This window comes from Euleptes europaea, chromosome 6, assembly GCF_029931775.1.
Source record: "Euleptes europaea isolate rEulEur1 chromosome 6, rEulEur1.hap1, whole genome shotgun sequence".
Lineage (NCBI taxonomy): Eukaryota > Metazoa > Chordata > Lepidosauria > Squamata > Sphaerodactylidae > Euleptes > Euleptes europaea.
This window is the reverse complement of record NC_079317.1, coordinates 56,298,726-56,566,985: the sequence shown is the minus strand read 5'-3', so window position 1 is coordinate 56,566,985 and position 268,260 is coordinate 56,298,726. Positions and strand designations below refer to the sequence as shown.

Here is a 268,260-nt window from a genome sequence, read left to right as displayed (position 1 = left end):
TGCTTCAACAGGAAAGGCTACCTGCACTGGGACCAGGAGGAGGAGGGTCACAGGTACTTGAATACATTAGCTGTATGTCACTTGTATATTGCTTTAATGAGCCTAGCAGATGCCAGGGTATAGTTGGCTCTAAAGTATAGCCTCTAAAATTGGTACTGTCAAATATATTTAAAAAAATGAGCCAGCTCTTTTAAAAAAAATCTTGATAAATTGACTTCTAAATCATGTTGCTTGAAGATATAGAATTTCAGCTACATTTTTCGGTTTGAAAGTGTTCACTTTAACAAATTTTTAATACCACCCCCATGTAAAATAAAACCACCAACAGAACATACATCAATGTACAAGCAAGAACAAAGCGTTTCTTCTGAAGCTCTACCTTCTTTGTAGAGCAGTGGTTCCCAACCTTTTTTTGACCAGGGACCACTAGGACTTTTTTGTTCGGTGCAGGGACCCCAAGGTTCAAAATAAAAATTCCAAGAATTTGAAAATAAACTTTAATCATAACTGTTAGTTAAACATTAAACTTAGAATAATATTTGAATATATATTTTTATAATAGAAAGCTTTTAATTGAAAATATTAATTTGTTATGGGTTTATAACTTTGTTTTGCGGACCTTAATTTAGTTCTCGCGGACCCCTGGGGGTCCATGGACCCCTGGTTGGGAACCAGTGTTGTAGAGCAACGTAACAATGAAGTGACTCAAAACTGACCCATGGGGTGGCTGTTGTCATGTGCTGAGTCATTCATATGCTGCAATGCACCATGAAAATTGGGGCACACTGCCACATCATTGTATTGATGATGGGGAGACAGGATTGTTTCTGAGTGTAGAGAAAGTTTCCCATTTTGCATAACGCATGTAGAGCCCTGCTGTATCAGACCAGTGGTCCATCTAGTTCAGCATCCTGTTTCACACAGTGGCCAACCGGTTGCCCTCAAGGGCCAACAAACACAGCATAGACACCAGAGTGTTCCCCTGATGTTGCCTCCTAGCACTGCTATTCAGAGGCTTACTGCCTCTGAATATAGAGGTTCCCTTTAGTCACCATGGTTAGTAGCCATTGATGGATCTATCCTCCATGAATCCGGCTAACTCCCTTTTAAAGCTTGTGGCCTATCACTTTGTCCTCTTGCAGTGATTCCACAATTACTAATTGAGTACTTCCTTTTGCCTGCCCTGAATCTATTGCCCATCGACTTCATCAGGTGCCCCCAAGTTATAATATTATGAGACAGGAAGAAAAATGACGAGCCACCATAAGCCACCATATATAATAATCTAAATATACCACTTCTATCTCTATCTATGAAAACTTGAAAGCGGTATTCCCCTAAACTGCAACTATGGTTGGGTCTCCAGAAAAGAGTTGCAGTACTTCTCTTCATTGAGCCTGAGGCACTTGTAGTAAATCATCCATATATAGCCAAGAATAGTTTATAATGGCAGTTGAGCCCTGTCTCCAAATGGCAGGACACATCAAAGTTTTCCAGTCCACTTTGTTGGAGATTTCTTCCTTTTTTAAGTTCCAGGCTGATCTATTAACCACAGCTGTTAACTCATGAAGGATAAGAACATAATAGCCCTGCAGGATCAGACCCGTGATCCATCTGATCCAGCATCCTGTCTCACACAACTGCTAGCCAGTAGTTACTATGGAGGTCCTATAATAGGGCACAGAGCCCAAGGCCTTTCTCTGATGTTGCCTCCTAGCACTGATATTCAGAGATTTGCTACCTCTAAACATGGAGATCCCGTTAAGTCACCATGGCTAGTAGCTGCTGACAGACCTGTCCTCCATGAATTTGTCAGATCCCTTGTTACAGCCATCTACTCTTAGGATTTAACCAAACATTGCGTAGAGTCACCTTAAAGACCTGTTCAGTTGCAGTGATGCCACCAAATTTACTCTTATACCATCACTGCATGGGAGCTCTTGCACCTGGCAGATCTGTGTGGTGGGAGTCCTACAAACTGCACCATTGATGGTCCGCAGTGGTCCAAAATGACAGTTCTGTTATGGCTAAAATTGCTCACTCCATTCTGACGCAGAGGTCACTGTTTAATCAGATTTTGCTTCAGAAGCATCCTTTCTAGATTTCATGTTATGATTTCCAGTGGTTGACGTCTGAAGATGCAAACAGGCACTGTTCATGTCATGATCCATGCCCATCCTGACTAGTGGTAATTTGTTGTTTGGGTGGGTGGGTCGGTGGCTGGTGGCCTGGATCCAGAGAATAATTAATGTGTTACCAAGGGAAAGGAAATTTCCACCTGCATTTAAAAGAGCTGGGTAATTTCAGGTCCTTTTTAATCTGAATATGTCTACATTAATTTTTACACTTGGCTACAGTCCTAGCCAAAGCGATGCAGTAGATTTTAGCCAGGCAACTTCAGGCCCTCCTGGCTGAAATGCATTTTCTGGATCCAATTCAATCTAGCTTCCTATTGTATTTTACTATATTTTTAGCAGAAGAGCTTTGTGGCAGAATGCTTCATGCTATCAATGAATAAAAACAATGTTAGAGCAGTTTACAGCACTTTGGACTCGGTAAATTTACACACTACTTTCAAGGCAGTAGGTAGTTGCCGCATCATCATCCAAAGAACATAGAGTGAGGTAGGCTGGAAGACAACTGAAGTATTATTTTTAATTGTACCAATCACAGCTTTTGCTATGAATCTTTCAGTATATTTTATAGATAGAAGAAGAGTTGGTTTTTATACCCCGGTTTTCTCTATTTTTAAGTGAACTCAAACCTTCCCTTCCTCTCCCCACAACAGACACCTTTTGAGGTAGGTGGGGCTGAGAGAGTTCAGAGAATACTGTGACTAGCCCAAGGTCACCCAGCAGGCTTCATGTGGAGGAGTGGGTAAACCAACCCAGTTCACTAGATTAGAGTCTACCACTCATGTGGAGGACTGGGGAATCAAACCTGGTTCATCAGATTAGAGTCCACCGCTCCTAACCACTACTCTACACTGGCTAAGCATGTTTTTGGTGTTCCTGTCACACAATAGTTCCATTCAATCCAGGCATCAGGACTGATTGCTTTGGTTATTGTTTTCCAGGAGAAAGACTGGGCAGTGTCTTTTTGTTTGATTCTCCTGGACCTCTTAGAAGCGTTTGGTGCCTTTAAATATTATATCCTTCTAGATCACCCATGGGAAGTGGGAGCTGGGAGTAATGCTGTGCAATGATTCTGCTTTTTCATCAAATGTTGATTTCAGAAAGCCAGTACTTTGACAGTACTGTTGTGGAATCCCACAGGTTCTATTACATTTCACACTATCAATATCTCTAATTCTGAACAAGGCCCAGAGTATGGATGAAAAAATCTACACAATCTAAATGGATACAGATACGTGTTTTTTCTATAACCTTGGGGGGAACCCCCAGGTTTTTCAGAAAAATCTCCCTCAAAGTTTTAACAAACCCAAATCCATCACTTATAGGAGAAAATCAATCTTGTGATGCTACATTGTGAGATCTCAGCCAATTTTAGGGTTGCCAAGCAGCAATGTTGTTAAAGGCAGCCGTAGCTACTCTTGGGAGAAGGGGAAGTATGTTTACTGCCCTCTCCAAAGCATTGGGTAACCTACCTGATGCTTGGGAGAGGGCACTAAAACCTAAAGCCAGTTCACAGAAGCACAGCATGGGGAAGAGTCCTTGGCATTGTGTCATGCCAGAAATGACCATGAGGAGAAGGAAGAGGAGGAAGTGTAAGGGGGAGTGGGTATTGGAGTGGGTTTCTTCCCAACCTTTGGGAAAGGTTGTCCATTGACTTAGGGTGAGATGTCATCAACATGCTTATGATGGCTGGCTCCACTTCTCATTTCCATCAGATCCAGGTGTAGTCATTTGATGTTTGAGTGCTTGCTTGAAGGCTGTAATGATGGGCTGGAGGAGTGACGAAATTGAAACTGAGTCCAGATAAGGTCTGGATAGGCAGTTCTGGATTTACTTACCTTACACAGTGTCACAGTTTCCATCAAAGATAAGGTTCACAGCTTGGGAGTGTTCCTGGATCAGGCTTTGCTTCTGAATCTTAGACACCATCAGATTCACCAGCTTTGGCTAGTGTACCAGCTGTGGTTCCTCATGGAAATAAAAGATATTGCTTTTGTTTGGCCCACCCTGGTAACTTCTCCATTTTATATATGGCTGCTCTTGAGCTGGTCCAAGATGCATGCCTCAATTGTTGTACAGAACCACACAGAGAGAGCACATCAAACTGATTCATCTCATATTGTTATATTTGTAGACTTTTTATAGGGCTTTTTTACACATACATTTTAAAAAAGACCAAGGCTTTTATTTCCTGATTCTGGAGTGTCTTTCACAACCTGGTTAAATTAATTGACTTTAAGGCTATTAGTCCCATTACATCAGGTTGTGAATCAGACTGTCTGGTGATGATTAAATTTACATTTGAAGCATTAGATTAAATGTATACATATTCAACACTTTTCCAGCATTTTCTGTTTCTGTTTTGTTTTGTAGTAGCTGGTTGTATGGCACACAACAACCAAAGTAATATTTGGCCATCTAGTTATGGAGGTAAGCTGGGAATCATGTCAAATGAAGGAAAGCCAATTCACACACTTCCTTTCTGCCTTTGAACGGAATCCCACAATCTGGAGAATAACCTGCTACAGTTTTACATGTACTATTGAGGCAGCAGGTGAGGAATTGCTTCAAAAATGCTTCTCTCTCTGTACCCTCCCCCCAACACCTCTGCTTGCATTGACAAAAATATGAGAGAAGGGTTCTAGTCTACCATTTTCCATGATTTTGCTAACTTTGTATGTGCAGGGATAACTGCAGAATACATATTAAGTGGATTCTTTCTTCCAGAATGATGAGACAGATTGTCTCCCTGAGATTTATTCATCAAAATGGATGGGATAACTCTGATCTGTTGGTTAGTACTGCAGATTGTCTGCAGACTCTCTTGGGATGCCAGTCCTATATCACTTACATTTTTGACAGTTTGCAAGGTTTTTTTTTTTTTTTTGCTGCTACTCTTCACAATCACAAGAGCTACATAATATTAGAAAATAAAACTGTACTAAGATACCGAGATGCCAACAAATCGTGCACGCACAGAATCTTCTATTTATATGACTCTGGCCATAAAATTTCATTGTCAAGAACTGCAGCCGGGGCTCAACAGATTTTGGGTACAGTTGTGCATTGTCAGCTCACATTGCTGTCAAGACTAGAAAAGTGGAAACGTGGACACAATGCAAAATACTCAAGGGACAATATGGACACTGCTGCCAGGTTCTGACATCCTCTGGAAACCATTGCAAGATAATCCATATAATGTAAACCTAAGTTTCTTCCAAAAAGGCAGAACTGTAATACTAATTACTAATAATAATACTCCTTGATTGTGAAAACAGATGTTCCTGAGCAGACAGAGCTGACCACCCAAGCTAGAGCTGAGTGGACTGTATCCAAACAAGTCAAGACCCTGGGGTGCTTCTCAACCCAGGCTTACTCTGAGAAATAGGCTGGTGTTGTTGGCAGGAGAGCTTTCTATCATTTGCCTGTGGCTCAAAATCTCTACTCTTTGTTTGACTTTGACATTGTGATCTGACCCATGTTTCCATAACCTCCAGGCTGTGTTTGTGTGATGCAAGTGATACCTGGAATGGCCCTCGAAAGTAACTCAGAAAACAGTAGCTAGTACTAGATACAAGGGGCTGTGACCTGTCTTAGGTTTAGGCAACAAGTTTGTACAATGGTTACATATAAGTTTGTTTTTATATCAACTGGCCCCTCTTCCTATCTGTTTCCGGGTGCTAGGTTTAACATTTAAAGTCCTTCATGTTCTGGAGCCCACATACCTGAAGCACTGCTTCTCTCTATACAGAACCACTCATCAGCTTAGATTTGCACAATGTTGCCTACTTGAGGTTCTCTCTACAACAAGTACATCTGATCAATTTTGGATCTACAGCCATTTTAGTGGTTGCCCCTTTGTGTTTGGAATGGTCTGCCAGAGGAGGTACAAGAGGCAGCCTCTCTGAAATGATGCAGAAAGCTCTGTGAGGTGGCTCTTTTCCAACAGTATGTGGCTGACTCCCCCGTCCCCCCCCCCAGGTGGAAACTTGCCTGGCCTCCAGGGTGACCTGAGCACCTGGAATTTTGTAACAACATTTATTGTATACACCAACATCAATGTACTTGGCACCGTGCTAAGTCACATTAGCAAAGAAAAAGAAGTGGGGAAAACAGTCTAAATCCTTGTATGTGATTGTGTGATGTTCTCAGGGGAGCATCTCATATAAGATATTTTAAGCTTGAGTGACACACAAGGTAATTAATTTTACAAAAATGTGTAATTTTTACAGATTTCTAGTGTGCAGCTTTTCAAACGCCACAGAATTTTTCTCCAGGAAAGTCAGTAGTTTCTTGGGAATAGTTTTGGCAGAAGTGGTACTCCTAGCTACATGGCAAACATTCTTATTCCCCATAAATAAGTTTGCCCATGGGTGATATTTCCATCCAAAACATCTGCTGCTGGATATGAAATGCTGTGCAAACCCCTTGCTGGGTGTTGCTTTAGCCAGCTGTGTATTTAAACAGTGACCGCTTTGAACTGGGATTAAAAGAGAAAACAAATCTTCCTTCTTGTACAGAGAGGGAATGAGCAGTTCTTAGTGCTGTATCAAATGCAGCGTTAAGATGCCTGGAGACTTAAATCAGTTTAGCAACAGTCCATAAAAGCAGGTGGCATCGACTGGGTCCTAGCCCTGGACAGGTAACAGAGGCCAACTCATTGCTGTATGGAAAATAATTAACATGCCTAAGGCCAGCTTGATTTTTTCCCTCTCTGCTGTGCTAAATAGGGGCAGGGAGACATTTGGGACCTATTTATATAAGCCCTGTCTATGCAGCAGCTCTTAAAATCAACTGTACACACCCACTCCCTGTTCATGTCTAGCCAGGCCTCTGCCATGGATCCCATGCACAGTATCAGGCTGTTTGTTTTCACTCGCAAAGGCTTTTTGTAATGAATGTTGGGCCATGGCTCAGTTGAAAAAGGAACCTCTACTGATGAGGGAGCAGAAGATGCTGCCTTGGCTGTCATGGGTTCTCTGATCCTTTCCACGTACCATACAATCTGAGAAGAATACATGCAGGGCTTCCCTGAAGAAAAAGACTGACACAAGCTGAGCACATCTCTACATGAGCTCATGGACAATCCAGAACTTCACATTCTCCAGTAAGTCCCTACCTGAAGTGGTAGAGGAGGCCCCCTCCAGTATCTCCTGAATGAGAGTGCAGAGGAGAGTGATGAGTATGATCAGGGGCCTGGAGACCAAGACCTATGAGGAAAGCCTGAGGGACTTGGGAATGTTTAGTCTGGAACAGAGGAGGTTGGGGGGGGTGGGACACATACATGAGTGCTCTCTTTAAGCATTTGAAAGGCTGTCACTCGCAGGGAGCTGTTCCTGTTGGCCGCAGAGGATAGGACTCGCAGTAATAGGTTAAATTACGGGCAGAGAGGTACCAGCTGGGCATTAGGAGTAGTTCAGCAGTGGAATCAGCTGCCTAGGGAGGTTGTGAGCTCCCTCTCTCTGGTAGTCCTCAAGCAGCGGCTGGACGATCACTTGTCAGGGATGCTTTAGGCTAATCCTGCATTCAGCAGGGGGCTGGACTAGCTGGCCTTTTTGACCCCTTCCAACTCTATGATTCTGTCTGAACAATTTCTGAGCTGTCCTGTTGGACTCCTAGTTGCCCTGTTTCCAATCCAGGATAACCCTGTTGAGCCTCCCCAGTTTCTTTCACAGATCTCTAGCTTTGTTTAAAATCCCTCTGGTCCAATCCAATTTGTACTCCAATTTGAATACATATCAAGTAGTAGAGGCATCAATAGCACTATTGGATCATGTTTGTATGGACTGGTTTCTTGAATGGATGTCAACAGGATTATGGGATTGTGAGGGACACTACCGGTACCTGCATGTTACCGTAGATCCTCACCCTTCTTGGCTATTAAAATCTTGTTTGATGAAAATTAGGACCCCTTTAGCCCTGGTGGACAATATAGATTATAAACAAGCTGGCCTTCATCATTCAAAATTACTCTGGATCCCAGACTTTAAGTTCACAGGTTGTTGGGCAAGTCCCAGAAATAAATAAATATCAAATTATTTGGCTGAATATAGTTTTGATAGTTGATGTATACGGGGTTTGCACACATGGTGGGTCTGAGTACACTGGAAAAAAATTATATATAGCAACAGAAATGCCAGAATAAATTCTCTTGAGTTCTGGAGATCCCTTCTAGGGTGTAATGTTAGCTGGGCAGTTAATTAGGGTTAAGGGAAGAGGAACTGACTGACTGCATGCCCCCCCACCCCAGCTTCTCCTCCTCATGCAGATATCCTGCAGTTTGCAAGATGGGTTCAGAGCATTGCCAGGATTGTGTCAACCATGGCTAATATCAGTCAGATGCAACACTGAACCACTGTAAAGGATGGGGTGGAGGTGGGAGGGATTTCCAGATGACAGGGAAGGGGTTATATGAAAGAGCACAACTTAATCCTGATTCATTCATCCTACTTATCAGCCAAGTTGGGATGTATATAATGACCCATAGGGGTGCTCTAAACAGACTAAGGAAGAGCTGGGCCTTGTTTCCCCCACTTCCTCTTCATCTCCATGTGCATCTTTCAGTAATATATATTTTCCCCTCTGTCATTTCCCTTGTTCACACATTCTGCGCTCTGAGCCTTACAAGCAGGTATAAAGGATACCCAATGACCAAACTGAAACAGTCAACCAAAAACAAAACAAACAAAAAAACTAAAGTGCCATAGAAAAAATTACATACAAAAAAGACGGATGAACTTTATAGTTTATATTGTCACCTTGGAGGCCTATACTTGGCAGAAGTAAACCTTGGGATATAAATCTTTTGAATAAATAAATGCTGAGGAGGCTGAAGGCCAAGAACCTGGAAAAGAAAGAAACTCAAGATATATTGGGCGCATCAGAAACCTGGTGGAACAGTTTAAAACCAATAGGATACTGTTATCCCTGGAGATAAAAATCTATAGGTAAGGCAGAGAAGGTCATACTGGAGGTACATTTGTTGCCCTACATGGTAAAGAAGGAACAGAGTCCAATTATTGGTTCTTGTAGGTTATCCGGGCTGTGTAACCGTGGTCTTGGAATTTTCTTTCCTGACGTTTCGCCAGCAACTGTGGCAGGCATCTTCAGAGTAGTAAGACTGAAGGACAGTGTACTCAGGAGAGAGACACTGTCCTTCAGTGTTACTACTCTGAAGATGCCTGCCACAGTTGCTGGCGAAACGTCAGGAAAGAAAATTCCAAGACCACGGTTACACAGCCCGGATAACCTACAAGAACCAATGAACTCTGACCGTGAAAGCCTTCGACAATATAGAGTCCAATTAGTTACCTTCATCTACAGAATCTCTTGTGGGCAAGACTATGGGAAAGGATCATAACTGAATCAGAGAGCAATTATGCTTTATGTAGAAGTTTATTCTATGACATCTCCCCTGGAAATGTTTTCAGGTAGCTGGACTGGAAAAGACCTCCACCAGAGACCCAGAGAGTTGCTGCTAGTTAGAACAGGTAAAAGTGGGCTAGATACCTGTGGTCTGACTCGGTATAGATCAGCTTGACACTTATGTATGTAAATGTTACTCTGTGTGATATACACAAAGACCCACACTTCTGTTAGAATAATATACATTGATGGTCATTAGTATTTTGTATTTTGCATGTATTGGTTTTAAAAAATGGATATGTCTTAATTAAAAAATAGTGTGTTTTATGTATGAGTATGCGTGTGGGAAGGATAGTGCTACAGCTTGTCAGACTTCAGCACAAAGTAAAAAATCTGGCTGCATCCCTAGAGGCAACTATGGAAACATTGCATGCTGTTGCCAAAACTTTTTTCTCAGGCTAACATTAATCTAACAGTGTATCAGAAGCATATTTGGTTCCTCAAGCAAAATGTGGGAGTAGGAATGCCTGATCAAAATGTATATTATCCTGTGGTGTTCACTACACCAAGTTCTGTGGTTCGTAATCTTGTGAAATCAGTCATGTTGACATCCACTGTATGTTCTTTGGTTCTGTGATTGGCACAGTCTTTTAACGCAAAGAAATCAATTTCCCCTTAGTCCTGAAGTTCTCTGCTTAACAATGCAATCCTAAACAGAGTTAAACTCTTAAAAAGGTGTGACTCTGCTTAAGATGGCTCTGTGAGAACCTTTACTGGTGTTCATGCATGCCCTGACTTCCTGACTCATCATTATGGCAAAATAAATACTCTCATATGCTTCACAGATTATAGAGTTTTTCCAATAGGTAGATGATCTGAACCCAGAACCTTAGCAGAAGATGTCCAGTTAAAAGAGGCCACCCAGAAGGTGCTGTTTCTGCATTTATTGAAATGGGGATTGCACAGCGTGGAGTTCTCATGTAGAACTCACTGAAACAACCAGAAGCTGCCCTGCTTGATTCACTGCCAAGGTTGATAGTTAAATTGTGGAACTCCCTGCCCCTGGATGAGTTGATAGCTGCCAACTTGGAAGGCTTTAAGAGAGGACTGAACATGTTCATGGAGGAGAGGACATGTTCATGGCTACTAGTAAACATGGATACTAGTCATGATGCATACCTATTCTCTCCAGGATCAGAGGAGCATGCCTATTATCTTAGGTGCTGTGGAACACATGCAGGATGGTGCTGCTGCAGGCGTCTTGTTTGTGGGCTTCCTAGAGGCACCTGGTTGGCCACTGTGTGAACAGACTGCTAGACTTGATGGACCTTGGTCTGATCCAGCAGGGCCTTTCTTATGTTCTTATGACCATTTCTGGACATCCTATATTTAGCCTTCTGACTGTATGAAGTTTCTCATGCTTAATGCCAGTCAATAGAAAAGATGGTTTGGTAAGGTGATATTTAACAGAAGACTATTTTGGGTTGCTGTCACTTTTAGCAAATTCAGTTTAAAAACAAATCCCTCATAAAATCAATTTGTTGCACAGAGGTCAAGCTAGTCTCACAGCAAGTGGTCGCAAATAGGACAGGATTTTTTTAAAATGTCAGTTAGAGACAATTTGTTAGGGTTATTCAGATTTTGGAGTGGCTAAGGGAATATACATTCTAGCCGACACTGAGGCTAGACCTCCTGCAAAGTGAATCCTGCCATTATTTCCAGCTCCTATGTTGCTCCTATGAAGAACAAAATCCTTCTGATTGCTGGTAACAATGTAGAGCTGTCAGCATAGTGGGATAGCAAACGGCCATTCGCCAGCAAATGCTATCTGCTATTTTTGAAGCGTCTGATGCACTGTAAATATGACTGATACCATAATGACAATTCAAACAGCATTTATAGCATAACGGGAAAGAATGTCCGAAATCTCCCTGGGAAATTTTGCTGGCCTTGCCCAAACTCTTTTGGCCTCTATGGCCAGAAGCAGAGCTCTTATCTGCCTATGAACACATGAACACATTTTGCTGCCTTATACTGAATCAGACCCTTGGTCCATCAAAGTCAGTATTGTCTACTCAGACCAGGGTCTCCAGGGTCTCGGGCGGAGGTCTTTCACATCACCTATTTGCCTAGTTCCTTTAACTGGATATGACGGGGATTGAACCTGGGACCTTCTGCATGCCAAGCAAATGCTCCACCACTGAGCCACAACCCCTCCCCCTATGGTCTAACTGCATCCTGCAGAGGGTACTCCATGCAGTGACAGTTAATGGCATTCAGAAGTGGCATCATTGACAAGTACTGGTTGGCTGCAGAGGCCAGACTAGAAGTAGGAGAAAGGACCAACAGGTTCACCAATGGAAGTGAAGAGCGGGAGGCAAGCCCATTTCTGAAAAGTGACTAGAGGCTAGCTTTCAAAACTGCCAGAGGCAGGTTGAGCAGAGGCGAGTCTGAAGCCATAGAGGTGTGACAAGAGGCCAGTGTTTTAGGCCCGGCAAGCAAGTGCAATTCTGGTTGCCATGTCTCATAAGAACACAAGAAAGGCCATGCTGGATAAGACCTAGGTCCATCAAGTCCAGCAGTCTGTTCACACAGTGACCAACCAGGTGCTTCTAGGAAGCCCACAAACAAGACAACTGCAGCATCATTATTCTGCCTGTGTTCCAAAACACCTAATATAATAGGCATGCTCCTCTGATCCTGGAGAGAATAGGTATGCATCATGACTAGTATCCATGTTTACTAGTAGCCATGGATAGCCCTATCCTCCATGAACATGTCCTCTCCCCTCTTAAAGCCTTCCAAGTTGGTAAAAAAAGATATTGCAAAACTGGGATAAGTACAAAGGATGGCAAACCAAGATGAGCAGGGGATTGGAGCACCTTCCCTATGAGAAAAGGCTGGAGAGTCTGGGACTTTTCAGTCTAGAAAAAGACAGCTAATGAGAGACATGGGGGTTTATAAACTTATGCAGTGGAATGGAGAAAATGGATAGAGTTTTCTTCCATAATACTAGAACTTGGGTACACCCAATGAAGTTGTCGGGAAATAGGTTCAGGAGAGTCAAAAGGAAATGCTTCTTTACTCAATGAGTAATGAAATTATGCCATTTAGTACTAGTGGAGGTAGTGATGGCCACAACCATATATAGCTTTAAAAGTGAGGTAGGCTGATTAACAGAAGAGGCTACTAGCTACTGTGACTGAAGGGAACCTCCATATACAGAGGTAGCAAACCTCTGAATACCGGAGCCAGGAGGCAACATCAGGGGAAGGCCTCAGCCTCTATGCCCTGTGGTTGGCCCTCTGGAATAACTGGTTGGGCACTGAATGAGACAGGATGCTGGACTGGATGGACCACCGGTCTGATCCAGGAGAATCAGTTCTTATTGACAGCTTTTGGGCAACCTGAAAAGATGAAGCATCCTCTCTTAATATTTTGGGAAGTGGTAATTGGTTGGTAGACCATACCTGAAAGACCAGAGCTTGATGACCCACCCATAGGAGTCTGAGGGAAGGCATTAGGGATGCTAGCCTCTAGGTGCAGGGGTGGGGGCCGTCAGGCCCGGGGGCCATTTAAGGCCCGCGAAGTTATTTGGTCTGGCCCTTCGTGGGTCCTGGTAGATCTCTGGCTCAGAAGGATGTAAGACTGGTGATCCCCCCCACCCCCCTGCGGACAGGAATAGCCTCTATTCAAGGCGGATGTGAGTTTGTTTTGCAGAGAAAAGGAACCTTTTATCCCCCTTGCAGAATAATCATTAGTTATGGAGGTGCTAGGACCGTCCAAGAAACTGTATTAACCCTTTCCCACCCTGGCCATGGAGAAACGTATTCCCTCTGTACTACAAGAGGGCTTGGGGTGGAAGTGGTGACAATGGAGGGGTTAAAGGGGGCAGGGCCAAAATGCATGGGGGGGGAGTTCTTAGCCAGCATGTCATTTCATCCCTGCAGGCGGAGGTAGCAGGAGCCGGCTGTAGAATCCGGTCCTGACCATGTGGAGCAGGAGCAACTCCTGCGTGTGGCTGGATGGCTATGCCTGGCTGGTGCAACAGACCATCCAGTGCCACCCGGTGGGCAAGTGCGCCACCGGTTGGATGCCTGCCTGCTTGCCCACGTGGGGGGGTCATCTGGGGCAGCTGCCTGCTTGGGGCTTGGCCGGTTAATTTTTAAATTGATAATTTTGCATGACCCGTGAATGATGTTATAAATATCCAAAGGGCCCTTGGCGGAAAAAAGGTTCCCCACCCCTGCTCTAGGTGGGACTTGGGGATTCCCCGGAATTACAGATTATCTGCGGACTACAGAAATCAGTTCCCCTGGAGAAAATGAATGCTTTGGAGGGTGGACTCTATGGCACTATACCCAACTGTAGTCCCTGTCCTCTTCAGGCTCCACACCCAAATCTCCAGGAATTCCCCATCCTGGAGATAGCAACCCTATCCCTCTCCAACCCCTGCTGGAGGCCAGAGGGGACCTGGAAACCCTAGAAGACACAAATCAAGGAAAAGACAGTTTGCTGTAGAACTTTGCCAAGAAAGGCCTTCTTCTGTGTTCTGGTTGCCTTGCATAGCTGCTTTTTGGGTGCCACACAGAATCAGATTCAGATTCATTTCAAATTTCATCATAGTCAAAATACATTGACACCTAAGGATAGATCTGCTGGTTTCTCTCAACATTCCTTGGTTGTTTTGCCTGAAGGTTGAGTTATCAACAGGCAGACAGTTCTGATATTGCTAGATCCAAACTTCACTTATAGGCTCAAGTTCACAGGTTTTCATAGCAGGGAAAAAAAGAAGAGAACACCCCAAACTCTCTGAATCAGATCACGATGCCTGATAAATCTAGGGTGTTTGGGATTAAGCCCTATTGAACAAATGGGATTTACCTCTGAGTTTACCTGTTTAGGATTGTTCCCTTAATCTCTAAATCCTAACTTGTTTATTCAGCAGAAACCTCACTATTTTCAACAGAACTGACTTCCAAGTAGCTATGTTTAGGATTGCAGTGTGAGACTGGCAACAATAAATATAGAATCATGTGCAAAAAACATCTCCCCTTCTACATCAGTAGAGTATAAAAAATAGCACAGTGAAGCAAACATCAGATCAGTACCATAAAAGCACAAGATTGTTTTAAGAAATATTTGCTGAGTTATCAAATCCTTCCACAGCCATTTAAAGAACAATTAAAACTGATCCCTATTAAAAGTTCAGGAAGCAGTCAAGGGTTTCATTTATTGGCTGATACCTGTCAATTGCTCAAAGTGAAACAAATTATGGGAGCCGCTCGGTGGCAGCATTCTCAGTGGCAAGGGGCCTATTCCCAGTCTAGCCTCCAATGGCCATTTGCACAATTCTTGTAGAATTGCACAGTGAAGTATGTCCAATTCCTTACAGCATATCAGAGTTTTATTTTTGTGTCTGCTAAGCTGAATCCACACATCATTGGCAGGATTCCCAGGTCCCTCTTCCCCACTGGTAGGAGGTTTTTGGGCCAGAGCCTGAGGAGGGCAGGGTTTGGGAAGGACTTGAATGCCATAGAGTCCAATTGCCAAAGTGGCCATTTTCTCCAGGTTAACTGATCTCTATCAGCTGGAGATCAGTTGTAATAGCAGGAGATCTCCAGCTAGTACCTGGAGGTTTGGTAAAAGATAGACACTTCTGTGTACTCAGTGGTTCAACCAAAATTCACACAGAAACCATATATTCAAGCAAACTCAATTATATTCTAATAATTCTATCCCCAACAAAGCATTAGGTACAAAGAACATAATCCAGTATCCAATAGAAACATATCAAAATGATAGTCATATAATACAAGTTCACAAGGTGTAGATTCACAGGTAAGTATATAAATACAGGTAAGTATATAAATATCTACTTCAGGTATCTATCTAATAATATTTCTCTCTTTCTTTTACAGCAAGATAGTCATTCATCAGAAGTCAAACAGGCGAGGAGACGGCTGTTTCGTTCTTCATCAGTTCCTCTACCTTCTGCCTAACCAGGCTAGTATAGTCAGTCAAAATTCAGAGGTTCCCTGGTTATACTTACTTTATATACTTATCTGTATTTATATAAGTACCTGGAGGTTGGCAACCCTAATCATTGGATATTGCGCTATCCATTGTGGACAAGAAAATCAGGAGATGAATGATTTTGGCAGGACAACAATAGTGCAATAGTCAGCAATGTGTGGATCTAGCCTTGGTCTTGGCTATAGAGTGGTCAGGTGTAATAAACCAGTGAATTACAAAACTAATGTAAAATCAGTGCAATTCTAGTGCATGGTGCTAGCAAATCTGGGAAGTCAAGAAAATGAACTTTTCAAGTGTAGTTTAGGCTCCACAAAGGCAAACTGGTGGCGCTCACTCCAGCCCTGGAACACAGAAGTGGGCAGACCTAATAAAAAGCGGTCTGAACAGTCACATCTGTGGATGACTGGCTGCCAGAGCCAAGCAGGCCCCTAAGTAGCCAGGAGGAAAGGCTGTCTGGTAACCTATGAAAGAATCAAATGACATGAAACATGGAAGATCCATGACTGGCTGGCTGGACAATCTGTTTTGCCTTGGTAAAGGAAAGCTGGCATGTTTTCCCTAGTGGGGAGACCAGCAGCTCTAGAGGGCAATTTGAGGTCAGTGTGGGGAAAAATGTTAAGTCTCTTTCCTCCACACTACAGGCCCAATTGAAGTTTACCAAAAAATAACACACTGCAGGTCAAATCAAGTTATTTTCCAGCATGTTGTCTAATTTGAGCGTGACAAATACATAAATTCTTTATGGTCCTACAGGGAAGAGCCATGGTTCAGAGGCAGAGTATCTGCTTTGCATGCAGAAGGACCTAGGTTCAATCCTTGGCATCTCCAGTTAAAAGGACCAGGTAGTAGGTGATATGAAGACATCTGCACGAGACCCTGGAGAGCAGCTGCCAATCACAGTAGACCATACTGAGCCAGACAGATCAATGGTGAACTTGGTATATTCATGGGAGACTTTAAGAAAACAAGAAAACTATAAAATATAATGTTGGGGGCAACAATGCCAGTTCTCAGTTAGCATTATGGCACACCCTCTACTGTTTGTCAGATGGCAACAGGACAACCTGGTTTTCATTATGTGACACAGTGGTAGGGTAGGGTAAAGGGTACTACTTACTGTGAACAAACTGCTTACTTAGTTTAAAAATGTATGTGTTGTAAATGTACATCCTGCTTCTCCAGAGACCTGGTTAAGGCTGCTCACAAAAGAAAAAAAAACACACAATTAAGTAATAAAACAACAACATAAGGATTATCAATATTAAAACATGCCATGAAAACAAATGGGGATATAAAAACGCAAATCATTCAATGGCCTATCATGAAATCCATAAAACAGTCCTCAGGATAGAAAATGACCATAAAAACAGCTTTAAAAAGATGGAATCCCTCAGTTAAAGCCTGGGCAAAAAGAAATGTTTGGGCCTGGCACCTAATGGACATAAGGCAGGTGCTCCAGGTGAGCCTCAAGGGGGAGGGCATTCTTAAGATGAGGTGCCACTGCTAAAAAGGCCCTCTCTCTGGTTGTAACCTGCCTCTCCTTGGAAGGCAGGGCCAGAGACAGTAAGGCTTGGGAGGAGGATTTTAACTGGCAGCCTGGACGCTACAGGAGTAGATAGTCCTTCGGTGGGATATGATGGTTGGAAAGATCCACTGTGGCATATGGGAAGTCTTGACAGTAGATTTACTCACCCCCATAGAACAGAAGAACTGAAGAAGAGCGCTCTGTCTCATCCAGCATCCTGTTTCCACAATGGCTAGCCAGATGTCTCTCACAGCCTTCATGCCTCCTCTGTCATTTTCCCCAGCAGCTTCCATTCAGAAATATCTGGTGGCCTCTGAATATGGAGGTTCCATTTAGCCTAATAGCCATCGAGACCTGTCATTTATGAATTCATCTAATCCTCTTGGGATAAAGCCATCTAAATTGGCAGCTATCACCACATCTTCTGGCAGCAAATTAATTATTTGCCGTATAGAGTTTTTTTTTTTTAAAGTTGTGTGTGTAGGAGTAACTCAGCGTGAAACAGTGTTAAAAAGGCAAAATTCTATGCTAGGTGTTATTAGGAAAAGAACTGAAAGCAAAACAGCCAGTATCGTAAGGACTTTGGATTGACCTATGTTGTTGCCACACTTGGAATACTGTGTACATTCCTAGCCACCGTGCCCTCAAAAAGGATATAATATAAAACATACATATTTTACATCTAGATATTACAAATCTGTGTGGTGTTCATATATCATACACATCTGGCTCTGGAAGACAACAGTATTCAGAATTTCAAACATCAATATACAGCTAATGCTATGATCCAGAATCAAAGGAAGAAAGCTGGTATTCCACCAGCCTGATATAATAAACATCCAGTATATATAAATGGGAGGGAAGGTGGCATGGTCAGATCTCAGAAGCAGGGTCAGTACTTAGAAGGGAGACCACCATGGAAGGCTCTGGAGGGGAAGGCAATGGCAAACCATCTCTGCTTCTCACTTGCCTTGAAAGCCCCTTGCTGGGGCCAACATAAGTTGGCTGCAACTTGACAGCTCTTTACACACACACATATATCAATAACTGTAACACAGCATGAGAAAATATAAGCAAGAACCATAAAATAGGCAAAGCTGGAGGTGATGGTGAACACAACTTCTTGTAGAGTGGTGCATGATCATTCTGCCTCCTGATCCTCTCAGCTAGGTAAATGTTCCACAACTTTGGTTATCTGTGTGCTAGGTATATCTGGATGTGCACATGTGTGCACATGCTACAGTGCACCCTACTGTTCCTCTAGCAACAACCTCCTTTGGAAAAGCTTGCCTTTGGAAAGCTTGGACTTTAAAGCAGCATTAGATAGTATCCCCAGGAAGAGGCTTTGGGCAAAGCTCAAGAACTCTTCAATGGATCAAAGACTTTATATACTTATCCGCTCGTTGTACAAAGGCAATTCCTTAAAAGTAAGATGTAGTCTTCAAGGCCACCTCTCCAATGAGATACCACTTGACAAAGGAGTTAAACAGAGTTAAACAGAGTTGCATCTTGGCTCCCTTACTTTTAAATTTCTACATCAACTCCCTGATGCAACACCTAAGAAATCCAAGTTTTCATTCTCCAAAACTTGCAGGTAAAATGATTCCCACTCTGCTCTATGCAGATGGCACTGTCATTCTCTCTTATCCACAAGTGGACCTTAGGAGAGCACTTCATGCCTTCACTGCATATTGGAAAGAGAAGCAGCTCGTAATAAGTTACCAAAAAACAAAAGTCCTCACTTTTGCCAAGAAACGTAAGAAACATAGATGGCAGATAGGTGGCAAATAGATGATCACAACATCACAACATCAAACAAACAAAAATCTTTAAATATCTTGGCATATACTTTCAGTAGGACTGCCAACCTCAGTAGGATACAGTACCATAGAGTCCACCCACTAAAGCAGTCATTTTCTCTTGGGGGACTGATCTCCGTCATTTGGAGATCAATTATAATAATTGGACATCTCCTGGCCTCACCAGAAGTTTGGCAACCCTTAATAATCGACCAGAGCAACTAAGTCATTTTCAGTATCAAATTCAGGGCCTGAAGCCCAATGAAAACAAGAACATACTGGGGAGTGAAGGTCCTCAAAGCCCGGCAGTTAAAGCTATTACTGCTCTGGCCTCTTGACTTAAATTGAAGGATAATGTGGCATTAAATATTTTCAATTTAGCTCTGCATGTCTTAGTTTAAATTGTTTCCAGAGCTCCAGAAAAATCATTCTTCTGCTATTGTGAATGGCACGTCCTCCTCTGCAGGCCGTGAATTCAGCCAACCTTGATTTTCTCTGATCAGAAGAGTGTTAAGGAAAAGCTCTTAGACCTCTCCAGATGTTGCTCCATCAAAGGCTTATCTATCTTATACCCAGGATATGTCAAAAGCACTTGAGTGTTGTCCACTACCGAAAAGGTGAAGAAAACAGCCTTTCTTTGTGTGGTACTAACGACTGTCATAGTTTTCAGAGTTATTAAATAAATGAAACAGTTCTTCAAACCTGAGTCACCATTTCCCCCTCCTCTCATCTAAATTGCCTGCAGGCTCTGGAAGATGTATCAGTGTTAGTTATACCTGACTCACATATTTAAGGATCTCTCTGCAGCCTTAGATTCTGCAGCCTTCTTTCTTGGAATAAATGGAAACTGAGTTTCTGGGAAAGCATCTTGTATGAATGGATGAATTAGATTGATCAGCATTCCGTGACAATATATATATTCAGGGCAGTCACTAGACCTTGGATTTTAATAACCATCGTGGAAATCAGATTGCATTTTTTGCTATTGCAGTCTAGAGAAATGAGGCAACACAGGATTAAGTGTTCTGATGACTATACCAAATGCCTGTTATAGGTATACCTTGAATCTTATATCCTTTGACTATCACCTTCCACTAAATCTCCTGCCCTTTAATCCTCAGTACATTTAAATTGGGAGGAAGCCCAACAGTATTTACATGAATCCAGTGAATGTATTTAGGACTGAGGCCAACAATTGCCTCAAGATATAGGAGTTTGCCCCTCTCTTTCACCATCAGGCAGATACCATGAACAAATGGCACTAGCATGTGATAATAACACCTGGCAGATCTTGACCTGGCCCTCAGGTGTGCCAAAATATTAATAAATGTGCACTGTCTAGCCCCAACACAGCAGCTTTTTTTGGCTATGCATTTTTATTTCTTCTCTGTTTTCTGGACACGTGCAATGTCATCTCTGATTGGTTCCTGACTCCCAAAAACATTTCCTCTGTCATTTCCTGAGGCTTGGAGTGCATTATACAGAATTCGGTGGTAGAATTCTGAACACCAGATTGCAGGGAAGAGGTCATATCAAGATCTCTTTGGTGCGGTATTCAAAGTGCTGCCCTAGGATGGGCGAGAGCAGGGTTCAAATCCTTTCTCAGCCATAAATCCTCTTGGGTGACCTGACCTTGGGTCAATAGTCTCATCCAGTTTCCCTTTCCCCATTGATTTAACTTTTCATTAAAAAGAAAAGAAATTGCTTGCTTCACCTGTTCCTGCATGCAAGGGAAGGCCTGTAAGTGGGTGTGACTGGAGCTGGCCTACACTTGTCAAATTCAAATGACCACGTCACCTGGCTGTGGTCTCCCTGGGCCTCCCTATTGCAGCTGAAGGGAATTGACCAAGGAGGAGACTGGCTGGCTTCCCTGCCCGCTTGCCCGCACTCTCTCAGGGTGGAATCTTTAAGCAGCCGCATTGCACATGTCGAGAATGGCAAAGGAGGAGAACTCTGGATGGCCTGTATCCATGCTGAAGCCTCACCCAGCAGCTGCCCAGCTTTGCCCAAGGCAAGGTTGCCAGTAGGGTTGCCAACCTCCAGGTAGTAGCAGGAGATCTCCTGCTATTTCAACTGATCTCCAGCCAACAGAGATCAGTTCACCTGGAGAAAATGGCCGCTTTGGCAATTGGACTCTATGGCATTGAAGTCCCTCCCCTCCCCAAACCCCGCCCTTCTCAGGCTTCGCCCCCAAAACCTCCCGCCAGTAGCAAAGAGGGACCTGGCAACCCTAGTTGCCAGGCACCAGGCCCAATCGCAGCAGTAGACCTTCTTGCTCATGTATTCAGCACCTGCAAACCTAAAAAATTAATCCTGATGATAGCAGCATAATATACTGTGATTGAAAAGCAAGAGAATGAAAGGGTAACAGGAATTAAGGGGGGCACCAGCAACCCTAGCGGTCATACAATCCTTGACTGTCTGAGGAGGATCAGGGCCAGCGGTGGCATGGTTTGGCTCAGCTGAAAGCCAGCAGCAACAGAGGGGCAGGTAGCAGCTGTGACCCGTTCAGCTTCCCTCCAGCTTTCCCTGATTTGTAGGGTATATGCGGATCTGGGCTAGGATTGCCAACCTCCAGGTAGTAGCGGGGGATGTCCTGCTATTACAATTGATCTCCAGCCAATAAGAGATCAGTTCACCTGGAGAAAATGGCCGCTTTGGCAATTGGACTCTATGGCATTGAATTCCCTCCCCAAACCCCGCCCTCCTCAGGCTCCACCCAGAAAACCTCCCACCGGTGGCAAAGAGGGACCTGACAACCCTAATCTGGGCTCATTCTAGGTCTTGATGTCCTAGGGTTGCCAACCTCCAGGTGGGGCCTGGAGACATCCTGGAATTACAAGATCGGTTCCCCTGGAGAAAGTGGATCATTTAGAGGGTGGACTCTGCGACATTAATATACTGCTGAGGTCTCTCCCCTCCCCAAACCCAGCCCTCCTCAGGCTCAACCCCTCAAATCTCCAGGAGTTTTTCACCCGAGTTGGCAACCCTACGATGTCCTGTGTGTATGATAGGATCAGAGCTGCACCCTTCTAAGACTATAGATGTCAATGGATGTAACTCTGCTTGCATTGTGAGGATGCATTTGTGTTTCTTGTATGCTTACAGCATGCATACTTGTGACTTGACCTGCAGTCTGTGGCTTGGCTACTTTTGTGAGTGATCTCATTGGCGTGGGTTTTGACTTTTTTTTCATGGATTCACTGATGGCTCTATATGGTAGTCTCAGCCTCTGTGTTCACAATGTCAAAAATGTACAAATGTTTCCTACATCTCGCACTCATCAGTATGGATGCCTCTTTTTTGCAACGGTAAAAAAAAATTCTATTTCAGCAGAAAAGACTCATTAGTAATGGGTAGCATGTGCTGGTGACTATTTGTAGCAAGTCTTCTGGCTTTATAAAAGGTGCAAAAATGTTCACTTCCAAGGATAAATGCCTTATGTTAAAGTCAACAACCACTAATGCTGGACAGGATCCAAATGCATTTTAGGAAATAAAATGCCCTGCAGGAAACACAATTGCAGACGCTATTAAGTAACTGCTATTGTCTCCCTTCTGTTGTGCCTTCTGAACTGGCATTCAGAAACCTGAGGCTTAGGATCAGAAATCATTATTAAATTATTAGATAATCATTAAATCATTAATAGAGTTGTAACTGGAAGCATTTAATTTTGTTGGGAAGACTTTGGAGAATCAAACCTTATGGCATTTAATAGCAAGTGAGGTGCTTGGTTATTTTGGCTAGTGCTAAGGGCCAAACTAGACATGACAGTGTCCTCATGGCTGGCCCAAGGCTGCCACCGCCGCCATTTTAAAGTCATGTAAAAAGACTGCAAGGGGCAGTGCAGTGGGCTGAGTTCTTTTTGTCCCCCCCAATTGTTGCCCCCCATGGTTATTTTGTCACTTTAAAAGTCGTAGGAGGGGGACAAGAGTGTCACTCTGCAGGGCTTTTAAAAACGACTTCAAAATGGCATGGGCATCCTTGTGGCATAGGGATGCCAGTCCCCTCTTCGCCACTGGTGGGAGGTTTTTGGGGTGGAGCCTCAGGAGGGCCGGGTTTGGGGAGGGGCTTCAACACCATAGAGTCCAATTGCCCAAGCGTCCATTTGCTCCAGGTGAACTGATCTCTATCGGCTGGAGATCAGTTGTAATAGAGATCTCCAGCTAGTACCTGGAGGTTGGCAACCCTATTGTGGTGGCCATGGGGGCTCATCATATCTAGTTTGGCAAAAAGTACAAGCTTGGTGCCCATTAGGGAAGTGCAGGAAGGGAAAAACAATTTGGAGATTCTACTCTTCCCCCAGATCTCCACTTCCAAAATTCTATGAGCTCTCAACAGCCTGAGCAGGCTGACTGGCTCTTCCCCCCACTTCCTTTAACTGATTTGGCTACTGTCAGTATTCAGTTTTCTTGGAGCACATTTAGTTCATCTGTTTAATTTACAAATTACAACATCATATTTTTCTGTACACCTGGGGAGTCACCCCAAATATGTAGTGATTTTGCCAGTGGATGACCTACTTTTACTGCTCTCTTAATTGGCACAGGGGCCATCATCAATACTATAGTAATGTTTATGGCTTTCCATGAGTCCAGCATAGGCCACTAATTAGGCTGATTTAAACACCACACTTGTTTACTCTGATTTGATTTGTTTATTTACTGCCTTTATAATTCAACCCTTCTCCCAAGTAATCAGGCTGGCATACAAAATAAAATCAACAATATAAAACAAATCTAAAAGCTACAAAACACCCACAGCAGGGCAAAAGACATAGAGTGACAAGATTTCAACAGTTCAACACAATGCAAATAAAACCAGCTTATAAAAAGAGAAAATATGGAAGCTATATCCTAAATATAGCCCAAGCACAATAAAATCCCAGAGAGATCCATAAAAAGGGTACAGCCCCCCACCCCCAGTAGATAGGCTGGGCAATAAAGCCACAAAATTAGGTTCAACCCTGGGGTTGCCAACCTCCAGGTACTAGCTGGAGATCTCCTGCTATTACAACTCATCTCCAGCCAATAGAGATCAGTTCCCCTGGAGAAAATGGCCGCTTGGGCAATTGGACTATATGGCATTGAAGTCCATCCCCTCCCCAAGCCCCACCCTCCTGAGGCTCTGCCCCAAAACCTCCCATCGGTGGCGAAGAGGGACCTGGCAACCATACTTTGAGGCCCTCCATTGGATGAAAGATCACCTTCGCCAGAATGGAAGAGTCCAGCAGTACATGCTGGCCCTCCAGCCTTATGTTTTTAAGGCAACATTGAGCAGGGCAGCACGATGCTAATGCAATTTTTTTTTCATGGTGACACCCACAGATGATGGGTGAAAACCATGTCATATGGGAGGGGATATGTGACCGACCTGCTAGTCCCACAGGGCCCAATTGGAGGCGGGAGGCCTCTTGTGGCTCAGTCAGAAGTAAAAACGACTGAGCCAGAGGAGGTGCACTGATGCTGATGGAAGAGTGGGCCCAGGCCCAACAATCAGGGCATTTAAAAGCAAGCATGGAGGTCAGCGGGGGGCTGCTATCCAAGGAGGGAGAGGCAACAGCTGGGGAGGAAAGTGAGTGCAGCAGCCACAGAGACCCATGCAGTAGTGAGGGAGAGCCACAAGAGTCCTGGCAAGAGCTGAGATGCCTGGGCGGCGAGGGAGGAGCCAGTGACCTGGGAGGGCAGCTGAGTACCTGAGGAGCCAGATCCTGAGGCTGGTTCCAGGAAGGGCACAGAACCCGCACTCCCCAAGACAGCAGTGGTAGGACGCGGAGGAAGCACAGACATGGGGACAGTGGCAAGGGGGCTAGGCAACTTAGGACCCAGAGATTCAAGAGAAGACTCACTCATGAGGCCTGAGGGTCCTGAGGCAAAGGACCAAGGAGGGTCAGAGGAGAATAACCAGATTCATGGGAATGGTGAGGAAGAAGAAGAGTTGGCTTTTATATGCCGACTTTCACTGCCACTTCAGGAAGAATCAAACTGGCTTACAATCACCTTCCCTTCCCCTCCCCACAACAGACATCCTGTGACATAGGTGGGGCTGAGAGAGTGTGACTATCCCAAGGTCACCCAGCTGATTTGGTGTGTAGGAGTGGGGAAACAAATCCAGTTCACCAGATTAGCCCCCACTGCTCATGTGGAGGAGTGGGGAATCAAACCTGGTTCTTCAGATCAGAGTCCACCGTTCCAAACCACTGCTCTTAACCACTACACCACATGGGAGGAAAAAGGGAGGGTGTCCCCTACATAAGAGCACAGTGGGCTCCTGGTCTAAGGCAACGGTAAGAAGCAACACCAACCTCTGGAAACCATAGAGTTTATTGGGGAGAGTGCTAGAGCACCCCTTTCTTGATGCCAGCATTTCTGAAGTAAACTCAGAAGTGATGTCATCACGCTGCTCTGCACTGGGATTGCCGCCTCCCCTCAGCTGGCCTGCTTCCACCCGCCGAGGGTGGTGGGCAGCCCGGTTAATTGGTGAACAATTGCTCGCCATAACCAGGCTTATGGGAACCCTATCTCCTGGAGCAGGGAGTACTCTAGCCTGGGGCTCTTGGCAGGAAAAGGATATCGCTTGTTTGCTTAAGGCAGGTTTGCAGAGAAGGCTGGGACCATTTGACTTTAAGGCTTAAGCTATAGTCAGGCTTGTGTGGTCAGTTACCCTGGCCCAAGGCTATTTATGGCTTGAACTTGGCCTGGAAAAAAAACTAATAGCCAGCGCAATTGATGTAGGGGTGGAAATGTGGTCCCCATCAGCTTTCTAGGGGCACTAACCGAAGTTTCTGAATTATTTTCAAAGGCAGCTCTATGTAAATTATGTTGCTATGAATAATCTAACCTGGATGATTTGAAGGCTGCCTCCTGCCTTTTCCCATTTTCCACAGGGCTTTCTTTGAAAGATTGACATGGGCAGAGTTAATCGTCAAGCTAAGTATGCTACAGAATAAGGGTGAGTTCATGCATTACAAACAGGAGTCTTTTGGTATTTTAAAGGCTTACACATTTACTGTGGCATACACTTTTGTGGATTACAGCTCTATTTACCAGGTGCGTTAAGTGTATCCTTGGTTGGTAAACAGGTGGATATGAGTCTAGAGAAAAAATGTAAAAAGCAGGGCCAAACAACTATGAAACACCAGAGGCACAGTCTGTGATATTTCTAAGCAAAACTCAAATATATACAAAATAAACCCTATGACAGTGATGACGAACCTTTTAGAGACCGAGTGCCCAAACTGCAACCCAAAACCCACTTATTTATCGCCAAGTGCCAACATGATAATTTAACCTGAATACTGAGGTTTTAATTAGCTTAAACGATTAACAATTTCCTGGTTGTATTCCAGCATGATGTAGTGGTTAAGGTGTCAGACTAGGATCTGAGAAACCCAGGTTCAAATCCCTTCTCTACCATGGAAGCTTGCCAGGTGACCCTGACCCAGTAACACACTCTCAGCCTTGACCCTGGCAAGTATTTGGATGGGAGACCACCAAGGAATATCAGGATTTTCCAGTAAGGTTTCTGAGCCTTGCTACATTATTCTGGGACTGGAATGACAGCCCCCAGAGTGCAATGACAGCCTCTGGGACTAGCAGAAGTGTTCTGGGACTGGAATGACCAGGCTGTCATTCCACTCTGGGGGCTGTCATTCCAGTCCCAGAACACTTCTGCTAGTCCCAGGGGCTGTCATTCCACTCCTGGGGCTGTCACTGCAGTTGCAGAATCATTCTCCTAATCTCAGGGGCTGTCATTCCACTCCAAGGCTAGTCATTCCAGTTGCAGAACACTTCTACTAGTCCTGGCAGCTGTCATTCCAGTCGCAGAGTAATTTAGCTAGGCCCAGAGACCTTAATGGAATATCCATGCCACATTTTCTTTGCAATTTTTTGTGCTGTAACCTATTTCAAAGGAGCGCATGCAAGTCAATGGGCAATCCTTGCTCCCATTATCTTCAATGGGCTGTGCAGCCTCTCCCACTGTTTCAAATGGGCAATCCTCTCATTCATTTTAAAACATCCCTTTTCCCAAGCCAGCCAAGGCCAGTGCCTGCCTCTCCTGCGGGTGAGTAAAGGGCAGCTCCTGCCTCTTGCCCAGCCCAGGCTGGGTGGAAAGAAAAGGGAGAACTCTCCTCTCCCCGCCCCCCACCGCTGCCAGACTGGAGGGTAAGAGACTCAAAACGGATACAAGGAAGTATTTCTTTACACAACATATAGTTAAATTGTGGAACTCCCTTCCCCAGGATGTGGTGATGGCTGCCAACTTGGAAGGTTTTAAGAGGGGAGTGGACATATTCATGGAGGAGAGGGGTATTCATGACTACTAGTCAAAATGGATACTAGTCATGATGCAAACCTATTCTCTCCAGGATCAGAGGAGAGAATTCCAACCCAGGCTGGGAGGAAAGAAAATGGGGGGGGGGGGGGGAGAGAAGAGATGCACTTGGAAACACAGCAGGCTCCAGGTCGGGACAACTACCCTCCCCCTCCAACTAAGGAAACTTCTTCTTTCCAGCCCAGGCTGGGAGGAAAGAAACGGGGGGGGGGGAGAAGAGATGCACTTGGACACACCGCAGGCTCCAGGTGGGGAGAAGTACCCTCCCCCTCCAACTAAGGAAAGTTGCTGCTTCATTTCCAGCCCAGGCTGGGAGGAAAGGAAACGGGGGCGGGGGAAGAGATGCACTTGGAAACACAGCAAACTCCAGTCCAGGTCGGGAGAACTACCCTGGGGACTCGGGGAGGGAGGCGGACTTGGGTTAGGAGGAGCAACGTACCAACCTACCTCCTCCTCTAACGACTAGCAAGCCAACAGTGGAGGCCAGCCATGCACGGCCACTTTTAAGGAGGCGCTGCCGCTCTGTGTTGGCCTCCTTATGGAGGCAAAATTATAGAGCGTCGCCATTTTTTTTTTCTCCTGCTGGAAGTTTTTCAGTAGCGGGCAGAGGAAGCTAATAGTGGAGGGGAGTCCAGGGAAAGGGGGGGTGGGGAGTCCACGGAAGGGGAAGTGAATAGTGGCGGTGAATCCAGGGAAAGCGGCGGGGAGTCCAGGGAAGGGGGGGGGCTTTGAACCGCTCCGTGCTGCCTGCAGGCAGCGCCGAGCCGGGGAGTTCAGGGAAGGGGCGGGGCAACTTACCGGCGCATGCCCACAGAGATGGCTCGGCGTGCCAAGTCCGGCACGCATGCCATAGGTTCGCCAACATGGCCCTATGACCATTCACAAGAGCAGTAAATAGTAACAACACGATTCTTCTAGTTTTACTAAACATTTAATACATAGTGTACAAGCACTCCCCCTCCTCCTCGATCCCATTACTAAACATTTAATACATAGTGTACAAGCACTCCCCCTCCTCCTCGATCCCACATCGAAACCCAGTCCTGTGCATACTTGTCATTTTGGGTTTTTCTTCCCATGTCCGTTCTCGCTTCTCCCTCCCACTTCTCTGACCCACTCATCCAACCCCTCCCCTGGAAGCCATTTGTGAGTGAGGCTGCTTAGTCAGTTTCATGGAGAATGTGGGTCAGTTTCAGTCCTTGGCAGGATGGAATGGAGCTGGACTGATTTGCTGCCCTACCCTTATAGGCATCCTTTTATGGGCATGAAATCCTTTTTTTGTTTGTTTATTTGTGAATGTAAGATTGCCGATGGGATGATGAAATAGTTCCAGCCAGCTTTTCTTCTAGAGAGAAAGGAAGGAAGGGTCTCCTTTGCCCACCAGAAAAAGCTGTGCTGTGCTGATTGGACTTGCATGTACAAAAGTCAAATGGGAAAGGGCTGTAGTAAGGATGGAAGGGAACCAGGAACTAGTCACCAAGAGCATCAGCTCAGTCTAAATTAAGTATGACCAAGTCTTACTAGGAATGGAATGAAATCATCACTTAAGAGGAAGTAAGACGGTAGAACTCTGCAGGACCCGCAACCAATAACTCAGGCTTCGGTTGGCACTGCACGTTCTTGCTGCTACCCAATTGTGTGAGGAGTTTGGAGCAAGTGAAATTGACAAGGGAAGTTATTTTTGCAGGAGGAAATTGACAAGGGTGTTGACCAGTGAATAGCTGGGGTTCACAATTCTCCTGCACAAGCCCCAGGCCTGGCAGCAAAAACAACTGGAGTAGCTCCCTGTTCACTGTGATCAGAACTTGCACAACAGAACTTAGATGGCTCATACTTCTGGGCTAAAAGGACTGGGCTGAAATGACCATGCAAGGGTTTTTATGTTCTTATGATCCCTGCATTGAGATACCTAGAAACAAATTGGTTGGGGGGAGGGGGTGTTTATCTGGACCTCTACTTTGGCTGTAAAATGGCCACTTGGTTTAGTTCAAATGAAATAATCCTGCTGCGGGATTGGCAGGGGCTGGTGACATATTTCAAAAAAATACACTGTAGCCAATTACAAAGCAGCGTTTTCACGGGGTGGGGGAGGGACTCAGAAGCTCTGCATTTTTGCTGGGGATGCATAATTAATCACAAGGTACTCCTGGAATTTCTTCAGGGGGAAAATAGTGTTTTGTGCATAGTGCATAGTGTTTTGAGAATTCAGCTGCAAATATTGTAGAGTTAGAGAGCAGCAGATCCAACGGAAACAGACCATGCATAAAAGGCCAATGATGCAATATGCCAAATGTGTCTTGGTCTAATACCAAAGAGACTCCCCTGTTGCAACAACATTCATCGTCTGAAGACAGCTCTATTGGAAGAGAATTGCTCTCATGTGATACTACTCTCTGGTCTTTGACTCCTTTAAAATTCCCGACTGCTTGTTCTTGTGTCACGTGAATGGACAGCAAAGGCTACAGTTCCAGCTGTGGAGAAATTTAACATACCATGGCCTGGGACCCTGAGAAGATTGGAAGGACAAATTATTTTCTGCAGTTTCCTGAGGAAAAGTAGGGCTCTGTACTTCTGCACAGGAACGGAAAACATGGTTGTAGGTTAGCGAGATGTGAGCTCCATAAATGTGATTCAGCACAGTATCCCTGCAAAGGTTCTAGAATCAAGGTAGGAGCAAAGGGCCACATCCCATTACTTGCAGACTCTGCTCCCCATGAAGAAGCACTAGGGAGATAATGTCCTTTTCTGGATAAATAAAGTCAAAACCAAGTTCAGGACTGGAATATAAAAGCTGAAAGAGGTGACAAGCTGAGGACTTTCAGCCGAGCCAGTTAAGATCAGTGGAAACCAACATTTGGAATATATTACTTGTGAAGGTGACAGAAGAGGCTAAATGAATTCAAAAGACAGCTTTCCTTGTTCCTGAGGAAAAGATAAGCATAATACTGGGAAGAAGCAGTGAAGTTTGATAACAATAAATTAAACCAGGTCATGTTTCTCATGTTCCAAATATTTCTGCCAGCTGGAATGAATCATTCCAGCTTCTTTCTAAGGATGCTTTCACAAGAGATGCTTAAATTGCTTTGCTAATGTCTTGTGTCTCCACAATGGTATCTCACTGACCCATGTGAGGCATGAGTCTTAATTAATGGTTTTCTGGTGTGAAGCTGGCCACACACCCCAAGAGGACTGCCAAGGTTCTACACACATACACAAACGTCAGTCAGCAGAAGAATGCACAGCTTTAGGACACTGGTTCCCAGAAACAGGAAACTGTGTTTCCCTCAGATTCACCACATTAAATATTTTCAAGAACTCTGACTTCAGTTTAAAATAGCTGATTCCCAAATCAGACACCATATGCCCATATTCTTTCAAGATACATTCTTCATATGGCTTGTGATTGCATATACCACCGTAGCCTCTTTCACAGGTAGTCCAATATTACTCTTGCTAAAGCCAGTACAAATGTTGCTGTTGGTATAGCTCTTCCTTTTCCATGGTTGAAATAAACGAGTATAGGTAATGCTAGTTCCTTTATAGTGAGGACATTTCCCAAGGTGCATTTGCAGTAAGTTTTCGCACTTCTCTTGCCTGTATTTCAAATGTTAGTTAGCATGGGCAGTTGATTTAACATTGACTCTTCATAATCTGCATTAACAACATTCACAAATGAGGTATTCCAGTTAAAAGGTGTTTTTCATGACATGTATCCCCAATGTGGTGCCCGTGGGTGCCACAGCGCCCGCTGACACCTTTTCTGGTGCCTGCAAATTGGTTTTAGGAAGTGGGTGGGGCCAAGTAGGGCTTTTGCCCAGCAAGGCTTCTGATTGAGTATTGGAGATTTGATTGGCTGCACAGATTTTTTAAAATGTTGCTTTGGCAGCAGCTGCCACCATATCACAGGGATCGGCACTGTGTTACTGAAGTTAAACTGTGGTGATCATTTTTGTGGCTGGCTTTGCCTCCTGCAGCAGCCATTTTGTGTTAGCCATTTTGTTGCTGCTCCCCCCATGCCTTGTCAGAATTCTAAATGTGCCCACAGACTCCGAAAGGTTGGGGACCCCTGCCCTAGATCAACTGAACCAGCCCCACTGGGAGTTTGTGCCTATTCTGTTCTCTGTATCAGCTTCTCAATATTCCCTACAGCTCATGACCCAATCAATAGCGGTCTGCTCACTACTTCATACAGGAGCACTGGCAATGTCCCTTGTTTCTGGGACATTTAAAATGGACTATTTAGAATATTTAACAGGAGCAGCAGGCTCTTAAAAAAAACAGATTTCTGAGGTGAAATGTTCCCCCTTCTCCCTTGTTGCTGTTTCAGTGCATGCCTGTTAGCCGTGTACATGCTTACGTTCCTGTATCTCGAGGTAAGATACACATGAGTGTATCATGCAAGACAGAAAGTATGATCCTGCATAAATCTTCAGTGATTTAACTCTCTCCCTCACCCAGTCTTTGACATTGTCCATCATATGCCTATTGTAAACTCAACAAATTTCTCAATATGTTGTTAGAATTGGGTTCTGGTGGCAATGTAGCTAAGGATGGACTTCTAGACTAGAGCAACCATGTGTTTGACACAGAGGAGCCTTGAATAAATGGCATTAATGGTTACCTTCACCTGGGGAAGAACTGGAAAGAAAGATGGGGGTATTATCTGGGATTTTGTTTTGTGCTGTTTTCAATTGTGATTTTTAAGGTATGCTGAGTCACAAAGAAAGGCAGGAGATAAATATTTTAAATGAATAAATAAATAAGTGTGAATACTAGAGTGATGGCTTATTTTAATGGAGAATGTAAGCTATTTCTCATATTACATAAAGGCAAACAGATTTGTTACTGAGTGAACATTCAACAGAAAGCAACAGTCCATCACTGCCTCCAGAATTCATGTTCTGGTATATGGTTGGCAGCTCCAAGTTTGGAAATTCCTGAAGATTTGGGGTGGAGCCTGAAGAAGACAGGGTTTGGGGAGGGGAGAGACCTCAGTGGAGTATGGTACCATACAGTCCATCCTTCAAAGCAGCCATTCTCTGCAGGAGAACTGATCTCTGTAGTCTGGAGATCCAGCTGAAATCATGGGAGATCTCCAGACCCCACCTGGAGACTGGAAACCCAATGATATAGGTGTATACACCTGCTGTGTCTGTTACATTCACGCTTTGTTTGCAAATGTTTACTTGAAGCAACTGGACAGCACCCCTGCAAAATATGATGTAAGAGGCATTCCTAAGACCAAACCACATGGGCATGTAGTTACATGGATTTACAGCAACATGTATGAACAAAGCTTGCTTAATTATCATTCATTTTAACTGTTCAGAGCTAATGTTGAAAACTGATGAAAGAGGCCCCTAAGATTGCAAATTAAAACTAATGACAATAGAAGGTTGTGAATTAAAAATCTTTACAATAACATGAGGGTTTTTTTTTTGTTTTGTTTTTTAGTATTTGGCTTCTGAGCTTCAGTTTAGATGTCATTGGTTTGAGGCTGTTGTCCATCATGAAGAACAGAAACATTTTGGTTCTAATCCATCACTGCAGAAAAGTCCTGTTGAAGCATTTCTTTTTAGGGTGAGACTGTTCATTCTTCATGTCTTAAAGTTTTAAAACAAATATTATATGCCAAATCCACTGGATGTTTTTCTGTGCAGGCCCCATTGAAATGAAACCGCTGCGCTTTCCCCATTCATTTTAATAGTGCCACATCACCATTTCTCAAGCATTCAGAAGTATTACCACCAAATTCTTTCTTCAGAAGGAATGGAATGAGGAATCTAGATAAGAGCTGTGCAACCCCACACTTGACTAGGATTTTTGGTCTGACTCTGTCTGACTTGAAGTAATGTTCATGGATCTACCAGGACCTCCCCACCACTACCCTTTACATCTAAAGTCATCCTTCAAAGGTGTTCCTTTGCTTAGGCAATTTTGGCTGAGACAGAAGTCTGAGTCACTCCTACTGAATCACCAATACCACACTGGCTCACAAACTTAGCAGAGGCCACACTGGTTGTAACACAGCCAGGTTCAGTTCTGCTAGTGGTACATTTCACATCTGGTTGTTAATAGGCCAGTCAGACTGAAGGATGGTCATCACCTGCGTCATTTCAAGAGTCATAAGAGATTTCATGCCGATCCTTTTCAGTGGAATCCAGAAAGGAATGCTAAATGCACTCTCAAGACCCATTCATAAATTTAAATCCAGGGGGGTAAACAAGTCACAGGTGCCCCTGATGATGTTGGCTTCTTTGTAACATTGGTGGGAAGAGCAGTTTGGAAATGTACAATTTTCTAGACCTTGGGATTATAAGGGTGTGTTGCAAAAACAAAATAGAGCCTTGTGGCACTGTAAACTCTTAACAAATTGATTATAGCATAAACTTTCTGACCCACTAAAGGTTATGCTAAAATCTGTCTTTAAAGTGACACCCCTTTTTTGTTTGCAATGCAACCAATTAACAAGGCTGCTCTTCTGGATGTAATAATTTCCATTCAGAATCCAGCAGGTAGGCAAAAATGCCACCTCAATTTATGTTTTCTAATCTTCCATCTTTTACAACCCAGCTCATGCTTTTGCACATTTTGCACTGGCGACCACAAGGTTCTAGTTCACATAGTATGACCAGAGGACTCAATGGGCAAGACCAGGCCTGTCATATTTCCCAGCATTCCAGGAACTGCGACATACCCAGCAGCAGCATTTTGGCAGCCAACAAATTTTAAACCAATTGCATGCAAATGATGTCAATTCCATGTTTATGAATGAGCAAACTAGCAGCTTATAGAATGCTTTTCCATTAAGGCCTTTGGCAACAAACACATTGCTTGCTGTTGCTTTATGGTAATTGTAAGTCAAAGGAATTGCTCTTGGTACCCTTCCTTCCTTCTGCGTCCCCTGTAGCTATCACAGAGCTTCCAGAAGACAATAAAATAAAGATATGTTGCCCTTTCCTGTTGCAAAACTCCACAGCTGGGGGAGGAAAAAAGAGGAAGACATAAGCGGGAGAGAGACAGCCTGCTTCCCTAAGCAAGAGAGGCATGAGAAGCTAGCCTGTTTCCATAGGATGTGCTAGTCACAAGGATGAGCGAATGTGTGCGTGCAAGGGCATTAGGACCCTGAAGGGTTTCTCTCCCTCTCGCTCTCTTTTCGCTCTGCAGGACTGAGCAGTGAGACAAGAGCTAAAACAAACAGCTGTGGCTGCACGAGCCAGCCAAATACGAGGAGGGGAGAGAGGATTCCAGCACCACTCCTCCGTCGGTCTCTCTCCCCCCCCCCCCGGGTTTGATTCCCCTAGAAACCTCTTCTTCTTCAGTTGACTCCGGGTCCCCAGCCTCCACGGGGGCTCCCAGGATGAGGCGGATCCGGGCCAATGCCATCGCGATCCTGACCGTCGCCTGGATCCTGGGCACTTTCTATTACTTGTGGCAGGACAACAAGCCCCATTCAGCAGCGTCCAGCCGATCCCCGAGCAGCAGGAGCGGGCAGAGATCGACGGGCAAAGTCGAGCTCCACAAAGACGAGCGGACCCTCCCCCTCATCGTAAGTCCCGCAGGGGGTGGCCCGGGGGGGGGGGTTGCGGTGACAGCCCGCGGCTGCCGGTGGTCGTGGCAAGAGTTGCGGCGGCGGCGGCTCCCGCTCGCTTTGCTGCAGGGCGAGATGCTCGTGGGAGTCAAGCGGCGTTCGTCTCGTCCGCCGGGAGATTGGCAGGGGCTGATGAATGGATGGGGGGGGGGGAGGAGCGGGAAAGCGGCTGGGAGGAAGAGTTGCCTTTGCATGGCTTTCTTTGTATTTATTCCAGTGTTCCGGCTTGTAACCATGGCACCCTTTAGAATTGGGGGGGGGGGGAGCGGATAGCAAAGGCTCGAGCCTGCTATGCAAAGTCTTGGGAGCGGGGTCCGCTGAGTTGCTCGCTCGGGGTCAGCCCCTCCAGACTGGGCTTCTTTTCCAGCGAAGGGGAAGGGGGGGGGGAGGCGACTCCAGCTTTGGAAAAGGTTTGGGGCCATTTCTGCACGGGAGGTTTCGCCTTGGATTTGCTGCTCTCTAGATGCACATTTCCCCCACCTGAATTCTCAAAACTCTGCACGGGGGTGGGGGGTGTTCTTGAGTTTTGAGAATCCGGATGGGGAAAGTGTGCATCTACAGAGCAGCAAATCCAAGGCAAAACCTCCCATGCAGAAATGGCCTGCGTTTGCGTTCAAGATGCATGTTGCGAACGAATCGAAAATACACAGCTTGGAGGAAAGAAGAGCGTGTGCGGTGGCCGGACCAGACAAGACTCAAGGCTCTTTGTCCAGAGTGGAAATAATGTTCTAGTGTTGCATCCGCCAAGCTCGGTGGTCTAACTGAGGGTTTATTCACACATTCGTACTTCTTCTTCTTCTTTTTTTTTGCAGCTGTGGGAGTTGTGCTTGTGTCTGCGTAGTCAAGTGACTGTAATGTAGAAATTAATAGTGCCCGGATTTGATTTGCCACTAATGTGGGATCTCTGGGATTTTAGGGGCCAACTGGGATGTTGCAATGCAAGCTGGGAGAGCCACTTGCGGTTGAAGATCTCCACGCAGTGTGATGCCTAGAGCACTACCGAAGGAGGTCTTGAGCGCTGTCAGATTTGTGGGCATCAAGAGTTCATTGGACTGTGGGTCAGGACATGATGTTACTAGTAGAGATTCACAAGGGCAAGTAGCCCATATCCGCTATATTCATTAATGATGTCATGTTCAAATTGGCCCTGAGACTGATTTGTACTTTACCAAGAACAAGAGAAATGCAAGCAACTTGCTATTATAATGTGTCAAATGGGATTTACGGCTCCATAGTCCTGCGGGGCTTACAGATCTCATTGTGGGTGAACTTCATGAGTCACTAAGCCTTTCTTTCCATTCCGCTGCAGGAAGGACCCCACAGCTCTGTGGTACATGCTTTGCATGCACAAGGTCCCAGGTCCCATTCCTACCATCTCCAGCTTTTGAAAGAAAAACAGCAGGGTTGGGAATGACCTTTGTTTGAGTCCTGGAAAGCTGTTTCTGGCTACGGTAGGCAGTGGTGGGCCAGAGTGGCCAATAATCTGACTATTGTGCTGTTGTTGGGTTTACGTTCAATAATCTGACTCAGCAGAGGACAGGTTCATTTAAATGTCCACTTAGGAGCCAGTTCTCAGAAACTCTTAATTAATTCCTGCTGTTTAACTAGGCATACAGACACAGGATGGATTTCCACAGTAACAAAAAATGTATGAATGTACCAAACGACACTCAGCTATGCCACATTCAGTGTGCTGAACGTTTGCTTGCGAGTTCACGCAGGGATGAAGGAGTTTTGTGGGTTACCCGTGCGGGAGTACAAGATCAGTCTTCTTGCATATTCTGCATGAGAGCCTGTGCATACATCCAAATTAGCGGGCTGTTTTCCACCTTTTGATGTTGTTTGTTGTACAGGGTTCTGTATTAGCAAGGTCCTCTACAAAGAGCGGTGTTTTTCTCTCTTTGACCCATCTGCGACACGGTGGCAATGAGGGGGCGCTGCTGCTCTCTCTTATAGGAGGGGAAAATCATAGGAGCCTTTCATCTCTACTAGATGAAGGCTTCCCTCTGTTCAGGCTGCAAGGGATCCTAAGATAAAAGACATTTTAATAAAGCTAACAGAGTACCATTGGGATGACCTGGCAGAAAGTAGTTTAAAAAAATTACAGTATGTATAAATTTTGTCTGCGCATCAATTTATTGCCTGAACAGAGGGCTGGAAATCAAATAGCTATGAAAAAGACAGTGGATATCGGCAGTTTTGGATTGCGGTCAACAGCAGCATGGATTTTGTTCCTCAGTTTTTCTTATCTTTCAAATGGATCTAATAAGTAACTGTTGTATTCATGAAGCATAGCTATTCTGTGGTCCAGACGCTTGAGTTCCATGGTGCTATTAACTATGGAGTTCCCCTCTGTAGGTGCTATAATATATCTAGGAAAACTTCCAGAGCATTGTTTAAACCAGTGCCAGAGATGCACTTCAGTAAATATTTTTGGAACTATGATTAGCAGGCTTAACGGGGAGGGGCCGTGGCTCAGTGGAAGAGCCTCTGCTTGGCATGCAGAAGGTCCCAGGTTCAATCCCAGGCATCTCCAGTTAAAGGGACTAGGCAAGTAGGTGATGTGAAAGACCTCTGCCTGAGACCCTGGAGAGCCGCTGCTGGTCTGAGCAGACAATACTGACTTTGACGGACCAAGGGCCTGATTCAGTATAAGGCTGCTTCATGTGTTCATGTGAGACAAAAATGTGTTGCACAGTGATTTTCCTAGAACTTCTACTATATATCTTCCATGGATTTTCAGTAGTGTTCTTGGAGGAAGGCGATGGGAAACCACTTCTGCCCCTCTCTTGCCTGGAATGCCCTGGATTGGGATCACCATGAGTCAATTATGACTCAATGGCAATTCTTCTTCTTGGACAAGCACCCTGTACTTGCATTGTTTCATATTCAGAATGAGAGAAGTAATATAAACTGTATTACTCAGTTTGTATTTTTTTTTTTTTTTTGCTGTTGGCTGCAATATTGTTTTGAAATGTTTGGATGAAAAGTAATTCATTACATAGTGTTCATAGAAGCATGCAAAGGTTTCAGTTTCAAGCTGACATTAGAAGTCATTTATGCAAAATACAATCATGGCGGCAGAATGATGCTGCAAAGATGGTAGAGAATTATATATACTAACAGAGAGAGTCAAAATCTAAGCTGAAGGTTTTACCACATCCAAGGAAACAGATCTCTGCCTTCTTCCTTCACTCACTTCCCTTCAGTAATCAGTTTGATTTTCTGTATCAGACTTGTTAGATCTCAGCACTTCCTATCCACTTTCCTGCCTTGTACTGGAAAAAAAAAGGTGTGAAATATGTAGCACCATGCCCTTTTCTTCCCAGGCTGGGTGAGATATTCTTTGGGGACTTGGGTAGAACAGCAGTCCTGTAGCACCTTAAAGATCAACAAAACTGATTCCAGCTTTCATGAGTCAGAGCTCACTTCATCAGATCACGAATGCTTGTACTGTAATCAATTATGTTAGTCGTTAAGGACTCCTAGTTTAATTTTGCTACAGCCATCCTACAGGCCTCTGGAATGATCATCTTTGTAGACTTGAGCAGAGATCATTTTGTTTCATGAAACAGCAGAATGGAGACAGAGGATTCTTTTTGGATGGATGGTTTTTTTCTCTGCTACATGCATCACAATGTTATCTACCCCTGTAAGCATCAAGCCAATACCCACATTCCTGCTGCTGTGTCCTCAAGTGACTATTGCATGTCTATTGATTTGTCAGTGTAGTGAGTGGGTAATGGGATTGTACTGGGATGTCACTTGAATTACAAGTAGTGCCCAATGGTAGCAGTGGTGCGGGGGGGGGGGAATCCAGAGAAGCTGGACTGCAAATGTCAGAGGGGAAGTGGGAGGCAAGCGGGCAGAGCAGCTGAATGGATGAAAGCAGCTGAGCAAGGAATAGTGCCTTTGTCTTGAGTCTTGTTCTGGTGGGCAGCAGAGTTACAGATACCTGTCTTTGCTGGAAAGGATGCTCCAGAACCCAGTAAGCCTGTAGCACATGAGATACTTGGCTTGTGATGCTCAGACATCTGCCTTGGTGTATGTAAGTTTGCTGGAGACTTTGCACCATTTCCTCAGTTTCACATTGGAAAAGGTGCTTGAGAGGGGGGCAGCCTAACCACAGGATGGGAAGATATTATGTGCATATTCCAAGGGCAGGCCTTTATTTTGCCTTCCACTGCCTATCTTGCTGTGACTGCACTACCACTTGAGTGGCAGTTTTCACATCAGTGTGGCCAGTATGCTTACACAAGAACATAAGAAAAGCCATGCTGGATCAGACCAAGGCCCATCACGCCCAGCAGTTTGTTCACACAGTGGCCAACCAGGTGCCTCTAGGATGCCCACAAACAAGATGACTGCAGTAGCATTATCCTGCCTGTGTTCCACAGCACCTAAAGGCAAATTCCATGCTGGCCACAATTAGACAAGGAATAGAGAATAAAACTGCTGCTATCATACTGCCCTTGTATAAATCTATGGTGAGACCACACTTGGAATACTGTGTACAGTTCTGGTCACCACACCTAAAAAAGGATATTGCAGAGCTTGAGAAGGTGCAGAAAAGAGCAACCAAAAATGATCAGGGGGCTAGAGCAACTGTCCTATGAGGAGAGATTAAAGCGCTTAGGGCTGTTTAGCTTGGAAAGAAGGCAGGTAAAGGGAGACACAATAGAGGTCTATAAAATTATGCATGGCTTGGAGAGAGTGGACAGGGAGAAGCATTTCTCCCTCTCTCATAATAGTAGAATCCATGGTCATCTGCTGAAGCTGGAGGGTGGGAGATTCAAAACAGATAAAAGGAAGTATTTCTTCACACAACACATAGGTAAATTGTGGAACTCCCTGCCCCAGGATGTGGTGATGGCTGCCAACTTGGAGGGCTTTAAGAGGGGAGTGGACATTTTTGTGAAGGATAGGGCTATTCATGGCTACTAGTCAAAATGGATACTAGCCATGATGCATACCTATTCTCTCCAAGATCAGAGGAGCATGCCTATTATATTTTCACAGCAGCTGCACACTGGGTTGACATCTTTATCGAGCTATCCATTATCACCCCAAGATCCCTTTCTTGGTCTGTCACTGCCAGCAGAGATCCCATCAGTGTATATGTGAAGTCGGGGATTTTTTGCCCCCATATGCATCACTTTGCACTTGCTCACATTGAATCTCATTTGCCATTTTAATGCTCATTCCTCCAGTTTGGAGAGATCCTTTTGGAGATCTTCCCAGTCCGATTTTGTTTTAACTACTCTAAATAATTTGGTGTCATCTGCAAACTTGGCCACCTCGCTGTTCACCCCAACTCCAGGTCACTGAGGAACAGGTTGAAAAGCCCCGGTCCCAACACAGATCCCTGAGGGACTCCACTGCTCACATCCCCCCATTGTGAGAACTGATCATTGATTCCTACTCTTTGCTTCCTATTTTTCAGCCAGCACTCAATCCATAAGAGGACTTATCCTCCTAGCCCATGACTATGAAGTTTGCTTAGCAGTTTTTGGTGGGGGACTTTGTCAAAAGCAAGAGAGAACAAGAGTTCTCTCCTGCTCTGCAAGGATTTTGATGCACAGTAAGCAGTAGCTGAGCTCCATTCTTGGCCCATTTTCCTCAACTTCTGCACTTCTCACTCTGTAATCTCGCTGAACACTTACATTAGATCAGGCTTGCAATTAGCCATTAGCCTGATGGTAAGAATCACATGCAAAGGAAGTCCCCCCTTTTCTTATAAGTCGTCAGGGGGGCACAAGTTGCTAACATAGGATGTGTGGGAAGGAAAGGGACTGGTAATGTTTTTGTTGAGCTAATACTTTGTGTTCATCTGCCCTAGATTTCTCACTATCAACATTTACAAGAGATGCATTCCAGACTAATAGGCATTCTCTAGCATACATTTTGAGAGGGAATATGCAGCTGGTTCAAAAGTAATCATAGAACAGACATGGATGAATTCATGCACTCTTCAAATAAACACACTGTTCAGATGCTTCCTTAGGTCAGATAAGTAAGACCAAACCAGAAAGCCCTGCACTGCCGTGGCAGAGTGTTTGAGTGAGAGAGTTCACATTTATCTTCTATTGCAGATAAATCACATGGTTCATAGTTTCAAAGGGAGACTGTGGGTGGGAGATTGTAGGTCGCAACATCCTTCATCTAAACCCCCTGCCCCAAACATGTACACCACAGCGGGAAAGCTAGGTTCAGTCCTTTCCTTGATGGGCTAGGCATTGCCTATGAGCATGGAGATTTTAATAGGACTGACTGTTTAGACATGTGATCCCACACATGCTGTGGCCCAGTACCAGGAACTGTTTATGATGTCATATAATTGCATTGGGACAAAGACAACCTGTGTCCATGGGGTGATGGAACAACATAGAGTATGTGGTGACCATCTACTGCCTAGATCTGATTTGAAAAGTGTTAAAGTATACTGAGTCTGAAAATTATAAAAACCTTTATTTAAAAAGGAAAGAACCCAGTAATGCCCTTAATTTTGTCCAGGGTTTGGTGCAGGGATCATGCCAGCTTAATTGTGGCTCCAATCCTACTCTGTACCATAGCGGTAGACTGAGAAGCAAAAAACGCTTAGGCATCCATGACTTCTAGAACAATGGTTCTCAGACATTTTAAAAGTGCAATTTCAGTTGTTGTGATGGTCAGATTTGTTTAACAGTGATGAAGAAGTCCTGTTTCCATAGTCTGAAACCCTGGACCACAGCTCTAGAAAGAACGTTGAAAATTTCTTTCCCCAATCCCCATGAAATTGGCTTAAAATCAGAGTGTAAGAAATAATGAATACATTTAGAACTGTTGTGATTTGCCTTCTTTTTTCCTCTCATGCTCTGAGTCACACTTTCAGTCTTTTGTCTGAAATCATTAAGATGTAACATTTGCAAAAGACTGGAAACCGGCTGTGGAAATTGCTCAATTGTAGCATTTTAAAGGCATTTCTAAATCTTGGGAGGTGGGGAGAAGGAAGACAAAGCAGAGCTCCTATGAAAAAAGTGTGTATGTGAAAAATAAACACAGCAACAACCTTGCATTGGGTCAGTTGCTCAGAAGGCGTCTTCTCCCCTGAAGAAAATGTGGGGCAAGACCTAGATCCTACTAGCTTCATCAAAAACTTTGAAACCATGGTGAGAGGTGCCTAGGGTAATGCTTTTAATCTGCATTCAAGAGAACCAACATGCCTCATGACCTCAAAGCTACTGCTGCTTTGGCCATTCTTTTCCTGTGAACTGCAGGATAAAATTGAATCAGCTGTGAGATTTGTAATGCTGCGGAACCAAGACAACCAATGTGTTCTTGTTCCATTTATCTAGGAAAGCAGTGCCACAGGAACTAACCCAAGTATTAGGGGCAGGAACTCTTCTAAAGTGATGTACACCTGTGGCTTCTTTTGAGGGTTGGCAAAAATCTCTCTCTTTGTACCAACCTTGCCAGCCTAGGATGAGAAACAGCCCTGCATTGCTTTAGGATCACAAGAAGCCTAGAACTTAACTACTAGGTGGTGAAGCATGAGAATGCCTGGTTTAGCCCCTTCCCTTTAATCCTAGAAGTGTGTTAGGTTAGCTGGTTGTAACCCTTTGATGATAAGGGCAAGACATTCTGCACATGTTCAGTGGCCCTCTATTATTAATTCCCATGCCTCATAATAGAATCCTGGCACTGAAAATAGATCTCCAGCCCTGATGCCTCAGGGCTAAATTAAGCACCAGTGAAATCTCTCCACAGAGCAAGCACTGGCTTCCTTGCTAAAAGTTTAATTATTGTTTTGATGGATTGTTGCTATTTTTGTTATATCTGTAAGCTTTCTTCGGTCTACAGGGAAGTGAAGTAAAATGAATACATATGAATAGATCATGGACCTTTTCCAGAAGCTCATAAATCCCTGTTCCATTGTGAAATTTTCCCTAAAATGCATGAAGAAAGATTTCAGAATCTACTTCAGGAATATGGCTTTTCTGGGATTCCCCCCACCCCCAAACAGCATCCATAGTGCCGAAAATAATTGGTCTCTCAAGCAAATTGTGTGTATACACAGCTCTAGTTTGGAGCAGGGCTATGAAGGGAAGAAAAAGAGTGCTGAAACCTCCAATCTCCACTCACTGTTAGGATTTTAAAGAAAAAATGCCCTTTTTCTTTGAAATACTTACAACAGCAAGGAGAGCCAGTTTTGATTAGCAAAAGTAAGCAAGAATGGAAGGTCAAGTCCCCTCTCCCTTCCCCCATATATATTTGATGTGAATTGGGGCTGTGAATACATAGTTTGCCATTTACAGATGACCCCTAAGCCTCTAATTGCTGCATGGCTTTGACAGGTTTGGCAGATGTACTCTCCTCTTTTGTCTTGAAACTTGGTGATGAGAAAAAGACCATTTCTATGTTACTTCCCCCTATCTCATAACTCAGTGCAATCAGTCCAAGATGGGGACTGGCACCTGCAAATGAGTGTAGGACTTTGTTGCGGTTTGTAGCTAATGTAGCATCCAAAGTGCAGTCCTAAGGAGAATTACATCCTTCTATAGCTATTAAAGTCAATGGCCTTTGAAGAGTGTAAGTCTGCTTAGGACCACACTGTTAGTGTAGTATAGGGCCACCATGCCATCTAGTTATATACTGTCCCTTTCATATTTTTATTCTGGGCAGATAGAACATGGATGTAGGGTTGGGAATTTCTTATTTTGGCTTGGGAAATTTCTAGAGATTTGGGGATGGTGCCTGTGGAGGGTGGAATCTGGGAAAGGGAGGGAGCTCAACAGGGACACAACATCATAGAGTCTGCCCTCCACAGCTGCCATTTCCTACAGGGGAACTGACCTCTGCATTCTGGAGATCAGTTGTAATTCCTGCGATACTTCAGGCCTCACCTTGAGTAATGACAAGCACACGAGAAGAGAGGGGCAGTGGTATTGGAGCAGCAGAATCTGCCCCACAACCTTCGTACATCAATCTATTGTATGTAGAGAATGTGGATGTGCATAAATTGTACATGGGTTGGCTCATCTATGTGTTTGGGAATTGTGCCATTTTGGGGGGATCTTGATCATGGATGTGGAGCTGATGCATATACAGTTTGTACATGCTTAGAATTCTGTACACAGAGTAACCAGGTACAGGTTGATGGTGGGGCTGACTTCCGCCACCCCACTCCCTGCCTCCATATGTATTCAGTTTACTCAGATGGCACATTTGAAAAGGGCTGGGTTCTCACAATGCTCGCAAAGTTTCGGATTTGTAATCTTACCTGGCAACTGTACTTATTTAGCTCTGGTACACTTGGAAAGTTATTTTTGTAATATTTTCAGTTTTTACTAAAATGTGACACTTCTAAGCATTTTAATATTTTAGAGGTAAACTGCAGTATGATGATATAATTGGCACATTTGTGTCATCTAAACAAGAAAATGTGTTTTCTGAGTTGTAGAAAAACCCCTATTTTGAAGAATGTTTTAAAAAATACTTTGGCAGGGTTTATCATCAGACACATGAAAATGTCTCATTTGGTTTGCTTAATACCATGTAACTATTTATTTATTCTACATAAAACAAGTATACCAAGTTTCTTCTGGCAAGTATGGAATATTATGATCTGCCTAAACACTCATTCAGGCCTGAAATCTCTCGCTAGCTCTGGGCAACGTCTTTTATTTTCTCTTATTCTTTTTTGTAAAAAAAAAAAAAAAACTCTTACCAATAACACATAGTTTTGTAAGCCATGTTACAGGCATCTGCAGATGTCCACATTCGGAACCTCAAAGGGTGCTCGCAGATATTCCTTCCACTCATGCATCTGACCTCCAACCTTGTTCCACAGTTACCCCTGACAACCCTGGCTTGAACATTGCAGCTGTCTGGGGGAAAAGTGAAATTCTTAGTAATATATAATTCATTCCCTCATTCTTCCCTGCTGAGGCAGTACCTTCCATCCTCTGGGATGCATGAATTTGATGATGTTCATATGTTATCTGTAATGAGACTAAATCTTCCAAACTTTCCTTTCCATCTGTATTATGCAAAAACATTTTCCCCTCCCAAATCTAAGCAGATGCCTACCCTATACACTTACAGATATAGTGGTGTAAGTGCAGCTGCTTCTCTGATGCCTGTTTACATGTAAGGTTGAAGCTCTTTGGATATTTTATGGAAGAATAAAATAATTCAGAAGAAATCACTTTCCCAGTTCCTCACATCTCCCTGATGACATGGTTGCATCTACCAGGGGTTCATTAGCCATATTCATACTAGTCAACGCATTGCCACACCCGCCCCATATATCTCTTCTCCATCCCACGTGCTGGTCCAGATCTCTGGGAATGGTGGCACCTTCTAGAACACCAGTAATGTGCATCAGATTCACAAGTGTTTGGAATGACAAGAATGTAAATTCCCTTTGGACATTTTAGGGACTACTTCCAATTTAAAAGTGGATCTTTGGCGTATGGTAAACCATGAGAATAATTTATGTGCATACCCTGACACCGTAAGAAAGCCAAAAACCACTCTTCTTGACACTCAGGAAAGTGCTGCTGATAAATAAAGACTGTTAAGCCTTAACAGTTAAGGGCACCTTTGTACCTTCTCTTTGGTTGCCTCCAAATGATGGACCTTACAGTGTAAAGAAGAGAATGCACAAAGTGGGATATTATATTGTATCTTTTTTAAACCAACAGGCTTTTGTAACAAAGAAGCAGCCTTGGGCCCCACTGTCGTGACTGACACTACAAAGGAATGCTTTTAAAGAGATGTCCTATCTCACATTTCATATTTGCCTTTTTTTTAGGACAGAGAGGACTGCCAAGAGCAAAAGAGCCCCAAATGGTCCTATGGCCCAATCTATATGTCCATGGGCATTTGGCACAGAAGGAAATGGTTGAAATCCTGGGCAAACAATCATTTGTATAGAAAACATTAAGGCAGCTTTTAACTGGCTTAAAAAGGAAACTTGGTACATGGTGAAGCAGAGAACTGTATCTAGTGACAGTTCTGATCACCATTGACTGGACTGTATAAAGTACTCAGAATTAACCTGTAAAGTTGTTTGGCAATGTAGTGTTGAAAACACAGAGTCAGCATATGCAATGCTGATTCTTTGACCATAGGCAGATCACGAGAGGGAGGGCAGGAAGGTTTGCATCAGTGTTTGACTCTTGTGGCCCTTTCTTGCATGCCCAGGATTGGACTAGATGACCCTAGTGGTCCCTTCCAACTCTATGATTCTATGAAAAGCCTATATTTATGTGTATTGTTCCCTGCTCTAAGGCTGTGCATAGCAGTAGTAATTCTGCCACCTGTGAAACGTTTCTGAAACACTGGAGGAGCAGCTTAGTCATGGCAGTGATTAAAGAAGCAAAAAGTAAACAAAATTGGTTAATAACACTTTCCTGCCCTCTAGGATCAGTGCACAATGGCTCTAGATTGTATTCTGTCTTGTTCGATTTCAAATATGCCAAAGCATGTGGCTTCCCTCCTCTTCCCAAGAAGATAATTGAATAGCTGGTATATCTCCCTGTCTAATAACCACTATTACAGGTCCCTTGCTGAAACCTCACCACTCCCTGTATGCATCTGTTTTAATCACACTAAATTTCTGCTTTCTTCTTTTGTATTCATAAAAGTGCCCCGTGGTGCAGAGTGGTAAGCTGCAGTACTGCAGTCAAGGGGCAAAAATGCCCTTTGTTTTGTCTTGTGATTCTCCCTTGAATTTAGTGAATCCCTGAAGTCTAAACGCATGGCCGTCTCCCGCATGCGGAACCAGCTCACTTCCGTAGCAAAACTTCCTTAAGTTTTCCAATCCCTGTTTTTCCCCGATTTAAAATAAAGGATCACAGCAATCATGATTGTGTGCCATGCATTTCAGCGTGCAGGTTGAACTTCCTTTGCCTCAATTTTCCTCATTTGATTTCGCCCCTTCCCACTGCTCCACCCATCTCTCCTTTTAAACTGTGGAAACATGGCCGACTTTGCTGCCATTGTCTGCCATTGCCCTTTGCTCATCCTCTCATTAATTTTTAAAAATTGTTTTTGTTGAAATATCGGTATACCAGTGACTCGCCGTAATGAATGAATGATTTTCTTGCTATCATCACTCCAGAGAACAGCTCACAATCTGAGTTCGATCCCGACAGAAGTCAGTTTCAGGTAGCTGACTCAAGGTTGACTCAGCCTTCCATCCTTCTGAAGTTAGTAAAATGAGTAGTCAGCTTGCTGGAGGTAAAGCATAGATGGGGAAGGCAATGACAAACCACCCCGTAAACACAGTCTGCCTAGTCAATGTCACCCCATGGGTCCGTAATGACCCGGTGCTTGCACCTTTACCTTTTTACCCTTTTGCAGTCATAGACAAACACTTGGCCTTAAATTAAAAACAGCTGAATAATAATTTCAGATCATCTTGTCCACTTAAATGTGCTTTAATGATCCCTCTGTGCTAGAGTAATGTTGCAGGTTGGATTCTGTTTCCTAGCTCCTTAATCCAAAATTGGTGCCCCTGATCCCAACAGGTCGGTGATTTTCTGCTAAGGACTTGTGCCTGTTAGCTTTGGTTGCATGTCATGTGGACCTTCACACATGACTGCCAGTAACATAGCATCTCCCAATGACATTGCAGTAGGGGTTTAAAGGGGACCAGTTGCGAGTATTGAGACAGTGTGCTTTGCATCTGATATGGTGGTTGGTTTCTTTGAAAATCTCAGTTTTCATTTTTTTAAAAAGGACAAGCAAACTATCATTGCAAAGGCAACATCAGTGGGCATACAGCAGCCCACAGAAATACGTGGAACTACTTTATACCAAGTCAGATCAAGGTCATTATTGTCTGTTCCAAAGGTCCCCAACGCAACACCTTTCCTAGCACCCACCAAGTGTTTTTAGAAAGTAGGCAGGGCCTAATGGGGTTTTTCCTCAATAGGGCTTTGATTGGCCATTGGAGAAATGATTGGCTGGGCAAAATTGTAAAAACATTGCTTTGGCAGCAGCTGCCACTATAGCACAAGAATCTTAAATAACACGTTCAGTTAAAAAGGCATCCTGTTAAACAGTTTCTGCATGAAATATTGAAATTACTATTAGAGTTATGCATAACCTCAGTCCCTGGTATTTTGTGGTTGGCTCTGCCTTTTGTGGCATCCATTTTGTGGTTTTGCTCTCCATCCTGTGTCAGAATTCCAAAGTTGCCCACAGGCTCAAAAAATGTTGGGGACCCCTGGTTATTTGATTGACAATGGCTTTCCAAGATCTCAGAGAGAAGTCTTTGATATTTAATGGGAGCCAGGGATTGAACCTGGAACTTTCTGCGTGTAAAAAAAAGAAGAAGCTGTATCACTGAGCCATATCCTCTTCCTGCAGAGAATACTTTGGGCAAGACTCCTAAACATTCCTCTTCATTATGGAAAATCTCAGATACCACAACAAGGGATCATGCTTCTTTTGGAACTACAGAGAGATGTGGCTGGATACACTTGGAAAGAGAAGTGTGCAGTAGATCAGTGCCACATGTGGCTTTTTGAAAGGCTACCTGTGGCTCTTCTGAGCACTGTTCCCTATGGTGCCCACCCCATGTTCCAGGAAAGTGGGCAGCTTCTTTAGGAATTGGAATGATGTCTTATTTCTGTAAGCCCAACATAAAACAAACACTTCTAATTTTATAACACAACACAACTTGGCCATGATTATTATATCAAGTTTGTGGAGATTTATGGGTTCTGTGAATGAGCCTGGGTCAACATATGCAGCTAAACGGGGTGGTGGAATGGGGCATAGCGCTGTTGAATGCTAGACCATAGAAAAAAACTCCATGTGACTAGAAAACTTAACACAGAGAACTGGAGTAAACCTTGAAGGGAACATTTATCCTAGAGAAACATTTATTCTTTAATTTTCAGCCCAACAGAGTTCGGGAAGACTCAAAAGCTTGCACACTGGTTTGCACCATAACTCTGATTTGTAGGGTTGCCAGGCCAAGCTTGGCAACATGTGGGGGGGGGGGCTGGGGGTAGAGACATAGGGGGGGCAGTGTACCAGGTGCAATGACATTATGTCCAGGAAAAACCTGAAATAACGGTGAGTAGCTCTGTGAATCACTGGAATCTCTATGGTAGTTCTCCACAATTCAGTACCACTGGATGAGATGGTTGTAGTCAAGTGTTAGGTGCAGCCCAAACATATATGCAGCTGCTTTTCAGCAATTAAAAAATGTTTGGGAGATACATTCATAGACACACTTCTGTCCTGTCTAGTTTAGATGACACTTTTCTTTTGAGTCATAGGTTTGGCTCCAAACTAAATTTTCCCTCTGAGGTACTGAACATTCCTACCTCTCACATCCTACTGTAGGCCACTGATCTCCGTAAAAAGCTGTTCCTAGGGGAGAGGGGGACCCTGATAATTAATATGGTTGGGGGGGGGGGTCTGTAGCAGGAAGGGGGAATCAGAGGAAATTTCCATTAGTAAAAAATTTAGTCTGGATCCAACCCATGGCCTCTTGAATTCCCACGTAATGCTGTATAACTCACTTGTTTTATTTTGCTCTGGCCCTTTTAGTTTAATGAATACTTGAAACCACTTTTCATATTGTGCAAAAAACATACCATGCAACAACATTGTAAAGTGACGTTCACATCGGCAGCTGTAGAGCTGAATGTTAACAGGAAATTTCTCTTGAGTCATACTGACATCCCTCTTTCATAAACTGTTTATTGGTTGTATCCCCTTGCTGCATCTACTGGCTGCATCTACTTGCTCTTACATAATTTTATTAATTTCCTTTATTGTAGTTATTATGCTTGATCATTTTCTATTCTTTATTTGTCCCTCTTGGTTTCAATAATAAACATATTTTGGTCTGTAACATTTTGTTTTTCCAACCAATTGGGATTGTGTGTTTCAGGGATTGTACTTCTCACACACAGAACCCTGCCTGCCAAATTTCAGACAGAAAACAAAAGAAAAGCCCTCATTTCATAGACAATGTACTTTCTGGCTTGTCTATTGAACTCACATGACAACATTGACATGTGAATGATGTGTTCTGGGATCTTCAAATAGAGTCTTTTGGGTGTGTGAATATCTGTTTTCAAATGAAAATGGAGTGCATGGGTGTGAGGAGCGAAACCTCAGCCCATCCTGCACCATATCTTGCCCTGTTCCAAGGCCTTTTCTCCCAGGTGATTGTGGTATGGAAGTGGCTAGAACTGGGGAAAATGGAGCACATTATGTGGAAGGGAGCAGGATTTAGCTTCCCTCACCTATAACATTGCCAACACAGGCAGGATGGTGCTGCTGCAGTCGTCTTGTTTGTAGACTTCCTAGAGGCACTTGGTTGGCTACTGTGTGAACAGACTGCTGGACTTGATGGGCCTTGGTCTGATCCAGCAGGGCTTTTCTTATGTTCTTAACCTTTAGCTGGGGCCTGGTAATCTCCTGGAATTAAAATTGATCTCCAGACAACAGAGATTAGTTCTCTTGAAGAAAATGGTTGATTTGGAGAGAGGTCTCTGTGGCATTATACACTGTTGAGGTCCCTCCCCTCTCCAAACACCACTGTCCTCAGGCTCCACCCCCAATCTCCAAAGATTTGCCAACCTGGCATGGCCAACCAACTCTCCTGTGCACTCTAGTTTTGTTTAAAGGAAGACCCCCACCCCCACTTTCTTTACACATGCCTGCCTTTAAAAAAAATGTCTTGCTTCGTTAGTACAACAGATGAATATAAATACAGTTACATGATATATATAACAAGATAAGTACAATATAACAAGAATTCTCATTTCATATAAAAAAACACTACTTTGTCTATTACCTGAATCATAATGAAAAAGAATATGTTCTTTTTCTTTTATTTTGAAACGGATAGTAAATCAACCCAAGGCAATTGTAATTGTTCTAGCCTTTCTTTCTTGTTCTAAAATTCAAGGAAAGGTCTCTTGTTATTTCAAAAGTTGCTTCTTGTTATCTACCATCTCTGCATTTAACATTTTTAGTTAATTTTGAAAGTTTGGCAGGGCGTTGCCACTACGTATGTTAAAAAAAATGTATGTAACCTATCAGGAGGTTGCCCCTACTGTAATGAAGAATAACTAAAATGATTTGTGTCAAGGACATTAAAGAGACAGTTGTCAAGACCTGCCTTGGGCTAGCCTTGACATGGGATGGAGACTGCTCAGAGGAGGAGGATTTCCCCACAATCCAAATTACACCTGAGGCTCCAAGCACCTTGCAATCCCTGGAGTAAAGCCCCATGCCGGCCACATGACAGGAGGCTCCAGTTAGGGGTCTGATGGAGATGGTGAATCAGGAATTTCTTGAGTGGACCCATTCACCTCTGGAAGCCCCACAGTTTCACCCCAAATCCCAGGAACAAAGAAGATGGTAAGGCCAAGTGGAAGCCTGGACCAGGCAGAGTTCATACTTGGCTGCTCAAGGTATCCTCCAAGTGAGTCCTACTTGGGAGCAGAGAACTGCACACTTAAATCTTGGCAAGGCAGGGCTCTTACTCTGGCTAGAGAAAGGGTGGAGCTGCCAGTTCAACACACTGTACAATGAGCTTGTACTCCTGCTGAGAGGTTTTTAGCTGCTCGGGTCCTTTCCTGCCTCCTTGCTTGTCTCTCTGCCTTCTCCTATATTTTTGGAGAGTCCAACTCTGCTCTGTCTTGGCTGCCTGCCTATTGACCTCTGACCCTTGTGCCTGCATGCATATATTGGCCAGGTGAAAAATGGGATGCAGAGAAATCTAAAAAATGAGCTCCTCACTGATCTCTCACATAAAGAGATCTCAAATTATTCTTCATCACAGATGTCTCATGTTTCATTGGGTTAGTGCATGTGCAGCATTTGCTACTATCTGCCCCCATTCTTCCTACCTGCCTTGTAGAGAGTACAAGCAAAATGTCTGCTTCTCTCCCCTGCAAATGTGCTTCCTCTGTGGGTAGGGAGGGGAAGAATTCCAGAATACAACATTCACCTTTCCTCCTGCAGGTGTGCTGCCTGTCAAAGGTGTGTTCCTCTTCCATCTGAAGTGCCTCCTTCATAGAGTACAAGAAGCAGCAGACAACATCAGAGCAGCAAACAGAATAATGAGCAAAAACACCCACTACTACTTATACATAATAGAATTAAGAAAACCTTCAGTGCAATGACTGGAGGAAAATAGATTATCTTTTTGGGTAGGAACATTTATAATTCTTCCAGTTGGAAGATGCTTGGTCAGTTAGAGGGTCTGCTGAGAAGTCACATCTCTTGTTGCCCCTCTTGCCACACTCACCTTGTACAACTTTGAGAAGTATACAGCGAGAAACCAGAATACAGACATACCTCATTTTATTGTGCTTCGCTTTATTGTGCTTTGCAGATACTGCATTTTTTAGTCAGCAGCTGTCAACCTTGAGGCAAGACCCTTCATCAGCAAAAAGATTATGACTCGCTGAAGGTTCAGATGATGGTTAGCATTTTTTAGCAATAAAGTATTTTTAATTAAGGAATGTACATTTTTTTAAACATAATGCTATTGAACCCTCAATAGACTACAGTATACTGTAAACAGAACTTGTATATGCACCGGGAAACAAAAAAAATGGTGTGACTCGCTTTATTGTGATATTTCTGCAATATCTCCAAGGTAGGGTTATCAGGTCCCTCTTCACTACTGGTGGGAGGTTTTTGGGGAGGAGCCTGAGAAGGGCAGGGTTTGGGGAGGGGAGAGACTTCAATGCCATAGAGCCCAATTGCCAAAGTGGCCATTTTCTCCAGTTGAACTGATCTCTATCGGCTGGAGATCAATTTTAATAGCAGGAGATCTCCAGGTATTACCTGGAGGTTGGTAACCCTACTCCGAGGTATGCCTGTACCTGTAATTTTTGAAACTCTTTGGAGATTACTGGCTGTTATTTTTAACAGTTGGCTTTTAGCTATCAAGATATTACAGTACAGCTATATAGTCAGTGGCGGACTGGGTATAAAAATATTGGTTGCCAGGAGACAAAGGGGGCCCACCCACAACTATAAGGCTATCGTTTGGTTTTAATTTTTAACATATTGTCTAATGTTTAAGGAGGCCCACTTCATCAGGGGCCCACTTGCCATAGGGCAAGCTAACACAACGGCCAGTCTGCCACTGGATATAGTTCTGTTTTCTAGGAATTTCTGAATGCACATCCCTGTATTCCGATAAGAATTTTGAACTGACGTTACTCTTAGTGAGAATTTAGATTTGACTAGGCCCAAATAGCACTCAACACTAAAGCCAACTATGCTGTGATATTTTCCTAATGTGAACCAGAGACAATATTTCACTCACAACAATTGGATAAATGCATGGTTTAAGGATCAGTTCTATTCTGCTGGCCTCATAGGCTCATGTGCCTGCCATTCTTGTCAGTTTCAATGCTGTAAAGATAGGAATATCATTCATTCCCCCCCCCCCAAATGTGAAGTCTGGCATCATGCCACGCTTATGAAATAGTTTTTATTTCAAGCCTTACAAGCTGCTGCTGGGGAGGCCAATTCAAATAATTAAAGCTCCTTAGTAACCCAGCAGGCAGGATTGGTGCAGAAAATCTTTGATTCCTTTCGAATTTGCCTCTTCATAGCTAATTTGCTCTCGACCGTCATGAAGGAGATATAATTTACTCTGTCGTTTTGGTTTTATAAGTTAACCAAGCTTTTTTTTTCTTTAGGCCTTTGGGGTTAATACAGCTTAATTAAACCAGTGTTTGAGCTAAATTGACAGTCCTTGTCTTCACATGCACACAAACACCCACAATTTGTTTTGATTTTTAAAAAGTGTTTAATAATTTTTTACCTCAAGCTTTCATGCTGTTACAATCTCATTAGTATCCTGCTCTCAGCCACCACCACCCCTCCAAAGATGACCAAATTCCAGTGGGAGAAGGAAGCTAATAGTGAAGTAGAAGTGTGTGGACTTTTCACGCTGTTCAGGTACTTAAATGTCCTGCCCCCATCCGAAGGGCTCAGGATGGGTAACAATATGATAAAAATAGTGCATCCGTCATGTCTGCTTGTACCATGTTGTCAGCACTGGGGCAAAGCTGTATCTCCTGTGTTCCTCAAAGGAAACATCCTCACCTGTTTTCTATCTTTTGACTTCACTTGAGCTTTCTTGTTGGAAACCTTTGATTTCCAGTAATTGTGACATTGTCTGATTATGCTAATCACATGATTAAAATGTCATTTCACTTTCCCAGGATGCTGTAGCCTGGTACAGATGTCAGCCTCACGCCTTCATTGAATGTTTGGGGAGGGAAAGCAGGCATGAGTTCACTGGTTGTGCCCCCTGCCTCCACGCAATCACCTGGTTGTTTGCAGGTGACCATGTGGAAGAAGTGGCCATATGAACTCTCCTTCCCCATGATCAACAACCTTTGGAAAGCAGCATCGCTGATCACAGGGAGGGAGAAGAGTTTGTGTGGCCACTTCCTCCACACTGTTGCCCCTGCAGATGACCAAGTGATGGCATGGAGGCAGAAAGTGGGGCCAGGGCACTTGCACCTGCTCTCCCTTCCAACATGTTCAGTGAACATTTGGGCTGTCATCTGAACCAGGCTTAGAATCATAAGAGTTGGAAGGGGCCATGCAGTCCATCTAGTCCAACCCCCTCAATGCAGAATCAGCCTAAGCATCTCTGACAATTGTTTGTCCAGCCACTGCTTGAAGACTGCCAGTGAGGGGGAGCTCACCAACTTGTGGGTACGTGTTCATCATTACATAAAAAGATCCTGAAAATAGTTTCACCCCAAGAGGTAAACTTCTAGGTAAGTGTGTTTAGCATTACAGCCTTCATCTGTTAGCGCTGCAGTGCTTCATTTCAATATTTGCTGTGCTATTGTGTAGTCAGATTTACAGTGGCCAAAGCTGTATTGGTACCAGTCAGGGGACAGAGAGAACTGTCCTGTATAAAACCAGATGAATGGTTACCCTTGTGTGCACATACAGAGAGCTTTGTTTAGAAATTGGGGGGGGGGATACAGTCCTTCTCTCCTCTATTTGAGTATGGTGTAAAGCTGTTGAAATGTCTGCGCGAAGCTCATGTTTTACAATATTATCTTACCGAGGTGAAGAGTGTCATCCTCAGCACGTCTATTCAGAATCCAACTCAGATCTGTTCACTGGGGCTTACTCCCAGGAAAGTGTTCTTAGGTTTGAGCTGAAAGAGTGACTTTTCCTCCAAAAAGCCAGTGAGATCTGAAAGGACATGTCCCTTTGGTTCCACAGATTCTAGATGGGCAGCTGGTTATTTAACAGAGTAAAGGTGACATCAGTAGTTAGGGAGTGGTAAGATGTACAGTTCAATCCTACGCATGCCTGCTTGCAAGGAAAACCCACTGAGTATACGTAGAATTGTAGCTTGTATCTGACATACATTTTTATCAGGACAGATTTCCCCCTTAATTTGAAAATTGTGACAATATATGAGGTAGTTTAATAAACTATAATTCTTAGATATCGGCATTAGCTATCTTTGTTTTCCCTAGGAAAATATATTATATTAGGGGTGTCATCCAATCAAAAGAAGATTAGTAAATTAATTGTATGCATTTTAATCAATCAACTGGTTATGTCATCCCATATTTGCATATAAAGAAAACAACAGTTCTTGAGAAAAAGGCATTCGCTTGCATCTGAAATGCCCTTTCTGCTTGTGAAAGAGAGGAAGGGTGATTTTCACCAATCCCTCCTGTCACAGCAGCCCCCTAAAAGACCTCCGTGAAGTCTCTAGCGCAGTGGTTCCCAACCTGGGGTACACATACCCCCAGGGGTACGAACCAGGACATTTAGGGCTACCCCAAAAAAACCTGAATAATGGCAAGAAAAGGCATTTGAAATAACAGCAACTATATTAATTGCAAACATATATGAGGGGTACAATTTATGGAAATGAGCTGCCAAGGGGTACGCAAGTGAAAAAAGGTTGGCAACCACTGCTCTAGAGAGTCCTCTGATTAAGGTTGCCAACCTCCAAGTGGTTGCTGGAGGTCTCCTGGGATTACAACTGATCTCCAGGTGATAGAGATCAGTTCACCAAGAGCAAATGGCCGCTTTAGAAGGTGGACTCTGTGGCATTATACCCCCACTGCAGTCCCTTCCCTTCCCAAACCCTGCCCTCCTCAGCCCCCCCCCCCCCAAATCTCTAGGTATTTCCCAACCCAGAGCTGGCAACCCTACCTCTGACCCAAGGGGGGTCACAAATTTGAGGAGAAGCGGAGACTGCAGGAGAGGAGGCAGGAAAGTCACCAGTGCCCTGTCTATGTGGGATCCAGCTGTCGTTTCTTTATTTTCAGATAACGCACACCCATTGCAGGAGGCTGTGTCTTAGAACAATGTGAGAGAATGCCTCTTCTAAGACCAACTCTACATGTGCAGTAAAAAGCACAGTTGGTTCTGAAATCTGGTATAAATGCATTTAGAACTGCTTTTCTGTTTTTGAGACATGTATACCAACAGCCATGAGGCCCTGTGGTGCAGAGTGGTAAGCTGCAGTACTGCAGTCCAAGCTCTGCTCACCACCTGAGTTCGATCCCAATGAAAGTTGGTTTCAGGTAGCCGGCTCAAGGTTGACTCAGCCTTCCATCCTTCCGAGGTCAGTAAAATGGGGTAAAGGGAAGATGAAAAAGCTTGCTGGGGGTAAAGGGAAGATGACTGGGGAAGGCAATGGCAAACCACCCTGTAAACAAAGTCTGCCTAGTAAACATCGAGATGTGACGTCACCCCATGGGTCGGTAATGACCTGGTGCTTGCACAGGGGACAACCTTTACCTATACCAACAGCCACAGAAAATGCTTTGTGACTCATGTGAATTAAGTCTGAGGTGGTCACTGCTGCCTCTGATTTTTATGAAAACTCACACTGAAAACAATTAACTTTAAATGAGGGCACATTTTAGCTAAGCAAAAAGATTTTAATTGGTTAATCGAAATGATTAATTCTAACCCTGGTAATTATATATGATTACTATTGTGTCCCTAAGGAAATCTATAAATACGAGTTAGTTAAATACCTGGAAGAGAGACCACATTTAATACGCTGATGAGGGGCCTCCTGTTTTGTACAAGTAGCTGGTGCCGAGCAGGTTTCTTGTTCCTTCTCATTCTGAGCTAGCCCCTTAGCACGCTGCCATTGCCTTTTAGGTGTGACTCAAAACCCTCGACACTGCTAGTCGTTAAAATCTGACACCACCTTTTCCCCAGTGGCAGAGGTGATAGGAGTTCATCAACGGTGTTAAAATCTGTCTGCATTGTTAAATTTTTGCCTTTTAAAATACTGTCAGCAATTTGAGCAGGGGGGGGGAGATACAGCTCTGGCTTTCTTATCTTTAATTAGTTGTGTAACAATAAACTGCAGGTCTGTGGAGTCCTCGAGCGGCTTCTGTCCTGTTTTACTCTGAGGCGTGTGCTGCAGGGGAAGGCCGTTGGGGTGCTTGTGGTCTGTTTCAGACCTTTCGGCGAAGCCCACTAGAAGCCCTCTAACACTGCTGGCTTCTCACTGCAGGCGTTTCTCAACGGCAAGGCCTCTTCAGGCTTACAGCTGAATCTGGCCTTTGGCTGTTCCTCACAATCCAGAGAGCTCGACTAGCTCTATAGTGCAGCACCAGTGGATAGTTCCTGGCTTCTCTGGGAGAGCTCCCGCAAGATCAAGATTCAGTTAACATTTCAACAGCTTGATTTATTTATTGTGTTTACTCTTTGGATCTAAGGGACAGCTATTTGCCTAAATGGCAGAAAATAATTTGGTATTCGGTTTGTCTCTACACCGCTTGTGGGATTTTAAAAATGTAAAATAAACAAGAGCAAAACAGCCTTTGCAGTAATTTAAAGCCATCCCTATCTAGTCCTCGGGGTGTTTGTGGATCTCAAGGAATCTCTGTTCTGGTGGAAGAATAGTTCTAAACCCATTAAGTGCGTGGAGAGCTGAAGGAAATGGGCTTTTGTGTCTCTGTATTGAATGAAATTTATTGGAGAGTTGCTCTGCATGTGAAAGCTGTAAATTTTATGGTCCTTCCTATTCCAAACATGGATCACAGTCTTTTCCTACACTGACACCATCTGTGTTTCGATTCTTTCTATCCTTTGTTTTTCTTAACCACACACATGGGTCTGTATGGTCAGCTACTACAAAGTGTAAAACAGCAGTGAGTATCGTGGGGTTCATTGAAAGCTTTTCTGCTGCTCATCTGGATGAAAAGATTGTAGTAGGAGACAAGCTACCAAGGCGACCCTTTGACAGTAAAAAGCTGTCTTCACTTGCAACATGCAGCTGTTGGAAAGCACTGGACTCATTTTAGAGCAGGAGTCCCCAATGTGGTGCACATGGGCACCATGGCACTCACCGACACCTTTTTTGGTGCCCGTCAAGTGTTTTTAGGAAGTGGGCAGGGCTCGGTAGGGCTTTTGCCAAGCAAAGCTTCTGATTGACCACTGGAGATTTGAATAGCTGTGCAGAGTTTTTAAAATGTTTTTATGACAGCAGCTGCCACCATAGCGTAAGGATCTGCCCTGTGTTACTGAAGTTAAGCAGTGGCAATCATTTTGTGGCTGGCTCTACCTCCTGCATAGGGTTGCCAACCTCCAGGTACTAGCTGGGGATCTCCTGCTATTACAACTGATCTCCAGCCGATAGAGATCAGTTACCCTGGAGAAAATGGCCGCTTTGGCAATTGGAAGTTCAAGTACTTGAGGGGCTGTCATATAGAGGATGCTGCCAAGTTGTTTTCTGTTGCCCAAGAAGGTCGGACCAGAACCAGTGGGTTGAAATTAAATCAAAAGAATTTCCGTCTAGGCATTAGGAAGAATTTTCTAACAGTTAGAGCGGTTCCTCAATGGAACAGGCTTCCTCGGGAGGTGGTGGGCTCTCCTTCCCTGGAGGTTTTTAAGAAGAGGTTAGATGGCCATCTGTCAGCAATGCTGATTCTGTGACCTTAGGCAGATGATGAGAGGGAGGGTATCTTGGCCATCTTCTGGGCACTGGGTGTGTGTGTGGGGGGGGAGGTAGTTGTGAATTTCCTGCATTGTGCAGGGGGTTGGACTTGATGACCCTGGAGGTCCCTTCCAACTCTATGATTCTATGACTGTGGTATTGAAGTCCTTCCCCTCCCCAAACCCTGCCCTCCTCAGGCTCTGCCCCAAAAACCTCCCGCCAGTGGCAAAGAGGGACTGGGAGAATTAGACACGGGGATGCTATTTTCTGTGATAGCCCTGAAAAATGTAGTTGGGAACTCTGTACCAGAGATTTCCCTCAGGATTTCTCAGCAGACAGATTTAGGTGAAAAATGTTCCCCATGATTATGGGGTTGGCAACTAATGGATGAAAAATGAAATAGAAAAAAGACAGATTACCACAAGGAAGTTACCAAATTACAGTTTCTAAACCAGACAATTTAGATCCAGGCTTGCAATATTTAGGAAAGCGTTTGTGCTGTGAAAGAAGTATTTAGAAGCACATTAAAGAACCATGGATCAAAAGCACCAGTTGCTTAGAAGTAAGGCCCATTCAATACAGAGGGATTTGCTCGCAGGTAGATTTGATTAGCACTCTATGCATCTGTGGTATTGACACCGCTTCTAAATTACAGCCTGTTCATGCACCCCAGTTAGATTCTGCAGAGCAAGACATGCCCCAGTAAGAAAGAGGATTAACTGAATGATCAGATTGTTTATCATTCCCAGTGCAATTGCCTGTGCCTCCTTCATTCCCCTTTTGCTAAACTGCATGTTTTTCTAAGCAGAATAATTAAGTCATATTTCACAGCTAGAAGATTCTACCACCAGCACTGACAAGCACAATTAGGGATGTGCATTCGGGTATATTCAAGCCAAAAAACACTTTACTGGGCAGAGTCTGCTGCTCAGGCTTCCCCTCCTCCAATTGTTGTTGAGACTCAGCAGCAGGAGGAGGAGGAGCCTGAGCTGTCTTTTGGGGTGAGCTTTGGGACAAGAGTGTTCTGGCTCTGGGGCTTACCCCTGGGGCCCACAGGCTGCTGGAGGAGTTAGAGGAGAGACTGGTTACCCCTTCTCTGGTTCCTCCAGAGTCCAGCAGGCCTTCCAAGGAGAGATAGGAGGGGAAGTCAGAGGTGGCTCAAGAGGAGGAGATGGAGGTACATCCCAAGGTGCCGCCATCTCAACCCCTTCTCCCTCAGGCATCTTTTTCTGTCCTCCCCAGACACAGTGTGTCTGCCCCGAGCTCCTCATAGGAGGTGGCTTCAGGGGTGCCCACAGCTGCTAGTCTACACCTTCACAGTCTGGAAGCACTTACAGAGGATGAATGATCCCCAGTTTGCACAGTGCCATCTGTGTAGGGCCCAGATGAGTCGAGGGAGAGTCTTGGCTCATCTCTCAACTACCAGCCTCAAGAACCATCTGAAGAAGCACCACTAGGATCAGTTTTGAGGGCAGCCCTATGTAGAGCGAGTTACAGTAATCTGGAGGTAACCATCGCATGGATCACTGTGGCTAAGTCGAGGTGGGAGAGGTAAGACACCAACTGCCCCTGACGAAGATGGTAGAAAGCTGTTTGGGCCATAGCTGTGACCTGTGCCTCCATTGACAAGGAGGCATCAAGGGTCACACCCAGGCTCCTAACAACGGGCACAGGTGTTAATTGTACGCTGTCAAGGAGTTAATTGTACGCTGTCATGGGAGTCAGCACCCTACCCCAGAGCCACCCCGGCTGAGCTGCAGGACCTCCATCTTCGATGGATTCAGTTTCAGCTGGCTTTGTCTTAACAACATCCAAGCACCTGGCCAGTGTGTCCAGGGCAGAGTCCGGATGACCGTCCATCAGCAGATAAAGTTGGGTGTCATCAGCATACTGATGACAACCCAGCCCAAAACTCTGGACAAGTTGGGCAAGAAGGTGCACGTAGTTGTTAAACAACATAGGGGAGAGAATTGCTCCTTGCGGCACCCCACACACTGAAGGGTGCTGCTGTGATAACTCCTCCCTTAGCACCACACTCTGTCCCTGACCTGGAAGAAAGGAGCGCAGCCATTGAAGGGCTGAACCCCAGATCCCAAAGTTGGCGAGGCAGTGGTCTAAAAGGTCATGATCGACCATGTCGATGGCTGCAGACAGATCTTAAAATATCAGCAGTCCCTACCCGCTTCAGCCGTCGAAGGAGATCGTCCGGGAGGGTGACCAGTGGTGGCTGCAGTGGTGAGGGATACCTTGCTGAGCCCTACAAGTTGCAGACCACCAATCCATTGAGCTACTGGGCCATGAAAGAGATAGTCTAGATGGACCTCTCTGCCATGGCTCAGAGGCTCCTCTCATACCCTCCAATGAGCATGCAGAGTGAGTGTGTATTCTCCCACACAGGCCACAGGGTCAGCCTGAATTAGTCACGCCTGCTCCCCTGGTAGGACTGTGCATATTGATAAACCTGAACTGAAAATAAACCTGAAATTAGTCGTTTTGGAAATATTCGGGTTTTGTTTCAGCTGAAAACCAAAACTTGGGAATCTACCCGGAGCCAAATAGGCGATTCCTGAAATATTCAGCTTTTTCGGGTTTCAGCTATTGGCCTTTGCTCAGATGTACAGCTCTGTGCTTTCTCCCATTTTTCTTTCTTTGACTGATTTTGTTTAAGACCCCATAGTTGGGGCCCTTTTGAGTTAGGGGTCGTGTAATCGGAGCCAACTTGGTCTGACCAGACTATCAATATAGATAGTCTGGAGGCAGAAGGGTCATTAAAAGACGGGGCTCACCCAGTACTACCTGGAGGGATATACCCTCCAACTAAAAAGCACCAGCTTCAACAGGTGCTGAACAGGCTTCATTATGAAGAAGACTGCTCACCTGTGCGAATGAGCAATCTTCTTCACAACAGCTGCTCTGGTTATGACTTCGGCTGGCTCCGATATCACCCCTCCTTAAAACCTGCTCTCAAACTGAAGGTTGTGTTGAATAGTGGCTTTGTTTCCCCGCACCATGACAATCTCTTGAAATCAGATTTTTGATGACTATAATAAAGGACAGTTCACAGGATGCCACCAAAAGAAATGTTTTCTGTGCTTTGTTTTTCTTGCATTTAAGCCTTTTCCCTCAGTTTGGAAGCTAATTTGCATGGACACCATGGTATGCGCCCCAGATATGAATGGAGCCCCCAGACTTTGAGGTGCCAGCCTGCCAATCAGCTCTTTCCACCAATCCTTGTCAACGCTGAACTTCTGAACCTGAAAAACGATGGACAGCTTGGCTCGTAAATGCCTGGAGGATGGGGGTGACCCCTTTGCGGGCTCATAAAATTAGACGCCCTGTCCCAAACTTCACCAAATTTCAGTGTCCATCTAGGGAGAGTCCCTTGCAGCTATGCTGCAAATTCTGTGACTCTACCTCCAAAAATGTCCCCACAGGAGCTTCAGGAAAAAATCCCCTTGGACTATAATGGGCCCATTTTTATTTTTTTATTTTTAGAAAACCAGAAATAAAGCTGAAATCCCCCTTTACCGGTATAGGTACTGAGCTTATTTCGGGTTCACCCAAAAAAATTCATGGCCAATAAACCTGAACCTGAAATTTACAAAAAAAAAAAAAAAAATTTTTTTTTGCACATCCCCTGGACAGTTGAGCAGTTGGGCTTCCTGATTCTGTGGTTTGATATTGATTCTGTTAGGCTTGCACTGCCACATTGGCCTGGGGCTTTTGTGCATTGCCCCTGGTTATGCTGGGCTTGCAAAAGTGACTGCCCCCCTCTATGCTTCAGACATTTGGTCTTCTGGGGATTGCCCTTGGTTCTAAGACAAACCCTGCTGGGATTCTCTGATTTGACATTGGGTCTGTTGAGCATCCACTGCCACATTGGTCCTGGGTTCAGTTACACATTGGTTCTGTTGGGCTTGCTCAAATCCCCCCTCTGATTTTGTTTCTGGGATTCTCTGGTTTGATGTTACTTCAGTTGGGTTTGCCATATTGATTTGTGGTTCTGCTGGGGTTCCTGGTTTTGTACTTTGGTTCTGTTGGGCTTGTGTTGGTTCTTGGAATGGGAGGCATTGACCAGTAGTTGCTGCAGGCATACCTCTTTGCTTTTGCCTTGGAGAAAAAAGGCTGCTTTCCCCTTTGGGAACAATGGAGGATGGATGGGGATCCACTGACCCAATCTTCTTGAAATGTGGGGGTTCTTCTGTGGAGTGGCACCAGCAGCTCTGCTGCAAATTTAGTGCCCCGAGCTTTAAAAACAGACTCTTAGACCCCCAGGTAACTTCCCCATAGGCTATAGTGGAACTGAATAAATTTGGATTCCTGAATAAAACCCATATCTGTATACCATACCGGTATTGGGATCCTAAAAAATCAGGAGTGCTGATATTTTCCAGCTACAATAGACCCAAATCTGAAAAATACCAATTTTTAATGCATACCCTAAGCCCAATACCGCTCAATTAGAGCAGAAACTGTCGTTCCCCCCATCTCCTCCTCCTTCATCTTTAGCTTCTCAGGTGGGTGTAAAGTAAGGAGTGTGGGCTTTGCTGTGGAGCACTTGCGGAATGTGCGCTGTGTGGTTAATTATGTTTAATCACACCACTGTACCAAGGAGCCCTGCAAAAGAGACTCATGTCCTCATCCTCAGGGCATGCAATCTCCTCAGAGGATGCACACTGCCTGGGTTACCTAAAAACTGAAAAACAGATACGAGCTATTGTAAATTCCCTTTTTTGTGCAGTTATTTGTCTTTGTTAGTGATCCCTTTCATCCAAAAGAGTTTAAGGCATCTTTGAAAGATCTTTTCCCATAAGCTGGCTGCCTCGCCAGCTATGAGATGGAGCTTCACTGTTCATCAAGAGGTCTTCAGTGGTCAGCCAGCTCCTCATGACCTTCCGAAAGTGTACATACTAAGTTAATAGAAGAAGAAGAGTTGGTTTTTATATGCTGACTTTCTCCACCACTTGAGGAAGAATCAAACCGGCTTACAATCACCTTCCTTTCTCCTCCTTATAGCAGACACCCTATGAGGTAGGTGGGGCTGAGAGAGCTCAAAGAGAGCTGTGACTAGCCCAAGGTCCTCCAGCAGGCTTCATGTGGAGGAGCGGGGAAACCAACCTGGTTCACCAGATTAGTGTCCGCTGCTCCAAACCACCATTCTTAGCCACTACACCACACTGGCTGTCTACAAGCTTCTCTTTGTGCAGGTGCTATATCACTTTGCTGGGTCACCTCACAGGACCTGATACATATGTTTGGGAAGGATTTCAGCTCCCCAACCTCCATCTTCTGGATGCAGAGCACAATGGGCCAGGAGGCTGAAAGCAGGCAGCTCTGCGGGCACACTGAACAAGGCTGCTGGCCCCTTGAGGTATCTGACAGGGAAATTGGTCAGGGAACTCTGGAAACAAGGTTATAGTCAGGGCTTATCCTGCAATAACATCTAACTAGAATCTCTGGCTGGCCTTGGATTGTGGTGACATCCTCAGATATTCCAACATGTTAATTTAGAATGTGTCTATTCGTTTGCCAAAACATCTGTTTGTGATTAGATAAATGCCAGTTTCATCAGCACCTAAACATCACCACTCCAGTTCAACATTAGCTGCTTTTTAAATAATAATAAAACAACAACAACAACTTTTGTCCATCTGGCCTAACCAGGGTTTCCAGAGTTGTATACATAGGTGTTTAAAGTTGTGTGTAAGTTATGTATTTGTTGCGAAATGCAGCAGAGGAACTCTGGTCGACATGCAAGATTTGTGTTAGCTGCATGAATTATTGAGCTGTCTTAAACTGGGAAATTGCCCCTCCGTGTTGTTTCAGAATCTAGGTCTTTGACAGGCAGCTGTTTGTCCTTTGTGAGTGATGGTTTCTCTATTGCTTATAAACTCATCTGCATCAACATCAATGTTTTGTACAGATCCAAGCAGCTCAAACACAGCAGAACTATCTGTCAGTTGAACTGGAACTTGGAAAAGAAGGGAAATGATTTGCCGTTGTGCTGTAGAACTGCTGAAATAGGCTGAGAAGGTTCTGCAAGGTTTCCATGGTGAACACTGAGCAGTAAGATAGTAGTGACTACATGACTAAAGCAAAGCTTATCACAACATTGTCTTCTTAGCTGTTGTCACAGCAGAAAAGTTACTAGGATGGGAGCAAAGGACAAATTGCTTCAGTAGTGACATGGTATTGCCCCAGTGTGATGGTGGGCAGTCAAAGGGTTGGGAGCAATATGGGCGACTGTACAGTTGCTAGGGAAAACCTACTTGAAATCACTGCTGCAATCGCTGAGAATCAGTGCTTGCAATCAGTCCTCCTAAAGAATGTGGAAGATAAGATTTAATCTTTGGATTTCTGGTTAGGAAACCATTTTATGGGTGAAGGCAACTGATATTAAAAATACAACACTGCTTTTGGTGATATGACAGGTGCCTGCGAATCAGCACTGTCCATAGCTGGCTCCTGTGGCACGCAGGACAGAATGCGGTGAACATGCACCCGTCATGGTCTCACTGCTCCAAACACAGGTACATCCATCTTCACCCCATCATTATCACTTCTGAAGATGTTAAGAGCACTTTTTTCTAATAGCATTTTTGGGACATTGAGCCTATGTGCTGGTGCATTATTCAGTATTCCATCGCTAATTTTCTTCAGCTGCTTTGGGGTTATCGTGTCCTAGTTAATAGGGATTTAGTTCTTCCAATTTATCTCAAAGTGTTCCCCCCTCCCTTTTTTGGGATAATGGATTATAGTTGTTGCATTGAGCTTAAAGGAGATGGGTTTGTCCTATATGCCTTTCTTTTATTTTATTTTTCTTGATGTGTCCTAGGAGACTCTGTGAAGAGGGGACAAGAACAGATAAATTATTACCACTTTCTACAAGTAGTGAGGAAGGTAAAAAGAGATTTTGTAAGGATTTTCCTTTTAAATTCTCCTCTACGTTCTCCTTGTAACTGGTACATTGGATGCTGTCCAAGCTGTTAACCTGTGACAGCACCAGATAAAATTCCATTCCAGTTATCAACCTCCAATACTCCATTAGACAAAGGAGAAGATGTTTCCCGCAGCGGGCCAGGCCAGGGGGCCATTTTCCCACTGAAGCCTTTATCTAGGTTTGCTTAACTGAATATGAACGCTTCTCTCATATGTCCTTCTGCTTCCATAGGAAGCTTATCAGAGCTCACTTTTGTATAGTGAGTCCACAATTACAAGATGTAATACAAGATGGAATACAAGATGGAATACAAGATGTAATACAGCATTCCTGAGGCTTTACAAGTAACTTCAGGAAACTTTGGGCAGAGCCAGCAGCTGCTCTTACTACTGCAGGCATTCCCTCTCTGTACATTTCTGTCCCCCTGTCCTTAAAGAAACTCAGAGTGGTGTACATAATTCTTCCCTTCCATTTTATCATCATCACCTCTGTGAAGTGAGTTAGGCTGAGAGAGAGAGTGACTGGCCCAATATGTCACCCAGGATATTACTGAGAGCAATTTGGACCCATAAAATATCTTCTGTGAATACTTCAAACCCCACATAAATTATCTGAAGATAATCATGATGATCTTTACCATATATGCAATGTCTGGGCAAGACTTCATTAAATTCCGAAGAAGTATTCATGATCGGAACGCTTCCAAGGAAGCTGAAATGCAGTGGTGTCGGGGTGGGTGGGTGGCACCATGGAAGAGGATGCCATGATTGCCAAGTGGGAAGGACGACCAGCAAGAGGGCTCTTGTGACCCCTTCTGGGCCAGGCACAGACTTGGCCGTAGAATTCTTAGAGGATGAGCAGGAGAAGCTAGAGACTGCCCTGGGGGAAGATCAGGGAATCCAGGTGATGCCCAGCATCAGTACACTGGACCCAGAACCCACAAACCAAGGCCTAAGCTGAGGGGCCTGCTCCTGAATCCTTAGATCAAGAGGAAACTGCCAGCTTGCCCCAGGCCCTGAGGCTAGGGTGGCCAGGTTGCCCACTTTGGCAAGGAACCTCCCACCCTTTGCCTTGGTCCCCTGCTGCCGCTTGACTTTGTGGTGGGGAAAAGGTGGGGAGAGGAGATGGCATTGTGTGACACCATGATGTCATGTCCATCTGCATAACCAGAAGAGATGTCACTGTGTCACGGGATGCTCTAGGATTCCCCTGAAACTCTATGCTAAGGCAGAACAAAGACCGGAAGAATGTTAGAATTTCTTGGGAGGAACTTTACAGCTTGGGGCAATAAATTGGGGAATCATTAGACAAGATTCTTTGATCATGTGTTCAATCACAAATTAATTACCTTGCCTAAGAACAAATAGGCTCTGTTTTAAGCAGAAATAAATCTAATTTATGAATCTTTAAATAGATCAGCAACATCTCAATGCAATAGTCATTAGACCGATAGATTCCTTGCCATCTTCCAGCCACAGCTTGTTTAATAGTAGGTTGAGCTATGAGGCTATGAAACAGCTTAATTTATTAGGTGTAGCTGAAGATCCTGCCATTGATTCTTGTGACAAACTCATTAAGTTTAATTAAGTTTTTGGAAGCCACAATACAGCATCAATTTCCTGCTTATTTTCTACTTCTTTAATGGTATGGCACACCACTAAAATGTATCACGACACTCAATTTAATGGTCCAACTTAAGCTTCGTGCAATGATTTCACTATGCTTCTTGCTACCCCTTATGATAAACAAGGCATAAAAAATCATGGAAGCAGAATGCAACGGACGAGTAGAAGATCCACATCTCTAAGCACTGATTTAAGAGAGACCAGTCCTGGGGGGAAACCTCTAATTCTTCCATCCAATTTGTCATTGTCAGTTTTTCCTGCTTGGATTCTGAAAAGCGGATGAAGAGGATTTTATATGTCTGGATGAAACTGACATGATCTGAAAACACTTCACTGATAATTCTATGGTACATATGTGCTGTTTTAAAAGAAGTCACAGCAGACTTTGCACTGATATGAGCCAAGTTTCCTCCCTGCTTCACAATTTACCAGTTGTCAGTGTTGCCCTACTGTTTCCAGAAGTTTGCCTACCTTTTATAATTTGCTTAAAGTACCATGTGTAGGTTTATCCATTTATTCATGCACCCTCCCCCCTTTTAAGGAAGCATTTGAAAACATAATTTGCAAAAGTGTTTTAACCTACTTCATGGATTTGTTGTGAGAATAAAATGGGGAAAGTAACTTTGCCTGCTGCCCTGGAGGAAAAGTGGGATAAAAATCTAACCAAATATGTGTTGTTTATGCATGGGTACTTTCACTCACGTTCACCCCCAGTCTGTCTTGGTTGTTCCTTGGAGTTATGCATGAGTCATCCATTAGAGATGACCTTGCTGCCAGCCCTCGCAAATCCCGGGACTTTCAATTCCTTTATTAACCCAATTCTTCCATCTCCCCTGAGCTCAGCCCGGGTGAAATCCTCATGCATAAGGCAAAATGCGGGACACGGAAGCTTGGGGGAGTGACGTTTCTCTCACAGACAGCACTACAGACAATTACAAAGCAGCGCGTAAGGGGATGGGCATTAAAATTAATCCTTCTTCCTTGGAGTTCTTTCTGAGCAGAAGGAAGGATTTTAGAAACAAGGCTTGGTTTCCCCCCCCCTCGGTTCCTTTTAGAGAGCTCTGTTTTTTTTAAATGCTTTTTTATGCAACAATTGTGTCAGCTCTGGACCACCAGCTGAATCCCACAAACGAACTCCTAGGCAGGTTTTCCATAGAAAGTTGTTTATTGAGAAATAGGCACTGTGGTTTGCAGAAAGTGACTTGAGAATAAGCGGCGACACTAATGGGGGAATATTGAGGGTGCAGGAACTATAAAGGAAAGCAAACTTCGGAACGACTCTTGGTTGCCACAGCAACCCTGTTCTCAGGGCTAGTTCCCAGGGCAGAAGCGGAGTAAGACAAAACAATAACAGAAGATAACATATTGCAACCTTGAGGCTAACCACCTGGCCAGCCACTGAACAACAGGCCGGTGCCTGACATTTTGGGTATCCCACAGTAAGCACTACAGCCAATTACAAAGCCACATTTCAAGGGGCAGGGACTCAAATGCTTCTTGATTTGAGTTTGGAGACTGCTGGTGCATAGATTCCCAACAAGAAAGTGAGGGTCCAGCATGCAACGAACCTCAGGTAAAACTCCCATGCATAAACAACCATAGTCCACTTTTACTTTGCCAGCTGTGGGAGGACAGATGGCAAGTTTGGGTACAAAAAAGTTTGACCGTCTGCTCAGAATCCGACTCCACTCTATACAGGGGGGCTTGCTCCAAGGAAAGTGTTCTTAGGATTGCACTGTAGATATCTGTAGTACAGTTCATTTTGGCTTATCAAAAAGAACTTTCGCATGCTGAGTTGCAAAGCTAACACTAAGACCCCACAGGCTTCCCTGTACAGCCCAGCATTTTGTTCCATGTGGTGCAGGACACCTCAGATAATTGAATTGTGTCTCACATTATTATGGCTTTGGGAATCTAAACCTGGAGCTGTGGGGTTGCCCTCTGGCTTTTGTAGTTGGAAATGTTTTCATTTGAACCCATGCTGTGTCCTGGATAGAAGTGGAATAACTGGGAGATGACAGAGCTTGATGATTTTTCACTTATACCTCAATGAAGTAATATTGGGGATTCAGAGATTACCTCCAAAGTCTTGTATCTTCAGGCAGAAAAGCTGTCGGAAGTCCCAATTCAGCTTTTCAAAAACTGCTCTTTCTTTTAAGATGTTATCAGTTTTCTGCAGTGATTGGAAACTATTTTAGAAAGAGTCATGTCCCACCATGGATTTCTCAGCTAAAAGTGAATATTTGGGGGAGCGGGGTGGGGGGGAGAGGGAACAGCAAAGTAACTTGCATTTTGCTGTATTTTGTGGCATACATACATTTTGTGGCATACATCCAATGTATGTAAATTAATGCAAATTGGAAGAAAAAAATCCCATCTTCAAGTATATGGTGTGAACTTGCTGAGATGGAGAGGGAAAGAGATCTTGAGGTCATAGTAGATAGCTTAATAAAAGTGTGCTGGAGCAATGAAAAAGGCAAACTCTATGTTGGAGATTATTAGGAAAGGGGTTGAAAATAAAACAGCTGGTGTTATAATGCCCCTGTATAGATCTATGGTGCAACCTCACTTAAAATACTGTGTGCACTTCTGGCCATCGTGTCTCAAAAAGGACATTGCAGAGCTGGAAAAAGTACAGAAGAGGGCAACCAAGATGATTAGGGGATTGGAGTACCTTTCCTGTGAGGGAAGGCTGAAGAGTCTGAGACTAAGAGATGACTATGGGGGGGACATGATGTAGGTTTAAAGAAATATTCACAGAATAGAGAGAGTGCACAATGAGAACTTTTCTTTCTCTTCCCAAATACTAGAAACCAAGGTCATCTGATGAAGTTGATGGCCAGTAGATTCAGGACGGATAAAGGACATACTTCTCCACTTAACAAGTGATTAAAATGTGGAATTCGCTGCCGGAGGATGTAGTGATAGCTGCAAACACAGATGGATTTAAAAGGGGATTAGACAGATTCACGGAGGACAGGTCAGTCAGTGGTTACCAGCTGACTAGGTGACTAAAAGAAACCTCCACATTCAGAGGCAGTAAACCTGTGAATACCAGTGCCAGGAAACAACGTCAGGGGAAAGCTTTGGCCTCTATGCCCTGTTGTTGGACCTCCATAGTAACAGATTGGCCACTGCGTGAAACATGATGCTAGGCTAGATGGATCACTGGTCTGATCCAGCAGGGCTCTTCTTATGTTTTTAACATTAAGAATGGAAGTTTTGTGTGCTCTGGCACTCTCAGTGGCAGACCTACATTTTTGGGACCCTGAAGCATGAACTGTTATGGGGGCCCCTTCACAACCAGCAATGGGTAATTGCTTCTTCAATGGGGTTGTTCTATGGCAGATGTATTGGTTCATTCTCTAATAGAGAAGTAGAAGGTCATCAGAAGGGGCTCGGTAGGATAAAGAGGTGAAAATCTGATTTTTGGTGTTAAAATGCACAAGCGAGACGAGTGCAGCTTGAATTGAGAATTCAGATGTCTTTTTATGGTTCTGATTGGCTCTAGCCTAAGGGCTGAGCTATAGAACTATTAAGCCATGCACCAACCAAGGATTAGAGGACCCAACTACCAAAATGTAGGCTATGAACAGATTCTGTTGAGTCATGGCTGGTGATTTTAATGCACGAATAGGGCCAGATGATAATACTCTCTTCCAAAATCTTATAGGGAATTTTGATGAATCTTTCCTGAGCTCCCTATGGTATACTAGAACTTACAGGGACTCGGTAATCAATTCTTCTGGCTTAAGCCTGGCCCAATTCGCTATTCAGAGGAACCTAATAATAGTCAATGGGCGATCGCAGATCGACCCTAATGGAGATTTCACTTTTTTTAACCAAAATGGTGCCAGTGTTATTGATTATTTTCTGGTTTCATTAGATCTCCTACCTCTAATCAGCAATATGGAAGTCTGCGATTACATGGGCAGTGACCATCTCCCTATCTCTCTTTCAATCAACCAATTATGTGTTCCACACTTATTACCGTCCTACCATCAAATACTGCACCAATCCCAAAAAGCCCTAGCTCGTGTTTACTGGAGCCCTGAGCTTGATTCCTTGGTGCGTGGTAAAATGCAGCTTTAGGAGGTGACTTCGTTGAAAGCTGCCCTCCTTGAGCAAGAGTCTGCAGCTACTGTCTTAAATGTTTTTTTCAGATTAATTGCTTTATTTAAACCTTTATTTACTAAAGAAATCACCTCAAGCTTTCACGCTTTATACAAACGAAATTCTTGGTTTAACCACGAGTGTAGACTACTCAAATGAGCAATAACCAGGAAACATAGAGAATTCAGAAGGAACAATACTATTTCAGTATTGAAAGAATTGTTAACTATTAAGAAGAACTACAAGGACTTGGTAAACTGGAGGAAAAAAGAGGCCCTATATAAAAATTGGAGGAGCTTGATTACAGCTGTAAACAACAATGATAATTCAACTTTCTGGCGGACTGTGAATTCTTTAAGCAACGGCTATGCCAGAGTCCCCGCATGTATCCCGTCTTCGGTCTGGGTAGCTTACTTCAAGAGCCTCTTCTCCTACTCTGTGGAAAACCAGGGTCTTATACCTGTAGCACCTTCTATTTTGTTGAATTCCTGGCCAAATGTGTCTCCTAAGGAAATTAAACCGCTCATTGATCGCCTACACTCAGGTAAAGCCCCAGGTCCTGATCTAATTCCCTATGAACTTTTTAAAGTCAACAGCGATTGGTGGGCCAACATTCTTGCTCCTGTATTCACACAAATTAATGCCTCAGGAGCTATTCCAAAATCTTGGAGACATACTATTATCGTCCCAATCTTTAAAAAGGGTCAGCGCTCTGACCCAAGCTGTTATTGTCCAATCAGCCTTTTGTCTTGCTTAGGCAAACTGTATTCCTCCTACTTATTAAAGAGGCTGTTGGACTGGGTTGAGAGTAATGACATCCTTGGCTGGGAACAGATTGGCTTTAGAAGGGTTTGGTCTGTCACGGACCACTGTTTAGTGCTCTCCCATCTAGCAGAGAAATATTCCTCCCCCAGAAATGGCACCCTTTATGTGGGTTTTATGGATCTTAAGGGAGCTTTTGATACCATCCCGAGGGAGAGGCTATGGTTGAAACTATCACATTCTACTATGGATAGGAGGTTACTATGGCTTATTCAGCAATTTCATACTGACCTCACAGCTCAGGTTCGCTGTGGCAACCAAGGAGAACTAACCGAGCCCTTTGAACTGGTCAAGGGAGTTAGACAAGGTTGCCTCCTTGCTCCTCTCTTGTTTAACCTATACCTGAACGATATGGCAACCAATTTCTCAGAGTTTTGCCACCCCCCAAAGCTTGCAAGTCATCCCACCCCGATTCTACTCTATGCTGACGATGCAGTTCTCCTGTCCCGCACAAGAATTGGTTTGAAAAGATCTTTGCAAACTTTTTCTGAGTACTGCTCTAGGGAAGGTCTTAAAATAAACCATCATAAATCTAAGATTATGATCTTCACTAAGAGGAGAAAATTGCCTCTTTTTCGCTGGGTATTAGATGGCTTTGAGGTTGACCAAGTCAAGGAGTTTGTTTACCTTGGCATTCTTTTTTCCCGTAACCTAAATTGGAATGCCCATCAAAAAGCAGTGTCCAACAAAATTAAACCTGGGGTTGGTGCTATTGTCAATTTTTTTCACACCAAAGGTGGCAAATATATTCCAGGGGCTATTCAGGTTTTTAACCTGAAAATTACCCCAATTATCCTCTTTGGTGTTGCCATCTGGATTACAGTCATCAACGAATCTATAGATCGTCCACTGCTTCAGTTCTTACGAAAACTCCTAAATGCCCCCCGATGTGTTGCTGGCGTTACTCTTCGTTCCGAGTTTGGCCAAATGTCACTTGAAGCTAGGGCGTGGTTGGCCGCCTTTAAACTACACCTTAAACTGTGCTTTAGCACTGAGGGGTTCCTAGCTTCTCTGAAGCATGACCCTTTGAAATCCTCATGGCAAAAAATCTTAGATGAGAAACTGGCGTTGTTGGGCTTCTCGCAGGATATGTTATCAGATCTTGGGAAAACTGAAGCTTTTGCCAAAATTAAAAAGCGCATTAAAGAGCTTGATTATAACAGCACTACTTTTCGTTCTCGTCGTGTCTGTTCATCCCAGTTCTTCGGGATACCCCCTCCACGTGGTCTGCCTGCCTATACATATTATCTGACAACTCCTCGTCTCTGTAGAGCTTTTTGCTTGGCTAGATTGAATGCTAACCCTTCTATGGTAATGCAGGGCAGAATTCTGAATATACCATACTCTGACAGGATCTGCCCTTGCTCTTCTGGCTCTATTGACTCATTAGCCCATGCCCTTTTGGAATGCCGCTTTTACAAGGAACTTCGATCGCACTATATTTCCCCCCTTTTAATATACAAATCCAATGCCTCTGTGACTGACATAATGCCTTTTTTACTAAGTGATAGGGACCCCAAGGCTACATTGTCAGTGGCAAGATTTGTTTCAGTCCTTATATCCCTCCAACACTAGATATATACTGCTCAAGATCAATTGATCAAGGAGCTTCTAAGGGATAAAAGGAAAGGTAAAAGGAAAGGATTCTGTTGAGTTCAGCGAGCCCATATAGCTGGGGGTTCGGGCGCTGCAAGCCCCCAAGAAAATTTTGAAATTTGACCAATTACAGGGTCATTTTGAGGCCATATAAAATGGGTATTAAAGCAAATTCTAAGGTAAACATTAAGAACTTCAACCCATTGGCATATGATTCTATCACTAAAATAGCCTTATTTTAATAATAAACATTTTAAAAACTCCCATCAATTTTGTTGAAAAATTCACTCGTTAAAGAAAAAAAGTTGCTTCAGGGCTCCTCTGGGACTAGGGGCCCTGAAGTTTAAGCTTCATTAGTTTCATAGTAGATCCACCACTGGGCACACTCATGTGAAAAAAGAATAATAAGGTGTGAGGGGCCATGGACTGGACTTCGGGGAACTTCCGCAGAGACAGGGAAGCAACTCCATATACAATAAAGGATGAGAAAGACACCATTTTGAACAGTTATATATTGAAAGGACATTGCTGTCAAAACTCAGTAAAAATATGCTGAGTGTGATCAATGGATCTGAAAGCAACAGAAAGAAACATCACAGATATGAAAAGAACAGAGGCAATGTGACTTGACCAGACAGAGGTCACGAGAGACTTAGATACAAACTGCTTCTGTTGACGGAAAATGTTGGAAGCCGTTCTGCAAGAAATCCAGGACAAAGCGAAGGAGGGAAAGAAAAAATCCATTGATTTTAGACCATGTTGAGCAATTCTATAAAAAGAACGATAGACTCCAGTTAAACACAAAGGTCAAAAGTTCTTTGGCAAGGTTGTGTCTTTTTCATGCTGATACTTCTTGTATCTGCTACTTGTCTCCACTTTAGATGGAAAGAGCTGAAGCAGTTGATCATTCTTCCCTCTCTTGGGTGATTATTCCGCAGTCTAAAGAATCTCTGTATTCACTGTGCCAGAATAAAGTTTCCTGTTTCAGTTTTTCACTTTTGGTGTAGGATGTTCAGGTTCAAAAGAGAGTGCATTTTTACCCAGCCTGTGGGAAAATAGAACTCAAAAGTACTTGTTTCTTCCTACAGGGAAGTGCGAAAGTTATGGAGCTCTCCTGGACCACCTGCCCAGCGAGGTTTAATTTTCTCTACTCTCTACTTCTGTTTCCCAGATATCCATTTTTCTTTTAGGATTCCCACCTGAGGATTAGTGCTCAGGCACCCTATGTCACTTTACCATGAAAGGCCTCACTCTGTGCTTCTTCTCTCTTTCCCTTTGCACTTGTTACTCTTTAGGGGAGCAGAGTTAAATCCTGCCCCCTCCCCCTTCCGTTCTTGGTACGTGTGGACTGAAGAGGGGCTTTAACATGGGTCGCAGAGATCAGACTAGCCACACTGAAAATGTGAAGAAGTTTAACAAGAGAATAAAAGGCATGCACCACATATGTGACCACAACAGACTGAGCAAGGATAACAAGAAATGTGAATAAAGCACAATCCTCTAAACCCTAACTTGATACATATCCCTACAGATGGTAATTAAAGAAATGCACTCTATCATCTGCTACTTTGATTTCAGTATCTAGAACAGGGGTGTTGAACTCATTTGTTAGGAGGGCTGGATATAACAGAAATGTCACTTGGTTGGGCCAGGCCGACTATGTGTACCAAATAAATAAATAATTTTAAACTGGGGCGTGTGTGTGTGTGTGTGGCTGCCTTGGCTGGCAAGCCTGCAGTCGTCCCCCATTCCAGAAAGACAGGGAGAAAGAGAGAAACAGAAAGAGTGAAAGATAAGAGAGAAAGAGCGAGAGAAAGAATTAGGGATAAAGAGAGAAAGAAAAAAGACAGATAATGAGAGATGGGGAGGGAGAGAAAGACAAAGAGGGACAGAGAGGGTAGGTGGCCGGCCTTACGGGGTGCTGTGGTCTGCTCAGCCCAGAATGGGATGGGGGGGGAGTTGATGGGAAGGTGAGCGAGGAAGGAGGAGTTGCTGGGAGGGTGGGTGAGGCCAGAGCGGCCCTGCTCAGCTCAGAAAAGGAGTGGGGAGTGGAGGCTGGCTGCCTTGGCTCGTGGGCCAGATAAAAGCCCTCAGGGGGATGGATCTGGCCCGCGGGCCACATGTTTGACATCCCTAATCTAGAGGCCATCTCAACCTGTTGAGTTGGAGTTAAGATGGCGTCCAGATGTAAGAATGGCTAAGAGACAGAGAAACCAAGAACACTAAGATTGCTTCCTCAACATGTGTGTGTGTGTGTAAAGTGCCGTCAAGTCGCAGCAGACTTATGGCGACCCCTTTTGGGGTTTTCATGGCAAGAGACTAACAGAGGTGGTTTGCCAGTGCCTTCCTCTGCACAGCAACCCTGGACTTCCTTGGTGGTCTCCCATCCAAATATTAACCGGGGCTGACCCTGCTTAGCTTCTGAGATCTGACGAGATCAGGCTAGCCTGGGCCATCCAGGTCAGGGCATTTCTCAACATACCCAGGGGTTTTATTATTTACCTTGTTTCCCCAGCTTTGCAGACCCTCTTTCACTTCCTATCTCCAAAAAAGTCTTTTCTGTACTTTTGCCCCCTGCAGCTCTGTAGCCTGGGTGTGACTATGACTTCTGGCTAGGGTCACCTACATTTCTTTGGCACTGAATGGCTCTGTGGTTGGGAGGTGACTCGTGCCCATTCATCCTTTACTTCCACCCTTCAATCTGCAGAAGGTATTTTATAAACTCTGAGCCTATACAGATTGCAAACCCAGTTATTAACTCTTTAGGCTGTACGCGTTGGTTCTAACCTTGGGGTGTAAGCCATTTTGTCACACAGCTTCTTCCTCCAGGAGTGCAAGGTAGTGTACATGGTTCTTCATCCATTTATTCTCACAACAACCCTGGGAGATAGGTTAGGCTAAGAGAGAGAGACCCAGCAGGTTTCACAGCTGAGTGGGGCATTGGCCCTGATTGCCCAGATCCTAATCTGACACTAACCAATCATCTGGAGATTTGGGCTCGGTTGTCACCAATATACAGGTGATACTCAGCACTATTTTGTGCTTCCAGCAGATCCCAGGGAGACTTTGCCCAGAGGCAGTTTTGAGATGGATGAGGGACAATAAACTGCTGCAATGGTCTAGTAATCCCCAAATCTCTGTGGTAAAACCATAGAGATTTGGGAGCTTGCTAGAATGCACAGACAACTCTGTGACATCAGTTCTGTTTGCATAACTGGAAGTGATGTTGTTGTGTTGTGCAGTGCTGTGCAATGTCTAGCCCTATCCCCAAACATTGCTCGGCTGGCAATCCTAAGCAGAGATGCATTACATGTATCTAGAATGGGTACATTGGTAACCACACAAACTGGGGTGGTTGGAAGTGCAATACCAGGATCTCCACATTTGGAAAAACAGGAGGTGGAGTAGGTTGCCATATTGCGTTGCTTTAATAGAAGGCTTAAAGAACTTTTAATTATTAAGTGTTTAGCTCCATGACATGAAAAACTTCAGCTGCCCATTTCTACACTTTAAGCTTCTATCAAAGTGACAGGACATTTTTCAGTAGGCCTGTTGGCAATCCTGGGAAGGGAGAGGAAGTAACAGATAAACCCCTGGATTGGCCAAAGGAAGTAGAAGCTGGCAACTTCAGTTGTGGGACACTTTCTAAATAAGGAAGGAAAGGGCAGGAGGTTCTCACTGGAGAGGGAGGAGGTGTGTTTGGAGGCGATTAGGAAGGAGATTCGGCAGTCTAAATTAGATCACACTGGACTGAGAACCTTTTAGGGGGAAATGCTAATATATGCACAGATCTTTCTATAGCTAGTGTACAAAGTTCTTTTCTGGCTAAGTGGCCCTGATTAATTGCTGAGAGTCCTTGATGAGCAGTTTAATGACTAGGTACTGGGCAGAGCTCAGTGTCTTTCTGGAGCTCCTATTGTTCTCACTGAGTGTGCTGAAATTAAGGTGCATCCTCCTATTTCTTTTGCCAGTTCTTGGTCTATTAAGATGCTAATGGACAGAAACTGTTCCTTTGCCCCTTGTGAATAGCAGAAGCTGGTCCTATGTCCTCAAGCTGGAGGAGAAAGGTCAAAATGGAAATTTGATGGCAATGTGGGGCATTGTTTATAGGACAGAAAGGTAGGCAAATTAAAGATATTAAATTGGTGAGGAAATATGATGGGCTAAGAATGAAACCACCTTTTGAATTATTGATCACTGCTCAAATACCTAAGGGCTATATCACTAAGATATATTTATTATTAATAAGCTAGGATATTTGCCCCTTATATTTAAAAATGGGAGAAGGTCTTACACATTAATATTAGTACAGAAGAATGGGGATGGATCTGGGAAAATGGTAGCCCTAGATTGATTTCAACTGGTAATAAAAAGAAAATTTTTGTAAAATACTTTTCCAGTTATAATCTGACATTCCATAGACTATAACTCATATGTAATTAGTGATAGGATAAAGGTTGTAGGCGTGGTCCATAATTTGCTGAGATATTTCATGTCTTTTGGATATGCTTTAAGAACTGTGGTTCAGTTTGTTAATGAAATGCTAGGTATCAACAAACCCCTTGACCATACTGCTAGGGCAGTGGTTCCCAACCTGGGGTACACGTACCCCCAGGGGTATGAACCAGGACATTTAGGGGTACGCCAGAAAAAAAAAAGAATAGTGGTGAGAAAAGGCATTTGAAATAACAGCAGCTATATTAATTACAAACATTTTGATAATACGAGGGGTACAATTTATGGAAATGCCAAAGGATACGCAAGTGAAAAAGGGTTGGCAACCGCTGTGCTCGGGTACTTGAAAGGCTATATGTGTCCCTAAAACATTGAGCTAGTTTTAAGTTTGTTCATTACTGCCAAGATGGTTATAACAGCAAATTGGAAAAAGGCAGAACTGCCTGATGTGGAGAAATGCCCTCTACCCTAAAATTCATTCCAATAATTCAGTAATTGAGTCTGTACTCTGCTGTGTTGGTCTGCCACAGAACAGCTAGAATCGAGTCCAGTAGCACCTTAGAGACCAACACATTTGGGGGGTATGAGTAGGGTTGCCAGCTCCGGGTTCAGAATCACCTGGAAATTTGGGGTGGGTGGGGCCTAAGGAGGGTGGGGTTAGGGGAGGGATTTCAGTGGGGTATGATGCAATAGAGACCACCTTCCAAAGCTGCCATTTTTTCCAGGGGAACTGATCTCTGTCGCCTGGAGATCAGTTGTAATAGTGGGAGATCTCCAGCTACCACCTGGAGGTTGGCAACCCTAGGTGTGAGCTTGCAAGAGTCAAAGCTCTCTTGGTATCTGACTAAGGGAGCTTTGATGCTCAAAAGCTCATCCCCTGAAAATCTTGTTGGTCTCTAAGGTGCTGCTGTTGTCGTTGTATTGTGAAGACTCATTAGGTTCCATTTCTATTTCATTAAGATCAGATAAGATGTCTGCTCATTAATTTCCATGCGTGAAAAATGGCAGATGTGGAACACAGGCAGGATAATGCTGCTGCAGTCGTCTTGTCTGTGGGCTTCCTAGAGGCACCTGGTTGGCCACTGTGTGAACAGACTGCTTGACTTGATGGACCTTGGTCTGATCCAGCAGGGCTTTTCTTATGTTCTTAGATTTGGGAAACAATACTTAAGAACGGCAGTTGTGAGTTAGCAGCTGGAGAGCTGAGAGGGAAAAGAGGATGTCTGACAGATTGAAACTGTGGAGTAGAGCTTCTTATCAGGCTGTTGTAACCAAAGGATCCCAGCTGTAGGAATAGGACCACAGTTCAAAAGTTCAATGGAAGCAAAACGTTTCCCCTTCCTATGCCCTGCCAACAAAGCTTGTGCTATTGCCTGGCAACCCTATCCACTAGGAGCAATACACTGTATCTGTAGCATCCTTGGCATCAGGAATCATGGGAAATTGTTTCCATGGCTTTTGATCTCCCTAGAAAATATATTAAGAATGATGGGAATTACATTTTCTGCTTTTGCTCATACCTAAAACATCGATGCAGCAATTCTCCAGGGCCTAATTAAAATTTCCTCAGTGCAGGTTCTCCTTTTTGCTCCTCAGGGTACCCAGCTATGCAGTGGGAAATTCATGGAGATTTGACAGTGGAGTCTGGGAAAGGTGGGGGTTTGGGGACAGGAGGGAGCTCAGCAGGTCCACACGTACCCTCCAAAGCAGCCATTTTCTTTAGGGGAACCAATGTCTGTAGTCTAGAGATCATTTGTAACACTGGGACATCTCCAGGCCCCACCTGGAGGATAGCGACTCTCCCCTCAGTCCTTCTCATGCTCCTGATGATGTTAATGGGAGTGTGAAGGGCCCATGCTTCAGAATTGACTTGGAATATATATCTATATCTAGATATATAAATTGATTTTTTTGAAAATAAATATTTCTCCCCTAAGCCACTTCCAAATCAAGTTCACCCAACAGTAAACCTTGCTGTTTTAACTTTAATCATCATTAAATTTTACAATATTTTATTTGTGTTTGGCATGGCTTGATTAAATCATCATAAAAAAAGCTAATGGTCAACCAGTCTAATAATAAAATACATTAGATATGAATTTGCTTCCTTGCAAATATGACCCCCCCCCCCCCGTAATTGCCTGCTGAGCATGGATGGCAGCAGTTCTTTTGTCCGGTGCCAGGTATCTGGTGAAATACTGAATAAATTATCATAGTCAAGAATATGTTTTTCAACTTGAGTTCTGTTCCTAGACTTGAAGTGTTATGGCATTTCCACCTATAATATCCAGTTGATACACATAAAATCAATGGCAGACAGTCTGACCCGTAATGTGCTTTTTTAATTCAGCAGGTCAATGGGATGCTTCCTCTTTGGCTTCTGAAAGAATAATTGTGATTGACATATTTAATAAATGCTGAAATAGAATCTGTTAAGGTAGTATATTTAGTATATTTTTGAGAAGCCTGCGGTTCTCAAAAAGCTGTTGTCATTCTATTCTCATTGCCCGTAAGAAACTGACAATTATTTGGCCATAATGTCCTAATGGGAACTGGAGCCGATTGCTGGCATTTGCTAAGATAGGTGAAAAGGTGTGTGTCAGTTCCACCAGTCTTGTGAGGAAGGCACACCTATTATTTGACTGCTTCTTCATACGGGCTAGTTACTAGGGTTTTGCCCATACATTCACTGAAAACACACCCTCCATAGGTGTGGTGGAGAAAAGGGAATGGTTGTGCACACTCCTACCACAATCACAACATAACTTGTGATTAGGGTTGCCAACCTCCAGGTGCTAGCTGGAGATCTCCCGCTATTACCACTGATCTCCAGCCGATAGAGATCAGTTCACCTGGAGAAAATGGCTGCTTTGGCCATTGGACTCTATGGCATTGAAGTCCCTCCCTTCCCCAAACCCCGCCCTTCTCAGGCTCCCCCCAAAAAACCTCTTGCTGGTGGTGAAGAGGGACCTGGCAACCCTACGTGTGATGCAACTGTGTAGCAAAAAAATTTTTCTTGCAGAAGTTATCTGTACAGTTAGCTGGGTCACCCCACTTTGTATGAACCAGGTCTGGATAAGAGGCTTTTCATTGCTATGCTTATGGCGTGAAAGATATGTGATTGTACATTAGAATTTTGAACCATTAGGGTATTCTCACACATGACATATGGCCAGAGTAGGTTTTATGGTCACATTATAAACCACTTTAAACAATAACTGTTTTGAGACCCACAAGTGAAAATGCCCAACTCATCTCTAGGGGTTATTCTTATCTTCTATTTTTTCCCCTAGTGAAAAATCATCTTGGTTCAGCAAAGACCAGTTATTGAGCTTCTCTCAGGTACCCAGGAGCAGTGTGGGAGCTGCTTTTTCTGTGGTATACCATGGTGCAGCCATAGTTTTAAAAAGTCGGGCACCATGTGCGAGGGGCCATTCATGTAAGTCAAAGGCTGACTACAAAGGTAAGTACTGGAAACAAGGCCTTGGGTAGTGCATGAGGAAATGGGAGAGTATTGAGGGTTCTTAAATATTCCGTAGTAAAATAAGACACTGGAACATTATATTCATGTCTTTTGACACACACACACACTAATGTTTAGAACATGGGAAGTAAATAAGATTAGCTGGAACTCCTAGCACAAGAAGGTAAATGTGACTTAATATATATAACTGAGACTTGTGAGATGACCCTCCCCTCCATGACTGGAATGTAGTCACTGAAAGATATGACTTGTTCAAAAAGAACAGCATCACCAGAAGGAGAGGGTAGCATTAGATGTAAAAAATGTGTACATCTATGCAGAAATCCAAGAGAGTTAACATGGTAGTCCTGTGGAGAACATCTGGGTAAAAATAAATGGAGACAGTAATATAAATTGAGACAGTAATAATGTGGTTTGAGTTTACTACCAACTGCCAAACCAAGGAGAGAATATGGGTGATACTTTTCTGAAAGAAAGGACAGATATTTCAGGGAAACGAGAATTCATCATTAGTAAGAGGAGTCTTTAACTTCCTTGATACAGTATCTGTTGTGAGACTGATTTCTGCTAAGAATAGAAGGTCCAGCAAAATCCTGATACTAGAAAACTGTCACAGCCATCCTGGACTGCTGAAACCTGAAAGTGTGGACACGGCAGGTAATGTCAAGACACAGAGCTCCAGAACTCTGGAGGAACTGGTAATATTGGAAATACAAACTAGTAGTCGTAGTTGTAGCAGAAGATACATTTGTAAAACTCTCTCAAAGGATTGGCATTGAAGACCAGCTGTCATCAGGGTGGAATTTGTCCTGTGAGGTTCCTTGGGGCTGTGAGGTTCGTCTTATTCCCCCACTTAAGACAGGAAATCCTTAGGAGAAATCATTTGTAGTTTTGGAACTGGATATCATTAATATGCTGATGGCTCCCTGCTCTATATCTTCTCTATGCAAATCTCCTGGTGATGCGGTAGATGTCTTGAGCTGTTGTCTGGCTGCTGTGGTCAAATGGTTGAAAGCAAACAAACTGAAACCAAACAAACTGAAACTGAACCCAGACAAGACAGAAAGGATGCTGGATGGGAAGGCAGAGATCTTGAAGGACACTGTGCTTCCCACTCTCCACGGGGTTCAGTTGACCCTTGCTGGCTCAGTTAAGAGCCTAGGGGTTATACTGGATCCAGCATTACTGCAGTTAATGCAGTAAGTTAATGCAGCTGCAAACCCCCCCACTCTTCCAGTTCAGTTTACCTCAGAATATGGCCCCCTACCTCAGCTCTGGTCACCTCGATACATGCCAAGGTCACATTGAGACTACAACTATTGTAATGCACTGTACATGAGTCTTCCCTGAAGTCAACTTGGAGACTCCAGCAGCTTGACTATTGTTGGAAGCCAGCCAGGAAATGCATATGCTGCAGTGACTCCACTGGCTGCCATTCACTGACCAGGTTCAATTCTATGTTTGGGTAATCAACTACAAAGCCCTTCTCGGCCTTGGACTCTTGTTATCTACAGTGCCACCTCTCCTGCTATGCTCCACCATGATAGCTTCATTCATTTGAGCAGGGCCTTCTCCAGCTGCTGCCCTGCAAACAGGCAAGATCAACAGCTGCCCATATATGTGCATTCTGTGTTGTGGCCCCCACTTCGTAGAATGGCCTGCCTGAAGGGGGAGAAAGGCTCCCACGCTTTTGACATGCCACAAACTATGTAAAGCAGAATTGTTCGGGATGGCATTTTTATAAAAGTAAAAGGGGTATATTATAACAAAATGGCTCCCAAAGACACTTTTATAAAAAAAAAAATGGGACTGTGAACTATACCACTGTGTACAGCTCTGTTTTCTGTATATATTATTCTACAATCACTGCTTTGTTTTTATACTTATGTAATACCATTTCTGCTTTAACATATCAGAGCAGTTACTTCATGCTTTGTTTCAGACTGCTGTGATCCTAGTCCTATTGCATTGCTTATTAGATGTCTCATCCTATTGATTGCATTGATTTACACTGTGTAATTCGTCTTGAGTCTCAGTGAGAGGTGGTCTATGAAGTAAGTAAATAAATAAACCTGTGTGTAGGTACTGCAGTCCATTCCAAAAAATGCTCAGTGACAGCAAATCATTGTTTTGAATACACCAGATGCTGTGCCAGGGTAGTACCTCAAGACATACTGTCTTTTGAGGGATATTATGGCAGTACAAAGAGGTTTGCATTGAGATGCTGTATTACAGCATGTGGCTGTGGTTCACAATGACAGAATGCTTTGGATGCCATGACTTCAGCCTTACATTTCCAAATATACCTTGCCTCATCCTCTTTTGCTGGATTCAATGAAGCATCCTTTATCATTGCCTCTCTCCAGGTAACTTTGGATCTATTTACTGCCTGCCTGGTGGCCAGCAGTGCACATACAGCAGCAAGTTACTTCTGAAATATTGTTGTGATATCAAACATCATTTTGTAGCTGCTGTACAGCTGTGTGTTTCTTTCAAAATATGTTAGGCCTTCCCAAAGCCCTATCCCATTGCTTAAATGCCTTTCCCACAAAGCAAGGAAATGTCTGTGCAATTGGTCTGACTTCACATCTAGCTCGAGGAATCATTTGCAAGAAATGTCTCCCAGTATTATGACCTGTATTTATAAAACAGAAAAGCCTCCTCGCCTCGAGACGATCATCTGTCCCAGTCTAGATGCATGCCTATCTGACAGTTCGGTGGGACTTACTCCCTAGTAAGCAAGTGTGGGAGTGCAGCCTTAGAATTGTTGCTGGCATGAGGATTACAAGCAAGCTCCTTTTCAAAATGAAAGCTGAGATTTCAGGAATCTGATTAATGAAACATGCTATTTTGGAGGACAAATTCTGCAACTATCACACCACAAACCTAGTCCTTTTTTATGGTAGACATTCAACTGGTGCTAATTTCCAATGTTATATCATTTCCATTCTGAATTTTGGTTTGCTACTCAGCTTGAAAAAAAAAAAATTACAGCATGTATAACCCGCCTTTCTCACAAAGTCTTAAGGCTCAGCATCTCTTTCTCGGAAACACAAGGTAGTCTTCAGTAAGTCAATGTGCTCTTGCTTGAACGAAAGTGATCCAATACCTTGTTTGTGTTGCTGTAATACAACAGACTTTGGCACAAGCTGTAAGATTTGATTTGTAAATCTGAAAACGCCTCGTTGTTTCAGCTGTGCTGAAGTGGAACAATTTTGGCATGCCCTTCAACATCTGTTAGAGGAAAATAGGTACACTTGTTTTACATTAAATGAACAGAACGTTCATAGTATTGCAGAGAGCAAGCCAAGTGAGAGAATCTTTTCATGGGGCTTGGCAAAGAGCTCTATTAAATCATTTTTGGCATATTAACTTCAAAATATACATTTCTCTACACAATATGCATTACAAAGTAGAAAACATTTAGATTTCACATGTTTGTATACTTTTCAGCCCACACATCTCACTTTTAACATGTTAATCTTTCCAACGTTTAAAAATCCTTCAAATACCAGCATTGTTGTTTCTTGGGGGGGTCTAACTAAATGTTATAAAGTCCTTATGTTCACCTCAGTCCTGTCAATCTGATGAGCTCTGGGAGCTTTGTGCTTGGGATTCAATTGCTAGCAATGGAGGAAGGTAGGGAAAAACTTGTCAGCATCAGTTGACAAAGATCTAGGCTGAGTTTGTTTCCATGTAAGTGGCCGGGGTGTGGCCAACGAAGTATAAGAGCTTGGCCTGTGGCTCACACCGTGTCCTTTTGTGAGTGAGTCAAGGCCTCCTCAGAATGTGCTTTAGATTATTATTTTTTACTGTGAACAGTCCTTTAATATAGTTATAAAAATCTGATTTCAAGAGATGGTCATGATGTGGATAAATGAAGCCACTACTCAGGGCAACCTTCAGTTTGAGAGCAGATTTTCATAAGAGAGGTTGGTGGTGATATCAGAGCCAGCTGAAGTCTCAACCAAGGAGATTGCTCATCTGCACTGGTGGGGGAGTCTTCTTCAGGAGCCTGATCAGCAGCTGTTGAAGCTGGTGCTTTTACTTGGAGGGTATATCCCTCCATTCGGGACTGGGTGAGCACTGTCTTTTAATGACCCTTCTGCTATCCAGATTAGTCTCCTGTTGGGTGATGGACCTGGATAGTTGGTCAGACCAAGTTGCCTCCGATTACCAGACCCCCTACCTCTGAATGGCTGCAGCTATGGGGTCCTGGGAGGGGACAACATCCCCTTCCAAACAAAACCAGTCGAAGACAGAAAAATGGGAGAAGGCATCTGAGCAAAGGCGAATAGCCAAAACCCGAAAAAGTCAAATATCTATTTGGCTATTCGGGAATCGCCTATCCGGCTTTGTTCAGCTTCCCGGTTTTTAGTATTTAGTTGAAATTAAACCCAAAAAAGCCAAAACAGCTATTTTTGGGTTTATTTTCGGTTTGGGTTTACTGATATAGGCAGCCCTAAAAGGAAGTATTTCCTATCATTCACAAATAAAAAATTTACTCTAATTGTCTCAGTAAAGGAGTTCATGGCATCTTTCCTCTCATCTTACAGAGTCCTCTTTCTTTGATTGAGATTCAGACTAGCATGAGTGAAAAAAATACATTTTTATTATATATTGTTATATTTTTAAACCCACATGATTAGGGTGGCAACCGACTGGGGGATTTACCAGCAGCAGGAGCCCTTGTTGGCAGTGTAATGATGCTGCCGATGTCCCCCCGTTTCCTGCCATTTCTAATCCACCAGCCAGCTGAATGGTGGTGGGAAAGCCCCTGCAGACGTGGGAGATTGGCAAGTCTGCATATGATTAATTGTTGATAATAGGTGTTAATAATAGGCTTGCCATGGAGAAAGAACCTCAGAAAAAAGCTAGGAGGGGTTTTTACAGCAGCCACTCATGCCAACAATCTCCTCCTGGTTGCCATAGGTGAGGTCCTGCCCTTCCTCCCTGGTCCTCCCATAGAGTTTCAGCGGAGGTTGCTAGAGCGTCTGCGTCACTTCCGGGTAAAACCGGAAGTGACGTGGGCGCGGCGTGTGGGTGCCCGCGTTGCCCGCTGGCCTTCAGGTGGATGTCAGGCAGCCCGGTGGATTGGCAGGATTTTACCCACCACCACCGGGCACTTGGCAACCCTATGCATCAGTGAAATAGCACAGCTGACATAACTGAAAATAAAGGCCCCGAAAAGCAAGCAGCATTAGGAAAAGCTGCCTGAAATTGATGAGAAATGTTGCCTTTGATAGAGTTAAAGAGCTGCTGAATGAGGAAAGTTAGGCAGGCAAGCAGGTTTCCTCACCTGGTGATAGCAGGAATACTATGGGGCTGTATGGACCGCATGGCTGTATAGGCCTGGGCAGGCTAGTGAGGAGTGTCTTTCCTAGGGTTGCCATGTCGCTCTTTGCCACCGGAGGGAGGTTTTTAGGGTGGAGCCTAAGGAGGGTGGGGTTTGGGGAGGGACTTCAATGTTATAGAGTCCAATTGCCAAAGCGGCCATTTTCTCCAGGTGATCTGATCTCTTATCGGTTGGAAATGAGTTGTAATAGCAGGAGATCTCCTACCACCACCTGGAGGTTGGCAACCCTAGTCTTTCGCCATACTTTTTGAAAGACGTTGTGGAAGTCATGTCTCTTAGTAGAACATGTAAATGATGATAACATGCATTAACTGAAGCTGGGGGAGATCCTCAAGTTATAAAGGTGCTTTCCAATGCATGTGTGAGTTTAGCCTAATTTAAAATAATGAAAAATAGCAAAAATAAGGACTAGTCTTTTCCCTGTGGGTGATATGACATCCCCATTCCTCTTTTTGGTTCTGTGAAAAATGTGCTTAACGTGGTAATGACCCATACCTGGTTGTTACTGAATATGAATTCCAGCAATTTGGCTTGACTGTCAAGGCACTGAAGGAATGTTCAGATTTGATGGGTTGGTCATGATGGAGATTGTTCTAATTTCATCCTTTCTCGCAGTCCGCCAGTCAAGCATTATATTTTGGCAGCAGACACTTGGAATAGTTCGTCTTCATCCTTGCTCTGCCATGGCCTGAGGCTGTGCTCAGCATGAGAAAGGTGGTTACAGCTTTAAAGAGAGATCTAGGCTGCCTGCTGATAAAAGTCCAACGAGGCATGCAAATTGTTTTGATAATTAATGTTGCTTTATTGACTTGCCCACAGTGGATTGGCAAATATTTATCTGTTACAATTACTCGTGCCATAATTTTTTAAATAAGTAAATACTTTTTGCACTACGATGCCACTGGCAACATATATACATTTCTGCCAGCTTCTCTTTTCTTACAATATCCAGGACGCCTGTGCACTTGCCATTTTGAACTTATGGTTCCATGGAGCAGGGCAGTCTGGAGCCTGAACTCTGCTGACAGACTCATCTCTGTCATCTCTGATGGGCCAAACTGGGCCAAAGATTAGACTATGAGTAATTTACCAAACTCTGTTCTTAGCAAAGAAATATCAGGAACATTGCCGCTTCACCATTCCTGGTCTCAATAATTCTTCCCTTATATTCATTTCCCAGAGGGCCGGTTCATATACAGGTGTGCCTTGTTTAGTTTTTTCTTATCATTCTGTACTTGGTGATGTGGCTGAATGTGTGAACAGACTCATGGAAAACCACTGTGTTTGGGTGACATTAATGTTTGGGTGCAAGGCCTGTTATAGCCCAGAATAAAGTGGGGACCGTGTAGATGATACCAGGTTTGGGCCAGTTTACACACACACCCCGCCCCCATCAGAGTCATGCTTCTCAAAAGCTATAAGAATGACAAGGCTGTTTGGAACACCAGCAGACCTCACATGGGATCAGTCCTCAGGGCAACTTGAGTGGTTGCTGGGCCTTGTTATCTTGTGAGAGGAAGCAAAGCCTTTGAGCCCATTCCTGAAGGGGGTGGAAGTTAGATTGCGCCCGTAGGAGCCAGTGCAGCAAGCCAAAAAATAAATTTAAAATTATTTTTAGCAAAAACCCCATGGAACTCCCCATAGAGTTCCCTGGGGCTGCGCCATGATTTTTCAGGCATATCTCGCTGACTGCAAAATGGCGCATCTTGGGGCTGAAAGGGGTTAGGCAGCTGCCTAAAGGCAACTCCTTTTCCAGGAACGCCCTGGGAACACCTCCCAGGATGCCAGCGTGAGCACTTGTGTGGGACATATGCCATCAGGGAGGTGGCGCAGGAGGCTCACACTACTGTGTGGCACTCCAGAACTGGCATAAGTCACCCTTGCACTGGTGTCCGTGCCAGTTTGTATGGCGCAAGTGGCATGGACACTGGATAGGGGTCACACCAATTCCTATGTGGTTCCACACCCCTTCAAGGAATGGGCTGCCTAAGAATATGCTCAAGTGGCCATGCAGTATTCAAACAAGAGAGGAGACAGCTGAGGAGAATCGCTGAAGTCTTCCTGTTCTAAGAGACAGGAGAAGAAAATAGCAGCAGCAGGAGGAAGAGAATCTAGGGCAGTGATGGCGAACCTTTTCGAGACCGAGTGCCCAAACTGCAACCCAAAACCCACTTATTTATCGCAAAGTGCCAACACTGCAATTTAACCTGCATACTGGCCCGAGCGCTCTGCTCCCCTCCAGCTATGCCATGCTGTGAGCTATGCTCCCCTCCAACCTAGCTCCTCTCCATCCCCACCACGGGAATCACCTTTGCCACAGACTCAACAGGCTGCCGTCCGCGCCGCACCCTCACGCCACATGTGAGCCGCCCTGCTGCATGTGACAGGGGAGGGAGGAAGTGCTCCCATTGGGCTGCTAGGCAGAGGGGCGGGTGATGTGAGAAATGCCCTCAGGCGCGCGTGGAGAGGGGGAGGGGAGCAGCCCATCCCCACGTCCCTCTGGCTTTCTAGTAACGAATTCAGGCGAACTCTGTGCTGGGCTGCTCTGAGTGCCCCCTCTGGCACGCATGCCATAGGTTCGCCACCACTGATCTAGGGAATTGCAACACCATCCAGTTCAGAGGCTGAGGGTGGTAGAATAGTCCTGGAGGCATTCAGAAGAGGTATTGGAGGAGGAGAATCCCCACAAGGGATTAGATCTATGGCAGCTCATTCACTTGATGTTTCAGCCATCAAGCATTAAACATGTATGAATCAGATCATAGTCTGGAAAATTCTGCATTTTTTGTAACTCAGCCTATTCTCTGGCTATTATATTTTGCTTTTGGTAGCCTTACCTGATGCTGGGACCTTCTATCAGACAGACACTTTACCGTTAACCAGCTTGCCCGAAGACCTAGACTGGAAAGACAACTGGTAGCTTTGCCACTAGGCTGCCCTCATCAAAGACCTCAGAGCCCCTTTTCCCTCTTCAAGCTTCCATTGTAAATTAAAGGAGCCCCCTTCCTGTTTCTGTTAACCAGCCATCCTTCCAAGTAAGTGATCTCAGCAAGGTACAGGGTGAGATGTTTCATGAAGAAGTGATAATTGTAATTCAGTGTGCAAGTCAGAAAAGATGATGACATTCCTCTGGTAAAAGTGCAATTGTGGTGGTGGCCTCCACAGCAGTGGTGACAACAGCTGCGTCTGCCCTAAAGAATCTACTATGGCCACAGCTCTGTAGAGGTGATCCTTGTAGAGGTGATCAAGCTATAACTTGTAAAGATATAGCCAGTGACAGCAACCCCATTTTGAACACCAGGTCAAGATCTGTAGCTTATGATACAGCTACCATCCCCGAAGTTCTCTATTTGGTGTCTTTCGATGATGATAGCAGTGTCTTTCTTCACTGCAAACTGCCTTGAGCAGTATGTGTTGGCTAGACAGTCCATATTTATTTGTTTAGAAAATGTATATGCTGCCTCTCCAGAGACCTGCTTGAGGCAACTCATGAAATAAAACAATATAATAAAATCTTAAAGCATAACATACTGTTGTCAACAATAAACCATAAAAAGCCATTCAAAACAAGATGCAAAAACAACCTAGGGTATAATAGCATGAAACAGCCTAAAAATGATACTTGTAAAACAATCTTCAGGCTAGAATATAATAACAAGTTTAAAAGGTGAAACCCATCTATTAATAATCTGGGTAGAAATAAATGTTTTGGCCTGGCACCACAAGGTGCGTAAGGCAGGCCAAGTAACCTTCAGGAGAGGGCATCCCAAAAGCTGACCACCCACCTCATCTCTGTGGCTGGGGCACAGAGAACAGGCCTTGAGAAGAGGAAAACTGTTGGGCTGAACAATATGAGAGGAGATGGTCCTTCCCGAACTCGAGCCCAAAGCTATTTAGGGCTTTAAAGGTGAAAACCTACACTCTAAATTGTTCTTAGAAACAGATGGACAGCCAGTGCAGTTGTTTCAGCACAGGGGAGATATGATCCCTTTATCCAGCTCCCTTCAATTGAAGTTTGCAGACAGTTTTCAAAGGTGGCATTACAGTAATCTAACTTGGATCACTGTGACTTGGTCACGCTTTTTGAAAAATGTCTGCAAGCTGGTGTATAACCAATAAAAGGTGCTTTGTACCATGGAGGAGACCTGAACCTCCAAACACAGGCCAGGAACCAGTGATACCCCCTGTGATTATATGACATTTCAGCTAAGTATCTGTGTAAGAGTTTTCCACTTTTCTTTGTGAATGTCGGGCTTACACTGTATGAATACTCAGAGGTTAAGCTCAAGCTTTCTCTACAGGTAGTCTGGTAAAAGAAAGTACTTGTCGTGAGTCAGCCTGAGACTTACTCTTCAGAAGAAGAGGAGGCGGCAGAACAAGCCCTCACTCCCTCTGAAGAGATAACACCGGAACAGCAAGACGGGGCCTCTGAGCCAGAAGACTGTCCGTCTGAAACAAGAGAACAGGAACAGGGAAGAGAAAGCCTTTCACCTTCCGGGTCTCCTCCACCAGTGGAGAGAAGAAGAATAAAAGATAGAATGGCACTGCAGCAAAGGAGAAAGTCGGCCCGGCTTTTGGACAAAAGACGTAAGTTGGCGCAGGAGGAATCAGAGTCTGAAGCTGACAGTTGAGCTGAAACACCTGGAGAGTCATGAAGGCAATATAAGCAAGACTGACCGTTAAGTGCCTCGTGGGAGCAAATGTTTTTGCATGCTCCTGTCTCTTATCTTGAGAAGCTTCATTTGGAGTCCGGTTTGCTGTGGTGTTGAACTTGGAAGAAAGCTGTGGCCTGCAGCCAAGACCTTAAGGGCGAGGAGCTTGTGTCTGTCTGTGACCTTGTTCCTGTATGGTGAGTGTGCTGTTACTGTGCTTATTAAGGAGCTGCTGGCCCCTCCCGGCAAGAGTAAAATACGCGTCAGGCTCTGCTTCCTTCAGCACCAATACATTGCTGTGTAGAAAGCAGAGACTCAGACCTGCCTGTACGCAACAGTACTACTTCGCCCCTCTCAATTCCTTCTGAATTCCAAGCTGTAGAGTTTGGGGGCAATAACATCATTAGCATGATAATGAAGGCAACCTGTGAGTCAGGATGAGTGGGCTTTGTGTTCTTACACAATGGTGACCTTCCATTGGATTTGGAGGGTGGACTCTGGCTGCTGGCATTATATTCAGCTGAGGCCTGTCCCTTCCCCAAACCCTGCCCTCCTTAGACTCCCCCACAAAATCTCCAGGAATTCCCCAACCATAAGGATTACTAGGATAGCTCTGATCTTCAGGTTTAACCATGCACATGAGCCCTGCGCCACTGATTAGATAGCCTTGCATCAAATCCTGCAGGTGTTCCAACACTAGATGACTGCCTTTGGAGCCTTGTTATTGTTTGAAATCTTCCTAGTTTCCTCACTAGTTTCAAGTGTTGTTTATTAAAAATAAATTACGAGAAGCTGCTCTCCCATGTAACTATGCCAGAGGTCTGAGTAAGAGAGCAGCTTATATAAGCAACCTCTGAATAACTGGACATTGCTTGATTAACTTTTATAGCCAGCTAACTCTCTGTACTATGTTTTTTATTCTAGTTGATTAGAAACCAATAGATCTGGGAGTAGTATATAAATCTAGTGCTATTCAGAGGGTTAAAGTTGAGTATGAGACATCAGATACTGTATAAGACAGTGGGTATCAATGTTTGCAAGTAGAGTGTTGCTGCATATTTGAAATGTTTCCTCTCGGAAAGTGCTGACAGGAGTTCAGACTATGTATTTGTAAAGAGGGCTGTGCATTCTTGAAATAGAAAGGCTTCTTTTGCTCTAAAACACTGGTAGGTCCCTAGTGGCAAGCTACCTTACACTTGCAGCAAATATTGGTCTCCAAATTAGTCGCAAGGATGAAAACAAGACTCTGTGGGTTTGATGTGGATGCAGCTGTTTCTCCAGAATTTCCTATTTTTTAAAAAAGAGAGGTGGCAAAGGGCCATCAGAGTCAAAGTTTTGTAGGGAGTGCAGTTTTATGTTATAAGAAATATTAAAATATCACTGTGAGTATAGTTTAACATTTCTCAAATTGGGGGTTGGCGACCCCTGCAGGTCCTCTAGAGTACCAGGGGGCATCCCTTTAAAATGAAAATAGTTTTCTAGCAATGGGGCGGGGGGGGGGGGGGCTGAGACCTTCTAGGGCTTGAATCAGATTCCCCTTCTTTCAATGGATTGGAGCTCAGAGAGCTGGCACCACTTGCAGTCCCCAAGCTTCCAGATTACCTCTGAGGGATCTTGTTCAGTTTCGCAGGGCTTGTAAGACAGAGATGTTCCACCAGGTCTATGGTTGGGGACACTGACGCTCACAATGTGATACTCGCCCATGCGCTGAAGTCTACTCTCCCATCTTTTCCATCTTTTTATCTTTTCCATCATTATATTTTCTATCATTTTTACCATCATTGTTGCCATCTACATTGTGTTATTCCTAACTCACCCTTGGCTTTTAATGATGTTTTATTATTTATATCCTATTTTACCGAGGGATGAATAGATTTGGATTAATTGTGCCACTATTGTGTCTGTTTATTATGATTGTAAACTTATCTATTGCTGCTTTTTGAATCAGCTGTATCTCACAGTTATATGTGTCACCTTGTGTTATGAGCCGTCCTGAGCCCTGCTTTGGTGGGGGGGAGTGCAGGATAGAAATCTGATCAAATTAAATAAAATGAAATGTTGTTCACTTCAGATGGAAAATAAGCAGTACTAGGCAACCAAACAGCTAAAGGATAAAAATTGTAGCATGTCAACAAAACTGATATATTAACTTCATTGAGTAATATGTTAGCCAATGAGAAGGGCTTCTTTTCTGCCCAGCATCTTTCCACATAGTGAGGCCCCAAAGGATACCAAAATGATTTTTCCTACATCGATAATGAAATCACCTCAGAGTTGGAATGTGGCAGTTCTTTAATACTGCAAAAGAATTTCAAAGTCCTCTCTGCATTATCCCCTGAGGTCTGAGAGATACTGTTAACAGTAGGCTTCATTGTCAAACTCTACAGTCCTTTATGAATGTGCAAGAACAGAAAAGGAACAATTAGAGAAAATTCACCAGGGTCGTCTTAGAAGAGTATAGCCAGTATAACTATGAATATTGGGTAAAGAGGCTCAGGTTTCCTGTATTTGCTATTTCCCTTCCCCACTTCTGCTTATAAGGAATACATGAGAAGGAATCATAGATGGCGTACTTGGTATTTTGTAGGATCATATAAGTCCCTACTGGTCCAAGTGAATCATGAAATAGGCTACCACTGGAGCTGGTTCCACTCAATGTCAGTGGGTGGCATTTAGGTGATAAACTATCACTGATGAACCACGACATGATTAAACTCCAGTTTAATGTGATGTCTGAGTAAAAGCCTACACAACAAACTGAGTCAGAGTCTGCTCTTGGGTTGGGATTGAATTGCCAGCCTTTCAACCAGCAATCCGACATGCTAACTAGTTCTGTCATAGAGACCTCACTGCTGAGTGTTGTCCTGATCAGTGTGGGTAATGTTGTATGCTGGTCTGGGCTTGAAGAAATCACATGACAGCAGCTTTGCTATATTGATGCCAAATATGGTATAGATTTACTCACACATCTGTGTGACTGTACAAATTGGCTTTTACTCAGAATCTGAACTGGGGGCCTGCTGCAGACGTGTGGCACCCACTGATATACTGTCACAAAAGAACATTGAGTATATTTGAAGGGCCAAATCTATTCCAGATTTACTTTACTATATAGCGCAGGATATAGGAAAGGACACTTTGGTTGAGCCACAACAGAAAACAGAATGAGCCCCAGTGACCATAAGACTCTGTGACAACATAGTTAGTATGCTTCTTAAACCTATATAATAGGCTGATGAAGAAGAGCTGGTTTTTATATGCTGACTTTCTCTACGACTTAAGGAAGAATCAAACCAGCTTGCAATCACCTTCCCTTCCCCTCTCCACAACAGACACCCTTTGAGGTAGGTGGGCCTGAGAGAGCTGTGACTAGCCCAAGGTCACCCAGCTGACTTCATGTGTAAGAGTGGGGAAACAAATCCAGTTCACCAGATTAGCCTCCGCCGCTCATGTGTAGGAGTGGGGAATCAAATCCAGTTCTCCAGATGAGAGTCCACAGCTCCAAACCACCATTCTTAACCACTACACCATGCTGGCTCCAAGGTAGACAGTAGCCAGACATTGGCATAAAGATGACAATGATGATGATAATGCACTGTCAAAATATTGTCGAAGGCTTTCACGGTCAGAGTTCATTGGTTCTTGTAGGTTATCCGGGCTGTGTAACCGTGGTCTTGGAATTTTCTTTCCTGACGTTTCGCCAGCAACTGTGGCAGGCATCTTCAGAGTAGTAGCACTGAAGGACAGTGTCTCTCAGTGTCAAGGGTGTAGGAAGAGTAATATATAGTCAGAAAGGGGTTGGGTTTGAGCTGAGTATTGTCCTGCAAAAGTATTGTCCTGTAAGTATCAAGATAATGTGCTAATGAGGGTATGGTATGTTAATATGGAACCATTGTATCCTGAAGTGATCTGTTAATGTGTGTAATCCAAAGCTAATCTGTATGGCTATTGTTGAATGTTGTCTTTGTCAGTCTGGAGGTTTTTCAGGGCAGGAAGCCAAGCCTTATTCATTCTTAAACTCTCCTCTTTTCTGTTAAAGTTGTGCTGATGTTTATGAATTTCAATGGCTTCTCTGTGCAATCTGACAAAATAGTTGGTAGAATTGTCCAGTCTTTCAGTGTCTTGGAATAAGACCCTGTGTCCTGTTTGTGTCAGTCCATGTTCAGCCACTGCTGATTTCTCAGGTTGGCCAAGTCTACAGTATCTTTCGTGTTCTTTTATCCTTGTTTGTATGCTGCGTTTTGTGGTCCCGATGTAAACTTCTCCACAGCTGCAAGGTATACGATATACTCCTGCAGAGGTGAGGGGGTCTCTTTTGTCTTTTGCTGATCGTAGCATTTGTTGTATTTTCTTGGTGGGTTTAAACACTGTTTGTAGGTTATGTTTTTTCAAAAGTTTCTCCATCCTATCAGTGACTCCTTTAATAAATGGCAAGAATACCTTTCCTATGGGAGACTGTTTTTCTTGAGTTTTCTGATTTTTGTTTGGTTTAATGGCCCTTCTGATTTCATTCTTGGAGTAGCCGTTTGCTAGCAGTGCATGATTTAGATGATTAGTTTCTTCCTTGAGAAACTGTGGTTCACAGATCCGTCTTGCACGGTCCATTAATGTTTTGATTATTCCTCTTTTCTGTCGGGGGTGGTGGTTGGAGTTTTTGTGTAAGTAGCGATCTGTGTGAGTTGGTTTCCGGTAGACCTTGTGACCTAACTGAAGGTTTGTTTTATGGATGACAAGGGTATCAAGAAATGGGAGTTTACCCTCAATTTCCTTTTCCATGGTAAACTGAATGTTTGGATGGATATTATTAAAATGGTTTAGAAAGTCCATTAATTTTTCTTCACCATGGCTCCAAATGGTAAATGTATCATCTACGAACCTGAACCAGACTGTAGGTTTGTAAGGTGCTGATTCTAATGCTGTCTTTTCAAAATATTCCATGTAAAAGTTTGCTATTACTGGACTGAGTGGACTTCCCATAGCTACTCCATCAATCTGTTCATAAAATTCTTGATCCCATAGGAAATAACTTGTTGTCAACAAGTTATTTCCTGTGGGATCAAGAATTTTATGAACAGATTGATGGAGTAGCTATGGGAAGTCCACTCAGTCCAGTAATAGCAAACTTTTACATGGAATATTTTGAAAAGACAGCATTAGAATCAGCACCTTACAAACCTACAGTCTGGTTCAGGTTCGTAGATGATACATTTACCATTTGGAGCCATGGTGAAGAAAAATTAATGGACTTTCTAAACCATCTTAATAATATCCATCCAAACATTCAGTTTACCATGGAAAAGGAAATTGAGGGTAAACTCCCATTTCTTGATACCCTTGTCATCCGTAAAACAAACCTTCAGTTAGGTCACAAGGTCTACCAGAAACCAACTCACACAGATCGCTACTTACACAAAAACTCCAACCACCACCCCCGACAGAAAAGAGGAATAATCAAAACATTAATGGACCGTGCAAGACGGATCTGTGAACCACAGTTTCTCAAGGAAGAAACTAATCATCTAAATCACGCACTGCTAGCAAACGGCTACTCCAAGAATGAAATCAGAAGGGCCATTAAACCAAACAAAAATCAGAAAACTCAAGAAAAACAGTCTCCCATAGGAAAGGTATTCTTGCCATTTATTAAAGGAGTCACTGATAGGATGGAGAAACTTTTGAAAAAACATAACCTACAAACAGTGTTTAAACCCACCAAGAAAATACAACAAATGCTACGATCAGCAAAAGACAAAAGAGACCCCCTCACCTCTGCAGGAGTATATCGTATACCTTGCAGCTGTGGAGAAGTTTACGTCGGGACCACAAAACGCAGCATACAAACAAGGATAAAAGAACACGAAAGATACTGTAGACTTGGCCAACCTGAGAAATCAGCAGTGGCTGAACATGGACTGACACAAACAGGACACAGGGTCTTATTCCAAGACACTGAAAGACTGGACAATTCTACCAACTATTTTGTCAGATTGCACAGAGAAGCCATTGAAATTCATAAACATCAGCACAACTTTAACAGAAAAGAGGAGAGTTTAAGAATGAATAAGGCTTGGCTTCCTGCCCTGAAAAACCTCCAGACTGACAAAGACAACATTCAACAATAGCCATACAGATTAGCTTTGGATTACACACATTAACAGATCACTTCAGGATACAATGGTTCCATATTAACATACCATACCCTCATTAGCACATTATCTTGATACTTACAGGACAATACTTTTGCAGGACAATACTCAGCTCAAACCCAACCCCTTTCTGACTATATATTACTCTTCCTACACCCTTGACACTGAGAGACACTGTCCTTCAGTGCTACTACTCTGAAGATGCCTGCCACAGTTGCTGGCGAAACGTCAGGAAAGAAAATTCCAAGACCACGGTTACACAGCCCGGATAACCTACAAGAACCAATGCACTGTCAAGTTGCAACTAACTCATGGCAACCCTGGGACTACCATTACCTTCCGCCTGCATAGCAACCCCAGTCTTTCTTGGTGGTCTCCCATCTAAGTACTAACCAGGGCCAACCCTTCTCACAGGGTGTCTGTTGTGGGGAGGGGAAGGGAAGGCGATTGTAAGCCGGTTTGATTCTGCCTTAAGTGGTAGAGAAAGTCAGCATATAAAAACCAACCCTCCTCCTCCTTCTCCTTCTTCTTTCCCAAGCTCTAATGAGACAGGGCTATTCAGGCTGCTAAAGGTGTCAGGAACCATTGTGGGGGGAAAAACCCAGGAGTGTAAGATGTGCCTGGCAGGAGAGCCATGCATTGAATAAGGGTACTTCCAGGGTGAATGGCTTTTGAGGTCTAATTCAGTGTGTCTGGTGCTGGCAAAACAGGACTGTCCCATTTTGATCCCCAAAATCTAGCCAGATCAGCACAGAAGGCACCATGACATCAGCTCCAAAGCACCCACTTCAACAGCGAACCCCATGGAGTGCCTCTTCTTTGACGTACTTCCAGTTCAAATTCTTCCGTCAGCTCTGTGGCCATCAGAGAAGCAGCTGTATAGAAGTGCCTTGAGAGATCTAATCTGAGCCCTGGGACCTATTTTGAATGGCAGGATCCTAGAATATACAAAACAATAATAATAACTCATGTCTATGAATCCATGTAGTAGTTACTTCTGATTAACCACAAGTAGACTTCCACTAGGGCAGCTGAGCGAAGCACTCGCCTCCCCGGAGGCTCTCGGAGGGGAACCAAGAAACGTCTTAAATAGGGGTGTCAACGCTCCCCTCCTGATTCCTAAATAGTGGAACGGGTATCAGGAAATCTCCTGCAGCCGATGAAGAGCGGTTTAACTCCTGAACTCTCTGAGTTTTACGACTTCGGAGATTCAGTAGCAGTCCCGCCAGCTTGAGGGGTAATAAATCGCCGCAGACATTTCTTTGAAATTTAGGCTTCGCTCTCCCCTATCTATTACCATCTAGCAACTATACAGAAGCAAGAATACCTACTCTCCTAAAATCTGAGTAAGTTTAAAAGAACTCTTTTGTTTTACCTGGATTTGGAAGTCCCAGGAGACTGCTAAATACATCTCTCGAATCCGTATCTCCCCACTCAATGTTTAAATGACTCTTTAAAAACAAGAAAAGATCAGATAACCCGGCAGGAATCTTATCAATTTGATCAGTGGGAAGACATAACAACTAAGAATTTTGAAAGACACTTCAGTTACCAATCAGGAGCTACTACATGTTAAGGGGAGGGAGGAGTGGAAATCTCCCCCACCCCGAAGAGTCGTCTTTATAACTAAACAAAGCCTTCCTGCCACGTCCTTCCCGGAAACAATCTATCATCGCGAGAGAGCCAGAGAACTTGGAATCGGAAGTGTGGCATTAGTGTGTACTGGCAAATATCTCCCAAGTTCCTGAACACAAGGAATGGAAGGTTTACGACCTTGATTCCTGCAACACCTCTTTATTTACCTCACTGGTACATTTTCCTGGATTTTACCAACTGAGTTTCAACAGAAATTTTCAGAAGAAGCAACCATGGAATATCTGACTAAACAGATGGAACAATTCTCTGCTTTGATGAACATTTAATACCAATTTATTAATCAAAAACTGGATATCATCTTAGACGATCTTAAAGACATAAAAACCCAAATTATCACAATGAGGTCAGAGGTGATACTAGAGGGCCCTCTAGTTGACAAGAAAGATGAAGAACAGAAGAATCCCGCAAAGGAAATCGAGAACTACAATAAACAAACTGCAGTAGCCCAGCTGACAACACCGGATCTGAATGTGAGTGACTTTGACCTCTGTCTCTTCAATCTGCCTGATGAACTTTTCAACATCTGTTTGGAGGCCTTAATGAGTAGAAAAATGGGGCCGTCAGGATCCTTTTCTTTGAATTTGAGATGCAAGATATTGCAACGTGGATTTACCATGGAGATCATCTATCTGCAGAAGAGACTTTACCAATAATTTCCAAGGATGCTCTTCGACGCTTACTGTTAATGATGAAAAGAAATGCTGGAAATTCCGGACAAAGGGACTAATTTAAAAGAGTGTAGTTTCTCTTTTGGATGAGATTAAAAAAGAACCGGTTAAAAGGATTGGCTATAATGGAAATAGAACCATATATGATATTAATTTACTAGAAATATAAAATGTATTAAATGAGTGTTAGGGAGAAATGGAGGACTTACAAAATAATTAATTTTTAATGGAAGTAATTAAATGTTTTCTACTATACTAATCCATTTATTATTAGTGAGACACTATTTTTCTTCTTTTTTCTTTTATTTTCTTTTTCCTTTTTTCTTTCTTTTATATGATAGTACTAATTATTAATAAGTATTAGCAACAATATCAGGATTAGAACTTTATGCAAAAGAGATTACTAATTTATCACAAGATGGAGGGAGGTGTAGGGGAAGTCAATATTTCTTTGATTATACACAAATATCTTTAACAATGTTTCCTACTTGTTTTTACTTTTTATTATGTCAATTGTTAAACTATGCGATTAATAATTCTGGAAAAATAATAAAAAAATTATTTAAAAACAACCACAAGTAGTTAATACATTGGGCTGGGGGAAGGGGCTCTCAGCCCAGTGAACATGTTGAGCAGGTCACATTTTTACAGTGCAAACTTAAAAACACTTTCCTGGGGGCAAGCCCCACTGAGCATATGTGAGTAGGATTCTGAGTAGAACAGCTTAGGATGGCACATATATATTTTTACAGCTCTGTTCGTCTTAAGGGATTTGTCCTGCTCTCATACCCCCAATAACAGTAAGCATTCTGCAAGCAAGGAGAAGATAGTGTGTTCCCTGTTGTCAAACTAGATGTGACTGAGATCACGAATTTCCCAGTGTCATTTAAAATTGAATTATATTGGATCAGGACTACATGGGCAGCAGAGTGAGAATTTAACACACAGCGTGCCAGGCCTCCCCTATTGCAGAGTTGATCTCTGCTTAAATCCATGCAGTTTTATTCTTCAGTGCTCCCCCATATCTATTCATATTTGGAACAAATTATAAATCCACCTGGTGGAAAGATTTATGCTACAATTAATTTCTCCTTCCTGTGAATGAGTATGTGAGACAAATCCTCCAGAAATTGGGGGAGGGGGAAAATGTGAACGTCACATGGCATTATTAGACATTGGGTTGTTTAGTAGATTATTTTCTTTCATTTCCCTCGGTGTGCCTTTTCTTTAACATGAATTAAATTTTCCACTGTGAAAAATAAACTTGTCACATATTCTGTTCAACAACTCACCTAGAAATAAAACAATGTTTTGGTTAATGCAATGCATAACCTGATTCTGTACATGTTTATCTGGAAGTAAGTCCCATGGGGCTTATTCCCAAATAGGTTTGCATAGGACTGCAGCCTTCATAGTACAATCCTAGATATAACCACACCCTGCCAAGCTCATTGACTTCAATAGACTTAGAAGGATATAACTCTGCTTTGGATAGAACTGTAAGTCATGAATTGCAGCTTAGAAATGTGGTAGCTCAATTGGATTCTAACTAGCTCTGGTCTCTCTGAAACATGTTTTTAGTAGTGATAGCAGCAGTGGTGTGAAGAACCATGCAGGTCTCTTGATTCAGGTACAACAACATGCCATTTAATCACAACTGACTTACGATGACCCCATGAAGTTCCACTTCATGGGATTTTCATGGCAGGAGATGAACAGAGAGGTAGTTTGCCATTGCCTTCCTCTTCATAGCAACCATAGTCTTCCTTGGTGACCCCCCCCCCCAATCCAAGTACTGGGCATGGCCAGCCCTGCTTAGTGTCCAAGCTCTAACAAGCTCAGGCGAGTGTGGGCTATTTAGGCTGCTCCTCGGGCAATATATTGCATGACAGTTTTCTTTTAATGTAGTATCAGTATAGTGTTTAGTGGAGATTCTTGATTTCATTAAATGCTTGCAGAGTGTTGCTGAGATTGTTTAATATGTCTTTTTAATTGTTGCTACAATTTGCATTGCCAGTAATTGACTTTAAAATGTTTAATTGTCAGCTATTTGAAACCACTTCTTAAACCAGCTTCAGCATCCCATTAAAAGTCCAGGCATTTGAACTGTATCTGATAGATTTGGCCCCTTACTTGAGGCAGCAGCGCAGTTTTCCAATCATCTTAAAAACATTTATGCCATAACAAGCAAACTGTTTTGATGATGAAAGGCCTTTGTGGAAAGAGATCTAAAAACTGCCATCTTCTCTTTTGGAAGGCAGACTTTTGGATTTGGTGCCCCAGGCAACTGGATAGATCAAATGTCTTGAAATGGGCAACCTTGTTTCCTGCATGTGTTTTCATATTTATTTGCTTTTTAGCATCTCACCTTAGCAAAAGAGTTTCTATGGAAACCAAAAACAGCCCCACTACTAATCATGGCTTGTCTTTGTTTGTTTGGTCAGGTGGAACATCTTGCTGTGGCAGGGTTTTGCCTGTCTAACACTGTGGGTATAGGATGAAATATCAGGGACTCATAGTATAGTGTAAGCCCATGGACTTCAGTGCATTTAGAAAGGTGTAACTGAGTACCCAGCTTGCTGGGGGTAAAGGGAAGATGACCGAGTAAGGCACTGGCAAACCACCTCGTAGACATAGTCTGCCTAGTAAACGTCGTGATGTGATGTCACCCCATGGGTCAGGAATGACCTGGTGCTTGCACAGGGGACCTTTACCTTTTTAACTCTGGTTATGGTTGCATTGTCAGGTTACCTTGTAGTTGACTGTGCTAGATCATCTCGCCCCTTCCTTTAAATGTGGAACATGGAGACCGGAAAAGCAGACAGAACAGCAGCAAACAATCTGAAGCAAAGGAAACGTGAAGAAACGTAACAAAGTAGTTGATGCAGACGAATCCTAAGAAATATCTTGTGGGGCAAGTAGAAGAAGAAGAGTTGGTTTTTATCTGCCGACTTTCTCTACCACTTAAGGAAGAATCAAACCAGCTTACAATCACCTTCCCTTCCCCTCCCCACAACAGACACCCGGTGAGGTAGGTGAGTCTGAGAGAGTGTGACTAGCCCAAGGTCACCCAGCTGGCTTCATGTGGAGGAGTGGGAAACCAACCCGGTTCATCAGATCAGAGTCCACAGCTCCAAATCACTGTTCTTAACCATTAAGCCACGCTGGCTGCTGTGTAGGGGTTGATTAAGAGATCCAGATCTAGGAGGGCATCCCAGAGATCATGGTTAGTAAGGCATAAGATGGGAAGTAGTAAGAAGCTTCAGCTGAGTGGCAGCCAAGGTGGTGGGGAGCCCCCCACATTTTGACCAGAGGGAAATGCAAGGGGCAGCCCTGTCAGAACCAGGCAGGTATGTGGCTGCTGACTAGACTGCTGCACCCTATGCAGGGGAAGAGTGCTGACACTGGCAGGCTGCATGCTGCACAGATGGCCAGTCAGCCATCACACATCTGCTTGGGGGCTGACAGCTGGTGCCTCACATCTCCCTCTGGAACTGCCTGCATTGTGTAGCTGCCCTTCCTCTGAAATCTTTCCCATTGTGATCGTGTGTCAATCACTCTGCTCCTTCTTGGCACGCAGGAGCCTTCGTTTTATTTGCACAAGAGACTGGGGAATGCCAAATGGGAAGAAAACACGGTGATGACCATCTTGTCCGTTCAGATTGATCTCCGAGTCAGTTAGTGCTTGATGTTAGTGTGTGTGTGTGTGTGTGGGAAATTCAGTGCATTCAACAGAATTTTATTTGGCTCCTAAACAAGGTGCCAGCAGTGCTTTTGTCTGAAGTCTTCACTGACAAATGGACTGTGAGGTGTTTCTACTACTCAACAAGCAGCCTACATGCTACATCCCTAAGTGCTTGGGAGGCATCAGAGCACAGTGCCAACAGAGAGACTGCTTTGCATTACGAATGTTACACTGTGTTGGGTGAGGTAATGACTGACACATTTATTTATTTAAATGTACCACACAGGTTAGGTTGGATCCTTCCACAGGTGCAAGGTGCCTTTCTGACACAAGAGGCTCTTCCGCTAGTTCCACAGCCATTAGCAAATCCAGCCCTCGGTCTTTAAAGTTCCAAATAGGTAACGTCATATCAAGATCAATAAAATAACCAAGGAGAAAGGTAAAAATGCATAGCAAATGTTGGAATACAATGCAAGTGCCCACCACTTTAACCAAGGACATCCAAAGTGAGGGAAAATTAAGATGCCTTATAATTCTTTCGAAAGATGTTCTGGTTCAAGCTGGCAAGTCTGCGGGGAAGGAGTTCTGCAGCTCTTGGGTAGTCACTAGGGAGGCCTCTCTTTGCACACTTGATATGGTAGCATAACATATGGAATGAGTTGTTAAAATGGTTCTCTTGGTTAAGATGTTTCTCTTATGGTTGCTGATTGGTATGATGATGATCGTGACCATTGTTGGCCAACCATTAGTCAGGGAGAGGTGGTTTACCTCATGTGGCAGATTTGCAGATTACTTCTAAAGGACAGCAACTTTTAATTATGTTGTGTAATATAATCTTAACGATGACCTAGAACTCATTCCAAGCTATAGAAGGTTGGTCTGAGAAATTAGCTTACCAATGCCAAATATAATCTCTCTGCCTTCTTTGGGGTTCCATTTGGATTTTCTGTCTCAGACTCCAATGTGTCTTCGGCAATTTAGTTTACAGGTCACAGCCCTACGCATTCTACAGAGCAGAAGATAATGTTCTTCCATATTCTGGAGGACTGGATCCATATTAAATGGCTAACCTCCAGCTAGATAGTGATAGTATGAGCATATGTGCTGTGCAGGATGGAAGAAAGGCTTTGGAAAGTTGGGTGCAATCCTAAGCCGTCCCTTCTTTGCAGATGGGTAAATTAGTTGGGGCTTTAGGTCTAGCTAGGCCCATTCATGCTGATTTTAGATACATTTAACTTACTTTGTTGTCACCCCCACCCTGGGGTAAGGCAAGCAAAAATACAGAAGTAATAATAAATAAATAGTGCACAGTTTCCAATTTCTTACTTTGCCTGATACGTGTATTTGACTTTCTGAGTCCCAGACCAGCTACAACCTCTTTGCTTGGGCCTTTTAAATGTAAGTCATATCTGCCATTTGATTCATGTATTCCAATTTGTTTATTTCCAACTGTGGTCTTTGTGCTGCCAGTTACATAGGGTGTTGTTGTTTTTTGCCTCCTCATCACCCAAAGCGAATCTGAGCCACTGTTCTACCCTCTGCCACCTCTGAAGTGCCTTTTGTCCTTCTCGGGAACTAATCACTGTGTGCCCGGCTGTCCCTCCAAACAGACATGAGTCACTGGGAGGAAGAAGAGCCTTGGATGTAGGTCATCGGAGTTCAAAGAGAATAAACAAGCAAACTAGCAAAGGGAGATAATTTCATAGCTACGTGTGTGGGTGTGTGCTGATAGCAGGCCTGGGTACTACAGAGGCTTGGGCATATGTTAATCAGGTCGTCTCCCTTACTCACTTGACTCCTTTATTCCTTCAGGCAGACTCTGCGCATACACAAACACAAAGATCTCTGTGCCGGGGATGATTTACCAGGTTGCAGCGCAAAGTAATGAGGCACATTCCCCAATGTGTGATTTTCTATAACTGTAACGTTCTCTGTCTCTCCCTAGTTTGTACAGTTATTAAATGACAGTGTCCTTTTGCTTTGAGAGAAATCATATGGGTGCCTCCACATTTAAAACATTCCGATTATTGTCTTATTCTCTATCAGCCAATTCCTGTTATTCCTTTAAATCCACAATTGTGGTCCCAGAGAACAGATTGAAGGCATAGGATGCTGCAAATTTGCTAAAGCTAAGCAGATCCCGGTCTGGTCAGTGCTGGGAAGGGAAGCCACCTGGGAACCCTGTGCATGCTGCCTTGTGTTCCATGGCAAGACATGGACTACAAATGGAATAAATAAACCCTACTTCAAAGCCCATCAAGTGTTCCCTAGACCACAGCAATGTATTCCACTCTATTTACTACTGCTTGACTCCCCCCTCCCCACTCCCCTCACCTGTATTCTATCTCAATTGCACTTTGTTAGAAATACGTCCCACCAAAATCAACAGGTCTTCGTTTCAAATAAACAATTTTGGGCTGGTGCTAGGCTGTGGGCCTTTTTTAGGCACTCCTTTTTTTAGTGAAATAGATGTATGACCACTGATTTGTTTTACACGCAGCCTAGTTGCCTTCCTTGCTTGTGCATGTTAAAACAGCGCTTCTTATTTTGGAGGTTGCAGAGTGACATTAGGGGAGGCTTCTGTGCCCCTGATCCTGCTCATGTCTCCAGACTAATAGCAGTTAAACTGTGGATTGCACCATCCAGATCTGTGGACAGAAGGTATTCATGCGCAGAATGAGAATCCAGCTTCTGTATCATCGGCAAAACAGTTTGTGTGAAAAGTCGAAGATGTGATTCTTAGCATCTGTTAGAGCTCTAACAGTTTGCTGCCCGAAATGTTACTTTTTGGCTAAAATGTTTATATCCTGCCGCAGTCTTGCGCTCTGCTGCTTCCCACAGGGATTTCATTTTGATGATTCTGTAATACTGGCAGGGGTCTGCTGCAGTTTTGTTCTGCATCCAGCATGCCTAGCTGAGCTTCTTAGTTATTCCATGTGTGTTCTTTTGCGTCTGCTTCATTTCCCTGTGGCCAGATGTCATCAAGGAATGCACAAACTGTGAAAGTTGTCAAGAAAGAAGGGAGAAAAGCATAACCTTCAATGTTACCCATTTTGTAAATGCTATTTCTAATTTCTGAAGATTCACTCTTAGCTGTTTTTGCTCCAGGATTTATTGGGTTTAGTAGGGAAAAAAACCCCACTCACACAATCAAGGCTGCAATCCTATCTGTATTTACTTGAAAATAAGCCCCACTGGATACAGGTCTCTGGAGAGGCAGCATATACATTTGCTAAATGATAAGATACAGTAAACTTGCATTTCTATAGGTTGTAAATCAGCAGTCTTATTCACATTTATTTGGGAGTAAGCTCTGTTGAACTCAACAGAATTTACTTCTGAGTAAATATGCATAAGTCCAGATTGCGGATCCACTATCTTACCCATAAAGAGTAAACACAGAAGACATATTTTTGTTTGTTGTTTCTTAAAAAAAGATTAAGCACATGGAAAATTTTCAGAGGGATCAGAGTCGTAAAAACACACACATACTGAATTTCAGGGAAAGGAGAGCATAGTGGCATTTCATGCTGTTAGGATGACTGATCTTGTTATAATCCTTCACAGTTCTGAGAGTCCTGAGTTGCTTCAGATTACCTCCAGTTTGGGAACAAATTTTATTCTACTGCATAATTTGCCATCTGAAAGACAAATGGATCCCTTCTATATTTCAAGATATATTTTTATGCAGTTTTATGTGTTTTTATGTGCAATGTAATATACATCAATATTCTGGCAGCCACACAATGCATATATTATGCACATAGAAAATCTGCACAATATTCAGTACAATATTAGGAAATACATTATACTCTGTGGCAAGTATAGTAAATCACACTTGATTTGGAGGTGTTGAAAGTGGTCTGTTCAAATATGACCCTATTAGATATCCTGATCTATCTATGTGTGCATTAGGTATAGTCTATTATTTGGAGAGCCAGCGTGGTGTAGTGGTTAAGGTGTTGGACTAGGACCTAGGAAACCCAGGTTGAAATTCCTACCAGCACCACGGAAGCTTGCTGGGTGACCTTGGGCCAGCCACACACTCTCAGCCCTGACCCTGGCTAGTATTTGGAAGGGAGACGTCCAAGGCACACCAGGATCATGACAGGTGACAGGCAATGGCAAACCACCTCCAAAAGTCTCTTGCCTGGAAAACCCTGTGGGGTCGCCATAAGTCAGCAGTGACTTGACGGCAAAAAAAAGAAGTTGTTATTTGGTACATTTGATGATTAAAGATGTATAAAATATTCTGGGGTAGGCCACTTTTTTTGGTTCATGTAGCAATTTTTAGATCACTTAGCCAGCCAGCGCTAGAAATGTTCTTGGGCAAATGGATCTTTCTCCTGCCCTTTTTAAACTGACACTGGCATTTTCTCTTGAGGATCACTTCAACAGATGAACATACTGAAGCAACTGCTCAGGGGCCAGAACTGTTTCTTACCATCAGAACTAGAGAATGTCCCTGCAGGAAGGTCATGTGAGTTCTTCACCTTGTTCCTGGTACATAACTCACCTCACATTTACCAAACAACCACTTATTTATTTAGATATGTATAGCCTGCCTTTCTCCCCAGTGGGGCCCAAAGGGGCTTCCAACATGGTTCTTCTCTCCTCTATTGTATCCTCTCAATAAACATCCTTTGAAATAGGTTCAGTCAAGAGACTGTGACTAACTCAAGGTAACTTGTTACGAAATGGATTGCCTATTTCCTGGACTGGTCATGGCAACCCCAGCTGGTGTGAGCCTCCGCCTCTCCAGAGAAAGCAGCAAGGGCCTGGAAAAGAGTGCCCTGTCATCCCGCGAATCGGCAGTCAAGGAGCAGTGGCCAGGTCAACCCCTCAAGTGAGCCAGAGGGAGTCAATTTTCCTGTGTCCCCCCGTTCCAGTGGAAGCCATCTCGAAGGGAGCTGCCAGCACGCAACCACCATCAACACCCCCTCTCCACTTGCCTCATCAGCATGATTAGCGAGCCATCGAGAGACGTTGAGACAACAGTAAAACAACATTCCTCCGGCTATGCAAAGCGACGAGCCCCAGAGACAGCGATGTGCAGCTTTGTGTATGAACAGTAATCCCATCTACAAGCAACTCCCGAACCTCCTGGAATTGCGCAAATCAATGGAAACAGCATAGTTTAATCAATCGCCCCATTTCCCCATCCTGGCAGCCAATCATTAGTCCATGTTGTCACCTTTTGTTTCATCATGGGAACCACAAAGGGGTAATCCAATCAACCCGCCCCCAGGAGAAAGGTATAACTGAGGTCTCCTGAAATCCATACCTTACCTTAGGTCTTCCCCTTTCATACTGACTGTCACTCTGTCAGAGGGGGCAGCCGTGCTCGAACACACAGGGGACCCCCGCCCCCTTTTTATTCCTCTTAGCCTATGGAACTCAGGACAACTCCGCTCCAAGATAAGTACAGTATTTCCCATCATTGTAAGCCTGCTACATTGGCAAACGTCTCTTTCTACCACCTTTTGCTCCTAGACTCTTTGTATGTTTGTATTGCTACACTGAATGCTTGAATTACATAAACTCTTTTAATTTGGTAATTCACAGTGGGAATCCCTTGCTTCTGTCATCATTCTAGGGTCACAGATCCAGGCTCTGGTATATATTGGTTGCATCCTGCTATATAAATATTATAGTTACCGTATACACGCTAATTCCCCAATCAAGGCGCATTTCGGCTAACTACCCAGCAAGCTTCCCTGGAAGAGTGGGTATTTGAACCTTAGCCTCCCAGATCCTAGTCCAACGCTCTATGCCATGCTGGCTAGCTCTCTTCACCCACTTCTGCCAGACTTGCAGTAGAACGATGAATGTGGATTGACTTGATAGCTAGTCACATACTGAAGAAATGGCATCAGCCTTTTGGCCCATGTGGAATGTATATCCTCTCAGCCTGCAAACATATCCACTTGATCTGTTAACTCTCCAGTTTGGTTGTGTGAATTGGATCGAAGTCTCTAGTGCCCTGAGAAGTCCCTTTCCCCTTTCCTCCAGCTCCTACATCTTGTCATCCAACCTCTGCGGCATGAGCATTACTAATATTCTCCCCCCCCCCATTAAACATGTCTCATCCTTCTCTTTAGCTCCATTTCAAGCTGTGTACTGGAATGCTGCCAGGTGGTGCTTAAAGAGACAAGAGTGCTTAAACACTGACACTTTGGGATCAGTCTGTGTAATCATACCCTAAGGGCCTTCCAATTATATCCTTGCTCAGGCACCTCCAGCAATATTAATTTGGCCCTGGCAATTCTACCTTCATCAGTCCCTCCTTCACCAAGAGCTGTTCACAGCAACTTCCAAAGGTGAATTGCAGCTAGAAATAGAAGGGAGCTGTTCTAGCTTCCGTTTGCTTGCCTGTGATAACAGTGTACAGGAATCTTGGGAACATAGCTGCCAGCTGCATAAGATCTGGGGTGAGCTTCTATTTCCCTTCTGGAGCTAAGTATCTTTGCCTGGGTGTGATGTGAAGGGCAGGAGCCGAAGCCCTCGGTCCCTGACTTGCAGCCCTGAGTGAGCTGGACCAGGGGATCCAGGACCAGCCCAGGAGCTGGAGTTGTAGGTTCCATTGTTGTTGATGGGTGGGGGTTTGTCTACATTTTAAGAACATAGCATAACAAAGGCCATGCTGGATCAGACCAAGGTCCATCAAGTCCAGTAGTCTGTTCACACAGTGGCCAACCAGGTGCCTCTAGGAAGCTCACAAACAAGACAACTGCAGCAGCATGATCCTGCCTGTGTTCCACAGCACCGAATTTAATAGGCATGCTCCTCTGATCCTGGAGAGAATAGGTATGCATCATGACTAGTATCGATTTTAACTAGCAGCCCTGAATAGCCCTCTCCTCCATGAACACGTCCACTTCCCTCTTAAAGCCTTTCAAGTTGGCAGCCATCACCACATCCTGAGGCTCTCTCTGTAATTCTCTTGGAGGCTTACTGGTTTGGAGCGGTGGACTGATCTGGAGAACCGGGTTTGATTCCCCACTCGTCCACATGAGCGGCGAAGGCTAATCTGGTGAACTGGAGTCCCCAGAGTGGAGAAAGATGGGATAGAAATGTTTAAATTTCTTCTCTTCCCGCAATCTGTTACTGCTTTTACTGTCTGAGGGTACCCAAGCAAGGGTTGTATAGTGGAGTGCTCTGCACCTTCCAACACTTCCTGGCCTTGAATGAATTTAGGAGCATACTAAAATGTTCTTCACTTTCTGTTTGCCAAAGTAAGAGAGGCTTTGTGATATAGCAGGCAGTGCATTGGACATGGACTGAGGACTAAGTTTATATCCTTATATAGACATGAAATTTACTAGATGGCCTTGGGCAGCCAACAAAAGAAATGTATTTTCAGAACTTCTACTGCATGTAAGGCATTATGTTTGTCTTCACCCTCTCATTAATACTCAGGGAGGTTGCCCTCAGCTCCTTGGAGTAAAATTTAGACTCAAACATTATAAACAAAGAAATGTCCTCAAGTGAAGGCCTTTTTGCCTCAACAGAGACGAGAATGAGCCTTTAAAGCAGAAAAGGCTGCAGAAAAAGCTCTCACAGGCTGGCTGTCAGGAACTTACTTACCTGACAGAATTTTGACCTTCCCCATTTCAACAAGCTTTTCTGATCCCTCACCCAAGATCATTATTTTATCCCAGAGTGTCTCTCATTACCAACAGGCCCTATTGTATATGGGCTTCTACTACCTCCAAAACCCTTCTCAAGAGTATGGTTTAGTCTAGAAGATGGTGCACTTCTAAAGTACAGGGTCTTCCCAACATATAACCTTTGTACCAGTTACATTATGCAAGCATAAGGCTCTTGGGTATTACTAGTATGTAGAGCTTGAAAATTGTCATCAGTTTAAAGCAGTTTAAAGCCAACAATGGGATTGTTGTTGGTAAAACACAAAGATGAAGATCAAAGTAGAGGCAGCTCATAAAATGAATATTTCTAACTTCTCTACTCTGGTTTCAGCCTTGCTGAGGTCAGCTTTAAAATCTAAGGAAGCGGAGGAACTGCGTCTATCTAACTCACCTATAAGGATTCCTAAATAGAGCAATGCACCAGTAACATCTCCCACCAGTGTCTGAAAGCTGGCACTGAAGCTTGCCCTCTCTTGCTTTGGTTAATAAGGCAAGAAAAGAGACAGGTAGTTATCAAGGTGATAATTCTGTGAAAATCTGATTATCTGGGTATTTATTAGGCTGTTGGACTCATCAGCTCATGGAAAATACTCTGCAATCACAGTGGAGCTAGATACAGATGATGCTGGGGACCTGAGTTTGGATCCCCAAACTTTGTATTTTAGTTGCAAAAATCAGCTGTGCATGATGTTGAGGAAAAGGGCATTAATTCCTCTAGGCCATTTCCTGATTTGGAGATGCTCCCCTCTATCTGCTTTAAGCCTGAGGGTAGGGGAGGGATGCAGACACGGTAGGGGTACTTGTTCCCTGCTAGGGCTTTAGGCCTGGTGATAACATTTCAGATCTGGGAAGTGGGGGAAAGGGTTAATACTCCTTTGCCAGTGCCATAGTTGCAACCACCAGCAAACCCCCAATGCTTTTTATAGCAAAAATAGAACAAGAACTTATGAAGAATTGTGCTAGCGTAGAATCCAGTTTTCCACTGTAGTTGTCTCCCTACAAGCATCAGATATATGGCTTTCCCTGCCTGCAAAGAAGTTCTCTCTTATTGAAATTCAGATCTAGCAACTTCTACTCACGCAGCTTTTGACCATATTTTTAAGCAATACGTTTTTATTTAAAATAGTTATTTAATTTATTTATTTAAAATAGTTCTACCCTGCTTACTAAGTAAAAGGATTTGCGAAGCAGCTTAAAAACTATTAACACATCTCAGTTGTTTCCTATTCTTTTGGAGTGAAGAAAATGTTTGGCAAAATTATTGTGTGTGTGTGTGTGCTTGTGTATGTGCACATTTGTTGTTCAGGGTGGGATACACATATACACGTATATGATGGAAAGCATTATTAAAGATAGAGCTGTCAAGCATATAGAAGGGCAAGCCCGGCTGAGCAAAAACCAACATGGTTTCTGCAAAGGTAGGTCTTGTCTCACTAATCTTTTAGAGTTTTTTTTGAAAGTGTCAATAAGCATGTGGACAGGAATGAGTCTGTGGACATTGTTTATTTGGATTTCCAAAAGGCTTTTGACAAAGTCCCCCACCAAAGACTGCTAAGCAAACTTCATAGTCATGGGATATGAGGACAAGTCCTCTTATGGATTGAGAGCTGGCTGAAAAATAGAAAGCAGAGGAGTAGGAACCAATGGTCAGTTCTCACAACGCAGGGATGTAAGCAGTGGGGTCCCTCAGAGATCTATGTTGGGACTGATGTTTTTCAATCTGTCCATCAATGACCTGGAGCTGGGGGTGAACAGTGAGGTAGACAAGTCTTGGCGCTGTTGTGCTGAGAGCCAGCGTGTTGTAGTGGTTAAGAGCACTGGTTTGGAGCGGTGGACTGATCTGGAGAACCGGGTTTGATTCCCCACTCGTCCACATGAGTGGCGGAGGCTAATCTGGTGAACTGGATTTGTTTCCCCACTCCTACACACGAAGCCAGCTGGGTGACCTTGGGCTAGCCACCGTTCTCTTGGAACTGTCTCAGCCCCACCTACCTCACAGGGTGTCTGTTGTGGGGAGGGAAGGTGATAAGCCAGTTTGAGTCTTCCTTAAGTGGCGGAGAAAGTCAGCATATAAAAACCAGATCTTCTTCTTCCCCCCTGATCAAGAATGCTTGCCCACTGTGGACTGCTTTAAGCCCCAGTAGGGAAAAAGATGGACATCCCGTTTTATAGCAGATGGTTTGAACTGAGGAAATTGCATATGAGGAAAAATTACACCCGAAGCTGCCTTACACTGAGTTAGACCCTAGGTCAGTCAAGGTCAGTTTTGTCTACTTTGACTGGCAGTGCCTCTCCAGAGGCTCAGTAGAAGTCTTGCACATCACCTATGATCTGATCCTTTTAACAGGAAATGCTGGGGATTGAGCCTGGGACCTCCTCCATGGAAAGCAGATGCTCTGTCACAGAGCCACAGACGCTCCCCTTCCTCAGCATTTCAGCCCCAGTTGATAGAAGGGCCTCCCATGGCTGCTTTTTCACTTGAAGTAATACATTGAGAGTTTCATCTCAGAACTCCATCACCATGTGCAGTTTATAATGCAATCTTAGCATGTTTCACCACTATGCAAGTCACCGTTGGTGAAAAAGTTGTTTTCCTGAAGCTCTTTAATGCTTTGTGGAAGCTTTCTCATGCTTCTACATAAATTTATGGCTGTCATTCCAGATAAATTAGCGTCAAGTATCACATATTCATTAAAGTGATTAGAACAACCACTTAACACTTTCAACCCTCTTTTTGGAAATGTGGAAAGAATATATCTTTCATTATGAATCAAGTCTGATGGTAGGGATCAGAAACAGCTTCAGAGTAGAGATCTTGGGTGTGCACTAACCTAGAAAATCGATACACATCTATTTAACCCAGATGTCTTGCGTGGTTTATACCCTTGGACACAAGTCTGAAACCATTTGAAACAGAATGATATGGTATTGCAGGAATGCCTTGTGCTTGGGTACTCTCTTTCTTCACCTAATATTGAAGATTTCCTGGTTTACAACAAACCATAGCTTGTGCAGTCAAAACTGGGTGAAACAGCAAGCTGCAGTTTGTTTCCCTGCCTGCAAACTAGGATTCCATACCACAGTCCTTAACCCTAGTTTGAAATCCAGAGTCGCTTTCAAATGACCTTGATTCTCTATGTAGCTCTCATTGCAGCTGTAAATGCAGAGAGGCATTTGCAGGGGCTACAGTGTTCAGACTACTTTTTTCCCTGCCCCTTCATTGCCTCAATCTTCTATGGCTGATATTTTCCTTCTACTACTGGAGGGCTTTTTGGACTTAAAAAAGAAGAAAGAAACCAGCAGTTTCTAGGCAGCAATGCCATAATAATGTTATAACAAGTGTGATCTGGCCATGGTGATACATGCTCTGGTTACATCAAGGTTAGATTACTGTAATAGGCTATATGCAGGCCTGCCTTTCAGAATGGTACAGAAGCTTCAATTGGTCCAATTTTGGTAGCCAGGTTACTAAACACAAACAGGAAGGGGGAAGAAAAAACTTCAACCCAGAAACAACAAAACCAAAAAGGTTGACAAAAAAAAACCTAACTAATAATGGACTGAGTAACAATGGGTTACACACAAAAATTAGACAAAGCTTTAATACATAGTAAATCAGAATTTTTTTTTTGTCAAAACTAAACACATTTCAGCCAATAGGCCTTCCTCCGTGGTATAAATTGTAAAATGCACACACCATAAAGTACTATCATTCAAAATATAAAATATAACAATTCTGATCAAGCTGTAAAACACATTAATTGTTAGTCCTTCATTGTTGGACTAACAGTGTCATTTTGCAGACAGTTCTTATATCTGGCCCAAATCTCTTTGTGAGCAAAGTCAGGATGAATCCTAGTACGGTACTAGAGTGTGTGTCTGCATCCACATTCAGGAAGCAGATCTCCTTGTCATTCCCTGCCTGCTCATGACCATTTTCTCCCACACGATAGTTCTTTGCTGATTGTGCAGAACAAAGGCAGCGCTTGTCTCCTGCAACACTGTGCTTTAACTGTCCTAGTTGTGATTGCAGTAACCACTGAACTCTGCTAATCTAGCCCTCAAACACCCTATGACACTAACTTTTTTGTTTTGTAGCATAGACCTCTTCATTAGAGCATCTTGTGTATGTAACCCATCAGCCTGAAGGTAGTGTCTCCTCTCTATATTGCCATATGTCATGTTCAGTTATTTCAAACTTAGATCAAAGGGTATAAACCACTCAGGTAGACAAAGGTATATGTATATAATATATTCTAATACTCAACCTGACCAAATCTGAGGATACTTAAATCAAGAAATTGGAGCTGTGAACAGACAAGACTGATTTTCGACAGATCTGAAAAATGCCTCAGCTTTGCAGAAAAATCTGAAATCTAAAACAAAAAAACATGGAGAGTTACAGCCCCCCAAAATGACAAAAGGTGTGCCTGTAGCTTTACGAAACAGGAGCCTTCAGTGACTGTTGCTAGACAACCACAACCACAAGTTTGGCCAGCATTCCAGGCCTGGTTTCTGCTTGATTTCTGTCAGTAAAAGGCAGGGGAGGGGCAGGGCTGTTTATGAGGCTGATTTTGTCTTTGAGGGAGGACTCATTGGGGTCAGGCCTGGCAGCAACCACTGGCCAACTTGATACTACCCAACTTGCGGGACTCACCCAGGCATGGCTGCTTGTAATGTTCAACAGCAGCCACTTCATGAAGACCAGTGCAGTACAGTGGTTAGAGTTTCAGACTGGAACTTCGAATCCCCATTCTGCCATGGAAACTCATTAGGTGACCTTGAACCAGTTACACATTCTCAGCAGAACTTACCTCACACAGTTGTTGTGAGGATAAAATGGAGGAAAGGAGAATGATGTAAGCTGCATTGGGTCCCTATTGTGGAGAAATGCTGGATATAAATGATGTAAATAAATAAGATGGGGGCAGATAAAAGGTGGACTGGTGGGTGGAGAGAAGAAAACAGAAATGTGAAGATGGGAATTGATAGATGGGAGAGAGAAAATACTGTGGGAGGGGTTATAGGAGAAAGTGATGTGCCTGCACAAGTCTTTGCAGGTTCCCTGCAGTATACATGAGCCCAGTTCAACTGGCGCTGTGCAACTGCATCATAGTTTTCCTGGGTAGAGGCTACCAGAGGAATGGAAGGAAGGAAAGCTGAGGATGGGGGGGGGGTAGATAAAGGTCGGTCGGTTGGTGGGCAGAAAGGAGAGAAGGAGGCAGGAAAAAGAGAGAGGCTATGGGGGTTTTCAGGAAAGGGAAAGAGGACATAGTGAGGGAGGCAAAAATGAGATGCCTCCTGCAAATCCTTGCAAGTCCCCCATTTGTCAATATATCCAATTCTCAACATGGCCAAATCTGTGGCTACTTAAATCTGCAGATTGGAATCATGTACAGGCAAGACAGATCTCTACAAACCGGAAAAACACCCCAGGTTTTGGAACCATGCACTGACAAGACAGATCTCTCAACAAACCGGAAAAACTCCCACCCCCCAAAGTAGGAGGGAAATTTCTCCATTTTACTCCAGTCAGTTTTGGAGGTTTGGAGCCCAGAGAGGCCTTTACATGACTCAAAAAGGGGGCTCTTGAAAAAAAAATATTTTCTTATTGATGGTCCTGGTGTGGAGACGGTCTTAAGAAGAGACTTTGAGGTGCCCTTTCCGGGGCTGTTTTGGCCTTTGAGGGAAGACACATAGTGGCAATGCCTGGCAGCAACCACCAGGTGACTTGCTACCATCTGACCTGTATGGTTTACCTAAGCCTGGCTGCTTGTGTGTGTGTGTGTGTTTAAACACGAAGTTATTATGGAGTGAAATGTTTTTGTATTTGCTCACTCTTACATCTTCCTTTATGAAGCAATGATGCCGATTGTCAAAGTTAATATCAGCAGTTAATGTTGAAGCATTTCTGTTCACCTTGGCCTGCAGAAAACAATTACCAATTGCTGTGCTTGGGAAGACTATGGGATGCTAGAAAAATGTATACACAAGAGTCTCTGAGGCAGTATTTGATCCATGAAAGTGGAATACAAATCATAAGGGTATTACTGTGATGTTATTAATCTTCTGCAGCCCTACCCTTATTGCTAAGTGAAAATGGATGAAAAGAGTACCCACAGGTCATACATTTGTGGCTTCTAGTGAACTACTCAGCTAATTTCCCAATCATTAAAATCTAGATTCAGCTTCTGTTTTGTCTAAAGCACCCCAACTCCCGTCGACATCCCGATGCTCTATGTTGTTCAGCTGCAGCATTTCAGCTTGTACATCTTTTGAATTCACAATTGAGGGCTCAATGAAATGTGGCTGGGCTTTCCTAGCACATCAGGACAGTGGACCTAGAAGGCAGGACAATAAATATTGAATTTTTTAAAGTTATAATGGTGTTGTCAAGAGTTACATTTTAGATCATGCTTTATTCCCTTTACTGTGTCTTTTGTTATGAAGATGCTGCTGTCTTTAAGAATCTCATCAATCACAGAGTAACCCAGTGTGCTGCATGTATAGTGACAGGATTTGTTGGGAGGCAGGTTCACTATACATGCTGATCATTCATTCACTTTTCATTCGAGAGAGCTTTTATTTTAAGAGACTGTGTTGTGGGAAGAACAATCCAGTTACATTATTTGAAAAAATGGGTTGTCAGTATAGGCTGGCCAGATTCGACAAGGGACAGGGCCTCGAGTGCCTTGAATACTTGAACAGAAGAGGGACCGTTGGTAAGGGCAGCTTGTCACACAAGGATGAAAAGAGCAGAACCGTCTGCAGTTACTTCTTTAACACACCATTAAGGTTGCAGCGACACCTATGCATCTTATTGCCTGGTATGGAGGCGTATTCCTGCAAAGGGACAAGCCCATTTGCATTGCCACAGAAATGATTGATGGGACTGGTTATTGGGATAAAACTAGCTACCCAAATTATGTGTGCAACTCCTTTGTGCTCAAGCACGCATTTCACTGAAATGCTCCCCTCAAATGAACCTGTGCATATGCAATGCCACTGTTGCTTGGGGGCAAGTTTGGAAAAATGTTTTCCTTTGAAAACTCAAAAGGAGTGGGAACCATTTAAAAGGGATAAAAATACAATTTGCAATAGGTGACAGGCACTCGGAAAAATATAATTGTTCCTACAGTCTTGTTTCTCCACCTTGGATCCCTAACCGGAGCAGTCTTTTTTGGACCATCACTATCTCTTTGTGCAATTTCCAGCTTTCCCCCTTCTTAGCTTTGATATTTCCCAAACTTGGTTACAATCTTTCCAGAAAGACTGCAATCAAGTCAGGTTTGCACACCATGTGAACAGAAAGGTGCAAAATTTACATTACATTTATATTTATTGTTACGGCCATTGGCCAGCATATGTGCAAAATTTAAAACTACTGCCCCTATCGGTGTCATTTTACTGCCGTCTTCCCTTGCAGTCACCGCACCCCCTGAACCACTAGGACAGTGGTGGCGAACCTATGGCACGGGTGCCAGAGGTGGCACTCAGAGCCCTCTCTGTGGGCATGCACGCCGTTGCCCCAGCACAGAGTTCACCTGAGTTCGTTCCCCCAGCTGAGGAGGCTGGGGACCAGCGGTGCCTTCCTGGCTCATCCGGGAAGCACCGGGCTCCTTCCCAGCGCCTTCTCCGCAGTCGCTGGCTGCGCACTCCGGATGAGAAGACAACGATGAGCCTTCTGCCGAGGACTGGAAGAGGTGGAGCCGGGATGGGGCTGGACCGGGAGTGGGACGCCTGGGCAGCCATCTGCAGCAGGCTGGTTGGTGACTGCAGCGCGGGGGATTGGCAGTGAGGGCCGAACGGGGGCCCACCTGGCATTTGTGCTGGAGCCGAGCCCTTTGCTTAGCTCGGGTTTCCACTCTGCTCGTTCATGCAACCGAAGGTGCCTCTGAGCGTGTGCAGAGGGCTGTCCCCACCATCAGCCCCCCCCCACATAACAGTCTTTTAAAATTCGTATGAAGATAACAGTTGGAAAAAGAACCAAACTGAAGGTCCTGAATATGCTTTAGCTGCTTTCCTTCCCCCACTCGGCCGCCCATACAGGGGTGCCAACCTCCAGGTGGTAGGAGATCTGCTATTTCAGTTCACCTGGAGAAAATGGCCGCTTTGGCAATTGGACTCTATGGCATTGAAGTCCTCCCCAAACTCCACCCTCCTCAGGCTCCGCCCCAAAAACCTCCCGCAGGTGGCAAAGAGGGACGTGGCAACCCCTTGCCCCATGTGGACTTCTAGCTGTGTTGGCACTTTGCAATAAATAGGTGGGTTTTGGGTTGCAGTTTGGGCACTCGGTCTCTAAAAGGTTCGCCATCACTGCACTAGGAGGATTTTGAAAAACACTAGTAGTTGCTATAGCATTTTGATTCTGTAGCAGTACAGCAACTGCTGAATAGGGCTGTTAAGAGAAGTTGTCTTAATTCCTTTGTCTGGGGCCAGTGCCTGACCCATCCTCGGATGAGGCACCTGTGGCAAAGTCAGGGACTTCCTCAATGCAGCAGGAGTCAAGCAAGACCCACCCACCTTCCTCATACTTTCTGCGTTGAGGTTACGTCGGTAGTGTGACGGTTGATAACAGTTCTTCTCATATCACAATTGGTTTCCTTCTTGCAGAATATATTATTTTGGTTTAGTTAGTATATGCACAGCCCTGATTATAATTCCACTGTCAAGTTATTGCTTTGATGTGAATGTTGTTTCCGATGTTTAACCTCCATCTTTCTCTTATCAGCCTATATCCCATGTCCAATTCTCAGTAACCAGAGAATGTTTCTTATCATCCTAGCATATGGCAACTTCATGCATATGTGGAAGCTTTTATCGTGCCCTTGTACCTTTCTTCTTACACAACTAGTAAGATTGAGCACCCCATTTGAAGAAAGTGGCAAGTTCATGCAAACATCTTAAAAATTATACATTCGCGGCATCAGGCTTTGCACATAGTGCAATTCTTGGAGGAAAATGATCTTTACTCTGTGCAGTGGTGAGGAGATAATGGCCACTGATGCTATCAGCCCAAGCAGGAATAAGGCAGCACAAGTATGTATGATGAGCAGATAATAGGATTGCTGTGCAGAATCCTTAAAAAGTGAATAACGTATTGCAGTTGAGATGAATGAAAAGAATATTGCCTTGTGGCAATAGATTTGCTAAATTTAGAGAAAATGTGGACACATCTCACTGTGGTACTAAAATTGCATGATAATGCTAATACAATGTGTGGAAAGGCTTAAATGTGTGCATTGCTCATTCTTTTGATCTTTGCTTTTTATTTCTGATGTAATTACCACGATTCCCAGGATAATTACCACTTTGCTTCTGTTTTGTCCATATTATATAATTACACTGCCTGTAGGCAATGTTTTTACCCCTTTCACAGGCTTATGTTTGTCTGAAACCATGATTTAGGTTCATGTCAATTGAAGAAATTACTCAGTCCTGGAACTGCTCTTATTGATTTATGGGTTGGTTCAAACCGAGCCTTACTAGGGAGGGGATAGGGGAGTTACCTTCTGGCCAGTTTTAAAGACTGGTCTACTGTAAGGTGCTGTACATTGGGCTCCCCTCAAAATCAATTAGGAAACACCAGTTGGTGCAGCTCAGCTATTATCAGGAGCTCAACTATTATCAGAAGCTAGATGGAGCATATTACTCCCATTCAGCCATGAGTCCGTTGGCTGCCCATCAGTTACCAGGCTCAATTCAAAGTATTGGCTGTCACATACAAAGCCCTGCATGGCCTTGGACTCTCGTATTTGCTGGACCACCTCTCCCCTTATGCTCCGCCATGACAGCTTCACTCATCCGAGCAAGGCCTTGTACAAGTGCCAACCTGCAAATGGGCAAAATCAACAACTACCCATGTATGTGCCTTCTCCATTTTGGCCCCCACCTTTTGAAATGGCCTGCCTGAACAGGTCAGGAAGGCTCCAACTCCTGGTTTTCTGCAAACTGTGCAAAACTGAATTATTCAAGAGGGCTTTTCTATGCATGCAATAGGCAGACGTTGGCTCATTGTATAATTTTGCATCATTTAATATGTTGTGTTAACACTTATGCTTGGCTTCAGTTCTGATTTTTTAGACTTCTGGTTGTTGTTTCATTGTTTATTGAATGTCCCACCTTGTTGATTGTATTGACTCACTCTGTGTAATTTGCCTTGGGTCCCAGTGAGAAAGGTGAACTATAAATAACATAATTAATAAATAAATGTTCTAGTGACTGGGCAAATGTCAGTTTGTGAATGTAGAAATAATGCACAGATATAAGCTTTGTAGGTTCCCTTGGGAATCACAGCTGAGTTTTCTTACTGTAATGGGCAGCCTCTTTTTGTTCACTTTTGCTGATTGTTATGGTGCTTCAGTAGGGCTTCCAATTCCAGGCTGGGAAATTCCTGGAGATTTGGGGGTGGAGTCTGGGAAGGGTGGGGTTTGGGGAAGGGAGGCCTTGCAAGGGAAGGGAAGCCTTGCAACCCTTCTTTACAACAAAAGAAGAACACTGCTGGATCAGATCAGTGGTCTATCTAGTCCACTGTGTCTCACACAGTGGCCAACAAGAAGGCTTAGAGACCAAAGCCTTCGCCCAGTGTTACCTCCTAGCACTAGTATTCAGTAGTTCACTGTCTCGGAACATGGAGGTTCCCTCTGGACACCATGGCTGGTAGTCACTGATAGAGCTATCCTCCATGAGTTTGCCTAATCTCCTTTTAAAGCCATCTATGTTTGCAACCATCCTCTGGCAGCGAATTCCATGTTTTAATCACTCATTGAGTAAAGTAGCACCTTAAAGACTAACAAAAATATTTTCTGGCAGGGTATGAGCTTTCGTGAGCCACAGCTCACTTCTTCACAGTTCACAGCTCACAGCTCACAGCTCACTTCTTCACAGCTCACAGCTCACGAAAGCTCATACCCTGCCAGAAAATATTTTTGTTAGTCTTTAAGGTGCTACTGGACTCTTGCTCTTTTCTACTACTGCAGACAGACTACCATGGCTACCCACTGTGAATTGTCTTCATTGAGTAAAGAAGTACTTCCTTTTGTCCATCGTGAGTATATTGCTCATCAACTTCATTGGGCACCCCCAAGATCTATTGAGGGAAAGGGAGAAAAGTGAAACACTGGTAGTGGCATAACAAAACAGAGTTGTGTTGCATGAGGCTGTGTACGCAGCCACTAGGGCTGCCTATTTCCTGATGCGGGTGGAGAACCCCCTGCCTGAGCCTCTGTTGCCAGTTGCTGCTTCAAGTGGCAGGGGGGTGGAGAGCTGGCAGCACTTTCACTTCCAGGGAAAATCCAGAAATGATGGCAGATGGCTTTAGGAACCACCAGAAACACCACAGACTTTCCACTGGTCGCTAGAACTACTCAATGTCACTTTTCAGTTTCTCCTGGAAGTGATGTTGTCACACTGGCCATGATGCCCCCAGGCCCAACCCTCGTGCCCATTGCCAGGCTGAGCCCTGCAACCCTAGCAACCACATTAAGTGGATGGCAACATTAAATTGGGCAATCAAGATTTCCACTTCTATATCTGGTGGTAGGGTTGCCAGCTCCAGGTTGGGAAATACCTGAAGTTTTTGGGGTGGAGCCTAAAGAGGGTGGGATTGGGGAGAGGAGGGACATCAATGCCATAGAGTCCAATTGCCAAAGCAGCAATTTTCTCCAGGGGAACTGGTCTCTATCAGCTGGAGGAGATCAGTTGTAATAGCAGGAGATCTCTAGCTAGAACCTGGAGGTTGGCAACCGTATCTGGTGGCTAGTGGGGGATGTGACAGAAGACTCAGTGATTTTCTGCCCTGGGGAACTGGAAGGCATTCGGGAAACGAATGAGCATCTGCCTGTAGCTGATGGAATGAAACTTGCCTTGCAGATCATAAGGTTACATCCTAAAGCAAAGTGGTTAGTTGAGTAGGCCAGCTAGGCAGGGTGCTCAGATCATGGAATGTCTCCACTTCCAAGCTTCTTCTCGGTACATTTATACTTTTAACAGGCATTGCGAGTCAGGCCAGAGCAGGCTGGTGTGCCAGCCTTGAAAAGATGTGACTTCAGCATTTTATGCGTAGCAGGTAGTATTTGGTTTTGTATGCCTGTAGGATTCAAGGATAGCCTGCCCACTAGGCTTACCGAGGCCACAAGATATGGAGGGGTGCCAAGCCAGCCCTCCTGCCGCATCATGGGTTAGGGTACACAGATCAGTTCCCCTGGAGGAAATTGCTGCATTGGAAGGCAAACACTAGGGAATCACATCCCTTCTGAGCTCCCTCCCCTTCCCAAACTCTCCCCTCCCCAAACACTGCCCCCAAATCTCCAATCATTTCCAGGGTTGCCAGGTCCCTCTTAGCCATCAGTGGGAGGTTTTGGGGGCGGAGCTTGAGGAGGGCGGGATTTGGGGAGGGGAGGGACCTCAATGCCATAGAGTCCTATTGGCAAAATGGCCATTTTCTCCAGGTGAACTGATCTGTAACAGCTGGAGATCAGTTCTAACAGCAGGAGATCTCCAGCTAGTACCTGGAGGTTGGAGGAGGAAAAAAGACATCTCTGTACAAATATCCAGGGGATAAGAAAATCAGTACAGGAGCGAATATTATTAGAAATCAACAAATTCTTATTGTGACTACACACATATATATTCCAAAAAATAGTCACTTTGACCTCAACATACAAAACGCAACATACATCAAATACAAAAGGTGAGTAATAAATAGGGTGAGTACACTTCAGTCAATAATCTTTCTATGTTTCTTTTTCAACAGGAGCAGGTTTGTATGGACAAAAGGATGTCAAGGGACAAAAGTTCATCGTGAGGATACGATCGTTTCGAAGTCTCAAATTCAAATCTTCATCAGTTCTTCATAACAGAAGTCTCATAAATTCCTGTGTTATCATCCATGTTGCACAATCTCCTTAGGGTAAGGTTTCCAAAATATTGCAATATCAAAATATCCCAAGCAGGGTAAAATTCAAAGATCCTTCCTCTAAGGGTAAGAGGAAGGATCTTTGAATTTTGATATTGCAATTACCCTAAGGAGATTGTGCAACATGGATGATAACATAGGAATTTATGAGACTTCTGTTATGAAGGACTGATGAAGATTTGAATTTGAGACTTCAAAATGATCGTATCCTCATGATGAACTTTTGTCCATTGACATCCTTTCGTCCATACAAACCTGCTCCTGTTGAAAAAGAAACATAGAAAGATTATTGACTGAAGTGTACTCACCCTATTTATTACTCACCTTTTGTATTTGATGTATGTTGCGTTTTGTATGTTGAGGTCAACGTGACTATTTTTTGGAATATATATGTGTGTAGTCACAATAAGAATTTGTTGATTTCTAATAATATTCGCTCCTGTACTGATTTTCTTAGTACCTGGAGGTTGGCAGCCCTAACAATTTCCCAAGCTGCAGCCAGCAACCCTAGCTAGCCTTTGCTCTTGCCATGGTTTTAGGGATGATGCTAACCTTTTGCATGTGGTTGGTATTGTTTTATATAGTCTGATCTAGTATATTATTGCATTTTATTCTCCATATGGATAGTGTAAAACTACTTGAGTGGCTGGGCAGCAAGAAATTAATAAAATGTTCCATAAATGCTGAGCTACCATTTTGAAACTTGTCTCCCATGATGGTAAAGATGCTTCTGATGGGAGTTGTAGCAGTAAAGTGCTAATGCGAACTCAGCTTTAGGCTTAGTGGATAAAAGTTCCCTGTGAGGGAGCTGTAAAGGTACACAAGCTTTAATTGTAGAAAACCGTGTAGGAGCTGAGATTATTCTCACTGACATTAATGAAGTGAGGAGTCCAGCCAGTGAATGTTTGGTTTAATCAGGGGTAGGATAAAAGTGGGTTTATTCTAATTTGCATTTCCATTGGTTTTCCTACTACTATTAACTTGGGATCCAACCTGTTCACTCATCCCATTCCTGTTTCGTCTGCAATAATGGAATTCCCATTGGCTTCATTGGAAATTTCAAGTTTTTAATGATGCTTAGAACATAAAAAGTAAGTGATCAGCTGAGCACATGATACCAGAAAACAATTTTGGCTGAAAGCCACTCCAAATGTTATTTTATTTAAATGGTAGTAATAATGCAAGAGCTGCAGTTTCAGGTTGAATTAGATGTAGCAATTTATCCTTAAGTTAAATGGTTCCAAGGGACTTGTTACCACTGCCACTACCAGCAAAACATTTAGCTGTCTCTCTTCTTAAAGAATGAAAGATGTTGCTTCTCTCTCAGCCTTGGAAGAGAGAAACCCAACTGTTGTGGAAGATGGGAATATGTAACAAATATTTAAAATAATGCTGGCTTAATCTGTTTTTATTTGTTTGAGATTAAATCCAGTACGGATAGAAATGTTAAAGGATTCGTGGTTTTGCGGTTATGTAAAGTAGAATAATTCTTTAATTCATTTGTAGTGCTGGAAATGCAGCCGTGTTAAGATTGCCTGAGAATTTGTAGCTGAAATAATAACAGCTCCTCACTCTTTGAAAACTTGCTAAGCAGCTAGACTTTGAGGGCTGATTCTGACTTTATTTTTAGGTGTAGACATGATTAACAGAGTACAAAATACATGCATTCATTGTCCATAAAATGAGAAGAGTATATGTGTGTGGAATTAAGTTACATCACTGTTAAAAACTTGGAGGCAGAAGCTTAACCATTTCCTGTAATCATAGGATCCAGATTTTGAAGAGGCATGTACTTGACTCTACCTGTGCGTACTCTTCACTGTCAGGACCAGCTGCTGAAGGCAAGGTCAAACCTTCAACCTTCTAACATAGGGATCCTCAGTCTTGGTGAGACTGTGGGCACTTGAAATTTTGAGAATGGCTGTCACTGGGGCTGGAGCCCATCACAAAACATTGGGAGATTACAAGCCAAGAATTTTCCAGTGATGAGGGCATCTGTTTCTGAATGGGTTCTCCTTACAGACACAAAGGTAATGTCTTCTGGGTTCTTCTGTCTCACATCCTCCTCCAGGAAAGCGGAAGAAAGCCAGGACTGATTCTTTGCTTTGGGAAAAAAGCAAGTGGATGCCCATGGGTCCTATGTTGGGAATCCCTGTTTCCGAAGCTGAACTATACCTCATAAGGGGGGGGGGGGAGGCTCGCTCAGTGATCCTCTAAGGCCGTGGCTGCTTTGTCAGCTTTTCTCCTCAGTCAGCCCACTTGGACATGATTGGTTTCTGCCCCTCCTGTGCCTGTATCAGCTTTCTGTCACTGAAAGTGCGACTTTCACACTTGACAGGAGCTATTTACACACAGGTTATCTGCTCTGGGTTCAATGCTGTAGGGAAACAGGAGTGTCCCACACCATTGTCGTGCATTCTTGTACTTCCCAGAGTTTCCTTGGCTTTTCTCTAATCTTTCTCAAACCTTCTTTGCTCCAAAGATTTGGGAAAGATTGCAGTAAAGCCTGGATGGCTACTGTGTGGGTGGATATAATAATATTCTTGTACTTAAAAAAAAAAATTGCAAAAGCCCCAGTGGCTCAGGGGAGGGAGGTTGGCCACTGCTGGGGGACTGGGGCAGGGAAACTGCAGGAAAACCTACCATGTTGAAACCCCACTACCGCTGCAGTTTATCTGCCTAGCAGTGGGGAAGTCACACAAACTCCTATCTGTGTGGAAACCACCAAGAGTTCACATGTATTTCATATTCAGGCTTACAAAGTGAAAGAAGGGTATCTAGGCCTCTGTCACAGACCAGAGGTCTAAGGGCCACAGACAGGCTGCATCCCTTCCCTCCCATGAAGAATTACACTGCCAAGGGAAGTATAATGTGGTCCCAACTATTGGGCAGAGAATGAGCAAGCTGGCTTCTTCCTGCCTAATAGAACTCTGTACTTAACTGCCAGTTGCCCTGAGATTACAGAAGAGAGGAGAAGGATGCTTTAGCCTCTGGCCACAGGACTAAGGCCTGCAGCAAAGTGGCCACTGCCCCTGTGCACACGAGAACACTTGTAAAGGAAGCTCAGCCTGGCCCTCCACTGGAGATAAATTCTAATTTCATTCAGATACTGTCAGAGTGAACTTTCCTCTCCACTCCTTTCCCCTAATGTGTCTTTTCTTTATTTAAGTTTGAAGGCAGGTCCTGTCTTTTTTATTATTATTAATGTGAGCTGCTTTGGGAGATAATTCTCTGAAAAGAATGATATAAATCTCATAAATACATGTACGTGCTTATTTGTTTAGTATGTTTTGTTACACTTTTCAGAGAAAAACTGGCTGTTATAGCACAGTCATTTGTACTAAATTCTAATACCTTTTATTACAACTGACAGTTTTTCAATACAAAACGCTTCTCCATGGGGAGGGGGGCTCGATTGTGAGCAGGATTCAGCCATGGCGAAGAGATTCCTTTTTGCTTCCTGCTACCTCTTTGGGGGTCTCATTGCCTGGAAGCTAGACCAAAGGGGGCTCTCAGCAGGAGGTGAGTCTGGGCATGATGGAGGCATGCCTTGCCTTCTGGCTTCCTGTCCAATAGAGTACAATTTAGAATCAGCTCTTAGATACTTTGTGGCATTTAATTCTATAAAGCGATTGTATTTTAAAGCAACCCCCCCAAAACACCTTGTATAAATGTTCTACTTACCCTTCCTGCCCCTCAATTTCACTGACTATTGTACTGTTCTTTTTCAGAAGTTTACCTTTTAAATTTTGCTTTGCATTTGCCATTATTTTTTCAAGTCTATGAATGCCTCCCAATTATCTTGTATTCAAGGTACGAGGATGACTAGCTTCCATAACCGTGCTTTTCAGGCATCCTGTGCTGACAGAATAAACGAGTGGGTACAGGTGCTGTTGCAATTCTATGTGCATTCATTTAAAGGTATGCATGGTGCCTTTGCTTGCACATGTATGGCTGCATGCTCTGTGCTTTTTTCAGCATTTCCAACTGATAGGACAGAGCTGTGCATGCACTTGTATGCATGATGTTTCTGTGCATATGTTCAAATGAGCATGCATAGGTTGAAGCAGAGCCCTCCCCTGCCATTCATTCTACCCAAGTGTAGACTCGCCAGCACTGCATAGGCAAATGCTGGGAAATGTTGAGGGTGGTGTCTTGGGAAGGTGGACTGGGGAGATGACATGGGAACTCCTGCTATTTTACACACAAGATTATTCATCAAGATGCCTTTTCAATGGGATTCTCCTTTTGAACAAGAAAGCAGCTAGAGGGAATAACTTTCCCATGCAGTTGTTCCTTTTCCCAGCCAATCCTCCTCTGAAACCTGTAACTACATTTTATGTCTTTTAAAAAAAAGACTGTTACTTGCATGGGTTGTGTACTGAGGGTTGCCAACCTCCAGGTACTAGCTGGAGATCTCCTGCTATCACAACTGATCTCCAGCCAGCCGATAGAGATCTGTTCACCTAGAGAACATGGTCGCTTTGGCAATTGGACTCTATGGCACTGAAGTCCCTCCCCTCCCCAAACCCTGCCCTCCTCAGACTCCGCCCCCAAAACCTCCCACCTGTGGCAAAGAGGGACCTGGCAACCCTATGTGTACTGTCTAGTTTGATCCTGAGATTTTGGCCCTTGATTACTTTCTGCACTGCAAATAATCAGCCAAATAGCCTGATTTTTTGTAGTCTATTGTCAGAGATTGACAATAAAAACAAATATAAAGTAAGGTTTAAACGGCTGAACCCCTTCTGGAAAATAAGCCATTAGTCAGTGAAACTGAAGGGCAAGCGGTAATACAGCTCTGGAGTCCAGTTTGGCCCTCAGGGGGGTCGTGCTTAATTTGGAATCCATCTTTATGGATGATTAGTTCAAAGTGTGTTCCTTCGAAAGTTCATTTCTTTGCCTCATTTCAGACTCATTTGTTGGTATGTACTCCAATCAATGCCACTATTCTGGGCACAATCCGGAGCCTGTGGTTTGGCTTTCCTATGGCGACTCCCATCTTTACCCCATATTTTTCATATTTCTTCTAAAAGAAGTGGCCATATAATGGTTGTGTACAGCAAGCAGCATTTGCATTCAGTTTTATCATCAGGGGGCCTATGCAGCAACAATGAGTTCTGAAGCTGGGTTCTGAACCTGTTGCTAACTAACCCAGACTTTGTGTATGTGACTCTTGGCAGTAGGTCTTGGGCACTTCCCTGCTTGGAGGAGACTGTAAAAAAGTCTGTCAGCTGCTTCCTTCTAAACCTCCTAACAAATGCTCAGCTGGGATTAGGGTCGCCAACCTCCAGGTGCTAGCTGGAGATCTCCTGCTATTACAACTGATCTCCAGCCGATAGAGATCATTTCACCTGGAGAAAATGGATGCTTTGGCAATTTGACTCTGTGGCATTGAAGTTCCTCCCCTCCACAAACCCCGCCCTACTTATGCTTCACCCCAAAAACCTCCCTCCGGTGGCGAAGAGCGACCTGGCAACCCTAGCTGGGATCCTTCATGTACGGGTGTTTGTGTGCTGTGTATCTGTGTTTTAAATGTATGTATCTGCTTTATAAGCAAGCTAGCATCAAGAATGCAAGCTAGCATCAAGCATGCATTGCTTCCACTATTTAGTTATTTATTTAGATATTTATACTTTGTTTTTCTCCCCAATGGAGACCCAAAGCAGCCTACAACATCATTCTTCCCTCCTTTTTTAAAAAATCCAAGCAACAACCCTGTGGCATACATTAGGCTGAGAGAGAGAGAGAGAGAGAGAGATAGGCTCAAGGTCACTCATGGACCTTCCATGACAAAGTGGGGATTTCAACCTGAGTCTCTCCTATTCTTGTCCAGCACTCTGACCACCTCACCACACTACCTCTCCTAATAGTTTGCTGATGGTAATTATGTCATGAAAGGCTGCTACTGTATGGACTGTTGTCCTCAGAAGACCACTGAGGGAAGACAGTGCAGAGAGCAGATATTTTTGTCAATTTAAATGCTGAAAGGATAGGTGTTAATTTACACTCAGGAAGCAAACAGATTATGGAGGAGCTTCTTAGGAGTTCAGAGAAATAGGGAGCCAAGAGTGGATTTCAGAAAAGGTTAAACGGTTTATGCCTGGAACCAAAGTTGCCAGTAGGGTTGCCAGCTCTGAATTGGGAAATTCTTGGAGATTTTAGGGCTGGAACCTGGGGCAGGGCCTTAGTGGGCTATAATGCCATAGAGTCCATCTTCCAAAGCAGCCATTTTCTCTGGGGAAATTGATCTCTGTAACCTGGAGACCAGTTGTAATTCTTGGAGATTTCCAAGCAGCCATCTCGAGAATGGCAACCATAGTTGCCAGCCCCTCATGGGGATGGGGGTTCCCCTGCCTTCAGCTCCCATTTCTTGTCACTACTCAAAGCAGAGGTGGGAGATTTAAAAAAAAAATGGTAGTTGGGCCAACAATGTGACATCACTTCTGGCAAAAACCTGAAAGTGACATCACACCAGTCTAGGAATTGCCAGAAACTACCTCCTAGGGCTTGAGGTCACTTCTGGTTATGCCTGAAATTGACATTGTGCCATTGCTAATGGCCCTCCCACGTCTCCAGCCTCCTCTCCAGTCTCTCGCTGGTTGCCAGGCTGGGGAACCAGTATGACAGCAAACTAGTCAGCCCAAAATCAAAGCAGAGGCAGGAATGACCACTTATTGACCAACCTGATGTGATGGACATGGCCCTTTCCCCTAAATTTGCCAATCCCTCTTTAAACCTGTCTATACAACTGCCAAAAGCAGCTAATCCGGGAGATGGGAGGGCAAATAGAAGGGGAAAAACTGAATGCGTTATCTGCCATTTCTGCATGTAGGGTTTAGAAGTTTAACAGGCAGGTTAGAAAAAGCTCTGTCTCATAGTTTGATTTCAAGTGGAAACAGACTAGTTCAATATGACTTTCAGGAAGAGCACACACTAAGTTGGGAAACTCTAGAACAGGGGTCCCCAACCTTTTTTGAGCCTGTGGACACCTCTGGAATTCTGACTCAGGATGGTGGGCGTGGCCACAAAATGGCTGCCACAAGAAGTGGAGCTAGGGTTGGGAAATACCTGGAGATTTGGGGTGTTGAGCCTGAGGAGGGCAGGGTTTGGAGAGGAGAGGTCTTGTTTTAGCCGGCCAGGTACCCAACCCTAAAGAAGGCTTAAACCCCAAAGGGAAAAGCAGTGACTGGAGGCAAGCATAAAAACTGGAGAACCCCTGACTTAAGAAGTACATTCGCCGGTTTGCACTGTGCATGATGTTGTGTCGTAGACTTTATTGAAACAGTTGCGCGAAAGGAAATGGCGCAGCAGAGAGAGCTCATCCGTTTTCTGGTGTGGTCAAGGTTGACTTTGGTTTGACTTTGGCTTTTTACATTTTGTACATTTGTAGCCAGCCAGACCAATGTCTTTCTGTTTGTCCTTACCTTTCTTGTTGCCCTTTTTTTCAAGGCATGCACAGTAAACATTTATGTGCCTGTATAGGAGTAGGTTTTTAAGATGCCAGGGAAATTGGGAAAGGGCTTGAGTGTTCTGAGTTCCACGCTAAACAGCCCTAAACGCTGTTTAGCTTGGAAAGAAGGTAATTAAGGGGAAACATGATAGAGGTCTATAAAATTATGCATAGTATGGAGAGTGGACAGGGAGAGAGCTTTTCTCCCTCTCTCATAATACTAGAACACGGGATCATCTGCTGAAGCTGGAGGATGAGAGATTCAAAACAGATAAAAGGAAGCATTTCTTCACAAAACACATAGTTAAATTGTGGAACTCCATGCCCCAGGATGTGGTGATGGCTGCCAACTTGGAAGGCTTTAAGAGGGGAGTAGACATGTTCATGGAGGAGAGGGCTATACATGGCTACTAGTCAAAATGGATACTGGTCATGATGAATACCTATTCTCTCCAGTATCAGAGGAGCATGCCTATTACATTAGGTGGTGTGGAACATAGGCAGGATATTGCTGCTGCAGTCATCTTGTCTGTGTGCTTCCTAGAGGCACCTGGTTGGCCACTCTGTGTGAACAGACTGCTGGACTTGATGGACCTTAGTCTGATCCAGCATGGCTTTTCTTATGTTCTTATGAGGGACTTCAATGCCATAGAGTCCAGTTGCCAAAGCAGCCATTTTCTCCAGGGAAACTGATTTCTATCACCTGGAGATCAGTTGTAATAGCAGGAGATCTCCAGCGACCACCTGGAGGTTGGCAACCCTAAGTGGAGCCAAGTACAAAATGGCTGCTGCAGGAGGTGGGGCCAACCACAAAATGTCAGGGAGTGAGATTGTGCATAACTGTACTAGTAAATTTCCAACATTTCAGGCAGAAGATCTGCTTAACAGGACATTTCTTAAAATAAATGTTTTGTTTAAAAATATTTTCTTGCTAATACACAGCTTACCTTCAGCCAGGCAGGGCTGTAGTGGTAGCTGTTGCCAAAGCAATGTTTTTAAAAACCTGCACAGCCAATCAGATCACCAATGTATCAGAAGCCCTGCTGGGCAAAAGCCCCACAACCCTTCCCACTTCATAAAAACACTTGGCAGGTGCCAGGAAAGATGTTGGTGGGTGCCATGTCACCCTCAGGAACCACGTTGGGGACCCCTGCTCTAGAACGTAGTCTTCCTAGGCAAAGGGAAACTGAGATGCAGTCTAAGGTCTGCATGGTATTGGCTCCAGTAAACTCTTAACTAGTGGTTGACAATCGTGTGGAAAACTTGTTAAATCTAACCTCAAACTGTACATCTTTCTGGCTCTATAGCTCTCTCTTTATGAAATAATATATTTTAAAGTAAAGTTGTTTCTTTAGTCTATGCCCAATATGTTGTTATAAATGTGTGAGAGTTCTTTTTATTATCAAAACCATTCTTTCCCTTCCAGGGAAATAAATAAAGTTCTTGCTTTTATTACCTCCGGATACCTTCTTGGTTTTCACATGGGGACAAGTTTATTCCTTCTGAATCACCTTAGCAGGGAAAAGGTGAAGTATACCTTCACAGTAAACCTTTAGAAGGTTGGGGGGGGAGGGTGCTTGTAACTGCATTAGTGTACTGGTAATTTACGTCACAAAAGGCAGCCCCACAGAGAATTCACAAAGTAATTTTGGCCAGTCCCTAAATATCTTTCTGACCACTCGGTTAATTGAATTTTCCCTGAGATAGTCTTATGTTGGGAGGCGACCCTCACAATTCTGAACAATCAATCATACTCTTCCACAAAGAAAACTGTTGGGTTTTATTAATTTTTGTATCTACTTAAATATGACCCAGCACTGCTTCCCCGCTGATCCTGGTTTCACATCTGACTCCTGTGTTTTCCTGAGCTCATCTTCTTTTCTAGAGAAATAGACAAGGTCTCTCTGAAATTGAAATCCTGAGGGGTGGGCTAATGCCTTCAAAGCAGGACCTGAACTAAAGGATAATGAATTATGTAGGTGCCAAGAATCTTAAAAGCAAGTTATGTTAGTCAGGTAGCATCAGCCAACTAAAAGATGACCCTGTAAATAATCTCAAAGATCATTTATGCATGAGAGTTTTACCTGAGGTTCATTACTTGCTGGACCCACACTTTCTTGTTGGGAGTCTATGCACCATCAGTCTCCAAGCTCAAATCAGGAAGTATTTGAATCCCAGCCTCTTGCAATGCTTTGTAATTGGATGTAGTGAGAAAAAAAGTCCCCCCTGAAACCCAATTGCCACATAAAGAAGCATTTTAAGAACAAAAAAAAAAAGGAGCTATTTGAAGGGAACGGGCATGGGGTGGGAGAGAAACCCAAGCCTTTTTTAAAAAAAGACTTCTGCTCATAAAGAACTCCAAGGAAGCAGGAAGCATTTGAATCCCCGCCCCTTGACATGCTGCTTTGTAATTGGCCATCTGCTTGCTGTGAGAGAAACCCAGCTTTGTGTCCCACCTTTGCCTTATGCATGTGGATTTCAAGCGGCCTGATCTCAGGGGAGAGGGAAGTCGGGTTAATAGAGGGACGGGAAGTCCTGGGATTTGTGAGGGCTGGCAGCGAGGTCATCTCTAATGGAGGGAAAATTCATGCATAACTCGAAGGAACAACCCGGACAGACGGGGGAGGGGGGTGAACATGAGTGAAAGTACCCATGCATAAAGGACCACAGACTTACAGGATGAACTGGTGGGCAGGACGCATCCCCACTTCTGCCCTGAGCTTCTTGCAGGAAAGGCAGATTACAAATGTGATAAAATAAATCAAAGATGAAGGAGTCATGGCTCCATGAGGAGAATGTATAAAGAACTGGATATGAATCACTGCTTGGTGATAAGGCAGTCATAGCCCATAACTTTAGACTTTAGCCCATAACTCTCTGGCCTCTGAAGCCTAATAGACTCCCCTTCCTCTGAACCAGGTTGTATTGTTTAAGGAGAAATTGAAGCATAAATTATACCCCCTCACAGAGAGAAAAAAAATCCAAAATCCTTCAGCATATTAGAAGGAGTAAAGACTGTAAGCTGTTCACATTTCTTGTCCTCCCACGTCCACATGAACAGTTTTTAAATGTTTCCATTATCCTCTGCTGAACTGTCAATTCTAGAACACCCATTTGGAAAATAAGCTATTTTTAAATGCATTGAAGTAGGGGGGGAAAGACTTTAGGATGCATGGTGCTGGAAGAAAAGATGTGCATTCTCTGTAATCTGTTGAATCAAAAGAGGATGAGCCCTCATAGCAGTTCACTGGGGAGTATTTCATACACTTCATACACTTGTTTCCTCCTTCTCTCTTCTGTGTGGGTGAGTGAGCAGTTAACAGAAGGTTCAAAAATGGATTTTTCTACCATTTTAACAAATACTTTCTTTTTCATTTGCACACTCTGTGCTTTCTTTTAGTGCTTCCTGGAAAAGCTTTCATTAATATGGTATCAATCACACTTTCTGTGCAGCACTTAACATTATAGTGGTTTTCTACTTGGGGGACAGTAGCTGTGTAGTTTCCCCATTGGTGCTGTGGGTGCTGTTACCAAGGACCCCCTTCCTAGAGCTGTACAATCAACCCCAACTAGATGTTGTCGAAGGCTTTCACGGTCAGAGTTCATTGGTTCTTGTGGGTTTTCCGACACTGTCCTTCAGTGTTACTCCTCTGAAGATGCCTGCCACAGCTGCTGGCGAAACGTCAGGAAAGAAAATACCAAGACCACGGTTACACAGCCCGGATAACCCACAAGAACCAACCCCAACTAGGGTTGCCGGGTCCCTCTTCACCACCAGTGGGCTGTTTTTGGGGCAGAGCCTGAGGAGGGTGGGGTTTGGGCAGGGGCTTTAATGCCATAGAGTCCAGTTGCCAACATGGCCATTTTCTCCAGGTGAACTAATTTATATCAGATGGATTTTCCCCCTGGGTATAAGTGCTGCCTTTTGGATTTATGGATTATCATCCTTTGGTTAAATGGACCGAGCTCAGCAAACAGAGGATAGGTAAACCCCTTCTCTGCTGTGGGGCCAGGGACAGGAAATATGGCTTGTGTATGGATGGGACTGGGAAAACCTGAACTTTCCCACCAACATGGCAGCTAGGGTTGCTAACCTCTATGGCATCGAAGTCCCAAACCCCACCCTCCTCAGGCTCCACCCCAAAAACCTCCCACCGGTGGTGAAGAGGGACCTGGCAACCCTAATGCCAACCATCTGAGCTTTGCTGTGATTTCCCCTAAAACTTCAAAGCAAATCAGGTATGAGAAACATCAGAAAAAAGCCAGAGAAACCCCAGGAGGTGCATGAACGCACCACAATGCTGTGGGAAACCAAGGAGGGAGGAGAACTTGTTTCCCAATAGCATGTAACCAGGGGCAAATAACCCATGGGGAAACAGCCTTTGTGCTTTTGTTTATATTAACCACACAAATTTCAGCCTAGGATAAGGAGAAAGTGGTCCTTGCGCCTAAAGAGATCTAAATCATTCAAGCAAAGCATTGGTGAAGTGCTTACTGCATAAGTAATGCATGAGATGGTAGATTGTGAAAAAGCCATTCCTGGGTCAGTGTAGATGAGCATCTTGGCAGAGAAACTGTCCCACCCCTCAAATGCTCCCACCAGGCTGCTTGCTAGCTATGGCTGGCAACTCTAGTATGAACTATGCCTGGGTCAAAACATATCTGAAGGAAAATACCTGATATCTTTATCTAGTGGGTAGAAGATGAATTCAGAGAAATAAATCATTATTATTATGTAATTATCATCGTAATTTCAAAGGAGTACCTTTGTTAGTTTGTAGTAACAAAATAAAATGCCCAGTGACACCGTAAAGATTCGTTTTAGTATGAGCTTTTATGAGTCAGGGGGGACACTTCTTCAGATAGTGGGATTGTTTGAAACTTTAATGACCTGGTGACTTACTGATAGTCACTTCCTTCCCAAAAAGCAGTAGGAAGAAAGCCGCCTCATGATGATAGGAACACATTAATAGGTTATTGACTGGCCTTCTTGTTTTAGCTAACATCCTTTTAGAATGTTTTTTCTCCATAAACACAACTTTAAATGCTTCTACATGCCCTAAATCGAAGGTGTGTGAAACCTTTTTTAAAAATCCATTTGCCTTCAGAAGCCAGAGCCCATATGAAAGGGATATATGTTAAGTATACATATTTGAAAATAAACCCCACTTAAATAAAAGAAATTTATATGAATCTGCATGTTTAGGATCGGACTCCAGCCAATTGCTGAAATATTTTTTTCTATGGCAAGAACAAGTTACTAGGCTTCTTATAACCACTAGGCTGTAAAGCTGTTTCCCCAGACATTACCCTCTTCCAGTAAAACTTTGCAGTCATCATTTTATCACTGTGGCTGTTCTATAGAAAGTGGTTACGTGTGCATATATGTCTTGCAAAGGCCTCTTCCCCATAGGACTGACTTTTGTCTTTTTTCAGGTATCTAGGCCTCCACAAGCAGAAAAAAATGGCCTGCGGGGTTTTGATGAGAAAGTCTATATGTCTTCCAAGCTGCTGAAGGCTGGAGAAGACCCTTACCGGCAGCATGCATTCAACCAGTTGGAAAGCGACAAACTGAGCAGTGACCGGCCCATTCGAGACACCAGGCATTACAGGTACCGTGTCATACCCCTGACATCTGCAACAATTGTCTTGTGTTGGAGTACCTTTGCCAGTCATTGAAACATCTGTGTTGTGATAACACAGAAAGAGAAATGCTGTTTTCTGGATGCTTTCATAAGAAAAGCCTTTTTTGTCTCTGTGAGCTTTTTTTCTAGGCTAAAGCAGCACCTCCCATAAGAAGTAGCTGTTAACAAGTCCCTAGAAATGTGGTGATGTAATTATATGAGCTCATTTCCTGTTTCTAACAATTTCCTGCTCCAGTGTTAAAGCTGAACGTTATCAGTTATCGGTGGTCATTTTTGCCATCCCAAAATGTAACATCTCTCTTCCTTGGAGTTGCAGCTTGTCAACACTAGATGTGATATTTCTAAGACTGGGAAGCATGTTAACTTTTGACCATGCAATGTTGTAATATCAAAATATAGTGGGTTAAATACCCTAATTAGCGCATTTGTCCCTGTCTCTTCTGTTGAAACATTTCCAGTGCCATTAAGTACTACTCTGAAGTCCCTTCCTGATTTCCGCTTTTGTTGTCTTGTGGATGAGTCATGACACCTTTACAAAAGATCATTTTTTAAACCAACAAATAAGTAATTGTTGTAACACATTTGTACACACATCTTGCCTCAGATCTCCTGTTCTGTTGTAGGAATGTGCATTTTTTCCAGATTAGGATGTGCTATATTTTGTAGTTGGGGAATATTCTTTCCCCCGCTCTTGCTAGTGTGTCCATGGCTACTATGGTTGCCCTGCAAATAGATTCAATAAAGTTATTAGCCTACAAAATTCAGTAGCCTGTTTTGATACATACTTGAATTTTAAAACTATTTCTGAAAAGAATGTAATCTCAAACTTTATAAAACACAGGTTAAAATCCTCCTCTGTTCTAGGAATATAGCATTATTTTTATGGGGGATATCTGGGGATTTTGTACAATTTTTATCCTGGTAAACCTTCAAAGGAGCGAAGAGGAACAAACAGGAACACTGTAGAAAAGTCACAGTTGCATCTCATTACTTGTTCCTCATTCACAGATTCTAGCTGACAAACAAAAGCAACATTAATTTTGCCAAAATTGGCCCCTGTTTGCAGCAAAACTCCTCAGAGCTGTGCAGGTGAGTGTCAGGGTCTCTTTCTTCCTGCCCTCATTTTAACATGAGGAAGGAATTGCAGACATTGAGGCCAAACTTGTTTAAACCGCCATGCCTGGAGACCCCTGATTGGTTTTGGCTACCCTGTGCATTACGGCTCTGCACAACACCTCCAGGGAACACAGCAGTTCAGTCGTTGGGGACACTAACACAGTTGCAGCCAATAAAAACCAAAAAAATGACACTGTTTTCCTGCCGGCCACCACATAGCCATTCCTTATAGGTACTGGACTGGCAGCACCATAGTTACGCTGCAGCGGGCCGCAGTGGCGCAGACACGCCTCAGGGTTGCTCTGCCAGTGTATAGCAAATGTAGCAGGGCAAGCAAGAGGTAAATAGGAAGAGGTCCTTCAAAGACAAGCTTCGTATCTTAAAGAAGGCCAAACACAATCAGAGCTGCCTCTTCTGCCAAAGCAGCACTATACCTTGTTTGTGAAATATGCCTTTTATATTAATATAATTTATTTCTTTGAGGGGTATGAACCTCTTTGGCCATTTCTCCACAGCTTATTGGCCGTGAGTTCAATGCTGTGAGGAAGCAGGTTCTTTTTCTGCCTCCCCACAGCATCATGGTGTGTTTATGCACCTTTCTGGGCTGTGAAGTTTTGGGAAAGATCATAGCAAAGCCTGGGTTGCTGCTGTGTTGGTGGGACTTGGTCCTACCTACGCAGCAGCCATTTTCTTTGCCCCTGTCTCCACGGTGGCCATTTCTTCCCACAGCCACTTGTGTGGTGTTTTTTTTTGGGGGGGGGGTATTGTTTTAAATCAGTAATTGAATATCATATAATTATATAATGATAATTACAGGCTCTCTGAAATCCCAGTTTTCATGTTTTTAAAGTCTCTAACCCTTGTTGTTGTGGAGATGTAATGGAAAGGCATGTTTCCATAATGAAAGGGGCTAGAGACTTACTTTAAAAAAGCGAATTCAGAGATTGTTATAATGATATTCATGTGCTGATTTAAAAAACAACAACTGGAAAAGCATGTGTGGTGTCGGAGGCATGGCTGTGGCCAGGGGACAGGGTCAGGGAAATGGGCTGAGTTCACATCAGTAGAGAACAGGAGTGTTACTGTCCCCACTGTAGCAAAGCTATATCTATTCACTGTATGTGGCAGGGTATCATATGGCTGGAACTGGATTTGAGCTAGCTTAAGTAGTGCTAAGATCTGAAAATGCCCTCAGGGTACTGGAATCTTTGCCCTACATACCTTAGCAAATTTGTCAACTTAATCATAGCAAATTTGTCGACTTGATTTGTTCAGCAACATGCCGGCCGCTTAACAGCTATCTATACATTGTTGGGACATCAGAGAATTTCCATTGTAGTGTTCAATCCATCTTTGCAGCAGTTAATAACTTCTCTACCCATTCCATGCAGAGTTTCTGACCAATTATTTAAAATATGCAAGGAAAGCTACCAAAGGGTTACACAACAAATCTCACATTACAGTCAATAAACAGATTTCAAATAAACAGACTGTCTTTCTTACATGGCCACCAACTATGGAATCAGTCTGCCCTTTGTGTTTCACATTTCCAGCAATGATTACTTAAATCAGGACACATTTTCTTTAGGGTTAACAATGTCAACTACTATCTATAAATAATCTTGTAATGACTCCCTTGCAGATCAGAGTAGTGCAAGACCGCTGGTTCATTTTATAAAGATTTAAGATCAGGTTCCTTCCATAATTTTTTCTGACTACATCTGTTTCCTGTTTCCTCTCACTTTGGTAAATCTTCCTTACAATTCCTTGATTTTCTGTAGCATGTTCTAAGGGATGGTTTAAATATTACACCCCACATATATGGAGTTTACAAAAAAAGCACTGCAGGTGTGACGTTTTGAGCTTCTTATATCATGTGTCAGTCCCCATGTGTCTGCATCTATGACAGCATTTAATATCCTCTGGAAAGTGCAGCCGTTGGTGTGGAAGCACTATTCAGTTGGGCCAACACATTGAGTGATACGCTTTTAAATATTACGCATGTCATGTGGAGCATTGCCATAGTGAAACACATTTCAGTGCCTTCATAGACCCATATGTGGGATATGATATTTAAGGCCTTTTATGCATGGCTGTTTCCCTTGTAGTCACCCCCCCAACTACTAGGGGGCTTTGTTTTGATTTAGCCAGCATCCAGAAAAAGAGGAGAAAACACTGAAACATGCGTGGAAAGCGAGGCAACCTTTGAAGGTCAAAAAATGCATGCATAATCAAAACAAAACTCTGAAGTAGTCGGGGGGGGGGGGTATGGCCACACGGAAAGAGCCATGCATGAAAGGGCTACGTTTGTCAAAACATCAGAGGGGGTTTGTTTATTTATATTTGTGTTTTATCTTCAGTAAGTATAACAAAATGTCAACTATATACTGATAAAATGGTGGATTTTTATTCATTCACAAGTTTTGCTTTATGGAGAAAATAAGAAATTCCTGAACCATTCCCCCCCTCCAAAAACAACAACACAAGGTTAGCAGCTGGGGTTGGCAAGAAGAGAATCAAGCATGTTCCTCATTATTGCTGTTTTAAACCTATATCTCATACTTCTCTTTTAATATGTAGGCCTTTGTTTCTTAGAAGTCTGCTGCCAGTCTTCTTTCCCCCGTTGTGTTCTGATTATATGCTTCCATTTTGCCATTGTACCTTACAGTAATTTGGAAATCTAAATAGTGCTTTAGTGTCTTTCTCTAAAATTCCTTGCAGGTTGTTAGAAGAAACTGCAGGTGTTAAAAAATGATATAGGTCAATTTCTCCCCCCACCCCATCTCCATCCCCAGATCATTCAAGGTCTTGTTATCTCCATTGAATCGGAAGCTATTGCGGTGATGTTACTGAAAAGCATCTCAGCATTTACCAGTTGACACTTACTTAAGTGTAACAAGAGATAAGGTTATATGAAAGAGATGAGGTGGTAGATAAGACTCAAAGGCTTTGTGCTGTAGCTTAGCTTTATTATCACTAGGCTTCTGTTCAAAGCAGTTGAGTTGGCAGGTCTGTCTAGCAATAAGCAAAGAGCAGCACATGAAGGCTTTGACAATACAGGAATGGCGGAAGGCTATCTGGAGACCATACATTGGAGGGGGGAAAGTTCCAAGTGTTACTGTCTCTGAAGTTATTTCTGTCTCTTCAAATCTATGCTGACCCTTAGCTGATTCCAAAAGTAAAGGTTGCAAGAGTTACAAGAACATAAGAGCATAAGAAAAGCTATGCTGTATCAGTCCAAGGTCCATCAAGTCCAGCAGTCTGTTCACACAGTGGCCAACCAGGTGCCTCTAGGAAGCCCACAAACAAGACGACTGCAGCAGCACCATCATGCCTGTGTTCCACAGCACCTAATATAATGGGTGTGCTCCACTGATACTGGAGAGAATAGGTATGCATCAAGACCAATATCCATTTTGTCTAGTAACCATGGATAGCCCTATCCTCCATGAATATGTCCACTCCCCTCTTAAAGCCTTCCAAACTAGCAGCCATCACCACATCCTGGGGCAGGGAGTTCCACAATTTAACTATGTGTTGTGTGAAGAAATACTTCCTTTTGTCTGCTTTGAATCTCTCACCCTTCAGCTTCAGTGGATGACCCTGAGTTCATTTTCATGTGAGGGCTCTGCTATTAGCTATACACAGCTAAAACTGTTGTTCCGATACAATCCTCCTTGACATGACAGTCTCGCATGGGCAGGCATAGACAGGCATTCTTAACGGCACTGGGCTAGGTTTGCCAGATCCCCACTGGCCACAGCCGGAGATGGGGATGGGGTGGGGTTTCCAGATCCAGGTTGGGAAACTCCTGGAGATTTGGGGATGGAGCCTGGGGAGGACAGGGACCTCAGTGGATATAATGCCATAGAGTCCACCCTGCAAAGTATCTATTTTCTCCAGGAGCACTGATCTCTGTAGTCTGGAGTTGAGCTGTAATTCTGGGGGGATCCCCAGGTCCCACCTGGAGGCTGGCATCCCTACACTGGGCCCTCATCCAGTGGTGGGCAGCAAAATGGCATAGCACATAATTGATTCAAAGCAGCCTGCTGGTTACAAGTGAGAAGCCTGGTTTACCCAAAAGATCAGTAAGATAGGAAATTGGGAATATCTGAGCAAGCTAAATAAGATCTGGGTGGTTTTTGCAGGTAAACCTGGTCTTAACTAAAGGGCAGGAGCCAAAGGGGTCTTGGCTCATAGCATTCGGAGTTTTGTGAGCCATGCCAGAGGAATCAGCACCTGCTCAGGATATCTTTGGGGCTCCTCACCTGTTTTAAATTTGTACCTGTTTTTAATTTGCACTAGGGTCCTGGTAAGGTTTTAGAACAAATCATCAGTCAGTTCTAGAGCACATAGAAAAGACAGCTGTGATTACTAAGAGCCAGCACAGGTCCCTCAAAATAAAGTTATGTCAAACTAACCTAATCTCCTTTTTTGAGAGAGTCCACCTCGTTGGATCAGGGGATTGCTGTGGACATAAGTTTATCTTGATTTGAGTAAGGCTTTTGATAAGGTTCCACGTGATATTCTTGTTGACAAGTTGGTAAAATGTGGTTTGGATCTTACAATTGTTAGGTGGATCTGTAACTGGTTGAAGGATCGCACCGAAAGAGTGCTTGTTAATGGTTCTTCATCCTCTTGGAGAGGAATGACAAGTGGAGTGCCTCAGGGATCTGTCCTTGGTCCTGTGTTGTTCAACATCTTTATAACTGATTTGGATGAAAGAGTACAGAGGATGCTCATTAAATTTGCAGTTGATTCTAAATTGGGAGGGGTAGCAAATACAGTAGAAGACAGAATCAAGACTCAGGATGACCTTGACAGGCTGGAGAACTAGGCTAACAAAATGAATTTCAACAGAGATAAATGTCAAGTTCTCGCTCTGGAAGAGGAGGTCATCTGTAATCTGGGTGTTTCCGTTCCTCTTGCTTCTGGGAGGCAGGACTAAATTTTGACTTCCTGTCCCTAGGGAAACGCCCCCTCATTTCCAGTTCTTTCCTGCCTCGCATCGGGAGAGCAGGCTCTGTCAGCAGCTCTCTGCTATTTCCTCTTTAGAAGACTAATTTTTCTAATTTCTTTCTTCTTCCTCTTAGAGGACTAATATTTCTACCTTCTACTCTATACTGTTTTTTATCTGTCCTCCTGCTATTCAGTGCAACTAGGCCCTTTTAGTCAGGTCTTTTCCCGCCAAATCAAAATGGCGGACGTTCCCCCTGACCCCTTTATTGCACTGGAGGATTTGGACCCCGGCTTGCTTGTCCCAGCCCCGCAAGTCCACCAAAAGCCCCCTGGCAGCCACTCCGGTGGCTCTAAGGGGAGGAGCAAGAAGAAGCGGGGAGACAGTTCCCTTAAGAGGAAAGGAGCCGACGCGGCTCAGGCAAAAAGCGCTAAAAGAACTCGCGCACCTACTGTTTCCCGCTCTCTTGCTGCGGCCGCGCCGCTCAGGCTCTCCTCCGTAGCGAAGGGGCCGGAGATCCCGACGGCTCCAGCAGCGCCGCAAGCCGCAACCACAGAGAACCCTCCAGCCGGTAAGGCGCAGACTCCCTCCTCGGAGGGTAACGCGCTCTCCTCCTTATCCGCCATAGAAGCGGCGGGACTACTGTCCCTCAAAGCGGAGCTTTCGGCACTAATTAAGGATGCCTTTGTAGAAGGCATCAGAGCGGTACAGCTCTCTTCCCCAACCTCCTCTGTCCGGGACCCCTCTGAACTCTCTGTCAGTGACCCGGGGGAGGGCCCCAGTTCCCAACCACCCCAAAGGGAGGGAAGGAGCCAGTGGCTTACCAAGGCAGCCCTCAAGCCCCCCCCGGCCAAACAAGCCTCTGCCACAGTCACCTTTTCTCCAGCTTCCTCTGGCGATGAGAGGGAGGAAGGCGAGTTCTCATCCGAAGGAGAGGACCTCGCTACTGAGGAGAAACAACTTAGGTTATTTAGCCCTGATGACTATCAATCTTTGCTATCCAAGACATTAGCAGCCCTTGACTTAAATGCAACTCCTGACTCCCAGCCCCAAGAGAAGCAGCTAGGAGCCAAAGAGTTTTTCCACATGCACCATGCCACTCCACGTGTAGCCCCCGTCCCTGATTATTTTTTAACCCTTATTAATGCAGAGTGGGAAAAGCCCCTGGCTTCTCGCCAACCTCCAGCAGTGGTTAAGAAGCTTTACAACATAGCTAGTAACTCTGCTGAAATATTCAAGATCCCCCTAGTGGAATCTGCAGTCACTGCTCTCCATACCTCTGACCTAGTCACAGAGGAGGGCCAGGGCCTTATTAGGGATCCTGTAGACCGCAAGGCCGATCTGGCTTGCAAGAAGTCCCACGACGCAGCGGCTTGGGCCATCCAAGCATCCATTACTTCAGCCCTGGTCTCTCGTGCGGCAATAGTCTGGACCAGGAAACTAGGTCAACTTATCCCAGAGGACGACAAAACGCTTTGGAGGGGGTTTCTAGGATTTTGAAAGCCGTGTCCTTTCTAGCCGACTCCTCTTTAGACACAATGGCCTTCGCAGCTAGGTCCATGGCAACTACGGCAGCGGCTAGAAGGGCGCTATGGATCCGCCCTTGGCAGGTGGAGCACAGATCTAAAACAGTTTTAATGGGGTTCCCCTTCCAAGGAAAGAAGCTTTTTGGGGAAAAGCTGGAAGAAATATTGGTCGAAACGAAGGACAAGAAGAAGGCCTTACCCAAGGTCTTCCGTAAGGAACAAAAAGGTTTTTCCTCCCAGGGTTCCTTTCGCACCTCCCATACCCTATCTCGTTACAGACCGGAGCAAAGAAGAAATCAGTGGAGCTCCTCCAGGGGATCCTTTCGGAGAGGGGGCCGTTTCTCCAAGTCCCCCCGCTTCACCAACTTCCAGGGAGAAAGGAGCGACAAACCTTTTCGTCCATCAAAACAGTGACGCTCCCGTCCAGCCTGTGGGGGGCAGGCTGACTCAATTCCGTCATCAGTGGAAAACCTCCCACCCAGATGCCTGGGTCTTCAGCATCATCAATCAGGGCTACCAGCTGGAACTAGTCACCATACCTCCAGACCGCATGGTAGCATTGACACGCCCTTCAAACAAAGAAAAACAGCTCAGAACAGCAGAAGCCATCCGTCACCTGCTCGACATTCAAGCCATCGAGCCAGTGAATCCACAGGAGAACTCATTGGGAGTTTACTCCTATTTCTTCACAGTGCCAAAGAGAAACGGAGATTGGAGGGCTATCCTCGACCTCAAGTTCCTCAACAGACACGTCCACAAGAGGCGCTTCAGGATGGAGACTCTCCGCTCGATCACAGAGGCTCTACAACCGCAGGACTTCCTCACATCCATAGACTTAAAGGAAGCCTACCTGCATATCATGATACATCCCCTCCATCGAAAATACCTCCGTTTCCGTTTTCAACACAGGCACTACCAGTTCCGGGCGCTCCCCTTCGGCTTGTCATCCGCCCCTCGGGTCTTCACGAAGGTCCTCGTAACCTTGATAGCCCGGGCACGGCAGAGGGGGATACGACTGCACCCCTACTTAGACGACATTCTGATCTGTGCGTCATCAAGGGATCTTTGTCTCAATCACACAATGATAGTTATGGAGCTTTTGGAAGCCCACGGTTTTCTGATAAACAAGAAAAAGAGCCATCTTTCTCCTTCCCGGCATCTGCTTCACTTGGGAGTCTACATAGATACAGTCTCCAATACTCTGACGCTTCCAGAGGACAAGGTGACCAAGATCTCCTCCATGGCCAAGTTCACTCTCCTCTCCAAGTCATCTCAGATCATCAACCTGGCAAAACTACAGGGTCTTATGATTTCCACCATTCCAGCCGTAAGGTGGGCCAGACTCCACGCCAGGACGCTGCAGTGGTTTCTTCGTCCGTATCAAAGGGAGATTTCATCCAGGTCTCACAAACGTCTGGTTCTTCCCAAAGCCGTCAAGTCGAGCCTTCGATGGTGGGCCTGCCCCAGCAACCTCTCTCAGGGTCTTCAATATATCACCCCTGCTCCGATCCAGTTGTTTACCGATGCATCCCTCACGGGTTGGGGAGCCACCCTTCTCAACCAGCCGGCTCAGGGACTCTGGAACTCGAAGGAACGGCTTATGAACATCAACGCCCTGGAAATCAGAGCCATCCGGATGGCCCTACTGCATTTTCATGCCCAGGTCAGGAACCAACACCTTCTCATCAGGACCGACAATGTGGCAGCGAAAGCGCACATAAACAAACAGGGGGGCTCTCGGTCATTGAACCTACACAGAGAGGCCAAGCTCATTCTTTCCTGGGCGGAGATCCATCTCGCCTCCATTTCCGCGGAACATATCCAGGGGATAGTCAATACTCAAGCGGACTGGCTGAGCAGACGGAGTCTGGACGAGTCAGAGTGGTCTCTGCATCCAGAAACCTTTCTTCTTCTCTCCCAGCGCCTGGGTTTTCCGCAGGTAGACCTTTTCGCTTCAGCTACCAACCACCTGCTCCCAAGATTCTTTACCCGTTACCAACATCCCCAAGCGGAAATGACGGATGCTCTATTGTCTCCGTGGCCGAAGGTCCTCCTCTACGCCTTCCCTCCCCTTCCACTCATCCCCAGAGTTTTGAGACGAGTAAGGCTTCTGAAAGCATCCATCATACTGATCGCCCCCTTTTGGCCGAGGCGTCCCTGGTTTCCAACTCTCGTGGAAATGTCAGTCTGCGACCCATGGCGACTCCCAATGCGACAAGATCTACTCAAACAGGGTCCAATCTGCCACCCGGACCCGGGGTGGTATCGCTTGACCGCATGGTTGTTGAAAGGGACCGGCTCTTAGCCTTAGGCTACGACCCAGACATTGCAGATACCATCGTCACGTCTCGGCGGCCATCCACACGTCGCATCTATGGCACGACCTGGAAGACCTTTGTTAGGTGGTGTAGACGCAAACATGTGAACCCTCTAAAACCTCGAGTTTCTCACCTGTTGTCCTTTCTCCAAGACGGGCGCCTCAAGGGCCTCAAGCCAGCCACACTTCGCCGACAACTTGCCGCAATAGCCACCTTGGTTCCCAAGATTTCAGGCATCCAGATCACTAAGCATCCACATGTTAAGGCCTTCCTTAGAGGGGTCAGTCTTTCCTCCCCAGCAGTGGCCCATAGATTTCCCACGTGGAGTCTCCACACTGTTTTATCCGCTCTCACCAAGGCACCTTTCGAACCTTTACGATCTACCGATCTAAGGCATCTAAGAATGAAGGTCTTGTTCCTGACAGCCGTTACTTCAGCTCGAAGGGTCTCAGAGCTTGGGGCCCTATCGGTTAGACCAGAATTATGTGCCTTTCATAGGGATAAGGTGGTTCTTCGCCCAGATCCGTCTTTTCTCCCAAAGGTCAACACCAAATTCCATAGGGAACAAGACTTAGTGCTGCCCTCCTTCTGCCCCAACCCCCAGCACCCCAAAGAGAGAGAGTGGCACACTCTAGACCTCAGGAGGGCGCTCAAAATTTACATCTCGCGCACTGAGGGCATCAGGACATCTGAATCCCTGTTTATCAATTTGTCAGCCCCGAACAAAGGCAAACCCATGTCTCGCGCGGCAATAAGTCGCACCATCAGATCCTGCATTACTCAGGCCTATAGCTCCAGCAGGTTGGCCGTGCCGCAGGGCATCACGGCCCATTCCGTCAGGAGTGCCGCCACCACGGCTGCCCTCCACCGGCAGGCTTCCCTAGAGGAAATCTGCAAGGCGGCGACTTGGTCGTCCGTCTCCACGTTCGTTCGCCACTATAAATTGAATCTGTTCGCTTCTGCAGACGCGGCCTTTGGCCGTAGGGTCCTTCAGAGCGTTCTGCAAAATTCATAACCCACCCGGGCCGGGGACAGCTCTTGTAAGTCCCAGATTACAGATGACCTCCTCTTCCAGAGCGAGAACGAGCCTTGGATACTCACTGTGAAGGCTCCTTCTGCTCTGGAATACGGAGGTCATCTGGCCCACCTCTCAGGAATTTTGCATCTTAAGTCTAGGATTAGCTAGTTCGTTTGGGGATCTAGCAAATCTTTTCCCTATCCACAAAGGAGCCACGGCTCCTAGTTGAATGCTGTTACTAACACTTGTTATTTCTCGCAGTTACTGTTGTTTTTTCTCCTAAGACCTTCCTGTCCTTAAAAAAAAAAAAAAAAAAAAAAAAAAGTTTAGGTGTTTTTTGTACCCTATGGCTCGGAAAGTTTTAAACTGGAAATGAGGGGGCGTTTCCCTAGGGACAGGAAGTCAAAATTTAGTCCTGCCTCCCAGAAGCAAGAGGAACGGAAACACCCAGATTACAGATGACCTCCGTATTCCAGAGCAGAAGGAGCCTTCACAGTGAGTATCCAAGGCTCGTTCTGCATTTAGGTAGGAAAAATCAAATGCATAATTGTAGGGTGGGGGAGACTTGTCTTGGCAGTAGCACATGCAAAAAGGATCTAGACGTCTTAGTGGACTATACACTGAACAAGAGTCAGCAGTATGATGTGGTAGCTAAAAAGGCAAATGAGATTATGGGCTGCATCAATAGAAGTATAGTGTCCAAATCACATGAAGTGATAATATGGTGTTACTCTGCTTTGGTTAGACCTCACTTGGAGTACTGGTTTCAGTTTTGGGCACCACAGTTTAAGAAGGATGTTGACAAGCTGGAACGTGTGCAGAGGAAGGCAACAAAGATGGTGAGGGATCTGATGACCAAGTCCTATGAGGAAAAGTTGAAGGAGCTGGGTATGTTTAGCCTAGATAGGAGATTATTATGTGATAGCCATCTTCAAGTATTTGAAGGACTATCATGCAGAGGATGGGGTGGAGTTGTTTTCTGTTGCCCCAGAAGGCCATACCAGAACCAACAGGTTGAAATTAAATCAAAAGAGTTTTCAGCTAAACATTAAGAAGTTCCTGAAGTTGGAGCTTTTCTTCGGTAGAACAGGCTTCCTCAGGAGGTGGTGGGCTCTCCTTCAGAGGTTTTAAAGCAGAGGCTAGATGGCCATCTGACAGCAGTGCTGATTCTGTGAATTTAGGCAGATTGTGAGAGGGAGAACAGGAAGGGTTGGGCCAGTGCTTAGCTCTCATGGCTCTTTCTTATATGCCCAGGGTAATACTGATCACTGCTTTGGGGTCAGGAAGAATTTTCCTCCAAGCCTGATTGGCCCAGGAATCCTGGAGGGTTTATTGCCTTCCTGTGAGCATAGGAGTCACTGGGGGAGTGGGGGGTAGCTGTGAATTTCCTGAGTTAAGCAGGGGGTTAGACCACTCCTCTGCATGAAGCCTGCTGGGTGACCTTGGGCCAGTCACAGTTCTCTCAGAACTCTCTCAGCCCCAGCTGCCTCACAAGGTGTCTGTTGTGAGGAGGAGAAGGGAAGACGATTATAATCTCTTCCAGCTCTATGATTTCTATGTTTGGGTTTAGCTTTGTAAGCTGCTTTAAATCCCCATTGTGGGAGAAAAGTGGGACCAAATATTTAAATAAATAAATAAATTGCCAGCCTGGGGAAGTAGGAGCCTTCTAGTGAATTGCCTGATATGGTAGGCAGATTTATCCACCTGTGTATTTCTCCAGAATGCCAATGTTCTAGGTATTATTTGAACTAGCGAAAGATCAAGGAATGCCTTTCTCTGAAAGAACATCTTATATACAAAGTCTACAATTTCTTAGCAGTATGTAGTCTTAATGGCATTTTAAAAGGGGGAGGGGAAGAAAGAAAATGTGAATTAGTGTGATAATATATGTAATATGCCTTGTGTCTGATCCTAGTTCTTCCACTTACCCTTCATCAGGGATTCTTTATATGCTCGGAAATTGCAGTAATAGGCCTCCATCACAGTAATAAAATGCTGCATGAAAAAAATAGTTGTCACTTAGACCTATCATAAAACAACAGCAATGAACATTGGGATAAAAAATAGCAGCAGTTTAGTAATAACCATAAAGCAATAGTAATAAATGTTACAGTAATATATAGTTCTAATAAGTCATGGCCAAAATGGCTCTTAGAGAAAGAAATTGTGAAAGTAGCCTTGACCAGCTAAATATACAGCTTCTTCGCACCCCATTGCCCTCTTGCAGTGCCATCCCAAATCTTTCTTTGGCCATGCCTTGTTGCAGGAACTTCCTGTTGGGGCATTGTTCCTTTTGGTGGGGTGGAGGGGGGCTTTTCATCTGTTGGAGAATCCTCTCCATATGCTGGACTGCAGAACTTATTCTTCAAGCTGGTTCTCATCACCTCCCTCTGTAGCAATTTTGCCATCTTATTTTTTCCTCTACTTTCTTAGGGTGTTTTTGCAAGTGGTACAAAGAACATCTTTGTATAGTGGTTATGAGCAGCAAACTCTAATCTGGAGAATCAGGTTTGATTCCCCACTCCTCCGCATGAAGCCTGCTGGGTGACCTTGGACCAGTCACAGTTCTCTCAGAACTCTCTCAGCCCCAGCTGCCTCACAAGGTGTCTGTTGTGAGGAGGAGAAGGGAAGGCGATTATAAGCTGCTTTGAGACTTTTTACGGTAGAGAAAAGTGGGGTATAAAAACCAACTCTTCTTCTTCTTCAGTGTGATTCCAAGCTTGTATACTTAGAAGTAAATTCCATTGATTTCAGCAGGACGTACTCCTTGGTAAGTGTGTTTAGGATTGCAGATGTACTGTTTTCTTTTCTTTTACATATTTACCTCATTTATACCCTACCTTTCTCTCCAATGGGCACCTAAAGTAGCTTTTGTTGTTCTCCTGTCCTCCAGTTTGGGTTGCCTACCTCCAGGTAGTAACTGGAGATCTCCTGCTATTACAACTGATCTCCAGCTGCTAGAGATCAGTTCACCTAGAGAAAATAGCTGCTTTGGCAATTGGATTCTATGGCATTGAAATCCCTCCCCAAACCCCGCCCTCCTCAGACTCCGCCTCATAAACCTCCCGCCGGTGGTGCAGAGGGACCTGGCAACCCTACTTCCAGTTTACCCTCACAACAAGCCTGTGTGGTAGGTTAGGATGAGTGTGTGTGACTGGGCCGAGCTCACCCGGCAAGTTTCCATGGCAGGGTAGATATTCGAGCCGGGGCCTCTCAGAGCTTAGACCAACTCTCTAACCACTCACCACACTGGCCTTTTGTTAACACAGAACAGAAAGTGCCAGGAACCCACTTCTGATTACATTCTAGTCAAGGCAGTTGTTAAATTTGTTTCATGTATTCCAGAAATTAAGAGATTTTTTTTTCTGTGGGATAGGAGCCAGAGGATATATTTTATTTATTCACTGGATTTCTATGTTCAGATTTTCAAAGTGCCAGTCAACAAAAGTAAATCATAGAATCATAGAGTTGGAAGGGACCACCAGGGTCATCAAGTCCAACCCCCTGCACAATGCAGGAAATTCACAATACCTCCCCTCTCCACACCCCTAGTGACCAGAAGATGGCCAAGATACCCTCCCTCTCATCATCTGCCTAAGGTCACAGAATCAGCATTGCTGACAGATGGCCATCTAACCTCTTCTTAAAAACCTCCAGGGAAGGAGAGCTTACCACCTCCTGAGGAAGCCTGTTCCACTGAGGAACCGCTCTGTTAGAAATAGTAAATAAATTATGGTTACATCATATTGTGAACATAACATCAGATAAAAAAGAGCAGCAGAGATCGAAGGAGATCTCTGTTTTAAAAGGCTAATATAAACATAAAGGTTTTCACTTCATTCTGGAATGCCTATAGAAAGCAGCCAAATGGATTGATTTCACAAGGAAGGGCCTTCCAGAACTCTGGAGCATTCCCAGAGAAGGTCTTGCTATGTGGGGAGCCCAATCTGGCCTCTATGCAAGCTGGACCTTACAGCAGGGACTCTCCAATGGATATTAAATTATGTGGGGGTTGGTATGGAACTAGAGGCTCCCTTACAGAGAGAGGACCCAGACAGTTGAGTGCTTTATAGGCTACAACTAGCACTTTTTTGTCCAGAAACTTAGTCCAGAAACATACAGAACACCTGTGCAGTTGCTTTAATATCTGTGTATTATAATCTTGCCAAGGGACTCCAGACAAAAGTTTGACTGCACCATTTAGCGTTGGCTTACGGTAAGTTTCCAAGTCCTATTCACATTACAGTAGGCTATGTTAGAGATCACTAGGGCAAGATCTGTAGGGAAAGATCCTGGTTTTCTAGCAGAGAATGCTACTGGTGAAGCTGTTGGTGGAGTAATTAACACAGCAACGGTGCATAACCTGATTAAAGTGTAGGTAAAGGTGTATTCAGGAACTAATACACTTGATAGTGAAGAGGAGAGACAGAGATAGCATCCTAACTACGTCACTAGTTGAGAGAGACTGTGTGGAACTTCTGAGAGGAAGGAGGATATTGCCCTAAGAGTAGCAATCTGGTAACAGACAAGGAATGGCACTTAACAGGAGAGAAGGTGCTGACCTCACTATCCTGTCTACCTGCCTTCTTGCTGCCCCCTGCAGGGTCTTATTCTCTTTTCCTTGGTACACCAGACATTGCCTATTCCAACAGAATCAACAAAGGTGGAGGAAAAAGCCCTCTGGGCCATTGCCAATACCTGGGAATCCAGGAGCAGAACAGGGTTCAAGAGTATGTCCAAGATACGGACCTGTTTTTTCGAGGAAAATGTGTGCCCCGGCCACTGCCCCCATGGTCCTTGGCCCACCAAGTCCCATCCAATTCTCCTGCCACCCTCTGACCCATGGTAAGATGTAAAATGGAGGAGAGCTTTCCTGTAAAGGTAATATAACAGAGTAGTTCAGGAATGCACTTTGTAAAGAAAAAGGAACTATGGATTACACCACTGTCTATAGGACAGCATTATCAGTTTGCTGCACATATCACCCTGCTGTTGTTTCATTGTGTTCTACTCATGCAATACCATTTTTCTTCATTATATCCATGCTCTGTATTATGCCTAATATGCTGTGCTCACTCAGATTTCAGTAATCGTAGTCCTAGCACAGGGGTGGGGAACGTCAGGCCCGAGGGCTGTTTAAGGCCCACAAAATCATTTGGTCTGGCCCTTCGTGGGTCCTGGCAGATCTCTAACTCAGAAGGATTTAAGACTGGTGATCTGCCCCCTCCCGTGGACAGGAATAGCCTCTATTCAAGGCGGATGTGAGTTTGTTTTGCCAAGAAAAGGAACCTTTTTCCCCCTTGCAGAAGAGTCATTAGCTATGGAGCTGAGAGGACAGCACAAGAAACTGTGTTAACCCTTTCCCACCCAGGCCATGGAGAAACGTGTGGCGACAATGGAAGGGTTAAAGGAGGCAGGGCCAGAATGCGCAGGGGTGAGTTCTTAGCCAGTGTTTTCATTCCTGCAGGCGGAAGTAGCACGAGCCAGCTGCAGAATCTGGCCCCGACCATGCACAGCAGGAGCAACTCTGGCGTGTGGCTGGATGGCTACGCCCAGCTGGTGCAACAGGCCATCCTGTGCCACCAGATGGGGTAGTGTGCCACCAGTTGGATGCCTGCCTGCTTGCCTGTGGGGGGTGTCATCTGAGGCAGCTGCCTCCTTGGGGCTTGGTCAGCTAATTTTTAAGTTGATCATTTTGTATGGCCCGCGAATGATGTTATAAATATCCAAATAGCCCTTGGCGGAAAAAAGGTTCTCCACCCCTGTCCTAGCACATTGTTCATTCAATGTCTCCTCATGTTGATTGTATTGATCTACACTGTGCATATTAGATGTCTCTTTGTATGGACTGTTGTAGACTTATACTGTGTAATCCTCTTCGAGTCTTAGCAAGAAAGGTGGAGTATAAATACAGTAAATAATAAATTTTAAAAGAGCTATCATTTATTTAAGAAAAGTATCCTTTATAAGTAGGTAGACATTTCTGAATCAGTGTTCTGATGCTGTCGGTTCTTAGATACTAAAATGTACATAGATCCTTTAGAATTATAAAAGCAGGATTATAAAAGTTCTGGTTGGATATTAGAAACAGAATTTCTGTTTATTCCTTTGAAGCCCCACCCAGAAATGTGGTGAGCCCCACCTAGTAAGAAAGGCCGGCTGTGGGGCTGGATTTCAGGGATATATTGGTAAGAAATGGCCTTGGTTTCTTTTGCACAGAGCAGCAGCAGATGCAAGAAAGCAAAACTCAATTCTGCTCTCCAACAAATTGCTCCCACACTCTAGTCAGCCAGTTAAATGAATGATGAGAATGGGAAACTCATAACCTGCCCTCAGAACATCTTTGGAGAGAAGTGGTACTTAGAAGCAGTGGAAAAAGTCACTCATGAGCATTTTTAAAATGGTGTGTTCTTCACACCATTGAGACTTGCACTCAGCTTTACTGTCTTGTGAGAGGCAGAGGTGTGAATGAACAATGGCCTTTTCCTTTTCCTTTTCTTTTTGATGTGGCAACATGCTGTATAGTATGAAAGTGGGGTAATTCCTTTTTAATCAATATATCCCTTTGTTTGCTGGAGAGAGCGAGAGAGCACCAATTTTTCATGAGCCTCCATTGAGTGGCAAAAATGGATGGCAAATGACTTCTGAGAAGTCCCAGAAGAGTGAGAAGCTATTCTTCAAGGCTGTCAGATTTCCCCCCTTCCAAGTGGTGTTTTCCCAATGCAGGAACCAAGTGGCATAAACCTCCACAATGACTGCCTCAAAAGAAAGTAAAACTGACTGGGTGAACCCAAATCTAAAGAAAGGGACACATCACACAAATGAGCAAGGGGAGAGGCCTAGAGGTTGCCAGGGACCTCTGTGAAGTGATGTTTTGCCTTTACTGCATTAGCTCCACCATCAGAACAAGTGGCATTCACACCAAAGGTGGCAAATATATTCCAGGGGCTATTCAGGTTTTTAACCTGAAAATTACCCCAATTATCCTCTTTGGTGTTGCCATCTGGATTACAGTCATCAATGAATCTATAGATCGTCCACTGCTTTAGTTCTTACGAAAACTCCTAAATTCCCCTCGATGTGTTGCTGGCGTTACTCTTCGTTCCGAGTTTGGCCAAATGTCACTTGAAGCTAGGGCGTAGTTGGCTGCCTTTAAACTACACCTTAAACTGTGCTTTAGCACTGAGGGGTTCCTAGCTTCTCTGAAGCATGACCCTTTCAAATCCTCATGGCAAAAAATCTTAGATGAGAAACTGTCGTTGTTGGGCTTCTCGCAGGATATGTTATCAGATCTTGGGAAAACTGAAGGTTTTGCCAAAATTAAAAAGCGCATTAAAGAGCTTGATTATAACAGCACTACTTTTCGTGCTTGTCGCGTCTGTTCATCCCAGTTCTTTGGAATACCCCCTCCACGTGGTCTGCCTGCCTATACATATTATCTGACAACTCCTCGTCTCTGTAGAGCTTTTTGCTTGGCTAGATTGAATGCTAACCCTTCTATGGTAATGCAGGGCAGAATTCTGAATATACCATACTCAGGCAGGATCTGCCCTTGCTCTTCTGGCTCTATTGACTCATTAGCCCATGCCCTTTTGGAATGCCACTTTTACGAGGAACTTCGATCGCACTATATTTCCCCCCTTTTAATATACAAATCCAATGCCTCTGTGACTGACATAATGCCTTTTTTACTAAGCGACAGGGACCCCAAGGCTACATTGTCAGTGGCAAGATTTGTTTCAGTCCTTATATCCCTCCAACATTAGATATATGCTGCTCAAGATCAATTGATCAAGGAGCTTCTAAGGGATAAAAGGAAAGGAAAGAACAAGTGGCAAATAGGATTACCAGATATTCTTTTAGGGAACACTGTGGACGGTTGGATCAAAGAAGAAATATTCTGAGTCCATGGTGTCTTATGCTGAGCCGTGTAACTGAGATTTTCAAAAAATATAGGAGTCCATGCAACACTTTATTGAGTGTGCTGAAATCCCAGTGAGTGCAAGCCCTCCCATGCATCCACCCAATGGTTTGACTTGGTCAGGGATTAGAGTTGTCAGGTAGTAGCCGGAGATCTCCCGCTATTACAACTGATTTCCAGGCAACAGATCAGTTCACCTGGAGAAAATGGCTACTTTGGAAAGTGGACTCAATGGCATTATACCCCATTGAAGTTCCTTCCCTTTCCAAACCTGGCCCTCCGCAGGCTCCACCTCCCAAATCTCCAGGTATTTCCCAACCTGGTGCTGGCAACCCTAGCCAGGGATAGAAGAGCTACAGTGATTAGTTAATGACACCACTGGGAGAAGGAGCTGGTTGGTCTGTGGAGCTCCTGCCCCTGTGGCTGGGTGGTGTAGTGGTTAAGAGCGGTGTTTTGGAGCGGTGGAGTCTGATCAGGAGAAATGGGTTTGATTCCCTACTCCTCCACATGAGCTGCTGAGGCTAATCTGGTGAACGGGATGTTTCCCCTCTCCTACACATGAAGCCAGCTGGGTGACCTTGAAGCAGGTCATGCTGTTCAGATGACAGGCTCTTAGAATGTATCATTTACTGAGAAGTGAAGTTATCTTATTCAGCCAGTCATCGAGTAAGCAGGACTCAACAACTTTACCTACTTTTAAAAAGCAAGTCTTTTTATTGATATACTTCTAGTAAAATATGTGTAAATGCAGATTATCAAGTCTTTAACACTTCTATAAAAACTCTTGTCAAAGTACAATGTATGTATTTACAATGTATGAAGTAAAAGAAAGCAAGTCTTACATACTATTCAGTTTCAAAATCCAACTTCTAAAATATAACAGTCAGATTATTCTGATTCAGTTCAAAGTATCTAATTCATAAAGTCTAGAGTAATGTATTTAAGCCATACATACCAGTCAGCCCTTTCTTGAGAGCCTTTGGAAGGTTCTGATTCTCTGGGCTTACTGTGGCTGAATTTATACTATTTCAGACTCATTAAGAGTGTTGATTTTACCATCAGGAGGAATATCTTCTTCCTCACTTTCAGATAACATGAGCAGTGCAATAATGTACAGTTGCAGCTGTTCAGGTTATTAGCTTCTCCCCATGACCAAATATGGGCTTCCTTTCCTTTCAGTCTATTTTGCTTAAAGTATAAACAATCATTTCTGAGCTCCATGATCACTCCATATACTCAATTTTCATACCATTCTCATCTTCAGTACAATACGCATTAAATGAGACTATTTAGAAATCTACAATACAATATATAACTATATAAACCATAAAACACAATTATTGCTCACATTGTAACATGTAACCATCTGGTCAGTAGGAAACATAGCCTTCAGCAAGGTTATAGAAAGCAAGAAGCTTACTGCACTTATAGCCTTGAGGTCTTTGAGTAGACCTTCTCAAGGTTTGAGGACAGCAGGATTTTTTTGCTCTTGGGATATGAGCAGCTGAATCATGAAGGATAATTTCAGATACACCTTGCTGGCAGATAGTGAAGAATGACTGTTCTTCTCCCTTCAAGGACAAGACCAGGGTAAGTTAGTTAGCTCTTGAAAGAATTCAGACCTTGAGAGAATTCAGTCAGCCTGTTCTAAGGACATTTGCATTTTGCAAGCTGTTGCCAGGCTTTTCATTACACAAACCTCTGCAGTTTGTGGTTCAGTTTGTATGTTGTGTTCAAGCTCTACATGGAATTAATTCTGCACATGTACACAAAATACCATAATTATGTCAGAGACCGTGACAACCTTGAGCAAGTCACATTCTCTCAGCTTCACCTACCTCACAGGGTGTCTGATGTGGGGAGGGGAAGGGAAGGTGATTGTAAGCCGGTTTGAGTCTCCCTTAAGTGGTAGAGAAAGTCGGCATATAAAAACCAACTCTTCTTCTTCTTCTTCTTCTTCTCCTTCTTCTTCTTCTCCTCCTTCTCAACCACCACCACCACCAGCCAAGGGTTGGGGAAGCAGGAGGAATGGAGTCCTGCCTGCCTTGCGTTCTTATACCAAGCAACAGACGTGGAAGGCGGCTAAACCAAGCAGCTCTTGCTTTTCTCACATAGGATGAGAATATAGTGATATTATTTCAGATTCATTCAAGAATTTTTACATGCTCAACATTTCTTTATTTTAAATGACTAACAAGAATGTCCCAATTCTTCATAAGACCACCACATTGGAATTTTGGCAACAACTTGGTCAAGTTTAAAGGCTGCACATAAAATTCACATGGTGAGCAAAGGACATATTTGCAAAGTCATGCAAATGAATCCCCCCTCCCGTTTCACAATCTCTTAGTCTCTAAGGAAAAGAGAGAAGGTAAAAAAAAATATGGCTCTAGGCAAAACATTAGCACAGCCCTTAACAAGAGTGTCTAGGCATACGGTATGTGTATTTCACATTAGTCTGAGGCATGTTTTTCTTTCACTTTAAAGACACCTAAATGTTGCCATCCTCTTGACTCTGGTCCAAACTGCCAGTGAAAACCTTTTCTGTTCAGTGATCTACATGACATCTCCGTCTTACTTTCCCAATAAAGAGCTTTCCCATGTTACCTTTCTGAGAGATTTATAGCAAGAAATGTGGTAACTTCTGCTGAACGATCTTCTGCTGGAGAGTGTTTGAAATTAACTATTTACTGTGTGGATTTCATCCACATCAGTGTGAATTTCAGTGGCTTAGGGGTGTAAAGACTCACAATACTGTAACTGACATCTGGTCAGTAAGTTAACTCTGTGGACGGGGCAGAGATTGTTCACTGTGGAGGGCAACTGTACCCAAGTACCCCCTTATCAGAAAGCAGTGCTAGCCACTGCACTGTGCCTCCCACTTTCTATGGTGTTCAGCTGATTCTGGCAGACTGAGTTAAGAGCCTCGGGGTTATACTGTACCCAACAGTATTGCTGGAGAAGCAAGTTAATACAGTTGCAAGAAAAAAAAAGGCTTTCTTCCAACTCAACCTAGCTTAAAAATTGCCCCTTACCTTGATATGGCTGACCTGGCCCCCTGGATCCATGCCGTTGTGACATTGCGACTAGACTACTGTAATGCTCTGTCCATTAGTCTCCCCTCGAAATCAGTTCGGAAACTCCAGCTGGTGCAGAATGCCGCAGCTTGGCTACTACCAGGAACTAGAATCATAGAGTTGGAAGGGACCACCAGGGTCATCTAATATAACTCTCTGCACAATGCAGGAAATTTACAACTACCTCCCCCCACAATCCCAGTGACCCCTACTCCATGAAAGAAGATGGGGGGGGGAAACCCCTCCAGGATCCTTGGCCAATCTGGCCTGGAGGAAAATTGCTTCCTGCCACCAAAATGGGGATCAGCATTACCCTGGGCATGTAAGAAAGTGCCACAAGAGCCAAACGCTAACGAAACCCTTCCTGCCACTAGATGGAGCATGCTTATTACTCCCATTCTACAGTCACTCCACTGGCTGCCCATCAGTTACTGGGCTCAATTTAAAGTATTGGCTATCACATACAAAGCCCTTCATGGTCTTGGTCTTGGTCTCTCTCATTTGCAAGACCATCTCTCCCCCTATGCTCTGCCATGACAGCTTTGCGCATCCAAACAGGGCCTTCCGTTTTGGTCCCCACCTTGTGGAATGGCCTGCCCAAAGAGGTCAGGAAGGCTCCCACTCACCTGACTTTCTGCAAACTATGCAAAACTGAATTATTCAAGAGGGCTTTTCAATGCATGCAATAGAGTAGCACTGTTACAAAAGGCTTCACAAAGTCACTTGGATAAATTATTGGGGGCTGTGGTCTGTAGTACTGTGTATAGTTTGCTGACATTGGCTACCATTGTATAATTTTGCATCATTTAATATGTCATGTTAACACTTACGCTTGGCTTCAGTTCTGATTTTTTAGACTTCTGGTTGGGTCGACAAGCCAAATCCTATTTCATTGATTATCGAATGCCCCATCTTGTTGACTGTATTGACTCACTCTGTATAATCCACCTTGGGTCCCAGTGAGAAAGGTGGATGATAAATAAATAAATTCTTCCAATGCCATTGTGGGACTCCCTCTCGGTCACTGCTGAGCCATATACCTGCTGAACCCTCATTGGCAGCTTTGGGGTCATGCATGGAGTGCTGTTCCCAATAGATTGCTATAGGGTCACCGTTGGCTTCTGTTTCTATTTTCCCACCTGCCTTACACAGTACAGACATGTAGTGGATTCTGAAAATTTAGACAAGTGCCATTTTTTTTCTTAATAGAATTTGAAACAGACATGCTTGTTAACTGGTGTTACTGGCAGCTGTAATCCAGTGGATATTAAGCGCTGCTGTCAGCATTGCCAGCGTGTGATGAATTGCACTTGCGTAAAAGAAGCTGTATGGGAAACTGAATGTTGGCATGGCATCAGCATTCAGTTATCAGCTGCCTGGTAAATATATACATGAGAATCAAGAGTCTGGCAGCAGATACGGGACTCTGTTTTATTAGTGAATTGCCCTCTTAGGAAGTTTAGACGTTTGCACTGATGAAAATTCTTTTTTCATTTGTTACAGGTGCACCTCCGTACATTACGGAGCAGACCTGCCATCGACCAGCATCATCATAACTTTTCACAACGAGGCTCGCTCCACTTTGCTCCGCACAGTGAAGAGGTAAAGCCCGCTTTTGGATTTTAGGAAGGAGAAGTTGCCTACCTAAGCATGTAGAACCAAATCTCACCGATCTAGGCTTATGTCTGAATAAGCAAGGATTAGGTTGTCTACAAAGCTGCTATCCTAAGCACACTTACTATGAAGGTGTGTTTGGCATATGAGGGCTGTCAGTTAGAGCTGCAGGGAGGGGAGGGGATTTCATTCCACCCAGTTTGTCCTCCTCCCTTCAGACTGCTGCCTCTCTCTTGCTCAGGGACCAGGGCTTTAGCCTCATATCTGCTCCTTGGATCATGGCATCAGGGATTTAAATAGCCCATGTTCCGCAGCCTTCTGAAACCTCAGAGCCTTGATTGGACCTCATTTCCCCCTCAACTGGTGAGGCATCAGGGCTCTCCTCCAGGTGCCCTCAGGAATATTGGCTGGCTGCTCTAGTCACCAAAAGGAGACCTGGAAAGCAGAGTGGGCTGCTCCATCACCTGTCACCACCACCCACCTATCAAATCTCACCATGTCTGTAGATTAGTTCATCAAATACTTTTTCATGCAGTAGCAGCTCATGTGATTTGCTCTGTGTCTCGTACACCCATCTATATCTCAGTCAGTGCTTGTAATTGCATGGTTATAGCACTGATACAGGAAACTGGGGCTAAAAAAAGTTTTTGATTTGTTTACAACCTCCTAACTTTGTACTGGCAGCCTGTTAAAATTAAAAAAAACACACACCAATAAATGCACATCAGGGCATTTAAGCAGGTAGGTGGGTATAAATCAGCCAGTGCAATAGATTAAAAGGTAAAGGTCCCCTGTGCAAGCACCCCATCCCGACGTTTACTAGGCAGACTTTGTTTACGGGGTGGTTTGCCAGTGCCTTCTCCAGTCATCTTCCCTTTACCCCCAGCAAGCTGGGTCCTCATTTTACTGACCTCGGAAGGATGGAAGGCTGAGTCAACCTTGAACCAGCTACCTGAAACAAACTTCCATTGGGATCGAACTCAGGTCGTGAGTAGAGCTTGGACTGCAGGACTGCAGCTTACCACTCTGCTCCACGGGGCTCTTGCAATAGATTACAACAGGCTTATTGTTTGAAAATCAGATGACTCCAAATGCAAAATATAAATGAAAAGATGTTTCTACAAAGCTGTCTTCTCCATGGCGGGGGGATGTCTACTTGCATTAGTTGCAGAGTTTTAAGAGTCCCTTTCCAAAACTAGATTCCAGGACATAAGAAGCTGAACCACAAGGAGCACCAAGCACATCATGATCTAGATTCTAGTACAAAAAACCTCTTTCTCAAAGGAGCACCCTCCAAAAGGGAAGCTAAACCAATCTGAATCTCAACCCTGAATAACCCAGGTACTTGAATTCACCTGTTAAACTGAAAAATAAACTTCAGGATAGGCCAAAAGTGGATCCATATATTCAGACTGTGTAGACATTCTGTTCTGTTAACACAGACCACCAGTGTACCTGATATGTGTGATAACTGTCTTGTGTGAAATGGAAAATACATGGATTTTCCATGCGGGTACAGCTTCCATTCACATGAACCACAACAGTGATATTCCAAGGTTCTGGTTTGCATGAAAAGAAGCTGTAACCCTCATGGAAAATCCATATGTTGCTTGGTTCACATGAGATGGTGAGCATGCATATCACATGCATCATGGCAATCTGAATGCTCTCAGTACATGTGGCTGGCAGCCTCCTGGTTTGCATGAATGGAATGGAATGGAATGTCTGCAGAGAGCTACTGGTATTTGAACAATTGGTCAGTATCTTAAAAAGACTGGATTGGGGTTTGTGAAAAGGCTATTCGAACTACATGCCATGTACCCAAGCTGGGGTGTAACCAGCTTCTGCCTGATACTGAACTGATCAATATTTAAAATGAGAAATTCCTGAGAGGTCAACATGTCTTATCTGATTCCTTTCTGGGTAGGCTGGCCAGGAACTTAGGAAATTCCCCAGAGCAATTCAGGACATTTACCAGGGATTAAGCAGCAGATGGAAAGGGGGGGGGGGAAATGGGTTTTGCAGTCTAAGCAAAATGCAGTGCAGTCCCCGTAAGACTCACACAGACTTGCACTGCTGATTCCTCACAATGGAGTTTTGCCCTTTTTAACTTGGAAGCTTGTCATGTCGAGCTGGCTGATAAAAACTTGGTTTATCATGGAGCGTTTCTAATTAAATTAGTGCAGCTTGAGGGCCCAGAAGGAATCACAGGAAGGGGCAACAGTTTGGAAATCCCACCCTCAAATTTCCCATTCTGAACTCCCAGGGGCCTCAGCAGGCAGATATCTCATCCTCCCCTCCTTAACTGACTGCTCTCAACAGCCTGTCCCTTCTGGAGCATTTTCACTTCTCCTCAGGCTATTTGAATGCCCCCCTTTTTCTCTTAGTGTATACAATCATATTTTTCTGCGTACCTGAGAGTCCCCTGAGTGTGTAGAGCTCCCTACTTTGTTTATGGCTGATCTCTTTGTGCAGCTTCCTTCATCTGTTCCAGGTAGGTTGTCAAAACATCCTTCAACATTATGATGCCTAAGTGATTCGAGGGGTAGGGTTGCCAATCTCCAGGTACTAGCTGGAGATAACCTGCTATTACAACTGATCTCCAGCTGACAGAGATCAGTTCCCCTGGAGAAAATGACTGCTTTGGCGTTTGGACTCTATGGGATTGAAGTCCCTCCCCTCCCCAAAACCCACCCTCCTCAGGGGACAAATGTGCTTCCTGAGCACAACCCCCTCCTTTTATGTATGCCTGTATGCATCCTCGGCCTGGTTACTTCGGTTTTGTTTTCTTTTTGTAGCAAAGAACTGTTTGCAACTGCCAGTTTCTCCAATATCCTTTTAGACCAGCAAATACAATAAGATTGTTTACACTTTGTTTTTCCTGAGAAAGCATCCGCTTTTTTCTTTGTGATATTAAAAAATTCACTCAGAGTGTCCTTTAAGCAGTCGGCCCAGTTAGGGTAATGCTTTCCCTATGGATGCAGAGATGGGGGAGGCGGGGAGAGGGGAGGGAGAGAAAAGAGTGCATCTCAGCTGGAAGGCAGCTGAGGGTACTTCTGGCAGTGATGCATTATTCATTGGAACTAGTTTTCCTCACTCCAGGTCTCCGGGTCTTGTAGAAAACTGCTTTGTGAATAAATAACAGGCTCTTTCAAGTGTGTCTGAGCTAGGCTTCAGAAATACAAGGATGGTTGTGCACACTAGTGAAAGCAGAACAAATCTCTTGCAATCAGCTGTTGGCATTGAGGAGGTTGCAGCTGGGAAGTGTAAAATGTTCTGAACTTTAGGCGGTTTCAGACCAAGGCTGGGCATGCCCAAGACATTGGCATTCCTTTCGCCTGGCAGCAAGATAATTTGATTACTGATAATTTGCTGTTTTTTAATGACACCCCAAACCTACACTTTCAGGCAGTTGCTTTGCTGTACTTCAAAGTATGGCCAGCCCTGAGGCAGAGGCACTGACAGTATGCAGAAGTCTGTAGCCTGGCTGAGCTATTCAGGGTGCAGCAGTCCAATGTGGGAAATACTGCACTGCACTTGGCAGGCATTGTTCCTAGTGAGTCATTTCTACAGTGATGGCCTCAAGTGTGCCTAGAACGCCATCTCCTCCCTTGTTGCTGTTGTTTGTAATTCACTTTCAATTGCCAGAAGATTGGAGGTGGGCAAAAGATGTCCCCATCTTCAAGAAGGGGAAAAAGGAGGATCCAGGTAACTACTGAAATAATCAAACAGCCAGTCCTTGAGCATTTAGAAAAGATGGCTGTGATTATTAAGAGCCATCACAAGTTCCTCAAGAACAAGTCATGTCAGACTAACGTTATCTCCATTTTTTTGAGAGAGTTATTACCTTATTTGATCAGGGGAATGCTGCGGACATAGTTTATCTTGATTTCAGTAAGGCTTATGATAAGGTTACACATGATATTCTTGTTGACAAAATGGTAAATGGTGGTTTGGATCCTACTACTGCTCGGTGGATGTGTAACTGATCGACAGATGGCACCCAAAGTGTGCTTGTTAATGGTTCCTCATCTTCTTGGAGAGGAATAGCAAGTGGAGTGCCTCAGGAATCTGTCCTGGGCCCTGTGTTGTTCAACATTAGTTTTTTTGCCTTCCTGTGGGCATAGAGCAAGGGTCATTGGAAAAGTGGGGGGGTAGTTGTGAATTTTCTCTTTGAGCAGGGGGTTAGGTTAGATTACCCTTGAGGGTCCTTCCAGCTTATATTTCTGTTTCTATGTCTATAAAATTCCAACTCTAACTTGACTCAATATTGGTAACTTTTCTGTCTCCAATCAAAAACTGGTTACAGTTGGCTAGGAATAAAAGTAGTTGAAATTACTTCCCATTCCATAGGTTCTTTTTGATTTTATATTAAATGTTTTTATTTACACTTTTCCAGCAAAAAACAAAGACTAGTCATTTTTACAGTGTCCATTCCATTCATAGGCTATTTTCTTTCATTCTTTTCCTGAATGAATAAGAACTGGTTGGTACCAATGGCCTGTAGGCATTCTGCAGATGCACAAAGTCAGTTGCTTCATTTCAGCTTTCCAGAATTGTGTCTTAGCATTTCAGAGAGGTTCTGGGGCTAAGCCCTGGTGAAACGTGAGGTGCCATTGAATTCTGATGATCTCCTATGGCTCAAAGCATCCATGCCTTTCCCCATAAAGTATAAATAATGACTAAAGAATAATTTACAGGAGTCAAGGGACAGTAAGTGATAAACCAGACCCTGCATTGTTAGAGTCACAGGGCTGACCTGTGGGCATAAGATGATGGTTGAACCAGATATGGTTTTGCATTGCATGCCAAGCACAGAGTAGAGTCAGGACTTTGTTTCTGGTTTGCAGGGCAAAAGTCCCATTTGTTCAATGAGTAAGCCTGTCCTGAGAAGATTGGCAGCACTGAACATGGGCAAACATAAGGTTCTGATGAAACATTATTGTAGGGCCCTGGATAGGGTTGCCAACTTGGGTTGGGAATTTCCTGGAGATTTGAGGGTGGAGCCTGGGGAGGGACCTCAGTAGGTTCTATTGCCATAGAGTCCACCTTCCAAAGCAGCCATTTGCTCAAGGGGGACTGATATCTGTAAGTCTGGGGATCAGTTGTAGTTCTGGGAGATCTCCAGATCTGGAGATTGGCAACACTACCCCCAAAAGATAGAAGAGTCTCTGGCCTGATTTAAACATTTCCTAGAGTGGTATGGTTGCCACTTTCCCACAGTTGTTCCCACAGTGGTTCTGGTAAGGTATAAAACCCACATAGTTAGGCAAGATTTTCTATAGGCAGCACCTACTCATTAGGGGTTGTTTTGCTAGCATGGTATGTAAGCACACATACTGTTCTACCCATGTGGACTGAAATTTTGTATGTTATTAGGAACACTATGGGATCAACCACAGGATGGCAACACCCCATGCCATTCTAGGCCTGCTAAGTTTATTTTTCAGGTTCAAATCAAACTAGCCTAAGGGGTACAGTCCTCACATTGGCGAAGCATCTGCACAACCCTGTGTTTCATGTGAGGAATCTTTTCTGGTGTGGTTAATTGTTGAGGGCACTTGCAAACAAAGGCTTCCCCTGTGTGAAACGAGACAGAACATTCTATAGCTCTCTTTTCTTGATGAGGTTTGAGGCAGATCACACAATATTTTTTATTTATTTTGTTTATTAATTTACTCCATTTGTACCCTGGCTCTCTCCCCAATGGGGATCCAAAACATCCCGCATAGTTCTCCTCTCCTACATCATATCCTCACAACGAGTCTATGGGGTAGGTTAGGCTGAGTAGCCCAAGGCTAGATTCTGTGCCAGAATGGGGCTTTGAACCCGGGTCTCTTAGATCCTAGTCTGACACTCTAACCATTATACCATATTTCAGTCAGAGAGCAGAAGACATCCAGTAAATAATGCAATAGGACTAGGATTGCAAGAATTAGAAAACAGTTCAAAAAAGTACTAGACGTGACATATGAACATTGCCGAAAATGGCGTTACAAAATTAGAAACAATGCAATAAGAGGAAGATAATACGTACAATAAATTCTAGAATCAACTACAATCCTGTTCCTTTCATAAAAGCGCCCTTCTGAATCAGTCCATTATACTATAGCCGTATTCCCTTCATAAAACTGCCCTCCAGAAAAATTCTGTTTTATACAAGTGTGCAGAATGATAAACATGTGAGAGCCTTGCTGACTTCCTCAGGCAGGCCATTCCATGAGGTGGGAGCCACTACCACACAAAATGTCTGTGTATGAGCAGCATCGATCTTACCCACTAGCAGGGTAGCTCCTTCAGAAGGCTTTGCTCTGACAGCTGGAGAAGCCGTTCTGCAGATATGTGGCTCCAAAGCCGTGAAGGCTGTTTGTTCTACAACATTATCTATCTGTGAATCAAGTTTTTAAACCCATCTCTTTGTGGCTTCTTAGCTGTTTCGACCTTGTTTTTGAGACTGTATAAGCAGAACATTTCCTTCTGCTCAGGTTCGCTAGTTATTTGGTTTTCTGGTTGAAATGGAAAAACTCCAACACAGTTTTCAAGGTGCTTGGGGTAACTCATGTATCTCAATAAAACGGATCTGAATGCACTGGACTGGGCATGAATTATTACTTTGAGTATAATTGTTGCCGCATTCGCCTACACAGCCAGTGCCCCAACTGCTAAGTAATTACTGTAAAATGCTGTGGGGTACATGAAGTATAAAAGGGACTGTTCTGTTCCAAGTATTGGCTTCTTGCAAGTCTGCACAGGACTGCAGCAAAATCAGGTGAGTGGATGGTGGATGGAAAAGAGTTGTTGTCTACCTAGATGGTCATGCTTCTGATACAGATTGGCTTTCTTTCCAAAAGCACAGCAGGTGGGTTAGACCTTCCATAACAATTAGGGGCTGATTTGATTTTGATTAATTAGCCATTCCTGTAGCACCTGTTGAAAATTACGTGTAATTAAATTGTTATAGATTATTACAGAGTTGTTTTCCCAAACAGAAGTTTAATGTCACTTTGGGGAGTCTGATTGACTAGTAACATTAAGGCCAGAATCATTCAGATTGCCTAATGAGTTTCCATGCTTGCCTGTAGTGGTCCTTAAAATCCCCTGGGACCTCTTCTTCAAAGGTGGTGAGAATCAACCAGTCTATTAAACTCCAGGGGCTGCTGGCTGTTCTGAAAATAAACATCTAGGTTGAGCTAGAATAGTGGCTAAAAGACTGAACAGAATCAGGAAGTCCCTGGTTCAAACCTCTTCTCTGCTGTGAGTTCACTAGGTGGCTTAGCTTCTGATTTAAGCAAATAATTTGCCACCTTATGAATCAAGTTTTAAGAAGAAGAGTTGGTTTTTATATGCCGACTTTCTCTACCACTTAAGGAAGAATCAAACCGGCTTGCAATCACCTTCCCTTCCCCTCCCCACACGGACACCCTGTGAGGCAGATGGGGCTGAGGGAGTGTGACTAGCCCAAGGTCACCCAGCTGGCTTCATGTGTAGGAGTGGGGAAACAAATCCAGTTCACCAGATTAGCCTCCGCCGCTCATGTGGAGGAGTGGGGAATCAAACCCGGTTCTCCAGATCAGACCCCACCGCTCTAAACTACTGCTGTTAACCACTACAGCCACTGGCTTAAAATGCTGCAAAGTTATTATGGGAAGGGGTAGATTTGTGATAACACCAGGCAATAGCCAATCAGCTGTGTGTACAATGGGCTTGTACTGAGAAAAAACTGAGCCAGTTTCTCGTGACCTAGCCACACACTGTATGCCTTGCTACATACAAATAGACACACTCTTGAACAAAGAGGCACATCTGCCATCGTTTCCTGCCATTTTCTTAAATAAATGTTTAAAATGCAAGCAGGGAAACGTAACATTAAAACCAACCCTAAGCCTGGCTGTATATGTCTAGAGCTGGTCACACAGATCCAACTTATCTGCGATGCATTTCCATTGCGACTACAGCTGAATGGCTTGGCTAGAAGCTTTAGGCCTAAGTTTGCAGCACCTGTAGACCATTTGTTTCCAGTTTACACATACAGAATTTTAAATCCCTGCCAGAAGCAAAGGGACTTTTTTAAAAAATGAGAAGATGTGTATGTGCCAGAAACTTTAAAATGCTGTCCTGAATGGCTTTCCTTTTGGGATCGCCTGTTCTCTGCAGGGAACGGCTGTCGCTCACAAATCGTTTATCTGCTTTCACACTGCAGGAGACAGCTGTCTCTCGTGAACTGCTTGTTCATTTGGCACCCCTTGCTCTGTACAAGATGGCTGTCACTCAGGGCGTGTCAGCAGCAGCTGTTTGTCACATAATGTAACCTGGAACACAATTCAGACATCTGCAGCATTCTGCACCTTATCTGGGAAGATATCCCAGGGAAATCACAACCTCATAACAATACTTAGCATTAATGTAGCATGTTAGTGTGTTCCATTGATTATATCAGTATTCCTTGCAGCAGCCCTATCAAGGTATATTAGTATTGTTATCTCCATCCTGCTGGGGTTGGGTTCTAAGGCTGAGGGAGTTGTGGCTTTTTCCATTTATATATATATATAATATATATATAATTTATTTATTTTGCTGATCAGTCCATGTGTGTACTGCGTATAGGAATTTCTCTGACATGGAAATGAATTGGCTGGGCGTGGACACAACTTTCATAAGACATGGAGCTAGACATTGCAGTGGAGCAGAGCAGGCTGGATTTTGATAGGATTAGTCTGTGTGTGGAGATCTGTTTGGAATCCTGTTGGATTAGTGCTGCTGGCAGGTTCTGTTTTATTTAGAATGACAGTCAACATATGTTGTTGATTTTTTTTTAGTGTTCTGAATCGCACCCCTGCCAACCTGATTCAGGAAATAATTTTAGTAGATGACTTCAGCTCTGATTGTAAGTATTTATTTTCCTTGTTTCCTCGTTAACTATCTTCCATGCTTTTTGTGCACCATTTCAAACATTATTTTCCTCCTTCTCTCAAGAAATGGCCTTTCTTTGCTTTTTATCTGAGAATAATGAGACAACAGGGAAAGGAGTCAATGTTTTGCTATGTTTTGTTTAATTTCTGCCCAAGGAAAATAAACCAGTCCATTTCTTTTCCTGGGGCCTTTTTTTCATTCTCTGCTGCCTTTCCACTCGACAGTCCTGACCAGGAAGCCAGAAGGCTCACTTTGGCTTAATTAACCACCATTTTGTGTGCCATTATCAGAAGCTTGGCAAGTGTTGTGCTCAGCTAGGCACTCCAATTATGCAGGTTCAAGCCGAAGGAGATAATGCATGCAACAGAGCACCGCTGTGTCCTTGACAGATTAGGCTTGCCGTCCACAAGTTCGTGCTAGGGTTTTCGCAGAATAGAATCATCCCTGGGCAGTAAGTGGCTGGAATCATACTGGAATCATCTTTCCCTTAGGAACCTGGCACAAAAGGATGTTGTTTACTTCATTTTTCTAGATTGGATTTTTTTCACAGAACTATAAAAAGGGGCAAAAATATTTAGTTTCCTCCATGGAACATAAGGTGTGATTTCTAGAAGAGGTATAACGATAAGGACAAAATGTCCATGTTCATAGCCTCTGCAAAGTTAGGCCCTAGTTTGACCTCCTTTGCTGTAGCTTGGTATGTTCACACTGCTTGCATCATCAGCAAGTGGAGTATCAGCGAGGATCAAGAGAAGGTCTGGGGAGACAACAACTCAACCAAAAAGAATGAGGAAGTCTCCCAGTTAAGGCTTCAACAGTAAAGCAAGTGCAGTATTCTCTCTTCAGGGGACAGTTGGGGGAGGGCAGGGCTGTTATTCTCACAATGGGTTCATCTCCTTTATAAAGGGGGAAAGATGCAGAAGGGAGGCGGTTTAGAATGCTTAGCCAGGGAAACCAGCTGTTGCAGGAGATACTGTAAATCCATCAGCACTGTAAATCCATCAGCACCATGGATTTCTGAGAATTGCTCATCCCTTCTTCACTCCCAGGCGAGAGGTGAGGGTAGCTGGTTCAGGTATATTCACACACCTCCCCCATTCAGTTGTCCCCCACTTATTGAGTAGCTACTTTGGTCTCTCAGGTAAATGAGGGAGCAATGTATAATAGATTTCCCAGCTGAGCCAAAGAAATCTTTCCTTCTCTTTTTTTTTTTTTACTATCAGGGGCTGGATTACAACCAGAGTCATGTGCCAGAGTCCAACTTTATGAATTGTCTTCCTTTGGCCTCAGACATCTTCCTTTGTCACCCTGTCCCACCTCCTCTTCCCTGCTCTACTTCCTCCTGAGTTGGGAGCCAGAGCTAATCCATCCCCCTCAGCCGCCTCCTTCAAGGCCTTAGCCCAGCCTGGAGCACATTCAGTGGATCTCTCTGCCCAGAAGCCCCACAGGGGCATGGCTATACCCATGATGCAGCCTTGGAGCAGTCTCTCCCCTACAGGTCCCCTTTCTGACCCCAAGGGCAGATCCACCAAAGAGATGCTTGTCAGACAGCTGGCTGTTAAAGGGCCAGCTGTCATTGCTCAGCAGGCTGGTGTGTGGCTCTTTCAAGAGTGTGGCTGAAGCCCCACTAGGCCTGGTGAATACTGGGTATGGCACCATAGGGCACCAAGGAGAAAGGGAGTTGGGCATCATCACCCCCTGCTCCTCAACACTCAAAGCACATTAGAAGATGTTTCATCATGCCCTGAACTTGAAATTTCACAGTTGCAAAAAGTGCATTTTGATTGTTTGGGTCCACATTTTGATAGTCTGGTGACACATCTCATCATTCTCAAGTATAGTTGTCAGGTGATAAGTACTTCATGTATGGCACCCTGAGGTCCTCGAAGGAACACCAGGATAAAAAATACTTCTATTTAGATAGAAATTAAACTTTCTTTGTTAACAGTTTTTCTGAATTGCCATCATGAAGGCATTGCTGACATAGCAGGACTGGAATGTTGCCACATTCTTGGAGTGTGAATAGCCTAAAATGGTTCATGGGTTCATTTTAGGACATTGGTTTCCTTGCCTAACAGATGGCCAGCAATATCTCAGTAGCCTTTAATCAAGGATACCTGTCACCGTATCTCAATGATACAGCCCTTGACAAACTGCTCACAATATTTCAGGCACTGGAGAGCCTGTGAAAATGGAAGCGCTCCAAGATAGTGGTGCCAAGAAAAGTACTTTGGCTGGTGGCCTTCCTGATTCTCACCAGGACGCCAAAGCTGCACAGCGATGATAAGTGATGGGCTTTGCAAGAAATGGAAAAGAGCACGAGAAACTGCTGCTGCCACTTTTTCAGTGGAAAGGGAAAGCTAAGTGATGAACTGGAGGGGATAGCAATTTGGGTTGAAATCTGCACTCCAAACTCGTTTAGAATAGAGTAGCAAATGCTTTGTTTGTAGCCAATTGTGGTTCAAATAGTGTATCTCATCTCATCTATACAGTGGCATGCCGTACTCCATAAAAAGGTGAATGGAAAGGGGGCACGTGGGCAGCCCTGTGAGCTGTCAATATGGTGTGCTGAATTTTATGTGGGACTTGGACCATCATGTCCTGCCTCTACGTCATTACATGTGATGCCAAGTTGCATGTTGTTTTCCTGGGGCCTGTAATCTGAAATAAAAGATCTGCACAGGGAAGGAAGGGAGGGGTTCTTAACCCTTTCCCCCTCTACTGTTTTTTTCTGCTGAAAATCCCCCTCTCCCTGAAGCTCTTTTTCCCATTGCAGGACAAACGTTCTTGAGCAGATATTTCATATGAAATAGCACAAAATAATAATAGCACAAAATCTGATAAGCAATCTTAGCTTTCATTTTTAAAATGTTTATTGGTTCTCCATGTCAATAAACAGCTCGTTATAAAAATAAACACTGAGCACGTTTGTGCAAAATAAGAAAAAAAATCTGTATTTATTTGATTTCTTTAAAAATGCATCCTGCATTTCTGCTAAAAAGGGACTTAAAACAGCAGTAACATATTGACCTGCGTTAATTATTCAAAGCCTAGAATTTGGGCTTCCTTGAGATGGATGTGTTCGCACACCCACAAAAACCTTTGTTTTAAATTTAATTGCTTTATTTTTGTCTTAATGCCAGAACTGCAACCCTCAGCATACTTACTAGGAAATAATCCCTATTGAATGGGAGCAAATATGGTTAGATCAGACTATGACTGTGTGTGTGTGTGTGTGTGTGTAAAGTGCCGTCAAGTCACAGCCGACTTATGGCGACCCCTTTTGGGGTTTTCATGGCAAGAGACTAACAGAGGTGGTTTGCCAGTGCCTTCTTCTGCACAGCAACCCTGGTATTCCTTGGTGGTCTCCCATCCAAATACTAACCAGGGCTGACCCTGCTTAGCTTCTGAGATCTGATGAGATCAGGCTAGCCTGGGCCATCCAGATCAGGGCAAGGAAGGTTATAGTCAGGTCTTATCCTGCAATAACATCTAACTAGAATCTCTAACCCTTTTTTCGCTAAAATTGCACTGGAAACAAAAAAGGGGGGTTGCTGGTTGAGCAGGGCAATATATCCTGTTCTCCCCTCATAAGCGTCCTCTCGGTCAGTTTCATGTGAGTTCTTGCAGACATCTGGGAGCTAACAGAGCTGGGCTGATTCTCCCCCCCCCCCTGGTCAGTTTCACAGCAGGAGTTTTCTTACGATCCCTGCAGTGAAATAGCCAGAAACAAATTGGGAGTTCCTTCTCTGCTTTGGCTGTAAAGCGGCCGCTTGGTTCAGTTAAAATAAAAGAATCCCGTGTGACATATTTTAAAAAATACACTACAGCCAAATACAAAGCAGCATTGTCAGGGGGGAGGGACTCAGAAGCTCTGTATTTTGCTGGGGATGCATAATTGATCACAAGATACTCCTGGAATTTCTTCTGGGGGGGGGGGAAGCCTCCATACATAGAGTTTTGAGTATTCTGATCAGAATACTGTGCATCTGCAGAGCAGCAAACCCGATGCAAACTTCCCAAGCATAAATGACCTGTGTGTTTCCAGACTGTACATGTGATACATGCCTCGTGGTTTTTTAATATCATAGGGCAGAACTGCAAGGCAAATATGGTGTCCCCTTACCCAAGTTTGCCATATAATACAAAGGCTGATGTTGCAGGACATGACTGTTGGGAGGGAGGAATTTGAGTCCCCTTCATTACAATCCCTCCATGCCTTGTTTCTCCTGTTTCCAGTGAGATAAAAGCCAGGGTAGAGGGGCTCTGGAGAATGATGTGGGAGTGATTAGCAACTCCATCCACCCCCCAGTTCTCCCATGGAAATTCACACACCCCTCACAGTCCTATTAACAAGAATGTAAGTGCTTGTGAAACTTTCATCTTCTGATAGAGTGTGTTATGTCCTAAACTGTCGATGGTCTGGGTCTTTCATGGGTCAAAGTGTAGCCACATGTCACAAAGATCCCATGGCCTCTTTCCCCTTGCAAACCACCCTCAGGAGGGGGTGATTGGTGCTGGAGAAGTTTGCCCTTTAAAGCACCCCCTTTCACGTGTGCTTTGGGAAGGAGGAGGAACTGTGGGGGCGGCTTTACATGTGGCTGTAGTGTAATATATGGTGTACTCTGTGCATAGCAGCTGAGAAATATTGACTTAAGGAGTGGGGAGGCAGGACTGATAGGGAAGTGGAGTTCTTGTGGTGATACTTCAGTCACTGGGATGAAGGCCCATCTGTTGAGTAATATTATAAGTGAAAGCCAAGCATTCCCCTGTATTCAGAAACATGGGAATAATTAATTGCCTCTTTTTGCTGATGGCAAGCATTCTGTGTGCTCGAGCCAACTGTTTTCTCTTGTCTTTAGCTGAGGACTGCCAACTCCTTACCAAGATACCGAAGGTCAAGTGTCTGAGGAACAGTCGGCGAGAAGGTGAGCCTGGCCCACTTTGTGGGAAGCATCTATTTGTACGGGGGCATAACAGCAGAGCAAGTGGAGATGTTTAGGTGGGGTGACATACAAACATCACCCTCTGAGTCCATCACATCCCATTCCTAGATTCAGTCTAAAAAAATCAGATGGAGTCTCCTCTCCCCAGTTCAGCCTTGGCATCCAGGCCATCGTTTAATTGAATAGCAAAGCTTTATCTAAGACTAGATGCCAGGTTTTCACAATAAATGTTTTTTAATACGTTTTTATTAAAAGATTTTTAATATACATACAAACAAACATCTTAGGTTTTCACATAAATGTTAATGGGTGGGATTAAGCATAAAGAGTGGGGAAGGGAGTGAACTGTGGTTTGATACAGGGCAGGGGGTAACTAATTTACATAAGACAGTTCACAAGTCCCACATATTTTTTCCATCTCACATTTTTAGCAGTCTTGCCTAATCATTGTGGCATTAAAACCCCCCCCCCCCTGGATTTAGAGACTTTAGCATTGACTCATACTTCCTGATTTTAACAAGTATTTTAATAACTATTTCAACTGTTGATATGTTGTGCTTTGCCACCTATGCCTCTAAGGCTCAGTATCTTCTCCTTAATGCCCAAGGGATGGAAACTATCGCATCACCCTTTCAGTGCTGGTTAGACCCTGCTAAGGTCCTCTCCTGTCAGACTCCGTGGGGCTTGTCTGTATTAGCATGGGTCAGTGTAGTGCTGATGTCTGTTGAATGGGCATCTAGACTGTAGTTCACTTCTTAAGTGAGAAATCTGTGCTGACCACACATGGGCAGTGGTTCAAGTTAAGGGAGGTGAAGTATTATCAGGCTTTTAAAAATGTACTTGGAAATCCTGGAAATGGACTGTTTCAACCATCGTCCTTATCTACTCCTCCAGAAGTCTGCACTTGGCTTATTCACTTTAAATGGTACTTTAGTCCCACACACAAATTATTTGTTTATTTATATAGAATAGCTATCATCCACCTTTAAAAAAATTCAAAGCAAAAAGCAGTAATGCATGAAATAAGTCATAAAATATATATTTTATAGTAATTGTACAATTATAATTATATCCAATAGTGAAGTGAAGGGCATGTGTTAATCATGAAAGCAGCAAAGGAAAGCTAGGTCACCCGTAAACAAGGTAGGTTATAGTTTGGGGATGTCCTAGGAATAACAAAAAATTAAATTAACCTAAAGAAGGGGAAAAGACCCAATAGCTTGATGATTACTATGGATGAAAGTAAGACCCATAAGGCCAGCCTTCACTTCTTAGATATCTGCCCATGACAATGGGATCGGCACTAGATGGATTATCTCATCTCCTGCTCAAAATGAAGGATCAAATAAAAAATGTGAGTTGCAGCAGGCACTGGTCTACATGCGCATTTGGTTTCTCTTAGTTTAGCAAGAGTGTTCTTTTCTCTCTTCCGCTAAATAATTGAATCCTGTCCTTGTGCACTATCCTTCTTTCTCCATTTGTCTCAACCCCCCTTTCAGGGCTCATCCGGTCTCGTGTGCGAGGGGCCGATACAGCGACAGCTGAGATTCTGACCTTCTTGGACAGCCACTGTGAGGTGAACAGTGAATGGCTGCAGCCTATGCTTCAAAGAGTGAAAGAGGTGAGCAGGTGTCCTTTCCCTCCTTCCACTGGCTGGCAAACACTGCTTTGCGCACTGTGCATAGCACCTCTGGTCATGAGGTACACCACTGCAAGTAGAAATGAGGTTTTGCAATCCCCTTTTTCTTTGTGCTGAATTTCTGCTCACATCTGTGGCTGTTACTCCCCTCATGTCCTCCAAAATATATCCCAAGAGGGGAAATCTCCTACTTCAGTTGTGGAATCTTTTACTGTGTGGAGTGAGCTTGGAAAATGTCATGCACCTGGGGTGTAGAGCTGAGTTAGCAACTTTTCCTGCATGTGCCAAGAGGGTCAGAGAGGAGATGTGACAACACCGCTGAAAAATCTGCCGTGACAGAGCTGAGTGGGGAAGGAGGATTTCCCTGCTGTCTTGAAGGCCTGCTGTCTCCTTCTTAGAAGAAAGATCCTGGGTAGTTAACTGGGCCTCGAGACAAGTGGGAGAATGCAAATTACGCATACAGCTGAGTGCCAAGAAGAAGGTAAAACCTTGGCGCTGGAGACTTAAAAGCTTCTGCTCAATAAACCCTCCCTTTCAGTAGCCCATAAACCTTTCCTTTTATATTTGTTCATAAAACATTGCTCCTGGCAATGACTGCCCTGACACAACAAGGGATATGCCTCAGCAGCTCGGCAGCAGAGGTGAAACCTAGCCCTGCTGTTTGGAGCTGGGTCCAACTTTTCCCTGGAGTCTATTGTTAGTAGATGGTTGGGATGAGGTAGAATCATAGAGTTGGAAGGGATCACCAGGGTCATCTAGTCCAACCCCCTGCACAATGCAGGAAACTCACAACTACCTCCCCCCTACACCCCCAGTGACCCCCACTCCATGTCCAGAAGACACATTACAGAGTAAGGTGGGTCTCTTCACACATTACAGAGTACGGTGGTTGGGTCCAGTGTCCCACCCTGTGTGTCCCATATAGCAGTCACCCATGACTTGCAAGCTGTCCCAAATTCCTGTGATTGATTTGGATCAAGCTGCAGCATGCATGGAGGAGAGGCTTCTGCCTTCCTCCCCATTCCCTTACCTGAATCAATCTTGGGTAGGAGAGCACTATTTGGTCTGTTTGGGAAACCCACAAGTGTATGTGTTTCCCTGGTAGACCAAATAGTGCACCCCCAGGACCACTGTGTATTGAGAAAAACAGTGTGTGTGTGGGAGGGGGAAGGCTGAAGCCCCTTATCCATGCACACCACAGTTGGGATCTGAATCAAGCACTGAGGACATGGGAATTGAGAAGAACCACCAGTCACACATGACATAAGATGCAGGGTGGAGGCCCTGGACTCAACCTGTGCAGAGATACTGGAATAACTTTACAGAAGAAACTATTCTCAGAACCTTCCCCAACACTGTACCCCCAAAGATTCTTTGGAGAAAGCTATAACCCATGGCAGTTAAAGCAGCGCAAGTTTGCAGTCTAGAGATAGCCTTAGAAATCTCTGATCATCTCTTTATCTTTGTGTCAATATCTCAGTATTCAGGGTTAAGAAGCAATCCCTCTGCTAAGGAACTGGGGTGGGGTGGGGAAGTGCGACAGCTTCCCTTCCTTGGACAGCTCTCTCGCACACAATTTTCAGGGCCACAGTTTCTGAAGTTTATTGTGTTTGGCATATCATGCCAGTTGGCACTTAGATCTGGAGGTTGTCGACGCCAGCTCTGACTATTGTCTCTGGCCCATAGATATGTATTGCCTAAACATGAAAGATGACAGATTTGTTGGCGTCACACTGACTTCGATGGAAACCAGCTTATTGTCCTTTTGCTCACCTTTTTGTCTTTTATAATCCTACCAAGCATCTCCCAAGATAAGCAAGCCTCCAGACTGTTAATCGCTTCTTCAGTGGGTTGTGTCCAAATTAACCTCCCCTCCAAAACTGTTTCTGGGACAAGAAGTAATCTCCCTTTTTCTCCTCTCCTCAATTTGTGTTACTTGTTGCTCTTTGAAACCTGAACATGCAAAGAGCAGCTCATGAATTCCTTGTAAGCCAGTTTCCAGCCTGCCAAGATAGGCAGCAGTTTGAAATGATTACTTACAAGTAGGTCTGCTGACAGAAGAAGACTTTAACCTGTCACAATGTGGTAGGCTGGAAACCACGCTTGCAAACAGCAAACTGACTGCGATCTTAAACGTGGGTAATGGCAGCTTCCTCCCCGCATTACAAGTGAAACTGACTGGACTAGAAGTAGCTGTCGCTCGAAGTGTCTTACTGGGCTGCCGAGCTATGGATGGCTCTACTTGTAAGTATGCACCCTAGATGGCTGTTTTAAGTAGCAGCCTTACCAGTGACAGCTGTCTTCTGACGGGAATATTGGCTTTCTCACCAGAACTATTTCCCAGGAAGGGAGTACTTCTTTAATGGAGACTTTGCAGTGACAAAGAATTAACGTTCTAATTAGAGATCCCACGTGGGATATGATGTAAACTTCACCAGCTGTTCTCAGGACATATCCCTGGGAAAACATCTGGCCTGGACACACCTTCTGAAGCAGTTAGCCCAGTTGGAAAGAGAGATTTTCCTAGAAGATGATTAACTGGAACAATTACTGCGGACTACTTGAGCAGGCAGACATCACTGAACATTGTGAGGAAAACGATGCCAGGAAAACGATTTTAAAACAGGCAAACGGCTGAAGTACCAAAGTGGGAGTTGGTTTTTTGTTTTTTAAGTTCTCGAGAGGAAAAGGAAAGGGAAATAGCTTTCCTCGGAAGAAGCAATTTCCCTTCACGACTGTAGTCCATCAGTGGCTTTCTTAGAATGACCAAAGGAAATCAAAGCATAGCAGCACCATCTGATAGTCACTCTATAACCCTTTGAAATTCTGTCCTGTGTATGTGACTAGAAAACAGAGCTGGCATGTTGCAGTAGCTGTTGTATTATGAATCTCCCTCATCTTCCAAAAATTGAATGAGTCCCATTGTTTGTATCACTCCTGCAAAACAACAACTGGTTTCAATCTTATATGCAAAAGCCATAGATTATTTCTTAGCAGAAGGAAGCCAGGAGGTAACAAAGGGATGCAATGCGGTATGCAAATGTTTTTCCCATTCTGCCATGTGCATAAATCTCATGGTCTCTGATTTCCTGAAGCTTAATCTCCACACCTTCCCCCTGAATTCTAATTTTTTCCCCCTCTTTCTTCCCCATTCTTTCAGGATTATACTCGGGTGGTGAGTCCTATCATTGATGTGATAAGCTTGGACAATTTTGCCTACTTAGCGGCATCAGCAGATTTAAGGGGAGGTACGTACAGCCAATAGATAAAACCTTAAGAAAGGGCTGTTTCTTTCTCTTAGCATTACCTCGACATAACTGGTTCCTTTTGATCCCTGTTGTAAAACATGCCTGAAAAGCTGTTATTTTACCTACGTGTTGTGTGTGTGTGTGCATGTGTGTGTGTGTGTGTGTGTGTATGTTTGTGCATTCATAGTTTTTGAGGAAATGTAGAAATACATTGGCAGGGGATGGGAAACCTTTACTTATCAATTCCTCTCCTGGTGATCCTAGCCCTATAAATCAACACCTCTAATTTCTTACACAGTTTTCTATAATTTTGTGTACATTTCCTAGTTCTTGCTAAATGACATAAAGATCTAAATTCTGCAAAACAACCTCAAAACATTAAAAACAACTTGTAAGTTATATAAAACAATTTAAGTTGATAGAATTTTGCTAAATTTATAGCATTTATTCTAGTCAAAAATGTGGATTTTTAAGCTTCCTATTTAGTGGCATTCAATAGGGTGTTACCAACAGGTCTTTGCTTTCCATTATGTTCTTGATGTCAGTTGAGTTGGATTATTAATTGCATCTCTGCTGTCAGGATGCGTCCTTTTGTTTACCTTGTTCAGCTAACTTCCTCTATTTTGTCTGTGCTTAGAAATGTATGTCTGTTACTTGTGCTGTCTACCGCATGCATTAGATTCTATGACCTTAGGCAGTTCATGAGAGGGAGGGCATCTTGGCCATCTTCTGGGCATGGAGTAGGGGTCACTGGTGGTGTGTGGGGGAGGTAGTTGTGAATTTCCTGCATTGTGTAGGGGGTTGGGCAAGATGACCTTGGTGGTCCCTTCCAACTCTATGAGTCTATGATTTTTGCTACAGGTTGTTAGGGCCAGGTCACATGAATACCTGAAGTTGCCTTACACTGAAGTAGTCCCTTGGTCTATCAAAATCAATATCTACCTTGGCTGGCAATGGCTTTCACCTGTCAACTGGAGATGCTGCCAGGGATTAAACCCAGGACCTTCTGTGTGCAAAGCAGAGGCTCTACCATTGAGCCATGGCCCCATGTCATATGTTACCTAAGTGCTGTGGATTCCAATGCAGTATAATTGTACTCATGGAGCTCCTTTGAGAGCTCCATGAGTACAATTGTTGAGTGTTGAGACCAAATGTGAGATCCTCATGATATGGTTAATGTTCATGCCAGCTTTATCGGCCTCCTATGAAAGGTGCAGTTGTGTGTAAGATGCCCCTTTCAAATAGGCTCTGCATTTCAATTTTACTAGATTACTGTTCAGTATGACCATATGGAACTGGCAACCCATCCACTTAAATAATATAAATGCTTCCCATTTTTCTTTTTAGCTGTGGCAGGTTAATAGTTGCTCTTCTGGAACAGGGACACTGAAAAATGAGAATGAATCCAAAATACTATTGAGTGGAGCTCTACTAATTGAACAGAAATCAGGAACTTTAAGAAATGAAAGCTGACAATTCGGAAAACCTGATACTCAGATTGTTATAATGTTGATATATTAATAAGCAGTTGCTGATTTAAAATGATTGGAAAAGGCCCAATTGTGAACATGAAGGGATGGCCACTGCTGGGGAAATCAGGCAAGAAAACCTGTCATGTGGAAGCTCCATTGCTGCTGGGGAAACCATAGAAGCCCTGTCCCCATGTGGAAACCACCCTTTTCTAATCTTTGGAGCCCTGTTGTACTTATTACTCTCACTTCCAGTATGCAAGTACAAGGCTCAGTGTTCCCTCTCTTTCAGTCCTGTAGATCCCTTGTGCATCCACCTCCATCCCACAGGATCTACCCAGTTTGCAAATGTTGTAAATCAGGCAGCATTTTATGTGATCTGCACGGGGAAAGGGCAATTACAGCAAACAGAGAGACTTTGTTCATGGAAATACATGTCATCCCACTGAGAGTGCTGATTAACATCTCATAACTTTGGCAGCCAATGAGGCATAGGACAGGCGGAGTGGAAGGCTGAAACACTAATTATTGCATTTCGCTCTGGGAACACACACTGGAAGATCTGGAATGTAATTGAGCACAGACAAATATTGCTGGGGAACAGAGGGTGCATCTGTAGGGATACCTTAAGGCCAAGCTGCATGTCTGCATGTTGCTGTTATATAGAGAGATTTTGCTGCTTTCAGATCACACGTGCGAAAACAGAATCGCCACCATCTAATGGTAAGCTGTGCATGGTAATATTATTCATATCTGTGCAACTTGAGGGGTCTTCCTGACAAATCCCAAAAGGAGAGAGGGAGCATGCGTTGCTGAGTTTTAAATCACAGAGAATCTCTTGTTGCTGGTTTTTCTGGGATTATGAGCATCTGCAAACATATTTCCTTGTTCTACCCTGTTCTGTATTTTAGGGTTTGACTGGAGCCTTCATTTTAAGTGGGAGCAGATCCCTATTGAGCAAAAGTTGTCTAGAACAGACCCTACCCAGTCCATAAGGTAAACTTTGTGTGTGCAATATTCCAGCCAGCGTGTGTGCAATATGCCAGCCAGCTTGGTGTAGTGGTTAAGAGCGGTGGTTTGGAGTGGTGGACTCTAATCTGGAGAACCAGGTTTGATTCCCCACTCCTCCACATGAGCGGCGGATGCTAATCTGGTGAACTGGGTTGGTTTCCCCACTCCTCCACATGAAGCCAGCTGGGTGACCTTGGGCTAGTCACAGCTCTCTTAGAGTTCTCTCAGCCCCACCTACCTCACAGGGTGTCTGTTGTGGGGAGGGACAGGGAAAGTGATTATAAGCCGGTTTGATTCTCCCTTAAGTGATAGAGAAAGTCAGCATATAAAAACCAACTCTTCTTCTTCTCCTCCTCCTTCTCCTCTTTGCGCGGAAGAACTTGTCTGGTGAAGGAGCTGCTCCATTCATTGATGTTTCCATGGAAGTGTTCAGAAGTCATGTGCGGTTCATTTAAGAGCTACAGTTAATCGATATGTATTGTTCCCTGAAGAGTTTTAATATTCCTGACAAATACTTGCAACTCAATTTGTTAGCTTGAGTGGCCTGCACTGCTCTAATATGCATTGTATAGTGTATTGGTTTCTCCGACAGCAATGAACATGCACCCCCATCCCCTGTTGTGAAGTAGGGGAAGTGTCACTGTCCTCATTTTAGGAATGGTTTGCCATTGTGTTATAATACTAATTGCCTGTTTCAAGATGATGTATTGCAGATGAAGGCCCCAAATCTAGCCAAATTGTGAAGGGTGTGCAGTTAACAATACTTTATGCAGGGCTTGTCTAGACTGCCTGGATTTTTTATTTATGCATTTTTATCTCTCTCTCTTTTTGCCATCAAGTCACATTTGACTTATGGCGACCCCTGCTGGGGTTTTCAAGGCAAGAGACGTTCAGAGGTGGTTTGCCACTGCCTGCCTCTGTGTCACAACCCTGGTATTCCATCCAAATCAGGGTTGGCCCTGCTTAGCTTCTGACATCTGACAAGATCATAAGAACAGCCATGCTGGATCAGACCAAGACCCATCAAATCCAGTATTCTGTTCACACAGTGGCCGACCAGGCGGCTAGCCTGAGCTATCCAGGTATCTTACCCTTCTTTTAAGGAGTTCAGAATGGCATATGGGGTTTTCCCCTCATCTGTTTTATATTCATAACAACCCTGTGAGGTAGGTTAAGCTGAGAGAGAATGACCAAGCCAAAGTCACCCCAATGAGTATCATGGCAAGTGGGGATGTGAGCCTGGGTCCCCCTGGACTGACGGGCTCCAGTATTCTAACCACTTCACCACATTGTGCAGTGCTGGGGTGCAGTGTTTTCAGTCTCTGCAATCCAAACATGAAGGTATATTAGCCTGTTACAGACCCTGCTGGTACTCATGGATGGCTAGGACTGGAGCAGTGAGTTTTGTGTCCTGGGGGGAAATTTACCAGTCCCATACAAGCCCTCTTCCCTGGGACACTTCCCCAGCTTCTCAGCTAGGAACTAGAGGGTAAAGATGGGCGCAAAAGAAGCAATGAAAAACCAGATAATGTGACCTAGGGCTAATGCATGTATAACTGGTCACTGTGGTTAAGGGCTCCAGTGAGGCTGTGCTCCTTCTCTTCCGTACCTTTGGCATGAATTCCCCCATTTTTTCTAACCAGAGTTAAGTGGCACATTGACACATACATTCTATGAAATGTCAATCAACGCTTTGGTATCAGGTAGCAATTTTCCTCCAGGCCAGATTGGCCAGGGATCCTGGAGGGTGGTTTGTTTGTTTTTTGCCATCTTCTGAGCATGAAGTAGGGGTCCCTGGGGGTGTGTTGGGGGGGGGGAGGTAGTTGTGAATGTCCTGTATTGTGCAGGGGGTTGAACTAGATGACCCTGGAAGTCCCTTCCAACTCTGTTTCTATGATTAATGGCATTTAAGCCTAAACAAGTTCCTTCAATAACCAGGATTCTAAAACTGTTTTAGAAGCTCTTTTAGCAAACCCTGGTTGAATATAAGCCTGGCTTACCTTATCCGTTTGATGCCAATGTTACTGCAGCCAAGGCCTGTCAGAGAAGAGGAAGTTCACACCAGGGAGAGGAGCAAGATGGAGGGGAAGAGCTGTAAGATCCTGCTGTTTTCTTTGGGGCTCCTAAGCTTGGTTAAGAAATCACTCCTGTTATATACGCACCAGCACTTGTAAGAATTTCTGAGGTCTAATGGCTATTATTTCTAAATCACTGTAGAGAGAATACTAGAATGTTATTTTGTATCAGTGCAAAATTTTCATTTGAGTATAAAGTATTTTACTAACATTAGGGGTGTGATCTTTCCCCCGTTGTTTCCCCCAGAACACCTGTCATAGCTGGAGGCATCTTTGTGATCAATAAGTCTTGGTTTAACCATCTGGGAAAATATGACACTCAGATGGACATCTGGGGAGGGGAGAATTTTGGTGAGTTGCTGCCTTGATTTATATTCCCTGCTCCTCTCATCAGTCTTTTACAAATCATTCTTGCAGCTCCTGGTCAGGCAAACATATCTTTTCTCCTGGTTGCGGTTTGGAGGTCTGGCCCTCATTCAAAAACTACTTTCAGTTTGATAAGATCAGTTTCCTGCCATCACTGTGCAGATCTATGTATATGTCAATATTGTTATACAAATTGCTAGACAAATCCTTGGCAAGATCTATATTATTATTGGCTTGCATGTGTGTGTGTACCCTTTGGGGGCATATTTGTCTGAATAGGGAAATCTTGGAAGTTGTAAGTTAGGTTAATTGTTACACAAACAGACTATGGATTTCACAATGCTTACATTAATTGTAGATAAGTCTACTGTAAAAAATAGAAGTTTTGGTGAGGGTGTGGTTGCTGGGAGAAGAGAAGGTGTCAGGAGGATTGGAAAATTAAAAGGATCTTGGGGCTTTGAAGGGGGCTAACATTCTGATATGGGAAGAATGCACTGAAAGTTGTGTGGGGAGGAGAGGGGTCTATTTTATTTCTTCTTTCCTGATATTTAGCCTGCAGGTTTGCAGAGCCTGTATACCTTGCTTGGCAAGGTCACCTTTCTTCAGTGATTCAAATGAGCTTTTGAACATCAAAGGACCAGTGATTGTCTGATCCATAACAGAAAAGTGGATTTCCCCTTCAAGGCCGCAAAACCTCTGGAAGATTGTGTGTGTGTGTGTTTAATTAATATGGGCCAAATTTTGCTTTAGGAAAATGCTTGCTAAATAAATAACACCGTTTGGGGTTCTGAAGTGAGATTATTAAAGTATACAGTTCCAGGATATGATCTATTGAAAACTACCGACTTCGCACATTAAAAAAAAATTAATCCCAAAACCTGCTCCATGAATAATGTGGGTTGCACAAGCACTGTTGAAATACAATTATTTTTGAAGAAACCTGAAAACTGACCAGTGCAGACATCCTCTTAAACAATGTTAATATGAACTACATGCCTTTCCAGAATTCACTTAATACTTTGACAATTCCTTGATATCACTGATGGATGTGGCTGAAATGTTTGTTTTGGAGCTTCATGATGTTTTACATACGGAATCATTTTTCATGCATGTCTATGAGAACTCTACCTACGTATTTCCCATTATACTCTCTCACACAAATTCATTCACTCCTTGAAATTGAGTCCTTTAATTTTATTTTGAAAATCTTCTCTAATAGTTTCAGTTTCCACTTTAGACTTTTTGCCCATCCCGATTCCTTTAAAACTCTACTGTTTACACCAGAATAATTTCCTTTTGTTGGTAAGTCTTGTAGACAGATGAAATCCGTTATGAGTGGATAATGTCATATGTTTTGACAACTTTCAGAAAAGCTCAAACAACATTTATAACACAGAGGATCTCTGACTGTACCTGTGTTGAAGCTCCTGTCTCCACCATCCCCTCCACACACAGTGAATTGCAGGCTTGGGAAGATGGGGGTTTTTATCAGAGGAAATGGTGTGGGTGGAAGGGGTTGCCACCTTTCCCCAGTGCTTCAACCCCAATTCAATGTACTCCTCCCCTCAACACTGTACTTTAGTCATAAAGAAAATCTGGTGATTTTGGTATCGCTCTCTCACATAGCATGCGCTTTGTCTCTAAGATTCATTTAAAAAGACAAGATTAATCTACAGTAATCTGATTTGAGGGACTAGGAAGGGGGAACCAGTTAAAGGAAGGGCAGGATTTTTTCATCTCAGAGAAAGCCATCAACACAATACTACCAAATTCTCTCTTTCTATTACTTTACCTGTTCTTGCCCTTGTCCATGTTTTTTGCCTGTGCAAACTGAAAAGGGAAGCAAAATAACTGAGATATAATACCTTAGACTAGTAGGGTTGCGAGGTCCCTCTTCATCACCAGTGGGAGGTTTTTGGGGTGGAGCCTAAGGAGGGTGGGGCTTTGGAAGGGGAAGGACTTCAATGCCATAGAGTCCAATTGCCAAAGTGGCCATTTTCTTCAGGTGAACTGATCTCTATTGGCTGGAGATCAGTTGTAATAGCAGGCGATCTCCAGCTAGTACCTGGAGGTTGGCAAGCCTATAGACTAGGGGTCCCCAACATGGTGTCAGTGGGTGCCATGTACCCACTAACACCTTTTCTGGCGCCCGCCAAGTGTTTTTAGGAAGTGCACAGGGCCAGGTAGAACCTTTGCCCAGCAAGGCTTCTGATTGACTATTGGAGATCTGATTGGCTGCACAGATTTTTTAAAAATGTGCTTTGGCAGCAGCTGCCACCACAGCACAAGGATCTACACTGTGATACTGATGTTAAGCTGTGGCCATCATTTTGTGGCTGGCTCTGCCTCTTGCGGCAGCCATTTTGTGGCAGCCATTTTGTCGCTGCACCCACCATGCTGTGACAGAATTCCAAACGTACCCACAGGTTCAAAAAAGGTTGGGGACCCCTGTCTTAGACTATTGGGAGAGGGGGTTGGATAAAATCCTTGGCTTTCTTGCTTTATTTTTATAACTCTGTGGATCTTTTCTAGAGCTTTCCTTCAGAGTTTGGATGTGTGGAGGCAGCTTGGAGATCGTTCCCTGCAGCCGTGTGGGCCATGTTTTCAGGAAACGCCACCCCTATGACTTTCCCGAGGGCAACGCACTGACTTATATCAAGTAGGCATGGGTTATTCCTTGACCTCAATTCAGAAAATAGGAGGGTGGTATGCAGAAACATTTAGTTGTGGCTGCAGTATGGAACCTTCCCTAGAGAAAGAAATGGTATGGAAGACAAGTCCTTGATATATTTGTCAAGTTTTTCTTCACACAGGAGCTTCAGTGTGAATCTAGGACTTTATGCATTCTATTTGGGATTCCTGACCAAACCAGTTGCCTTCTTTCCTGTTGTTTTTATATATTCTGACTTCTTGTCAATGTTTCTGGAATGGTCAGGAAACAATATTATAAAGTACACGGTCATTTCAGTAGGAACTGTACTTTGAGACTTAAGGGTGCTGCTCATTTAATGATTCTGTTCTTAGGGAAAGTACTTTACTAATGCAGTATAGTGAGTCACATTTCCCCAATTAAAGAGGAGTTTATTGAAAATAATGGCTTGCATCCCATCTAAAAGTTCCACATGTGAAAGGGAGTGATTTTGACCAATTCCTCCCTCCCACAGCAGCCCTTCAGCTCCCCCCAAGCTATACCTGGAGGTCCCCTGTTCCCCAGGAACAGCCATTTGGGGTGCATTTCAGGTTGCGGTGGGCAAGGGGAAGCATGGAACTTACGGAAATCCTTTCTCCGTGGAAATTTTAGGCAAGATCCAAGATATATTTTGCAGTGGATTCCTATGTAATGGAAAACTTAATTTTTTGCCGGTCTGGAGTATGACTGTGTGCGTATGTGAAGTGCCATCAAGTCACAACCGACTTATGGCGACCCTAGCAAGGGGCTTTCAAGGCAAGTGAAAAGCAGAGGTGGTCTGTCAGTGCCTCCCTCTGCCAAGTCTTCCTTGGTGGTTTCCCTTCCAAGCACTGACCCTGAATAGCCTCTGAGATCTGACAAGATCGGGCTAAACCATGCCACCTTCTCTCCTTGCATGACTATATAGAAACAGTATTTGTAGCCTCTGATAATTCAGTGTTAATTTCTACACAGAATTTGCTAGAACACTGATACCTTTGACTGGAAGTAGACATTATGGGAAAGTCATGGCTGTTGCCCAAAGCAGCAGATCTTGCATCTCCTCCTCTTTCCACCTGTTAACATCACATGTTTCACATGACTGGATGTATGTTGCCAAACTGCACGTTTCCTTACTTCACATATATACACTAATGAAGTCGTAAGGGTAGGGAAGTTGGTAGTATGGGGGTGAGGATCCACAGGCCTGATGTTTTAAGTGACAGCCACATCTTCCCCATAATGTCTGATTCCAGCCTCACGTACATACATATGTGCTGTCAAGTCACAACCAACTTATGGCAACCCCAGAAAGGGGCTTTCAAGGCAATTGAGCAGCAGAGGTGGTTTGCCATTGCCTTCCTCTGCACAGTCTGCCATGATGGTGTGCTATCCAAGTACCAACTCTGCTCAGCTTCCATTCAAGCCCTACTCAACCCTTTAAGAAAACTAAACTAAACTAGAAACCATCTGAAGTTATGAATAAAATTTTATTTCTCAAAAGTTAACCTCTAGTCTTGAAACATGAAGTAGCTGTTCAATGGTGTCTTATGTGGATCTTCCCTGCCTCCCTTTCCCTAGCAACCTACTGAGACCTCCAAAAAGTGAATGCAGGGAGATTCAGGAGCCTGTGGATAAAATTACATTGGACATCATGGAATAGTCTATAGCAAGGAAAGGGAAATTGGCATCATTCTTCCTTTTTCTCCACAGGCAGAGTTTCTGCTGATACAAGGGTATCTTTTTGGCAGAAGAGAGAAGTGGAGGCAATGTCATCCAATTACCCCACTTCACTGCAGCCCCCTGTGCTCCGTGGCATTTTGTTCGTGAAACTCCTGCAACTTATAACATCAACTTTTCAGAGGCCTCAAGGGTGCTGGGGAAAAAGGTGGGAAATATCCACCTGCTGCTCATCTGCTGCTCAGCAAGAATGTCACCATAGTTAAGGTTATTTAAACCCCCAATTGGGTTTTATTTTTTCCCCGTTCACTTTGCAAGGGGCCAAACTGATCACAAGATCATTGTAAGTAAAACTCCCAAATTAAGAATACACCCACAACAGGGGTGGGCGAGAACAGCAGAGAACAAAAGATTCTATTACTGTAGAAAAATATATGGAGTAAGCATGATTACTAAACCTTATTAGATCAGATTTCATTATTGAATCAGGCTGAATCCTGAGCTATGGGACTTCCAGTGAGTAGTTCAATTTGCATTCTTCTGCAGGAGAAAAGCAAAATAAATGCTTCACACCCCCTCGGAATTAGCTCTTGGTATGCTGTAAACTAATTTTCAGTTATTTTATATTTTAGCACACAAAGACTAATTTTGAAGGGGGTTCTGATATTTTTGTTTCTGTGGCTGAAAAGCACAGTTGTGTTCCTCTACAACATAGAAACAGACAAAAAATAATAATAAACCTCTTCAAACTTAGCTGTGTGTGCCAAAAAACATATATTTTGGTTTTTGCAGCATACAAGGTACATATTTAGAAAGGGTCTCTTTTTAATTCTTTTTGCTTCTGTGTTGCCACTCATGGGTGTACTTTTCTTTGGATCCTTCAGTGTAGAGTTTGCAGAAGTGTACACTCATGGGGTTTAAAAACAATGCGTGTGTGAACTGGGCATTATTCTACCTTTTCTCCTTGGGTTCTGCTTCTTGAAGTTCCACAGAAGATCACTGTAGCAAAAAATCAAAGCGTGACGAGAGAATAAATCCCAATTGGGATAGAGCTCAGAGAACCTCCTTAGCCTTAATATGAAACGTGATGGCACATCAAAGGCAGTTTTACATATTTTGCATCCCCTGTGGCCCCCAAACGTGCAAGAGGGTTAAGAGACGACAGCAGAGACATCTTCTAGATGTGTCACAGGGCTGCGCCAGCCTTTTAACAAAGGCAACTGACTGCATTCCCTATCAAAGGGGTATTTTAAAAGCTAGTGAACCTATTGCAATAAAGGCAATTGAAAGTAAGACTACATTTTGAGGTGGGTCCAGCAAAGAGTTTCCATGGGCACAAGGATTCTGCCCGCAGAGTATGACCTTCAGGGTCCCCAAGCAGCCCAAAATGTTCTCCAAAATCCTTTTCCTAGGGTTGCCCTCTCCCTCAGGAGCAAGATTTCAGGAGGCATTTTGGGCTGCCACAAGTGAGGGAAGCTGCAAAAGTTGTGCTTTATGGATGGAAGTCCTTGCCCCTGTGGAAACACTGTGCTGGGTCCAACCCATCACATGCAGACACATGTGTTAAAAAATCCTAGTGGCTGCTTCTCAAGAAAAGTGGCATCAGTTTGGACCAAAAAAAGAAAAGAAAGATAACAGCAGGGAAGGGGTGCTTAATCTTTTCCCCACGGGCAGCTTTTCTGTTGCAGCTCCATGCCTCTATGGCTTCTTTTCAGATAACCCCTCCCAAAACTGTTTTTCCTGAGAAGAAGCCGCTGTCAGGATTTCTGTACACACTTTTGTGTATAATGTGTCATTTGGCTTTCAGAGCATATCTACACTGTGGGAAGAAATATCAGACAAATATTGTAGGACTGGGATGGGAACTTGGCCCTCTACACAGTTTATCCATTGCTGCACACCCCACACCACACCCCCATTCAATTTTGATTCAGGAAGAACAGAAGTGTTATTTCTGACTTGGCAGAATTTAGGAGAACTGTCTTTAGGATGCGACTTAGAATGACAGCAGCAGGACCCAACTTAAAACTTCAGCAGGAGAGAAAATGGCTAAAGACCAGATGGATGGGGAAGGGTTCAGTCCCTGTCACCTGCCCATGCTGTGCTTTTAAATGATCCCACCCTGCTGCTCTGTAGGAAGACCCGGTTCTGCATCTGGGCATGCCACCGTCATGTCTTATTTGGCCCTTAGTGTAAAAACATATTTCCTGCAGTAATTGCAAACCCCAAGGCAGGAAAGGGTACAAAAATCTGTGCAGTCATTGAGAGGATTGGAATCTTTTAAAGGTACAGAACCTAGTTACTGTTGATGTTTTGGAAGTAAGGGCAATATAATGCAGTGGGAGGCAAGAATGTGACGTTCCATGTATAGAATCCTTCTGTCTATGGAAATGCTCCATTGGATCCAATTGTTTGGCTGTATTTTGCTGCAAATGATGCGAGAAATCCAACACCAACTAGTTTCTGCTTTTGAGGAGATTTCTTTCTGAGTTTCCCAGTTTAGTGATAGCAGGTCAAACGAAGAGGGTGGAGAATTCTGTGTGACATACCCTAACTCCATGTCATGACAAGCTGTGCTGCAAGGATACAGTGTCTTAATGATGCTGTTCTACCTGCAGAAATACCAAACGTACAGCAGAAGTGTGGATGGATGAATACAAGCAGTACTATTATGAGGCCCGACCATCTGCCATTGGAAAGTCGTTTGGAAGGTAAGCGTCCCAAACCAGGAAGTGGCCATTCTTGGAAGCCACTGTTGAAAGACAGTGCGGTGTAATGGTTAGAGTGTCAGAGTAGGATCTGGGAGACCTTGTATAAATCCCTGCTCTTCCGTGAAGCTCACTGGGTGGCCTTGGGCCAGTGACTCTGTTTCAGCCTAACCCACCCCACAGGATTATTGTGAGGATAAAATGGGACAAGCAGAACAATGTGTGCTACTCCGACCTTCGTGGAGGAAAAGTAGGATAAAAATGTACTAGATAAATTGTGGAGGGCTGTCAATTTAGACTGCCTCCCACACAACAGATTAGTCTATGCTTGCTTTTAATTTGTGTCATTTTAATAAAGGAAGTCGTATCCTACATTTTCCTGCTGGGGCTCTTTGTAATCTGATGCTTTTTAATGTTTGTGTTCTCAAATCTATTTGTTTGTTTGTTTTTCATTCGCTAATGGACTTTTATTTTCTATCCCTCCATTATTATTATTTTGGTTGCACTGTTGGTTGCCTTCAGTCCAACAAAATAAGGCAGGATATAAATATTTCAAATAAATAAATAAACTTTGTGTAAGTTTACAGCAACAAAGGAATGGGCTCTACAAACCACAAGCGGAAGGTGCTTGTGGTGAGTGAGGTTTCCCTGCCTTTCCCCTCCTGTAGCACCTCAAAAGACAATGCTGTTAGCGGGGAATCAGATGAGCCTCATGCCCAAAATGACAAAAGAGTTCCTGTGGGACTGAAGTGAGGAGAAGGAATTGAGTGAAAGTATCCTCTTCTGTCAGAGCAAGGAGCCTTCTGATGACAGGAGGCTGTGCCATTAGCAAAGCATAAGATTCAACACATTATGTTTAGCCATCCTTTTTGTGGTTGGTTGTCTGAGTTTGATAGCAGACATCTGTGTGATCTGCTCTTACATGATCATCTTTTCTGAATGGATGGGAGCACAACTACTTTGATGGGGGGGTGTTTAGGTGCTCTAGAGCTCGGAATGCTCCCAAATGGCAGAACACAGCTTTACAAAAACAGCAGTAGCTCTCCTGAGGCAACAGAGACATCAAGCACGGCATTAGCCCTCCTGAGAGATTAATGTGAAGTTAACAAACAGGAACGTCAACAACTGTCCCTTCTCAAATTATCTATCGTAGAGCAAGACAATCATCACCCTCTTTTTGGGAACAGACTGCATTTTGCATTTTTATCACCAATAAGGATATATACATAAAGCTGCTCTGTACTGAATCTGTCAAGGTCTATCAAGGGCAGATCCACCCAAACACAGATCCACCCAGTACCATAGGAATGCAGAAGACCCCAGCCACAGTGCCCCCTAAGCCATAGTCACACCTAAGTAGCAGAGCTTCAGGAGGCCAAAGTGTAGAGTGGACATTCCTGCAGAAAGGAAGAGAGAGTCTGCTGAGGAGGGTGGATTGAGGCAGAAAATAAAACCCCTGAACACATGGAAGAACTTTCTATTCAGCACCATTTTTACACACATCAAGGAAGAGGAAGGAATTCCTCGTGACTCCAGAAAGTAGCTATGAGAACATGGTCCAGGGGAGACCCCTAAATACTGAAGCCTAGGTAATACATTATTTCTAACTGCTTGCAACTGCAAGATTTATACGACCTATCCCTTGTTATAATCTGTAGGGGTATGTATAGAGTTAGGGATTAGAGGATTGTGCTTTATCACCTTTTCTTTTATCCTTGCTCAGTCTGTTGTGTTTACAGATGTGGTATGCCCTTTTAATTTTTTTATTATGCTCCATTTTATTTTTAATGTGGTTAGTCTAATTGCCGTGATCCATGTTAAGCCCCTGATAAGTCCGTGTGTCCCAGGAGCAGAAAGGGGAGGGACAATGGTTAAACCCACCTCCCCCAGAGTGCTCAGATAAGCATGTTGGTCCCCTCAGTAGCAAGTACAAAAGGAGAGGGAAACAGAAACCCAGTGCACTGCCCTTAAGCAGCAAAGCAGCTCAAAGCTCAAACCCACAGGTAAGGTGAACCCCTAAATTGGTTTGGTGGTGGCAGTGGCTCAGAGAAAGAGAGGGAGAGAGAAATAGGGAGGGGAGGAAGAGGAGCCTGACTGAGCTGGATATCCACTATAGCTGAATAACTTTCTCACTCCTGCACCGGGCAGAAACGAATGCTTGCAAGCCATATTTACCCACATGCGTATCATGAAATATTTTCCTTTCATGTTCATGACAACATGCATTCCTTCCAGCATTGCAGACCGAGTGGAGCAGCGCAGGAAACTGAACTGTAAATCCTTCCAGTGGTACTTGGAGAATGTCTACCCGGAGCTCAAGTGAGTAGTTCTTTAAGTCTCAAACAAAACTGCAGGATGCATATGTTAATGCTGAGGGAGAAAGGAAAGTGGTGGTACTTTTCCAAGAAGGAAAATATGCCTGTGGCATCTTGAAGACAAGATAAATTGGAGGTCCTTTCAGAAAAGTGCATCTCTCCATCTTCCCCAGCCCCACCACCCCGACCCAGGTCTACATTTAAACCAAATATTCCTTCATCCTTAGCAGTCTGGGACTATCCTAGAGTTTTTATGGGAAGAGGAAGTAAATGAAAAGCAGGGTGGATTGAAATCAAATTTCTGAAGAGTGAAAGATTAGAACTATGAGAATTATAGTTTCCTCTTCTGAGGTATTCTGGAAGGCAAAAAATATGTACCCACTGAGGGAATAATAGAAGTGGGTGTTTTATCAGTGGGAAAAGAGATGAAAATATGTCTTGAGAAATAGCTGTAGCGGTATAAAGGGGATTATAATTAATTCTTATTAGAATGAATTGGTTTTAATTCTGAAAGCTTTTGCCTAATAATTTGAAAAGGTCAAGGATAGTTGCTGGGGTGACTAAGTAATATCACTGAGTAAATATGTTATACGATTCTCCGTAGTCTGAAGAACTAGAACAGCAGCAGTTTAAGTAAAAGGCACAGTACACCTTGAAGGAAAAAGAGAGGTTCTTATATGGTTTGGTGCCAAAGAAAAGCAAACAACTGAGGTTATGTTTGCACAAAGTGTATAAATTTAATGGAACTATCTCACTCCCCAATAGCCTTTCTCTTCCTAACTCCTCAGTGATTTCAGCAGATGGCAAGATTGTCAAAATTCTTCCCCCCTCCCTTGGACCCAGATCTAGTACTGTCTTTCACTCCAGATGGGGGATAGCAGTTCTGTGGTGTGTGAATAGTTTTATCAATGATGCTTTTTATCCCCTTCCTGATAAACTTTGTAGGGTCAGTGTTGATAGTTTGGGGGTTTTGTTTGCCTTTCTTTTTGGTCTTACAGGATCCCAGAAAAGGAATTGATTCCTGGGATCATCAAACAAGGAGTAAATTGCTTGGAGTCTCAGGGACAAGACACAGCAGGAAACTCTCTAGCAGGAGTTGGAAGCTGTAAAGGGACGGTGAACAATCCTGCTGCCACTCAGGTGAAGTAACTAGAGGTCTCACCCTTTGTTCTGTCCTGTTCTTTACTGAGAAAAATGAGTGTGTCCACCTGAGGTATGTGGATCTCAATAGGCCTGTAGATAGGCCTCACCAGACCTCACCTCAGTGCTTCCTTCAAGCTGGAGAGAGATAGGATTGACTAAACCTTATCTCATCTTCCCAGCTTCTTGATTGGCCATTGTTGGTAGAGCACATCCACAGCAAACCATCGTAAGATTGGGTTGCCCTTGCCTTGAATGACAGCTGCTCAGCCTCTGCTGACCTTGAGCTTAGTACTGCCTGCATATATGCCCCAGCTGTTGGAACTGATTTTGGAGACAATGAAGATAACTGGAACCAATCCCAGGAGCTCCTTTCCTTTTATTGCTTAGAAGCTCCTTGATCAATTGATCTTGAGGAGCATATATCTAGTGTTGGAGGGATATAAGGACTGAAACAAATCTTGCCACTGACAATGTAGCCTTGGGGTCCCTATCGCTTAGTAAAAAAGGCATTAGGTCAGTCACAGAGGCATTGGATTTGTATGTTAAAAAGGGGGAAGTATAGTGCAATCGAAGTTCCTCGTAAAAGGGCATTCCAAAAGGGCATGGGCTAATGAGTCAATAGAGCCAGAAGAGCAAGGGCAGATCCTGTCTGAGTATGGTATATTCAGAATTCTGCCCTATCCCAGGAGCTCCAGAAGTCTATAGGTAGCAGGTGAGGTGGGGCAGTGGTTTAGCAAGAAGGGGTTGTTTGGTCCTGGGATCAGCATTTAGAAGGCTCGTAATATGCGTTTGTCTCAGTACTGTTTCCCACAGTATACTTTTCCATTGCAGAATATGCTTCCATGGAGGAAAGTGCATGAAATCTTTGTTCAAGTCCCCATGTTTGGTTGCACACAAGCGTATTTCATTGCACATTCAAGCATGGAACTACAGCTGGCCATGGTTTCCTAGCATATGAACTCTAGAGAGATTCTAGCGGATGTAATGGTGATCATCTACAATCAGTTTTTTTCTTGTATGGAAATGCCCTAGTGTTTCCCAATCAACCAGATTCATTTTTTGTGGAAATAATGCATACTATTGTCCTGTTAGCTTTTTTACCAGATCTGTTTAATATTTGAAAGTTAGTTTTATTTCATATGCCGTTGCAGGTAATATAGGTACAAGTCTTCCTAGACAGGGTTGCACAGGTACTCTCAATGATAAATTCCACAGGATAGTCATGTCTGTTGCAACCAAAATAACAGAGTCTCATGGCAATTTAAAGACTAACAAGTTTATTATGGCTTAAGCTTCTGAGTGCATGAGCCCACATGTAGCATCAGATTCATGGAAGTCTTTAGGAAGCTGCCAGTCTCGGTTGTTTTAACCTATAGAATTTTACCTTAGAACTTAGTATTGAAATGAAGTTATGGAGAAGTTGCTCTCCTAGATGTATGCGAGCTCCACACATCCTGACAAATCTCTTTACTAAAAATACGGTGGAAAATGCTCTAACATAGTAGCCGCTTCCTCTCTGAGCTTTCACAGTAGTTCTGCAATGTCTGGGTCAGTGCTATGCACTGATCTAAACTGACAAAATCCTCCTGTGGTTTTTGATGCATTTATCTCAGCTGAAGAACTTGTCTGAGCATTCCTCATTCAGACGCTGTCATGTTGCAAAGAAGCAGCTTGGGTAAACAAAGGTCACAGTAGGATATCAGATGCCAGCAACTGCCCGTTCACATCTGCTAATGGTCTGGAACGAGTTTGCAGACAGCAGTCCAACAAGCTGTTTGATTTGACTTGCTGTGCCATTTTGCCATAGTTTGAAATTGCTGAAATTCATTGAACTGTATCTCTGTCCTGGGAATTCTCCCAGTAAAGAAGGCAAACATTAATTGTCTGTTGGGAAGGGTAGTGATTAGGTGGGAGGATAAATCAATGAAGTGGGTTTACTCTCTGGCGTTCTGTTTTGTAAGAGTGTGGTTGTGTATGCTGTATCCCGTAATGATAAATGGCCTGTTTTGCCATCACAGACAACAGCGGCTGCATGTTTTAGAAACTGGTTGATGAATTTCCCTATTATGTAAAACAAGTAGAAACAGTTACCTGTTGTAGAGAGGCATGAACCTGGATCTCTTCTAGTGCAGCCTGTGCCAATGGTGGGTGAGGATGGCTTGAAATCCTTGGTCAAATTGCAGCGTAGGAGGCAGGCTAGCATGTTTTGGAGGTGTTTTTACATCCTGAGCTTGGTATTTCACAAACCTGGTGCACATTTTGCTCTATTTCAACACTTAATTAGTGTCCTTAACATGTACAAGGGGCTAGATCCAATGAATCCACTGCTGTACTGGTGGAGCCTTCCTTCAGTGCAAGTAGCCTTCCTTTGATGAACTCCACTGGAAGTGACACGTTGCACTGGGGAGTATGAGGAAAGTCTCCTTGAACACATGAACACATGAAGCTGCCTTACACTGAATCAGACCCTTAGTCCATCAAAGTCAATATTGTCTACTCAGACCGGCAGTGACTCTCCAGAGTCTCAGTCTTTCACATCACCAACTTGCCTAGTCCCTTTAACTGGAGATGCTGGGGGTTGAACCTGGGACTTTCTGCATGTCAAGTAGATGCTCTACCACTGAGCCACGGCCCCTCTTCCTTGCACCAATTGTTACATTAAGAGGCTCCAGTCCTGCGTTTCTTGCATGGAGACGTCTGAAGTTTCCCTCCTTTAGGCTTTAGATTTTTTTTCCACTGAAAAATCAACATTCAAAAATATCCAAAGGCCAGTTTGTTCATGACACCAGCCACATGAAAAGCATGATCCTGTTTAGATGTTTTATACAGATGCTTATTGCATGCACCTTCTCATACACATGCATCTCTTGTATGCCAGTCATCTGTGACCCTGGGGGACAGAGCACTAGTGTGCAAGCACTGCATATGTATGGGATACTGTGCTACATTCCTTTCAAAGTGAGACCGGCCACGAGGAGGAGTATCAACACAAGTAAGCATTTTTGTGCAGCAGAAGTAGAATGTTTGGTTGAGCCAGAGCCTTCAGTAAGCATGCTTTTCCACTTCACACAGCCTGAGCAATGTGCCAGTGTGTTTCCTTTAACTAGACGCTATGTAGCCTTACATGTCCTAGCAGCTGAGCCCTCACCTCCAGACTCTTATTGATTAGCTTGAAAGTGGAGGCAGGTGCCGCGTGCCTGGGGACTAGCCCCCCCCCCACTATGCCCATGGCAAGCCCTGGACTTCATATAACAAATTGTGCCAGTATATGCCAATGCATTTGGCCAAAGTGCTGACTCCTACAGTCATTTTCTATAGGAGCGGGGTATGTTTTCACATGGAGAAAGTACCGGGCATTGTACCACGCATTGTAAACCAGAAGCCAATGATTAGATTTCACAATGATTTACATGATCATAGTTTTGCCTACAAGTACTATGATTATAGAAATCTCAGTGGATGTCCTCCTGTGTCCTGTGAGATGGAACACTGTCAGTGGAGGTGTCCACACTGTAGTCCTTTAATTTCTAGAGTAATGTGATCACAGGCACACGTATGCCCAAAATCCATCAAGTGGAGAAATGTAGGTGGCAAAAATACATTACTTTATATTTCGTATTGATTGATGTTTTAATATTACAGCCCCAAATGAACAAACCAATAGCAGAAAAAGAAAGAGATGGACAGATGGATGGATGGTAGAGAAGGCAGGAAGGGGGGAGGAAGGTGAGCACTAAGAGATAGCCAGGAATGAGGAGTTGAGGGGAATCAGCGTTCAAAACCTAAATGGGGAAGCTTTCAGTCCTGGCAATCAAAGATTGTATTTATTCTTTAAAATAAGCAAACAAATATTGATTCAGCATTAATTGTTGAAGAAGGACATTTTGTATTTCTAACCATGCACTGAACTCTGTTCTTTTCTTCTGCTACCCCAAAGGAGTGGATATTCAGTGACCCTTTAATCAGGCAGCAAGACAAGTGTCTTTCAATCACCTCCTTCTCCACTGGGTCGCAGATCACAATCGAGGCATGCAATCAGAAAGACGGCAGACAGGTACTGCACTACCTTAAGACCAACCCTGATGTTTTATTCTGCTGCCTTAGTGTCACAATAGCATATTTTAAAAGTGATATTCGGAATGCAGCTCCTGGTCTGTGGGGAAGAGATGAAATCAGAGATATCGAATTCCAGAGGTGGGTAGCAAATTATAGGGGAGATTGGTGAAAATCTCTGACTGAAGAAACAGTCTGTAAATCTGCTCAGAGTGCATGTGTGCATATTTGTTTAATTGACAAATATAATCCTAAATAGATGTGACCAACTTGAGATGGATTGACTCTATAAGGGAAGCCACAGCTTTCAGTTTGCAGGACCTGAGCAAAGCTGTTAATAGATAGGATGTTTTGGAGTACATTGATTCCTAGGGTCACCATGAGTCAGAAGCGACTTGACAGCATTAACACACACACACACACACAATGCCTTTTCCCTAATAGGTTTGAATGCTAATGTACAACAACCTTGAGATCTGCCTCAAAGCTGAATTCACTCACCTTGGATTCTGGGATGCTTCTCTCTCCAGTTCCCTCCTGGGCAATGCAAGTGAGAGAGCATTAGATTCAGGCAGCATTCTTGCACCAATAGTATGCAGAGAAAACGACAGGCACTTGCCGTTGGCCTCTAATTCTGACGCATGTACAAGCCATGAATGGTTCAAATGCCACTGAAAGAAACACAAATGCTGCAGGGAACCAATCTTGCAGAAGCAGCATGTTAATGGAATGGCTGCTCTGAACTGCTTTGCTCTTCCTGATGCCTGTTCTCCATTCTGTCATTGGGATATAGAAATCCTGTGTGGAAGGGCCATGCTGGACATTGTTTTGGAAGTACAGGACAGCTTTGTGTGTGACTTTTTCCTTAAAATGCACATTTGGAAGGAGCTGGGAAATGGCTGAAGATCACACATCTTTGCAATAGATCACGATGGGTAGCCGTGTTAGTCTGCCACTAGCAGTAGAAAAGAGTAGGAGTCCAGTAGCACCTTAAAGACTGCCAGAAATTTTGTTAGTCTTTAAGGTGCTGCTGGACTCCTACTCTTTTCTACATCATTGCAACGTGCAAGCAGACCTGAGCCTTAAGAGCTTATCTAGATGAGCAGTGGATTCATCTGAGTTGTGTGAGGTGTGCTCACAGCTGTTTTCTGGCTGCATCTCTACATGCATGTTGAAAATGTAGGTGGGGAAAAGTTAACGATCCCTGGTACAGGAGGATCTTCTGTAATTGTTATTTAGCCACAAGTAAATAAAGCCTGTGTGGTAGGCGACAGATCCAAGGAGCATGGAGATCACAGTGTTGTTCCTACAGAGGAAGCTGTGCCAGAGTATAAAGGTTTGGTCTGCTGCTGCTTTGCATATGCAGGCTTTCCCCACTTCTGCCTGCTTGCTATGGAACAGCCTCCTGGAAACGTGAGGAAGGATCCTTCCTGCCTGTCCTTCCAGGGCTGCAAGACAGAAAAAGGGTGTCTGGAGCCTGTCCAAAGATAGTTTATGAACGAGGACCTTGTATTTAATTGATTATTGGTGAACTGTTCTAGTGCTGCCATTATTTTGGAGTGGGCTATTTGCTGGCTGTATTTGTATTTGAGATTGATTTATTATTGGGGAAATGCACACTCTACTTTTTTTACCATAAATAATTGAGTTGGTGAACATCTGCAAAATATCGCAGCAAATAAATAGTAAAACTTTGATAAATGTATTTTGAAGCAATAAAATTTAAAAACAACCAGAAAATTCTACAATAATTGGTGGTAAAAAGAATTTTAAGCTAATTTTAAAAAGCTTCAGAGCCAGTGAAAGTAGTGAATGCAATCAGCAATTGTAGAATCAATGTAAAAGCAACAACAGGAAGTAAAATAAAACCAAAAGTAGTGAATGAAATCAGCTATTGTAGAATCAATGATAAAAGCAAGAACTGGAAGTAAAATAAAACCAAAAGTAGTGAATGAAATCAGCAATTGTAGAATCAATGGTAAAAGCAACAACTGGAAATAAAATAAAACCAAAAGTACAGATTAAAATAACATCAAGTCATGGAGAAGAAATAAAGCCTTCTGAGGTTAAAAATCTTGGCCAGTCTCCAGATATCCAGGAGTGAAAGGCCTAAAGAGCCTCATGAGGCCACGAAGTCCAGTCTGGTGGCCACTAGTGAAAAGGCCTTTACTGCAGCTATCATAGCCCTGCAGAACAAGACATCTTAAAACACAGGCAGGCTTTTGCTGGTGGGGACAGCCTTGCATTGCTACAGCAAGCTCAGTCCCTGCTGTTAGTACTTATGGATGGAGAAACTGTGTTTGCCAAACTTCTTTGTCACTTTGCAACTGAAGAGGCAAAGGAGGAACCTCGTCTTGGTCAAGGAGGAGACAACCTGGACTCATTCTGGGTTTTCTATCCCTCATCTCTGTCCTATGGACTCTTTCACTTCATCTGTAGAAAACACAAGCTTCCGTTTCCCAAGAGATCTAGCTAATGTAGGAGAGTCTGTAAAAACTGTCACAGCAGATACTTTGGGAAGACTCTCAGAACTGAAATGAGGACTGTGTGAATGTCCCCAGATATGACTTCCTCTCTGCCGGTGACCAAATTTACCCCAGAGTGCTGTGGAACTAGGTCACCAATTTCCCTTTAGGTGTCTTTACAAAATCTTTTTCTCAGTAGCATGGAGGACTCTTGCAGCAGCAGCAAAATCCAGCAGCCAGTTTAATTCTCTCCAATATTAAGCATAGCCCACTCTATTAGTGGCACCCACCATTGTTCACCAGCATCCATTCTGAAAAGTGCATGATAAAAAGTACAATAGTAGTACATTTGAGACCAATAGCTTGCAGCTTTGCTGGTTGAAAATAGAACCAGAGGATCCAGGAACACGGTTCTTTCCTCAGCTGCCATTATTGTGAGCCCAAAATCCCATGCATCAGCTTGCAAAGCAAGCACCTGTTTTCTAATCAGGTCCTATACAAAATGCCAGCATTGGTGTTTTTTCTTACCTATGCCTCTCCTGAGTTGCCTCACATTGTTTTGCAGAAGCAGTCTGCTTGACCATAGGATAGGTCCCTCTTCAGCACACTTTTGCCTGTACTCTGATGTGAAATTATGACATGAAGGTGGGCACTGGTACATAAGTTGCTTTATTTCAGAACTAGATATGGTTGCCAGCAGGCATGATAACAACACTCACTGTGATCATGCTTTGACACCTGTAGAAACCAGCCAGGGTAGTCAGCTGGGGCTGGCAGGGGTCAGAGTTTACCCTTTCCTGTTTAAGGCTATGCATATTCCTTTATTTTCTTTTATTTCTACCCTACACCTTTCCCGGCAAAGCTGGCCCAGAGCAGCTTCCAGCAGTCAATACATATGATGTAAACACTACATGCATTTACAACATCCAGAGTCACATCCAAACTCTTGATGGAAGCAGCTGGGATCAATTGCACTCTGTCAAGAGTTAGGAGCAGTATCTCCCCCCTGCCCCCCCCCCCCCGCGGCTCAGCCACAGGACCTCCATCTTTGATGGGTTCAGTTTCAGGTGGGTATACTACAGCCTCCAAGCATCTGGGCAGATTTTCTGGGATGGTGTCTGGCCGGCTGTCCATCAACAGGGTGTCATCTGCATATTGATGGCAACCTAGTTTGAAACTCCTGACTGGCTGGGCGAGGGGGCGTATATAGATGTTAAACAACATTGGGGAGAGAATCGCCTCTCGCAGGACTATCCCAAGTACTACAACGTCATCAAGGTGGTGAGTCGATAGGTCATGGTCAACTGTGTCAAATGCTGCTGAAAAATCTAACAACAGCAGCACAGACACGCCTCAATCCAGCTGACTATGGAGATCGTCTGTGAGGGTGACCAGCATAGTCTCTGTAGCTGCTCTGCCATTCGACTACCTTGCCCAGAAACGGCAAATTCGAGACTGGGAGGTAGTTGGCTAGATCTAAAGGATGGAACGATGGCTTCTTTAACAGCAGTCTCACCACTGCCTTCTTCAACATTCTTGGGATTAGAGGCCCACTGATCTGTAAAACACTTTCAGCAGAATTGATACCAGTTGCCCATTCTTTAGAAATGGCCCGCAGCAGCAGGACACCCAGCAAGTGGGTTCTTCCTTCCGCTAATGAATGAATGAATGAATGACACCGAACAAAAGAACTTCTCAGTTAATTGCATGACTTGAAAGCACAGCAGTTGTTTCCACAGACTCCCTTTCAACCTCTTATTTCAATGGAAAAGTAAGGTGAGGGAGTGCTTTAGTGCTAGAACTGGGAGCAGAGAGTACATGTAGGGAACTGTTCTTTTCTACAGGGATTGCATCTTGTAATTAGTTAGCAGGAAGTAGTGGGCTTGATTTCCTTAATTTTTCCTCACGTCCAGTCCTGCAGGAGCATTTCCAAGGACACAGTTCAGAAAGCATAGATAAGGACATATGAGGCCTCATCTGAAATTGCTTGAATGCACACAGGGGATTTTTTGCTGTTGTGGTGGTGATGTTTTTCCCTACCTAGCCTTAGGCCAGCACAGTGGAGATGAGATCTTAGCAAGAAAAGTAAAGGGCATCAGACAGAGAAAAGAAGCAGCACTATGCTCACAACAACCAGCATGGTGCACTGCTTATGGCGATGAATAGGACTGAGAAGACCCAGGTTCAAATCACTACTTGGCCAAGAAGCTCACTGGGTGACCTTGGGCCAGTCCTGTTGTTTCAGCCTAGCCTGCCTCTCAGGGTTGTTGTGAGGATAAAAAGATAGAGGACCCATAGCTCATAGATCACCTGCTGTGCATGTAAAAAGTCTGAGATTCAGTTTCCAAACTCTCTGGTTAAAATAATTTAGTAGGGCTGAGAAAGACCTCTGGTAGAGACTTTGGAAAGCCAGACTGCGGCATCATGGGATATTTTTTTTTAACTGCAGCCTCATGTTCTTAGTGAAAATTCTTACTGGAACTGACAATGGGTAGGCCTAGGAGATGCTGGAAACTCTGTGGTAAAATCATAGAGTTTTTGGCAGTTCTTAGACCTGCCCCAGAAGTGACAAGCCGTAGAGCTTCTGACAATACCACCCTTTATTGCTTTGAGTAAGAACTTCTGGTAAGTACACAAGGCTCCAAGCAGTGGCGGGCAATGCCACCCTAGAGAAGAGGGACTCTAGGAGTGTGGGGTTTGTTTTGCCCATGGCCATTCAGGTCTACTAGATGGCGCAACCTGTAAAAGAGAGTGCCCGAGAAAGTTGAGATCTTTCTTGTACAAACCAGGAGGGAGAAAATCTGATGTATTTCCCTTCTTGTAAGTTAAAACTATGGTGGTAGCAGCTATATTTATCATTCCTGGAACCTTCATCTATCCCCCACATGTGCCATCCCCTTAACCAGACCAAGCCTGGCTGCCTCAGGTGTTACCGATAGATGCTGTGAGGCCTTGGATCCTTTTGTGACTAGGTAGTCACACTGAGTTATGAAAATCTTGAATCTTTTATACATCTACCAGAATTTCAAGATGGCGGGACATGTGGACCATCAGATTTGAATATCTTTCATGATCCTGAGCAAGTTGCTGTCACTTCAGTTGCATCCTATCCATGCTAAAACACTGGGATTCCACATGACTTTAAGATAATGTCATCTCTTGAAGAGTTCTCAGGGGTAATCTTTCATTTCTCACTGTTGTCTTTCTCTTCCCTCCCTTCTTCCCTGTCTCCCACTTGCAGAAATGGAAGATGAAAGGCAACTTCATCCAGCACTTTGTCAGCGGCCTGTGCTTAGAAAGCCAGTCCAGCAAATTAGTGACCAACATCTGCCAGTCAAATATTCTGGGCCAACAGTGGGAGCTGCTCCAAGTCACATGATGGTTGCCAAGCAACCTTCTGTTGCTTTTGCATGAGACTCTGGGAATGGAAGGGGTTAGGGTGGGGGATGAAGTTTGATTATCTTTAAACCCTAAGTATTTTGATTGTGAACCTCAGCCAGTAACCATTTCAGTTGAAATTACAGGTTTTTTTGGATTCATTAATGAAGTACTCCGCCATGTGAGTAATCATCACTGGAAATGGTCCATTTGTTTCCCTGTTTCCCACTGTGAGTACCACCATAGGAAAATTAACAGTTGAAGGCTGGAGACGGGCACAGTCCAGTAACCAAAACTTAGATCTGACAGACTGACAGTTCTTTCCTTCCATTCCTTCGAGGGAAACTTGGGCTGGTCTGTGGATTTAAGGAGCTGTTTCCATTGCTCGGTGACAACGCTTAATGTGAACTGCTGATGGATTTGTTTGGCTTCGCAGGCTTTCAGACATGCCCTCAACCTCTCATTTTGCATATGTGTTGTACAAAATGCTTTATAGCAAAGTTTGTGCAAACGTTGTGGGTGATAGACAATGAAGGAATGATGAAAGAAGATAGGATTTTCACTATTTTGGTTGTGTTTCTGTGTTTTTACTGTTTTGGTTGTGTATCAATGTTTTCTTCATTCTCTGCAAGGCTCATTTTTTATGTACCGGTATTTGAAAAGTTGGTGGTATTGCAGGAAAAAAGTCACAACCATCCTTCGCCAGCTAAACAGTGTGGTCTGTTTCTTAATCCTTGAGGCTTAAAGTACTTTTTTTTTAAATTACGTGAAGAAAAGGTCTTTTCTCACATTCTACACATGCCATAATTGATGTTTTATACACACACATATCTTTTAAATTTTACTTTTAACAAAACAACATTTGGAAAGTTACTGCCTAAGCTGTAACAGAAATGTTACTGGAGGTTACTCTCAGGACTGACAAATCTGATACAGCAGCTGCTCAGAACTATCTATTAAAAAAGTATCATCCAGAAGGCATTCTCTGACACCAAGCTGACAACACTTTTGTGTTGGTGCTCTCTGAGCTAAGTGAGGAGTGCCTGAAAGTTCTACAGAGAAGATGTATTCCTTTATTTGGCCTTCGCTAAAATGTGTTTGGGATTCATGAGAATGATGAAAGCAACCTTTTTTGTAATTACCATGATCTCCATGGCTTCTGTGTGGTCAGATATGATGTGGGGTCACTCTGTGCCTGCACAAAAGCAGCTTTGAAGCATTGTAGAGCTCGAGAGAAAAAACTGGCACTCCAGCCCTCTTCCTAAAAGGAGTGCTTTGCCTCTCTGTGCATGCCTTTAAAAAGAAGAGCCAGCCAGCACTTCCCACTCAGTTCTCTCCTCACTGCCGTATTAATGGCAATGTGAGTGTTTGTCTCACAAAAATCTCCTCAGGAATTTCTTTCCTTAGCTTTAGCTAGCTTGTTTCTGTTTTGAGCTTAGAGCTTTTTCAATGCAGTAGGTTGATTTCTAGGAATAGGTGGATTTTTGTCTGCATCTGCATTTCTCGAGGTGATTTCTTTTTCAGCCCATCACACAGTGGTTTATATTTAAATATTGCCGCACTTGTGTGGCCAAGTTCTTGTTTCTGATGACGCCTTTTCTCTCCTTTGGGTGAAAGCCATAAAACAAAGTAGACTTGTGCCCTCATTATTTGAAATTTACCAAGCAGGCTGATAGAATTGAATATCATGACTCTTTGCTCTGCTCTGGGACAGAACACTTATTCCCCTTCTATTCTGCAACCCTGCCCTTGGTTTTTGATGCCAAGCTCAGTGCCTCTGAGGCTCCATCATAATGAGCCAGTGAGTTATTATCGGTTTTTGCAGTTCTATCCCACACACACCAGTTTCTTATAATCCATGCCCATGCCACCATCCCACACTCCTCTGACTCTAGCCAAGTGCCAGAGAGAACTTAATGCCTCAGTGCTGGGCAACTCTAAAGACCAAGGCGGGAAAGAATGAGGTGAAGCATTCCAGTCTGGCTTGGCCTTCTGAAATTGCAGAGGTTCCTAGGGTTGCCAACCTCCAGGTGGTGACTGGAGATCTCCAGCTATTACAACTGAAGTCTAGGTGACAGAGATCAGTTCCCCTGGAGGAAATGGCTGCTTTGACAATTGGATTGTATGGCATTGAAGTCCTTCCACTCTACAAACCCCACCCTCCTCAGGCTCCACTCCCAAAATCTCCAGGTATTTTACAACCTGGAGCTGGCAACCCTAGAGGTTCCACTGATGGTTCATGAACTATGTCTCCTCTTTAGTCTTGGAGAAAATAAAAGGGTCGTACCATCACTTAGAGACTAAAAAACAAGGCCAAGGCTGATGGTGCAAGTAAAGTAATAACATATATTTTATTACTCACATAAAAATTCCCTACATGTCTTTCAGCGCTCCTTCAACAAGAGCACAATTGCTACTGATCTTGTACTCTTGATGAAGGAACAAGAGACCCGGGCCCTGTGGGACTTAGCTGAATTCCAAAGAGCCTGTAAGACAGAGATGTTCCGCCAGGCCTTAGGACAGCAACGGTACCATCAGAATGCTGGCCTCCCTTTCCTTTTTTCCTTTACCCCTTCCTTTTCTCCTCCCTTCCCCTTCCCCTTGGCTTCCTTCAGGCCTTGTGGGACATTACTCTCAATTTCCTACAGACCTTATCCAGTCTTAGTCCATTGACCTCCCCCACCCCCACGAGATATGATATATGGACAATATTTTACAACAGTCCATATCCATTGCAATAACATATCTCCCTACAGGGATAAATTGGTGTCAAAATCAGAATTAGAGGAATTGCCGCATACTATAATGTTTTAATGTTTTGATTTTTATAATTAAACGTCTGTGTATATTAACCACGTTGGTGACCACACTGAGCCCGGCTTGGCCAGAGAGGGGAGGGTATAAATTGAATATTATTTTTATTATCATCATTATTATCATTACATGAGATCTCAGCTAAAGAGTTTAACATATAGATTGCCAGTTTAAAAGAGCACATGGTGTTCTAGCTCATCACGGACCATGTTGTGGGGAATTAGCAACCATCATCTTCCAAGGATGTCTAATTTTACCTGGAACTAATTAAATGTCTTGCTGAGACCCTTGTCATTGAAATTCACTAGCTGTCCAAATGGATAGTGAAGGTCATTAATGTGTTCTACCAATTTGCTGGACAGCCATTGCCATAGGGGAGTGGCACTCATTCTACAAGAGCAGTATCTGCATCCTCTGCCTTCCTGAATGGTTTACCACTCCCAGAACTCTAGTGGTACAACACTGGCAACTGTCTACATTTGTCTCTCACTGTCCCCTATATGTTTGGGCCAGGCTAATGCTGGGCAGGCTACCCAGATCTTTCCTCCAAATGTGTCACCAGCATTCATCTCCAGGTGAGTCAGCTATGAATGATTGTACAGAAACCACAAAAATGAAAAGCAGGTTGCTTACCTCTAATTGATGTTCTTAAGAATGGTCATCCATTTAGTCACATAGCCAACCCTTCTTCTTTGCTACTCTGGGTCTGCTATTGTCTGTCTTGACACTAGGGAAGTTGCTTGTGGCAGTCTGAAGGAACTGAGCAGGACTTGATGCATTTCCCTCAAGGCATGCACAAAACTCTCCCTCAGAGCTCTAGAATGTTCCAAAGTAGCTGTTGTGCTGGTGGAAAACTTTATATGTGGGAATGCTCCAATGGCCCCTTGAAGAACATCACATACATGATACATGAAGCAGTCTTAAACCGAGTCCAACAATCAATCAAGGTAAGTATTATCTACCCTGACAGGCAATGGAGACTCTTCAGGGTCTCAGGTGGAGGTCTTTCATATCGCTCACCACCTGATCCTTTTAGATGGAGATGCCAGCTTGAACCAGCATGCAATGCCTCGGCTCCATCCCAGAATTACAGGTAAGCAACCTGTTTTTCTTGAAAATAATTCTTATTCTGAAGGGCCAATTCTAAAATGGTTGCTTGTGGGTTTGCATTTGGCCCATGGCAGCAAACTATCCAAAATCTCCCTCTTACAGCTGAAGAAGTTACTGCTTATCCCTCTTTACAGAACATGCATGCTCCTGAAAGTGTTTCTCGACACCTTTGAATACATGCCTAAGTTATGCACATCATTCCTTGCATGAACTCAGAGTATTTGCTGATTCATTCCTAAACCTGGTGCAAAGTGAAAGAGGGTGCCAACAGCTTTGGCAGTTTATCCCTTTGCCATTGGCACAGATTACTACATACTCTGCAGTCCTTTTGGCATTTACTTGGGAGGAATTCCCTTTGCCAACTAATGAGGAATTACACAATTTTAAGGTTGACGATGAAGAGATTAAAATTGTTCAAGATTTTCTATTTCTTGGTTCCATCATCAAGCAAAAGGGAGACAGCAACCAAGAAATCAGAACGAGACTGAGAGTGGGAAGGGCAGCCATGAAGGAACTAGAAAAGATTATTGAGTGTAAGGATCTGGCACTGGTGAACAAGATCAAGATAATTCATATCATAGTATTCCCCGTTACCCCGTGTGAGAGTTGGACAATGAAGAAAGCTGACAGGAAGCAATTTGATTAATTTGAAATGTGGTGTTGGAGGAGTTTTACGGATACCATGGACCATCAAAAAGACAAATAAGTGAGTTCTAGATCAAATCAAGCCTGAATGAGGCATTTTGTCAGTATCACTTCCCCAAATGCCCACTGATGCAAGTTAGGTGGGACTGAGACTGTGTGCTGAGGTTAGCACTGTCCCAAGGACACATTGCTATACATTTGCAGATTCAGCCGTTCCAGTCCTTCATGGGACTATCTTATATCAAAGGTGTTCTCTATTAGTAGAGTTTAAAAATATAGTGAGGTGCAATTAAGTGTCTCTCTTGCCTTGAAATATTTTGAGCAAGGAAGAACAGCACAATAAAACTTTGGATTGTTGATCTCCCACTCACCCAAAATCCAGATTGCTCCTCAACAAGAATCTCAATTCTATCTGGCACTCATTAAAATTTTATTCAATAAATACCAAGCCTTAATCAGTGGTACTAACTTCCCAACTCTTTGGGAAGATTCCAAAATTGTTAATTGCTGTGAACTGTTTTGCTAAATTGGGGCTCACTAATCTTCATTCCCTTTAAAAGCTGAACTGGGAGTTTCTTTCCTCAATGCCTTGTTTTTTTCTTAGAGGCTTTTAGTGGGTTCTTGGTTCCCCGCCCCCCGGATTAATGGTAGGCCAAACTGCCATTTCCTTCAAGAATGGAAATTTAGATGAAATACAGGAGAGGATCATAGTATCCAAAGTGCTGTTAAACTGCTCAAAGACATGAGCTTTCCCATCATGTTTTGGTCCATTAATATTTACATTAATGGCAAAAATCATGCAGAGCTTCTTTCTCTGACACCAAGATCCAAATATTTCCAACTGTGGCATATTACAGTCTAGCTGTATTTGCTTTGGGACAAGAAGATGGAACTCTGCCCCAAGATATCTCCAATGAGGACAAACTACCATGTTCTGTGGCTGGCACATTGTACAAAGACAGCAGAGAATGCTGTTAGTCATTGTTGTGTCATAATTTATTTAAATGTTTTTTAAAAAACCCATTGGCCAATTAAATCTGGAAAAGTGCGAAATATAAAAGCCTTGAAGCTTTCTTATTTTTTGCCCTTTACCAGTAGACAATGTACTTGAATATGCTTGGATGTATCTCCAATCCTAACTACAGTGACCATTATACAAAGGATCCATGGAATTCCTCATACGTAGAGATTTCCCTAGGTCTTGTTTGACAGGAAATGTGGTGCATAAAGCACTCATTCTCCACTTTGTTTGCTGCTTGTCTTTCTCAGCAAAGAAAAAGGGAGGAAGCTCCCGTGCACATGCGGCTCAGGATCAGGACCGTTAATATATAGCAAAGTTACAGTCCTAAGTTGCAGCAACTTACTTGAGAATTCAGTGGTGCTTACTTCCAAACAAATTTACATAGGTTTAGCTTGCATGCCCCTTTGATTTAATTGGTGCTTATTTCCAAATGTTGGGCACAAATTAATCTAAACTAAGTCCCCCTGAAATCATTCAATGTCTCATTCCACCGCAAATCCCTTTCCACAATTTTCATTGGGATTTAGTTATAACTGTCTTATGGTGGATAGTGCCCAATGCCTTTAGGATCAAAGCAACAGATGCATACATTCGGCTTTTAATCATCTGCTTTGCATTTGTACAGATGTTAAAACAGTGGCATTCACATAATCTGTTGTGATCCACTTCTGTGACTTTGGGGCAACTTGTAATAGTAACAGTGATGATGATGATACATTTTATGTATACCCTCCCTCAGCAAGCTGGGCTCAGGGCGGCTAGCATCATGCAAATATGAAAATACAGTATACGTTTAAAACCAATCTAAAACACAACTAATCATCTTAAAAGGTCCCCAACTACTCCATTTTAGGGAGGATGTTGTTTCAAGATGGCCGTGCAGCAGTGCCCACTATTGGTGTTACTCTTTCCGGGGGGAGGTGAGAGGATGGAGACGAATGAACAGAGGGAAAGAGGAAGAGAGGGAAGGGGAAGGACAGAAGGAAGGGGATAATATACAGGACCATGGAGGGGAACGGAAGGGAAGGAAGGGAAAGGAGGCCGGCTCTTGATTTATACTGACGCGCTGCCCTCCACCATAAGCCTGGCAGAACATCTCTATCTTATGGGCCCTGCGGAATTGAGCTAAATCCCGCAGGGCCCGGGTCTCATTGGACAGAGAGTTCCACCAGAATGGGGCCGAAAAAGTCTTGGCTCTGGTTGAGGACAGCTGCATTGTTTTGGGGCCAGGGATCTCCAAAAGATTCATTCCTGCAGAGAGTAGCATTCTCTGAGGTGTATATTGGGAGAGGCGGATTTTTTTTTAAGCATATGGCTAAGAATGTGAATGCAACAAACCTGTGTTTGTGAACATGTATGTACCCTTGCCATGGAGCCAGGATTTCCATGGAGCCAGCTATCAAATTACATCCTGTGGAAGGGCTGGTTTGCTCCTATGTAGTGCGTGAAATGACCTTGGAGTAGCCATTGTGTGCATCAGGGTCCTCCCTCTCCTAAGGGATCAATTAAACTAACTTATTTTCTGGTGGATTGCAATATTTCATTCATTCTTAGAATTTCAGGTTCCCTTACTGGATTGTCTGTATAGAACCTTTCCTACTCCTGTAATTTGGTGCTCAAAGCACAAGGAGAATGCTTGACATGGTGTGGGGGTAATTCCATGCTGCTATTCTCAGTCACCACTGGCTACAGGTGACTTGGGTAATGTGAAAGATCTGGTCAAGTGTAAACTGACAGAGCTGAACTGTACATCACAGGGGGCACCCTGGGAAAGTAAAAGGTCCTAAAGCAGAGAACCATCCTCTTTGAGTCCCTGATATATGTTGAAATTAGAAAATGGTTTCAAGCATGTCTGTCTCCACTCTCACTTAAGAAAATGATGTTCATGCCACTGGGAAGCAGCCTTTTCAACATTAGAGAAGTCACAAGGTAACCTTTCCCCCTCATCCTATATCTAATTCTGAAACTGGCCTCATGGGGATCAATAAACCCTGAGAATGAGGCTGGGTCCAAATAGAGGGTATTCATCTGTGGACCTGGCATCCCCCAGGGTTGCAGAAAAATGAGAAAAGTTAAAAGGGAGGGGGATAAATCCCCTTCCAAAATAAAGGAACATTGCACTTGTGCAGACAAGATAATAGAGCACCCCCATGGACCACAAGTGGGTGCAAGAGGGAGCTGGAGCTGCCACCACTCCAGCTGCGTGGATGGATTGGCAAGCAGAAGGGGAAGAAGGGGGAGCTGGAGCCACTGCCATATGCGCTGGGTAGGTGAGTAAAAGCAGGAATTGCCACTACACCAGCCAGGGCAGCAGCCAAGCAAGGAGGATCAAGAGCCCCTGTTGCTGGCAATGCACGGTAGGTGAGGAGTAGCAGGAACCACAGGCCCACCACCAGCACTGTGGGTGGATGGGCAAGGAGGAGCAGGAGCTGCCACTGACCTCCCCACTGCTACAGCAGCTGCCATCGTATGAGCCAGGCAGATGGAAGTGGGCTGGCCAGTGAGTGGCGGGGGGACGGGGGACGGGACAGGAATCCTCCTCATAAGTCTCATCGGTCCTCCACTTATACATATATTTTGGGCTCACTTTGTCAGGATTGGAGTAAGGGGCTTCATATTGATACTGAGGATACAAATTGAATGAAATGGATATGGATTCTCCAAAGCAACTCTTTTTAAGTGTCAGAAAAATTCACTAAGAAATTGCCATAGTCCAATTTGGATGATCAAAAACTTGAAGCATTGTATATGTAGTAACAGTATTATTCTCTTATAAAGTATCCTTTATTTTTAATGGAACTTAACAGATCAGAAGAATATTATACTAGATAAACTCACAGCATGTGCAGATTCATGCGCTCAAAGAGGGAATGGCCATTTCAAACATACATGCACATATAGTCATCTTCTGTTACATTCCCAAAGCCTTACTCCTTACTCACCGTCCCACGCATAAAAACTATGTAGAATCTAATGAGATACAGAAAGAATCTAAGTATGCAGCAATTTCCTCCTCTTCTACTTCTGCGCATTCATAGAAAACTGCAAGGGCAGAATGGAATTCCCCACCCCCTACTGCAAAATATGTGGATTCTGCTATGCAGACTGTATGGCCTTACAATCATCCCATCTTCAGAACTGCTGGATGTTCATTAGATAAACAAAAGAAGGCCTTTCTTTGTTATGGTAAATCAGGGGTCCCCAAACTTTCTGAGCCTACAGGCATCAGAATTTTGAGATAGGGTAGGCAGTACCACCAGAAAATGGCTGCCATGAGGTGGGCCAATCGCAAACTAGCTACAACAGAAAGTGAAGCCAAACTATTAAAATATTATTGTGTGTGTGAAGTGCCGTCAAGTCGCAGCCAACTTATGGCGACCCCTTTTTGGGGTTTTCATGGCAAGAGACTACCAGAGGTGGTTTGCCAGTGCCTTCCAGGGCTTTTTAAAAGGCTAAGGCATAATAATAATAATAAGAAGAAGAAGAAGAAGAGGAAGTAGTAGTAGTAGTTATTGATGTGTCTGCTGTTTTCTGATGGGGACACTTCCACACAGTATCCATACAAAGGCTGCACCACCTCTCCATGCATGTCTGAACTGGCTTTCACACCTTTCCAGTGCGAAATGTTAAAGTAATATATTCTGTCTCTAAAGATACCACCTTAGTCATGCTTAAATTTTCCCTGAGCTGATACAAACATGTGAGAGGACTATTGCACCCATCACTGCACATTTTGACACTGAGCTTAACAAAGATTAGTTTGAGATGTATGAAATCTTGTGTGTGGAGTTAGAGGATGGTTTTGAAGGAGGAGTACTGCTGAGAACAGTCTGTTTGTAACATAAGGAAATGTCTGATAATGAGCCTTTTCTGCTGCCGGTATCTGAAGCTGTCATTCTCTTGTTGGATTTGGGTGAGGAAAATATTAGGCTGAGTACAGGTCCATCCACTCTTACCTTGGTGGACTCCATTGTAGCTGTCATTAAATCCAACAGCAGGCAGTTCTTACCATGTGTACTCCCACTTTCAAATATTATAAGGGGCAGATCTTAAAATGAGGACCTAACTGGGGACATTCAAGGTTGTATGGCTTGTCGTGAAGGGAAATCAGAGGCATAAGAAAGGCCATGCTGTATCAGACCAAAGTCCATCAAGTCCAGCAGTCTGTTCACACAGTGGCCAACCAGGTGCCTCTAGGAAGCCCACAAGCAAAACGACTGCAGCAGCATTGTCCTGCCTGTGTCCCAAAGCATCTAATATAATAGGCATGCTCCTCTGATCCTAGAGAGAATAGGTATGCATCATTAATAGAATCAATTTTTACTAGCAGCCATGAATAGCCCTATCCTCCATGAACATGTCCACTCCCCTCTTAAAGTCTCCCTAGTTAGCAGCCATCACCACATCCTGGGGCAGGGAGTTCCACAATTTAACTGTATGTGTGAAGAAATACTTTCCTCTGTTTTTAATCTCTCACCCTCCAGCTTCAGCAGATGACACTTCTGCTGCTGCTGCTAAACTCAGAGTAGGTTGAATTTGAGGGGTGGCCATGTAGACTGTTAGATTTATGGCTTTTTTTCAGCATGAAGTTTTATACCATAAAAGGAGATGTTTGTCAGTCTGTAATTTTAAGGTCATACACTGTGCTTCATTTAACTTGTGTTTGTCTTTAGTAGTAAGAACCAAGCACTTGCTTCTCCTTTCCATAGGAAACTGCTTGATAGCAACAAAACATTACATGTTCATATGACTGATTAAATAAAGTTTAGGTTTCTTAACAGTTACTAAACAGGTTAGCAGGCCATTTGATTCTTGAAAAAATTCAAAGTGTTTTTCTGGTCAATAGCCAGTTTTTCTGATCTCAGGCCTTGACCATTGTGGATTATCATACTAAGCCTTGAAATACTACAAATAGTATGACAGAATGACAATTAAAGAGATATTTAAAAGATCCAATAGACTCACATTTCTGCCAGTTCAATCTGAAGCCACATGGTTAATTTACTGAATAAGAGCTGGCTTATGTCTGCTTTCCACTTGATATTTTTCCACCTTTGACATGATCTTGGAAAAGGTATACACTGTAAAGTCAGGCTGTATGAGTGCATACTATAAAGTATGGAACAAGTGCATTTCTCACAGAGTACAAGGATCAGGCAGACAACATATACTGAGATAGACATGCATCCTTCTTCCTACTCAAGGATTATAACTGTATAGGAACAATTTAACACCCAAAGGAGCCAACAATTTATGCCAATTCTTTCTAAAAATGAACCCAAGCTCTCCCCTGGTTGACAGGTAGCACTGCATCCAAAAGCAGAAATTCTCTAATGACTCATAGGTGACCATCAGTGTGATCCTATGAAGAATTATTCCAGTTGAAGCCTGTTGAAATCAGTAACTAGGGTAATGGCATAGGATTGCACTGTATGTGTGTGTGTGTATGAATGTTATTTTTAATGTGGTAATCTTTATGTAGGAAGCATATACAGTAATTAAGTGGTTATTTTCAAATTCAGACAAGAAGTGATAACTAGGGTTGGGCAAAAAAAGTTCAGTAAATTTTGGGTTCGGGTTTATTGGGCCCAATTTTTTCAGTAAACCTGGAATAAGCCAAATATCCATACTGATAAAGGGGTATTTTGGCTTTATTTCCAGGTTCACCAAAAATTTGGGGTCCATTATAGTCTGTGGAGATTATTTCGAAGCTCCTGTGGGGGGCATTTTTGGAGGTAGAGTCGCCAAATTTGCAGCGTTGCTGTAAGGGACTCTCCTTAGTCAGTCACTGAAGTTTGGTGAACTTTGGGACAAGGGATCCAATTTTATGGGCCAGCAAAGGGGTCGCCCCATCCTCCAGGCATTTGTGAGCCAAGCTGTCCATCGGTGTTCAGGTTCAGAAGTTCAGCGTTTCCGAGGACGGGGCAGAAAGAGCCGATTGGCAGGCTGGCACTTTGTATCTGGGGTGCATAGCATGATGTCTGTGCAAATTAGCTTCCAAACTGAGGGAAAAGGCTTAAATGCAAGCAAAATAAGGCATGGAAAACATTTCTTATGGTGGCAAATGACATCCTGTGAACAGTCCTTCATTATAGTAATCAAGATTTCAAAAGATGGCCACGGTGCAGAGAAACGAAGCCACTACCAGGGCGACCTTCTTTTTGAAAGCAGGTTTTCATGGGGTGGGGGGAGGTTGTAATATCAGAGCCAGCTGAAGTCTTGACCACAGGTGTCTCGACCACTTCTGAGGGAGACTGCTCATTCGCACGGGTGAGGAAGTCTCCTTCGGAAGCCTGGTGGTGTGAGCAACTGTCCAAGCTGTTCTTTTTAGTTTGAGGGTATATCCCTCCTGACGTGACTGCGTGAACTCCGTCTTTTAAATAACCCTTATGCTTGATCCAGATTAACCTACTGAATGGTGATGGTTGGTCAGCCCCCTGCCTTAAAAGGCCCCAACTATGGGGCCCTAACAAAACCAGTCAAAGATAGAAAAATGGAAGAAAGCACAGAACCATGCATCTGAGCAAAGGCAAATTGCCGAACCTGAAAAAGCCAAATAATTATTCAGCTTTTTCGGGAATCGCCTATTCGGCTTCGGGCAAACTCCCAGGTTTTGGTATTTGGTCTACCCAAATATTGCCGAAACGGCTAATTTCGGGTTTATTTTCGGTTTGGGTATATCAATATGCACAGCCCTAGTGATAACCCTACATTGTTAATTTGTGTTTGTCCGTGCCATTCCTTTAGGCCTCTTAAAGGGTCGGATTAAGGGACAGATAGTTGCATATATGAAACCATAGGTGCCCAGCAGATGATGGGCCCTGTCAGCTGTAAATATTCTCATCACCTGTTAGGGAAGACCTGAATCTAAACAATGTAAAAGAATAGATTATGGTAACCCTAGTGACCTTACCAATATTTTGTTTGGTGCTGTGCACATTTTTCCTGATCTCTATTTTGGGAATCACAAGCACATTTTGTGCATGAAATTTCTGATCAAGCAGGGAATGGATATAGCAGGAAACTTAACTTCCCATGTGCTCTTTCAAGCAATATGATTAACTAAAAGGTTAAATTTAGTTATCAGTTTGCAGAACCAACAAGAACCAACAATAAAGTGGTTTATTTTGATTGAAAGAAGGGATGGTGTAGAATTTATAAAATAAAATCTTGTCGAGTGTAACTGAATTTGCATTTAACTTGAGCCAAAAAATGCTGTACAGAAATCCTTTTAGAAGGGTTTATTTTCCCCCTCTCCTTTCATTACAAACTGCACTTTCCCGAAAGTAATTTATGTGAACACAAGTTTTGTGTTTTTCCCCTCCCCTTTTCTTAACCAAAGCATGTACCTGAACCTGTCTGTTAAGATGCTGGAATAAACTCCACTTCTGATAAATGTGTTTCAGCATTTTAATTGGGCTCCATTGCGGCAGCATTTACACAAACACTTCAGAACTGGATTACTTCTGGGACAGAAATAAACACAGGAAGTGGCTCTGCAGTTGTAAATTCACACTTCACTGGAATTAAATGAGCTCCCAACATAGTTCCAAATATCTGAATAGGAAAAAGAAAAATGTAGAAGATTTGGAATTAAGAGTAACTGAAATAAGTAGCCAGACAACTATCTTCAATGTAGCATCTGTACTTTTTCATTGCAAAATATGAGATTGTGACATTTTTCACTGCATCAAGCGCTCTTTCGATGTAAACTGGGGAGGACAGACACAGACACAAAAGCTGCTATAATCTTAATTTGCTTCTCTCCCCCCCCCCCCCAATGTGGAGGGTAGCATTTATTTCAGGGAAACCACACAAAGTGGGTGGGAGATAGGGTTGCCAACTTCCAGGTACTAGCTGGAGATCTCCTGCTATTACAACTGATCTCCATCCGATAGAGATCAGTTCCCCTGGAGAAAATGGCTGTTGTGACAATTGGACTCTATAGCATTGAAGTCCCTCCCCTCCCCAAACCCCACCCTCCTCAGGCTCCATCCCCAAAACCTCCCATCGGTGGTAAAGAGGGACCTGGCAACCCTAGTGGAAGAGATGATTTACAGACTTGCAGCCCAATCTTGTCAGATCTCAGAAGCTAAGCAGGGTTGGCCCTGATTAATATTTGGATGAGAGACCACCAAGGAAACCCAGGGTTGCTATCCAGAGGCAGGCAATGGCAAATCACCTCTGAACATCTCTTGCCTTAAAAACCCCACAGGCTTGCTATAAGTCGGCTGCAACTTGACAGCAAAAAAAATAAAATAAAAAGATATAAATCATCTTCTTTCTTCCAGAGCTGCTTAAAGGTTTATTGCACGTGGTTCTTAAAAACTTTTACAGTGTGCTCATTGTAAACTTTTGTAGCTTTTGGGATTCCCTTGGAAAATGACCCTGTGCTACTTTCTACCAAATGCAGAAATCTCACATCAGTTAACATTGGCATATTTTATTTTTTATGTTTAATATTTATAGGTATATAGAATTACTAAGAAACAGGCTGCATTTCATGGCCATTTCGCATATTATCCAGAGGCAAACCCAAATTTGCTATCTAGACTCCCCTCCCAACTCATCCAGTTCCCTCTCTTCCTTTCTGGCCTCACGACCCATTAGAAGCAAGGATTTGGTTCCACAAAGTTAAGATGAGGTACATATACTTCCCCCCGCCCCAAACCATTCCTTCCTCTTTTCATTTACTTGGTTATCCATGTGTTTTTGTGACTATGCAGAATATGCTCAGAGTAAAGACTTCAGCTGCTCTTTTTTCAACCTGTTAAGCTATGAAGTTCAATCAATCAATAATTTATTACGGTCACAGACCCGCAAAATAAAATATACATTAGCTGAGCGGTAAGCTTGTGTCTAGCTTTAGAGTAGAACTTTCCTCTTCCTATTTAATTTCGTTGTCCCCCCTCCAATGCTGCCCTCAGTGTACAGAAGATGCTGAACACAATGTTGGGGCCTGTAGTAACAGGAGGGAATGGGCAAAAATACCTCTCATGTACTACTGGAAAATCACTACCGAATACAACACATGAACACATGAAGCTGCCTTATACTGAATCAGACCTTTGGTCCTTCAAAGTCAGTATTGTCTACTCTGCTCAGACTGGCAGTGGCTCTCCAGGGTCACCTACTTGTCTAGTCCCTTTAACTGGAGATGCCGGGGATTGAACCTGGGACCTTCTGCATGCCAAACAGATGCTCTACCACTGAGCCACAGCTCCTCCCAACCTATAAAGTTTAACAGGTTGCTCACTTTACAATGTTTGAAGGTTGCATTCACCAGAGTATTGTGGTAGAAAACAAGCTCAATAAGCCACATCCAAGACATCTGGTAGCCAGCCTGGCCCTTTTTTAAAAGAAATTGGACATCTGTGGGCCCACTTGGGCAGCAGGACATCATAAGTGACTTCCATGGGCAAGAGGGACTCACCAGATGCCAGGGTACTCCTTAAGTGTCTCTTTATTAGAATCAGCAAAGTCCACACAGGCTTCCTCACAAGCACAGTTCCCTTCACCTGTACGGTTGCCAGCCTCCAGGTGGTGGCTGGAGACCTTCCGCTATTACAACTGATCTCCAGGCAACAGAGATCAGTTCTCCTGGAGAAAACAGCCTCTTTGGAAGGTGGGCTCTATGGCATTATACCTCATTGAAGTCCCTCCCCTCCCTAAACCCCATCCTCCTCAGGTTCCACCCCCAAAATCTCCAGGTATTTCCCAGCCCAGAACTGGCAACCCTATTCACCTGCCTGCTTTTGCCCCTTCAAAACCTCAGTTGGCTGAACTGTGCCTCTGCTTCAGGGTAGTTCTACCAGGCTTGTCCAGGCTTGTCTGGCAGCCTTATCTTGCCCCAGACCCCAGCTCCATCAGGCTACTACTGTAGGGTTTCCAACTTCTAGGTGGTGGCTCGAGACCTCCTGCTATTACAACGGATCTCCAGGCAATAGAAATCAGTTACCCTGGAGAAAATGTCCACTTTGGCAATTGGACTCTATGGCATCGAAATCCCTCCCCTCTCCAAACCTCGCCTTCCTCAGACTCCACCCCCAAAATCTCTGGGTATTTCCCAACCTGGAGCTGCTGCACATAACTGCTGCCTTATAACTTCTTCTGGCAAGCCCTATAACTTCTTCTGGCAAGATAAACAGACTCATCTTTGAGTCTCATTTATTAAGTAAAATATAGCCAAGCCAACTAGTGATGGAAGCGTGGGACTCAGGAGCAAGGGGAGTGTCTTTGAACTACTGGAATGCTAAATTTACTAGTTTTTAATGTACCCTGACACATGTACTTCCAACTTGTCAGCAAGAGGTTTACAGTGTCCCTGAGTGACCTCCCCCCCGCCCCCAAAATTATTTCTGCTGATGTTATTGAATGGAAGAGACAATCTCTCCATGCTACAATAATTCTAAAAAACATGCAGTAGACTGAAGTGAATCACATTGTTGCAATAATGAGACAGGCCAGAGGCAACGGGTCTGGAGGCAATTCGTCTCCCTTGCCATCAATGAGGCCACTAGAAATAGGGTTGCCAACCTCCAGGTACTAGATGGAGATCTCCTGCTATTACAACCGATCTCCAGCTGACAGAGATCAGTTCACCTGGAGAAAATGACCGCTTTGCCAATTGGGCTCTATAGCATTGAAGTCCCTCCCCAAATGGCCGCTTTGGTAATTGGGCTCTATAGCATTAACGCTCCGCCCCAAAAACCGCCTACTGGTGGCAAAGAGGGACCTGGCAACCCTAACTAGAAAGAGAGCAGGCAACAGTCTGGCATTCTTCCATCATGGCTGAATCTAGTTCAGCTAAGGACCTCCCTTCAGCTTCTATAGACCATTACAGGGAGGGCAGGAGCCACTCAGGCTCACCTCTATCATGAGTGGATCCAGCTCCCACTGAAAGCTCCCCTCTCTAAAGCTTCCATCCACTATTCATTGGCCCATTGGAACAAGGACAGGGAGTGTCCAGGCATCCTCACCCCCCACAATCTGGATCCTGCTCCAGAGGAACAGTTTGTATTGAATGAGGCACTTGGGGAGGCAATTTTTAGTTGAAAGAGTAAAAAGTCTTTTTTGACAGAGAGGTTCAGGAAGGCCATTGTATGGCCTGCTTGAAAGAGGGGGAAGAAGTTCTATTAGTATCCACTTATGCTACCATTGCTGGGAAACAGGCATAATTGGTCCAATGGCTAAGTATTTCTTGTTCTTTTTTAATTTTGAAAAACATGATTTCAATAGATACCAGCTGCCACTGGTAACATTTCCATGGGAACCAATGCAAAACACTTTGAACAATGAGCCATTGCCAGGCCAGATAAAATACAGTACATATTTATGTATAAATGACCTCTGTACAAGAGGACCTTCTAATTTAACAGCTGCTTCCTGCACAGAATTCAGGCATCTGGTCTTTACATTCAAAGCTCCAAAGATAAGTACCTTTATAACTCATATTCCTCTTTTTCTCTGCTCTGTGCACAACAGTTTCCCCTGTCGCTTCGCTCTGGTACTCCAGGGCTGTTTGGAACTGTATTGTGGATTCTTCCAGCAATAAAAAGGTGATGGGATTTAATACTAAACCTTCTTCTAGAAAAGTGTAAATCAAATCTCCAGCAGTAAATTAGCAAAACATTAATGTTAACTCACAAGCATATAAATTAGAAACTGGAACTTAAGCTTTTTTTTTTTTTTTAAGAAACCACACATGTGTCTTCTTTATGTTATTTATAGTCCACCTCTCTCAGTGAGACTAAAGGTGGGTTACACTGTATAAGTAGGATTGCCAACCTCCATGTACTAGCTGGAAATCTCCTGCTATTACAACTGATCTCCAGCCGATAGAGGTCAGTTCACCTGGAGAAAATGGCCGCTTTGGCAATTGGACTCTATGGCATTGAAGTCCCTCTCCTCCCCAAACTCCGCCCCCTCAGGCTCTGCCAAAAAAACCTCCCACCAGTGGCAAAGAGGGACCTGGCAACCCTATATGTAAGTCAGTACAATAGTCAGGATAGGACCTCCAATAAGCAATGTAATAGAATTTGGATTGCAGAAATCGAAAACCAATCAGAAATCTGAAACAAAACTGAAACAAAGTTATTAACTTGACATGTTAAAGAATGCAGGAATTACATAATAGGATAATATATAGAGCAACAGGTTGTACATACTGTACACAGTGGTATAGATTGCAGTCCCTTTTGCTTCTTTAAAGCATCTTTCTAAACTATTCCATTGACGTATAGTAGGGTTGCCAACCTCCAGGTACTAGTTGGAGATCTCCTGCTATTACAACTAATCTCCAGCCGATAGAGATCAGTTCACCTGGAGAAAATGGCGGCGTTGGCAATTGGACTCTATGGCATTGAAGTCCCTGCCCTCCCCAAACCCCACCTTCCTCAGGCTCTGCCCAAAAAACCTCCCGCTGGTGGCGAAGAGGGATCTGGCAACCCTATCATACAGCCTTCTTACTCTCTGAGCATGCCCTCCCGAATAATTCGGTTTTGCAGTTTGCCAGGAGAGTGGGAGCCTTCCTGACCTCCTCAGGCAGGCCATTCCTCAAGGTGGGCGCCACACAGAGAATGCACATGTACAGGCAGTTGTTGATCTTGCCCATTCGCAGGGTGGCACCTGCAGAAAGCCCTGCTCAGAAGAGCAAGGATTTTGTGGTGGAGCATGGGGGAGCGGTAGAGATCAGTTCACCTGGAGAAAATGGCCACTTTGGCAATTGGACTCGATGGCATTGAAGTCCCTCCCCTCCCCAAACCCCACCCTCCTCAGGGTCCACCCCCAAAATCTCTAGTTATTTCCCAACCCAGAGCTGGCAACCCTAGGAAGAGGTGGCCCTGCAGATACAAGGACCCAAGGCCATTAAGGTTGAAAATCCACAGCCTAATCCCAGAAGTGAGGGACCTGTGTCTCTGTTCCTGCTATTGGAGTCACAGCCCACAAAGGCTAACCATCCCATTGCAAAGGCTTCATTGGGAGTTTCAAGGCTATCCCCCCCGCCCCATTATCTGCTGAGACAGTTGGGAAAACGCACCACCTCCTCCAGAGCATCTGCAGCAGCCCTGGGCTGGTTTTTCCTTTTTGGTCTGGGAGTTCTTTCCCCACCCCCTCCGCAGAAGAACTATCTTAGCTTGAAGGTGTCACAATGGAGATCACTAATGGCTGAAAAAGAAAGATGTTAAAAAACCTGACAGATGTAGCTGTGTGTAAATTGTACCGAAGTGTTTACCCTTTGGGTTATAAATTACAAAGCGAGAGCAATTCAAGTTGGCATTTTTCAAAGTTTTTTTTTTTTTTTTTGCAGTCTTCAGTGCGGTGTATTTAATGCTGATGGCTTTGAGCTTGCTTAAGCACACCATTGTGGGCCATTTTACCTCCCTCCCTTCCCCCTTCTTTCTAATCTTAAGACTGGATGTTATAGTGCCATTGACAAGGACAGCCCAATGATGTCAAAGCCCTTCTAATTATCCCAAGCTAAAGTGTCACCTCTGTTTTCTGTCTGGATAGATGAAAACAGCATTCAAGAAGATCCATTTAATACCAGAGCAGTTTTTCAAGGCAATCACTTGCTGGATGCTTTTCTCCCCCTAAGCAATCTAAATGCTAAGTAGATCTTTAAAATAATTACCATACAGACTATGAAGAGTCAGGCTCTTCTTTGCCAACACCTGATGCTCATTAGCAATATTTAGCGTGGCACACATCACCATGGTTTACTTCAAACTTTGGGGCTTTCGCTTGCCAGTGGTTCAGGGAATCACTGTTGTTCCAAGTGCCATAACCACCACCCCTTGGCCACTGGCTGCAGGCCCATCAATACTTTCTATACACACTAACTTCTTTTCCATTTTCCTTGCTGCCCACTTGATTCTTGGTATAGTCTAGAAAGAAGGATGATGTTCCAGACAAGCCCCAGTTAAATCAAGGAGTTAGATAATACCTTTTATTAAGACTAACCAAAACAACACAACATATTGTGCACATTTTCCAGAGTTGGGCTGGATGTTTTCAACAAAACAAAACAAATGGGCAGAGCAGGGGGGGCACACACATATTTCGGGCCATGGCAATAAAGGCTCTTTTGTGGGTGACTTCCATGGGCAGGATGTGGCTAGCTGGTATCAGACTGCATTCCTGTCATACTGCAAAGAACCAAACATGGGAGCCATCCAGCGCCAGAGCTGTGCCTGGTTTTGGTCACTTTGGCCTTTTATACAGGGATGTTTCCCCTGCCGACTGCTTCGGGGCTTCCTTTTGATTATGCATGCCTTTTCTGCCCATCAGAGGTTGCCTTGCTCTCCCTGCACCTTTTGCCTGTGTTTTCCAGATGCTGTTTTAGCCAGAATCTGCAACACGTGGGCAAAACGTGCGGGGAGAGTGAGGCTACCTCTGACGGGCGGAAAAGGCATGAATAATCTAAAGGAATCCCCAAAGCTGTTGGTGGGAGTGACTGGTGGGAAAATGTCTCTGCATAAAAGGCCTTCATTTCCAAGAGGTTTGCAGAGGATTATGCTGTGATGTGCATAATGTAGGAGGTAACTTCCCTAAAAACCTACGTGAAAATGAAAGCTTGAGAACTGCAGGAATCAGTGCTCTTGACCAGACTGAATATTTCAACCTAGGATCCTTTTATGAACTCTACCACAAGAGCAGACATATTAACTGCCTTGAACATATTCTGATATATTCTGATGAAGACCTCGGGTCAAAACTGGGAGTTAATCCGGACCCCTGTTATACACCTTGGACTGTGAAATTTGTATGACCCCAACTTCATATTGTCAGTGCAATCAACAGGATACAACTCCGTGATGCACTTCAACAACAAGGCACCCAAATGTGGCAACCTTGAAAGGATTACTTATGGACAATAACTCCAAAGACACTGGTTCTAAAAAAGAATGTTTAACTTTTGTATATAGTTCTATTTGTTTAGCTAACATCACTGTATATATTTATTCACTGAATTTGACTATTGCACATAGAATATAGCACTCTGCATAGTATGATTTATGTGTTTTGTTTTCTTATGCTGCTGTGTTTGTAAGTCTGTAACTAACATTACAGCAGGCTGATTACTTATTTGCCAGTACCTGGAGGTTGGCAACCGTAAGCAAACAGCATACGGAGAGGGCATGCGGATACTGTCCCTGCCTACTGTGGTGGTGGGGTTGTGAGGAAGCAGCCACAATTCCTCACAACATAGAACAGAGATTTTAAAATCCCTGCTTATTTACAGGTAACATAGAAAAATGAAAGTAACCTAACTTGATTTTAAAAACTGATATATTCTTATGAAACTTTGCTTTGTGCTCTTGGATTTCTTCTACTCAAAAATTCCCAAGGGTATAACCCACTGGAAGGTTCCCCCCCCCCCCCGCATTAAAATAAAAGAAATAAGTGAGACTTGCACAAGTACACGACAATCTAATTTTTGGTTTGTAGTTATAATTTTAATTTGTTAGTTAATTTGTGTCTGTATTATATGAATTATAGCAAAGACATGTTTCTAAAAAATAATTAATCCTCAAGGGAGAAATCTATAAAAAGGAGGATAAATAGGAACCAATTCAGTAATATGAATCATGAAAAAATATTTTTAAACTACCAAAGGAAAATAAAACGGTGGGCGTACAATTCATGTCACGTCACCTGCACGTTCTGCTTCACATTCCACAGGGTCAACTTGCTCTTTGTTTTGGAATAGTGGATTGTCTAAATTAGCTTGCCACTTTAGGGGCTTAAAGACACATTCTCCTCTTTGAATGTGGTATTTAATAGGGGCAGAACTGGATGCCTCCAGAGATGGTAATGGGGTCCCAATGTTTCCCGTACCATGCTAATACAAGGGCCGGGGAGCATTTGCAAGGGAGAATTGGCCAGTGGGAAGAGGGTGCTTAACCCTTTCCTTACCCACCCTTTCTCCATTCCCAAATGCCCCCTCCACAGTCTTTACTTTTTCTCCCTCACTGGGTGAGGATCCGCAGGTGGAGGCAACTGGCTTATGTGAATTGTGAAATGCTTGGCTTTGTATTTTAAAAGAGCAATAAAGATCCGCTTAGGCCAATCTGCATATTCTGAATAGTTCCATGATATTTCCCCCAAACATTTTTTTCCCTTAATGGAAGCCAACCGCAGGTGGTTTTTGAATGAGGAAGGATGGGCCCGAGGAATGGCTGTGTAACTCTTTCTCTTTCTCTGTCATTTCACCATTCAAAATCCCCTCCTCCGGCTGAGATTCTTCCTGCAGAGGAAAAGATGTGTGAACCCTATCTCTTAGCAGGAAAACAGCAGGATAAGTGGCAAATAGCTGGTAGAGTTGCGAACAGGCTTGGGGGTGACATGTACTGTCCTTTTAAGAGAGGCATAGTCTGTGGAAATGGGCTGCTGATGCTTTTCATGGCTTGGTGACATGTACTGTCCTTTTAAGAGAGGCATAGTCTGTGGAAATGGGCTGCTGATGCTTTTCATGGCTTGGAGGTAAATAACATCCCATTTGGAGGAAGTCTTCAGACTGCTCTGTGGGGTGGTAGGATACAGGCGTATTGTCTTATTAACATTGCCTTGTTGTAGACAAGGGACTGAAGGTAGGAAAGAAAGGCTTGACTAGGGCCATCCAGTGAATGTATGACAAATGGGAGACTTGACCCAGGGAACTCACAGTTTATTCTCTTTTCCATACTAGCTCCCTTGAAGTGGAGCTTCTGCCTAGCTTATGCTTATTCTCATAGCTCCCCTCTCCCTCTCTGCATCTACTACACTTCACCCCAATTTAAATGATATTTTTAGCATTCTCTGATCAGAATGATCTCACAGGATAGAGAAGAGTGTCAAAGGCAGTAACAATTAACAAAGAGATGAGGGGCCAGAGGATGTTTCACAGACTCCTCCAGTACCCACAAAGCATACCAACCAATTCTGTTCAAGCAGATGCCAGTAATTTCTAACCGGGTAATGAGAGATGGCAGCCGCCACTCAAATGCAGTTTGTAATACTGAGTGAATAACTCGATCAGCACTGAGAGTTGGAAAGCTCTGAAAGCTTTTTAGATGAAGATCAATTTTCCCTGGGCTTTTATTTCTAATTAGGAAAGACGCGTGTCTCTGATTCTCACAGTAAATTAAATGGACTCAGATGGAACACTTTGTATTCCCTAGGTACAAGATTCAGACTAAGAGCAAACTAATGCTGTAGCCCTGCCAGCTGCACAAGGACTGGGAAACTGGAAGATCACAAGCATTAAGCATCTGAGAGCCAAAGTTGTGGCCAATGCATTTTTATTAGTTGCATTTCACTTACCGTGCAGAAAACCAAACCTGCCATATTTAAAGTTCCATTAAAGCTACCAAAAGCTTGAAGTGACCATTTCTGGCACATTAACAATAATAAAGCAAAGTATTTGGTTGCTCTAGGGAGGAAGAAGGGAGGATTGTCTCATCAGCTTGAACTAAATCTCCAACCATGCCTTTTCGCTTAAAAGCGATCTGCCAGAACAACTGTTTTCAGGAAGGGAGTCTGGAGAACTGAGTCCAAATGAGGTGATGAGAGTTGAAGTTCTAGACCTATTGGGGAAATTTAAAACTAATATGTCTCCTGGTGCTCATGGAATACACTCCAGGGAACTTAGATGTGAAATTGTTGGTTTATTAACCAGTATATGTAACTTGTCGCTAAAATCAGCCACTGTACCAGAGGACTGCAGAGTAGCAAATGTTTCACCAATTTTTAAAAAGTGGTCCAGAAGGGAACAAGGGAATTACAAGCCAATTAACCTAATGTATGTCACAGGCAAATTAGGAGGAACTGTAATCAAAGATAGAATTATTAAGCACATAGAAGAACAAAGCCTGCTGAGGGGGAATCAGTATGGCTTCTACAAAGGGAAGTCCTGCCTCACCAACCTTTTGGAGTTCTTTGAGAAAGGGAAGAACTGTGTAGATAACAGTGACCAGTAGAAATTATATACGTGGAATTTCAAAACATTTTTTACAAGGTACCTCACCAAAGACTCCTGAATAAACTGAACAGTCATGGGGTAAGAGGATGGGTCATTTTATGGATTAAAATTGTTTAAATGACAGGAAGCAAAGAGTAGGAATAAATGGACAGTACTCGCCGTGGAGGGGAGTAAGCTGTGGGCATTCATCTACTTTTGGCTTCCTGCTCCTTGATCCTTCCCCCCATCCCTTGGTTCTTCCTGCCCCCACTATGGCCGAGGGCTCGTCTCCAGTTTTGCCCTTGGCCTTGGCCTCTATGCCTTGTTGTCGATCCTTCAGAGGAACTGGTTAGCCACTTTGTGAGACAGGATGCTGGACTAGATGGACCACTGATCCAGCAGGGTGCTTATGTTCTTTGATACACTAAGCATTGCACATGGAGATTCAACTGGGAGGGGGGACTGTGGAAATGTGTCATTGGTATCTGTAACAAATCTTTCCTCCAGAACTCCTCCTCTGCAAGGTGTTTAGGAGACCACATCGCAAAGTCAGGAAATGCAGGTCAGAGGTCAAGAGAGCAGCTTCTGTCTAGCTCCCCATTTTAGTTCCCTTTAGCAGTTTTGTCTTGCTGATTGGTACTTATCACTACTCCAAATAGCACCAGGGTAAGGAAGAGTAAAGTATCATGTTATATGGACTGAACAAGATGCCTGGGGACAATCCTTCTAGTAATTCTACACACACTAGCTAGCTAGCTATATTATTCTCTAACAACAACAATTGTTCTCTAAAAAGGAGGAAAGCCAGCATGGTGTAGTGGTTAAGAGATGTGGTTTGGAGTGATGGAGTCTGATCTGGAGAACTGGGTTTGATTTGCCGCTCCTCCACATGAGTGGTGGAGGCTAATCTGGCGAACTGGATTTCTCTACTCCTTCACATGAAGCCGGCTGGGTGACCTTGGGCTAGTCACACTCTCTCAGCCGCACCTACCTCACAGGGTGTCTTTTGTGGGGAGGGGAAGGGAAGGTGATTGTAGGCGGGTTTGATTGTCCCTTGAGTGGTAGAGAAAGTCAGCATATAAAAACCAACCTTCTAACGGGGGAAATGTGCTTCAGTGGTAAGGCATTTTGCAGGTAGAATGGTCAGTCTCTGGCACTTTCATGATGGGAAAAATCTTCCTCTGCTGCAGTCGGAGTAGATAATATTGAGCTTAGATGGTCCAGTGGCTTGACTTAGAATAAGGCAATTTGATCTGTTTGTACAGTTTGTGAATGCCTGCAAAGCTCCATTTAATTCCTATTATGAAACTGGGATGGTTGTAAAGGTTTAAGACACAGCAGGCTGAACAGAGCCAGTGTGGTGTAGGGGTTAGAGTGTTACCTAGGCTCTGGGAGACCCAGGTTTGAATCACCATTCTGCCATGGAAGCTTACTGGGTGACCTCAGGCCAGTCATAATCAGTCTAACCAACCCCACAGGGTTGTTGTGAGGATAAAATGAAGGAGAGGAGAATGCTGTCAGCCACTTTGGGTTCCCATTGGGCAGAAAGGTGGGGTATAAATGAAATACATGTAAATCAGTTAATAAGAAACTGGATGATCCAAGGTGAAAACTAGAGATGCAACAAAGCAAAGGTGAGAGTGAAACAGAATCAGCAGCAGAACACTACAGGGACACAAGACGACAGAGTGAGTGTTTATGTGCAGAATGGAAACAGAAACAGCGTTTACATGTTTAAAAGTAGTAAATTCGGGGCACCAGGTATGGCAGAGGCAGCCAATTACAGCGATGGCAGGAAGGGCAGGCTGGCAGGCAATTACTAGGACGTGTCTTAACAGGAGACAGAACACAGGCAATGTGGATTTTCTGAGTGGGCTGGTAAACATTTTCATTCTGTTTGCAAGGCTGGATTATAAAAGGACACAACAGGGGGTAGAGAACTAGATCAACCCACATCCGAAGAAATTTCAAATTGCCAGTTAGACTCCCGCTGGTGCTCAAGAAGCCGTGGCAATGAGCTGGGATATGGAACCCGGTTTGTTATGCTTGCATATGTCAGACTCAAACAGAGGCCTACAAGGAAGAAGAAAGCAGGAGGATAAATTGGAAAATTGCCTACAACGCAGCTAGCTAAGCTCTTTGCACAAGCATAGTTCAGATTACAGTAATTAGAAGGAACTAATTGCTGACGTTCCTTGTAATATCTCCAGATGGGTTTTCTTTAACTTCAGTGATTTTCAATTTTGAAAGCACAGATGAGATGAAATGCTTATTAAGAGGACATAATAAAAGGATCACTTCTTATAATATGAACAAATGAAACTATCTTAATTCCACAGATGTAAGATTCAGATCCATTGCATTTCTTCACTACCTATGCAGTGCAACAAATATTAAAGACAGGAAAAAGATAATAGCCATTCACTTTCCTCATTACTAGTGTTGCCAGGTCCCTCTTTGCCACTGGTGGAAGGTTTTTGGGGTGGAACCTGAGGAGGGTGAGGTTTAGAGAAGGGAGGCATTTCAATGCCATAGAGTCCAATTGCCCAAGCAGCAGGGTTGCCAGGACCCTCTTCATCACTGGTGGGAGGTTTTGGGGGCAGAGCCTGAGGTGGGCGGGGTTTGGGAGGGGCTTCAATGCTACAGAGTCCAATTGCCAAAGTGGCCATTTTCTCCAGGTGAACTGATCTCTTTTGGCTGTGATCAGTTGTGATAGCAGGAGATCTCCAGCTAGTACCCAGAGGTTAGTACAAGAATATGCTGGGATATCTGCAAAAACAGTTTGTATTGGAAAACCAAACAAACAACAACAGCAAGTGCTATATACAGAAGTGACAATTCACATTAGTGAAGTGCTATGTACATAAATTGCCATAAGCATATACAGCAATCTGGGCATATATTTTTTTCGTATCCTAAACGCAGGTAGATGTTCAATGGATATTCATGTTACTGAAGAACAAAGTTAATGCTGGGATACGATCGTTTTGGAGTCTTCTTCAGTCCCACATCTACACAAAAGTACACAATACACAATGTTCTAAACTATCCATACAATAATCAATTACTAGTATACATCGTATTACAAAAAAAACTGTTGCTACCCACATTTCACTATAAATGTATGTATTTACTTCAATGAAAATTAACAAGTTCCTCATATGGATACATGGTCTTGCAGTATTCAAGTTTTATAAAAATCTGTAGTACAGTAGTCTCAAGAATTTTAAAGCAGACCAGATGCACAGCTTCTTACAAAAGGCTGTAACAGGTTCCTCAAGGGATACAAAGTGTAGCAGCTGTAACTTCTGCTGCGAGGCAAGGTTAATTCAAGCCGGTGTGACAACAACCTGAGACCTCTGAAAAACTCACGCTAGAATTTGCAAATCTGTGCAGACTGATGCTTTCACTGGGTGATTTCACCTAGTTTCGTATGACATTTTATTTGTGTATGTCTTATGGCCTCTAGCATCAACGTTTTTGAGGTCACAGAGGTTGCTGGGGGAAGGGGGAGGCAGGGAAGAGCCATGGGGCAAGCCCATTCTGTGCCCTATGTTGGATTTAGCCATGTAGAGTTATCCACATGACCCTGCAAAATGTGCTGCAACCATATTACAGCCATACAAGCAGGTAACCCGCAAGAATTTGTGGGGGTCATCTCATTTTCTATATCTCATCCCCAACTATTTCCTCTTTCCCTTCCCTGGCAGCCCCCATAGCATCTCCCCCTTCCCTGCTTTCTTCTCTTCTCCCCACCCGCCAGCCTACCTTTATCGACTCTCCTGTCTTCAGCTTTTCCTCCTCCCATTGGCAGCCTCTCCTTGGGAAAAGTCTGGCCCAGTTGCATAGTGGCTGGATATACCAGGTCGTGCCCAGTAGCACGGTGGTATCCCATCAGGCCTCATTGTGCAATGGCAACACTGCCAGGCTGGGATTTTCTCTGGTGGGCACCACTGGACTTATCCCTGGCAAGTCCTCCTCCATCAAGGGATATGACAGGGGAGAAAAACCTTGTAAGGGCTGTTTTTTCCAAGTCCACCCATGCTTCCTCCATGGCTTTGCTTTTTCAAAAACCAAGGCTTGAAAGGTTCAGCAATATTGTTGACTATAGCAACCTCAAAAATGGCTTCTGAGAGCTCAGTGGATATTCTTTTCTTAAAGCTACAGGCGTTGTTTCTATTATTTTGGTTTTTTTAATCCTCTGCTTTTTTTAAAAGATGTCACTTTTTTCTGCAGACTTGTGACTTCCTTCAGATTTTTAGAAAAATCCCCCCATCTGAACTCAGCTCCATTTTGCTGATTTATTAATCCACGCTCTATGGTCCAGTTTGGAATTAGATATTTGATGTGATTGAGGAAGACTTGCTGTGGACAGTGATGATAGATTCCATGTTTGCTGATATTTCAGTGATCTAATATCTATATTATGGAAGACTATAGGTGAAATGTTTTGCCAGTGTGCCATATTATTTTGCTGATCCTTTGTACAAGGCTGTGTTTGATTGCTTGCACCTCTGGCTGTGGAAAAAAGAGCCTTGCCTAGGAGTTGTGTCTGGCAACTGGAAGGAGCTTAGGTGGCAGGGCCATGGAGGGGCACATCGGCATCTGTGCCATGACATGACTTCCAGGAAAGCCCAGAAGTGATGCTGTTTAGCTCTATGAATCTCTGGAAACTATTGTAAAACCATAGAGTTCCCAGTGGTTCCTAGAGTTACTTGATGGCACTTCCGACAGAAGTGACATTGCGCTGCAGATGATGCCAACTCCCCCCCCCGACAGCTGGCAAAGAGGGCTGCCAGCAAGAGGCCTAGCCTTGCCCCATAAAGATGGTCATGCTATTGAGTGCTCTTTTTGCTACTCTGAAAAGAATATGTTAGTTTATCTTGGGTTATCAAAAGAAGGAAAATTAAATTAGTCAGGGTGGGCAAAGTTGATGTATATTGAAAGGGATAGCTGGGATACAATAACCAGTATGTGAACAGAATGATAGGCAAAGGTTTTATGGTTCTAAAAGGCTTCTTAGAGCTGCTTTACTGAAAGGGAAATAATAGAGGGGGAAAGTTGCCCCGTGGCGCAGAGTGGTAAGCAGAGTGGTAAGCTGCAGTACTGCAGTCAAAAGCTCTGCTCACGACCTGAGTTTGATCCCAACGGAAGTTGGTTTCAGGTAGCCGGCTCAAGGTCGACTCAGCCTTCCATCCTTCCGAGGTCGGTAAAACGAGTACCCAGCTTGCTGGGGGTAAAGGGAAGATGACTGGGGAAGGCACTGGCAAACCACACTGCAAACAAAGTCTGCCTAGGAAACGTCAGGATGTGACATCACCACATGGGTCAGGAATGACCCGGTGCTTGCACAGGGGACCGTTACCTTTTTAAAGTTGCCAGTAATATAAATACAACTATGTACAGATTTAAGCCAATGCACTAAAACAATTGTGGAGAGTGCTTCTGTGTATATTTATTACTCACTGTGAGATCTTGTGTGCCACTTTCTAATAAAGCACTTACAACAACCATTATTTAGGCTGCAGAAATGTTATGGATTATTAATCAACATGTCAGTTATCAATAATTTTCAGTTGCATATTTTACCTGTAAAAGGACTGTTATGCAAACAGACTTTTGTGGCTCTCGGTCGATCGCTTTTAACACCTTTCAGCTCTTTAATTACAAAAGATTGCTGATCTCTGCACTAGGCACCTGAAATGTAGGCTTGGGTCTTGCTGGAAAACACTGCCAGTGGAAGAATTTCTGTCAGCAGAGCATGAATTTCTCACTGTTTCCAGTGCAGCCCCAAACACCTCCTGCAATGCCACTTCTGGGGGACCGGGGACCTCAATGAGGAAAGAGTTGGCGGTCCACAACAGAAGGGAGAAATCAGTCTCCACTGTCTGTCAGTGGCAATGCTAGGTGGGTTCTAATATATGAGCCATTTGCACTCGGGGAGTACAAAATGGCCAATACGCTTTATCATTGATTGATGATATATACATCCATACGACATTGGAAATACATTATAAGACTATTTTTAATATACTCACCAAATTAGACATGTGCCGTGTTCATGCTGAGAGCTTTAGCCTTTATTACTAATGATGGCATAGGCTCAGGTGGCTCAGACACTCATACAGCCTCATTTCTCTTAGCACTGACAGTCACAACGAAGACATTGTAGTCAGGAGGGATTTTCCCAGGACAAAATACTGTGGTTTGCACCAAAAAATAAATGGCCTAGAAAATCCTTTTACAGGTTTTTCCTTAGAAGCCTGCTTGGTTGCTATTAAATTCAAGATCTTATCAAAGCGATGAGAACAGCAAACAAGATCTTATTGCTCGTTTAACATCTAATAGGAGCAATGCATCCCATAGTGCCAATAAGTGTAACTCTGTCTCCAAAACCAGTTATAGTAGGGAGGCTACAGCCAGGAAGTCTATTGGCTTCATAACCTGGGCATTTAAACACTACAAATGGGAAGTCTGTTTGCCCTAATTTGTCCAGCAGGACTGTTTAGCTGGATTGTGGAGATTCATACTGGACGAGACGTATCAGGGTTTCAGTTGCAGTTAGAATTGTAGCTACGTTTTCAGTCCTTCCAGACCATTTTGCTTTATACCCTTTGAGGTCTGGCATCTATCCACAAATAATTAATAAACTCTTTGAACTTGAAAAGCTGTTTTTGTCTGTGTGCAATTTGTCTGAATGGACCTGCAGCTGCTCTACTTAATTGGATTCAAAAAAGAGACTACCTTTTAAAGCCGCTCAGATGAAAAAGACAATAGCAGATATGCAAGGCTACTGAACACTGGAAGCACAGAATGAACCATGTAGGAGTACAGCAGTATTTACATTTCCTGCAAATGATCTTCTAAAATGGGAGGCATCAGCAGTTGCAAGCAGAGGCATGAGTCTCTAACTGCCCTAACTCCTCCAGTGCAGGTCCTCTTTTGTCTCCTCCCTCCTCCTAAACTGCACAGTCGGTCTCAACTGTGGCTTCCATACGGCTGAGCTGGGTTAGATTGATCCCTGGCGTATATGGCACCGTGGACAGAGATTATACTTTTATTTCTTCTGTGCATCATAATTGTTTCCAGTTAGATTACTTTCCTTTCTTGTTTCACCTTCTCTGTTGCCCCAGATTATTGCCTGGGATACAGATGTTATTGTTATTTCTGATCACGCCCCCATATCATTAGTCCTTCAGTTTTCAGATTGGGTTAGACCACCTGGTTTATGGCGTCTTAATATTTCTCTTAATGATGAGACTTTTAAAAATCAAATGATGGCTCAGTTATCAGAATATTTTAATATAAATCAAGGAACAACTAGTACTCGTGCTATTGAATGGGATGTTTGTAAAGCTTATATTAAAGTAAAAATCATTGCATATGCTTCTCATAAGAAGCTTAGAGAAATGAAAGAAACAACACTGAAAGGTAGATTGAAATAATTTTTAAGCCAGTTTACTACGTCTCCCATACCAGATCTTCATCGGGAATTGCAAAAAGTTAAATATGAACTAAACACTATAGTATCACTGAAAGCAGAATAAGCTGTAACTTGTTTGCATTAGTCATATAGGGAAAGTGGTGAGAAACCAGGTAAAATTCTAGCATGTTGTTTAAGACAGCAAAAGAATAAGAACTATATTCCTTTGATCAAAGATGAGAAGAATACAACACATTCGGTCTCCAGTGAAATAAATTTAGTTCTATAAGTATTATTCTGAATTGTATAGTAAAGTCAAAGAATTTTCAGAAAAGGTTTGGAAACATTTTTCTCTCACCTTGATCATCCATGTTTAGATATTATTCAGCAACAGATTCTTGCTAACCATTTATGGATGGAAGAAATCAAGGAAGTGATAATACAAATCAAAGAAAATCACCAGGACCAGATGGGTTGCCTATTGAATGGTATAAAATCTTTAATAAAAGATTTCTTAAGTCCTAAACTTTATCAATTGTATAATAAGATATTTTTGTTTGGCTCAATGCCTATATCACCTTGATTCCTAAACAAAGCAACGACTATATTCAGTGTGCAAATTTTCGGCCTGCTTCTTTGATGAATGTGAATGCTAAGATATTAACTGCTATTCATGCTAACAGACTCCAAAAGTTTGTTCCAGTTTTGGTACTTGTAGACCAGGTAGGATTTACACAAGGTAGAAGAGTTGGTTTTTATATGCCAACTTTCTTCACCACTTAAGAATCAAACCAGCTTACAATCACCTTCCCTTCCCCTCCCCACAACAGATACCCTGTGAGGTAGGTGGGGCTGAGAGAGTGTGATTTGTCCAAACTGACCCAGCTGGCTTCATGTCTGGTTCACCAGATTAGCATCCGCCACTCATGTGGAGTGGGGAGTCAAACCCGGTTCTCCAGATTATAGTCCACAGCTCCAAACTACCGCTCTTAACCACACCACCATGCTGGCTCAGTAGGCAAGGCTGATAATCTCAGGATGGTGACTGATCTGATCGGTTTAAATAGTAGGAGATCTGATCAAGTTGCCATTTTTTCACTTGATGCTGAAAAAGCTTTTGACAAAATATACTGGATGTTTATCTTTGCTACACTGACTAAATTTGGTTTTCCTCGTGAATTCTTTATTGATCTCCCAGATCCAGGGTGCTGACTAATGGCATATTTTCTGCGCCATTCCCTCTTGAGAGGGGTACTAGAGAGGGTTGCCCTCTTTCTCAACTTATTTTTGATTTATGCCTGGAGCCTATGGCTTGTGCCATTAGACAAAATAATAATATTCATGGCTTTATACATAACTCATTGGAATTTAAAATTATTCTTTATGCAGATGATTTTATTATTTATTTCAGAACAGTCTTCCATTCCTGCATTAATGAATACGATTAATACCTTCAAAGACTTGTCCGGATATTCAGTTATTTGGCAAAAACCTGAGTTGATGCCACTGGGAGGCAATATATTACAGAGTGTCTTTGCCTATGGATATTTTCAGTGATGCCCAGATGTCATTACTTATCTTGGAATACGAATGCTAAATTTTAACAAGCTAATTGCTGATGTACCATTGGATTTGGGCAGATGGGCAACTTTAAACTTGTCTCTATGGGGCAAAATAAACACACTCAAAATGAATTTCATACCTAGGATTATTTATATTTTACATGCAATTCCTTTCTATATGTCTTGCAGATATATTTATAACATTAATACTGTGTTTCTGAAATTCATGTGGGATTGCTCACCGCCTTGCATTTCTTTGAAGTGGATGCAACTTCCATTTAATGAGGGAGGATTTGGTTTTCCCTGAGTTTAGTTTAAATCAGGCATACTTTTCACCTGTCCTAATTACTGAGGTTGGACTATTCAACTTGAGCTCTTTTGGAGGCTTCAGGTCTGGTGCCCCTCGCTAAGTGGAATGCATTAGCCTCTACTTTTGCTAGTGTAGATCCCATTCTTTTTGCAATTTCTGCAACTAGAGAACAATGGTGTATAATGGCACAACAGTAACAACTTGATCCATTTTCACAATCTGGAAACAGACAAGGAATGACACTTAACAAGAAAGATTTACCTGCCTTGCAGGGTTTCTTCTCCTTTGCACAACAGACATTGCCTATTCCAACAGCTTTGACAGCAGCTGCCACTATAGGACGAGGATCTTTCTACTTCATATTATAGGTGGGGAACACTACTTTTAAGTGTTCTTCAAAGTGAGAGATCCATAAATTAAAAACTAGCACATCAGAGTGGTAAAATGTTGTGCTTGTTTTCTGTATGAAGACAACTCTTAATAAGAGAAGCAATCAAAGAATCCACCCACCTGCTTTCTGAGAGCAATGGAGCATTCTACCTCATTCTGCTGCATGTGCAGACATGTCCTCAGAGAAAAATACTAATGAAAGCCTTAGTAGAGTTTTCATTGAAGCAGATTTTAGAAATATTCTCTAAATATTGACTGAATGCCCCTTCTCAGCTGAAGATTCTTGGATGATGAATACTCACTATTTTTACTTCCCAGAATAAATGGCAGTTCAATTATATCTGCAAATCATCTATAACTAGAGCTATGCAAACTACATAGTTCTGGATCCTATGCCATGTCTTCCTCCAACTTAGCACGATCAGTAAAAATGCCCAATTTTACCCTTACATAGAAGACGCATTCCTGGAATGCAAACTAGGCAAAACAACCCACATTCTGTAATTAGGATGTATTTATGTAAAGTAGCCAGATTTACATAACCTTATTTCTTTTCCACCATACTGTAAACAACCATTCAGATATGCTAACTAAATGCCTTTACTTAGATGGAGTTGAATGTGATGATACTTATGTACCACACACAGAAATATTGCAAAATCCTTGAGAAAGCTTCTTGTATTACTAAAGAGTTACTTTAGTGAAGCTCTTTGTTTCACCGTACATCAGATTTGATTATTGAAGGTTCCTAATTGTTATCAGATTTAAAATCGTGAACATATAGTTGAGAGATTCTCACACAAGCAGAGAGCAGAGTAGATGGAATTTGTCTCTGGATACTTAACTACAAACTGGAGGCAAAATTTTTTTGGAACTGAGAATCTTTTGACAGCCAGATCACAAGGATGGAAACAAGTATTTGACTAGAGATAGTATTTCCAGTGTTAGATCAGTTCATGATTGTGTGGGTTAACAAGGAGGAAATAAACTCTTCTAATTATAAGATTGGAGAACAGAATACTGAATGATCACTGTTGTACTGGCATCCTCACACCTTAACTAATGCTAAGCCCTTAAAGAGATTAACATAGGAAAAAAGCATCATTTAATTTAAAAAGCAGATTGCCTTTTTGACAGTGGATACTATATTGAATAGGGGCCCAGATGCACAGCCAGTTGTGTTCTCATTCTCTCTTCCTCATCACAGGACATATTTTAGATTTTAGTGTCAGTCATCAACTAATCAGTGCTTACTCAACTGAACCATACAGTATCTTTAAATATCTGATTAGTTGTATTGTGTGAGGCAGAGGACAATGAGAGGAAGCCGCTGCTTTCATATCCTGCTTGTGGGGTTGCATGGCTGGCCACTGAGGGGCCAAGGTGAGACTGGAGACTTATGCAACGATAGATCCCCTGACGAAGCCACAGGTGAAACATGTAGGAATCAGGAAGTAACAATAAAGGACTTATTGAACTCCTTGATTCCTTTCTTCTGCCTGCCACTGTGGGGAACAGGATGTTGGGACTACATGGGCATTTAGTCTGATCCAGCATGGGTTTTCTTATGTTCTTCAAGCATGTACCATGTTTCCAGTACCACAAACCTCTGCTATTAACATTTAAAGTACCTTGATTATGCACATGGCAATTACAGCCTTAGACAACCTAAACACTTCTAAGCCCACTCAAAGATGTTGATATTTCTACTCCTCCTTTCCTTATTATGTCTGACAGCATATTGAGACTGTACTGGCTAGCTGGGTTGTGGTGTGAGGAATCACTTGCTTCAGAATGTTAAAAATATCAATGATCAGATTATTAGTACTTTGATTGCAACAGTTTATAAAGCACTATTCCCTCCCCCTCCATCTCTCAGAAGGAAATTTACAGCAGTCTAAGAAGTTTAATCTAGTTTACTTATCCATTGCCATGATGCATCGTGAAACAGCAGCTTGGAAACTTTCATAAGCCAGTCAATATACAAGCGTTAAGTTGTTCTCAGAACAAGCTGGCCACATGTATTAGAACAGGAAACCCACCACTCAACATATTTAACTAAAGATCATTTATTTCATTCTCCTCTACAACTTACTGCATCCAAATGATAACATTGAAAAGCAAGTATGATGAGCAGATGTGAACAATCCTGTGAATTTGAACAACACAAAATTGTTACTGAATCAGAGAAAAAAACTAAATGCCTGCAAAAAACGATTCCTTTCTTCCTTAAAAATTCAAGCTGAACAAGTCTTTTGCAATTCTAATAGACTCAATCCCAGATACAGACAAACAGGAATGAACAGGAGAACTATAATACAAAACTTTCACTACAGCACGCTGTACACACCTGTTGTCCAACACCCCCCCAGCCCCTTCACTGTAGTATCATTATTTGCTTGCTTGCTGAGCTTGTCTGCGGAGGAGGACATAGATCTTCTCCTTTATCCAGTCTTTATTGTAGGGCTGGTATGTCTGAGTATCAGCACGATAGCTAAAGAAGAAAGAAAAGATCAATTAATATTGCTATTCTAAAGATTTCTTAAAATCAAAAAGCTTTAACATCTTGGTACGGAAAAATCACACAAGTTTCCAAAAACAGTGGTTTAAAACACACCAGTGGGCTGTTTGAGCTTTGTAGGCATCAGACTATAAGAAACAGGTATTGATTTCAATCCAGCTAGGGCTTTGCTACCCATGGCGAAGAACAGTAAGCAGTACTGCAGTCAAAGCTCTGCTTACAACCTGAGTTCAATCCTGACGAAAGTCGGTTTCAGGTAGCCGGCTCAAGGTTGACTCAGCCTTCCATCCTTCCGAGGTCAGTAAAATGAGTACCCAGCTTTCTGGGGGTAAAGTGTAGACGACTGGGGACGGCAATGGAAAACCATCCCGTAAACACAGTCTGCCTAGTAAATGTTGTGATGTGATGCCATCCCATGGGTCAGTAATGACCCGATGCTTGCACAGGAGACTACCTCTACCTTTTTACCTAGGACTTTGCTGTTAATAGAGCTACTCCACTGCTAACTGTAATCCTCCCCATATCTTACAACAATACCTAACTACAGTTTTCTGAACTGGAACAATACTTTAGAACTGGTATCCTACTTTCCTCAGCTAAAGTAATTAATATCAAAACAGCTTTAAAATGACACCATAGAATACACATTAAAAACAACTTGCAGAAGCCAAATAATGTATATTTCACAAGGCCATCAGGACAGTCCTACTCTATTATGTATCAAAGCCAATTAACCTGTATTGCCTCTACAACTCAAGAAATGCAAGGTAATAAACAGTTCCTTAAAGGTTCCTAAAACACAGCCATACCCAATAACATTTCTGTACAATTAATTATTCCTCAACAATATACCATGGAAAAGGCAGTGGTAAAATCACCATTTGGATTTCTACAGCATTGAAACATAAAATACGTTGCTCAAAGTATGCCCCCTGGTGGCCTGCTGCTAAAATCAAAAGCAAATTTGCATAAACAGGTTTCACTAGTTTCTGAGCCAACGTTCATATGTAGAAAGCTCCTATGGAGCTTCCCCCCCACCCCTGAAATGTGCTCTAAGAGCTCCATTTTAGGTTCACAATCACCCCTAAAAATATCAAGCTTTGATTCTACAAGAATCTATTGCAATTTACAAGAGTAGTAATCTAGCAGAAAATTAACAGTACTGAAAGTACTAGGTACAATTTTTAAATGGGCAAGTGTGCCACATTTTAAGTATTGTTTGATATAAATGTGCATCTAATGCAAAACACCTAAAGCTTCTAACAGAACAGGCAAGGCTTATGCTCAATAGGGGCTAAAGAAAACAGCCTTCAAAGTACTTACACAAGGCAGCTGAGATCAGCCAAATCATCAATGAAATCAAATAACTGGCTAATATCATACGTGATTGAAGGGCTGTTGGGATTCATTCTCTTCAGGTGTTCTTCATACATTTTACAGACTCCTAAGAGAAAAAGAACTTTCATCATCAACATTAGAAATTCAAGGGGACTTTGTTAGAGAATTCAGCTGTTAACAATCTCACATGAAGGAAATTAGTACAGAAGCAAACTGAGGTTATAGGATCAGCCTGAAAATGGTATGTTCAGCTTTTTAACAAAAACTTGCAAAAGAGTTACAGCACCATAAGGGTTTCTTCATAATTCTATATGAAATGTAAATTAAAAAACTGAAATGGGGAAAGTATCTTAAGGGTTTAGATCGATATCCCAAGGTCCACTGAAGACACTTACACGAACAACACCTCCACCCAGTATTGCAGCAGTCTAGCAGTTTCTCAACTTGCATGCGTTCAACAGAGTTGTACACTGGGAAAAGAAATCTTAACCTGGTGGAAAGTCCAGGTCCTCATACATGCCTTCCTATGATTGTAGGGGAGGCAGGAGAGTGATGCCTGATAGCATGATATAGAGACAGAAAAGGCTGTGCAACCTCAGAAAGAGACCACATTCAAACAACAGTGACACCGTCTGGATTGCCAGGTTAGCCCTGCACTGAGGAGGAGAAAGTCATCAACCCAATAAAAGCCTCAATGTCTCAACTGGCTCAATCGAAGGTTGTTCATGCATGGGAGTTTTACCTGGGGTTCATTGCTCGCTGGACCCACACTTTTCTGTTGAAAATCCAAAAATTGCTATGCACCAGCAATCAGCAAGCACAAATCAAGAAGCATCTGAGTCCCCGCCCCTTGAAATGTTGCTTTTCTACTTTGCTTTAGTGCTTACTGTGAGAAAAACATCAATTTCCCCTCCCCCCCAAGGAAACCCAAGTGCTGTGTTAGAAAGCATTTTTGAAGCAAAAAAACCCTGGAGCTCTCTAAAAGGAACGGAGGGAGAGGAGAAACCCAAGAGTCATTTTAAAATCCTTTCTTGCGCGTGTGCTCGCAAGAACTCAGTGAAAGCAGGAAGCATTAGAGTCCCCGCCCCTTGAAATGCTGCTTTGTAACTGGCTGTGGTGCTTACTGGGAGAAAACGTCACCCTTGACCCCAAGATTCTGTGTCCTGCGCTTTGGCTTATGTATGCAGATTTCACCTGGGCTGATCTCAGGATAGACCAACGAATTGGGTTAGAAGAGCAACAGGAAGACCTGAGATTTGCAAGACTGGGCACAAGGCATCTCTAATGGATGGAAAACTCATGCATAAATCCAAGGAACAACCCAAGTCAGACCAGGGGCGAACATGAGTGAAAATACCCATGCATAAACGACCTAAGAAAAGCTTTCAGAAATAACAGCCAAGGGAAACTGGCCTTTCATACTTTTAAACCGCAGTAACTTGCAATATCTTGACACACAGCAATGGAACCTACCTTCCATGCATTCATTCACGGATTCATAATCAGCATAGGTCCTGCCCTCAGGCCGTTTGGTAGGTTGAACAAGCAAAATTGTGTGAGACTGTATAAGAATAAAGACAGTGTTGACTCAGATTTTTAGAAAGCACATTAAGTTGTTTGCAAGCAACACTGAAAAATTACAATTAACACATATGGAAAATCAGTCTGTCACTCCCAAGTTTTCAGTTCCTACACATTCAATATTCTTGGCATTCTCAAAGCTTTCAAAGACTACAAGACAAAGATCAGCCTTTTCCTCAAAATGATAAACATATTATGCCACAATTTCAAGAGAATTTTTTCTACAGCTTATATGGAAGTGGTTATGAACAAAACAAGCAAGAACCAAAAATCTCAAAAATTCAGCATCTTATTGATCTGTGACTTCAAAAGTATAGTAAATTCATTAGCTCACTAAGAAATCTATTAGTTCACTAATTAAATAATGTAGGGGAAGAGAAGGCCTAACATTTGAAAAGGACAGGTTTCTATGTGGAACAAAAGATTCTGCAAGCTTCTGTATATACACATGGACTCTTAGAGAAAATAACAAGGCATGCCTGAGTCCTTCTAAGTACAAAGCTGCTATAAAAAGGCAAGTCATAAGGCTAGATGATCAAGAGGAAACAATTAAAAAGATGCAAATATACAGCTGACTGAGAAAACCACTAGGAAGTTGCAACTATCCTCTTTTATAGTGCGGTCCTAAACAGTTACAGCCTTCTAAATCCATTGACTTCAACTCTGCTTAGGAACGCACCGTTAATTTTCAATCTTTTGTTAGCAGAAATTGTGTTGCACGTCAACAGTTTTTGTTTATTAAAAAAATAGCAATACAACCCTCCCCCCCCCAAGTTTTAGCTGGAAAATAGCTAAGACATATAAGCAATTTCATCCACATATAGTGGCCTGAAAATAAAGGAATTTGAGGGCATTCATAAAGATGGTAGATGTAACATACTTCTAAAATTTAACATATGCAATTTTGGATTATGTGAAGAAGCTGTGGATTATGTGAAGAATGTCAGAATAGCACATAGATCATTAAAATTTGTGAAAATGCAGATGTGCTAACATTTAGATACAAAGTAAAAATACAGAGGGCATCGTTTTTGGTATTCACTTTTTAGCATTAACAAATAAACAAATTAAGAAAAATGTCTTATTTAAAGGCAAAGCTTCACTCTGAAGGTTGCTTTGTATATTACATTTTACGTGCTCACTTTTTGAAAAGCACCCACCTTTTGGTACAGTCTTAAAAAAATGAAACAGGTAACTGGAAACACATGATCAAGTTTATTTTATTTATAGCATTTATATCCTGCCATTCTGCCCAAAATTGGTCCCTCAAGGCAGCAAACAATTACAAAATTAAAATCGACTTTAAAAAAACCATGTATATATAAAAACCAGTAATTAAAAGCAAAAAGGATCATTCAAATAGCCTGAAAGCATCACGCTCATCAGAAAGCCAAGATCAGTTGTGACTCTCCACTGAGCATACACCTTTTATTGTAAACCCAGGTTCCTTGCTATGGAAGAAAACATTAGACCAAATTCAGAAAACACAGGACAACTAGTTTGTCAGGAAGATTATACACACACATACTGTAAGACTGTGACCTTACAACAGCAAAGCAGGGAGCTAATTTAAAATGGTATTCCACACAAAAAGAACACTGTTCAACGGCAACGGGGGGGGGGGAGGGGATGTAAAAGCATTTTGATTTTCAAAAAATGCTCAAAGAAACGAGTTTCCTGTCTCTAATATTCATGCATAGATCACTCTATAACGCATGGAATACTTCATAAAGGTAGGGCATAATTTCGGCCTCAGTTTCACTGAGGCGAGAAGCCCGTTCTGGGCCGAACACATCCATACCAAACCACTGCTTGCGCGCAAAAAGCTACCCTCAAATGTATCAGCCGCATGAGCCTCGAGCTGCAATCAGAAGCGTACAAATCAAGCACAAGAGCACGAGTCCAGTAGTACCTTAAAGACTAACAAAATGTCTGCAGTAGTAGAAAAGTCCAGCAGCACCTTAAAGACTAACACAAATATTTTCTGGTAGGGTATCTGAAGAAGTGAGCTGTGGCTCACGAAAGCTCATACCCTACCAGAAAATATTTTTGTTAGTCTTTAAGGTGCTACTGGACTCTTGCCCTTTTCTACTACTGCAGACAGACTAACACAGCTACCCACTGTAAAATGTCTGAAGTTCATACAATGCCAGAAATTTTGTTAGTCTTTAAGGTGCTACTGGACTCTTGCTCTTTTCTACTGCTGGCGACAGACTAACACGGCTACCCAGCGTGACCTAAACCAAGCAGAAGGTTATCATCTCGATAAGAACCCAGCCTTTACCCTCAGTCACCTCCCAAGTTCCTTCTATAAAACACTTCGGCAGGCAGAAGAGGCCCGTCCAAAGAATTCTCACATGCTCCAACGGTCTAAGACGAGAAGCGGGACACGCACCAACCAGTATTCCCCTTGTATCCTTTAGAACCTTTTTTGGGGGTGGGGGTGAGTACAGAAATTTTCCAAAAATGTTATCAGGGCTTTCAAAACGGTTATTACGGGGGGGGGGAAGCGCGCTCCTTCCACAACACGCTGGTTTACCGACCCCCCCCCACCACCACGCCGTGCAGTTTAGGCCCAAGCACAGACTAAAATGGAGGAAGATGATCACGGCACTACAACAAACGCTTCACCTTCCTCCAACCTCTCCTACCAACCCCCGCCATTCTTTAACCTAAAAAAAAGAAGAAGAAGACCGGAGGACTTTTCCTTTTCTTACCATAGCAACTCGTTGTATTTTGTTCAGGCGCGAAGCACAAATCCTCAACGACTCTTTGACCACAATTCACCGCGGCCACCGGAAGTACTATACCGAACAAAACCTCCAAACCCGCCGGCCTCTTGCAAGCACCATAGAGATTCTGCTCTTCTTGCAAGTCCGAATTCTGAAAGGCGGATCGTCACCAGTACACTTCTCGCGATATTACTGCTCCGCACCAGATCATATTTGCGCACGGGTCTCTGAGGAGACGGAAGTTAAACGTGAACTGACCAGCTGCAAATCGGTGGCGGCCATCTTTAGTGAGGGCTCCCTCACTCAACATGTATGTCTGTCCGCCATCTTAACATAGGGCGGGAAAGCCCGAGCAGCCCGAGGGACGCTTTCTTTCAGTGCCAAGTGTCCCGGAAGTTGACGGAGGGAAGCGGAAGTGAACGTGAGGAGGAGCTGCCACTTGGCCTTCATGGCAACATCTGCCAGAGTTTGGCGGCTGAGGGAGACGCGGGGTTGAGGCAGAGGCCGGCGCTCTTCACGCCTTGGCGTCTCTTACTGGTTGAGATTTGTAGTTCGTTACCAAAAGACCGGTTTTCTTGTTTTCCCGTGTCGGAGGGGGAGGAGGCGACGGTCGCCTGCAAAGCTCCTTTTCTCCCTCCGCCTGTCCCGGTAGCAGTCGAGGAAGAGCTTGCTGCTGGAGCTCCTTGGGGAAGGAAGGCGACCAGATCCCGGGTGCAGGACCTCGTCGGAGGCCTTTCCGCTCAGGAGCGAGGCCCGGAGAGAGTGGAGGGAGCAAAGTAGAGCCCCTTCGGGAGGGGAGGGCCCCAGGTGCCGTGGCCAGCGTTGGGGCGAGGGAAGGAGGTCGCGCCCTCCAGCTTGCTGCTCTCGAGGCCCATGAAGTTTGCTCCTCCTGCGGGGGCCGCGCCGGCGATTTCAGTGGACAATTAGCGGCCCGGGGTAACAGCTGAGCAAGGAACAGAAACCAGCCATGGACGACTTTTTGTCTATCAGCCTGCTCTCGCTGGCTATGCTGGTAGGCTGCTACGTGGCTGGGATCATCCCTTTAGCCGTTAATTTCTCTGAGGTAAGCAACCGTCTACCTAACTGCCTATTTGCATTGGAAACAAGAGCTGTAGAAAGTTTGTCTTCTGTTGGGGACTGGTATGTATGTGTGTGTGTGGGTGGGGGGAGTGTCACATTGGAGGATGTAGGTTTTTTTTTTTTAACCCAGTGGTACTTAGTCCATGGCTGGCTGACAGCCACATTTACTTCCATCCCAGCATGAGGTCTGCACCTCAGGGAGGCTTGCAGCTTACATATTCGTCTGATGGTGTCTGTTTCAAGGTGGGGAACCCCCTGCAAGCCTCACCAGGCAAGGGCCTTGCCTGCTTTCCTGAAACATGGACTAGGTGCCACATTGGGGCACAGTGCTCAGAAGAGGCCCAGATGGACTGTCAAAGAGCCATTTGTGGCTTCTGGGCCACTGAGTGAGTATCGCTGGCATATTCTCTCTGAAATTGCCAAATTAATTTTATTTTGGGAGTGTTAAGGTTAGCAATGTAGTTTTAAACCAGATACAAGGGTCTATATGAAAGGCAAGCATGTGGAAATTTATTTAAATTGTCTGTTGTCTGGCTCTCCAGAGAACTACTTGAGACTGCTTGCAACACATTTAAAACAGCATAAAACAATATGGCTAGGCAATCAATACTCTAAAATAACTGGACATTATTGTTAAATCACAAAAAACACAAACTAGCATAGGGAAATGAAAAACAGTAGCAACATAGAAGCTGAAAGACTGAACAAAAGCAGAAATGAAAACCACATATCCATAAACATGAGGGCAGCTAAACAAAACTACAGTTAAATGACAACAGGACCAGAAAATGGACCCCCCTCAAAAAACAACTAAAAACCTGGACTAATAACATTGTCTTTATCGGGCATCTAAAGGACAACAAGGTAGGTGCTAGGTCCATTTCCAGTAGGAAAACATTCCAGAGATGTGGTGCCTCTGATTGCTACACACCTCAGATCTGTGGGTGATTGTACAAAGGACAGGACTTGAATGGAACAGCTTAAATAAAAATGGAGAGCTAGTGTGGTGTAGTGGTTAAGAGTAGTGGTTTGGAGCGGTGGACTCTAATCTGGAGAACCTGGTTTGATTCCCCACTCCTCCACATGAGCAGTGGAGGCTAATCTGGTGAACTGGATTTGTTTCCCCACACCTACACATGAAGCCAGCTGGGTGACCTTGGGCTAGTCACAGGTCTCTTAATGCTCTCTCAGCCCCACCTGCCTCACAGGGTGTCTGTTGTGGGGAGGGGAAGGTGATTGTAAGCCACTTTGATTCTTCCTTAAGTGGTAGAGAAAGTCAGCATATAAAAACCAGCTCTTCTCCTTCTTCTTAAGTGCCTATATCCACATGAGAGGTTTTTGTATATATATTTCTTTGTATTTAAAGCCTGTGGTTTTTTAAGATGGATATTTTATAAAGTAATAGTTATGCTGTTTGAAATTTGAGCAAGGCAGTCTTGTTACATTTCTATTCCTAATGTCTAATTTTGATCAATTGGAAGGAGCGCATTTGTAATTTAGCTTTATATTAAAATTTAATTGCTTGGGATTATGTGGCATAATAAAATATTTTGTTCAGAAGATATTTCAAAATCCTTCAAAATTTTTGGGAACAAAGCTGTAAAAATATGCAAATGTAGACTAAACAGAAAAGTTGAGGTAAAAATAGACAACTGTATATAAAAATGTTTGAATACTGAAATTTATAGATTTTCCCATATGTTTGTTCTGTTGTCACTGGAACTTTCCTATTGTAACATCCAAAAGTCAGGGCTACGTTAGCACACTTCTAAATTTTATAGGCAGAGGATGGCATGGTTGGCATGGTAATTTTAAAGTATGGCCAGCTGGCTAAGGGAAAACAACCTAAAGCTGAATTTAGGCAATATTTTGGTTAGGAAAGCTAGTGTGTGTGTTAAGTGCCATCAAGTCGCTTCCGACTCACGGCGACCCTATGAATCAATGTCCTCCAAAATGTCCTATCTTTGACAGCTTTGCTCAGAAAAGCTAGTACCTTTGTGTAAATTTTATTATCCACTTTAGATTAGGTGCCTATGGTGGATTCTGTTAACTGACTGGTTAAGCAGGTTGGTGCTGTTGCTGGAACTGCCTTTTTCAGTTTTGGGGAAGGCCCGTAGCTCAGTGGTAGAGCATCTGCTTGGCATGCAGACGGTCCCAGGTTCAATCACCAGCAACTCCATTTAAAGGGACTTGGCAAGTAGGTGATGTGAAAGACATCTGCCTGAGACCCTGGAGAGTAGCTGCAGTCTGAGTAAACAATACTGACTTTGATGGACCAAGGGTCTGATTCAGTATAAGGCAGTTTCATGTGTTCCGTTACATCTGGCTCAGAAATTGGACAGAATTAACTTGGCCATCTTGACTATGCTAGTGAAACATTAAGGTGGGATTAGTGCAACGTGAAGATGACTCAAAAACTAAAGTTGGCGTAAAATGAGTTTACTAAGTGGAACTATCCAGACTGACAGCATTGGTTAGAGGTAAGTACTAAACTTGGAAACAAGAGCATAATACTGTATAACTTGCTTTAAATAATGCAATAAAACCTACTTAGGGCAAGTGGATAGAACTTGTTTTAGTTTTCATAATTCTGTGGTTTTTATGTTACTTGTTTTTTACTTTGTGAGTCACCTTAGGTGAGCAGGTTTCTGGATAAGTCACATATACATCTTCAGATATAAGTTCTGTAATGTTATGAACTCCAGTAGCCTTTTAGCTCAGTACAAATCTCTTGCCAGCATTCTGGAATATACATGTGAGCTGTAGAGTAGCTAAATAAGGTGTTTGCCTGGAAACAATAATTTTCCATATGTGATTGGCTAATTAAAGACATTTATGTATTATTCCATCTGTCTAATTTTTTAAAAAAACATACTTGGGCTGGTTTTTCTTTTCCTAGATATGCAGGACAGAATTTGTTTTCAAACAAGAAATGGGTTTAGATATAGAGAGAAATGTCTGCAACCTGGATTTTAGTGCCTGTGATAATGAGTCTATTAGGAACCCACAATAAAAAATAAATTATATGTGTCATAATGCTTCATCTCAGATATTTCTCCCCATGGTTATCTCTTAAATGGAAAATCAGGATTCAGTTCAGCTCAATTTGTTTGATAAATGGTTATGGTTCTGTTTTGTAAGAGTCAACTAATCTTTAGACTCAGATTGCTTTTTTATCCAGGTAATTTTTTTATAGGAGATGTGTTAAGTTGGATCATGTGTACCATTGGCTTTTTACAGATATTGAGTGATCTTTGCCAACAGATGTTCTGTGGACAGCAGAGGTTACAGTGTTGTAGTAGAATATGTGAGGTCCATGATCAAATCACCACACTGCCATGAAGCTCATTTAGTGTCTTTGAACCATTCTCTTGTGTAACCTACCTCATAGGGTTGTTGTGAAGATAAAATGGGGCATGCTGCCCTGATCTTCTTGGAGGATGGGTAGGATAAAAATGTTAAGAGAATGTGCTACGGAGAAGGTTTTTTAAAATTTCTATACATGTAAATTAATGTCTGATGCTGTAAGTAATCATAGGTTGACTACATAACTGCATGTAGTATACATAACCATTTTAAAAACTGAATATTAATGTTGTGAAATGCCTAGTTTTGTGTGGACATTCAGAACTTTGCCCTCTCATTTGGCAAAGGCCACTAAATGAAATACCACTCCAAACCTTATTCTGTCAAGTATTTTAAGAGCCAACAGGTATAGTGGTTCAGGTGTCGGACTAGGACTTGGGAAAACCAGGTTCAAATCCCCACTCGCGCCGGGGAAGCTTGCTGGGTGACCTTGGGCCAGTCACACACTCTTGGTCCTGACTCTGGCTAGTATTTGCATGGGAGACCTCCAAGGGATACCAGGGGCATGACACAGAGGCAGGCAATGGCAAACCACCCCCAACCTTTCTTGCCTTGAAAACCCCACGTGGTTGCCGTAAGTCAGCTGTGACTTGACGTAAAAAAAACCAACTGGATCCTTTTTACTTAGGTTGGTGGGTCGAGAGTTCTTCAGTTATGTATGCCATTGGCGTCCTACAGATATTTGAGTGAACAACATGTTCATCCTAAAATTTCTTAATGTGACAGGATTGTGGGTGGTATAAAACTTTAATTGTTTTATGTTTACTTGCAGGAAAGGTTAAAGTTGGTCACAGTCCTTGGTGCTGGCCTCCTTTGTGGAACTGCCTTGGCTGTCATTGTGCCTGAAGGAGTACATGCGCTTTATGAAGATATTTTGGACGGTGAGAGAATAACTGATTGTTCTGGTACAAAGCGTTCTGAATAATTAAAGTTGACCTTTTGTTGAAGCACCAACCTTTAACTACCATAAGAGTTCTTTTGTGCTTAAGCTTTTTTGTAGTCACTTCATATTCCGTTTATAAATTACAAAGTACTTTCAATTTCAATGATTGTAGGATAACTTTACGCTTTCTATTTTTACTTTTAAGTACTTTATAGACCACAATCAGAATGCAAAGAACCGTGTAAAGAATTCTGTGAAATAAATGGAGCTTTAGGTCTTTTTTGCTTGAACAGCAAATCCATGTATTGCATAGCAGAATTTTTTTAAAACGGGAGTGTCAGAAACAGTTTGTGATACAGAGGTTCAAAGACAAACAGTTTAGATTCCACCACTCCCTTCGTTTGCTTGTTACATTTTGATCCTTCCTTTCCTCCAAGAACTTCAGGTGGTAGATATGGTTCTCCATCCTCTGCGCTTTATCATCACAACAGCCTAGCAAGTTTGGCTCATGTGAGACTAACCCACAGTCACCAGTGCGCTTCTAGTCAAAGTAGGGAGTTGAACCCTTTCCATCCAAGTTGGACACTCTGCTGCACCAGCCTCGTTTAAGCCACCAAGGATCTGTAACTTCACATGCAAACAATTGCAGCTGTTGTGGATGATGGTGGAGTTTTATGGAGCCACTCATGCTGAGCTGGTGGATTTTGCAGTTCTGTGATTGTTAACCCCTTAACCAAGAAGTGGTGTTAAATGGACCTGGAGAAATGGGAGGGGAAGTAGATGAAACTGTTTCAGCCTTCTGCAAGTCTATTATGAGTATTCTTCAACCTTAATGAGTTCAGTTACCCTGTAGTATCTTTGTACATCTGGAATGAGTGGACACTTCCCCATGTGTTTAAAGTTGCCCGAGATCGATGGTTTTATGGATGTATCTTATGTACGTATTCCTGCTGTGCCAGTACTTTCAAGATGAGGAAAATGAAGATTTGTAAGAGGGAATTCATGTCCTTAGATGGTGTAATTTGGTTTTGAAAATATTGCCACAAAGCTTGTGTGTATTTGCAAGGCAGATCTGAGATCAAAACGATGTTTCTGATGTTAATAGAGCCAGCATAATATAATGGTTAAAAGCGGTGGTTTGGAGCAGTGGACTCTAATCTGGAGAACCGGGTTTGATTCCCCACTCCTCTGCATGAGCGGTGGACTCTGAACTGGGTTGGTTTCCCCACTCCTACACACGAAGCCAGCTGGGTGTTCTTGGGCTAGTCACCGCTCTCTTAGAGCTCTCTCAGCCCCACCTACCTCACAGAGTGTCTGTTGTGGGGAGGGGAAGGGTGCTGGTTTGATTCTCCCTTAAGTGGTAGAGAAAGTCGGTATATAAAAACCAACTCTTCTTCTCCTTAAGTAGCTAGGTTCAGCTGAACAAATTGTGGATAATGGTATGTCAAGACAATGGGTATATAAGTGGAAGGCATCTAACTAGCAGTTAGGCTATATAGATCATGACAAGTCAAGTGCTTTAAAAACATCCCTTGAACAGAGAAATGTGATACAAATGAATCCTGCAATTTGCGTTTGAGAAACCTGAACTGATCCCTTTCTTGTTCTGCTCATCAACCTGCCCTCTCTCCAGCTCTGTCTCCTTCTTTTCTTTCCTTCTAAAGATTAGAAAAAGAAGCATCAGTTCTATTATTCTGGGCTACAAAGCATGTTACATAGCTATCTACCTTCTAAGAGGCTACTGTTAGACAGCTGGGCTATCACCCCAGTGCTCTTTCTCTAATTCAGAACCAAGCTGGACTAGGAGGGCACTATTAGTGTGCTACCATGATCGAGAAAGGAAGGAGCAGTGTATTGTGATATGTTTAGTTCTGCATGTGACATACACCTCACCTTGCTTAATCCTTGGTGCAAAATGAAACTCCTCTGAAAACTGGGAAATATTTGTGTGTGTATGTGTGTAAAGTGCTGTCACGTTGAAGCCGACTTATGGCAACCCAATAGGGTTTTCAAGGCAAGAGATCAGTGGAGGTGGTTTGCCATTGCCTTCCTCTGCATAGTAACCCTGGTATTACTTGGTGGGTCTCCCATCCAAGTACTAACCAGGGCTGACCCTGCTTAGCTTCTGAGATCTGTTGAGATCAGGCTAGCTTGGGCCATCCAGGTCAGGGTGGGAAATATTTAACAAAATTCTAAATTTGTCATGGAGTGCCTGTGTTAGATTGTGTTTTCTGTTTTCCGTTAACTAGAGATGTTGTTTAAACTAGTCTGCCTTCAGGTTTGTTAAAGACTACAGAACAAGTACAATCTGGTGCAGAATATTACATGTGGGGAAAGCATTTTGCTTTCTTAATAAAGACTTTAATTCCCAGGGTTGATAGGTTAAAATTCTAGGTGCCTGGTTGTTTGAACACGTGGCACAGGGGGAGTAGATACTTGTGCTTCAGTGCAGCTGCCTCTATAGCTGGCCAGTTGTGAGGTGACTAAGCTAAGCAAAAATCACAATGAGGTATGGTCCATAAGTAGCCAGGCAAAGGAAAGCCATTCAATGAGGCGTTTAGCTGTGCTTCATCAGGCTCCCCAATGATAATGAATGCTGCTTACTTGGCCTGTAATGCTTGTTGAGTGTCTAGGAATTCTGAATCACCACAATCTGCAAAGAATTTATTTCTCAGAGGGTGGTTTTGGGGTGTGCTTTTTTTTTTTACCTCAGCATCTGAATGAAGACTGACCGTGCCATCCTAAACCACACTGTAAGACTGACCGTGCCATCCTAAACCACACTGTTTGACTTCAGTGGATTTGAAGTGTAACCCTATTTGATTGCACTGTTGCTTTGCTGTGTTATAAGTGAAGTTTGTGGGCTTCTAATAGTTGGTTTGGTGGTTAAGATTTGTTACTAAAAATTAACTATAGCGAAATACACTTTTGCAAGACAAAGATTTTAAAAGCTAAAGACTGAAAATGTACTTTTCCTACTTTCTACTTCTTAGCACTTTTATACTGCGGTGATGTTGGCAACTAACATAAGGGTAAATTTCATTGCCGCAATAAATTGGCATGCTCAAATGTCTTTGTCCAAATTAGCTCAGGATAGATTTTAAATTATGCTGGTGAATCTCTTCATAAAATCTGAAAATGCCTGTGAAGACCGTAGGCTGTCAAAATTGTTAGACGTTGAGACTCTTGAGGCTTCTGTAGTTGTAATTCCAAATTGTCCTATATCCTTTAGCGAAGCACCATCCAGTCAGTGAGACACAAAAGGTGGCTGAATCTGAGAAAGCAGCAGAAATGCCAGTGGTGCATGACCATGAACTCGACCATTCAAGATTACATGCTTACATTGGAGTTTCCCTCGTCCTTGGCTTTGTCTTCATGCTTCTGGTGGATCAGATCGGCAGCTCTCATGTACACACGGCAGATGGTAAATCAAGCTTTCTTGACAGGCAACCAGAGTGAATTATGAGTCTTGAAATAATCAAATAGCTGACTGCTCATTCTGGTGTTCACTGTTTAAAGAAAGAGTAAGCAATTTGTTCAATACCGAGTGCCAAAATGAAAATGGTTCCTTATGGGGGTGGGGTGGGGGAGGTCAGCTGTATATCAGTTACATAATATCTTGAACATAGTGAGTACCAACATTCATGAGTGTTCTGGAGTGACCCTGAAAAGAAGTGGGGAGGAAGGTGGTGTTTTGAAGGAAAGTTCAGACAATCACGTATGAATTGGTGTCTTAAGGCTTTGCAGTGAGATGCTTGTTCCAAAATTTGCATGTTGCAAGTAAGAAATTAGTTGAAGGGGCACAGTGAATGCATTTTAAACCAAGATTTTATTTCAGAAGTGTTTCAGTAAGTTGATAAGTTTTTTTTAACCTTATATGATAAAAACCATGTTTATAGTTGGGGTGTGTTGTAGAACGAGTAAAAAATTCTAAGTGAACAAGCTAATACTGAGATAGTATAGCATAATTTTTTTTAGATACTCTTTAAAGTTTAGTGATCTGTGAAAATGCTATAATTGGAATTGGCTAAAATTCACCATATTATAAACTAGAAGGGGAGAAAGCAGTTGGAAAACTAATGCTCCTTGAAAAGGGACAGCTTTATATGTGGAATGCTCTATATCATATTCCAGAATTCTCAAGTGCTTCCAGTGAATAGAAGGTCTGATCTAGGACTTAAGCTGTCACCCTTTCTGGACAGGGTTGTAGTTCCTGTGAAGGAACAGGTCCATAGTTTGGGGGTGCTCTTGGACCTACTGTTGGATAATTAGGTGGCAGCTGTGGCCAGGAGGGCTTTTTACCAGCTCTCACTGTTTAGCCAGCTGCAGCCTTTCCTGGGCAAATAGGTCTGGCCACTCTGGTGCATGCCCTGACTACATCTAGATAAGATTACTTCCATGTGCTCTATGAGGGGCTGCACTTGGGAAAAGAATCAGAAAGGCAAAGTAATTTCTGAAGTGTTCATAAGGTATTAGTTGAAGACAGCATCATGCCTCAGTGACCGTATCTATTCTTTGTAAGCAGAAAGCCCTTGTTCTGTCCCTGGCATCTCCAGTTAAAGGATCTCAGCCAGTGTTTGTTTTTATCTAAAACACTTTTAGACCACCTGTCCACACAACATAGGGTCCCCAAGGCAGTGAACAATAAAACCATAAAAACAAATTAAAAGCACTTTTTCCCCTTTCAATTTACAGCAGACTTATGGCTACCCCATGAGGTTTTCAAGGCAGGAGATATTCAGAGGTGGTTTGCCACTACTGCCCTCTGCATCCTGACTCTGGACTTCCTTGGTGGTCTGTCAGCCAAATGCAAACCAGGGCTGACCCTGATGACAGCAGGCTAGCCTAGGCTATCCAGATCAGGGTAAAAATATATAGATCCAAAACAATTAAAACAGACACGCAAATGAGGATCAGTGAGAAGCAGTGGGGGAACACCAGAGAAAACAGAAGTCTTCACCTGCTGGTGGAAGACAGATATAGAAGGGTACCATTTAGGGGATTGAATTCCATAAATGCAGTGCCATGTTGGGAAAGGGTCCTGAGATGCTGGTGAGCTGCTGCCGGTCAAAGTAGACAATACTAGATGAATCAATGATCTAAGACAGCTTCACTTGTTTGAGTTATAGCTTGTTTTTATTTGAAAAGTTATGCTTCAACTCATGTAACATTTCTCTTCTAGGATATTCTCCATATTTGTTTGTCTTATTTGGTTACGATTTCTTAATTATTTCAGACCCAGAAGCAGCAAGGGCAAGCAATTCCAAAATCACTACTACACTGGGATTAGTTGTTCATGCTGCAGGTAAATTATTCTTTTCCCCTTCTTTTTTCCCTGAAAAGACAGGATATCCTGGGCCTGCCCATGGATTACATTAAACTTGTCTTGAATGACATGTCATGGTGCCAGTAGTCAACGCTACTCGTAGGTGGAAGGTCTTCTATATGTTGCTTACTGTACTTTTTGTGTGGATGAGAGAGCCTCAGGGATATATATGTTAAAAGCGTACATTTGGTGCTTGGGAATGCCTAGTTGGTTACATGGGAAATCCTGCACAAGCAGTTACCACTGCATCAACATTAGGTGTACCATGGAGACATGAGGGAGCTTTCTCTGAGCTGAATGAATGAATGGGGAAGCTCTTACTGTTAGGGGAGCTGATAGTGAAGATCCTGCATGTCTAAGAAGCCCTTAGAAGGATTACAGCACAGTCCTATGAAGCCTGAGCCCATGGAAGTAATAGGACTTGCGTAACTAGGATTACAACCCCTCCCCAACTCTCAGGAGGCAAAGAGAGCCTTTATTGTGACCGTAACTGAAATGGTAGGAAAAGTTGCTTGTTTGGCTAATTTCAGTGTTCTAATATGGGAGAGCTTCTAACAGTTTAAGATAAGAAACTAGGAACAAATCTGGTATGCATAAGGACAATGGTGTTCTTGTGGGCATAAGGAGCAGACATGATTGTTTTGCGTGTTGATGCAGAAATTGATTGGTTCATAAGTCAGTTGAAGTTGCTTTCTGCTGTCAAAGTGATCTTAGATTTATTTGTGATTTTGAGCAAGAGAAGGCAAATTAAGGTGTGATAATGATTTATAGTAGGTGCACTATGAGACTTAATCCCAGAAAGCCCTTATAATTAATGGATAGATTAACACGTTTTTTGTTTCTCTCCCCCACCCCCCGCATCCCCCTATGAAGCGGATGGTGTTGCCTTAGGGGCAGCTGCCTCCACATCTCAGACCAGCGTCCAACTAATAGTGTTCGTTGCAATTATGTTGCATAAGGTAAGTCCTGTACATGAATCTTTATTGGCTTCTAACACATGGATGATATTTACTGATGGGAGTAATTTGTTTGAGTTGAGAAATTGTCACAAGTATAAATTAAGATTCAAGAGCTGTGTATCTGAAGAAGAGTTTTGGGCAATTTTTCCAAGCCAGTCTTCATTTCTATTTGCATTAAGTGTACAGTGCCCAGTAATAAACTAGCAGGCTCCTGTGGGAATGACAAATGCCACACATTGAGATCACCCACAGGTCAGGTAGGGGTCTGTAGGACTCCCTGCTTATGCTGGAAAGCATCATAAATTAACTCAAAGGTGTGGGGGAATCCTCGAATATTCTGGCATTTTTGCTGCAGCAAAGAGACAATGGTGGGAGCAGCTCAGTGTCCTTTAAAAAGTGGGAGGGGCAGCCTGCTCAAGCGACTCAGAGCTTAGAAAACATTGGGGAGCGATATGGGGGGGGGGGTGAGGTTTCCAGATAATGCTTTTAAAGTTAAATTGTCTAGGAGATGGCATATTTGCAAACGCAGGATGGGATGAAGCAGCAGGAATTCACACACTTGGGATGGCATGTGAGTTGGCTATAGGTAACCAAGGAAGATCTCTCTCTCATACTGAAAACCTCAACTCATTTGCTCTGTGGAAGAAACAAATTGACATTTGTTTGTATTATTTAAAATAATAACATATTTAGGAATTATGTGCAAAGGGGCTGAAAATAAAACACTTAGTACCATTATATGTATTTGTTCTATGGCCACACTTTGGAATACCTTGTGTCGTTCTTGTCAACTCATATTAAAAGAGAGAGAGATTGTAGAACTGGAAAAGGGTAACAAAAGTTGTCTGAAAGTTGGAGTTCTTCCTGTAGGAGGAAAGTTTGGCTTAGAAAAACATTTGGCTTACTAAAGAGTAACTAAGAAAAATGTTTTGTGAAGAGTGGCTTTTCTGTAGTAGAACTGTGGGTGGCAGCATGATATTTATTGGTGGTTAGATTTGGGCAGCTTTGATGCCTTTGATCACACATGCTTTGGGATAATGCAGCAAGGCTCTTGTTTATGCTTGCATGTGTGATAGCAGAAATGTTATGTGCTCAGTGCCAGTTTTCCTCTGTTCCATGGTGAAGAAATGGGTATGATCCAAAAGGCAAGATGATACATGACCTCAGTGTAATGGTGCGGTCCCATTACCAGTAAATGTGACAACTTTAAAAGGTGGAATTGTTAGTCTAGTTCTTATTTTAAATGAATGGGGAAATTTTTTGCAAAGGTAGTTGTTTGAGAAACTGTGAAATATATAGAAATTAAAGTTAGCCAACATTTCCCCCCTTCCCTAGACACTTCCATTTATCTGATTTTTTCCCCTTCTGAGGTTAGCCTTTGTCTCCTGTGAACGAATATTTGAGTTCATTTCCTTGTCTCAACATAATTTTCTCAACGTATTCACAAAGGCCTACGGGTACATAGCAGTTTCCTTAATGGAGGGAGAGTTCCCAAAGAGCAGTGGTACTCTGTGGTTCACGGAGCTGCATTTACTTTCATTCCTGGCATGAGGCCTGGACCCCAGGGAGGCTCGCAGCTTACCTGCTCCTCTGGCAACAGCTGTTTCAGGGTGGAGACCACCCGCCAGACTCGAGCCCCACCAGGCAAGGGCCTTGTCCACTTCCCTGGGACCTGAGGCAGGTGCCACATTGGGGGACAGTGCCCAGAAGAGCCACAGGTGGCATGTCAAAGAGCCACGTGTATCTTCTGAGCCACGGAATAGTCTCACTGTCATAGAAGTTGAACAATGAGGGGAAAACATCCTGGTTAACACTAATTTCTGTGTTAAAGCTACATTTTAAATAAAAATGCGGGGCTTCCAGTGAAGCCTAAATCTTACAGAAGTAGCAGCAGAAGACACTATTTTGCTTTGTGTAGTGCTAAGCGTTGCATTATCAAGAAGAGAGAAAAACATTCCTGCTAGAGTAGAAGCTTGTAAGAATACTCTCAGTTTTTTAATGAAAAGAATAAATATGATTGTTAGATTGTAGTTAGCTTATATTTACAGTGTAGTTAGTACCATTTTGAGGCAATTGTAGTTTGTAGGATCCAACATGTTGATCACAACTTGTTCGTTATTCATACATAATTTTAAATTGCCAAGATCTTTATATTAACTATTTTTCTCCTCTAGGCACCAGCTGCCTTCGGCCTAGTCTCTTTTCTTATGCATGCTGGTCTTGAACGGAATCGAATCAGGAAGCACTTGCTGGTTTTTGCACTAGCAGCACCTGTTTTATCGATGGTGACTTATTTGGGGCTAAGTCAGGTAAAAGTTTGGAGAGATTTAACTGTCTAAATTGATTAACAGCTGGGAAGTCTGGCAGATGTTTATGAGAGTTCAACAAGTGCTTACTTTCATCACTTATCTTTTACCAGCCAGTTGAATGTACATATTGGGGAATGTATATTATAGTTAATTAGGTACTGCTTAGTCATTTAGTTTATGTATGGCTTCTGAATTGCCAAAAATTGTGCTCTGACTGACTTAATAGGTTACTGAATTTTATGCAAGTTGTGTCTTTAGCAAGCATGACGGTTGTTCCTTTTGTGAATGTCGTTGGAATGGGAATAAATTATTGTATTTTATAATGACAAATTCCAGAGGAGTAGAGGTGTGTGTTTTAAAGTGAAACAGACAATCTGTTTCAAGGCTTAACAGATGTATTGTAGCATAAGCTTACATGAGGCAGAGCCCTGACTGAGTAGACTGTGGCTCACAAAGTCCCCAGCACTTCGCTTTCCAAATAGTCACTGCAACAAACTGTAAATATTCTTTTTTTTTTCATCCACAGGTATATATGCAGTAAAATTAAGATCTTGAAGGGACAATAAAGCAAGTTAGCTTTGTTAGAGTCATTTTGTTTTTCAGTGGCAGAAGTCTTCAGGAAGTAACGTTTTTGCCTCAGAATCAGTAATAACCATAATTGAAGGGACCAGTCTTGTTTATTGACTCATTCCTCTCCTTGCCTTCTTCTTTTGCAGAGCAGTAAACAGGCTCTTTCAGACGTCAACGCCACTGGAGTCGCCATGCTTTTTTCTGCAGGGACTTTTCTCTATGTTGCTACAGTTCACGTCCTCCCGGAGGTGGGTGGCATGGGCCATAGCCACAAAGCTGAAGCTGCAGGAGGGAAAGGACTCAGCCGCCTGGAGGTGGCAGCTCTAGTCCTGGGCTGCCTGATTCCTCTGATTTTGTCCATTGGACACCAGCATTAAAGACCTGAAGTCTAGCAACCTGTTCCTCAATCTGACATGAGCAGCAAGCGTTGGCTGCCCTTTTATCATTGTCTCTCTTACCTTGTTAACCAACCCATCTGTGTAAGGAGTCAGAGAGAAGCATGACCGCAGAAGGAGGAATTCTGGGAGAGCTTTTAGTGTAGCAGGCCGTACTTTGGAAAGCCGGATATTAATTCTGCTTAATATTTCTGAAGATAACTTTAATTATGACTTCCTGCCCTATTCTCAGGGAAGCTGAAATTTAGATTGATTTCATGGCAGATGATTTGGGAAGAACTTTGTGGTTCACAATGAAATCATAATCACCAAAGTATTCTGTGTGTCAGCATTTACAGCTGACCTGTTGACATTGGATGCTGCCTTCAGATACATGGGACTCCTGTTCACCTCCTCAAAATTTTACATGTTATAATGATAGCACAGGCTATCTTGGGAAGATAAATCTGATACAAATCTTGGATAAACTGTGAAGAAATGTTTGGACAAAGCCTGAGAACAATTTAGGAAGCATAAGTCTTGCTAGTTAAGCATCTGGATGGGAATCTTGTGTTGCGTTACCTGGAGGTAACCTTGTTGTGCCCCTTGAGTGCAATGATCCATACAGTAGAATAAGCCAGCAGCATTCGGCTGAGAGCTAGGTTATTCTGAACTCTGATGAGCTGGTGCTTATTGAAATGGATACGGTACCAATTTATTTGGAAAGGCTTGGTTCTGCTGAGAATGTTAAATACTGGTCAGCTGTAGCACAAAGTGTTTTTGCAGAGGTAGATGCTGTGGGCACAGAGTCCTTAAGGCTTACCGTTATTAGAAGCAAAGTAAGCATTCTGAATGGATGTGAGGCTGTTTGAACTGAGACTTTCTGTCTCACTTTTGGAATCTTTGACTCAGTGTTGACAAGAGTGCAGCTCTGGAATGCAGTGTCAGCTTTTGCATGTGTGCTACCTTTGGCTAATACATTTTTTTTTTTTTTTTTGGGAAGAAACAAGCCATGGGCAGAAACCTAGAACATCCAAAGGTATATGTAGGTCCTCAGCACACAATTTTTACATCTTTATTTCCATTGCCAAATGTTTCTCTGTTTGGTCACATTTTCATTGCAAAAAAAGATCAAAGTATAAAATAACAAGTTTATCCCTGGTGCCGGTTATTTCTCTATGCTAGACTTCTTCCCTACACCACCACCCTGCTTACAATCCATAACACAAACTTTCTTCCATTCCTTGTTCACATCCTGTGCTAGCTTGTCCGAAAATAATGGTATGGTTCTGGGTGAGGGTTTGTCTTCAACTGGTGATTTCTGCTAGATGCTTTGATATTGGCCCAGTCACAGCAGTCAAGATCAGGATGTTGCTGAGGATCTTGGCTTTGGGGTTTCTGTTAGCATTAGAAATTTAGGTTTATCAAAACAGAATAATCTAGGATTGCCTCCAAACTTGGTTTTCCATCAGCATAAAGCAGTTCTGCCAGTGGAAGAGGGAGCGTTTTTCATTTATTTTTGCCCTTCATGTGGATCCTGACTGTCCCCAAGGAGCTTAGTGGTTTGCAGTGGAAGGCAGGAAAGTTATATCCCTAGTGGACCTCTGCCGGTGGTACATTATATCCAACCTCTAATCTTTTCCTGAAAGTTGATCTGTTGCACATCGGATCTGAAACGCCCCTCTACATAGCCAACATGGCCCATCAGCTACATAAACCTGTTTCGATGCCTGTGTGAGATGGGGAAAACTGGGAGTTGTCAGATGCCTGGAGATCACAGCTCATAACTGGTGGTGCATTGCAGAAGGAAAGCAGTTAATATCAAATTGGCACAGAGAAAATGGTAGTGGTAATTGTTAATGAACTGAAATAGTTACAGATACGTTGCTTTTGAATAAGATAACCCTGAAGGTAAGATTAAAGTATGATTAAAGAACTAGTTTTTGCCTCAGAACTGTATTTGGCAGTGGTGGACAAGACAAGCACTTGATAAGAGTCTGGATTAAGCCACACTTAATTTTTGCAATGGTATTATGATATTGGTATCAGAAATTTTGTTGGACATCAGAGCTGCTTTTAGCATCTGAGTGAGCTCGATTGGAGAACTTGGTATGAGGCTGCCTGTGCTGTATCACTTCATGTTTATGAAAACAATCTCTGCTAAGTCTGGTTTTCTTGCTCACAGAGCCTGGGCTTAGCGACATTGGCAGGAAGCCTGGACAGGACTTCTGTACGGAGAAGGGACAGTGTCTAGAATCATTAACACTCTATGTATTGCGCATTAAGTGAGATTAAGGAAGACATGGGCCATATAGCAAAGAATTGTGTAGCTGAAATGTTTCCAAATGTGCTCTTGTAGAACATCAAGTTTATTGATATGCCATGTGGGTATTGCAAGAATAGCATTACGTAACTCCCCCTTGACTTCTCCCTCTCCACCGCCACTTATTTGACTTGTCACTCTGTAATGATGTGGGTGCCTTGGTGCTTCATCTGTACTGAATGGCTAATTATCTCAATTAAAGTGGTTTTGAAGGATATGGCTTTAGGTATCTTGTCCCTTGTAGCCATGGGAATCCTAACTTCAAGGTATCTCCTAGGTTAAAATAACCTCTCATGTTTTATGTTTCCCCACCTACTTATCAGGATAGTGAAGTTCCACTCCTCAAAAGTCTTATTGGTAAAATTCTGGTGTCAGCAATAGACTTCTGGGAGCCACAGAAAGAGTGGATATTTATAATATCTTCTAAGTCTAGCCTGTGCTTCCGTTACTTCAGTTGACTGAGTTGTGGAAATCAGTCTATGATGAGCTGTATCTGTGTGCAAGATTATGTTCAATCATAACTAAGAACAGTCAAAATAAAGGGAATGGTCTCTTGCCTAACAGAGACTTAAAAAAACAACAACACTTGTTTATACCATCTGTGAGGATGGTAGTCAAACCCAAGGGAGCAAGGATGCTTGGAATTTTCTGAAGGCGATAATGTGAAACAGCAGAAAACCACTCTTGTAAAATTCTCTAGAGGTTTCCGCAGCCTGTCTTAGAGGTATACCCAGTGACAGCGGACATTTTATAGAGGCTGCATAGGAATGGGAAAACTTGAACTAGTATGTTTTGTACTGCTGTTTTATGCTGTTTATTGATGAACCACAGGATTGGGGGTAGGGGCTCAGCAGTGACATTCAGAAGCAGAATATCTGTTTCAAAAGATCAGTTTTTCTGTGTTTTGACCGTGTCTCTGAGGCAGCTGTGACTTTGTGGGTACATGTTCCCTGGTCATAACTGTATATCTGACTGTGTACTAAAGTGTAATTTTGATGTCTTTTCCAAATCATTTGTACACATGAAACCATTCCATGGATGACTGCCTTATTTTTTTGATTTTTTTTCACTTTAATTGTGAATGGTTTAAAAATGTTGTTTTTATTATATTAAACTTTTTATTAGCTGCATTGTTGGAAGAAGTTGGTCTAATTCCTTGTGGATAGTTTTGAAGAGATTAAGTGTTGCTGCTTGAGACACATATGTGAGCCTCTTCTGCAGCTGTCTTTGGATATATACACCTTTCCCCTTTTTAAAGCATAAATCTTACAAAATTGTGTGCAGGGTCTTATGCAAAGCACAACATATTGAGCCACACTCCCAAGTATAGCCTCCAAACCAGATCCCACAATCTGTGTGCTGCTTGCACAATCCTCTGGGTTGGATGGACTTTAGTATACTGTGAGAGGATGGAGCAGCTAGGTAAGGTAGTTGCATCTTTATGCCAAGTAATTGTAAACCATCACTTCAATCATGGTTACATGGTAATGTCTGAACTAAACAATGTACTACAAGGTTCAATCCACACTGCTGCCTTAACCTGCTCCTAGCTGTGAATAGCTATTCCAAGAACCAAGAAATATTGAAAAGGGGGATTCCTGTTATTCTTTGACTGAAAAGCACCTTAGTCAGGTTTACAGTATTTTAAAATATATATATATATATAAACATAGTTAATGCAGGATTCAAGCGGTAGTGTAAGAATGCAACGGATCTATTTCTTTATTGCACTGCATTCTCATTTCACAGTTAAATTTCAGTGGTAATTATGTATTTACTTGGCTATGCTTGGGCATGTCAAGGTAAATGTACTATTAGCATCCTTTGTAAAAAATGCTTGATTGGAAACTTCAGTTCTTTACTAATTTATTGCAGCTGAAGGAAGTTGAAGAAATGACTTGTTTTAATCACGTAAAAGACATCGTCCCAGAGCAGTTCAGTTGACAGCATTACCTTTACAAACATAGGGCACAATCCTGGGCTGTAATAGCTCAGGTTGTGAAGGAGTGCACATGTGCAGTCAGAGGTAGAAAGTTATTACTGCAGCAAATTGCCCATTGAAGTGGGTAATAGAAAAGAGCAAGAGTCCAGTAGCGCACCTTAAAGACTAACAAAAATTCTGGCAGGGTGTGAGCTGTGACTCACAAAAGCTCATACCCTGCCAGAAATGTTGTTAGTTTTTAAGGTGCTACTAGACTCTTGCTCTTTTCTACTGCTAGTGACAGACTAACACCCATTGTGATCTGTCTGAAATTGGTAAGTCCATTTTCCTTCTAAAAGGTGCTTTACCGACAAGGCTATCAGCTGTGGCAGGGAGAAGTGAGCTGAGGGTTGAAAAACTTGGGCCCGGCGAGCCAGACAAGAGTCTACTGCAAGACAGCAGGACCCCTGTACTAATTGAGCATCTTGTATATGTTCGGGGGGCAGAGACAGATGAACTATTTGCCTGAGGTCCGTGGTGGGTTTTGGCAGTCCTGCTGGCTTATTGAACTGGATTTGTAAAAACGGCTCCGGCTACATGAATAAACTTCTTCCTCTGTGCAATGACTGCTTGGAATTGTATCCAGAGTGAAGTTGTTTGGCCAGGACCGTGTTTATGAGTTCTGTAATCACACAGCACAAACTCAATTCACCTGCATTTCAGTTTTCAGTCTTTAAAACAAGTACCTCTTTAGGCAGAGATTTGTCATTGCCATAATTATCCTGTGAGTATCAGAATATGGCCTTGAACATACATTTTGTTTTAGCTGGTAGCTCAGAGGTGGACATATCAGCTTTCTTTTGTGTGTGTGATAGATGAAGGTTCCAGTCCTTTTCTGGTTACTACTTCCACTAAATTAGGAAACAAGGAATAGCTTCCTGTGGACCAACAGATGAGCAGCTGATTAGGACTTGTGAACCGTCATAAACTCCTTCAACTTATTTTGTTATGCCACAACCCTCAAAACCAGCTTGAGAAAGAACTGTGCCTTAATGAAGAGCAAGCCAACGGAGCACCATCAAGAATGACTGCTGCACTCACAGTAGTTGGCTGACTTATTGCATGTCGTAGGCTAAAGTTCTCCAATGAACTGGTTTTGGTCTTCTTTTAGTTCAGGGGGAAATCAAGCCTAACCTTCCTGTTTGACAATATTTCAAGAACCTCTTGGTTTTCTTGCAAGGAGTTGCGTCTGCATCCACAAGAGGGAGTGCTCTGAGCAGAGTAGCTGGGAGTTTTCTGCTCATGTCTTCTTTTAAGAACCAAATACGGCGCATAGGGGAGCCTGGGTGAAGCAGAAGATCTGGCTCATGAGAGTTCTGCTTTATGCAAGACCTAAGATGCTGCTTTTTTTCCACAGCCACATTACCTTTAATTGAATGTTGAACAATTAGTACTGTCTTAAAGGACATAAGTAGAAACCTCTATTCTAGAGCCTCAGTTACTGTATCTACCACACTTTCTCCGACAGGCATGTACAAGCTATACTCTTATCTCACGGCCCTATGAGTTACAGTTCTGTTCAACCTGGTTAACAGGCTGACACACTTGCCTATGATTGGAAATGCATTGTTCTCCATATTGTAGAGGTTGCAGGTAATAAATGTTGTAATAAATGATGTAAATGCATAAAAGAAGAAAATATCAACGAAAGTTCCCTGGGCATTTCCGTATATAACTGAACCTCCCAGATAATCTCCAACAAGTAGGTCTTAATGATGCTTTTAAAAAATGATGCTCTGGCTTTGACCTTGGCAAAGGGGGAAAAGGACAGCACCGACAGTGCTGTTTTTTGTGACCTCGCACTTATACCGTATGAAGAACGCTCCCTCAGCCCATCTCAGAGATTGAATAGGGCAGGTGGGAGGAGGTGGTCTCCACTGTTATGCTCAAGCCAAGTTCTGTCTTTATTGTTGGATCATTATGGGCCTCAAATGTCTGTGGCCATACTGCACAATCATCTTCACCCAATGGTAGTTGAGCTCTGCTCATCTAATGTGATTTTTAGTCTTGTCGTAGACAAGGATATGCCACATTATTAGATTGTATTGTAAGACTGCGTCTGGAAGGTGTGAGTCATACCTTCCTATCACAATTTAAGGAAGAAAGCAAGTGGTCTAATGAAATGGATAGTAAGTTTGGAAGACAGGAAACACGTGGGTATCTACAGCCAAGCTTATGATAACTATTTTTTTGCCTGATTGCTTTCATAGAGTTTACTCCCTATGAACCAGTTAAGTGCTTTTAGCCTGCTTGTTAGAAGGTACAGATAGCTGGGGAGAGAGAGCAGACAGTACGCCCAATGCTTCATTATTAGATGTTTATTTATTTTTCCTCCAAAGAGCTAAGAGTGGTATGCATGGTATAGGGACACCCATTTTATCACAGAAACGACCTGTGAGGTGGGTCAGGTTGAGAGTAAGTGGCCCGAAGTTACACAGTGGATTCATGACAGACGGGTTCTTAGTTAATCTAGTTAGTCAGTGGTTCTTTGATGAA

The 268,260-nt window shown here is 43.5% G+C and overlaps 3 protein-coding genes across 4 annotated transcripts; 2 read left to right on the top strand and 1 right to left on the bottom strand.

Moving 5' to 3' along the window:
- The first annotated feature begins 34,510 nt into the window (after positions 1 to 34,510).
- Positions 34,511 to 205,421, top strand: GALNT16 (polypeptide N-acetylgalactosaminyltransferase 16). The gene is made up of 15 exons (XM_056851413.1): positions 34,511 to 34,743; positions 137,376 to 137,551; positions 161,021 to 161,119; positions 169,948 to 170,015; positions 174,904 to 174,969; positions 176,487 to 176,608; positions 179,787 to 179,874; positions 182,255 to 182,339; positions 184,677 to 184,780; positions 187,328 to 187,454; positions 191,762 to 191,854; positions 194,087 to 194,170; positions 195,165 to 195,306; positions 199,247 to 199,363; positions 205,069 to 205,421. Exons 1-15 carry the CDS (start codon positions 34,555 to 34,557, stop codon positions 205,204 to 205,206), a joined length of 1,698 nt encoding a protein of 565 aa, XP_056707391.1. The 5' UTR covers positions 34,511 to 34,554; the 3' UTR covers positions 205,207 to 205,421.
- SLC39A9 (solute carrier family 39 member 9) lies at positions 38,681 to 261,937 on the top strand. 2 transcript variants are annotated; one of them, XM_056851416.1, is made up of 8 exons: positions 38,681 to 38,691; positions 247,552 to 247,656; positions 251,812 to 251,920; positions 255,155 to 255,346; positions 257,159 to 257,227; positions 258,122 to 258,207; positions 260,382 to 260,516; positions 261,233 to 261,937. In XM_056851416.1, the coding sequence occupies exons 2-8, from the start codon at positions 247,561 to 247,563 to the stop codon at positions 261,461 to 261,463; spliced, it is 918 nt and encodes a 305-aa protein (XP_056707394.1). In that variant the 5' UTR covers positions 38,681 to 38,691; positions 247,552 to 247,560; the 3' UTR covers positions 261,464 to 261,937. The 2 variants fall into 2 exon arrangements, with proteins under 2 accessions (XP_056707394.1, XP_056707393.1); XM_056851415.1 differs by lacking the exon at positions 38,681 to 38,691 and having other exon boundaries at positions 247,532 to 247,656.
- Positions 240,652 to 246,670, bottom strand: ERH (ERH mRNA splicing and mitosis factor). Its single transcript, XM_056851417.1, has 4 exons — positions 246,579 to 246,670; positions 243,754 to 243,841; positions 242,266 to 242,386; positions 240,652 to 240,915 (listed from the first exon to the last, which is right to left on the bottom strand). The coding sequence occupies exons 1-4, from the start codon at positions 246,579 to 246,581 to the stop codon at positions 240,813 to 240,815; spliced, it is 315 nt and encodes a 104-aa protein (XP_056707395.1). The 5' UTR covers positions 246,582 to 246,670; the 3' UTR covers positions 240,652 to 240,812.
- Positions 261,938 to 268,260: the final 6,323 nt, after the last annotated feature.

Bases quoted from the DNA above. Each gene is read 5' to 3' on its own strand.
- GALNT16 (XM_056851413.1), top strand. From the start codon at position 34,555: ATGAGGCGGATCCGGGCCAATGCCATCGCGATCCTGACCGTCGCCTGG. The intron at 137,552-161,020 runs GTACCGTGTCAT...CATTTGTTACAG, and splicing joins CGAGACACCAGGCATTACAG to GTGCACCTCCGTACATTACG. The intron at 194,171-195,164 runs GTGAGTAGTTCT...TTGGTCTTACAG, and splicing joins AATGTCTACCCGGAGCTCAA to GATCCCAGAAAAGGAATTGA.
- ERH (XM_056851417.1), bottom strand. The intron at 242,387-243,753 runs GTAGGTTCCATT...TTTTTCTCTTAG, and splicing joins CGTGAATGAATGCATGGAAG to GAGTCTGTAAAATGTATGAA. The intron at 240,916-242,265 runs GTAAGTACTTTG...TTTCTTCTTTAG, and splicing joins GCTGATCTCAGCTGCCTTGT to CTATCGTGCTGATACTCAGA.
- SLC39A9 (XM_056851416.1), top strand. From the start codon at position 247,561: ATGGACGACTTTTTGTCTATCAGCCTGCTCTCGCTGGCTATGCTGGTA. The intron at 251,921-255,154 runs GTGAGAGAATAA...TATATCCTTTAG, and splicing joins TTATGAAGATATTTTGGACG to CGAAGCACCATCCAGTCAGT. The intron at 255,347-257,158 runs GTAAATCAAGCT...TAATTATTTCAG, and splicing joins TCATGTACACACGGCAGATG to ACCCAGAAGCAGCAAGGGCA.